This window comes from Indicator indicator, chromosome Z, assembly GCF_027791375.1.
Source record: "Indicator indicator isolate 239-I01 chromosome Z, UM_Iind_1.1, whole genome shotgun sequence".
NCBI lineage: Eukaryota > Metazoa > Chordata > Aves > Piciformes > Indicatoridae > Indicator > Indicator indicator.
The window spans coordinates 59,652,456-59,940,813 of NC_072053.1; the positions used below are offsets into that span (position 1 = coordinate 59,652,456).

Consider the following 288,358-nt stretch of genomic DNA (forward strand, 5'->3'; position numbering starts at 1 on the left):
AAGTGTTCATATAAAAATTAATTATGCAAATTTTAGAAGACAAAACAAGTTGTCTGACTAACCAAAACTATTAAGGATGTCTGGCAGGCAAAAAATAAATTAATTTGATTAAATTATATGTAATCTGATAATATTTGGCCTGAAGAAGAGTGTGTATTTGTGTGTGTGTGAACATGTGTGTTTATAAATAGTAAGACTGCAAAGAGCTAAAAGCCAGCCTGTCTGATAGAGGTCAACTCTTCTGTTGCATTTTTTGCGCATAAAAATCCCTGCAAGTCTCACAGCACCGCTGATACCACCTCATATCTTGACAGAGGTTCTTCTCTCTTATCACCCTGCAGTACACAGGCCACTGGTCTCCCAGGCACTTGAATGTTAAAGCAGCTGTAAAACAACAACAATAAAATCAAATATATGTTACTGTTACATTTAGTAGCAAAGAATTAGGTAGCAAAGGTAACAAGGACACCAGAGGCATACCTGTGGAAGGAAAAGGAGAAGAGATGTAGGTATTTAATAAAGGACCAAAAACCCATCTTGCTGTCAATATTCTCAACATTAGAACTTTTTAAGGCTAGCTTAATTTATAAATTGCATTGAAACTAATTGATTTAATGCCATGCAGCTGTATCTTCATGAGAGATTGAAGCCCATCTTTCGCATGAATACACAGGTGGGCTGGAGCTGGAGTCACAGCTATTTGGGGGCTGCAGAGCTAGCTCCAGCAAAGCCTCCCAAAGCAGCAGCTTCAGCTGAAATTGCCCTTGGTCTGAGACGGAATTTACCATTTGGAAAACAGGAAGCCTCAGCTTGAATAATGTGAGAATGGAGTTCACAGTGACACCCAAAAGGGGATTTTTTTTAAAATCAGAGCAGGTAGGGAAATACAGGAATTAAAGCATGGAGACTGCTGCTGCTCTTCTGAGCAGCTCTTGCTGAAGAACTCAAGACTTTGTTCCATGTTGTTGAGGAATGAAAGCTGAACAAAATTACATGATGTCTACCATCATCTTTTATCACTCGTGAAATTATCTACTAGACTTCTAGTTTTGTCCCACTTCTTTGTCAAAGGAACAGAAGTATATTGTCTTGGTAGCCTGAACACTACAGAGACCACAGTAAGGGGCACTCGTAAGGTTTGAAGACAGTTAGCAAGCACCACGTTGTGTTTCGTAATGCAAATCAATTTTTATCTAGAAAAATCAAACTTACAGCAAGGACTCAATGACAGTTGATATGTTGGCAAATATACTTGCCCAGGCCTAATTGTCACATTTTAAGTATTCAGATGCAGAAGCCCTGACGTACAAAACAGGCATACTTTCATGTGTGCTGTGGAGCCACGTGTTAATACACCCACTTGTTTTGCTTACAAAAGACTCTTACAGCACTTACTAAAGAAGGACCCTGGTACTGAATTTGGGTTTTTATACATTGCTATTCAAGCTGTAGTGCATGCAGGGAATTAATATGGAAAACCAGTGAAAAACAGGGCACAAGAAACAGAAATCATACAAAAGTCATCATAACACTGAAAAAAGAAAGTCAATATCACAGAAGAGTTATTCTTTTTTTAATAGAAGGGAAACAGAAACAGAGCATATTTGTAAAAGAGTAGAGATTATGGAATCCACATCAGTTTCCACTAGCCCTGCTCCTAAATCCAGAATAGGAATGGAATTGGAGGTCAAAATGGTCAATATATTGAAACATTGTGATTCTCTTTACTCTGTGATGCGAAGGTACTTGTACCTCACCAGAAGAAGAGTGTCAGTGATGAAGGGGTGGCCTCTTGCTTTTGACAGATCAGTTCAACAAAGGAAGACAATGTATGATAGACAACCTTTCAATGGTGAAATTGTTACCATAAGCAACAGCTGCCCATCTCATCCATCAAACTGCAATAGCGACTACTACAGGGAAATCTTTAAGGGTTAAAAACTTCAAAGACATGGCCTTCACTAACTTACACAAAGGATTACATACAGCCTGCAATGTTAAACTTGCTTTTCATGGAAACCATCTGGAAAGGCTATGCTTTATTACACCAAGCCTTTGAATACTCTCTAGTTATTCTCAAGAAGCAGATGAATATTTAGGAACTTAATAATAAGAGCATCATCAAACAATCCACTAAGAAATAAGAACAGAATTAACAGTTCTGTAGTTACACAATAATGTAATTTGTTTAAGGCATTGGCCAGGAATAGCAGATTTCATAGAATCATAGAATTGTTAGGTTGGAAGGGACCTCAAGGATCATCTAGTTCCAACCCCTCTGCTATGGGCAGGGGTGCCTCACACTACATCAGGTTGCCCAAAGCCGCATCCAGCCTGGCCTTTAAAACCTCCAGGGATGGGCCTTCCACCACCTCCCTGGGCAACCTGTTCCAATGTCTCACCACCCTCACGGTGAAGAACTTCTTCCTAACATCCAATCTGAATCTACCCATTTCTACGTTTTTTCCCTTCCCCCTAGTCCTATCACTATCTGATACCCTTAAAAGTCCCTCAGGCACATTCTTCAAGCATTTAAACTAAATTCAAGTGAAAAAAACTGCTTGTATCTTAGGAACAAATAAGGCCCTCCTTGAGTTTACAAGTATCACAATAACACAGTTTGCAGAGCTTTAAGAGAGAAAACGAAGTATTTTCTTACTTTAGAAAATTTTAATAAAATTAAGTGGACAAACACATATATCGTACATCTCTAATATTAACATGGTTTCATCTAGGATGATTTTGGTCCATAATATCACACAGCCCTATAACATGGTCCTTCTTTGGACAACCAAACCCTTCACCATTCTGAGGTACAGTCTCTGTGATGTACTCATTGGAAAACTGAGCCAGAGAAATGAGTACCTGCATAGAATTTACATCGCCTGAGTACTAGCCCTCTGATTTTAAAATGGGAGAGTCATTACTCTATGAAGGGAAAGAAGATTTCCAGCAGAAACATATAATTTTGACTGCTTACCTAACCTAGGTGATGTTATTGTATTAACATTAATTTTCTCATTGCATGGGTGGAGATGACAAGGTCTGTATGCTGCAGGCTTTTCTGAGGAAAAACATTCATTTCCATGCCTTCCTGTGATCTTGTGCATGCACTGGATGACTCGGGACTGCATCCCTTTGCCACAGGTGACGGAGCACTGGAACACACACAGAAGACACACATTCACTGGAAAGCTATTTTTGTCTGTGAACATGAAGGTGAAATCCTAGTCCACGTGACAGCGGTGGCTGCTCCTTCAGTTGTCAGCATTCCGAGATTTCTGCTTTTCATTCTGTTAGCTAAATGAAAATAAACTTTAAAAAGCACAAATACATGGGCAGTATTTATCAAAGGACCAGTTCCAGCATCTTGTTGCAGTCAGGGTCCATTTTGTTGAGCCTGGGATAGAACTAAAATATGGCAAGGTTCCTGAAGGGAGCAGGGGCTGTTCTCCTGCATCTGTATCACATTTTACTCTTATGAGAAGTGAAAGTAATGTAAAAAAAAAGAAAATGCTCACAAATATGGACAGAAAGAAGCCATTTTTAATTAAGCTATTGCTCTCAACAGTGCAGAAGTGCTCCTCCCACTAAGCAGAGTGTATGCCTCCTGTCTTTGGAAGTTTACATGTGTGTCCCATAAATAAAACACACAAGACCAGACATGCTGTCCCCGGTCTTTAATCAGATTTTAATCAGCTTGTTGCCACAAATAATAAGATGAGAAAATAAAGAGCCAAGCACTGCAATGACTAATGTTCTGTCACAGTAACATATTAGAATGAAAACTTAGGCAGTGCTGGATGGATGCATGCAAAACCTATACCAAATCAACAAAATACACACCTTCTCCTTTACTGCCTTTTTGTAAACAAAGCTTTATAGGGCTTGAATTACCTTTGTGTACATTGACATATGTTCCATTGCTTTAACTATAAATTACTTTAAAAAAAATTGTGATTCGCTCCTACCTGCTAATGATTTTCACTCAAGTTCCCACAGATTTCATTAAGTTTAGATTAATTTTCTATAAAGGACATTTACAAATGAATCAGTTTCTTGCCATGAACAATAAGAGCACTGGTAAGGTTGAAAATTGTACCCACCATCCACATAATCTTGAAAAGGTTTTTATTCTACAAAATTTAAATTACATAAATACTCAGAATACTTTTCTTAAAGAGGCTTCAAGCAGCAGAAAAAATATTGACATGAGAAAATCAAGCAGAGGGTGCTATAACAAAAGAGGTTTCCCAACCATCCTCCCTCAAGATGAAGATGAGGAAGTACACCTTTCTGCAAAGAAAGAAAAAATACTGAGTGTGGGAAACACTATAGGGTTTCTATCCTTCAGTTTTGTTTTCTATGTGCTTTTGAGTCACATTTTTAACAGTGCTAATTGGAGGAAAGATTTACATGTTTACAGGTTGGACTCGATGATCCTTGAGGTCTCTTCCAACCTTCTTGATTCTTGATACCTTCTTGATATCTTGATGTTTCATGTGGAAAATAGGGGGCTTGCACATAAGGAGAAATGAAAGTCATGTCTTTTGGCCTCATGAAACTTCAAGAAAAGGTGTTTTTCCAAGAGACTGACAAGGGCCAAAGCACACTTCAACATGTAATGACATGAAATCAAACACTGGCATTCCATAGAGGCAGCAAGTGGACTTGGTTTTGCTTCTGTTCTTAGCAATGTATATCAGGAGTAACTACATAAAGACCATGAAGAACTATACCTTATTGCACAGGCAATAAGATATGCTTACTTGCAAGACATTAGATTATGAATATATCATTTTCTATTCGACAGCAACCACAACTTCATATGTGAACAAATGTTTCTTACAGAATGGAATGTAGCTAGTACTGAAGTCTTTTTGAGGTAGCACTCTGCCATCACATTTGAACTCAGTATACTGCTTTTAAACTGAATGAGTAACATCCCGTGACCCTGTGAATTCTCTGCCTTTTCCCTGTGCTGCTGACTTCCTGTAAGGGCCAACATTATGTACATGGTAAACATGTACAATCACATATTCAAATTTAATTACCAATAAGTAGCCAGAACATTGATTTTATTCTTGCCAAAATTCCAAGCTACTTCTTGGATTCGTCTCTCCATAAGTTCAGAGATGTTTTTCATCAGCATATTTTAATGGAATAGCAAGTGAGAGAATGGAATAGGAAAATTATGAAAACAAATAAACAAACAAAACCAACACAAAAAACTCCAAATACCAAGAATGAAGGAAAGATGGAGGTAATATGATAATACAATAGAAGTAATGAGATGAAGGTAATCATTAAAGATTATCAACGATCTTAATTTAGAGTTATTTTGTACAGAGTATTTTCTTCCTTTCAGTAAAACACTTGAAAGTTTATTAATCAAAGTTAGAATATGTGTGAGCTTGTAGTATGTATGTATATTCTTTTATCAGCTACAGAGGAGGAGAACAGGACAGATAGGTGGATTTGGTAAATAAAATCTCCTAAAAAGAATGCATCTGCCCTTAATTGTTGGCTGTCCTAAAATGAGCACAAGCCACCTAGCCATCTGCAGTACTAGAGGAGAATGGGATGTGAAAACACTAGACGACTTCTGACACAATAGGCTCCAGTGGTTTATCTGCTAATGGATAATGCGTAACAATTCATGTATGCAGGTGCTGTGTTGGGGAGCATTCTGTCAGCAATCACATCTTCTATACATCAAATGAGCTCTGACTGAAAGCTTCTCATGGCTGCAACTGAGACAATATGCAACAAGCAGAACTCAGTGTTTAGACCCTGAATTTCTATGAAGAATTTGGCAAGATTTTGTCCTTAAAGTCTTAATCGGTGAATTAACATCCCTTTAATGACGTGAACTACTACTGGCCTTTGTGAGATATTTCAAAGAGCATTATGGAGCATTACAATATAATTTTCTATCCAAAGATGTATACATCTTGCAAACAATTGATCTTAGTCTTGCATGACCTACTTGTTAACACTCAAACTTTAGAAGAAGAAACGCTCACTAAAGGATGGGAAAATAAAAATGTCTCATGTCATACAGGAAGTAAGTGGCAAAGACAGAAATAAAGAAGTTTGCCTTCTGTTTTTTCCTCTTTTCAGAGAAATGTACTGATTTTTAACTTTGTATTTATTCTTGTTTTACAAAATCGAGAACTTTTATTAAGTCTTGTGAGATGTTCAGGAAAAAACTATGAAGAGACAGGGCTACCACATTGACTTGAAATCCAAGACTTTCAAACCCTGCCTTGATTAGATGCCAAGTACAGAGGTTTTTCCAAATCACTACTGTTTCAAAATCAAGCAGGGATCTGGTAGTCCAGCTGTGTTCTTCCCTGCACACACATCATCATCAGTGGTGTCCGATTTCAGAATTAAGAATTCTACTAACAGGAAGCCAGAAAAAAAGTATCTTTTTACCATATCTATATTATCTCATATCCAAAGTAGTATGAAATTGGGAAATCGCATTTCAGGTATGGCATTTAGCAGTGCATTTGCTGGCAACACAGGTCACAGAATCATCAATTTGTTTTGGTTGCAAAAAAACCTCTAAGATCATCCAATCCAACCACTGACCTAAGATCACCATGGGCATTAAGACATGTCCCAAAGTGCTGTGTCTACATGTTTTTTGAACACCTTCAGGGATGGTGACTCCACCACCTCCCTAGGCAACCTATCCCAACGCCTGACTACTCCTTCAGTAAAGAAATGTTGCCTAATATCCTATCTAAACCTCCCCTGGCACAATCTGAGGCCACTTCCCCTTATCCTATCACTTGATACTAGGGAGAACGGATCAACACCCACCTCACTATAACCTCATTTCAGGTAGAGAGCAATGAGGTGTTCCCTCAGCCTCCTCTTCTCCAGACTAAATGATCCCAGTTCCCTCAGGCATTCCTGAGAGGACTCGTGCTCTACACCTTTCACCATTTTTGTTGCCCTTCTCTGGACACATTCCAGCAACTCAATGTCCTTCTTGTAGTGAGGGGCCCAAACAAGAGTATTTGATATGTGGCCTCACCAGTGCTGAGTACAGGGGCATGTTACTTCCCTACTGCTGCTGGCCACACTATTCCTGATACAGGCCAGATGGTGAAATGATGAACGGATTTCTGTTTGTCTCCATGAAGCGGTCTGAAATCTGAATTTGTGCTGCACACAAATCATTCAACTGCTGGTATAACTGAGTGCAGTCATTGAATATTGGAAGATAAAAGGCATTCATAATATTTTTCTTTTTCATTCTGCAAAGGTATGGACTTGCTCCAATTTCAATAGACGTCAACTTCTTCAGACTAGCTAGAGACAACTCAAAGGAACAGCTCTGACCCTCGTTTTGATACTCATTCTACTACATATACATATGTAGGTGCTAGCTGAAGCAATGTATCTGTCAAAATGGCTGTTTTCCCATGATTTCATATATAAATATATTAATATGAAACATACATATATAAAATCCAAAGAAAGTGTTCACTCCAAACCAATCTTAGTGACCTGTAACAATTCAGCATATTTCAACCCACAGCTTTTATTACTACTGAATGAAGAATACTTTTCTATACTTCTTATTCCCAACTCCTTCACCTCTCAAATGTCACTCTTCCACATAATTATTTTAGTGGTGATTAATATGTTTTACTTCTGATTATTCAGTTCAGATGACCTATGCTTTAAGGCCATGTAGCTGAATAGCAAAAAATTCTCATAGGACAACTGTGTTTGTAGGTTTAGACTAAGTGTTCTACTATGCAGCCAGAGATTTTTTTTTTATGTGGCTGTTAATTTGTACATTTTGGACACAGTCCTAAAGGTACTCTAAAACTGTTCATGCAGCAAGACATGTAAAACATTCCTGTCAAAGATTACAAAAAAATCTCCTGGATAAATATAGTTAACAGCTATTAAAAAAAAAAGATTTTATTTCATTCAAATAAAATCTACCCACCCTGTTTGAATTTTGTCCTACTTTTGAACTTCTTTTAGACATAATTTCAAGGACAGAAACCTAGGCGTTAAATATAACAATCCTTTCACTTGGCGTGAACAGTCTTTACCCAAAATTCCTTCTTTCTGTTCCCTGCCAAAGATACACATTCTGGAGAGAATACACATTCCCATGGCCAGCAACTGAGAAAGGTGCTGTAATACGTTAGCTGCTTCCAGCTGGCCTTTGTAAGAAGTAGGAATTCCTAAATTAAGGGAAAAATTGTCACTGGCAGACAGTAATGGTCAAAGTGCATCTTTCTGCCAAGACAACAGTCAGTCACTGCAGAGGCTGACAGAACCCACAATGAAAAACTCAATCTGTGACAATATTAGCAGCACTGACTTGGACAATTTATTTTCATGAATAAATGGATTGTTCAGTAAAAACATTCTTACAAGTCTAAGCAGCATTCAAAGTGGAAAGCAACATGCTCATAAGGAAACTTAGTGATGAGTTCTACTGGAAATTATTAGCAGAGCATTCCTAATCATTTATGCATAGGTTCATCAGTTCCAGCAGTAAAATGATTTCAACATTTTCATAAGGTGGGCGTGAAACAAGGATAGCAAACAATCAGATTCAGCAGGAGCAAATTCATATTTGCTGACATGCTTGCAGTCTTTCCGTGTATCTTGTATTTTTATGGTTTTCCCTTGAAGGCAAGTAGTAGGTAATGTGGTGCATTTGCTTTCAACAAAGACTTTATATTGAATTTAGTAATATTCTTAAAGGTTACCTAAATAAAGCAAATAATCTTCAGTTTATATAAGCATTTTTAAAAAATTATTATAGGAAATTGTGAATATTGTAACTAATATAAAAAGGAGGAACTAGTGGATCAAAACTTAAGATGGAGTCTGATCTCTCCTGTGCATAATTTCTGGGAAGATTTTTCTGCTTCTCTCATTTCTGACACACCCAACACCTCAGTATGTGAATGCCAAATTTGAAATTCAGCACTTGTGCTAAATTTAGGTGAAAAAAAATCTGGTGTTGGTCTCTCCTAAGTTTAGCAATTTTGAGTTGTCCCTATTTATTTTATTTTTCTTTTCATTCTCCCTCTCTCTTCTCTTTGATTTTTCTTTATGCCACCTGTTTCTGGAGTAAGAGTTAGTACTGTATAACTGTTGCAAAGACGGAAGGTTTTAAAGTAAGATAAGTCCCAGCACACCTTTGATAAGTTAGACTAAGCATGGTGTTCCAGTGGAGGAAATCCTCCTCACCTCATCTCAAGAAGCTTTTAGCTTTCATTTTATTAAAAAAAAAAAACACAAACAAAAAACAACAAAACCCAATAACAACAACAAACAAAAAAAACCCCAACAAACAAACAAAACCAGAACCAAACTTGTTAGCTTCCCATGCAGAACAATTCAGTTCTTTGGTAGACAATGCAAAACTACCTTTGTTAACAAGAAGCAACTGGAACTCTACAAGCAAAATTCCTGGAGGAAAATTGCATAGAACTTTGTCTAATACAATTATTAGTGAAGCAACAAACCCCATTTTTTTTCTAGGGCAGCATATAAAAAAATCTATTACTTAGGATATTATTAATGATGTTTGAACAGTCACACATTTCTTGTTTCAAATCCTTGATTATCCCAACAAAACCAGCTTGTTTTATTAGGATAGTTACAACGATCAGTTCATTTAGGAAGCTTGCTTGAAGGATTACTGGTGGAACGAGAATCTCACATAAGGCTGATGCTGAAATATATTTCGTACCAGTCTGTTCGAAGAACAGACAGACAACCCTTGAATTTTGAAGGGAAAATTTCTTGCAGGACTAAAGAGTTTTCTCATATGAAACACACAACAGATTTGGTTCTTCCTGGAACCCGAAAAAGAGAAAAAGGAAGCGATTTTTTTTCTACTGCTGGCTTCTTCCACCCGCTTTATACTGACTTAAAAGTGTTTGTCGTGAAGATTGTAATACAATCTGATTATGATTGTATTACTTTCCAAAAAATACTAAGACTAAGGATCCCAAAACCTTTTGAGTGAAGACTAAACTTCAGCATTAAGCTGAAAAAACTCTGTGTATGACAACCTGGAGTCTTGATCCATAAAACCAAGACTGTGTTACAGCCTCTCATTCCCCCCACCTCCCCCACTCTCCCCCCTCCGATCAAGGAAGCTATGAGCACTTTTCTCTCATGTACAAAAACTGCAACACCACCGTAGATACAGAGATGTATCTCTTTTTCTTAGGTGCCCAAAAAAGTGTGTATCTCTGCTTAACCTTAAATGTGATATACTCTCTAAATTGACCAAAGACTGTTACAATTTGTAGATATATAGGACAACCATAAAATTATTTCCAGTTCTGTAAACTGTATTTCTCCTTCAAGGTTTCTAAAGGCAACACCAATACAAAGCTGAAACTAAATATTCAGCTTAGTTTTCTTGATAAAATATATGTGTGATGGTTCTGATATTCTGAGATGAAGGTGAAAGCAAATGTGCTCCTGCCAGACACATAAGCAGTTCCAGTCAACAGCATGTTCAAAGAACTATGGCTTGTTTTCAATGTCTTTATGGATATTTTATTAATTCTAAAGATCCTAAACATTTGCCTATGGCTGTACATCAGCAAAAAAAGAAAAAAAACAAAACAAAGGAGACAGTTATTTTTAGAGGCATGTGATAAAACTGGTTGCACAGATGCAACTCATAACTCTATGATAGGATTCACATGTAGTGGATTAGGTTCACTGTTATACTGTCAACACTTTGTAAAATGCCCCTTTATATGGCATCCTGTATATATGGCTGTCATTATTGCTTACTGATCAATATGACATTATTATATCTCACACTTTCATATCTGAGATACCACTGCATAGTGTTTTGGCAGATTTACCATTGATTTCAACTACCAAACACATATGAAGCAGTTACATTTGATATCCTCATAATTACCTTTAATCTTTCTAATGAAATTAATCAGGAGTATGTAATTTTGGGCTGATGAAAATAAACACTTAAAGAAAAAAAATCGCCTTTAATTATATAATATAGTGTTAGCATCTATCACAATGCTGGCCCTGCTGCTCTGTAGAAAACGTACAGCTCATCAGCACAAAAATGTAATTAAAGGATTATGGCATTTCTAATGAAAAGACAATTAAAAAAAATCATTGAGGACATAAAGGAAATGCCATAGGAGGCAAAATCCCAACATCCAAGAACCACGTTTCTCTTATAAATTTCTACTATTTTATCTATTTTTCTGAAATAAATATGTCAAAAAGCTAGCTTGTATCATACAAAATTAATTATCTTTAAATAGCATCATGCTATGTAGCATTCTCGTTTTTCTAGTCATATGGTAAGTAAATGAAAGAGCTTATCCCTTATGTCCATTCACTGTATCTACTGAATTTTAGATCATGATAGATCTGAAGTGGTAGTAGGTAACAGTTAAATAGATATGAAAGATATTAAACAAAACCAAAACAACAAAAAAAGAGAGAGTTTTTAAGGAAACTGAACCTAAGGAATTTTATTTTTAGCTGAAATACCATCATCCAACATATGGGTCATTATTTTTGAAATCAAAACCTTGAAAAAAACAGAGAGAATTAAGGAGAAAAATAACTTACTGCTACCAATAAAACTTTCACCAGTTACTTTTCAAAATGTCTAAACACATTCTTCATTGGAATAAAGTGGACTTCCAGAAAATTACTCTATGTGCTTTATTAGTAGGAAAACCATACTGAAGTAAAAAACGTCATTATATATAACGAGGACGCTCAAAAGCATGACTGTTCTGAGGGTGGTATCAGGGGCGCAGGAGACAATGTTGACCTGAATTGTGATGGTGTGATAAACTTAGCAAGAAATGAACATTACTTTTGGACGAACCCTGGTTTATAACAACAGTATTTGGAGTATTTGTGCTATGATAGGATGTGGGAACTATGGAGATTAAATGTAAATCTATGAACAGCATCCTGAAACTGCACAGATAAAGAAAATCATGTATTTCTTACACTGCTTAAGAATATGTACTAGTGCCTGTAATTCTTTAAAACTGGTACATGAAGGATATTATGTGGCTATTCTATTTCTGTCTTGCCAGCCAGAAATAACAGACTTTGAATTGAAATACTTATTTCAAGTGAGATTTTAAATAATTAGTTATTAATTACAGTTAAAAAAATATTTTCATCATGTAACTAGTTACAAGCTAATAGTAAACAGTGAAAAGTGGGAATCACATAGATTAGAACAAAGTAACAGAGAGCACCCCTCCAGCAATAAATACCTTTGTGACAAAAATTTATCACAAGAATGAACACCTGAAACAGCATTACCTACATTAACTGCGTAAAAGACAGGATAAAAAATTACACAAAAGAAAAAAAGTTTTCCAACACATAAAAATGAATTAAGACTCCACAGAAGCAGAAGGATTACACAAATTCTAACAGGACCCAAATGACCTAGCTAAATGAGTTAGACATTGGCAGCTCACATAGTTGAAGATACTCTGGAAATCATTTGGGGGTCTTAAGAGATGTGAGATACACCAGGTAAAGGAATGCCTACTGGACTGAGTCTCAGCACTGGACTATGACATTCATTTCTCCTGCACGTATTGACAACTTTGGAATGACTCGTCAGGTATCAGGGAAAAAAAAATCTAGGCATTATCATGAACAGACCAGTGAAATTGTGTCGAATTTGTATCACTATGTAAAAGCAAGCAAGAACATAAACTAGGAATTACAGAAATGAGTATGCAGCAAAAGCCCACCCTGACAAGATAAAAAAGTAGGCAGTTCAAATTTCAAGGATCTGGTGTTCTCCTGCAGACTGTGGAACCAGATATGAAAAGTCAGACAAGCTGCATTGTTTTCCAGTTTGTACACTGATACAGTCTTACAATGCAGGCTCAGGTACATGGTCAGTTATTTTAAAAAGACTGGAGATCCAGAATGGGCTGTACATGCTCAACATGTTCACTGCAGCTACGTGAAATTTTGAGAAGATGAAACAGACGTTGCCTCTTTTGTTTGTCTTGTCCCCTCCTTTGCTGTTCAACGTAACTTCTAATTCCATTAGTTCCTATTTTACTTATTTATGATGTTATGTGATGGTATCTTTTGCATAGAATTCAGCACAGCTCCCAGGACACTTGAAATTCTGACAGTTAGTGTAGTCCCAGTAAGATAGAAGTCCCAATGCAATTTGGCTGCAAATAATCTTTTTAGACTGAGTCTGACTGAACAAGAGTTAGTGTCAGCATAAGGACAATCTTTTCTTCCTTATTCTGAAGGATACTCTGGGATATGGATCCCGCTAGTTCGGTTACAAAGTTCTGCATTGTTATGATTATGTAGCAGAGTGTTACAGTAAAGATTTCAGTGGTAAAGGGTCATTTACCTGCCTGCTGAATTATGCATTAGCCTTCCAGAAGACTCATAGTTCAAAGATCCCAGCAGCCCTCAACAAAAACCGGTACACATTTCTGAGAATGCAGATAGTGAAGTAGCGGCTATAGGACATGGCTTCTATAAAGCAGTTCCCATGAACTGATGAACTCGTGAATGCTACCTTTTTCTTCCTCAGAGATAGGCAACAACAATGGCTGCGTAAGTGAATCTCCTTTCCCTATACCATTCTTCCAGGTGGCACCCTGTAGCATACTGTACATTGTGCAATGAGACAGTGGCTGTAAAGTCTTGTTTAAGCATGGGGCCTCTGATACATACTGCCACCTCCCAGGTTAGTGATTATTTTCTAATATAGCCCCACTTCCAGATAATGGAATTCAAGAGATATCTGCTCCATTCCTGGTATCTAAAAAAAGCTATCAGTTTTGCTTAGGAAAGAATAAAACCAAGGCTAATTTCATTGTCAGCAAAAATGTAATATTAATTTTAGCAAACTTCTATGGGTTTTAATTGAAGGAGGCTAAATCGGTTGAGTTTACTTGCTATGGAAATTTCAGGGTTGTTTAAATGTTTAAGGACACCATTATTTTCCTCTCTCCTTTTTCATACGTTATTCATATTCCTTTATTGGGACAGAGGAGAAGCAGTCCTCACAACTGACAACTGTTTTTTTATACCGTTCAATACAGGTATCTCTCTGTGACCTGTTGGGTTCACTCTGCCTCCCTTCCCCCTCAATACACACACAAACTTTCTAGAGGATACTGTCTTAAATCAAGTAACTTGGAGTAGCCCATGAACTCTGGGACTCATTGGTGCAAAAAACAAGCAGTTGATTCAGATGTCCTTTCAGACTCACCAGAAAAAATAAGCTGTGTTTGTTCCCCATTTTCACTTCTTCGGGCTATGGACAAAATGAACTCCATCCCAACTGCTGGGACCATTATCCTAGATGTCATATTTGACTCCTCTGCATTTCTGATCTAAAACACAGATACTATTCAAAAATGCTCCTGCTTCCTCTTGATGCTTCTTTGGTTTCTATAGAATACATCCTGTTTCCAGATTCCATGCTGTGTCTTCCATACTGTGTCTGTGTAGAACTTATATAATATTATTTTCTTTGGCATACTTTATATTTCTTCATCTTACAAATGGCTGGTCCTAAGTTCTACTCTGTTGTCCAGTGTTTGACCCTATTCTGCTCTGCTGAATATCTCCAAAATGTCTTCTCAAACTTAAGCTTTTAATTATAATTTTCAAAACCCACTCTTCAAATTATTATCTCTTCCAAAATTCATCCTGCCTCTAATGCTTTATTTATTCCACTGATGTTCTGAAGATTCTGGAAAAATAGCAAAAAAAAAAAAAAAAAATCCAAAACAACTATACACATCCTCCTACATAAAGCACCCCTTGAAATTTAAGCAGTTTTTGGAGAATGACTTCTACAATGACGTGAAATTCTCTAGTAAACTAGGTATAGCTGTAAACATGCAGTTCATATGCATTTTGTTTCGCCCATCCTCTGCCCACTTGATTATGCTTAGATGATTAGCTCCTCAGAGCCCTTCGATAGCCTTGAAATGAGTGGCAATGAGCAGTTTAGTGAAGGGAACTACTGCTAATAAGACTGAGCTACACCTCACCCTAGCTTGTGTTTTAGTAACTATGAGCTTTTCTCATCTGAAGGTAACTTTTATATTGTTAATTTCAGTATTTTAAGAACAGCATTCACTGAGAAAAGACAATATAACTGGTAATGTTCCTAGGTGCCTGAAGCTCCTGAAGGTTTGAGCCTTTATGCTTCACTTTCTCATTGTATTAATTTTCTTCACAAGGGCAGGCAAAGAACCCATCTGATGCTAAGAACAGCAGTGTTAAGGGTACTGATCCACCTTGTTGACTTGAGTTACTACATTTTAATCCTGCATACAGGATGGGTCGTGCAGCATACTTTCAAATCAAGTTAGAGTTTTAGAAGGACTGATGTGTTTACTGACCTACTGGAGCTTGAAATTTTAGCAAAATTTTCTTTGATCTTGGTATTATTGTTGAAACATTGAGCAGGAGAATTAATTGATCTTTACGTGACTGTACCTTTAAAACAAATAAACACTACAGAACTACTATGATTATTAGTAATGTTATCTTTTCAGTAATAGTGTCATTAAAGCTTTGTTTAAAATTATGCCTTAGGAGTTCAAGGGGAGTAGCAAAGCCAATATAAGAATCACGTTAAGCCTCTTGCTTCAATGTGTGGGAAGCATCATTTAAAATTTTCAAGTCAAGTTTTGGCATTAGGTTAGAGGAACTCAGCTCTGCTCAAAGGAACAGCCTTCTGTCAATATTGAGAACAAGAGTAAAAACTGAACAGAGAAGGCTATACTGAATGTCTGAGTTAGAGACAAACGAGCAAAGATTAACACTTATCTGAGATTTCCATTAGTTCCCCCATCACAGACAGTATGTATGTCATGACTTCATGTTGCTATGGACTCTAGCAATGGAACAGAATAGTAACAGGGAATAAAAAAAGGAAATACAAGTATATTTTAAATTGAACTCATGACTCTATAGAGAAATTATTTTTGGTATAAATCTTGGAAAATCTCAGCTGCGCAAGTCACAGTCAGGCTGTATGTTAACTATTCGAAAGTTTTTGTCAGTTTCATGTGAAATACTTCCTCATCTCCTAGTTTTGAAGTTTAAAGGACAATTTAAGTGACAGCTTTGGCTGTAGGAGGAAAACAGAACATATGAAATGTCAGTAAAATTTAAACAGGAAGAAATAAGTTCTTTTACTTTCATCTATGATATGGATGTTTGTGAAAAATACTGAATTGGAGAATAAACCTCTTTTTTCTTCACATTGCACCAGGAACACAGGGTAACTGTCTGAGCATCATCACATAGCCTCAGGAACACCAATTTGAATGACAGCTTCAACTAAGAAAGCAGATGGTGAATTCCTCTATAGTCTGCTCCCTGCTGTGCTTAGTGCTGAATGATGCAGATGTACCACAGTTCTCTGATATGCAAATGCAAATACTAAACTTTATGGCCAAACACATCTTCTTGTAAAAGTAACCCTGCTACTGAAGGTTAGTAGTTTCTATTGTTTTAAAAAATAATGTTTACACTACTTTGTGCAGGAATGCTATCTTTCAGTTGTTGTAAGGCTATTCTAAAATATTTCCCAATACTTTAAATGATCACCACTACAACCCCCCCCCAACATTTTACAATATGCTTTATTATTTAAATGTGAAAAAAATGAAGAATATGGAATAAACAGTAATGTGATAGTGACAAATTGTACCCCATCATTATAAGATGGGAGCTCCCAAGCAGAACACTAGTTGCCTGCAGAGTACTTGCTGCTAATTCTTGGAAGGCTGGCTAGTCATATACCTCTGGCTTTAGTTGTTGTTTCCAGCTGTTACATCACATGAAAGACAACTAAAAACACATTAAATGCTTCTCCATACAATCAAGTTAAAAAGTGCTGCAATAATGTAAGGGACTGAAAGTAGAAGGGTTATGTGCAGAGAAGCAAGGGAAAAAATGAAAAGGAAGATTACAGTCTCTCTGCTAAAGTGTGCTCTGTGATATGGCAAGAGAAAACCGTGACAAGGTTCAGTTTCAGTATTTCAGCATGTTTTGGAGATTCAAAACTATCATGGGCTCAAGATCCCAGTCCCACAACACACTCACCAATCTAACCAATATCTTCCATTACCATTTGGCTTGTGCACCTCACTGAAATCAAAACATACATGCCAAAAATAATGTAATGACATCTATGCCAAGTGTTCAGAACAGACAGTATGAGATGGGTCCTAAATATTAAATGGTCTGTGTGGTAATTTCAGAGGCTGCTGGTGCTTCCTTATAAGATTGGAGGGTGAAACCTATTGCAAACCAAACTAAAATGTGCAAACACGAATTAATGAAATGTGCAAACTGTGAGGTTAGAGTGAACTACAGTTTCTGAAGTTGTTTGCCTGCCTACTGTCAGCAGTAAATTTATATCAGATTTGCATAATATTGAAGATTCATCTCACTTTCTTCACATTTCTGATGATTATTTACACTATGGTCTATCTCAGTGTGTATCCTTAAGGTTGTTTTTTGTGGTCTTATTGTTCCCTCAGCTGGGAGACTCCTATCCTTTCAATAAAAGCAATTCTTACAAAAGCTTGCACAATGTTTTATACTGTGGGGCACTATTATGAAGGATGACTCACCTTAGACCAATCTCCCATTCTCCAAATGTAGCATTTGGAATAGTCCTCACAGTCCTCTGCTTCTTTGGGTCTTGTAGACAAAATACATTTCTTGCGGGGATTGGTGCACCTCACAGTCCGATGACGTACTCCTTTACCACACTTTACAGAGCACTGTTGGAAAAAGTTATTTTTTTCTGGTTTCTATAAAAGTCATAGTTACCCCATTTTATCCTCTTCTACTGACCCCTACCAGGCTGACATGAATATTTTTAAGACTTCAGTGATTTCCTGACTTCCAATCTACAACTGCATAGACACTGGATTTGTTAAAACTAAGAAATGAACAGAAATTTCTTATATGGTAGAATGATAATTGTTGCATTTTTAGCTAAAAATAGATTAAAAATATTTGATTAAGGAAAAGATAGGTTTTTGGAGAAGAAAACATGAAACATTTGGATGTGAATGTGAAATGTTCTACTGAAAATATTACACAATCTTTGTTCTATGAATGAAAAGAAACACAGTGAAATAAAATCTAAGTAATGTTCACGCGATATAAAGCAACTTCAGAAAAACTTTACTAGTGTCTAATAGACTTTTTTGGGGAGGGAAAAAAGTTAAAATGGAAAAGAAAATACTCTAAAACTATACAAGAATCTAAACTGAATTTGAAAATTCGAAGTCACTGCACTTACAGCATGTGAAAACTCTCTTCTAGTTGCATGAAAGGTTGTAATAGATGGTTTTTTTCCATCGTTGCCACTTAACCTGCCAAAAATTATGCCATTTCCTTCTCAAAACATTATCACTGCTTTTGATCATCCCACTGCTTGCAGATCAAAACTCTCCTTTGCCAAGCTGTTTATAACTGCAGGAAGCAGTAATGGCTAGCTTCCAATATAATGATGATAGTAGGAACGGCCATGGGAAACACCTCACTCTTCAGAATGTATTTATTGCTTCCAACAAAAACACGCTTACTTATTTCTCATCTCTCAAGTAAGGTAAAGCAACTAAGCAATCTGAGTTTCTTTCTCACACTCCTGTAAATGAATACCATTCCTTTCCCAATCAGCCCTTACATTATAAACCCTCTATGTTCCAAACTACAAACTCCTGTCCTTTACTTCTCTTATCTTTCCCTTGGCATCTTCTTTTCATCTCTGAAAACATTCCCTATGTCTTAGTTCTTTCTTTCTTGGGGATCAAGGGGTGCTGCTGAGCAGACGAACCCACATCGTGGGACTGAATTGACGTTCAGAAGATGCTGCTTGTATTTTGAACCCAGAGGGAAGGGACGTTGAGCACAGCTGCTGGTACAGAAGGCAATCAGAATTGCTTTTGGTCTTCAAAGGGAGACAGAAGCTTTAAATAACCCTTTTGGCTTGCCCAGGCAGCAGTGATAACAACACCCTTCTTCCTTCACTCAATTACTTTCAGAAGTGTTATAGCTTAGAAGAAGAATGTCAAATGGACATTAAAAGACCTTAAAGTAATAAAGCTTTTTGAATAACCATTGTGTTCTACAGCAATGCTTCAGAATGCAACATATGTAAATCTGTGTTATTTACAAGCCCTTCTGACTGCTGCTTGTTCTTGGAAAAAGAGGTGAGAAGTGAGAAGATGGAAAAAGAGGTGAGAAGTGAGAAGATGGAAAAAGGAACATCCTTTACAGCAGTTTGCCTTATAGTCTCTTTCAAGCAGAATGGCAGCAATCATCTGTTGATCAACATTCCTTGCTACAGAAGTATGTCAGATATGTTCCCACTCTGAATCCAGGGTCTGGTAGTTGGTGACTGGTAGCCTTAATTCCATTTACCCCTTGTTACACACTTGTTACTACAGTCAGGACATACTTGATTATAATGTGCCTGAAAACTGACCAAAATAAACTGTTCCAGGACATTAAGTAGGTAAAAAGTAGTTCTACATGGCTGATTTCCCTAGTCCCTGATCCCTTTGCCAAATCATTGCGTCAAAATCATTAGTCTGAGCTGTGCCACTTGCTGCTGAAAAAGTTCCTATTCCTAGAAAATAGTAAGGCATTAAATAAGCACTATGGACTATTTGTATAAATAAACGAAGCACCTCAGACCAGACTCCTGCTTCCCACACGGTCATGCAGTCCTGGCCTTCACAGCGTTGTGCTGAAGTGGGCTTTGGTCCAAGGCAATCCCTCTCCCTAGCTCTGATCAGGGTCCCATTTCTGAGCTGCTGTGTGCAGGCTACTTGTCTGTTCTGGGTCCCTTTTCCACACGTCCTTGAACATGGAGTCCACTCTGTCATCATCCATCTGGAAAGAGATACAGGCAATGCAATAACACAAAATCTGGAAGGGAAAAATACTATTTTACCCTCTTACTCTCTTACTTACCAGTACGCAAGACATACTGGTGTATTTTGTCTCCTTTTAACTTCACTTTGTTAAAGGACTACTTATTAATCTAACATATTTTACATGAAACAAAGTGTAATGTTCATATAATTTCATTTCCCAGCCCATTGCCAGTAAGTTTTCATAACAATCCCAACTGGATAGTATCCAAAGTACACATACATTTTAAAGATGACAGATCACTGATAGGCCTGTTGTTCTCTATGTCAACAGCATACCATGCACGTGAAATCCAGCATTCCTTGAAAACTTAGTAGCAAGATAGAATCACTCCTGTGTGAGAGGCCCATTGCTTGGGAGGAAGTATAAAAGCTCAGACTTCTTCATGTTCCTCAGAGTCAGGCCTAACTCAGGTAGTGTGGTTTAAACCACAGCAGTAAGGAAGACTGATGCATCTTGGCAGAACCTGCATACCTGGAGAACAATCATTCTATAATATAATTTTCTGAAAATGTTCTGTGGCTTCAGAATACGGCCACGTGCCCTTAAAGATAAAACATCTCCACCACTGATGTGGTGCAGAATTGTAGTATGGAAGTGCAACCCAGGAGATATAGCAAAGGGCAGTTTCTAGGAAACTGCGATTTAACAAATCTGTTCCAACCTTCTGCCATGCATTAATTGTAAGAAAACATAACATTTAACAGAGCTTTTTTATTATCAGTACAGAGACTTGGTTTACAAACCACAGCCTGTCAAAATAATGCAGTAGAGTTTAAGATACTTCTTCAAGTGCCATCAACAAGCAACTAGTTATGCAAGTGAATTTTCTGTTGAAAGCAAAAATAGTTGTTTTGGAAAAATCATGAATACTGTATTGAAAACTGGGTATATATTGAGGATTAAATATCTGTCTTCATTTCCTAGCACAGCATCTCTGAGTGGCAATTAGTAACATTTAAAATGTTTCATTTTAATAAGCTGGGGAAAGTACAGTATATTTATAGTTGACAATAACTTAAAAAAAAAAGATCACAGTATTCTATTTGCATCTGTTAAGTGCATAGTGATGATAATGAAATTATTTTAATATTTGCTCAAGTATATATATAATGAAATACAAATAAACTCTCCAAAGTGTAATGCTCTAGTCTATGGAAGTCCAAACCTTAGTGGTTGGGTCTTACTTAAAATGTATCATACCTTGCATTTTATCAATTTCCAAGAAAGCTATGTCTTCTGTATCATTTTACATACTTTCTTTCTTGCATTTTATTTGCTATGGGTTTTTTTGTTTGGATTTTTTTGTTTGTTTGGTTGTTTTTTTTTTTTTTTTTGTTAAGATACCACCTACTTCTCCAGATGACTGCAGTAGACCTAAGTGCTTACTCCAGGGGGTGGCAGCCCACTATTGTTAGCTGCTCTCCCCCTCCCTTGAGAGATGTCATACTCTTTATCTGAGTCTACGCAATACCTGGGGACTCCCTTAGTCATAATTCTTACCTGTCATATGGAAACAGACTGGCAAACTCTGAAATAAGTCACTGTACCAACCTGGCCAACCAGTGTAACGAGCAAGTTGCTAGCTTGGTTGCAGGGATATCAATTGGGGTAGGGTTTGCAGTGCACCATGCTGCAGCTGCCTCCTGGGGTGAAATTCAGAGCAGAAAAGCTCCTCCTACATCTTTCACCGTTCCACCCTCACAGTCTAGCTCTGCCTCTTGATCTACATACAAAGAGTTGGGGCAGAATGAGAAGTGAGGCTTTCTACACTTCAAGTTGTATCATTGTAGAAAGCCAGATTAAGTAGTTTATGTATTCAGCACTTAAAAGCTCTCAGAACTGAAGTCTTGACTGAAGAAAACACTGAAATATATCATTAAAGAGTAAATCCATCCGTCCATATACACAGCATTTAAATTTCAACTTCATAGTACACAACAGCCTGTGAGAACATTTCCTGAACAATGTAACAAGCCGCTTTATTGAATAAGAATTGATTTAGACATGGCGCTTAAGGGCTCTCTTTCATTAAACTCAGGAGAAACAACAGGCAGTGTTTCTGTTTTCCCTACATTTTGCATTATTACCTGTTGGATGTGTGTATTTACTGCACATTCCTTGCCAGAGGCAGTCATCTCTCTTAGCTCTGAAGATTTTCATATCTAGATGTTACAGTTTAATTTAACCAAATCACTATTACCTGGTCTGGCACGGCTGCTCATTGCATTTGCGGATCTGTGGTTCGGGTTTTGTTAAGTATTTGCACTTCTTGTTGTCCACAAGACTGATATTCTTGTTCATAATCTTTGTGCAAGAGACTGTTGTCTTTCTTTCTCCTAGTAAAAAATATAGCGGGTTTACGGTGAAACTGTGAATATGCCGCTTTGTTAAAAAAAGGAAGGATAAAGGTACATGTACAGTTTGGTTGAAAGAACTGTAAAGCCTGTATAAACAGGAAGCCTAGGAGAGAAAAATTTGTCAGAAACAATGCGATTATCTAATCCAGTCTTTGCACACCACGGCTCGACAAATTTTTGCTGCTTTATTCCTGTAATCAGTCATAAGCCAAATCGAAGCTTAGTCTTACTGGAGTAACCTTTTGTTTCTCTGTCACTGAGATATCAGTGTTGAGAAAAGCTTGCAGAAAAACACTTAGAAAAGTATGGTTGTAAATTAATACATGAAATAAGGAAAGTAATGACAAGTCCTGCTTCTCTGTCTTGTTTGAGCTTAGTACTTCTCTGTGGCTTAGCAGTATACTGGCAGGTGCGGTGGCACTCAGTTAAAGACAACCAGCAAAAGCAGCCTTCAGTGAGGAACCTGCACTATTCCCCTTGAACTAAAGAGGCAACATACATAGCCTATCCATAGGGTAAACGTTTAGCAAGTTCGGTAGTGCCTGCAGAGGCCTAATGCAAGTTCTGTGCAGAAACCTTGCCCTGTTGAATTGGTTGGACCTTGGTCTCTCTTGAAGCTGTGCTAGCAACCAGAATTCAATGTAATCCCTATCACAGGAGTAACTTGTAATTAGACTGGAGACTCATTTAAAATAAACAATCCTTGAATTAGAGATTTAATTAGTACAAAACAGGTTCACAACCATTTGTTGCCATGGTTACGCTCTAAAACTGCTTCTCCCTGGAAGCTTACTGACAAAGGGTGAATGCAGGATCAGGGCAGACTTAAGCAGGCATTGCTCACCATCAGTCAAAACGTGCCTGTGGATGGAGCAGTTACGTTACAAACGTGTGTTATCTGCATGACCACAGCTGGCATTCTACACATAACTTGTGTATGTGAGAGCACATGCAACTAATCTATCATATACTGCATTTGAAATGTTTGACAATTCTTTTTGTGTATTCATTCTGTGTATTCATATTCTCTCCCACACGAAGAAAGCTTTCCTCCAACATAGGAGGCTGCAGACCAGTTACATATATAAATGTACATGAAAACACACACCTTTATCAATAATTTCATCCTAGTATCTTCTTTAAGCACTCAAGCAAAGCTGCCAAAAGCTGTTACATTCTTTAACCAGATTCATTAAGATATTGTTGTTAAAAATCGAAACACCAATCTTTACAAAGGTTACGCGCTGAAGCATTTAATTTTATTATCGTCTCATTTTTAATCCAAGAATTGAAAGAACAGTTAAAATGGTTTTGTCTAAAGCAAAAAAAAAAAAAAAAAGCAGTAAAAAAACCTTTTACAGAACTTTGTATTAACTCAGCGATTTTAGACACTAACATAAAATGCGGGCCAATTACAACAGAAAAATATAATAAATAAACATTACAGTGAAACACTTAAATATTTATTTAAGCATTAATGTAGAATAAATTAGGAACATACTGAATTTTAAGACTTCTCCAGATGATAGGTAACTTCAGAAATATTTGAGGCAATCATGAAAGATTGTGGCAGTATTAAAATTATTCTAAACATACTTCTGGAAACTGAAAATCATGAATATTCCAAATGACTAAGAATGCACTACTAAGAATCAGAGGATGCTACTAGCACTACGTACAAAACACCTTACCTACCCACAAAATGTGTATTTATGGAAACTACAGTGCCTTGACACCAGGAATGTTCAGAGTCAAAGATGCTAGAACACTGTGTTCCTTATGCTGCTGCTATGAGAAAGCAAAACATTTCCAGGCCTTATTATTCAATCACAAGGTGCACAGCAGTTTTCAGAGCTGCTGACCACAGCAATGATGACTGTCTAGGTCATAAAGAGGCAATGCAGGTATTAAAACCCCATATAGTATTCCCAGTGTAAGGCTGATTAATTTTGTAAGGTTAATCTCTGTAAGCTGCATTCACTAAAACACCTCTGAAATGTTTTTTCAGTGCAATTATCTATTTGAATAACCATCATCTAAACAGCAGTTTTAAGGGATTTTGCTACCGTGAGGCTGTTCATGTTCCAATATTTTGTTCTTCCAAATTCACATTTTTAATAATTTATAAACATAAACATAGGAAAATATCACATCAACATACTAATACCTGCTGTTGTAGCATTTGTTCTGTTTGTTTCTGGATCATCCTCAACTCATGTTATTAATTGTATGCATTTGACCTGAGACTGGGGTTCTGTAGTTTGAAATGTCTTTTACAGATCATTTATTAGTTTCAAATACAGAATGGAATGAATATGAACTTTCTATTCTTCTTCTAGCTCTTGCATTTTTGTTTCTTATTAGAACTGCGTCCTGAAGAAGCTTTATTAACCTAGATTTTGTTCCTTCAGTATCGTCTTTTCTACTACTTACTTTATTTATTTTGAAGCTTTTCCTAGAGTTATCATTATTCTTTGAATATGATCAGTAAGCATGAGACTGAAATATGTCTATCACTGTTTGGAAACCTACAAGCTGCAATGATGATATCACTATGAAATATAAAACACTGATCATCACAGCCTTAAATACTAATATGCTGAGTGTTTTAATTGAGATATACATACTGCATATACAATATATATGTATATCATACACACACATGCATGTATTATGTATATACGTATATACTTTTGTATATGTGTCTCTCTGTGTGCATTTGTACGTTTTTCTTTTATTTTACCTCCTCCACATACAGCATCACAGTCCTCCCAGCCTGAATGAGTCCACATGAAAAGAGGCTCTGGTACTTTAGAACTCTGATTCTCAGGAAGAGGATCCAGTGGAATTGTGTACTCATAGTGTAGACCATAGCTCTGGTCATGGAAAAGCAAGACCTGCAAAATACAGAGATGGAAAAGCTACCTGTGTACACAGGCTCTGTAGAAAACAAACTCCAAAATGTCAGGAGATAATCCTAAAAAAGCATGACAGATTAATTTAACACTCTCTAGCCCTTCAATCCCCCTGATGGATTTTGTAGAACACATTAACCAAAATCAAGAAAATAGGAACAATTATTTCACTTAACTTTTAAGTTTGAAAAGCTCTCCATGAGAAATAAGCAAACAAAATTAATGAGAAATGTGGAGGGCAAGACACATGAGATTAAAAACTATTTTAGATATACTGAAAATCAGTATCAAAATCAAAATTCAAAATCCTTCAGTATATCCTTTTAGATATACAAGGATTTTGAATTGTGGATACTTTCTCATCACCTCTCCTTCTTTGTTTGTGGTAATTATCAACTTTTCCTCCCCTAAACTGAAATGCATTATAACTCTGCTTCTTTATGGAGAACATGGTGACTGCAGTCCTGAAATTGTTGTGCTATAGCCAACCAGGACAAAAACTAATTCGATTCTCTCTCCTTAAGTGTCACATCAGCTTTTTATGACATTTGTAGGAGTGTTGAAACCTTTCATCTTCTCTCAACAATGTAAAGATTATTCTTGGACTGACATGCACTTTTTCAGAAGTGGGCTGGGAGATCTCTACTAAAGCAGGTATATACCTCTGTATCTATGTATAAAAGCATCTTATATAAACCTCATTATCTTCAGAAGCCTGGAAAAAATATGTTACCCTTCCATATGATAGGAGTCAGGTGAAAAAAAAAAAAAACAACAAATAATAATAACAATAAAAAACAACCTATATTGTCATACCAGTAAATGTAAAGGTGATGTTGTGGGTCCTTTGGCTGATATTTTCTCCCAGAGACCTCTCCGAACATAATGGACAGTGGTCCCGGCAATATTGAACATTCCTGAATGCTCTATCTTCCAGTCACTATTGATTGACTGTTTTCCAGAATCTCGAAGAGCTGCAAAATATATGAAGAAAAGCTCAATATAAAAGGTATGTGTTCAATAGTAACTTGGGCCTCCCTTCACTTCCTGGGATAATTGGATGATTTAGTAAGTAGGTAAAATCACCCAACTCTGTTTGCAAAGATATTCATGGATCCTATTCTACATGATCCTCAGTTGGAATATGCTTCAGATTTGGAAGGAATGCTTGGCAAAACCATGTGTACTTAACATGACTTGAAGTTAACCTCAGTGTTTTAATGCCTGAAAAGACTGACAGGCTCCACCATAATTCATAATTTGATCTCTGAATTATTTTAAGACAAATACCACCATTCTCTGTTTCCAAGGTGGTAATTTCTATAATCCATAAAGGCATAGAAAATAAAAATTTTACAGGACACTCTTCAGGATTTGTGGAACTCTCATTCAGAATTCTTTCCCCTCTAATATCTACATTTACCTTTTTCTCCACCTTGGAATGTGACAATATGACTGCCATTCTACCTAAACACTTATTTTATACACTTTTACCACATAATTTGATACTTCTAGCAAATAGTGAAAGCTTGTTCTTTTTGCCTGAATCATTCATCTTAATGGCCCAATTTATAATCAAATCATCATCAAGTCAGGTAAAAGATATATTTCATAGACTGAGAAGACAGGACTTTAGTATTCTATAGTACATGGAATGGATTCTTCTGTGAATGATTTGTAATTTTATTTTACTTTATTTTATTTTATTTTGTTAAGTTCTGAATAAGCACGTGAAGTAGAATATACTTAAAATCAACTTCTGGACAAAGAGTTTCAAGCATTCCTCTTCACTGAAACTGCATGTTTGGCAACAGACTGTTGTAAGAGAACCTCAACAGCTTAGGCCTTGTCCAAAATTTCTTTTTTTCAAGTTTTAAGTTAACATGAGTCACTCTTGTAATCATCTTCTCTCCTATTCATATTTATACTGTTATGTTTTGTTTCTATGGGAAACAGTGGCAATAGGTCTATACACTGGCAGAAAACCAATTGCATAAGGCACCACTGATGTGTACTACTGCGGCGCTGTGTCAAAAATATTAAGACCATAAAACCTGTTAGTGTTGTAGAGCAGCCTTGTACTATAAATAACCAGTAATTTTACAAGATTTTAAAGCTGGTATTTTAAGTTTGAACATACTATTATTAACAGTATTTAAGTTCTATTTAGTGTTTAAACTATAGGGGCCAATCCTCTTCCTAGTGGAGAAACAAAACAAATGTACTGTGAAGTGCTGAGGTCCAGTCGGGTCATGCTGCTCAGATGGAGCAGGTTCGGCAGACCCAGCATGCAAGTATGTGCAGGGGACTGGAATCACAATCCCATAATACAGAAACATGCCAAATCTTGCATTTTCTGCTTTCAGATTCCTCATTTGAGCCACTGAGGTTAGAAGAAGTAAAATGGGTATCCTCTTTAGACTTGGATTCAAGCACTCCAGCTTCTGTTCTTGAGTCTGCCACACCCCAGATAGTAAGTAAGTTCAATGATGACTTTTATTCCATGCCACAAACATACACTCACTCTGCTTAGCTTTCTCTTTCAGGCTGTAAAACAAATCGAGCAATACACCTACAATAAAAAAGACGAAGAAAACCGAGACTGGGAAATGTACTGCAACTGTAACCAAGACTGGAATTTCAGTGCCAAAACAAGGGAGCCAATTACAAGTGTGTCTTCTGCAGAGCATAAAACAGCCATCATCACTATGACAATCTAGTGATGCTGATGTGTCCAATGTACTTTTAAATTACTGTACCAGGGATATACACTTCTCCAGTTTTAATGAGGTGTGAGAGGCTAGCTACACAGCTATAGAGATGCAACTTTTCACAGTTCAGCTATTGCATCTTCAGTGCTCACTGGGGAGCAACAGGGCTCTGTATTCCACTTGGTAATCTGTGTCTAGTAATCCTTTTATTGTGAAAAATTCTTCTCTTTAAAACTTTCATTTCATTTTCATTTACTCCTCTTTGAAAATCTTCATATTCAAGATGTTAATGTTTTTCGATTCATATTTTTATGATTTCTGAATAAATCTCCTATAAGTGAAGAAATCTGAAATAGCTTATGCTGGTCAAAGAAAAAAGAAAAGGTGAAACAACACAAAGTTTAATTCAAGATACTGCAACAGATCTGTTCCTTACAGGCTAACAAAAAAACACTGTGGTGAATAACTGACTAGTCCTCATTCAAACCAACATTAGTGACATCAAGAAAAGTAAAACTTAGGTGACAACCAATGAAAAGCTGATGATATGCTAATTAGCACCTTTTAAAAATTAAGCAGCATGACTGACCATTTCCTGGGCATAAAAAAATTACATTCTTTTTGCCTTTTGTAAGATAATGGATGAATTAGTTTGCTATTCATGAAAAATGAATTAATTTCCCTTGATACAATTCCAACATTTATGTATTTTTGCATTAATGAAAAACAATATATTGTTTTTAATGAAAAACAAGTATTAATGAAAACAATATATTGTTTTTAATGAAAAACAAGCATTAATGAAAAACAAGTATTTCTGTTGTCCACGTATATTAACACAGTAGACATAGAGGGGGAAAAATATGGAAAATTAGAAAGCATGTCAATGACACTTCAGTTATTGGTTTGGCACTTAAGCATCTGTGTTTGTGGTCCATCAGGGAACAACAAAATAATCCAGATTTCTAAACCTCCTGGGATATCTCAACAGGGCAGGTGCAGACCCCATGATAAACCAAAAGTCACCCATTGGTAACTTATGCAGTAATAATTAAGATTCACAATTTTTTCAACATTCTCTCAGCAAAAATACTGAGAACACTCAGGTAAAAAAAAAAATTAAAATATCAATAGAACCCTTAAGCAGAACTGAGAGGAGCAATGAAACTAGGGAACTTTTCTTTGTATTGTCCCATTTAACATAGTAAGTCTCTCTCAAATTAAACTTAGGCAGCACACAAACCATCACCAGTGACGGTATTTCATATATTCACTTAAACCCTATAACAATAATAGTAACATATTCTACCCCTTTATAGAACAGCTTCAGATCTCACCAAAAGAGAAAAATATTTTTTACAATGAAATAATTTACAAAGAAAAGCTTTTCTGCTTTCCTACTCTAATTTTAAAATTTTCATCTGACATTGTTGCTGATTTGCTGTATGTTGGTCCGTGTACTTTTGTTGTTTGAACACAAATTATTCAGTATTCAGCATAAAAATCTCTTCGCTAGTTATAATGTGAAGTATTTTCTTCAGTGTTTTCCTTACAAAAAATTGAACATTTTAAAGTAAGCAGAATTTTTCTTCAATTGTCTGAATACATTATTTGAAACATTCTTTCAACAAAATTAGATGACACATAAGTTCAGAATAAAACTGGGACATATTCTTCACAGATTTTTTTACTATTTTTGTTTCATTACAAAAGCATGTTTAGCCATCATTTTTCAGTGCTGACCAAAGACATGAGTACTAAAACACGAGACATTTACCTAAATAACTGTGAGCTGGTTTTTCCTCCACAACTTTGATTCTCCTTGCTCCAGCAGGTATCACCAAAGCTTCCACATAACCTAGACATGAGACCAAATGTCCTGAGTTACATACAAAAGAACAGAAAATTACATCTTGTATGCTTTTTAACTTCTTTGCTTTTTAAATGTTAACAAGTTATAACTTATAGGGCAATGGTTTGAGGGTTCCTGCAAAATTTTGAAACAACCTATGAAATGGTGACACAGAACCCTAAATTATACCCATGTGGACATTCATATTAGCTATAAAAGAAAGCTGTCACATTGTAATCTCTATAAGCAACCTCCTTCTTTGCAGGTTTTCATCCTGTAGTCTTCCAAATTGATCTGTGGTTTGGGATCCTTCCTCTGCATTACCTTCAGATTAAACAGGGACAGATATAAACATCTAAAGACTACGCCTTTTTTATTTGTAAAAGTACCATAATTCAGTCTACAATGCATTGAAGTCCTTGATTTTCCAAAGATATAATGTCTGCTTTTAATTACAGTATTTTTGATGTGATTTACTTACTGTCTTGAAATTCTGCACATTTTCTACTCAAGAAACTGAAAGGATAATGGCAAACAAATGCTGAACACAGTTGGCCAAACACTGCTTCAAAGAAAAGACTTTTGGAGAGAAGATACACATAGTGTATGGTGCATATTATTAGGATTTCATTCAGCTTTAAGTTCTCCCTCTGCCTGGCTTCTTTTAATGACATTACTCAAGGTAAGAGAACATAACTTGGGTGTTTATTTTGAAAAACACTAAATGAAGCTAAATAGTAGAAGACTTTACAGGTCATGAATTTACTAGATAGAAATTTTATTTCACAGATTTCTTAAAATGCAGGTTCTTTGAAACAGCATGTGTGTTAATGGAAGGTAAATTAACTAATTCCTTAATTTTGTAATTCGTACAACTTGCAATAACTTTGCAGTAATTAAATATTAAAGTAATATTAAATAATTCATCTTAAATGTCCTATCTTTAAAAACAGTACACCTGAAGTTTTTTCAAGGAATTGTGTTATTTTAAAAACGGTACCTTTTTAAATTTTAAAAAAGCATAGCCTTTTAAACTTCCCAATGCTCAAAGTAATCAAATGGCTACTGGTTTCCTGAGTATTTGAAATAAACAGACTTACCTGCTCCTCTGGTATGGTTAAAGTCACCTTTAATAACTTTGCATGACTTTCCATTACCATTGCACACACCACAATGATCTTCTCGAGCCAGAGATCCTAATATGCCATCACATCCAAATTTCTGTCATAAAAGCCAATAAAGTTATTTAAACACAGGCTATGTTTTTCATAAAGCTGTCTTTAGCCATGTGTATCTCACTCTCTGGAAGATATCCTAACCAACATGATTAAGCATTGCTGAGAATGAAAGTTGTACAAGTTCATGTGAAGAGATCCCTTCCATGGTATTTTTTTTCTATTTTATGTAGTTGTTGCATTTACTCTTCCTATACAGTTGACTACCAGCTGTTCTCCAAGAGGAAAACAACTGTGTTGCTACCTGCCCCCAAGACCGCTGGCACCTCTGAGCCACCGTGCAACATACAACCTGCAAGCCCTCCTGCTCAACAGCTGCAACGTGTGCAACTCTGATGCTTCCTAATCAAAGTATGAGAAGTTCTTTGCAATACCCACAACAGCAAAGTGCTAATGTCAACCTGATATCTTATTCTGAATAGGCCATTAATATGTCTGGAATATGTAAATATAAATTGTATTTGTTTTGCTAAAATGCATCCAGTTTGAGAAAAAAACCCAAACTTTACTCAGGCACCTCCACATTACTGTGTTAGATGCATTTCTATTAATAAGTATCAGTAGTAGCTCAACACCACAAATACTGTTAGCATCATACACTGGCCTGATATGAAATAAAAGCTTTTTCAAGTCTAGAGAAGTCATTGCAGGGTAATCTTGTGCATTGTGTATGCAAAATGGCACATCTCAAAGATACAAATACCTAACTCTATAATCCTAGCCCCCAGAGTTCTTCCTAATGGATCGTCTAAGAAAACGGTAAAATGTGCAAGACCTTCAGATCTGACTAGCACCTATCTCTGACAGTTGTTACACCCAGAAGCCAATGCAGTCTTGGACAGGTGGGCTTGGTCTTAGGCTTTTTTTGGTCTTTATTAGTCAGTTGTGAAAACTGACCAACAAAATAAACAACAACTTTTCTTTCAGAAAAAAATGGGCTATATATTACCTTTGTGGTTAAACATGCAATTGCTACATGGTGAACCAAAACCTCAATTCAGCAAAGCATTCTTGTTGCATGCACTCAGTCACTTCAGAAAGGATAACTATACATGTGTGTCAATGTGAGCTGAAATTCCCCGCCCCACCGACAATAACCAGGCTAGCTCAGTCTGGAAGCAAATGAAAGCTTTCAAACCATCACAACATGAATATATACATGCCTGCATGCATCTATATGCTAATTTGTTGAAATTATTCCATCACCTATCAATGCCGTTTCTGTGCTATTGGTTGGCTTTTCTATTGAATTCAGTGAATACGAGAAGGGGACAAAGGAAAAAACAGTCTTGTGGGATTTTTGTATAGGAGAGCCATAGAGCCATATGAGGCTCTAAAAAAGAGAACTGCTAGGAAACAAATGAATTCTGAGGATCAGGAACAGGTTAAGCACTCAGCTTTTATTATCTGTTATTCTGCTGCTTTGGTGTTGGCTTATTTAGATTGTAAAACTTTGTACTGTTGAGAAAGGCAGAATAAGACATACATAGGTATGCCATCCAATGGCAAAATTTCCCAACCTGTCAAAAGCTGAGGCTTCCCTTAGAAAAGTAAATCAGTTATCCTCATTTTCCTCTCTGCATCAATTTGTTATTAGCACCATCATCACAGATACACACTTCTTTAGCTGCTTCACGTACTGTGCGGCACTGAATGACATTAGCTTAAAATGTTTTAACATGGTGCCAAAAGAGCCATTTAGTCTCAGTCACACAGGTATTGCAGCACACTATTGGAGAAACAACACCTACGCATAACAAATGTATGAGCTGGCATACCTGTGCCTGCGTATGCAGGCTCGAAACAAGCAATTCATAGAATCATAGAATCAGTCAGGTTTGGAAGGGACCACAAGGATCATCTAGTTCCAACCCCCCTGCCATGGGCAGGGACACCTCACACTACATCAGGTTGGCCAGAGCCTCATCCAGCCTGGCCTTAAACACCTCCAGGGATGGGACCTCAACAACCTCCCTGGACAACCCATTCCAGGGTCTCACCACTCTCAGGGTGAAGAACTTCTTCCTCATACCTGGCATTTACCATCTGCACAGACATCTGACCCATGCTGGCCACATGAAGTCCCATCCATCACTTTTTCTGTTAGAAGAACAGCTTGATCTTTTCCAGACGGTGAACAAAATAAGGCACATGGCTTTTCTGTAGTAGCAATTGATGGAAAAAAACATCAAATTGGTACAAGTTTATTGAACAAATACAGAATTATTTTCAACATTGTTTAAAAACTGACAATTACTTATCTGTGTGGCATGAATCCACACCTGCATAACAAGTTATCTTAAATAAAATGCAAACAAAAAGATTTTGATCCTTTTCTCAGTTGTTTGAAAAAAAATGAGGTTATTTTGTCCTGTTTTGACCACACTGGTGCTATGAACTTCACCTACATAGCACTCATGTCATGTTCATTGCTGCTATTAAGATTATGCACATTATAGTTGTCGGGAGTATTTTGGTTGTAATCTCTACTTTCATTCTACTATATTTTTGGCAGATCATAAATATTGGTTAAAAAAGAAACTTAACACTTTCCAGATTTTCTAACAACGGAGGTCAAATAGAAAAAAATTAAGTAATTTTAGACATCCTGGGAAGAAAAATACATGGATTTACAAAGTCCACATGAAGAAATAGACAGAAACCAAACACATTCTTTCTATTATCTTCATCAAGGTCCAGCAATTTTCTACTACACTTCTAAAGCATTCTGCAAATAATTTCTAATTTGAAAGAGAATAAAAAAGTAATAATATCCTATATATCCATTTATTCCTCATGGTCATCATTTGTAAATCATGAAGCTTGCTTCAACATTGCCAAAATAATACCAAATAAAATAAAATAAATCTCCTCTCAGTGGTTGACTGAGTACAAAATGACATAATTTTTTCGTATCTTTATTCACAATTGTACTGACTCAGAACTTCTTCCTAAATCTGTTGCAGATTTTTGAAAGGATAAAGTCAGTCCTAAAGCAGAAAATTATTGCACTTGGACACAATCTACACCACACTGACTACATACTGACTTCTAGATTCCTGGAGCACATTTTTATTAGTAAAGTTCCAGGAAACATTCATGGGCACTGTATTTCTAGTGTCTATACAGCTGAACTGTAAGACAGTCTATGCCACATTTTTTTGCATGTGCTAACTAGAACGAGCTTGGTCTAAACTGGAAATTGACACCTGCAAAGGACCACTTCCAAAAAGCAGTTTGGATGTTACCATCCTTTTTAGGATGAAAAAGTTGTATAGTACAGACAGAGGACTTCTATACTAGTGGACTCACATCAGAGATTGCTCTGGGGACATTTAATGTACTAAAATTGACAAAACCTCTGAGTATCTCCAAGGAACTGGTGCAAGCAGATGTGATCTGTTTTGCCAACATGTGAAGGCAGTCTGACACAACCCATCTCTAGCTGAGAAGCATGAGTCTCTGCCTGAGTTTGTGCCCTCTGCATTCCCATTATGCTCCTTATAATAGTAATCTCAAAATTCCCTGGGAGCTTTAAGCACATATCAGCAGCATTTATTAAAGATTAACAACATAAATATTTTTTTTAAGGACACTGAATTCAAAGAATCAGTAACTCAACAATGCTGGATAACTTGAACAGACCATAAGACACCACATTCAAATACAGTGACTACTCTGGACATGGTGCACAATTGATGGCTACTAAAGGTTAAGAGTGCAAATAAGAATTTGGAAACAACGTATTTCTGTCATACTGGAACTTTTTAGCTGGAGTCCAATTTTGTCTCTCCTAAGGGACACTTCAAGAAAACAGGATCTCTCAGAACAACGTTAGATGAAAGCAACCATTTATACTCAACATGGGATAGAAAAGTGTCAATATTTTTAATCAGATGACTGAATTATTCAAAGTCAGGCAGAAACCTCTAGATCCCTTATGATATAAACCATACATTCCTGTGGCAAAATGAAATTTAGTAAAACAAGCCCCAAATAATTCACTTAGATATAAGCACCTAAGAGATAGACAGAGACAGCTCCCCGTACTATGAAATGAGTTAACATGTGTGTAAAGAAAATATTCTGAGTTTTCAAAATCCCCCTTGTTTAGCTAGGCATATAGTAAAAGAAGTTCTTGACAATAAATTCACATTTTTCAGGATTCAGTTAAATTGTTCTACACTTTCTAATGTTTTCTGATAATTAGTTTCAAGAGTTAAATATACATGGCAATAATCAGCTACTTAAAAAGTGGTAGCACCTAGGTACAGTAGTCCAGGCTCTTTATCAGTAGTTGGTATGATTTTGTTAGTTTCTTAAGTATCTGTTTTCATAACAGAAGTCTTTTGTTATTTTCTTGCTTTCTTTAATTAAATAAATTACATCATAACAATTCAGAAAAAAATCAGTGCAATGGCAGCTATGGTTCGCATTCCTAGCAGTACTTGGTTAAGAGTGTTTTGTTTTCTAGCTGCTGTTACTTTACACCAACATTGTATTTGCAGATACTGTAAGTCTGACATTACTTCACACTTACTTGAGCACACCTGTAATGATACGGTGTGTAAGCACGTTTGCTACACTAAAGCAAGCAGAGAGTATGCCAACACTTCCCATGTTGTAGGTTTACAGAAATCCCACCTAATTTTACAGTATGCATTTCATATGAATTTCTGCCAAAATCAAACACTCAAATGTTAAGCTAAAAGTGCTCTCTCCTTGCTCAAAAATAGAAGCTTATAACTATACTGCCTTTTTAGTTTCGTAGGTAGAAGTGTAACTGATATATGCATACCTAATGTGACAGCATTCCTCCAGAAAGCTGTAATTCTGAGTCACTTCACACTCCGTTTCTGATTAAATGGGACCAAACTGATACTGAATTTCAGCTCAAATGTCCCCCAGGGTTCAGTACTGGGGCTTGTCCTCTTTAATATCTTTATTATCTGGATAAGGGGATTGAGTGCACCCTCAGTAAGCTTGCAGATGACACCAAGCTGGGTGGCTGTGTCGATCTGCTCGAGGGTAGGGAAGCTTTAGAACAGGATCTGGACAGATTAGGTCGATTGACCAAGGCTAACTGTATGAAATTCAACAAGGCCAAGTGTCAGCTTCTCCACCTGGGTCACAATAACCCTGTGGCAAGCTACAGACTTGGGGATGTATGGTTGGAAATCTGCAGCTTGGAGAGGGACCTGGATGGAATCTGGATGCCTTTTATGTCAGTTATACCAGCAGTTAAATGGTGTGTATGCAGCACAATTCAGGTTTCAGACCACTTCATGCAGACAAACAGAAATCTGTTCACCATTTCAACAGCATCCTGGCCTGTATGAGGAATAGTGTGGCCAGCAGGAGTAGAGAAGTGATTGTGCCCCTGTACCAGCACTGGTGAGGCAGCATCTCAAATACTGTGTTCAATTTTGGGACCCTCACTACAAGGACATTGAGCTGCTGGGGCATCTCCAGAGAAGGACCACAAAGATGGTGAAGATTCCACAGAGGAAGACTTAGGAGAAGCATCTGAGGGAGATGGGGTTGTTCTGTCTAGAGAAAGGGAGGCTGAGGGGAGACCTTATCATTATCTAAAACCACCTGAAGGGAGGTTGGAGAAAGGTGGCAAGTGACAGGACTAGAGAAAATGGTTACAAGCTGCACCAGGGTGGGTTTAGGCTGGATATTAGGAAATACTTCTCCACTGAAAAGGTTATCAAACACTGTAATGATCTGCCCAGGGCAGTGGCAGAGTCTCCGTCCCTTGGGGTGTCCAAGCAGCGTATGGACCTGGCGCTTAAGAACATGTTGCAAGTGTCAACCCTTCAGTGCTGGTTTGAGGGTGGAGTGGATAGTCTTTGAGGCCTCTTCCAATCAGACGTATTCTGTGATTATATACCAAGAAGGACAAATTCAATAGAAATATAAAACAAAAGATTCCAGAGTGTGTGAAAATACCACCAGACCTTGTCTATGAGATAAAAAACACAAAAATCTTAGACTTTGGTTTTTTGTTTGCTTTAGTTTTTATCATACCTTTCTTAATCAATGATACCAGCAAGCTATTAGCCATATGCACAGATGATAAGAACGTGGCAGATGTTAAACTCACCATCATGGATGACAGCCTGCCACTGGTGCATGTGCTTCTGATATGAAGATCTGATACTGAAAGCATGGCACTGCCAGTCCCTGAAGGCAGGCATGCCAGCAGGACAAGAAGGATTTTCACATACTCTATACTGCATTGTGGGACCATGACACTCTCCTTCAAGTCCTGAACTAGAAAAGAGGGCAAAAAATATCATGCTATATTATTGCTAATGTTTTGTCAAACTTATAGCATCGTTTATTTACATTATACACAAATTCAATTTTAAAAGGTTTTTTTTTTCTACACAAAACCTTAAGAAATCTCACACAAAAAAACCCCAAAGGTGCAGAATAGAACACATTTGCCTTCTGTTTGTAGTGGTCACACTATGTATAAAGAGTCATGGATGCTAAACCACAATTTATACTTTAGCCCAAAAAAGCACTAGGACTACTAGGAGTGTTCAGTACAAAGAACCTCAGCTGCAGTTTTGATATAGTTGAGGTGATTTTTCTCTAGCTAGACAGAGCCAAAGTTTCAAAAAAACCACAAACCACCTGCAGATTTTCTACCTCCTGTTTTTACAAGTGTGGTGTCATGATGTTCAAACAATATGTTTTTCTATCTTTTTGGTCATTCCAGCTGTGCTTGCAGGTCCTAGTGAACAAATGCAGAAGAAGAGTGAACTGCAGAAAGTGGAGCTAATTATTTGGAATGTTGCATGGAGGAATGAACACATGAAAGCAAAACTAAGATGTCCCTAAATTTCAGAAAGAGCTTTTAGGCATACAGCTGGAAGGGCATTTAGATGTCAGGAAATATAAAAGCATTCTACATATCTAAGGCTTCTGTTAAACTACCGTGCTTTTGTGTAGCCTATCCAAGTTTTCCTCATATTTCTTTATGCAAACTTCTCTCTTTCAATCCCTCATCTTTCCTGTCATCATTTTTTTGCCCCAAACCTTTTATATTGCCTTTCATCTTCCTTTATTTTCCACTTTTACTATTTTCCTAAGCCATCAACTGTATTCCGCTCTGCCCTACCCTGCTCTGCTGTGGGCTAGTCTAGGCTAGTGTTCTCTGTTCAGCTCTACTTTGTTCTTATTTCTCTGCTTATTTATTCTATTCCTCTTGATGTATAAAAGACACACAAAAGAGAGGTATGGTACTGAATAACTAAAAGGTAAACATCTTCAGCTGAACATTCAGATATGGTGAAAGATACTCAAGTAAGTGGTAAAAGTCCCTTCATCTTCAATGGCACAAAATTTTCATTTTTACAAATTACAGAAGCTAAATGTTTCTTCCATAAACTCTAAATATTTATGCAATTGGTAGAAAGATTTCTTTAAAAGCTGCACTTCCTTGGCTTTCCAAATGAGACAGAAGTCAACTTCCACCAGCAAAATCCTGAAAGACTACAATTACATGCTGATGCTCAATGAGTTAAACATTTACAAATTTTCTTTTGCCTTTCCAAGTGAAGCTTAAAATGAAACTTGTATTCTACTATTATCGAAGCTATTGACAGAAGCAGAAAAAGAGGAAGTAGTATTAACAATTCAAAATCTCCAACACCCTAAAACACCTCCAAACCCTAAAATGTTCTCCAAAGTGTTTTTTCAGTATTCATAAAAAAAAATTGCTCATGTATAGGACAACTATATCTTAATGGCTTCTGTACTAAGAAGATTTAAATTCTGTTTGGAAATTCTGATGAACAATGGAAACCTGAACTTCTTTTTACCCAGGACATTTGCGCTGCCGACTGCTGACTCCAGTGCTGCAGGTGCGGCTGCAAGTGCTCCATGCGCTCCACTCTCCCTCCATATGATCCACAAAAGAGGTCCGATTGATGCACTCTCCAGCCTTACACCACTAGGTGAAAATTCAGCTCTTAGGTAAATAAATCAAGGTATATGCACAAACAATTCACTGCAGCACTAGCATATGGGAAGCACACCATAAACATTTTCTTCAAGACATAGTTTCCATATGAGTCATATCTATTTTCTCCTGTTGTTCCTCCTAGGTTTTTTCCTATCCTAGGTTCCCCACCTCTGGAAACATTCAAAGTCAATCTAGATGGGGCTCTGAGCAACCAGATCTAGTTAAAGATGTTCCTGCTGGGTGTTCGGGCTACATGAACTTTAAAGGTCCTGTCCAACACAAAATATTCTATGATTCTATAAAATACAAACAGCAAAAGACCCTTCTGTGGCTCAGTGGCAGAGGAGCAGGTGCAACTCTTGTCCATAAGCTTGACCACAACCTGGAAGTCATCTCCAGATTATGCTGTCCCCTTCATTTGAGCCTGGACACTGCCTAAGAAAGTACTTTTGAGTCCAACCGAAACCCACTGCAAGGATCATCCTTCAGCTGAACTGTATGGGTCATCACAGCACCATTCTCTGGGCTGCTATCAGGACATGTTTGGTTTGCTATCACAGTTCTAATGTAACCAGAAGGAACAGAACTGCCATTAATTATCAGCGACAATGTCTATAGAAGGAGGTATTACAAGTAATAGAGACAATCAGGTTTTATTCACAACTTCTATCCAAAGAGAAAAAGGAAGCTGAATAAGCAAGTGTTGAGAAAGTCAAGAAGATTTCTGGCATTTATTTAAATAATAATAATCACCCTCACAATCTTGTATACTTTCTCATTTAGAAACTATAAAATCCTTATTGTTAAACACTGTCATCTATATCCATATCTGGTATAAATCATCACAACTCTGCAGAAACTATTACTTTATCAGCTTTATCACCCAACTCAATGTCTGTCCCATGTATTATGAAATTTCAGCAATTGCAAAGCAGTAAGGCAACAAGCAGATAAAGCCTGCCTAATGTCATTAACATCAGTAATTTAACTCTTTACATTCTGAATTATGGGTGAATTACTGTTATAAATGGATTAAATTCATGAAGTTAGATCAGATTAAGTAAGAATTGATTAAGTTCATGAAAAACTGGAGTAAGTAGGAATGGATTAAGTAAGAATGGATAAAGTTCATACTTTGAACAAAAGAAAAGATGTCATTAATGCAGTAAATAAATATATTTGTCTCTTTTAAAATACACTTTTAATACTTGCATTGTCCATGCTAAGTCCTCGTCTGGGGATTCTAAACTTCACTTGGTGTTTCAAACTGCTACTCATGGATCAACTGATCTCAATTTTCTCTCTTAAATTACAGCATTACAATGATGGCACAACTATGCCATCTTTGAAAAGACTTCACATAGAAGGGCAAGTCAGACACTAGTAAGCAAAATACGTACTAATTTTGGGTACCCAGTTCATGATAACAGTGGTTTCATAATGAAAAATTCTGGGTAGTCTTACTAATGAGATGCTGCTTTCTGATTCCATACCATGGTAACACAAGTCTCCACATAAAAGAATGCAACATTGAACAAAAGGTATCTCTGACTTTCCAGGTATTGTTATAAAACAGAGTATCAAGTACACACGTTTTTCAGAATCAAAAGATGACATCAAATGTCATTTTTTTAGAGACACAAAAATGCATGAAGTCTGTTTTTCCTTTGCTGTGTAAAATGATATTGTCTGAACACTGCATCTTACTTGATTGTTTTGTTTACTTTTTAGACAGGATGATGACAGTCCAGTGAAACATAACATGATTCAAAGAGCAAACCACTCCTCTGGGAGACTGTGCTGTCAGCACAACATCACAAAAATCTCAAGTATATGCATGCTTCTGCTCTGTTATTTATTTGAGGCTATTTATCTTAATTATATACAGAGATGACAGATTACTCAGAGGAAATCTCCTGAAGGAAATTTCAGCTTGACTTCAGGTGACAATTTATTTTGTCTTTGAAGGTATACTTTTAATGACATTTATCACTCTTTTACGTGTACCGACACTGTAAATATTTCTTTACAAAGCTTATTCTGAAATGTTTCATCAGAAATCTGTGTCACCTGCTTTGATGACACTACTTCTAAATCTTAAATCGTAGTTGAGAACAGCCTATCCTTTAAAGCTTATTTTTCTGCCTACAGTAAGCAGTGCAACAATGGCATTCCATTCATAAATAGGATACATAACCAAAACAAATTTTAAATAAAGATGTTTTAAAACATCTATGGCTTTAGGTAACTTTTTTTTAAAAAATCAGTGTTTTTAGAGAAATGTACTTTCGAATCTAAATATATTGTATTATATACAACACGCAATACATTCAACTATATAAGCAGGATTTTTACAATAATTGTGGCAAGTAGGAACTTCAAACAAGTGCAAAGACCAGTTCAGCTTGTTTCCTTCACTGTGAGGTGTTCGATATAATTTGTATTGCTTTTCCCCAAAAAACATACCTTTCCAGTGTCACAGTCTGTTCCATCCATTGGTGGATCCAGTTTAGTCTTGCATTCATTCTCACTTTCCACCTTACACCACAACCCAGTGCAAATGACATGCTGAAAACCAAACTCAAAGGTAAGCACAAAATCTGTCTTAGCCAAAATTACTTTCTGCATGCAATTCCCTACTACTGACAAAGTTGCTAGCTTGATGGTACCAAACTATTTTTAAATACAGGTTATACATGCACAAAATCCCAAATGGGAAGAATTTTATAGGATTTTCGTTGATCATGAACACCTGGGAAAAGCCAAGCTGCTGTGCTGATAACAGAGCAAGAATAACCCTCTAACCCTTGGGGTCATGGCCTTTGTATATGGCAGATCTGACAAAGCACATAGGAACAACTTTGCCCCACGATGTGAAGCAGGCACTATGCAGATGCAGTTCCCCAGAAACTGGAAGAAGTGAGCTTTCTGGGAATTATTTTTTAGAATTAATCAATATTTTCAATTCTATTTAGTATTCATTTATTTTATGTGAAAGGGAGAAAACCACTACTACCACTAGCAACAAAACCAAAATGAGTCCATATTTATATCCGGTGACTACTGAGTCTTTGTGAAGCCACATAGAACTATGTTCACTGGAATTATATAAAATGTGTTTCTAAGAAAATTTGAGGCTTTTTCCAGACTTCCAAATCCCCCTTGTTCACGCCATCCCAATGGTTGCTGCTTATTTATGCTCTTCCAATGATTCATAATTTCTTTAGAATTTACTCATTCCTCTAGAAATATTTCAAAAAAAGCAATTGAATCTGATATCCATAAAGAAGACACAAAGTAAACTGACAAAACCAGGATCAAATATTTTTTTTCTGGGAAGAAGAAGAGAGAAGAGAGGGGTGCTAGTCAGTAGTGAATTTTAGAGTCATAAAGAAAAACTGTTTGTTCTGTCCCTCTTAAGCATCATAAAGAGACAGTTTTCCCTTCAGAAGAAAGTACAGCCTTGAAGTATGCTGGCTCATATTTGTCCACATTTTCTTGGCACTTTCCCTATCTTCCTCTAAAACATCTTCCTTCTCCTATGGTCATGACTTCATTCTCCTTTCTGTCTTACTACCCCCTTAGAAGTAAACTTGGTGGAAGTGAACAGAGGGCATGTGGGGTTCAGTTCTGGCTGGAATGCTGGTACATATGCAGACCAATTCCCCCCAAAACAGATCAGGAGAGGGGGAGAAATTGCAAGGGAGGATGATTTTTTTTTTTTTTCCCAAACTAGGGTTGCCAGAGGACATGTGTTTTCTAACTCAAATCGTGTTTACATTGGCATACCCATATCTGTGCATTTTACACTACGCATGAAAAGTGCGTGATAAATCTTATACTACCTTGAAAAAGTCTTATGGCACAGGAAACGTAATTCAATGAAAGATTGTGTCTGAACCAAGGACCAGGATAGCTCCAGCAGGAGTTTCTCATGTAAAAATGTTTGGAACATCAGCTTTCATTAAAAAGTCTAGGAATGTAGATACCTGACCAAGAGACAGGACAGCAGCAATCGGACTCACTCCTGATTCATACTGTAACATCATTTTGCTGAAGCTGAACTAACACGACAACTTATGCATATCCCAAAATGTTGCTAGAGAAGACTTACCCTGTTCCCAGATAACTTTGACAGGTACTTTTCAAATATCAAACAGTTTTGATATTTGATAATTTCAAACATAAATTTTCTGCGTTTGTCCTTTGCGGAAAGAATTTTTTTTTAAAACATGCACTTTAAGGGGTAATTTTAGAGCTGAGAACTAAAATTAGCAAGAAGACTTCTGGGCCAGTTTTTGAGGACAATGTAGAAGAGACAGAGCATCAGATGTTCACAACGAAGTGCTTCTGCATGAACTATGAAATGACAGACTATACAGTTGGAACAACCTCACAAAAATGTATGTTAATTTAATATTCCTAATTAATGTGATTTTTTTCATATCCTTAAATCTTCATTTTTCACTGAGTACATTTCAGCTTAAAAAAAAAAAAAAGGTCAAAATTTTCATTATATCACTACATTTTAAAGTATGTTACTTCAAACACTTTGATCTTGTGCTCACTTTCACTTGCAAATGACTGTGTAATGGCTGACAACAGACAAACAGTTCCTCACAAACCCAGAAACAATTCTTCTATTCTTAAGAAGGCATAAAGTCACATTTACAAGCATTTAGGTACCTGAACACATAGATGCATTTAAGGTGTGTAACATAAATCAAGTAAATAAAATCAAGATGCTTGACTTCCTATTGTGCTTTGCATACATCTGCTTGTTTCTGCACATGTATACCATCTCCTCGTGAACCACAGGCCTAACTTGCCCAGCTAGCTATATATTCATGCTTTAAGTGAACTGTATTCTAGAAATACTCACTTAACCAATTTTTAAAATGAGCTTTCAATATTACTGTCGCATTTTACCCTAGGCTTTGAGATTCCCCAAACCAAATGAAATGGAAATAGGGAATTACTAAAATGAGGAGAAGGATAAATTTTTTCCTCTAGGCTTTCAGTCAAGTCACAAATGAGATTTTTAGTTAATCTTCAGATTGTACTTCTGCCACAGAGGTAAGACAAATGGTGATTACAGTTACCATTTAACACTTGACTAACAGCAGTGTGGACTCCAGTATTAATATTACTGTCATTGCGAAATCAGAGCACAAACTGCTTAACCAGAAAGTTACTCCTCTGGGGTGAAAGGATAAAATCAGTTAAGTTAAATTCATAGGTTTTCGAACTACGTATCACTTGCAAGTACAATTCAACAGGCATTATAGTATTCTAGACTAGCCAATGGAAATAAGGTATTGATTATAAACTTATATCATTAGATCAAACTATTCACAATATGTAAAACATTTCATTGTGTGTATACTGGAAAACAAGATATTTCCACACACAAATAATTATTTTTCTGAAAGAGTGTGTTAACTCTGATTTTTTTAACAAGAAAAGCATGTAAAGTACAATGTGAAAGTAACAATGTATTACAGAAATAGCAGACATCGTTCCAGCTTTTGGGAAGTTTTTTTCAATTAAAAGAGAGAGGCAGGATGTGTGCATTAGAAGAATGCTTTTGCAACCATGTAAGCATCTGAAAAGATGGTCCAGTTTAGAGGGAAGACCAGAAACAAAAAGAGCATTTCAGGACTATGTTTTTGTAAAGTCAAGGTTATTTAAAGTGTGGTGGCAGAGATGAGGACAGATATTTCTTTTCCATGACTTGTTGTCTTTGTGATCTGTCCCTGAAATGCTTTAAAAATTGCCATGAAATATAACCAGGCTTCTACTTCCTTGCAATGGCCACAGCTGTGTTATGACAAGAACTGTTTTAGTGGAACTGACTAGATAGCATTCACATCCTGGACTTTAATCTTAAAAAACAACATTTAACAGTTCAACAATTATATTAAATTGTCAAGTTCCACAATCACATTTGATCATCAAGAACTACTTCTGTGCCATGCTCTCACTATCTGCTATATGAAATAACATTAGTGCCTAATTGATTTGTGTGGCATAAAAGCAAACTTGGCTCCCTTACAAGATTAACATGGTGACAATGTATAAATCTTTTACTCTGAGATCCACTCACACTTTTCTCAGGCTCTATAATTTTGCTTAGGCTATAAAAAAAAAGTCTTTGAAACGAAGATGAAAAGGAAAAAATAAAGTCTGGACACATTTCATGAAAGGAGTGGGAAGGTCACACTTCAGAAGATAGAGTAGTAGGTCCTCAGTGGTCCCTTCATTGCTTTGCTTTGGCCACTAAATTATAAAGAGGAATTCCTGATAGCTTGGGAAAATTACTGGCATCTGCAGTGTTTCTCAGGGGTTGCCATGTAACATGACCCTAAATTATTCTAAAGTAATAATAGCTGTAGAAAACTAGATCTCAGCAGAAATGCATTATTGATTGGATCACTGATATTTGTACCTGATTTATAGAACATTAAGAAAGTTATTTTTCATCATTACTCAATTGTTTTCTTAGATGAATAGCTATTATATACGAAATATACTTGTTTAATGTAGAAGACTGCATGGAATTCTGGCCATCAAATTACCTTCCAGTCACAAAAAAACCCATAAAACTGAAATGGTTCACTATTTGTCTTCTACACAGTTATATCTAAGTGCATGAACTGTTTTCGTAAGTGGAAGGTATCCAAGAAATCCTGAGCATAATAGTAGTTTAACCAATGAATACTGTTAAATAAGGAAATACTGTATCCAATGTAGAAAAATCTTCTGAATCTTGACTTTTCTAATGGCAGTCACAATAATCCACACAATCAACACTGTGAACACTGAACCACCTTCATAAAATGCGGAATGCAATTATTTGGTAGCTTAAGCTCAACGTATTTGTTATTTCCATCTAAACATTCTCGTATTTCAGAGGAAGATGATAAAATTAGCTACTGTCTAACAGCATTTCACAGTTATAAAACGCTGGTGTTGCACAGTCCATGTACGAGAACTGATGAAGGTTTATACAGCTTTGTTCTAGCCCAACTTACATTCTACCTTTATTTTTCTTTCTCTTCATGCACGAGAGAAACATATGAAAGGTTAGGATTCTTTGGGCTGTGCTCTATCCATTACTGTGATTTTCCTCTTCATCTAATAAATCTTATTTCATTGCACTAGGACACTGCAACCTTCCCTAATAGAAGAGCTAAATTTAAGACCTGCAGCAGGGAACAAAACAGGGAGATCTGAATATAGTGCCTGTTTGCTTTAGCTAGATCTTCAGGTCTGTGGCCTGAGGACCAGATTTACTGAAATTTTTTCAACTGGAGGAAATGTGAGAGTATAAATTTTGCTTTCTGAGAAAGAACACAGAGGAAAAAACAATAAGGTGACCTTACGGAGGCTGGCAGTGGAGCTTTGGAGCACTCATCTCCTGCCTCAGTGCCCCCATCAGATTTTTCTCAATTTGGCCATTAGTGTCTGCTAATAATTTTGATGTAATTTCTAATAATTCCAAAGCTCTTAAAAACACATTACAGTAACTTTCTGCTTCAAAATTTGCTTGTACGATTTGCATTTCAGATTTAGCAGTTTTGCAGAGGATTTTGATGAACCTGCAGAAGGTTCTTCTTTTTGCTTCTGAGAAATTGTTATCAAGCTATCTTTTTCTTACCTAAGGCTACAAGGTTATTAGATAATAGACTGAAAATTAAATTGGAGTTTGTTAGAAAAAATGAGCCGTTGAAAAGTCCACTTTTTTTTTTAGCTCTTTGGTTTTTCAATAGATTCCATCTTCAAAGTAAAACCACCTATCTTCAGATTTAAGTTACAATGATATCTTAACAATAGGAATTTTCCTCAACTAACCATTTTAAAATCAAGTAATGATCCAATAAGTGGAAGGGAAAAAGGAAAATAAGTGATTTAGCTGAAATGTGTCCTCTTATATACAAAAGGCCAGAAGAGGAGAAAGTTATTGACAATGATTAGGAATGGACAATTAGGTACCAACACATAGAGCCTAAGCACTTTCTATGTAAACAGCTGAAAACTGCCAAGGTATCATTAATTAATTTAACTTCCTAATAGTTCTAAAATAATAATCAAACCAAAGAATAACCTTGGAATGAGGACACTGATGGATGAATAATCACTGCTTCTGTTAATGAAACATAACAGGCATGGGGCCAGGTGGCTATCTTCATATAAATGCCTGAATTAGAACGAAACATAAGGGTATAAAAAGAGGGGAATTGTTCAGAGAAATTAAATATAAAGGCTACTGTGCAGCAGCAAGTCTCCAGGTTTGACTCTCTTCAGTTGCTTTTGAACTTTTGTTAACCTGGTAAAGAAGGGCTAGAAGAAATAATGGGCTAACACTGTAAGATTTGCATGTTCAAAATAGGTTTCTAGAAAATTTGAAGCCAAAATCATACTTTTAATTGAAAACAAAGTACCAAACCCCAAGAAACAGACTGCAGATCATGATAAAAAGCACTTGGAAGTAATTAAGAGTATTTGTAGAATTGTTACATTGAGTTCTACTGCTCCTCTGTCAAAGGGAAAATGTTTTCAGTAAGGCAGTTAAAATAATAACCAATAACCTAACTCCTTTCTTTTTTCAGCTATGCCACCCTCACCACGTGGCAATCATACATGTATTGCAATGTTTCCACAGAGAATCATTAGGATGAAGATTACTCTCACTGAAAATTGCTAAAATAGACTATGATGTCCAAGCTAGAAAGATAATGAGAACCAAAGAACTAAAGGAGTATGGAATGATGTTTTTGTATTAAATAATCCTGACCTTTCCAGCTATATGTTCACTCTGAGTGATGAAATTTTATTTCAGAGTTCCTCCTAACCTCTGTTCTATTAATCCATGCTCCACACTCTTGATACATTTGTAGTAGTGTTATCTACCACCTTGTCTTGTTTACCTTCTCAAGGGCTTCCAACACATTCAGGTCTAGTCCTGTTGAAATTAAAGAATGATTCTTCTCTCTGCTAAAACCATTCTATTGTTTTGTTTTGTTGTTGTTTTTTTTTTTCCAATCAGCATTAGCCAATAAAATTATGAAGAGTGTTTCAGTTTTGTTACTCTGTATTTTCAATGTTAATACATAGTGACTGTTTCATACCATGGCATGAACCATGAACAGAAAACTCAAGTAGTGGAATTCCTATTGCATAGCTCTGCCTGGGCTGACAGGGGACTGCTGAGAGGCAGGGAATATTCAGGAACACAGCTTAGCTAACACCATTCTTCCCCCTTGAAGCATGCACAGACACAATATACTCTACTGAATGTCAGATATGGAGGTTCAAGACCAATAACACAATGAAATCGAAGCTACGGTCCCTGCAGAATGAATTGCAAATATTCCATTTGCTGCAATGAAGTGACTTGAGACTACATTTTTTGTTTCTAAAGTACAAAGAATGTTATCAGTGGAATGGTAAAATACAACATGGTTCAGGATGTTCGGAGATCCAAAGCAAACCTTACAAGACAAACAAATGAAAATGTTAACATAAGCTTTGGAAAGTGAGATGTAAATGTCTTGTTTCAAAGGTGCTATTCTCTCTTTCAAACACATGCACAAAAAAATCTCTTACAGAAAAACGAGTTATTAGGTGTATTTTCCGTAGTACACACCCATCCTTACTTGCATTTCTTGGCAAAAGGAAGCAGTTGGTCCAAAAAGAATCTGACACTGTTCATCTGCAGTGTATGTCATTCCTGGGAGCTTGGAGGGAATAATCACAGAATTGAGGCTCTGAGGATTCGTCTGTAGCAGACAGTTACTGGCCTTTGACCTGGCAATATGTAGAGATTTCATATGCTGAGCAAGCCTAATGAGTTTGATTGTCATGCTGACTTAAACACGCATTTGGCAGTAGAAAAATGTGGATTCTTAATTTTTTTTTTATTCATCAGCACTGGGCTGTCATTCAGAGAAATAACCCCATAGAAATTCATATCCCTTACTTGATATACATTAGTGATATGTTTTGATGTTGCACATTTGCAGAAAGACAATGTAATTTAGTAGCTAGAATAAGAAAAACAGGAAAGTGCTGGACAACATTTCACTGCAAAATTTACTTAATTGCTTAAAGTTTGCATACAGATTAAAAAAATTCTAAAAGAGTAGACAACTTATAATGCACAGGCAGTTGTGTAGCTTAGTTTTCACATCTAGCAGGATTTTAAATTAATCATTTATATATATTTGTATATAAATTTTTAAATACATATGTTTCTGAGCTAGTGGTTTTCTCAAAAATTGAAGAAAAAGTATTTGAAAATACTTAAACTTGTTAAAGCACCAAGTCATAGTTGGCTTTCCATCTAGATTTAGTACAAATGTCTCAGACTGACATATTTAACTTATACTAACTGTTCCACTTTCATAAAAGAGACCTTTTGAGGGTTGCTTAACTGTTACAAGAAAGTTCTCAGTATGTATGAAAAATTCAAATAATTACTAACAAATGTTAATTTTTAGTCAATCTGTCAAATTTTATGTAATTCATAATGACTTAATTACTTTGATGAATTGTGCAAACACAAACCTCCAATAGAAGTGGCACATCCTCCCCGGTTACTATTTCAGCATATTTACTGGAAATATTTATAAAAGACATATAGTTAGAGTTCTTTTTCTTGAATGATATACCTGAGAAATCTTTCCAGATCTTCCCTGCTGCACCGAGACCATGAAACATCTCCAAGATTCTGTCCTTTAATCCACTCCCCAGACATGATATGGAGACCATCTGCACAGGATGGGTGGTCATTGTCGTGGTTTATCCCCATGCTAAAGTTATTAAAAATAAACCAAAGCACAACAAAATAACAACAAAATAGAATGCTTGTAAGTTAAAACTCTTACAAAAGGCTACAAAAACATGTATATCTATCTCACATGCAAAAATATATTTTAATATATTTCTATGACATCTTTCACATGGAAACTTGAGTTTAGAACTATACTGAAAGATTCTATACTAAAAAGTGAAAGTGAAGCAAAATTCTTTGATGATACATTTTACATTCTAATCAGCTATTCAATATATATTTTGGACAACTTGTTGAATGTTTAGAACTGTACCACTACTGCAGATATAATGAACTGTACTTCCTTCACTAATGGGAAGCAACAATAGTGGAAATTTCCTTTTTGAGATCAGTGAATTTTTCAGTATATTGGCAGTGATTCTATCTTAATTCCATATGGAAATAGTTTCTTGAAACTTTATAGAATAGTAAAGCTTAATGTGTAATTACTGTGTCTAAAGAAAAAATCACCTAATCGCTTCACTGTTGAAGCAATTGAATGGGTTTTGATTTCAAAGACAGCATCCATATGCGTCCCAGTGAGTTCTGATATAGGGCACTCCAGTGTCAAATTCTAGTAAAAATCTGCTTGAAGCTGCCTCTTTAACTGGAGAATCACTGTCACTCTCATTCACAACCAGTAAACACAAAGGAAGAAAACAGACTTAATAAAGTCCTCAAAATTAGCTAAGTGGATATACACTTGACCAGCATTAAGAGAAATAAATTAAATATTTTCAGCTGCTTAAGATTTGTAAAAGAATACAGGACTGTTCTCCAGAGCACTAGATTCGAAATGTCACTGTAATTTTTCAGCCCTAGTCTGCCCTGCAAAAAGTAAAACCTTAGAGTGAATGAAGTTTTATATTTTGTATTGATTCCTTCAGTCAAAGAGCAGTCAAATCACTTACATACTGTGAAGATGGGACAAGTTAGCCACGTCTCAGTAGTTCAAGACATCACAGTGCTAAAGGTCGAAAAAGGCCTGCCACTGTAGCTTAAACAGTTGACTGTTTTCACTCGACTGAAAACACCAGCTGACTTCTCAGTTTGTATCCAAAACTCCCTCATAGCTCCATCAATTTTTTATAATTTTGAAAGCTGCATTACCTTCTGTTTACAAATGAAATGAACTTAAATGCTGTGTAGGGCTTTACCTTGCCTATGAGAGTGCTCTCTCTCTTAAAGTGATGTGTACGCCCCATAATCTGGAGTACCTGAATATCAGCAACATTAAGTACTAACACAAAACAAAACAAAACAACCAACTAATTCCTATCATCTTTCAATACTTCAGCTGCTACACTTTTGTAACACTTCTGTTCTGCATTGGCATTCAAATATTGTTCATAGTATATGCACTAATCCAATAGGATTCATTTGGCAATGTGCTTCCACCTCCAAATTAAGTGTCTGGAACAAAACATCCAGCAAGGAGTAGTGAAGACTAGTATAGAACCCTTTGACTGTAAGAATTAATAGCTACTTCAAAGGGGAAGTACAGGTCATTCTGTTAACCTCAACTAATTAAATTGCAAGACAATACATGAGGAGTATACTAAAGTAGGAACAGAACCTGCTCTTAAGCAGTCTCAGAAATCTATTCCACTAAAACGTACTGATCCCTTCTATAGCATGGTAATGAAGGCACACTTTTATCTGACCTAGTATGAATTGTAGGACCATGTGAAAGTAAATATGCTGATTTTTGATTCCTTTCTCCACATCACATTGTGTGTAGTCAAAAAAGAAGCTGAACAGTCATTGCCAACTTCCTATCCAGCAAGAGAGCAACGTTAGCATGTGCAGATCTGCTTCACTATCAATCAAGGATATAACAACAACAAACAAGGATATAACAACAACCACTCATGCTGGTGGACATGGTAATTTTTAGCCCTTCTTGAGCCTTCCTTGCTGTGGTGTCTACAAGAAAGAGACAACTACATTCTTTCTTTAAAACAAAAGCATCGCAGAAACTGCATCTGTTTAAGGTACTGTTCTATGTTCTTCCAGTAGAATTTATTATGCTAGTTTTGGGCACAGTGCCCTCTCTGTCCATAAACTCCTCTCTCCTGCAGTTGTGACCATTCAGCCTCAAGGAAGAGGAAAGCAACACTGAGTGCATGTGGGAGGAGGACAAGGGAATTTGGACTAATAGGGTAACTTTGTAACAGTCTGAAAAAAAAGCCCATAATTAACAAAGAAGACGCTGCTGTATTTTAACAACCTCTATATGGAAACAAATCAAATTCTGTGTGAAGAACACAAGTGCTATTTTTTTCACTGCGATAAAAAAATGCTTGCCCTTTCTGGTTACAAACTATGTATGGCAGATACACAAAATTAGGGAGCATCTAATAGAATGCATTCTCTAACAAAAATATTAGCAGTATTTCAATTCATACTGTGCAACTAAACTACATTTAAATAATCTCATTTTAAAAGTATTTTGACGAAGAGCCTTGGTCAAATAAACTCCACTAACATTATACATGGTTGTCAAGTCGACTGAAAAAATGTTTCTGTCTTAATAAAACCTCTAAATCTTGTTTAAAAAACACTGCCAGATTTTTTTGTTATTGTTTGGTGATATTGCACAGAAAGTTGGAACAATATCTGCTAAATTTTGAAGATCATTCTTGTTGATGTTTAATGCGCAGTAGGAATAGTACAAAGAAAAATACTTAATTTCCATGCTTAGAAGTTAGAATTAACAACTTAAAACTCAGGCCATTGAAAGCAGGAAACCAATATTAGTTCCATTTTTCAGTTAACAAAATCATCTGTCATGGTTTACTACCACTGCAATTTACTGAATTCAAGATAGGCAACAGCATCTCTCCTGCTATCAGGGGAACAGATTATAAACTTGCAGGCACAAAATGCATTCCAGTGTTAACCCACATAGTGAAAAAGTACCAAGTATCATTAAATAAGGCTATACACGCATATTCTGGGCAGAATTATGTCTATATTGTAAAGTGCTATTTCTTACTATAGGAATCCAAAAGTCTCCCTCATGTGATGCTACATTCACAGCATCACAGATTTCCTCAGTGACCCCACACTCTTCCAGGTGGAAAGTCTTCCAATATTTGTTCATTATTTTGATTGCACTTTGCCAATGGCATATGATGACCTAGTTATTACCATACCATTCCACTTAAATGCATAGTAATGTTGCTGAACAGAAATGATGTTATTAAACTAGAAAGAGACATTGTAGACACAAAGACCAAGTAGTACCAAAAACTTAATGCAGGGGCAATTAGTTGTGTGAAATAGATACAGAGAATTACTTTAGGTCTATCTGAATTGCACTTTTTCAACCACAATAAAAAAAGAAAATCTTAATGCACTCCTACCTTTATAGAGAAACATATGTAAACAAATGGACTAGAAGCAGACTTCTATGAGCTGTTCAATGCAATTCATGAAAAAAGAAGTATTATATGTTTGTCTGGGTGTTTTACAAAAATCTCCATTAGTGAAAGAGAAATTCCTGCACGATTTTTAAAAAATGCTTTAAAATCTATGACAGTTTCACAGATCATTGCATACAGGTGTTAAGACATGTGGTTCTACTGGCAAATGAATTATTTAGTCTGAAGTGAACTGAAAGCCAAGTAACATGGTTACAGAAAAGCTATGATGGTGAAAAGCAGAAGATGATGTCTGTTTGAAAACCATAGTCTTCAAAGTAAGAAACTACTGGACAAAGAACCGTCAATCTTCTTGTAAATAATCTGATGATAAAAAGAAAAAAAATTAAAAAAATAAAAAACAATGTTTATGCAGTGCATATTTTTCTTTTGAGAATCACTGTCTCATTGTCAGAGGTGCTGGCAACTTCAATTACATTTGCAATCTTAAAATATTTGCGCAAAGAATACAACACGTGTATTAAGATATGAACAATAACATGTACTGCATGCTGCTGGCCAGCTGAGTTGGTAACTTCTTCTACCAACAATTCAACCACCATGCTTCAAGAAGCTGAATCTAGACATACTGCTGTGTCATGGTCCTTTGATTTAAGTACACAAATTATTTAAAGCATTGATGTGACAGATGTATTTAGCATCATGACATGATGATATATAATATCCTTTGCTGATTTTTTTTTATAGAGTGTAAAATGCAGTAGAAGTGTTCACTTGGGAAAGACGATACTCATGCCATAATCCTGCAAACTGCAGTATTTCAAGATAAACAACTACATCTCTGGTTTATGCCTTTAATCTTATGCCAGGGAAAAACACTGACATACAGCATTTCTTCAATTTGAAGAAAAGATGTAATCAAGAAAAAGACTTTGAGCTACTCAGTGAATAGACCATAAAAAAAAATTGTCTCCTTTTTGACAAAAAACAGTGGCACTGTTCTGATCTTTTGCCAACTTGTTCAGAGCTCATTTGAATGTATCAGACTATCAACTAAGCCTATGCATCCTGTAGGCCGTCCATTTTATAATTGCTATTCTAAGGAAAATCAACTACAAATCCATCCTGGTATATTATAGTCTATAAAAAATGGAAGTCTTGATATCCTGCTAGAGAAGAGTTGACAATTCTTCAAAATTTCAAGTACAAATTTTAAACTTACTAATAATACTGATGCAGCACTACTCTGCTTTCTCAGTGCTTCATTTCTTCATGAGCTGTTTCTTTCTCCAGGTGTCTAGCTACCAGCAAAAGAACAGTGAGGCTTGATTTGTGTTAAACACTGTTGTGATGGGTTGGCATCATGAACTTTCTTAAGCTTCTATCTCTTCTTAAAATTAGACTAAGCAAAACTATTTTTTTTCATAATCACCAAGTTGTATTTGTTTCTCTCATCTCTAATTGCAAGTGTATTTTTTTGACAAGTTGTAGTCCACTGGGAAGTTTAATATGATGTACCCACTTGCCTAGTAAGATCCTAGGTTGATTTAAATCACCATTACTTCATGGCTATGGAACACAGATACATACTTTGATGTGCATGCAGGAAGACCAGAGTGAAAATTGAGTGACAATCTAAGGTGATCTCAAGTGTGATTGCTTTTTTTTGAATAATGCTTTTTTTGATGTAACTTTCTATTTACTATCACTATATGTGTATGAAATGTCATTTCGTATGGGTGAAGATGTATACAGATCTTTTGAACTTCATTAAAAAGTCTTTAAAGATCAGTCAATGCACTGTGGGCACTTATTGCAATAGTTTTGAACAGTCATCTTATGGATTCTTAATCTAACCAGGGCAGGGGGAAAAAAGCAGTATTGTGATGAAACTACTGGGGTGATTATTATACAATCATAGAATTGTTTCAGCTGAAAAAGACCTCCGAGATCATCAAGTCCAACTGTTGCCACCATGGACATTAAACCATGTCCCAAAGAGCCATGTTCACATGTTTCTTGAACCAGGGACAGTGACTCCACCACCTCCCTGGGCAACTTATTCCAGTGCCTGACCACTCTTTCCATGAGGAAATGTTTTCCTAATATCCAATCGAAACCTCCCCTAGCACCATCTCAGGCCATTTCATCTTGTCCTGTCACCTGATACTAGGAAGAAGAGACCAAGCCCCACCACACTACAACCTCCTTTCAGGTAGCTGCAGAGAGTAATGAAGTGTTCCCTCAGCCTCTTCTGCAGAATAAACAATTCCAGTTCCCTCAGATATTCCTGCTTAACACCTGCTCTCCAGGCCCTTCACTACCTTTGTTGCCCTTGTCTGGACAATCTAGCAACTCAATGTCCTTCTTGTAGTTAGGGGACTAAAACTGAACACAGTATTGGAGGTGCGGCCCCACCAGTGATGAGTACAGGGCATGATGACTTCCCAGCTTCTGCTGGTCACACTGTTCCTGATACAGGTCAGGATGCTGTTTGCCTTCTGGGCCATCTGAGTACATCGTTGGCCCATGTTCAGCTGGATGTCACTCAGCACACCCCAACTCTTTCTCTACTGCGCAGTTTTCCAACACTCTGCCCCAACCCTGTAGCACTGCATGGGGTTGTTGTGACCCAAGTGCAAGATCCAGCACTTGGCCTTCTTAAACATGTATTTTGTGTCAGCTCACTGATCCAGCCTGTCCAAGACTCTCTGTACAGCCCTCCCTGCTCTTAAGCAGATCAACATTCTTACTGTCATTTGCAAATTACTGAGGATGCAGTCAATCCCCTCATCCATATCATTGATAAAAATATTAAAGAAAGCTGGCCCCGCTATTGAGCCCTGAAGAACAACATTTGTGACTGGATTTAACTCTATTCACCACTACTCTTTGGGCCCAGCCAGTGTTTTACCCTGCTAAGGGTCCACTCACCCAAGCCATGAGCAGCCAGTTTCTCCAGGACGCTGTGGGAGACAGTGTCAAATGCTTTACTAAAGTGCAGACAAGAAAACATTCATAGCCTTTCTATCACCAACTAAGTGGGTCACCTTGTCATAGAGGGAGATTAGGTTCATCAAGCAGGACCTGCCCTTCATGAACCTGGGCCTGATCACTTGGTTGCACTGCATATGCTGTGTAATCTCTCACATGATGATCTGCTCCATAACCTTCCTCAGCACTGAGATCAGACTGACAGGTCTGTAGTTCCCCAGATTCTCCTTGTAGGTAAGTGTCACATGTACTAATTTCCAGTCAACTGGGACTTCCTCAGTTAGTGATTGCAAAGTGGTTTGGTGAGCACTTCCACCAGTTCTGTCAGTACCCTGATCTGTATGCCACCTGATTCCATAGCCGTGTGTATGTCTAAGTGGTGTAGCATGTTATCTCCTCTGGGACTACAAGGGCTTTATTCTGCTTCACACCCCCATATTTCAGCTCAGGAGGCTGGGTATACAGTGAACAAAGACTACTACTAAAGACTTAAGCAAAGAAGGTATTGAGCATCTCAGACTTTTGCTCATCCTTGACCACTACATTTCTCCGTTTATCCAACAAAGGACAGAGATTCTTCTTGGCCCTCCTTTGGTTGCTAATATATTTGTAGATGTATTTCCTGTTCATTTCAAAAGGTGAAGCCAGATTAATTTCCAGTTGGACTTTGGCCGTTCTAATTTTCTCTTTGCATAGCCTCAAAATACCTTTTTTTATCCTCCTGAGTGGCCTGCCCCTTCTTCCAACGACCATAAATTCTCCTTTTCTTCCTAAGCTGCAATCAAGTGTTTGTTTTCAGCCAGGCTGGCCTTATTCCTCACCAACTTGGGTTTTTGGCACATGAAGATGACTTGTTCCTTCAGCTTTTATACTTCTTTCCTGAAGAATGTCCAGCTTTCCGAGACTCCTGACCATTCACTGAAACAGGCCAAAGTATGACCTGCTGGCTCTTTCTGATCATACTTTCACATATCCATCCAGGTATCAAGTCAGGCTTCATTCTTTCTCCCACAGAGGAATGATAAACGATCAAAATAAACGCTAAATGAAGCATCAAGATGGCTCCATTTTCAGTTACTTTAATGAGATTCCCTACTTCATATTAGTAAGCTATTCATATAGAGATTGGCAGACAGTTGCTTTTATTAATCTTATTAATTTTCTTGTGCTCTCTTACCATCTTTTCAATTGTGATAACAAAAAACGCATGGAGAAACTGATGCTCCATTACTATTTCCTAATCTCCCATTCAAAACTCTCTTCATGTTCCACTGGATTTCATGAAACTGTCAAATATTGTAACCAAAAATGTATTCTGTTTGCTTATGAGCTATTAAGTAGTGGATGTCTATTAAATTGATTCTGAGATATTCCACTAGTATCTCTTTCAACTATTTAAAATTACTTTTAAAGTACAGTTACATATAATGTGTTTTGAGATACTGCAGTTTACATCTATCCTTAACTCATAGACTGCAATCTTGTAAGTAAAATGAAGATGTGTTACTTGATAAGCAAAATCAAAGAATCATAGAAAGCACTGGGTTGGAAGAACCTTTAAAGGTCATGTAGTCGAACCTCCCTGCAGAAAGCAAGGACATCCCCAACAAGATCAGGCTGCTCAGAACTCCATGAAGCCTGATCTTGAATGTCTCCAGGGATGGGGCCTCCACCACCTCCCTGGGCCAAGAACCATCTGTGCCAGCATTCCACCATCCTCATAGTGAAGAGCTTCTTCCTAATACTTGTCTAATAATTGTCTCCTTCTGTCTGTTCTCCATGTGGAGTCAAAGATTTTTAATTAATTGTTCCTTTTTATTCTGTAATATGACTTCATTACACACTTACCTAATTACTCATTATATTTGTTTGAATAAATAGGATGTGATTATTAAAACTAAATCCATTAATGTGTTACAGTTTTTAATTTCTGATTACACAGACAGGTTCCTAATATCTCAAGATGGAGCTCAAAAATAAGTTGTTGACTTAGAACATTAATTCTCAATGTCATTAAAAGATCATCTGCTTTCAGATATACATAGCTTGAACAAAGACACTTCATATTGCAATGTAAAGTTTAGTTGCTCATTCTACTTGAGAATATTTGTTTTTTAATTAGAAAGACTAAGATAATCAAAACACAGCTTAATAATTAAAACTTCCATGTACCAGAAGTATTTAATATAACTAACTGTAATTCTTCAACTGTGTTCCTCTGCAGGTAAACTTAGTAAACTTTACCCCATATTCCCTAAAGTCCTTTAAACCTGTAATTAAAGAAATTATGCCATGACATTAGAGGTCTGCAAATTTTTTCTGAGTTTGCAAATGACCATGAGATTTTATCAGAGACAAATAAATTAAAAAAAAATATATATATATCTCAATATGGAGCTTGGTATGTAAAAGAAGCCCTCCAAAAGCAAATTGTTATCTTTTTCAAAGGTATTGTTACACTCATCAAAACACCACCAGTTGTGAATGCCTTTGTTTATATTCTCTGGCTGATCAGCAAAAATCAACAGTCTGTATTCCTTATATTTAGAGTCTATATGAATGATATTTGTCCTAAGATACCTAACCTCAAAGTTCAGATGAAATATTCCTCTCTTGTCACTCTGAAGCTGCTATTGTAAAAATGATACCTGGAAGAGACACCTGGAAGACATGTTGTAGGTAAAAATGCCAGATTAATACACACCTTCCTTTAATTTTATCTGAAAATAAGAACTCTCCTGCTTATTTTTCTTGAACAAGTACAACTCTATTTTAATTTAACAAGCCAAGAACCAAATACAACTTTCACTAACAAATCTGATTATTGCAACATGAGAATTTTTCTCTTTTGCTTCATTCCTCACAGAATGAGTAAAAAAAATTAAATCCAACTGTGAAGGATAGCTACCCTCACCTTCATTTTGTCATCCTTTCCTATTAAGGGGAGAAAAAACCACAATATTAATGTTGTGATGACCAGTGACCATTATATACTTTAATGGGATCAATCCTGAAAAAGCCAAATTAAGTAAGGGATTTCCAACTCATGATCTCATTAAAATACTTGTTGGCAGCAACAGTCAGAATTGGATCTGATACACCATACCACAGTCACAAGAGAAAAAGAATTTGTAACACCTGATTTTTATACAGATCATATCAGTCCTTCCATCAAACTGAGTTATTGTGTAGCTATCAAGATTCCTGTGTTACTGTAAATATTTTTTTAATTTGCATACCAGATACCAATACATGCCACTACTGTTATTAACAAAACCATTTCTTCCCAAAATTTTCATAAAAATCAAAAGAAAAATATAAAAGGAAAAAGATAAAAGGAAAAAGAAAAAAGGAAAAAATTGAAGTACACAAATAATTCATAGTAGTATCACATGCAAATACCTTACTGGGTTTGATATCCACATACTTACTTGTGTCCCATTTCATGGGCGATGGTAAAAGCGAGATTCAGACCATTGTCCTCTGCAATTATACATTTTCGTTTATCACTGCACATTCCACTCAGATATGCTATACCTAGGAAATACAAATGCTACATTTGATTATTTTTAATTACTTAATTACTAACTGCATGTATTATGGCTCTACTGACCCTAAGCAGGCCTGACACTCTATTGTGATCAGATCCATCCAAACATTGCCCTTACATTATCACTGTTAAGTACTAATACAATGTCCAGTGACTTTAAAAATGTGTAAAGAAGTCACAATCCACAGAAGCAGAAGAATTCACAGGAAACTGTAGCCTCACAAACACACTTATTGTAGGAGATAGAATGCCTCTACTATATAATACCTAAGTTTTCAAAAAACAGCAGTCTGAATGGTAGGCTTTTGAGTTAAAAGTCCTGCTGCAAAAAGATAAAATGTCTTTAACTGTAAAACACTGAGAAATACAGAGCTTAATTTGGACTGCGATATTTTTTTTAGACCACAAATACATTTAGTGGGGGCCCACTGCTGTCACTGGTTTGAAATTTCAGAGTAAGCAATCAAAACATTGTTTCAAGTGTTTGGCCTTCTTCCCAGGAACATCCTTTCAATGTAATAGTGCTCTCTGAATTAACACGTTTGTGGGATGTTTGTATGTAAAGGTCAAGTCTCAAATGTTTGAGAGTGTCTGAAATTTAGTCATAACTAGCATTCTAAGTTAGCAAGATAAAAATCGTTCTTCTTACAACCCAAGTAATTGTCAGTCTGTGAGCATAACACATCATCTAGAACATGAAATTCAAGTACTAACCACACCACTAGTCTGACAGTATTGCTCTCAGTAGAGCCTGACTGAAAGTTTTTGAACACAGAACTTGTGTCACAAAAAAAAAAAAAAACATTCTTGGGGACTGAACAAACAATTATAAATTAGATTTAAATACGGCTGAATATATCAACTTTTACTATTTCTTTCCAAAGAAGGGAGAAAAAAATGGAGCAGAGGCAAATGTAATTTAGGACACAACAAAAGGCAAAACATGTTCAAAGCAAAAAACTTGAACTCAAATGACAAGTGCTAAATATAAGTATCCTTTGTATTAACTGTATTGAAAATAAGAGAAAAGTGCTCTGAAATGTAATGCTTTATTTCAAATGTTATGCTCCAGTGGCTGAAATAAAAATATTTCTAAAAATGTTTTGTGCCTTTTAGTTCCACTACTACATGCATTTTCTTTCAAGATTTGATAGTGAAACTGAAAAAGACAGAGGTACTTTTACGATTGTAGCTTTAAGTAGTAGAGTTGTAACAATACCAGTAGAAGCAGACACCAGTGCTCTGACTATAGTATCAATGAATTTATGAAGTACTAAACAAAACAGAGAAATTACTCATGTAATAGACAAAACACAATGCTGCAATGTGAATTGTTGTGGACATTCTTATTACTTTAAGGCAAAATGTTCAGAAATGCCTTCCCAGCTGTAGTGGTTCTGGCGGGGATCGAGATAATTTTCTCCACACTACCTGGTAAGAGTCTATGGTTAAGATTTGTGCTGGGAATGGTGTTGATAACACAGGGGTGTGTCAGTCACTGCTGAGAGTGCTTACATAGAGTCAAGGCTTTTCTACTTCCCACACTGATCCACCAGGGAGTAAGCTGGAAGTACACATGAAGTTGGGAGGGGACACAGCTGGGACAGCTGACCCCCAACTGACCAAAGGGATATTCCATACCATATGGCATCATGCTCAGTAATAAAACTAGGGGGTTTGTGGTAAGCAACTATTTTCATTTGCATCACTTGTCTTTCTTGGGTTTTCTTTCTCCATTATTTAACTTTTCATTACAATTATTTTTTAATTTTTATTACAGTTACTTTTATTAGCATTATTATTGTCTCTTCATTAGGAAGTTGTTCTTATCTCAACCCATGAGTTTTCTCACGTTTTTGCTCTTCCCATTCTCTCCCCACATTCCACTGGTGGTGACTAAGTGAGCAGCTGTGTGATGCTTACTTGCTAGCTGTGGTTAAACAAGAACATCTACTGATAATGAATACCTAACTTGAATAAAAAGTTTACTTGCTGGAATCTACAGAAAGAGAATCCCCAAGTCTCCCTCTGCCCAAGGATGCTGAATACTAACTGAAAACTGCCTGATGGTCTCTAGCTATTTCTTTGTGGGCTTTTTTATAGGGCCTCTAAAATGGCCTCTTTTGGCCTCCAAAATGGTAGGTTCAACCACATTAGCAACAGCTTTCCCTACAATATGAGTACTGTAAATTGCTGTCTACCATCCTGCCTGCTCCCTAGTTTAATCCCAAAGAACTTTTCACATTGCCAAGTTTCATACCTGTAGACATTTTCAACAATACTCAATATATATCACCAATAATGGTTTTATATTTGGCATTCCTTGAAGGGAATTAATTATGTCTGACCTTTTCAAGTGTAACATACAAAACGTAAGACCTGCATTTCATTTAGATGAAGTCAGATTGCTGACTTTAGACATGTCCAAAAGCATGAAGTGCAATTAATCTTTATGATGTTTCCCCTGTTAAAGTGAGCCTCATATGTGAAAGCCACATCCAGCATCAGCTACTGGATGCAAATTAGCTAACTACTAGCTGTGGACTAGTTTTATGTCTTGTCCTTGGTTATTAATTTCACATGTAGAGAAAAAGAAATTGACTTCAGTGAGCAGTTGGTCTTAGTTGTATCTGCAGAAAGAATTTAGTCCTAAATATACATATGTTCACTGCTGCTTCCTGTGGCTTATTAACACAGCTGGAACTGCTCCAAGGTTGTATCCACAAGAGAAAAAAAACACAAAACGAACAATTGCTCCCTTGTTATGATAAAGGCATTTCTAGCGAACCCCACGGATTCACCATATAGTTTCAAACTGAAACACAATCTGAAAAGTGCTGGCTGGAAAGCAGTCACATCATGTCACTGACAATTTAAGAAAGCATCCTGTTATTTATCTATAAAGCTGTGTTTTGAAAACAAACAACAACAATAAAAAAACCCAATACCTAATGAATACATACCAAATGTAAAATATTCAAATTACTTCACTTTGCAGATAACTATTTATCAAGTTAATTAAGGAGAAAATACATGCCGTATCAATTAAAAGAGCAGGTGCACCATTTTGCCCTACAAGAACCACACCTGTGTGGTGGACAACATATTTTTATAAACCAAACTTGTAAATATCCAAGTGAAATACATACTGCTTCAGAAAAGAACTTTCACCAAATTCATTGTACTACTTTATTATTACTGCTATTACTGCCACCCACAGAGATGAGTATTTCATTCTACATAGTATGATACATTATCTGATTTCTTAATGAACATTCTCAACTAATCTTCAAACTATTCAAAGCAGACACATGTTTACAACTTTTCTGTTGAAAATTCATAGTTAATCGCACAAGGATATCACACAAAACATATCACCAGCTAAAGTACTCATACAAATTTGTCAGCTCTCCCTACTTACTCATTCATGGGCTACAGCCCATAGTATAAAACCACTACCTATATTAAAAAGCTACTGTCAGCATTGCCTGCAGGAACTAAAACTCCACAGTAAAATCACATTAAAAAATACGCAGTCAAACATACAAATGTTGCTCTTTCTTGCAGTGACCATACAACATGTAAGTACATCGGCATTTGTATTACTGCATTTTAAAAGGCTAAAGAACGATTACTATTTTTCTCTTTATAGTGATCCACATTCCTGAGCTATTTCGCAGCTCTTTTGTTTTGGGAACAGTAATGTTCTGCTCAAGAGATTTTTTTTTTCTAAATTGTAAGGCAGTAACAACCATAAAAAACAGAGTTCTTGCTACATATTCTTTGATGAAAAGGGCTATATAGGGGATCACCCAGATGTCACTACTACTACCATGAGCAGAGTCTACCTGAATTTCCAGTCCACATGAAATCAAAGTTCCTCAAAAACCAAATACATATGTTCTTTTTTCCAATACTTGAAAACACAAGCAGAAAGAAATGAAAAGAGCATATGTTTGTACAGCACAATTCAGGAGAAAACAGTTTAAAGCATTTTAAAGTAGTTTTTGATGAAGGAATACGTTATATTCTCAGGAATCTAGGGATAGGATTCACCCTGTTATGCTACCTACCCATTACTAAAAACTGTCAAATTTAACCAAGATGAAAAACAGTAGAACAGAACAGTGTGAAGCGTCTATTGCATTAAATGATGAATTACTACTGAATGCATATTAAATATAATTTCAATAATACTGAAATTGTTTATGAACTTCACAAACAACGGATCTATTTTTATTAAATTAGTATATATACTATACTGATATTGTTCCAGCACATATTATGAATAAAAAGTAATATTTACATATGGCATTTTCTTCTAAAGTTACTACACCAAGCTTTATCAACAATAGTATAAATGACTGACAAAATACAGATAAGCCTGAAAGGGATAGAAATTATGCAGAAAAACTAATGGCAGTTTGAATCACAAACTTCCAAAAAAAACCCTCTTTAGCCATACAGTGATATATTCCTGACATCATAACCTTAGTTGGGATTATTGATGATGGTCAAACCTGCAATAAAAACATAATTCAATGCCCAAGTACATCTGGCTTTTGATTCAAGCATTTCAAATTTGAACTGGCAAATCAGTGAACCTGTGTGCATCAACAATATTATTTAACTGGACTTGATTACTAATCTAACAATTTTTTTATAAGCCCAGATGCTTTTCTAAAGAAGCAAGAGAAAACAACACCCTTTCCACAGAGCTGACACTTAAAAGCCTAATCAGTGCAAACTGCTCTAAAGGGTGTCCAAGACACTGACGTTTTCCAGGAGAAAAAGCCTGATCAGTGAATCTGCGTCCCTTGAACACAGCAGCAATCAAAATACAGGGAACCTCCAACGCAAATAAGGAAGCCTAGAAATACTTATTTTTTTCTTTTTAAAGTGACAATGATGATAACTATAGCCATATATGTGTGTATGTATAAAAATCCACATACACACTGATCCAAGACATTTGAAAAAACTGAATAAAACCATATCAATTTCTGCTGCATTTCATAGAAACACAACTCAGATTTTATTCACCTGCTTTTTAAATTTGTGATTTATGTATTGTGATTTATGTAAGGTTTCCAGAAAAATACTTCACCAGTACCTAGTAAGTAAGTTCTTTTATGTTTTAGAATAGAATAACAAGCTTAATCTTCTCCCTTTAAACAAACTGCTGCACTTTTAATCCTTGGAGTGGGGAAAAGGCTTCCAAATGGAAAGGGCATATCAATGCATACCATACATGTAAGAACAAATTCTGAGTGTATGACTGTTTTACGCACTTTATGAACAATCCACAGATGTCTAATATGTTACTAAAGGGATGGGAAGGTAGAACTGCTGAAAGATAATAATTTTCTTCTAAAATGCAGACCACATGGAAAACACTTTTCTCCAGATGAATACACAGATGAGACAGTAAGTGAATTTTCCTCACTGTACCCTCCTGTCCTTTGATGACAAGTGTTGTAGAGATTCTCTGAGCTAAAGGCGGCATCCCAACTGTCATCGCTAACCATCACCAAACATTTTTTCTCTGAATTTGGGTATTCCTTCTTAATCTGCTTCAGACTTTGGATCCATAATATGTGATGGCAAATATCACAGTACCACAGTATATCAGAGGTTGGAAGGGACCTCAAGAGATCATCAGGTCCAACCCCCCTGCCAGAGCAGGATCACTTAGGATAGTCTGCACAGGAACGCATCCAGGTGGGTTTTGAAAGTCTCCAGAGAAGGAGGCTCCACAACTCCCCTAGGGAGCCTGTATCCAGAGTATAGATCCCGAGTATACCAGTACTTTTTTGTCTCTTTATGGAGACTGCATATGGGGTGTTCTAATTCAAACATTAAGCTCTATTTATCTATCCAAAACTATCTATGACTTCCAAAATCTTTGTCTACTATCTCAACACCAAAATGTGAGGTTCTAGTGAATTCAGCAACTCCTCATGAAGAAGCCAACCACACCTTTTATAGCCCTCTGAGCATTTTACATTCTCTTTGTTCTACTGCAGTCTTTCTGACAAAAGTGGTTGTAGTCGAAACGAATTTTCAACAGTAAAGTTGTAAATGTGTGTCTGCTTTGAATAGTTTGAAGATTTGTTGAGAATGTTAATCAAGAAATCAGAAAAAGTATCATACTATGTAGAATGAAATACTCATCTCTGTGGGTAGCAGTAATAACAACATTTCTGAACTCAAGAACAACTTCCTTCTAAGGTAAAAGCTCACAACTAATTCCCAGGTCTTGTTTTTTTAACGTGAAAAAATTCTGACACATTTGAAGGAAAATCTTTAACGCAACAATAAACTGTAACATAGCCAGCCAGTACAGCCAGTATACTTTTAAAATCTCTAAATAGCTTTTTTTTTTTTTTTTTTTCTGTACAGGCAACATCACTGAATGGAAAGGTCATCCATTAAAAAATACATCAATGGGAAAAGTCAAAGACAAGAAAGAAAACCACATACTAGAAAGCAAAAAGAAAAAAGCTGTAATTTGAAAAAGAGAAGTCACAATTTCCTTTCTTCCACATCTGACCTTATTTTGCACCTGTGATCTAGATATAGAAAAAAATGTGGTTAGATTGAGAATTATGGATATTGAAGAGGTGCTAAGTCATTCTGTTCAGAAAAAAATGCGAAAAATCACAGCATATAGATAACATGAAACACAGAATTTCTTTGCACTGTGTTTTCTCACAGCATTAATATGAAAGAAAAATGTAATTTTTCTAAACAATAATTCAATCTTCTAAGAAATTGAATTAGTCTGATACATTACTCTAAATTCCCCACATCCTGATTTGCATAAACAATTCTTCTAGATGTTTGTTCTACATGGCACAGAAAACTACTAATAACCTTGAGCTACATTTAGAAGTTTAACTTTTGGACAGAAGTAGGAAAGTCTATTTTTAGGGCTTACACAATAAAGACTTTCAGTCCTTAACTTACATGAGCAAATTGTGTCCTATGAAAGCTTTAGCAGCTCTGTTGTATGCAATCAAGTAAGCTGTGACTTCAAACAGACACCTTTGGCAACAAAACTGATTGCCGCTTTCCAAAGTAAAGCAGAAGCTTGTTACTTAAAAAGCCAGGAACAGGCTTCAAGGTGAGGAAGAGCCATTTCAGAACAGCTCTCAGCAAATACACGCATAAATAAATGTATATTCTTGAGCATATGCTTTTTACTGATGCACTGGACAGATCCAACAGATACACAGTTTACCTCCAGTATCACACACTTCAGACTAGGAGTTGGTGCCCATTTCCCACCATAACACTCCATTTCTGCATGTTTATAAAACCCTTGTTATTCTACAGACAAGAAGGAGAGAGAGTAACAGTGAACACTATAGTACACCACAGGATGTATTTTTAACTACTCAATCTTGCTTTCTATGTTTTCCAACTTATTCTACGATTACATTTGCTTTACGGGTGGCCAATGGGACAATGTTGCTTTGCAGTCTTCCAGGCTGTATTTGCAGCTTTCTCTGTCAAATAGCTTTCTCTATTTTATTTCATTGGGGAAAATGGAAGGGAGAGTTTTTTGTGTTAATTAGCTATTTCCAGTCCTCATGATATCTAAGTATATGGCAGTTCTGATCTTGGGATTAGCTGTAATGGAACAGAAAACTAAAACTATGTCTTGTCTCTTATTCAACTTCTGAGAAAATCTAACTCTCCACATAACAAATATGATAAGTAGATGTTATCATTTAACGTAAGATGGGCCAATTAGTTGTTGGTACTGCTTCCACCTCTATGAAGTGTGTGTTCACCTTCAGATGTTTTAAAATAACATCTGTAACTCTGCATACTCTTAATATTTGGGTCAACATACATTACCATCACAGAGTAAAATACATACTAAAGGTAATGAATTATGTCATTCCATCTAAATAGTTAAAATACTCACCCAGGTGTTGCTTATCTCCCTTATTGCCTTCCTGACATCTGGGTTTCAGTTCTCACATTCATAGAATCTGCAGCTGCTGAAGTAACCCCCATGCTCTATACATTTATGCACACAGCAGTGTATTTGCATTCACCTCTTGTCTCATTACATCAAATCACTCTTTTTCTGAATATGCTCCCAAGACTTGTGCAATACCAACTCCCACCACCAATTCAATCTAGTCATAATATATCACTGATGGTTTACAAGGAATTGAGACTTCATATCATATTGAGTTTTCTACAGTTTAAATTCTGGTGGCTTCTTTCCCTTGTCTTGGCACAACCCTCTGTGGAACAAAACGATGCACAATCACTCATAAGACCATGTAATTTTTACTCTAACACACCTTCATTAGACTTGTTTTTATTCCCACAACAAAATATGAGGAAAACAACTGTCTTGCTTTCATTCATAATTTATTGTATCATAGTTTTACTTTGGAAATGACACTCTAATTGAAACACTAATTTTTTTCCTGACAAAGTTTTTCAGTAATAGATCTCCTTGTTTTCTGCAATCTTAGTGATTCCTGTAAAGCACTTCTCATGTTTTCATGAGGCAATCAAGCTTAAAGTGGTAATACAGTGATTATTTTTCTGTTGTCAAGATCCCACTTAAAGAAAACATTTACGTGCTTTTTTCTTTTTTTCTGAACTGAAGCATGGTGCAATCTGCATTCTTTTGTGGGACAAGAAGCAGCTAAGGAGTCTGAAACAGTCTGCTTTTTGATTGGTTGAGTTTTAGAATAATACACTGACTCTACGGCAAAAATTTTGAAGTTTGTGACCTCTAAGTTTTTCATGTGACTAAATTATGCTTATTTTCACTACAAGGGAGACGTACTTTTAAAAACACCCACAGAATCATAGACTTGTTTCAGCTGGAGAAGACCTCCAAGATCATCAAGTCCAACCATCAACCTAACACCACCATGGACATTCAACCATGTCCCATAGACCCATGTCCACATGTTTCTTGAAGAGTGCCTGGGAAAGTAACTTCACCACCTCCCTGGGCAACCTATTCCAATGCCTGACCACTCTTTCCACAAAAAAATTGTCCTAATATCCTATCTAAGCCTCCCCTGGCACAATTTCAGGCTATTTCCTCTTGTCCTATCACTTGGTACGTAGGAGAAGAGACCAATCCCCACCTTGCTACAACCTCTTTTTGGGTAGTTATAGAGAGCAATTAGGTCTCCCCTCAGCCTCCTCTGCAGACTAAACAATCCCCATTCCCTCAGGTGCTCTGTAGAAGACCTGTTCTCCAAGCCCTTCACCAGCTTTGTTGTTGTTTTCTGGACACACTCTAGAAACTTGATATCCTTCTTGTAGTGAGGGGACCAAAACTGAACAAGGTTTGGCCTCACCAGTGCCAAGTACAGGGGGACAATCACTTTCCTACTCCTGCCAGCCACACTATTCCTGATGCAGGCCAGGATGCCATTTGAGCCACCTGAGCACACTGCTGACTCATGTTCAGAAGGCTGTCAACCAACATGCCCAGGTCCTTTTCTGCTGGGTAACTTTCCAGCCACTGCCCCAAGCCTATAGCATTGCAGGGAGTTGATGTGACACAAGTGCAGGACCTGGCATTCGGCTCTATTAAACCTCATACAACTGACCTCATACAACTGGCCTGTTGATTCAGATCCCTTTGCAGAGCCTTCCTACCCTCATTTATCTTGAGGCTGCTTATTGCAAACACCAGAAGCACACCTTCTAGGGAAAGTGAATTAAATAATTTCTTTATACAGAAAACTGTAGATGTGGATGGCTAACTTAACTAGCATCTTTCTGAAAAACAAGTACAAAGGCAAAGCTATTTTGAGAAGAGACTTCCGCCACTCCTCTTTTCAGCTCAAGTCATTTCATTTAAAATCACTACTGTTATCTACAGATATGCATTCTGTATTCCATCTTCATTAGTGCAATTGAGCATATATTGCTTAGTGATGTATTAGCACATACAAGGTTATGTTGCCTAAGTGTCAGCACTGAGTTGTCCAACTCGTATCTGCATTTGTCGTGTTTCTTCAAGACTGTATCTCAAGTTGTGAACTGTTTCCAAAATTCTTTGAGTTTGTTGGGATATTGATACAAGGTGATTGAGAACTAGAGGAGGCTCCTATGCTTCACGTGAGCAGCACTAGACCCTGACTATTCTGTGCTTGTGTAAGATGAGTAAAGGATGACTCGACTCAGGTTTTATTCAGGCTAAGGTACTACCGTCTTCAGAGCATAAAATCTTCAGCAGAGATTCAAAATAGAAACAGAAAATAACTTGTTGCCATTTAAACGTCACAGAAGAATTCAAACAGAAAATCTGTCCAAAGACATTTAAATGAAGACAGCCTTAGCCCTGTCCTGGTTTCTTGCTGCTTGTATTTGTGGAGCAGTTTTCTTTGAATTTGACAACATTTAGATGCAGTTGTGTGGATTATCTGCAGTTCTCTCCACAAACAGGGAGCTCTATTTGTGTCCTCCTCAGTTAAAGGACTCATGCATCACTGCTCAGCCATCCCATTCTTCAAAATCCAGAGGAAAATATTCATTCATCACATGGTCTATCTAATTGCATTATGATCATTTTTCCCCCCTATATAGCTACAGGACACAGAAACTGATGCATTAATCACAAGAAGCTACATGGTATCTCCTATTTTGAAAAAATTTCCAATTAAAAAAGCAGTGGAAAATTTGGGTCCAAAATACTATACAAAGCCGACTACTCTATTCAAACACAACTTTGCAAATGTTTCCTTTGAAGGAACAAAAGCAGCATACAGAAGTGTATTTACCAAGAGCTAAACAAGACTCTAATATTAGAGAAATGAATCACTAGCCAGAAAACAGGTACCTTACTTAACAGCCATATATTCTGGATGTCTTTAATTTCTCATATTTGACACAAAATTTTGTTTTTATTTAATTGTATCCATGAGAGATAAAATGAAGAGTTCCTCTTTATACACACTAATAGAAGGTATATATCTCTACTGTAGTATACAGAGTGCAACTGATTATCAATACACAATTATTACAGTTGCCAATCCATGTTAATTTTATTATGAATGTACATAGAATTACAGCTACATGCTTTCCACATGAAAGCAACCTGTATGAGGTAAGTACTGGTGAAAGAATTTTTGCCAGCTGAGACCTGAGTTAGTTAAGCCATGTCCACTTCTGTCCTCTGCTTTATGTTTCTTAGTACCCTTCCCTAGTCCAGACATGACCATCTCCTGCATACTATGGCAGTACTGCTCCTGTTTCACTCATCACTTTTCAATGTAGCATGCAAAGCTGAAGTTCATGCATGAACTTCGGAAGTACACACTATTCACAAGACAAACACAAGTTATTGTGATAATTAGCTTGCAATTTCCTTTTGTTTTCTTTAGCACAAAGCAAATATATGCTGTTTAATACGACAGATTCTTTTGTCCTTACTTTGAAATTCCTTTTTCTGATGGACAAAGGAGTTTTGCGCATGAAGGACACTGAAGTTTCAGCCCCAAACTCAAACATTCTAAATTCTATTCAGTGTAATGTTAAAATTCTTCAAATATAGGAATCACTCCATATTTTAAATTCCTTTCAGATAGAACTTTAAATAAGCTGAGACTACATACAGAGAACAATACAATAAACAATATATAAATTTACCTAGAGGTGAGGTAGTATAAACTGCAGAAAATGACAAAGTTCTATTACATTTTTGCAGGAGGAATAATGGTACACATGCAATTATGAAGAACTATTACAGCATAATACAAGACCACTTCCTATTAAAGACAGCCATAAATATCACACTATCAACAAATACACAAAATTATCCTACAAATTAAATGAGTAATGTTAAAACTGTTCCATTCTCAAAACTTATTATTCTTTGAAACAGAACTCCCACAGGCTATCAGAATTTCAATACAGGTGTGATGAACTTTCTCGGCTCTAACTAAAATTTACTTAGAGATTTCACTGCATAGGCTGGAAGAGTGGGCTAATAAGAACCTTAATGATGTTCAGCAAAGACAAATGTTAAGGTCTTGTAATTGGGAAAGCATAATACAGAAGTTCAGAACAGACTTGTATCTACCTACCTGAGGAGCAGCTCTGCGGAAAGGGACCTGAATGGCATAATGAACTACAAGCAAAACATTATCCCGCTCTATTCAGGACTTCTCAGGCCACATCTAGAATTCTGTGTTCCATTTTGGTCCTCACTATACAAAAAAGATGAGTACAGGCTGGAGAAGGTCCAGAGAAGGACCACAAAGATGATCAAAGGTCTGGGAAGCCTGCCACCTGACGAAAGGCTGAGAGAACTAAATTTGTTCAGTCTTGAGAAAATAAGCTTAGGCTTTAGGCCTTAAGACCTTATAACCATGTTCCAGTATTTAAAGGGTGTCTACAAAGATGGAGACACCCATTTTACAAGGTGTCACACAGTCAAGTCAAGGGATAATGGGTGCACGTTATTCCTGGAGAGACTCAAATTAGACACAAAAGGAAATTTTTTCACAATGAGGACAATCAGCCACTGGAAAATCAGCCACTGGAATAATCTCTCCAGAGAAGCAGTGGATTCCTCAACGTTGGATACTTTCAAGACTCAGATCGTCTTTTCTAGGCCATGGTTTTGCCAAGAAAGCTTGGTCCACATGAGCCCTGAGGTCACTTCCAAACTGTACTCTACTATTTCTGTGATGGAAAAGTCCTGAAATTGGATGTAAAAATGAAAACTAACAATCCTGTCTTCCTGAACATATTCAAAGGTCCTGCTTTTCCCTTATAAAGATTGTTAATGTATATTTAATAAGAAAGCAGTGACTTTTGTAGTATAATCTGAAAAACAAAATTTTTTTGCTTCACTTCCACCTACTACTTCAAAGTAAAATAAAATAAAATAAAAATAAAGGAAGAAATTGCCTGAAGCAGTAAGTCTTTGATCAATTTCTTACAGAAGAAAAGACATTTTTAAAGTATGATAAGGGGTTAGTAATTAAAAGTAAGCTCACTGATTATGAAATTGCCAATTGTCTGTTCAGAGAGACTTATTCTGTGTTCTGCTGGTGGGGAGGGTGTGGAAGAGGAGGGACAGACTTCTCCAAGCTTCATCACAGTTAAATCAAATATGCCCACTGAGAGCACAGTGGCAGTACCTCCTCCTTCCTTTTCCCTCCTCTGGAAAATTAGTGTAGGAGGATCCAGTAGCCATACAAACCAGTAGAGAGGCAGAAAAACTAAACGTGCCTAAAGGGCTTATGTTCCAAGGTATCCTGCTTGACAGCACACAGTACCTGAACCACCTTTAAATGAGCAATATCAAGCACCCACAGGAGTTCATCCACAGCAGCACATGGCTCAGCATGAGAGTTCACTCTGATTCTCAGCAAACTTTACCACTCCTTAAGCTAGTTAGGCCAAGGGCAGCTCTGCAAGATTGCAACAGACAGATTTTCCAAGAGGAGGAACACCAGATGGATACACATGAGGAACCAGAGGCAAAGCGATTTCTTAAGTTTTCTGTTGCAGGGATGCTGCCCATGTTCTGTGCAACTTCTTTGATCATTGATAATGGGTCCTAAGCATTCAGCTTCAGTATTTCCAGCATTAACCTGCACTGGACAATGACAGCCTGCCTAATTCCATATTTCTGTCCAATTTCATAGTACATAGGGCTAGACTAAACCTTTGTCCCTGTGGACATGTTTTGGAGGCAAAGACCAAGTCCTTTGTCTTAAAGGCCCAAAGCTTTCATGTTAGAAAAGTAAGTCTATCTTTGGCATTTTGCTAAGCTGGATGGAAGAAATGTTCTTTCACTTCATTTTGATTTGGGTCTTTATTGGGTAAATGTTTGTCTGAGTCCTTACTGATCTTTATTTGTATTCACACTTCTTAGATCCCTTGCCACAAAGACCTGATGGCACATGAATTTTCTGCTCTTGTTCTTATCTCTGCAATGCTGGCTGTTACAAAAGTTAGAAATTTATAATATACTGTATTTGTACCATTCCTCCAAAGCAATCTGACAAGAACTCTTAATGGAATTTGGTTAAGAGATTGCAAAGTCAGCATTTCACTGGAAAATGCTTTCTAGCCAAGGGTTTAGATGGAAGCACATTTTGGGAAAACCATGTTCTTATAGCTGATGTTCTAACTTAAAGTGGTATTTGAAAATACAGGACCCAATAATACAGCATCATGCATTGATTATTATTTTTAGGAAATCCTGTTCCTTTATGATATCATAAGATTCAAAATATCGTTGGAAAACAGCATTTAGTTATGTTCTTTCCAGGAGACCACAATGAGAACATTGCACTTACACTCCTCAGTGATCAATGAAATTCTGGAAACTCTATCTTTCATAAAGCATCGGAAAAGCTCCCTTTACTACTCCTGAAACATCCCACTGGGAATTTCAGGGAGGACTAAGAGTACAAGCAAATGGTATCAGCTTTAGAGATCATGTGTTTGTGCAGAACAATATAGCTGTGTCAGCTGGAGGTGTATTTAAAAGAAAAGCCTCACCCTGCTGCAGTAAGATAGTGTTGAAAGAGTCAGCTGACGTCTCTCTATTTAAGGCGAAAGCTATCTTTGAAATTATCCATAATTCCGACATATTAGGTCAAATGGAATTCAATGGCTATATGCTGTGAATATCACCGACCTTCTTTCAACAGAGATATATTTTTCAATTGAGTGCTGTAAAAAGTTACGGTAACTGAAACTGGAAATACTGCTTTTTTGTTTTCCGTTTTGTTGCAATCAGTGTTACTAAGACATTTTACTAGCTGTCGCAAATCTTTCAAAACATTGACTATAGCCACAACATTTTACAAAGCACATGTGCTGTCTTCATGCCTTTAGACAAAGGATGAGAGAAAGTATTCCGAAGAATCAGATACCTGCAGAATCAGATATGTTAAGATGAGGGATAACACAAGGATTTTCAGGTTGTTAGTGTCTGATATTTGTAACAGCCTTCATTAAAGACATAGCAAAAAAAAAAAACATCTACCAGCAGCAATTACAGTTATTACACACTATTGGTTCTACTGTATTACTGAAGGAACAGCTTTCAAATAGTAGAAGATGTTCTTTAAGGGTAAGTTTACCTGGACATTTGTGACTTACTGTAGTATGACAGCATAACCACATTTTAGATTTTCTTTAAAGCCAGATTACAGGCACTACAAATGCAGACAATGTAATGAACATGTTCGGTTCCCTTCCTGATTCTCTCACTTGCTATTTCACTGATCTTGTGCAGATCATGCAGCCTGACAGTATTTCCAGCTGCAGCAATTATGCTCATTCCTATGCCTTTTGAAAACTATTTTGAGATGATACTGCTGTGAGAAAAGCACCCTGCTACAGAAACTAACCATCGCCTACAGCTTTGATGCAAATAGTGAATCACATGAAAGTTAAAAACAGAATTTTAAACCTAATTAAGTAATCACGGTTTCCACTAAACACAACTGCTTGTTTGTGCTAAGACTTGTTAAGTCATTTTGCTGGCATGAGGAAAGACTGTAAAAGTAGACAGAAGGATGCTAAACCAAGGCAGTGAGCAGCGTCCAAGTGGAGCAGCCCCAGAAAGAACACAGCCTCCCTTAGAAGCAGTCATTCCTCTCAGTTCCTGCAGATTAACGAGGCTCTAAACTGATGCCAACAAAAGATGAGTATCGTTTTACAATCTGTCCATGTCTGTAATATTCCACACAAAGAGTTCTCTATTATAGTGTTTCCACAGAAGACATTAGCTAGCAGCAAACAACAAATGTAATCCAAAAGAAGAATGTCTTAGAGACTCCAAATCTTAATTGCTGCAGTGGAATGGTAGACAAAGGGAAATCCAAATGTGCATACATTTGCTTCAAGAACTAGTCTTTCTGTGATTATTTGTTAGCCTAACCCTCCAGGGGAGTGTGAAAATATCTGGTGGTTTCCATCTTTTGGTACTAAGCTTTGTGAAATAACCATTAACAAGTTGCCCTATGAATCATTTCTCCTTTCAGTTACTTAAACATGACAATACCAGAAAATGTACAGAAAAGAACAATACAGCCTGTACCAGCCCCCAGTTTGCATTTCATGTTGGTTCTTTTAGTACAGACTTAATTTTCTGAAAACTGATAATTTTATTATTTCTTAGATTTTTCAGAAATTTGTTGAGACAATTTGTAATTGTACCTCTTTACAGCATTAAAGAAAAAAAAAAACAAACCAAAACTAACACTCCCAATCACCACAAATTTAAAAGATATCTCCCTCTGATGAAATCAGCAAAATCTATCTGGAGGACAGAAATGCCATAATTGCAAAAATCAGTTGAAAAGAATCTTGGACAATTTCAGATCTAAACCAATTTTTTTCATTATCTAAAGAAAATTTTATTTATCTTCCAGCCCCAGACAAGCCTTCTCTTCATTTTAATCATAGTATGCCCCTAATGACTGCACAGTAAAACATGATCTGAAATCTCTCTTTAAGCTACAGAGTTGTGAGAGACAGTGGTGGTAGATCTTAATTCAGTGCAGGAATAGGAGGCAGAGAGTACACACAAACAGAATAGCACGAGGAATAAATAAAAACAGAGTCCTGCATCAAATCAACCAGAGGAAGCTCAAGAGTGTTTACGTCTGGACAATTTGGAGCCTAAAACAATTGCCTTGTGGTTCTTTACCGAGGATGAATTTGACAGGGGCTATGACAATTGATATTGAGGAAATCAGAGTAGCTTAGCTGAAATCAGCTGACCTGGACTGACTGATATACCACATGAGAGTCTAGTTTATTGTTTTACAGAAACGTGACATTAGTCAAGGAAGGCTTTCATCTGAGTTACTCCAGACTGACATTGTGAAATAAAAAAGCAGACTCACAACTCCTCTGGCTACAGCAGAAATTTCCAAACACTTCCAGCAATAGTACAAAAAGATTTAACTCTGAAATGCTCTAAAATAAAGACATTCTGAACTTTCTGAACTTCAATACACTTTGGTAAACCAAGTAAAATACCAGAACTATTTATCAAAACTACCAAATATGAAATGTTAATATGTATTATTTCATGCTTCATCACCAAATGGGCAGAACGCTTTTTCCTGATTAAGAATGTAAAAAGCTGACAAATGTTCCAAAACATGTATTCTATCATTATGAAAGAAAATTCTTGTTTGTCCAGCTTAAATGGTGTTGTGAACAAGTATCTGGAAGACTGACATAATGTATTTTCTTCCAAAATCAAGCCCGAACTATCTATTTCTAGAGAGTTTTAACATGTTTCTGATTTTGGGTAACATATTTTTTTCTGTTTAACAGTTCTAGGTTAATGTTACCTTTAAACCATTAAATCTTCATATGAATCACTCTGTTATTTTAAGAGACAATGAAAATGTACTAATTGAAAAGTGCAATAAGCTCTGAACTTCGATTAGAACAAGACCAGAAGCACAAAGAAATGCACTGTTTGCCATCTAAATACATGCAAACTTTGACGGCATAACAAAATGCTGGCACTTACTTCAACTGGTTTAAGTGGATACTCATGTCCAGTGTGAAAACTGTGAGTCTTGGCATTTAATGAATAAACAATAAATCCAGTATTTGTCTGCTTAGTATCCATCACTGGGAAGAATATGATCCAATGTGACAACCCTTTCCAAAACCAAAGTTTGTTTCTCATGACTTTCATTTCTGGATTGTGTAATGTGCTACAAAGATCACCTTGACTGCCTTATGTACATGTACAGTTACATTTGCCCTTCACAGAGAACTGCCTTATTTCACTCTTTATCATAGACAAAAGTTGGTACTGCAGTGTTATTCTTTTGCGTTTTTTAGAGGCAGGAAGGAGGAACAAGCTCTAGACAGCTGGGAGTAGCATAGTTCATAATAAATTACCATTTCTCATCTACTTTCTTCAGCAAATTCTGTAATTTCCAGTATGTTAAATCATCCCTGCAATGTACTGTCTCCTTTTGCCTACAATAATGTCACATAAAAACCTATAGTAAGATTAAACTGTTCTTCCTTACCTTTCAATGACCTAATGATTGAATCTAAGACTAAAAATCACCATTTTGGTTTTACTAGAGAAATCAAAAATAAACAAAAAGATGCCAAAATGAATCTACCTATATGCATTTTCAATAATCTACATATAACCCACAATCCTAAAAATATTAATGTAATACATCCATTTCAGCAAGACAATTAAAAAATTTTCTTCAGGAGAAATGTGCAAAGTGCTTCCTAGTTTTTTTAACATGTTTCCATAGATCAGCTCATGGATGGCAGTGGACAAGAGCTTCAGAACATTATCTTCTTAAAAGTGAGCACAGATGTAATAAAAATGAGCATGGATTAAACGAATTTATGGAAAGGCACTATATTCACCTGGAAAACTAAGGATTAAATTTATATAATAGTTGATAAAAAGACAAAAAGAATGACCTTTTGTTGCACAACTGCAGCTAGGTGGAAAGAAAAACCATGTTTTAATCCCTGAAGAAAATTCTACATGAAAATATGCAGAATAGGAAAGTCTGTAACAGTCATTCCACAAAATGCCAAGGTATCTTCATTTTTCTTATCACCACACCAAGTCTGCAAACTGTTTACTTCCACTTATGATTAACACACTGCTTCATTTTCAGGTTGCATCCAAGCTTCTTTATCATAGAAATGTTAATGACTTGTATTTGACTCAGCTCAATCTTATTTCATTTACAATTCCACAGACAAAATCAGAGACTATCATTCTATCACCTCCAAGATTCAACCAAAGAGGAAATATTTTTCAGGGAAAAACCTGGAATACACTCACTTCCTCTGGAAAACCCAGATACCAGTCTATTCTGCTTTAGGTACACTGGAAGTACACCAGATTTGATCTTCAGCTTACATCTGCACAAGAAACTGAAGACTTCTTGTTACATTACTTCCTCTTCCAGCTCTAAGGTAACATTTTTTCACTTACAGGACAAAAACTAACATCTCTGAGCACCAAGCACTCATACAAAATTCACTAAACACCAAGATACTGATAAATGGAAGAATACTATGAATTTTAGCCACTGTTGTGAGAGACATTCCATTTTTCATTTGGGATTATTGATATCCACCCCACAGACCTGTTCACAGACGAGATAACACAGCAGCAGCAAAGACTAGCAAATAGTGAAGTAAGACAGTTTACATAAGACTCCTCAAACCTTTGCCATTGACATTAAACCATAAAAACCATCTACTTCTCCTCTACCTAAGAGGGAGCACAAGAATGGCAATACTTAATAGTCCATTACTATCATCCTAATCTTACTGAAATAATTTAGGTTCTGTATTTACATATGGAACTCTTAAAGACTTCTATTAGCCAAACAAAATTCTAGGGTACAAACATGCCATGACATCCTTCATCCTTCATTTAGTGTCAGGGCATGATTTTATCCAGAATTGTGACTGAATAGAACAGTTGTTACCTTTTCCTATCTTTTCCAACAGACTTTTTCACTGAGAAATCATCTTCCCCAAATGGTGTCAGCTAAATTAATGACTCTTGACAGAAAAACTCAGTGAAGCTAGCACTTGCTTTAATTGAGGATGTCAGAAGATGCTTTGCACAACAGTTCACATCCTATATTCTTCTTTCATAAACACTGTATAACTCTACTATATTACATTGTATTCTTCTGAAAACTTCTTTAAAACATCATAGTCATATTCCCACCAAAGATAAATCCACTGCATAAGAAAAGAATCATAAATACATCTGTTTAGCTTCATATTCTGAATTAAGAATATTCTGAATTAAGAACAGTTTTGCATTAAATTGTCAGTGAGATTAAAAGAAAAAAAAAGTTTGCTCTATGTATGATATGGAAATACTGTAATTAAATATATTATTTTGCTAGAAACATGAACAAATCTAACAAAGTACTATCAGCATTTAAGACGCGTTTTGCATTTTGGCTTCTTAGATCTATCCATCACCAATGCTGTTGTCGCCTTTTAGCTTCACATCTATTGACATAAAACTTATTTTATGAAGCGGTTCATACAGTCTCTTACGTTTATTTACTTACCAACAGTATCACATGGCTCATCTTTATGTACACAGAAATCCTTCCTAGATTTAGGGGGGAAAAGAAACATGTTAAGCAAGCCAAGCTGTCAGACTGCTAATGACTATGTGACCTATTTACAAATATTTCCTATGGCTCGATGAGTAAATACAGAACACCACTATCTCAACAAAGAGCATGAGGAAGCAAAGGCCAGAGTTACCCAGAACACTTAAACCTTCAGACTCAGAATAGATTAGAGTAGTCAAGCGAAAAAACATGTACCACAAATTTAAATGGCATTGTGCCTAATTTTTGCCTTTTTCCCTATGTAATGTGAAATGTTACAGTTTAAAGTTTAAAGTTATCTTTCTTCCATATGAAATGAAAATATCTTCAATGCTTAGTATCAGGTCTAAATGCAGCACTGTAATTCAGCATTCAAGAGTCAGAAAGTTTTTGTGCTAAGAAGTCAGTGGTTTAAATGACCAATAGGAACTCATTCTAGTGTAAAAGGAACATGCCTCATTTCTGTTAGGTCTTCCCAATCTTGTAGAGGCTAACTCAATAGGAGAAGAGAATGCTACCTCTGACACTGATTTTAGTCCAGACATAGCTCTCTGAGTAAGACTGTGCCATTGAATGAAGTGGAATAAACATTGGATCTCTGTCTTCTAAACAACTTCTGCATGAGACTCATTTTAATTTCACACCTATTTTACGTGTTCTCAGAGGCATGTAGCAAGTTAATAAAAAAGCCAAAAAACCCCACATCCAACAAACCCCCACCTTTTTCACTGGAGTGTTTATAACTTTTGCTAATTTTTAAGTAAAAATAGAGCATCTGACACATACAGAAATACTAACTTTTCAGAACACAATGAAGGAACTGGTGCTTGCGATGAGAGAGTAGGCTTGTGATACTTGTCACTTTAAAAAATGAAATTACTCCAAGAGCTCTTTGTTTGTTTGTTTGTTTGTTTCCCACAGACAAATCCCACAGAGTGACAGACCCAAAAGCAATCTCTTTAAAAGTCTGGCAAATTTCTGACACTTGTTAAAGGCCATACAGACAGAGATGTGGAGCTATATAGCATTTGATTCTCCAGACACCACTGGCAGATAATTACAGAGTAGAAAAGCAAAACAACAGTGCTGGAAACAAATCTTGTGAATAAATGGATAATGGATTCTGGGAATCCATTAGAAGAACCTTGGAAATTGATCCGAAGGTGGCAACAAGAAACACTAATCAGATACAGAAGAAAATGCATTTTAGTTGTTCAAACCTGCAACAAATTGCACTAATGCACTGGGTTGTAACACAATTCTTTGTTTTGTGCTATATGACACAAGGGACTTATTGTCTTGTTAAGCAACATGACAGAACCATTAGAAATATGGGACTTGTGGTGAGGCGAAAGAACGTGTGTAAGGATAATCTAAGGACATAGATTGTCTTTCATGAACACTCATACAACTGCCATAAATTAACTGATATAACAACAAGCGAAAAAAAAAAGAGAGCATATCTTCAAATGTAAAAGAATACCATCTGACATTCTAAAACCACTGATTTCCAAGTGGATTCTGCTTATGTAATAGCTTTGTTCTCAAAACCTTAAGGAGATGGTTTTGTTTCATTTTTCCTTCTTGGCTGACTCTGACTATGGTTATGCTATGCATCCAGGGTTTCATTATCAGACTTGAGGGAAATGGTACTGCTATGATTTGGCAGGAGGGAAGTACAATAAACCATTCTTATTTCCAGATTTATATTGAAATAATGTAATACCTCCTTTAATTTCCAAGAATATGAATGCATTACATGCATTTGAGACTAGGCTCCTTAGTAAAGGGTCACAGCCCTAACTAGACCTACCAATGACTCTCACAGAAATAATTTTCTACTTCCCATATGCTAACTTAAAAATTCCATCATAACTATGTTCCTCTATGTGCATGTAACATACACATATACTGTACACATACACCCCTCTATGCTTTATATATACGAAATTACCATACTGAAACTACACAAAACACAAGAGGCTTTAGACTCTTCTGATTATAAAACAGAGCAATAAAGCGCACTACAAAGCCCTCAGAAAAGCCACTGAGATTATTTGCCTTTGCTCTTTTTCCTCCCTTCTCTTAGCAAAACAGGGCAAAGATAGTAGCATTACCATTAACACATACGGAAGAACTTTCACAGTGCAAGTTAGTAACTGAGTCTAGCAATGAAAGCAAGAAACTGCTTAAAGCACACTAAAGTCCCCTTCTAATCACTCCACAGCACACAACTTAGTTTGTTGGATATCCACACAACATCAGTCTAAACAGTTACTTTGCATGTACATGAAAGAGAAAACAGGTCCTTATTCCAGTAAGAGAAAAGCCATGCTTTCATGAGATGCTGGACTAATTTCTGAGCTTGAACAAGTTGGCTAACCCTAGAAAAGATTTCTAAAGAAGAATGAGTAATCACTCATCCCCTGTTTGTATTTAGTTCATACACTTTTAACCAAACACACAGAGCATTATGGAGGGCCTTCACAGCAAAACTATCCTATTTCTAAATAGAAATCCTCCTGCTGATGTCATTGAGTCTAGGACTTAGAACTTTTTAAGACAAATCTGAGGCTTACTGCCAGAGCAACAGGTTTCTCAAGTCATAAGCTTTTGTAAAAATATAGTTGCAATTAATGGCTGCAATGGCAAATAACATTATCATCACATTGCAAATGCCTTAGTTTGCGTCATGCTGATTGAATAATGAAAATATTGCAGATTCCCACATACAAACTATGCACCTACTAATAAATGCACTTAAAAAAACCCCCAAATTAAACAAAAGTCGGTTTTGAAATTAATAAACCACCGATAATCAAACATTCACTATTCAGTTTGGAATTTAAACAATTATGCACGGGAAAAGCAGCATGATGCATAATTTTTAAGGGAAGGTAGGTTCTGACTCAGACTTTTTTTTTTTTTAATAGATTTTGAAACTTTCACTACCATGTCCGCAATAGGGGTAATATATGAACTTAAGCACCATCAAGGAGCAACAGTGGATGCCATGGACCTTTTCCTGACTTACTTTCAGTTACCCATTCAGATATCCTATGCAGATAGCAATTGGTAATATCATCTCAGTGGCCACCCAAATCAAGGCTTATTTCTATAGATTCGTACTCTGTAACTTTAAACATAAGGAGGATGTTGATGTGCTGTCGTAGATTTTTTCCTCAAAGTAAAGCAATTCCTGATATGTATATTATTAAATTACTAGTACAGGCTTTTATCTGTGAACCAGACAGTTTTATCAAGAGTTTCTGTTTTCATTCTCCATTCTCCTTATACTCTCACTCCCTGGGGACCTTTTCTAATTTTCAAACTTTTTCTTTCTTTTTTTTTTTTTTTACTTTATGGCACTATTATTTTAAACAGGACATTACTTCATTAGAATAAGCCAATTTAATGGGAACCTAAACAAAAAACTCAGAGACTGAAACAGGGCTACAGTACAGTGAAATGAACAAACTGGTATCAGATTCACATGCCTCATTAAAGCCCACTTGTGCTGCAGAGAAAGACTGGGGGACAACCCAGTTTTACTTTGCATTTTATCTATGAAATGCAAAAATAAGTCTTGTACAGTACCTTATTCATGGTACTCTCTTCAACTGTTGAAAAATAGTTTCTGTTACAAGCACATTCTGCTCTTTGTAGTTAAGCATTAAAAATGAGCTCTGCAGAATACTCAGTACTTCATTTCTAAGTCTTAAGGTTACTAGACACTACTGACATGTGAAAGCACAGGAAAGGTTTTTCAAAAGCACTCTTGTTATTCCATTATCGTGTGAGACAAAAAAGGAAGTGTAGGTGGAGTTTTAATGGAAGTGTGGGTGGAGTTTTAAGAGGTCTGACACTGAACCAAAGCTTTTTTATTTCTACTTGAAAACTACCAAGCAGTTGGTACTCATCTGGCTAAACAAAATTATTTCTCTCAATACAGCAGGTCTGCCATCCAAAGCTGTTAGGAAGTTGTTACAAAGGGGCTTGTTCTGTGTTTGCAAAACGGAATGAGACTCTGAATTAACAAAATACACAAGTGGAGCCATATGTAGGGTTAGCTATACCATAAACCTGATGATGTGCAGAGGAGGCCTGATAGAGCAAAATATTCCCACAATCAGTGAAACACAGTGGCTTGATTTATTAGCAGCTAGAGCAGCTCTGAGTTAGGAGGCAGTACAGTCCAGAGAATACCACTGAAAAAAAAATGTCAGAACAGATCTTTAATTTCTGGCTCCAGCACTAACTTACCATCTGACATCCAACCAATCACTTCACTGCTCTCTACTTCAGTTTTCTTAACACTGATCAGAGATTTACTCCAAAAAAATCACAAACTGGAATGCCATTATTACTACGCACATCAGAAAAGCATGTCCTAGCATGTGATAAGACCTTCCAAAAGCTTTTTTATCATTTAGAAATACTGCACAAAACTAAAAAACGTTCTGTGGCCAAACCACTGCCTCTTAACTACTTAGCTACTACCTCACTTGCATCAGTTCAGAACATTTCTGCCTCTTCCCACAAGAGCTTATCAATGTGAAGATGAAAAAAATGAGAGGTAAAAGGTGTTACATGCTTTATTTCATAGTATCTTACTTTTTGTGACATACACCTTATAGCTAAAGAATGCAGCCTTGAAGCATTGGAAGCTCCCTCCAGCTGCTGCTGTTGGTGCAAGTATTGCTGACTGCCTGTGCTGTCTCAAGTAAGAGAGTCATAGGATAGGTGAGAGCATTTCAAGCAACCAAACAGTATTCAATTGCTCCTTGGACAGTCACAAAGTACAACTAGATGTAAGAAGGCTACCTCTTTTTAGTTATGCTGATTAACCATATGCCATGTGTGGTACAACTTGGCCCAAGTTCACTCTTTCCTGTTGTACACATCTTTCCTTCTCCACCTAGACTCTTCCACCATCGATACACTCACTGCTACTAAAATGAGATTTGGTTCTTACTCAGAAAAACATCTTTCCAGTCTGTTTTCTGGTATGTTTTCTGATAAGCTCATGGAAATTTTTTACAGAGAACATTATTTCTCATGTCTTCAGAAAAGCCTGTGTGAAGGACTACTGCTTAGCTAATGTATAAATGTGTAACAAAAGATTTGTCCCCTCAAGGCCCCAACAATCCATAAAAGAGGATGGCACAGGGTGACATGAATATGGCCTTTTCTAAGAAAAGGTAAGAGACTGAATAGCAAAAGTACCAATAATTTGGACTTCTTCATTTCCTGCTTCCTGTATGTGATTGGCTCTCCAAAACAGGGAAATTTTGTGAAACATTTTAGATATTGGAATAATCAGAATACAAATTGATTTTTAAAAATGCATACAGCTCCTAGTGACATTGCCCTGAATACACGGTATAAGGTTACACCTAACTTTAAAGGTTATACATAGTTTTAGGATACCATGCCACCAACTAGCATGATACAGCAAAAAAGGATTCCCATATAAACAAAACACAGGCATTTTCTTTGGAAGGGAACTCTGCAAGTACATTCTGTCCAAGCTCCACATCGAAACTAGCACTAAGTCAATCATCATTCTGTCCTCTTCCCTGGATAATGACTGTATTCTGTCTGAACATCAAGATGGATTCCCCTGCATGCCACTTACAACCTCAAACATGACAGCATCTGCCTGGGAGGAAAGAAGTGAGCTGGAGGCATATTTCCTTCTGAATGTGTTAATTGTCTGATTCTTAAGAACTGCAGATCCAGACTCACATCCCTGTGGCTAGAGAGCACATAATGTATATATGATGTACATACAGCACACAATGAAACATAATAGCTCTAGATCCATTAAAGGGAAGCATAACTCAGTAATGTGTCTAACATCACGATGATCTGTTCCTGGATGGTCTAAGTACGCTTTCCTGTTTTGAATTAAAGTATCTGCAAGTCTATCTGTGCTGTCTCTTAAATTTAAAAGTACATGAAGAGAGGCATCCAAACTAAGGCCTCAGCTTTACAGCCAAAGAAGAAAAAAGAGAGTGACCATTTCAGACGTTTACCGTCTGTGAACTATTACTTTCTGAACCATCCTTTTTACCATTACTATTGAGTTCTGCAAAGAAGTGTCAAATTGCACTCTTCCTGGCTGCAAAAATTAATCCTACCTCTGATGGTAACCTATCAGTTCCATTCATCTATGTCTGCATTAGACAACTATCTTTTTTTTTTGTATGTGTGTGTAATGATCTTTCAGTATTTTACCTTGTGATCAGTATGGCTGCATCCACTGAAGACAGGTCTTCTCCCCAGCTTGTTGACATTTCTAAGTGTATATCATTCTTCTTGCCAAATTCTTCATGTTGCCATTTGCAAAAGCTTTCCAGCATTTTTTCTCCATGATGTCCAATATACATATCTGTCTGGAAATAAAAAAACAATTAAAATTAGGATTCTGTAAATAGAATTGAGAATTTTTCTTTTACTTAGCAAAAATACTCTCCTTTTTATGTCATGATATGTTCAGTAGAATGAATGAGCTTCAGAAGCACAGACCATCTCTTCCACATGTTAGATGCAGGTGAAGATAGTATACTGAGAGGCATACATTGGATCTACTAATCCAAACTTGTCTCATTGATTTGCTGATTTTTCACTGCCCACAGTGAAGATTAATGACATAAAGATCCAGAATATGAACATGAAATGAGACTTCAGAGGACACTAAAGAATGAAACGCTTTCTAATTAACTAAAAAAACATAATCAGAAACACGGATAAAGGAATCTCTTATAATTAACTAAAATTATGTTTTAGAAAAAAAACAAGAAATCAAGTTTATGTTGTCCTAAAATATGATATATAAACAGCAGGTCAATAGAAAGTCTCAGTCAAACTATCAGCTGACTCATCTTCCTCCAGAATGAAAGAACAGTATTTGAAATGATGCCTGAAAGGTGCAATGAAGGAATACTGCTTTATCACAGTATATTTTGCTCATCTAGGCATTGGCTGATAAAGAACATCAGTTCTACTGTCCACTGGGGATAAGGCAGATGATTTTTGTATTGAGCTATACAAATGCACAAAAAACAAGAGCACAAGCAGATTTTGGTAAGACCTAGCTGATAAGAACTAGCTGATTTCCACAAGGAAACTCTGATTGACTGTCAACTCAAAATCTCAAGAGGTGCAGTACATACACCAGGAGACGTTCAATCTTTACTGAGTTAGCCAGCAGCATACATAACTAAATAATGGACAAAAGGTAACTTACAAAATTTGTCAGCCATTTGAGTCAGTGAATACTGCTAGCAATAAGCTAAGCAGCATTACAGGCTAAGACAGAGACAATATACACTTACTGGAGTCTCATGAAGGAGGACAAGCTTTGTCACCCGAAGATTTACTTGTAGCCCAAGGCTCTTGTGCTGGAAAAGGTTAAAAACCTAAGATAAAAAAAACCCAGTAAATAAAAGTATGTGCTTTTATTGCGCACAGCACACAACAGACTAAAATAACAGAACCTCTAAGGACCTAAAACATTTCTCGTATTCTTCTGTGACTGTTTAATCTGAAGGGAAAACAGAGTTTAGGCAGCATTCATTCTGGCAGCACAAAAAAGACCTTTTTCCCTCAATGACCGTCACCACTTTATAAACTGTAGCTTGTTTCTCCAAATACTTACACATGCATATAATACTATTCACACAACATTCCTATTCATTCAAATCCAGGATCATGGCTCAAGTGATCTGAGCCAGGACATGGCAGTAACTCTTCCTATCATTCAGTATAGTTATAAGTTTGTATTTATTGTTCATCTTAGACGCCTTCTTTAGAACAATATTTCCTGGTATGTATTAAAGAGGGTGCTTTACTGCACCAAATGAGTGCATTACAGTTCCAGATAGGGTGGAAAGGGATGTAATTCAGTGCATTATCCTTCAGGGCTTTTTCAGGCACTAAGGATCACACATCTGCTTTCAAAAGCAATGTGATCTTTTCATAGTGAGCATACTTCATGAGAAATCATCCAGTAACCCAGCCTTACTAGCAATACTGTGGCCTTCTAACCAAAAAATCATCTTGTCCAGCTTCCACTTTCTAGCTTCCCTGAAGAAGCAAGACCAAACAGTACAGACAAGTCTGCAGTACCACGATTTTATGCTGATTGTCACATACTGACTGTCCATTACAGGTGCTTAGTCAGAATAATAAAAAAAGCACAGCCTGCAGTGCTTGCATTGTTGGAAAAATGCAAAAATTAATTTTAAATTTCCTACCATGTTTAAGATAGTCAGAATAAATCTTCTGGCAGCATCTGTTCCATGATACAAGACCATAGCTGGGTCTGCCACCACAACAGTTTCTATATCGTACTCCTGAGGTAACTTGTATGAGTATCGTTTTCCTCTTCCACTTTCTGATAGTTTTTGAGTCTTGGATTTTCTTTTATCTGTAACACAAAACATTGCTTAACAAACTCATCCTTCAAATGATTCCTACAGCCCTCCTAGGATTTGCTACCCGTCACTATGGTATAACTCTGGCTCCGAGGAATGTAAATAGCTATGAACTCTAATACATGCTTACTTAGCCCTACCAATGCTGAGGGTCAAAACAAAGGCCTGTAGTAAATGTTAGTTCACATCAAAATAACGGGTATTTTATAAAAATGATGAAATAAAGTCAGTGAGGTACTTTGTATTCCTCATTGTAACACATTTACATATATGTATATACCCCCCAGTTTGGTTTGCAGGAAAATAATAAATTCACGTTACATTCAACATAAAAATAGTCTGAGATTGTTGAAATGTTTTCTGCCTGTCTTCATAAGTCACACAGAAATCAAAACATGATGTAATTGTATCTTAGGATAAAAGACAGCAAATATATCTCTACTGTCACAGATTCAATATTAAGAAAATACTTGGAACTATTAAGTGATTCGCAAGGATGAAAGAGTATTTCAGATGAATGACAGAAATTATATGCAGGACATGTCATCTGGAAACAAAAAAGTGAAGTTTTGCTAATGACTTCAAAGTCAGTACTGCTGTCTAAACTGCAGCTAAACAATACCAAACCCTGGAAACAGGCCTCAAAACCTACAGAAAGCTCCAGACATCTTACAATTACTGTGAGCTAGAATTTAGTGCTTTTTAAGTTTCCCCTTTGAAAACACAACAAAATCCCCATTACATATACAGGAATAGAAAAACTATTTACACAGAAACAGTTCAAGCCAGAAGGTTGTCAGATATGCACACAGTAGTTAGCACTGGTAGTTAAAATAACTTTAAAATAAAATATGAAATTTAATTCCCTGTTGTATTTGCCAAACTCTGCTAGATCCCTTTGAGAGGACATAAAACTTCTGTGACTGGTCTCATTGAAGTCACTGAAATCAAGTGAAATCTTTTTCAGCTTCCACAACAGAATACTGGGCTTTTGGTCTGCAACTAAAGTGATGGTTGAAATGACAATTATAAACACATGTTCTGGAAATAATTAAATATTAAGAAATTTCAAGGAGGTATTTTGCAGTTAATCAGTCTCACCTCTAATAAGAAAGTTCCTGCAGCTTATTTTATAACTACTTTCAAAAAAAAAAAAAAAAAAAAAAGTCCCTCCTCAGGGAAGTGCTAAAATTTTGCCGTAAAAGTCACAGAACTCACAAATTAACTTTACCATACAAGATGCCAATGGAACAAGTATCCATGATTTAATGTATGTGTAATATAAATATAATGTAGAGATATACTTTTCAAAGTATAAGTACCCATACTTAAAGCAGGTTGTCTATCTTCTTCTGTAGTCATTTGTTAAAAATTATATATGTGAGTGATTTAGTTCATCCTGATACAGAAAGGCTTACTGATTCCTGTACAACTGGCAAAAATGAAAGACTTAATACCACTAATAAACACACAAACGTACTAAAAGGAAGAAAGTATTTTTTCTCCAGAAATAAATATTTGGTGTTTGAATGCTTGGAAATAGAAAAAAATTACAAATTCATAAGCTATCTAAAATTAGTTTTAATCTCTCCCATTTTGATACTTTAGACATTTGCTTAGCCTTGCATGTATAGCTAGCCTCTGACTTGACTTGTGTTTGCTAGGTGTAGATCTACAACCTAGTTTATAAAACATTATGTGTGTTTTCATCACTCTTTTGAGAATAATTTTCAATGAAACCTCAGTGCCAAAACCCCCACACCCAATATGCTATAACAACTATGACTTAACATGCAAACATCTAACACTGTATGAGTAGGCTACAGATCTAAGTTTAAATGCTAAACTCATTTGGGTTAAAAAAGATCTCTTATGAGTCATCTAGTCAAATTGCCTTTCTCCTAGGAGCAGTGATTGATTCCAGTGCAGTTTCCACTAACACAGTTCATTCATTGTTCACTTTGCAAAAACCAGCACCTAATGGTTGAAAACTTTAAATTTAGTATTAGGATGGATGTTAGAAAAGTTTGCTAACACACCTCTCTAGAAATTTTAGCCAGAAGTGCATTTGTATTCAGAACTGACAATAACCAGCCCACAATGAAATCCAGCACTGTATTAAACACTGCAGTCCCCTATGATTGTATTAAACACTAAGGTCTCTGCAATTCCATATGTTGTTTAAACTTCTGTCTTTTGAGATCGTAGCAGATGAGAAGACTGCACGTCTCAGTAAACAAGCTGGCTGCAAGGGGCAATGGCTATTATTTGCCTCAGATATCTGCTGGGTTAATAAACTGAAGGACAATCTGTTCTTGACCAGCCAACCTTTTCCAAATTGCTGGCACAATTCCCCGTCAGATTAAAACTTTAGCTCTTCCCTAAGAACGTCAAATAAGCAGAATTAGTAATTTTGGTACCAGCAGCATTCAAGCAGCTGCCACGATTACTGCGAGGTAAGAGGCGTAAGAGACTTCATGCAAAGCCGTTTGGTTTCTTGTATACTCCTAAATAAGTCGAAATTACAAAGACCTGCTCATTACTAAAGGTACATTATGTGAGAGATTATAACTCCTGCAAAACACAGTACCTACATCAGTAACGCATGTACTAGTAAGATGAAATTCAGATTAACTGAAAAAAAATGTTTCTTGGGGTTAAAGATGCATAAATTAATCCCAGAAATTGAATTACATCAGCAAATTACAAGATGATACAGAAGGTGCTTCTAGGTTTTGTGAAGCTACAGAAAATACAAAATTATTACTTAATATATAAATATAAAATTATTCCTTAAACTCAGTTTACAGAAAGGAAAGCTAGCCATACTCCAGTACTCCAGCAAGGAAACTAGAAATACTGTAGCAAGTACATCTGACACTGGAGAAAATAACAAGAAATGTTAACAAACAAATAAATACTGTTTCCAACCTTCCCCCCACAGAAAACAAGCAAACAAACAAACAAATAAACCCACAATAATTAAAGAGACAAAAATCCAACAACTATAACCATAGAATCATAGAATCAGTCAGGGTTGGAAGGGACCACAAGGTTCATCTAGTTCCAACCCTCCTGCCATGGGCAGGGACACCTCACACTAGATCAGGCTGGCCAGAGCCTCATCCAGCCTGGCCTTAAACACATCCAGGAATGTGTCCTCAACCACCTCCCTTGACAACCCATTCCAGGCTCTCACCACTCTCATGGGGAAGAACTTCTTCCTCACGACCAGCCTGAATCTCCCCACTTCCAGCTTTATTCTATTCCCCCTAGTCCTATCACTACCTGATATCCTAAAAAGTCCCTCCCCAGCTTTCTTAAAGGCCCCCTTCAGATACTGGAAGGCCACAAGAAGGTCACCTCGGAGCCTTCTCTTCTCCAGACTGAACAGCCCCAACTCTTCCAGTCTGTCCTCGTAGGAGAGGTGCTCCAGCCCTCTGATCATCCTCATGGCCCTTCTCTGGACACGTTCCAGCATGTCCATATCCCTCTTGTAATAGGGGCTCCAGAACTGGATGCAGTACTCCAGGTGGGGTCTCACCAGAGCGGAGTAAAGGGAGAGAATCACCTCCCTTGACCTGCTGGCCACACTTCTCTTGATGCAGCCCAGGATCTGGTTGGCTTTCTGGGCTGCAAGTGCACATTGACAGCTCACGTTGAGCTGTGAAGGTCCCTCTGGATGCCATCCCTTCCCTCCAGTGTGTCTGCTGCACCACACAGCTTGGTGTCATCAGCAAACTTCCTGAGGGTGCACTCAATGCCACTGTCCATGGCACCAACAAAGAAATTGAACAAGACTGGTCCCAGGACTGAGCCCTGAGGGACTCTGCTTTACACTGGTCTCCACTGGAGCCATTGACAGCCACTCTTTGGGTGTGGCCATCAAGCCAGTTCTTGATCCATCTCGTCGTCCACCCATCAAACCCATGTTGTCACCAGTTTGGAGACCAGGATGTGGTGTGGGACAGTGTCGAAGGCTTTGCTCAGGTCCAAGTAAATGACATCAGTTGCTCACCCCTCATCTGTTAATGTTGTCACCTGTTCATAGAAGGCCACCAGGTTTGTCAGGTAGGATTTGCCCTTGGTAAACTCATGCTGACTGTACCAAATCACCTCTTCACTATTCTTCTGTCTCAGTAGTGCCTCCAGGAGAATCTGCTCCATGATCTTACCAGGCACAGAGGTGAGACTGACTGGCCTGTAGTTCCCTGGTTCTTCCTTCTTCCCCTTTTTGAAAATGGGAGTAATGTTTCCCCTTTTCCTGTCTGTGGGGACTTCCCCAGACTGCCGGGGCTTTTGGAATATAATAGAGAGGGGTTTAGCAACCTCATCTGCCAGTTCTCTCAGTACCCGTGGGTGTATCCCATCGGGTCCCATGGACTTGAACACTTTCAGGTTCTTCAGGTGATCACAAACCTGATCTTCACTTATGATGAGCAGTTCTTTCTCCCGGTCCCTGCCGTTATCTTCCATGACTCCAGAAGTGTGGCTGGAGGCCCTTGCAGTGAAGACTTGAGATAAAGAAGTCATTGAGAACTTCAGCCTTTTCCAGGTCACTTGAGACCATTTCACCTGTTTCCTTTCTGAGGGGGCCCACACCTTCCCTAGTCTTCTTTTTACCATTAATATACCTGTAGAAATTCTTGGTGTTCTCTTTAACCTCCCTGGCTAGATTCAATTCAAACTGTGCCCTGGCTTTCCTAACCAGGTCTCTTGCTGCTTAGGAAGCTTCCTTATATACCCCCATTCTAGATGTCCTTTCTTCCACTGCTTGTAGAGTTTCCTTTTAAGTGATAGTGTGTCCAGCAGCTCCTTGCTCACCCAGGCAGGCCTCCTAGCATTCTTTCCTGCTTTCCTCTTTGTTGGTATACATTGCTCCGGGACACAGAGGAGGTGATCCTTGAATACTGACCAGCTGTCCTGGGCCCCTCTTCCTTCTAGGGCTTCGTCCCACGATACTTTGGCCAGCAGATAATTACACAACTACAGGTTTCATAATTATAACACCAGCCAAAATGAAGATCAGGCTATGACTACATGACTCCTGTCCACTTCCAAGTCTTCAGGCACAACATCATTTCCCTGAGTACATCCACATGAAACCCAGACTACAAAGCAATCACCATTGTGCCCCAGAGTTTCTTTTCCTGGGGAAAAGAGAATGGGCATCCTAGTCATATAGAACTTGCAGTATTCTGGCTAGGGAGGGAATAACCAAGAGCTTAAGAAGCCACAAGCTGCCCCTCCACTATAGTTTGAATAGGGATTTAAATGTTTGAATGAAGACTGGCAACTTGTTTATGACCTAACAAGGGATATCAATATCACAAAGCAGGACCAATCTCCATCTAGTGCAATCTTATAGATCTAGACCTGTCACCAAGATTGTTTATGCATTTTATTTCATGATTATCATGGGGAACCAGGCTGTAGAGAAAGAACCACCACAGCTCTCCCAGCTGACTCCCAGTCTACATTCCATAAAGTCAGACTTCTGATCCAGTGAAACTTGCAGGCTTTTTCCTACAAGATGGCACCACCATAGAAGGGGAAGAACAATATGTTTATAACTAAGACCAGTATTGTTTATTGCAAGAACTGTGAAGAGAAGTGTAGTAGAGTATGCCTTTAAAATTCTTCACAGATCTTGAGCAGAAAGTAGTAAAAATGTAAATAAATCACTATTGGGTGTAAAAAAGGAAAATTATTATTCTAAACAATTCCATTGGAGAGATATCTCCAAAGCAATCTCGCTCTCTCTTCTCACTTCTTCCCTGGGAAGATACTAATTGGCTTTACTGACCTTGGCTGCACCGCTTTTATTTTGGCTAAGTCTAATGTATCGCTCCTTCTTTCTTTCTTCCCTTGTGTACAGGGGGGCTAGGGGGAGGCAGGAGAGAGAGAGCTGTTACAGCTTCCCTGGTCTTTGGCCAGGGGGGTCCTAGTGCTGTTTTTGTTAATTGTAAATACCTGTAAATATTGTAAATACTGTATATTTGTATATATTTACGGCATTTCATTGCAGATTGTAGTTTTGCCTGTAAATACAGCTTCCATTTACTTCCAAACTAAGCTGGTCTAGCAAAGTTAATGTTGGGGGGGAATTTTCAACACACCACAAGAAGGCTTCCAGTCTCCCAAATACAGAATGGAATCAAAAATCAGATCCACTACATATCAGATCCAGATAAGAGCTCTTGCTCACTAGTCTGTGTGAAAAGGAATGACTATTTGAGAATTTTTTTTTTTTTTTTTTTTACAACTTAAGCCTGGAACAAGTGCTTCAGATTAGGTAAAGTGAAAAAAGATTAGCCTTACAGTGTGGCCCTTCACACTAATGGGAACTGCTTTCCTCTTATTATCTCTGTAACACACTTGTGAACTGGTTGCTTTGAAAGGTTTCATGGTCCAGGTGCTAAAGAAAGGGGTGGAGTTTGAGGTCTGTAGATGTGGAGCTGGCTTTCTTATGTAAATACATCACACACACGTTCAATAACAGGATATTCACACACAATCTCACAAATCCAGAAGCATCTGCTTCTGTCGGTGCAACTCTCTTCCTCCCCCAACTAATAAGAAAAATACACACCATTTACAAAAACAAGTTCTTTGTTCTTGCCAAACAAGTTTGGCTGTATCTTTCAATCCAGCCCACAACAGTAACAGACAACAAACAGTACCTTCTTTGCCTCTTCTAATTCTGCCTGAAAAACTACTACTTCCAACAGTGATCCTTCACCACCTTGAGCACAGATGTTCATTATTTCTAATAATTACAAATCATCACTGGCAGTACACATCTTCGTGATAGGTAGCTAGTCTTTGAGGTCAATTTGGCTCGAAACCAGCAGTGTAGATACCTGTCCCACAGTACCTAATCTGACACACAAGTACTGTAGAAGCAAGAGACCCTGTTGTATGATAACATCCAAACTGCTGAGAAGTTGCCAGATAATGGCTTCTCTGTGTCAGAAAGCTACAAAAAGGCAGCTGTGCATAGCCCAAGTATCAGAGAGGCCTGTATACTAACCTCTCTTTGTTTCATTCAAATCCTAGTTTAGGATTTGACTTAAAACTCTCAAATACTACTGTCAAGGCTTATTTTTCTTGCTGCAACCAACCTTTAAGGCTGTGCCTATACCATGAATGTTTTTGTGGTATCAGCTAAAGGAGTGACACACCAGCAAATAGCATAGATGGGGCTTTTATGCATGTAACTTGCTGCAGTCCTGTTTAGTGAAGTAACCTGTAACAGCAGAGGGAGGGATTGCTCTTCTAGGACATAACATCAGTCAGAAGTTCTAGATATTTATATCCTTCAGGCAATAAGGTGCTAATCAGTTACGCAGAGCTTATTTCGAAATTTCAAGCTGGTAGCAGACATAATGAAACTTATTTTAAGCACATAGTTGAATCTCTGTTGATGGATTACTTGCACAGAGTTAGATCCTTAGGCGTAAGTATTAGAAGAGAATAAGCTGACTTTCCTATTTTAGAGCATAAAAGAAGAGATGACTGATAGTGAACATGTCAGAAAAACAATGTCCTTATACAATAATTTGCATCTTTTCTCATTTTCACACTTGCCATGGTTTGCTGTTTATCTGATACCCATCTCCCCTTTCCCAGGGTACAAACACCACATATTTTTCATTTTCTTTCTCTCACTGACAAACACTTGTTGACAGGCATGCTCTCACTTATCACCAATGAGAATAACCAGCTTTACTTTACACAAACTACTTATGTAGAATAAGAAATAGAAATACAATAGAAATACAATAGAAATAGAATAGAAAATTACACTTTTAGAAACGCAGAGGCAATGTAATACAATGGCTAGAGGAGAAATACAGAGCCTGCTGGAGGAAGTTACACTGAACTACCTGAAAGGAGGTTGTAGTGGGGCAGGTGTATGTCTCCTCTCCCAAGTAACTAGCGATAGGACTTAAATTGTGCCGGTGGAGTTTTAGACTGGATATTAGGAAAAATTTCTTTACTGAAAGAGTAAAGAAAGGTGTTGGAACAGGCTGCCCAAGGAGATGGCGGAGCCACCTCCCTGGAGGTGTTAAAGAAGTGTGTAGATGTGGTGCTTTGGGATATACTTCAGTGATCATGTTAGCTAGGTTACAGTTGGGCTTGATGATCTTAAAGTCTTTTCCAATCCTAATGATTCTATGATTTACCTATTCCCTTTTAATAACTACAAAAAGACTACAAAAAGAGTCTTTTTCTTTGCTAATTCATATTTGACTTGAACCTGCAGATTGATGCCTAATCATAAACCAAATATTTACAAAATGCAGCTGCATCCTTCCTTTACCATTCTTTATCTGAAAGAATCTAGTTCCTTCTGCCTCATCCCATGGCTTCCTAGCCATGTCACTGTAGCTCTGCTATTTTTTTCCACTTTGTCAGTATCTCACTTATATTACATTAGGAGATCTGATAAAAATGCCTAAAAATGTGTGCTCACTATGTTTTTTTTCCTGTGAAAAAATAGTTTATCACAAGAATATTAAAAAAATCATGAGCTCATGCTAAGGTCGAAAGAATGATATGTCCTCTACCCTTTGAAGAAGAAGAGCTTATTAATAAGCTGGACCAACAGAATGTTACCTTTCACAAAAGCCAGTCCTGTCATTTACCTTGAAAATTACTGTCACCATTGTATTTTAAACTTTTTTTGAAACTCTTCTACTTCAACAACTTTCTCTACCATCATCAAATGGATCTGTTAGGATTGTTTCCTACAGTTCTTCTAAGTGTCAATCATAGAACAAGAACACCGTTATAAAAATCCTTTCAATTCAGTTAGACCCATTCGGAAGTTCCACACATTACTAACTGAACTTGGGATGAACTGTGCTAATGTTTCTAATTAAGTAATTATTCAGCTGAAGTAAAAAAAAACCATGACCTGAAGGTTTCTACCTTCTGGACACTGCGAAGCAGTGTCTACTTCCCAATAGAAGTTCTCTCTTCTGATTAAGGGCAGCCTCAGCTATCATCTTGAAGTCCACCTTAAGTTCCTAGTTACTGCTGCAAGAACAATCAGATACACGTTGGGAGGTTTCTTAACTACTCTCTAAACATCTTAAAAATACATCCACCACATTTGAATTTTTTTGTGAGATTTGCATATTACCTGTAACAACACCACAGTACTGATTCTGAGAAGTTGGCTTTTCAGTAATTTTCTCCTCTATGGACCTTTTTCGTCTGTACACCCTGTGTGCATGACCTGTCACAGCCAAAGTGCGATTGAGCGGCTCAATAAATATGAAGTCCTCATTAATCTGTATAAACCCCATCTGCAAAGGAAAACAAAAGGAACACATAAAAATTTAAGAAAGTATGGAACTGTGCACAGACCTCCAGAATTAAAAAACCTGCAAAACTTTAAGAAACCCCTTTTCTTAGCCTTACAAGCAAGGTGACTATCATTACATTTTACAAGGCTTTCTACTTAAGTAAACCAGAATAAATTTCATTTATTTCATCTAAACTGTGTGGGTGGGTGGCCACACGCCAGTAGCAGATGCATGGTAAAAGATCTGGAATGTTGAAAGTTTGCTTTGGGAGACCCATGGGGTCATTTAAATACGTACAGCACATACAAAAAGGTCTATACACTATTTTTATTACTTAATACATTGTCACATTTCTAGATAACTGTATTTCATGGAGTGACAGGAACAATTTATGCATAGCAACCCAAACAATTATGAAGATGTAAAGGACATCTCTTGACACTTTTTTCACACTTTTTTCAAATTAAAAAAAATTAAAATAATCAAAATGAAAAAAAAAAGATACAGCAATCCTTCCTTGGTTGCCAGCAGCTAAGAAAAACATTCTAGTACTGCCATTTAGCTTCCCTCCCAACATATTTCTACACACAAACATACATAAAAAGCTAACACACCAGATGCATATCTAATATCCTAACAGTGTGGCCAAACATACAAAAATAAATACCATAAAATATATTTATATAAATACCATACAAATCTAACTAAGCTCAAATTTTAGGTTAAGCTGGACACAGCAGGAATTTTTTTCTCCTAGAAAATGTCATCATCAAGACTGAGAGTTAACATTTTCATTCTCTAAACTTAAAAACCTATGAAACAGTTTTGCTACAGAAAGAAAACAATGTGGTATATCTGGCTATGAGGAACAAAGAGATCTTCTGCATGTTTCCATGTAGCATGAATGAAAAGAAATAGAAAATAAAGTTGTTTCTGCTGGAATTATGTAGATACCATTATCACATTGGATATTCTGCCTGATATATGTATAAAGATCAAAAAGAAATTCCAATCCAAGAAAAAAAAAAAATCACATTTTCTAGGTGGTACAAAACACAGTTTCTCTCAAATGTAAGTGGCTGTTACTGTAAAAAGAAAACCCCAACACAATCTCTGCACAACGACATTAGATAAATAAGAATACTTGTATTTAATTTTTCAGTCTACATTCACTGCAGAATGCTGAACAGATGCTGAAAGGCCATCAGAGGCACTTTACAGAATGTAAGAGTAGCTCAGTTTCTTTGTTCTGTTTTCACTTTGCAGTTACTTTATTAGATGAGCTTTAAATGTTAAACATTCGGAAGATTAGTTGCTTATGTATTTCTATGTATTTTCTCTATATCTAATCAAATATCACTGCTATATATTTTCAATAATGTTACCTTTACATAACCATTAACTTTCCTAATATAAACTATAAATGATGTTATATAAAAATTTATTTTAAAAGCATAGATCTCAAATTATAGTCAAAACTAGGAACTATTTTTCATTTGATTTTTATGTCTAACGTTGATTTCAACTGGGTATAGATTTTAAATTTTATTTAAAATCATTATTCAGCCCATGAAAGGAACTGATGAACTCTCAGCGCAGAACAGGAAGATCAGTCCATCAAGTGGTGCTGCAGGTTTCCCCTGTCTGCACAAAAAAACCCCAAGGCCTTAGTCCACCTTGAATGAAGGATCAATCACAGCACATTTGCTGTATTTCTCCTGCCTTCACTATATTTGCTGCAAAAGAGTTTTAAGATGCTGTTCTTCAGATCACCAACTATAAATATTGACAAGCTGTGCCAGGACCACTGACATTTTATGCTTTCTTTCAGCTCCTTGGATAAACTGAAGGTTAATCCAGTAGTAGAGAACTTAAAAAATTATCACCAGCCTCCTCAATCAGAAGTTAAACAGTGATGTGGAGTTTATTGAACAAAATTAACCTCAGTTACACACATTCAAATGGGTAATTTTCAGACAAATCTGGATAACCAAATAATCCCTGTGGTCATTTTTTTGACCGCTTTTTTTTTGGGCGGGGGGTGGGGAGGGGGCGGCAAGTGACTATTGCTTCATCTCTTAGGCAATTTCACAGGCAGAAAAGGGAAGATGAAGCCATATCCTTGGCAGCCATGCCCTTATTTTTTCACAACAATTGGAAGACCTTCTTCCACAAAACTAAACACAGAAGCAGAGAACATAAAAGTCATGCATTAAGGCACCACAGTTTCAACGTGTTTTTTAGATATTGAATGCCAAGGCCAAAATAGGCTTCATAAAGTTCAAACGGCAAAACCTCCAGATAGTAATGAGTAAAAAAGTACAAAAACTAGTATCGTTCTGAGGTAGAACTGTAAATGAGTTCACAGGAACCAATCAATCTTCCAACAGTTTCATCTGAAAAGCTGCCGCTGTGTACAACTCCAAAAGAAAAGTCTACCATGGTGGTGGATTCATCTCATGCAAAGTAATAGAACATGCCATTTTCCCCCTTGCATTCATGGATCCCTGCATTTTCAACTTTCGTACGTGAAATAAAACTTGAATGTGGCATACATATACCTCAGTAGGATTCAAGCCCAGGACAATGTCATTTGGCAAAGAAATCCTAAGTAAGACTGAAGTGGGTACTGGCTCTGCGTTTTATTTACTTTACACAGCAGAGTGAGAACTTGAGTACAGGGCACACTTCATCAAATGAGCATGCAAAGCACTATATGGGACTAAGTAATAGAATCACATCAACTACAAATATCTTAATGTGGACACTTGCCCTCATAAATGAAAGTTTTCCACACAATTCATTCACTTTATATCAAGACTTCTCACTTGCGTAGAAGAAACACAAAAAGCCATACAGAAACACCAGCCCTGAATGACAACTATTTGTCTTAAAGTAGTTTATATGTGAAATATGCAAATAATCACAGAAGTCATCTGAAATACGAAACCTGAGATTCTTTCTTATATTGAATTAGAAATATCATAGAAAATAGATAAAGATCAAAAAATAACTGAGTATTCTGGGCAATTGCATCTGATAACATCATAACTCCAACACCTCCTCATTTCCTACATCTAAGTTGAAACACTCATGCTCATCTTGTCTGTCCAACATTTCTTTCCTGAAAGGACAAAAAAATTGTTTTTCCTGTTTGGAGAATGCATAAGAATTTGGCATTCTGCCATACATCCTAAGAAAACCTCAACTAAGTCTACTGCTTCTAATAAAGTTTTATTACCATGAGAAGTTACAAAAACTTAAATGTGAAGTTACCAGATACTGTGCATAACCAGAACATGTGAAGATTGGCAAATCTTCACTGAGCTATTACTGAGAAGAGCCTGGCTCTGTCTGTCTACCTGACACTTGTCCTTCACATATATATAAACATGAATAAGGTCACCCCTCAGACTCTTCTGCTCCAAGATAAAGAGACCCAGCACCCTCAGCCTTTGCTTGCAAGGCAGATATTCCACTCCCTTAATCATCTTCGTAGCTCTGCTCTGTACTCTTTCAAGCAGTTCCCCGACTTTGAACTGAGGAGTCCAGAACTGGACACAATATTCCAGATGTGGCCTCACCGTGGCAAAGTAGATGGGGAGGAGAACCTCTCCCTACTCACTAACCACACCCCATCTAATACCCCCCAGAATGCCATTGGCTTTCTTGGTCACAAGAGTACATTGCTGGCTCACGATCATCCTTCTGTCCACCAGGACCCCCCAGGTCCCTTTTCCCCTCCACTGCTCTCCAACAGATCAGTCCTCAAACTATACTGATACATAGGGTTGTTCTTTCCCAGGTGTAAGACTCTGCACTTTTCCTTTTTGCATTTCATTAAATTTCTCCCCATCCAATTCCCCATCCTGTCCAGGTCTCACTGAAAAGGCAACATAGGCTTCAGGTGTGTCAGCCACTCCTTCCAGTTTTGTGTCATCAGCAGACTTGCTGACAGTGCACTCTGTTCCCTCATCCAGGCTGTTGATGCATATATTGAATAGCACTGGTCCCAGTACCAACCCAATTTCTAAACTTATGGCTTGTCATGTCAAAGCAAAACATTTAACTCACTAAACAATTCACCACTATGGTGTGCTGACCTTGGCTATCTGACAGATGCCTATCCTGCTGCTCTCCTACTTGACTTCTCCAGAAGGACATAGGGACAAAACAAGATTTTTAAAAAAACAACTCACAAAAGCCATCATGGATCAATATAAGCCATCAAGATAAGGACAGAGAGATCATTTATCTATCACCATCATAGGCAAATAAAACTTGACTTGCAGGAAATCAGTTTAATTCATTGGCAATTAAAACAGATGTAGATAGGAACAAAGACAAACGAAACCACTTTGCCCCTACCCCCCAAGCAGCACAGAGCAGGTGGGGATTGGTGGGTACGGTCAGCACATAATAAATTCTCTCATTCTCACACTTCGCCCTTCCTCCCTCTCAGCAGGCTGCAGTCCTTCAGCTAAGCCTGCTCCAACACAGGCTCTCCACAACCTGCACTGTACTTCAGGGAATGCCTACAGGCAGTAGCAGTATCTGCTCCAGCACCTGGAGCACCAACTCCTCCTATTCCTCTGTCCTTCGTGTCTTTGCAGACACCTTGCTAGTGTTTCTCTGATTTTTTTTCCTCAGTCCTCTTTTTCCAACCACGGTGAATGAGATCTCAAAAACATATCAAGACCATTAATAAAAATTATGGTAAGAAAAATATGGAGACTTGTAGACTCCAATTTCTTTGACGTTTGTTTTTCAGAGAATCCTGTTTTATTCCGTTTTATAATGCATAGCACACAATGTTCTTGAGCTTAGTGCACTACATGTGCTTACAGACGTTGCTGGTTAAGTTCAGTGCTTCAGTCCTTTAGCAGACGAGAACTCAAAGAAGCCAAAAGATTTGTAGTTTTGGAAATGATTCAATGCTGTCAAATATTTACAAGTAATCTTACAATCAGTCGAAGGTTGACAGCCTACTAAATATCAGTTGAGAGCTGTAACAAATTCAACACACCTTGGAAGCGAGACCGTTAAGGCACCACGACACATGGTCACAATTTTGAAACCGATCAGATTATGAAATGCTTATTGATTTTTATTCAAGCTTGCAGACGCTCATTGGGACCACAAGAAAGGCTACTTTGATACAGCTGCATTTTCTTCATTAAAATGAACATTAACTTGTATCTTGCAGTACAAAGTCCCTCTGAACACGTTTTTCAGACCCACTCCACAAATCCCATTGTTATCCATCAGTCACAACCAGACCTACTCCCATAATCCCCACCCATAAAACTAGCAATACTTCTTCTTCCCCACCTCCCTACCAAAAACTGCCGCTCTCCTGATGCCCACAGCATTGTCCATATTTCTTGCAGGTGATGTGGTGTGTTGGCATTTTGGCTCAGTGCAAGGTAGAATTCCCTAATGTTTCAATTGCCATTATAAGACAATTGATTTTCAAGGTACATTTTAGTTCAGAGGATGTAAACTACATCATGTGTATTTTTATCAGAAATTCTACAGACAGTTCAAACTATGATTTTCCAAGCATTTCAAAAAAGCTTTTCAATGCCTACAGCCTACATATTGTACGGTTATGATTCTTTTTAATCGATCCCACTTTAATATTTTTTATTTTTTGTGTGATTAATTGGTACCCAGCTCACAAAACATCTTTTTTTTTTTTTTGGTGAGAGACCAACAGAAATTTCAGAAGAAGTACAAAGTTTCCATCTTTTGTGATCACTGTCTTAAGGAGAAACTGCTTAAAAATCTGTAATTTTTAAAAAAATAACATTAACATGTTGTAGCAGTTATTACACTTGCTTCTCTTGCCATTTTAGAGTGTTTTACAATGACTATACACACACAGAAATACACACTTCTCACTCTGAAAAATCCACATAAATGAAGGAAAATTATAACTCAGCAGCACTCACTGTTGGAGAATGGCTTGAATCCCAGGGATGGTTCTGTGGAACAACTATTTGAGCAAAATGTGTAGGCCGTATTCCTTTCTGTTGCTTACCGTTTGTTTATAGCTTTTATGCTCATATGGCAAGGTCACTATGCCCTTGTGGCTGTGCTTGCAGCTGTGTTGTTAATTTACAGGATGTAACAAGAGTACTAGTTAGATAGAAGCCTGTGAAATAGCACGTAGTCTTAACCGCAAGTGGGCTGGATATTATAACGTAGCTTTTAATCAAAAACCTATTGAATGATGACACTTGTGCTTATTTACCTGAGTTGCACCAATAGCATAGTGATATTTGTGCATATTTAGCTGAAGATGTTATATAAGCTGTGTATTTGATCAATAAAGCTGAAGCTTGCTTATCAATCACATTGATTGCCGCTCGTCTTCCCTCGCGTCTCACCAGCAAATCATATTGATTTCTGCCCGTCTCTGGCGCGTTCGTCAACAACTCACTATGCTACACACTAGTAAACCAGCATTCACTTCACACAAAATGAATTTGCAAATAAAATACATTAAAAATACTAGTTCTAATCTCTCCCTTTAAGTGCTGTTTTTAAGAGAAAAGCACAAAACACAAAAGCATCTAAACTCGTGGTGGTATTTTAAAACCAAACATTCTGTCACTGTCATCAGCAGTGAAACTCATGAATCTGACACAAGTCCATCCAACCACCACAGCTTTCTGTGCAATGTAACAGGCTGGTCATCATGGTCAAGTGAACACCTCTCCATATGCCAACTACTTTCTTTTCTAATTATTAGAAATATCAATTGCCTACAATCAGCAATACTGTCACATCACTCATGGAGTACACTTGTTCAGCTTGTGGCACTCCCTCTAGAAAAATCAGTGCACTATACACTTGCTGTTTGAGCTCCAGAAGAATTACGTAGAGTTGAGAAACCAGTTCTCAAATGCTAAAATTATATGTTCCACTCTGCCTTCTTTTCCTCCTCCCAAAAAACTCTTGCCCATATTGTGGTTGATTAAGATGCAGCTTAAAGGATAAAAAAAAAAAAAACAACAACTTAAGAAAATACACTTTGAAACACACACACACAGAGCACTGTGTATTCTGTGAAGGACAGAAAACTTTGGCAAGAAAAGACCAGTTGCTACCAAGTGAGTAATCCGGACTTCGGTGCTGATCACAGCACTCACTAGTAACAGAAACGATATATATTCTTCTGAACAAATGACACTGCCTTGCAAGTAGCACAGGCCAAGAGAACAGTTCACTGATTCCTCTAGTCACTATCCCAGTACAATGGATTTTCAGGTTTTTTTAATACTGTCTCAAAGTCATAAAAAGCCATTTAATCTTTTTACTTTAGCCAGGAGATCAAAAAGAATTATACATAATTCATGAAATTGTAGGTTTGCCTATAAATTTAACTTGAATATTAAAACCAGACTCATCTAAACTGAACTTGCAAAATCAAATCCAATCTTCACTTTGCATCATCTGCAGTATGTATTATTTCTTTACCTTCATGCTCCCATAAGTCTCACTACTTAAGCCCTGTAATATTGAAAAGTTAATAAGGGACAATAAGCAGTGATTACAAATTGTGTTGGTATTTTAGATGCTTTACATCAAGTCTAGATGCCTATGCACTCGAGACTTTGTAAAAGAGAGGCCTTCTTACACTTCTCCTTGTAACAGATTATCTCCCTAGATTTCTTTTTCAATTTCCCTGCTTCTACTATTACTTACTGTAGTTTCAACAGTACTGCTACTTTTTCTGTTTGAAATTTGTTTCAGGTTTTTCTCCTCTAATCTGGAAATCTTTACAATTTTCTACCATTAATTTATACATAGTCTTTATTTTAGATCAGTCTGATCCTGGATCTACATTGGTTTTCACCTTGGCTCCTTGAAGTCCATTTACTCTAGTGTTTTTGTAACAGGGAATCATACAGTATCATAGTTTCTGCTGTGGAATGATAAACAGCCATTGACTGCTGCTTGATGAAACAGGTTTTATTACTGTAATTATCTTTGTAATCATAATTAGAGTGCTCTCTCTGAGCATCAGCAAACAGAATTGCAAGCCATATCACAGCCTTTTTTTCACTGCGGCTTTCAGAAATGAGGATAAAGGTTTTGTCCCCACTAAATATCCATCACGAGTTAGATGCATCTTTCACACCCACATCATGTCTGATGATTATGTCTGATAATGATCCTACAATCACCAAATACATAATCATTGCCTCCTCTTGTTACACCCTCGTATTCTGAGGTGCATTAAGAAGAGTCTGGCCAGCAGGTTGAAGGACGCTCCCCTCTTTCTCTCTGCTCTGCCCTTGTGAGGCTACATCTGAAGTACTGTGTCTAGTTCTGGGCTCCCCAGTTCAAGACAAGGAACTACTGAAGAGAGTGAAATGGACAGCCATGAAGATTATTAGGGGACTAGAGCACCTCTCTTACAAGGGGAGGCTGAGAGACCTGGGGCTCTTAGGCTGGAGAAAAGCGAGAGAGTATCTTATCAATACATACAAGTATCTAAAGGGTGGAGGTCAAGAGGACAGGGCTGGGCTTTTTTCAGTGGTGTCCAGTGACAGGACAAGCACTAACAGGTATAAACAAGAACACAGGAGGTTTTACTTCACTTGAAGATAAGAAAGAATGTGTCTGAGTGTGAATAGGCTGCCCAGAAAGGTTGTGGAGCCTCCTCTGGACACATTTCTGGGCAGCCTGATAGGGGTGAACCCGCTTTAGCAGGGGAATTGGACTCAATGATCTTTAGTATTTCCTTCCAATCCCTACTATTCCGTGATTCTATGATTCAGTGACTGCCAGCTAAGCCATCTGTCGACAAATCAAATCTATAATGTTCTATGGAAGTAGTAAGTCAAACTAGAAGCCATTTAAGTCAGTCTTTGTGTTGTTTATTTTTTTTGTGCCTACCAGCTCTGCATTTACCACTAAATCAAGACAGTCAACTCCCCAGATATTGCTTCCTCTTTGACCTCCTGTACATCTAAAGCTTCCAGACTGAAAAATTAGTTTAAGGTCACTATTACATTCGACATTCTGTGTCTACAAAAATACCTCTTTTTTCTCAATTTTCTAGATCTAAGTGGTTTTATTTGTTAGTCTTTGACATTACTTACTTTTTCTGTATTGTAAGACATACAAAACATCATTAGCTATATAGAGTGGGGAAAATTGCTTCTCCTAAGTAATGTGACAGCAGGTTCATTACATGATTGTCTATAAGCTTTCTTCTTAAAAACAAACAAACAAACAAAAACTATAAAATCTTTACTGAAATTAAATATAAGTTATTCTTTTCACGGATTTATTGCTTCAGCAGCACACTGTAACTGCATTCATTTTTTTCTGGCAGTGTTTACACAGAAGTACACTCTAACTGCAGTTTCCTTTAGTCTGATTAGTTGCGTCAAAACACTGGAAGAGGCTCAGTGTTTTAAAATGTAGAACTCATCCATTTAAGTACTGCACTGAGAAGGCACAGTATTAATTTAAACATACATTACAAAATTTCAAAATCGCTAATGCATCGTAACTCAAATTTCAAATAGGACACTGATGTTGAACAAAACCCTACAGTTCTTAAGATGATTCTCTGGAACTACATAAACCTTTATAAACAATGACTACCCTGCACAAACTGTCCCAAGAACTACAGATGTATGTTGTTGTTTGTCTCCAGAGAGACAAGCCTAATCGGTTCCATTTGAAGTAACCCAAGCATCTTTAGTAATAATTAATTGAAAACTACTACAATAAGGCAATTCTAGGGGCTGTCTTTAAAACACTTCAAACTTCAGAATGTAACAAAGATTTGAATTAAAAACTCTTAAAACTAAACATGCTTATAGCTTATTTTCTACAAAGATGTAAACAAAACCAACTGTGCCTAACTGCAGATAGCTTATTCCCATATGAACTGTTATTTAATTATTTGCAGATACTAGCTAACTCACAGATAATTTAGAATTGCAGGGTTTGAAGAGGTATGGCTGGATAAGGAATGTGACGTGTAAGCCAGATAAAGACATAAAGAACAGGGATAGACAACAAAAGCCCCAACATCTTCACTGAAGTTGCAGAATGATGTAAATATGGGTCTCATGGAGATAGCAATCATTCACATGACCTGTATCTATATAAAATATATGTATAAAGAGGTATTTATGAATAGTTATCAGCTGAAAACTCACTCAGCTAGTATGACTGCTAAGTGCAGCCTTTAGCAGATGCCATCCATGCACTAGTACAGACTTCCTATAGTTGATGGATGGATGGATGGATGGATGCATGCATGCATGGATGGATGGATGGATTGATTGCGAGCAGACCTGCTAAACCGGATGTGGGGAGCATGGAACACAACAAAGGGGCATATTTAAATAAACAGAAAAAGTATAATGAAAAATGTATGTAATCCTACTGACCTGTAACATACATTCAGAAAGAAAGAAAATGTATTTGAATATCTTTGTCCAAGGTAATAAAAAAAAACAACAAAGAGCTGTATTGCAGAACTGTTAGAACATTTCTATATGTAGAATTTCTAAGAGATGTAACAGCTCATTCAGTACTTCCTCAGTTTAGGCTGACTAATTCCTACAACTCTGTTCTGCTGGTTTGGTTGTTGGGGTTTTTTTCTGGTAATAAAAGCTTTCTGTAAGACTGTCTACATAAACAACATCACCTCTCACACAGGGGACATGTACTTGGCTGTGATGTACTAAGTTGATACTGTCCTGATCTGTAAATTATAGTCCAATTCTATTTTTTTTTTCTCTACATTGCTTTAAGTTTTGAATGCTAGTGTTGTTCTGTCACTGACATGCAAAATAAATTTTCCTGAGATATTTATGCCCATAACTAGCATACAGTTTGGAAATTTTATCTGTGTATGCTGAATACTAATAATTTGAGATATACAAATTATTTAAAAACTTTAAGCCTAACTTTCAACTGTAAATTCTACAAAACAATTGCAGTTGCATGCAAATGTATATACATGACAAGTGTTTGACAGAGGCATACTCTAAAACCCTCTTTCTTTTCTATTACCATGTTACACAATATAGTTACTGTGAAATAAATACTTTTTTTTACTAAATTCCAGCTACTATCCATATTGCAGATATGCATTCTCTGTAGCTATACATCTATTAATCTTCTAAGTATGTAAGCTCTACATCCTTTAAATAAAGGGGGCAAAAAGCAGAGAGGGAGAGAGAGACTATACAGAGAGAGACTATACACTATACAGTGACCTGGACTTTTGAGTTTGCAATACACAAAATTCTATTTTCTTCCACATAAGCAGTATCATGTTCATTCAATAAAAGTATTCCAGAGAGGTATATTTAAAATTATAAATTCAAGATTAACAAAGAAATGTTTATACTTAGAAACTACAAACTAAGAAATGCAGACTTACCACAGGAATATGTTTCTTTTCCTTATGCAGCCCTCTAAAAGTTTATGAAGTACAGGAGGACTACTACTCGTATCACAAATGACTTTATATCATTTTAAAATCAAATTAGCATTTCTGATCCAAGTGTTACAAGTAATTTTGAAACAGGAAGTCCAATTCTACATTATATCTGTGACAGTCAATTTAAAACCTATTTTCAAGACACACTGGGTTAAAGAAACACTGAAAGCACTTGATTTTTAAACTAACTTATATTAAAATGCTGTACTGGATGCGTTTGCTCCAGATTATCTCTGCAAGCAGAGACAGCTACTGGCAAGCCAGACTTCATCAGTGGTGCAAGTACGCATTTGCAACTGCACACAAGACACTGCAATCTGTGAGCAAGCAAACATGGTATTTTCAATCTTAGATGCCTAAAACAATTCCTGGTAACCATGATTATGTCACAAACACTACCTACTCTGCCAACACACCATATAAGAAATTACTGATCTCCCTCTGATCATTTCTCCCTTCACTCAGTAACTCCTACTCTTTATCTCAAAAGGTCATACTGATCGCTAAAACTAGTTAATTTTGCAACTGTTCTTACCTCTAAGTTTTGCTCCTATTAGAAGAAACAGATACTCCAAAAAAAAGGTTACAAAGACTTAATGGCTGTCTATTTATTGTAAAGACATAAGCTGAGTTAGTAAAATAGGTATCTTTTGCTCAGAAACCTTGAGTAACATTAGATACTGTTTTTTAAGAAGAGTAACACTAAAGACCACCCTACGTCTTTTTTAAAATCACTGTTCATATAGAGCCTTGTGAGTACAGTAAGAAGGTAAACACAAACTTAAATATCAGAATTCTCTCCATTTTAGAATGTTATAAGGGAAGATAAACGCTGTTACTCTGGAAAAATCATTTATGTATGCAACCCCCAAAGCTCTGTCTGCTTTGGTCAATAAGGCAAGATACAGTACTTTGCACTCTCTCTCTCTAAACTCTAACCTGACCAAGATCTGATTTCTTATCAGTGCTGTGACAGATATAATGTTCTGTTACACAACCAAGTATCCAATTTTATGGTGTGTAGACAAATTCACTGCCTGTATCTTCATGTTACAAAATAAATTTGTTCTTAAAATAGTAATTCGTAAATGAAGCTAGAGCGAGTAAAAAAAAAGGAAACTAGTATACATTAATGCAGACGTAATGAACTCTCCATTTAGCTTATTCCTTTTCTCTTGCATGAAAAAAACAGCATTAATCAAAATCAATTTAATTAAAATGAAATTTATTATTCAGCTATGAGAACGTATATATTTTCTGTATTCGCAGTTATAAACAGTCTCTCACAATCAGAACCCTTTCTTTTCCCCAAGAAGTTCAGTGGTGTCTCAGCATTTATGACCTTCAGGTTTTATATTTTGATTGGTCCCTATGTGGGCAGGAGTCATTAGGGTTTTGTTTGTATGAGTTCTCATTTTCATGTAGGACTACGTTTCATGGCACTTCGCAAGGGACATGCTATCAGTTTAGTTCATCAAAAACACAATGAGCAGAGGTGACCATGATTCAAGCAGAGTTTCCAAATGAACTAAAGGAAGTTAATACCACTACAACATACAAACATTAATGAACTACCAAGGCTGCTAAACCAAATTAAAAAATTCAAAGATACCAAACACTTGAGTCCCATAGAAAAAGATCTTCATTTTGTCCCCTACACAAGAATGTATTAAACATATTTTATGTGTTTGTATGACTTCAGCTGCATTGTTGGTGCATACACTAACTGACTAATGAATAAAGATGCTTCTTCATTGTCTGAAATGCTCTGGAAAACCTCGTTTTATTTTGCTTCCAAAAGAATGCTGGAGCAATGTGCTCAACCATAGATAACTAATACAGCCAAAAAAGAGAAAAAAAAAATCAGAATGAAAGATACAACTATACATGAATATGATACAGCACTTTACTTGCATAATTCAAAGCAGAACTGTCATAAAAATCTATTTTTGAAACTGCCAACTAACCTGTAACTTATGCCTATCACATTCTCAGAAATGAGTGATACATGACGTTAATCACTTGATTTTGCTCTTCAACTACATGCTATATTAAATGGAACACTGCCACTGATTTACTAGTGAAAAAAAGAAAAAATTCACAGCCACAACTGTATCCCTATTGCAGAAGAAATAGTACAGCTTCTTTACAGTATGCCAAGATTTTAAAAACTGTGTTCCATAAAACTTAATTTAGAAATTCTTTACAATGATCTTGTTTAGTGATAGTCCAGATAATTTATTATATAACAAAATTTCAGTAATTACTGTTACTCTGTATGAAAGTCCCTTCCCATAGCTAAATACCACTAGTCCTAGAAAAAGCAACCTCTGGAAAAAATTCTTTCAGTTTAAGAGTCAGTGCTTGTAAAGATTTGATTCTTTAGAGCTTTTTTGGTGTAATATGAGTAACTTTAGCGCTTCTTATGGTAAGACTAAAAACAGCTCTTTTGGGGTGTGAATCAGACTGCTGTACCTTTAGCTAATGCAGCTGCATTAAGCCCAATTCTTTAGTGCAAGTCTGGTTTTAATCCCATCACAATCTGAAATGCTATTTTATGCTGGCAAAAATGTAATACTACACAAAGTATTCTACACTGAGTTCCATGCATGATGAGATTTAAGAAGAAAATATCAGCAACTATGTACATAACCTGCACTAGGTAACACGCATAGACTAGTATCAAAAAGACCAGTACAAAGGTTCCAAGTATAGTTTGACTCATCAGTGTAAAACATTCAAATAGTGCATACCAATGAGCTACCACTGTTCAAATCTATGCACTTTCATTGTAGCCACAGACGGATGTGGCAGAGATCCTAAACCCTCCCATGATTATCCACAGAGAAATTTAATCTCTGTTAATCGTTATTGAAATATCTATCCAAGACTCTATTATTTTCGTTTTCTTCTGAGAGAGAAGGGATTGTACTGCATTCAAAGATTGTTTAATTCAAAGCAACACTCCATGAAATTTAGTTTAATTCAATCTACAGTTTGCCAAAACTACTAACTGTGGACAAGAAATAATTCAAGAAGGGAAAATAAATTGTATTTATGAGCACAGAATTACAGGTTAGGGGAGTGGATTGTGCCCGTCTGCTCTGCAATGCTTCCACCTGCAGTGCAGGTCCAGGTCTGGAGTCCTCAGCCCAGGAGAGACATGGATCTGTTGGAGAGGGGCTAGAGGAGGCCATGGAAATGAATCCCTCTGCTGTGAGGATAGGCTGAGAGAGCTGCGGTTGTTCAGCCTGGAGAAGAGATAGCTATGGGGAGAACTTCTGGTGGACTTTCAGTACTCAAAGGGGTGTAAAAGGTTAAACCCTGAGAATGGGTTGATCTGCTTCTTTCCCCCCCAACACAGAAGTGAGGGAAAAGTAACACATAAAAAACTCAGGGTTGAGAAAAAAAAAAAGTTGAGGTAAGAGTTTAAGGTAAGGTAACATAAATGCACAATTACCTTAGCTACTAATACAATGCATGATTGCCAATCTCAGCCTACTGGCAGAAAAATTGCAGCAAAACACAAGAAAGAAAAACAGCATAAAGGAAAACCAGCATCCTACCTGTCTCGCTTTGGAAAAGCAGAGCCAACACCCAAAACTCAGAACCCAAAAGCAGCAACCAGACAGAAAGACTCTCATCTAAACTTCAAGCCCCATAATACTTTGCTCCAGCCAGCATTTCATTCTGAAGCTGGCATGGGGCAGGATGGTTTTGAGTAATAGCAGCAAATATTCAATTTAACCCATGACAAGGAGCTTATGAGAAAGATGGGGACAGACTTCTTAGCACAGCCTGTTGTGACAGAGCAAGAGGTGATGGTTTTAAACTAGAGATCCAGAGTAGATAGAAGCAAAAACATTTTGCCCTGAGGGTGGTGAGACACTGGCACAGGTTGCCCAGAGAGGTGGTAGATGACCCATCACCAGAACCATTCCAGGTCGCGTTGTGTGAGGCACTGAGCAACCTGACCTAATTCACATATCCCTGCTGACTGCAGGGGGGTTGGATAAGAGGACGTTGAAAGCTCCTTCCAGCCAAAACTGTTCTGTGATTCTGTGAAATCAAGTTACTGCTCCTATAAAATAAAGTTATGCTTAGGTTTTTTATCTCTCTGTCTAGAATTATGTGAATCCAGAAGTGGTATCTTCAAGAGAAATAAATAAGGTTCTCAGAATTTATTATCATTTTGGAATCATGTTGCTTAAAAAACTAAGTAATACGTAGAACTACTTCTATGATTCTATTCTTACGTGAAATTCATATCCAAATTTTGTTTCCAAAATATGCATAGCTTTTTGGTTTTAACACCTAATCCTTCCTTCCCTTTGGGGGGAAAAGATATTAATGTCCTTTTTGTTGTACACAGACACTAAAGTTCTGCTACCCTCATGAAAGCGGAGTATCTATTTCTGAAGAATTATAATTTTTAACTGAAAGAAAGAACTATATTTTGGAAGATGTCTTCCCCTCCCCTCCCTTTTTTTAAAGCTTTTTAAAAAGACTTTACATGTGTTAAGAACAGCATGGTGAGCAGAATGGAGTTTTGATATTAGCAACTTAAACCAAGTAGCATTAGTCTGACTGACTGCTTGTAAGCAAATTTCTTTCTATAAAACAACTGAAAGATTTATCAGTCAAAATGAAATCAGAAAGGAAGGAATTATTTTTTTCCAATTACTTTTTTTCCAATGCAAATAATTTGGCATTACACACAAAAAAACATACCCCAAAGGGACACAGAAGTAATCTTTGTTAGTGTGCTTCCTTTGGTAGGTTACTATAGAAGAAACAGGTGATCAGACAGAAACAGGTGATCAAACAAAAAGAAAAGAAGAGAAACACGCCAGGACTATCATCCAGAAATTGGAAAACTAAGTTTTTTTTATATGCACAATCATATTCATTTCAGTTTATTAACCATCTTCTATTTTTAATTCTCTCGCTCTCCTCATACGCTATTTGATAAATATTGGGGATGATGTTCATTTGTGTCATAGAGGTACAAAAGAGAACTTTGCTTAAAGAACCTAAGCAACCTCCCATCCCCCAACTTGTGACAAGCCCATACATTCTTAAAAGATTTTAAAATTGCCTTCTCATGCAGAGCTCACTACAGAAGCATAGCTCCAGACAGCTTCAGATTTAAAGAGTATTTTTAAAAAGCAAATTCAGCAAGAACAGAATTGAATATTTAAGTCTTGACAACATGAGTATAAACCTGTTCTTACGTAACATACCCTTCATCCACTGCTGTGTCTCAGAATAACCTTTATTTATCCCTTATCATGTCCTTTTTTTTTTTTTTTTTCTGTCTTACATCTTCAGAACAAAAGCGGAGCACTTCAAACAAGAAGCCTTGAAGCAGAGTTGCATATAATCCAATCATTGAATCATTTTGATTGGAAAAGACCTTTAAGATCATTGAGCCCAACCATTAGCTAACTCTACCATGTCTGGTGCTAAACCACATGCCTCAGCATCACATCAAAACATCTTTCAGACACCTCCAGGGATGGGGATTCAACCACTTCCCTGGGGAGCCTATTCTAATGTTTGATATTCCTTTCAGTGAAACCCAATCTAAACCTCCCCTGGCACAGTTTCAGGCCATTTTCTCTTCATCCTATCACTTGTTACTAGGCAGAAGAGACCAACACCTACCTCACTACAATCTTTCAGCGAGCTGTGGAGAACAAGGTCTGCCCTCAGTCTCCTCTTCTCCAGACTAAACAAAACCAGTTCTGCCAGCCACTCCTCAGAAGTCTTGCTCTCAAGACCCTTCACCATCTTTGCTGCCCTTCTCTGCACACGCACCAGCACCTCAATGTCTTTCTTGCAGTGAGGGTCCCAAAACTGAATACAGTATTCAAGGTGAGGCCTCAGCAGTGCTGAGCACAGGAGCATGATCACTTCTATATTCCTGTAGGCTACAGTATTCCTGATACAGGCGAGGATGTTGTTGGCCTTCTTCGCCACCTGAGTACGCTGCTGGCTCACATTGAGCTGGCTGTCCATCAACACCCCCAAGACTTTCTCTGCCAGACAGCTTTCCAGCCACTCTGTCCCACGTCTGTGGCACTGCATGAGGTTGTTGTAACCCAAGAGCAGGACCTGGCACCTGGCTTTGTTGAATCTCATGCAACTGGCCTTGGTGTATTTGATCCAGCCTGTTCAGATGTCTGCCTACCCTCAAGCAGATCAACACGCCCTCCCAACTTAGTGTCAGCTGCAAACTTTCTGAAGATGCACGCAACTCCCATATCCAGATCATTGACAAAGGTATTAAAGGGAACTGGCACCACCACTGAGTGCTGGGAATACCACTTGTGACTGGCAAATAACTGGATTTAACTCCATTCACCACCACTCTATGGACCAAGCCAGCCAGCTCTTTTTTTACCCAGGGAAGCATCCACCCATCCAAGCCATGAGCAGCCAGTTTCCTTCAGGAGGATGCTATGGAAGATAGAGCCAAAGGCTTTACTGAAGTCCACATAAACAATATCCACAGCCTTTCCCTCATCCACTAAGTGGGTCACCTGGTTGTACGAGGAGATGAAGTTTGCTAAGCAGGACCTACCCCCATGAACCCATGCTAACTGGGCCTGGCTGCCCCACACATGCAGCATAATGGCACTGATGTGATCTGCTCCATGACCCTTCCCAACACTGAGATCAGGCCTACAGGTCTCTAGTTTTCCAGATCGTTCTTCCAGCCCTTCTGGTAGATGGGCATCACATCTGTGTCCTCAGGACTGTCTCACAAGGAACTTGTCTCAATCGGTCTCTGAAAGAGCCCTAAATCCTGCCTGCTGGAAGACCAAGGTGGAAGTTCTACTGACCCTCCACTTCTCCAACAACCACGAACTCTTATCACTCTGTGACTGCTATGCTCAAAACAGCTTCCAACCATGACACCACTCACAAAGACCTTCTCTGTTCACAAACAGCAGGTCCAGAAGGGTGCCCTCCTTCACCCATTGTGTCAGGAAGTCAGTCACAGATTGCCAGGCTAATCAGACTTTTAAACTGACAAAGAATGCACTGAGAAGTTTAAGCCCTTCTGAACCACAGTTTACCATTCTACATAAAAGATGGCATTGCTATAAGGGATCCAGCCATTACCTAGGCACTTCTCCCAGCCAGCACCCCCTTTAGCTAGGAGGGACATAACAGGATATTTATTCTGTGATGAGTCATAAAAAGTTGTCCCCAGCTGAATTAACATCACATGCAGAAATATCTGTATTTTCCTTAACATACTGCTATCTAAACAAGCTTGACCTGACCTGACCCAGTTAAACTTCTGACATCTAATGAGACCTTAAGGTAGCACAGCTGAGATCATAAAACAAGCATATGCAATTGTTGGAGAATAATCACACAGAAACTAAATCACTTCACAAGTCAGTTATGGGCACGTTTCTACATTTTTGAATGCAAAACTCATTCAGAAAATAATTCTGACTAAAGTACTGGGAGACCCAAGAAAAACATTCACAGTACAGTCTTCCAAAAAATTTTATTTCTATTCACATGTAGGTGCATATATCATTAGCAACTAGTGTTTTAATATCGATTTATTGTTCTAAATACATTGCTCTACAATTAATGCTAGAAATGTTCTTTTTTTTCCCCCTCTTCCAAATATATGGTTTTGCTTGTTTATGCCATTATTAGAAGTAAAGGAAATAACCATGAAGGCCAGGAAATGATAGGTTAACAATAAAAGCTTAACTGAACTGCTAATGCATGACAGATGTACTTCTGCTTTTAAATCTAATATAGTTTTTTTGGGTTTTTTGGGGTTTTTTGGCTATTGGACCATAGAAATTTGACCAATTACCTTTGTATATTCAATACAACACACGTGCACATACTTAGCGTATTTCACACTATCTCCATTATATTGCTGCTTCTGCTGAACAAGGAGCAACCAATCCAACCCTTAGGCTATGACCCTAATATCATTAGTGAGAGACCTGAGTAAACCAAGAAAAGGCACACACTCTGCAGAAGAACTTCTGTAAATATCTCATTCTACTCCAAATCCAAATGGCTTCAACTCATCCTTTTCTACTGTGGTAGCGTTCTTTGTCACAAAACAATGATAGTGCATTATTTTCATGTTACATCTGCATGCTCTACATGCCCACCAACCTTCACAAATTCCTCCTTCAATATCCTTACCTACCATAAACCCCGCAATGACTCTCACACCAGGTATTTTCTATTGTTTAGTCCCTATTTCCCAACTTCCCTATTTTTATGGTATTACAGCTTCGAAATCACAGATGTTTCCGGTTTTCTCCTGTCACAATCTGTCATTAATGACCAAAAAGAATCTCCATTCTTAACTATTCAAGAAATCTTTAAAAAAAGAATGACAAGGAGTAGTGCTTTTAATACAAAATTACAAGGGTTGCAGCAGGAAGAACACCCACCTCTCTTCTTTAGAAAATCCTAGTTCATTTGCTATTGAAGACACAATCGGAACATATCATGAGATATGAATAAAAGTCAGGGATAGGAGACCTGGATAGAATGTAATTTCACTAATCTTAACAGTTACTTTCAAATTAGGAGATCAAAATTTTACTAAGTGAATTATTAATGGTTTAGCCAGTTCCTCTGGTTTACCATTTCACTTCTGCATCTTGCAAAACACTCTTGATAATTTTATACTTACTAGTTTCAATGTGTAGAGATCTCAAGTGATTTGTCAGCAGCCTCAGTTTTCAAAATTAAGCTACTCTGGAGATAGCATATTTCACATGTCTAATTATGACCTGGAAATGTATTGCAAAGGAAGTATCTGTACTGAAAATAAGCCCTTTAGGAGAGCAGCAGGCTACTGTAAGTAGGATTTGAATCAGAAACCAAACCTGTCTCAGCCTGGAATGATTACACAATTATAGGATAGATCTTAGGAGAAAGGAATCATTACCACATGGTCTGAGACATCTTGGCCAAACATCTCAAATACCATGCCAGAGTTTAATAATAAAGGAAACTGAGATCATTATAGTTCAAATGTAATCTCAGCCTAAATCAAAAGTGATTTTCTAAACCTTTCCACTTTACATTAACACTAATATTCCTACGCTTGTAAGATTTCTTCTTACCAACAGCAAGAGTTCTCAGTTTCACAAAACAAAAATCGTATCACGTGATGATTCATCCAGGAATGCAAAGATGAATACTAACAGACTGCAGCATCAGGGCTCAAGAAGGAAAATAGAAACAAAGAGTTCTTAGTCCTTTATGTTTACATAGATCTTTGCCAGTTTATGGTTCTTAATGACACTAATCAAACACCTCGCCATCTCACATACTTGTTTATGAAGAAAAAAACCAACCAAACAAAATTCTGTATGTAGCAGTTCTGTTTGTAATTAACTTGCTGTTCAAGTAGGATAATGCAATGATGACTAATACCACTTTGCCTGTATATGGGTGCCCTTATTCCAGACAGATACAGTCAGTTTCTTGATTTTCATTTTCTCTGGCTTCTCTACTGTTTTCATTGTGCTTCATTAGATATTCAAGGTGAGATTATCATTAAGAGATTTTAATATAACAGAGAGACTAACAAAAGTAGTAGATAAGCCTATGCTGGAGAAAGATACATTCACGCCTAAGCATACCAAAGTAACCTCATGTAAAGAAAATCCTTTGTCCTATTGGAGACCAGACTTCCTAGAAGCCTGGCTGTCCTCCTCTCTCCCACATTCCATTGCAATGTAAATCCAGGAGGAACAATCCATCTCAGATCAAACGCATACATTGAAAGTACGAGTGTTCTCCCAGAAGCACCACTTCATTTCCATGGTCCTTCTGCTTTATGTGGAGATGAGAAGCCTGAATTTTAGTCCAATATTTTATTTTCCATGGAGCGCTTCTGTTTGTTTGTTTTTTTTTTTTTTTTCTGCCAAGAAATCCACTACCATAACAGAGTAAAGCTTCTTTCTGTTCAGGGCTTACATTTCCACTCATGTCCTACCTTGCCCACTCATTTCTACTAGTGACAAATTTTATATTGCCCATTTGAAGATTTTTAAAACACAAATAAGGCATAAAATAAAGACAACGAAGCAAAACTCAGTGACCGTGTGAGGAGGGTGAGGGATTCCCATCTCAGTAAGGGATACTCACAGAGTACCCTCATTCACATACTTATTTCTGCAACTTTCAGAAAGTTTTGTTTCTTTAACAAACTTGCAATGCAACAGTAGGCAGACTGTACACCAAGCAATACATAGTTTAAAATTCTAAAGAGCTAACAAAAAATTACTCTGAAAAACCCACCTGTGATTTCCCACATCTTTTTGCTTTGAGTTACCCCTTGTTTTTAAAAAGAGGGGATCTAAACAAATATTTTACTGACTGTCTTTGTCACTTCTTTCAACTAACGATTCCATGAAATTGGATTTATAGGAGGAAGGATTGTGAACTTCATTGTATCCTGGCAGCCTTTAAAAATTATTCTACTTAATTTTAAAATCTTTCTTCTGCGATGTCATATTTAGGGCTGTATGTACTAAATGTACCATGAATACTGCTAAAAATTCCTTTTCTTTCCCTTTTTATGAAAAATTGTGAAGGATCTCTGTGTTCTAATGCTTACCCTCAGCACAACGGAAACTGAAATTGTCTACAGTTTCTTTGGAATCTGGTATGGAAGTCACTCAGTACTGATGTGTAACTGCCACATCAACGAAGCAGAAAGGAAGGGGTAATTTTTTTTGTTAACAAAAGTATTTAACCCATTTCAGGTTTGTACGCTGGTACTGTATGGCCCAGGATATGTATAGGGTAGTTCTTTTCCAGCGTAATCAAAGGAGTATGTCTATTAAGAAGCCTCAGAGTCTTACACCAGGAGCTGGCAACCTGTAACAGCACAGTGAGTCACTCCTTACTGCCTGCTCCAGAGCCCCACAAACGCAGGGAAGCTCACAAAAGCAAGAAACAATATATGCATTCTCAATCAGTCTGACTCTGTGCCAGGAAAGGAGTTGAAAAATAAGAAGAAATACTGGGAAAACCGCTGACTGTCATCACAGCCATAGAGTACCACCTAAGCAATTCAGAAGAAAAAAGGGCATTACATTCTTCTCTTTCTGACATGAAATGAACGAAGGATAAAGCACACATTTGCCATGTTTACAGCTCCCTGTGGGGAAATGCAGTGAGACTACAATTTCCACGCTTGCAGCAGAGCAGATGGTTGGTAAAGAACCAATAGCCAGATTGCTTAATTCTGTGTCCACAGTAAGTTTCTCTTACAAGATGGTCTAAAAGGACTACCAGTTTTAAGTTACATATTACCAGCTTCAAATAAAACTGGCAAAACACAAACAAGCAGTAGAAATGGCCATTTAAATAATTAACGGTCATAATAATTCAGCTTTGCAATTCATCGTTTTTAGACATGCAGTCTCACTAACATCAGCAGGACTGCTTACATCCTGGTATTTGGCTAACAATGAACAAGTAGACAGTCAGCATACAGATGGAGAATTCCTAGAAAACTCTAATTAATCGTCCTGCAGCACCACTGCAGAATCCCAAGTTGCACTCCAAGTCCTGAGCTACAAAAGGATCCACAAGTGTTTTACCAAGGAGTTGGATAGGCCTGTTCCTATTGATTAAGTTGGTAAGTCTAACATTAATTGGTAAATCTAAGATTACAGCAAGGACATGGTGATGGAGCTTTGAGATGATCCATGTGTATCTCCAGTCTTAAACTGCAGTGTATATAGAATCACAGAATCAGTCAGGGTTGGAAGGGACCACAAGGATCATCTAATTCCAACCCTCCTGCCATGGGCAGGGACACCTCACACTACATCAGGCTGGCCAGAGCCTCATCCAGCCTGGCCTTAAACACCTCCAGGAATGTGTCCTCAACCACCTCCCTTGACAACCCATTCCAGGATCTCACCACTCTCATGGGGAAGAACTTCTTCCTCATGACCAGCCTGAATCTGCCCACTTCCAGCTTTATTCTATTCCCCCTAGTCCTATCACTACCTGATATCCTAAAAAGTCCCTCCCCAGCTTTCTTAAAGGCCCCCTTCAGATACTGGAAGGCCACAAGAAGGTCACCTCGGAGCCTTCTCTTCTCCAGACTGAACAGCCCCAACTCTTCCAGTCTGTCCTCGTAGGAGAGGTGCTCCAGCCTTCTGATCATCCTTATGGCCCTTCTCTGGACACGTTCCAGCATGTCCATATCCCTCTTGTAATAGGGGCTCCAGAACTGGATGCAGTACTCCAGGTGGGGTCTCACCAGAGCGGAGTAAAGGGAGAGAATCACCTCCCTTGACCTGCTGGCCACACTTCTCTTGATGCAGCCCAGGATCTGGTTGGCTTTCTGGGCTGCAAGTGCACATTGACAGCTCATGTTGAGCTTCTTGTCCACCAGCACCCCCAAGTGCCTCTCCTCAGGGCTGCTCTCCAGCCAGTCACTGCCCAGCCTCTATTTGTGCTTAGGATTGCCTCGACCCATATGCAGGACCCTGCACTTGGTCTTGTTGAACCTCATGAGGTTGGCTTGTGCCCACCTCTCCAGCCTGTCAAGGTCCCTCTGGATGCCATCCCTTCCCTCCAGTGTGTCTGCTGCACCACACAGCTTGGTGTCATCAGCAAACTTCCTGAGGGTGAACTCAATGCCACTGTCCATGGCACCAACAAAGAAATTGAACAAGACTGGTCCCAGGACTGAGCCCTGAGGGACTCTGCTTTACACTGGTCTCCACTGGAGCCATTGACAGCCACTCTTTGGGTGTGGCCATCAAGCCAGTTCTTTATCCATCTCGTCGTCCACCCATCAAACCCATGTTTTACTGGTTTGGAGACCAGGATGTGGTGTGGGACAGTGTCGAAGGCTTTGCTCAGGTCCAGGTAAATGACATCAGTTGCTCACCCCTCATCTGTTAATGTTGTCACCTGTTCATACAAGGCCACCAGGTTTGTCAGGTTTGCCCTTGACTGTACCCAATCACCTCTTCACTATTCTTCTGTCTCAGAAGTGCCTCCAGGAGAATCTGCTCCATGATCTTACCAGGCACAGAGGTGAGGCTGACTGGCCTGTAGTTCCCTGGTTCTTCCTTCTTCCCCTTTTTGAAAATGGGAGTAATGTTTCCCCTTTTCCTGTCTGTGGGGACTTCCCCAGACTGCCAGGACTTTTGGAATATAATAGAGAGGGGTTTAGCAACCTCATCTGCCAGTTCTCTCAGTACCCGTGGGTGTATCCCATCGGGTCCCATGGACTTGAACACTTTCAGGTTCTTCAGGTGATCACAAACCTGATCTTCACTTATGATGAGCAGCTCTTCCTCCCGGTCCCTGCCATTATCTTCCATGACTATTCCAGGAGTGTGGCTGGAGGCCCTTGAAGTGAAGAATCGAGGTAAAGAAGTCATTGAGAACTTCAGCCTTTTCCAGGTCACTGGTGACCATTTCACCTGTTTCCTTTCTGAGGGGGCCCACACCTTCCCTAGTCTTCTTTTTACCATTAATATACCTGTAGAAATTCTTGGTGTTCCCTTTGACCTCCCTGGCTAGATTCAATTCAAACTGTGCTTTGGCTTTCCTAACCAGGTCTCTTGCTGCTCAGGCAGCTTCCTTATAAACCCCCATTCTAGCTGTCCTTTCCTCCACTCCTTGTAGAGTTATTTAGTTATTTAGTACATATTTAGCATACATGCTGAGTTACATTTCACCCAGTGGTCAAGACAGGTTGCCAAATGATGCCAGTGTTAGCAGAATTGTTTAGTAATTTTCTGCTAGTACAGCATTTATTTTTCACTTGTATATAGAATCATAGAATTGTTTCAGTTGGAAAAGACCTCTAAGATCATTGAGTTGAACTGTCAACCTAACACGACCATGACCATTAAACCATGTCCCAAGTGACATGTCCACATCTTAACACAGGGACAGTGACTCTACCACCTCCCTGGGCAGTCTATCGCAATGCCTGACCACTCTTTCCATAAAGAAGTTTTTCATAATATCAAATCTAAATCTTCCTTGGCACAATTTCAGGCCATTTCCTCTTCAGCCTATCATTTGTTACTAGGGAGAAGAGACCAACACCTCACTACAACCTCCTTTCAGGCAGTTGTAGAGAACAAGAAGGTCTCTTCTCAGTCTCCTTCAGACAATGCCAGTTCCCTCAGCCACTCCTCAGAAGACTTATTCTCAAGACCTTTTATCAGCTTTGTTACCCTTCTCTGGACATGCCTTAGCAATTCAATGTTTTTCTTGCTGTGAGGGGCCCTAAACTGAATACAGTATTCAAGGTGCAGCCTCACCAGTGACGATTACAGGGGCACAATCACATCCCTACTCCTGCGGTCCACACTGCATGCCAGGATGCTGTTGGCCTTCTTTGCCACCTGAGCACAATGCTGGCTCATGTTCAGTCAACTGTCAACCAGCACCCCCTGGTTGTTTCTTGCCAGGAAGCTTTCTATTCACTTGGCACCAAGCCTGTAGCATTGAATGGGACTGCAGCACCTGTCACTTTGCCTTGTTAAACCTTATACAGTTGACCTCAGCCCTTTGATTCAGCCTGTCCAGATCCCTTTGCAGAGCCTTCCTACCCTCAAGCAGATCAACTTTCCCACAAAATTTAGCATCATCTGCAAACTTACTGAGGGGGCAGTCAATTCCTTCATCCAGATCATTATTAAAGAGAACTGGTCCCAGTACTAAGCCCTGGGGAACATGACTTTTGACTGGCCACCAGCTGGATTTACATCTATTTACCACCACTCTTTGGGCCTGGCCAACCCAGCCAGTTTTTAACCCCTCAAAGCATCCACCCATCCAAGCCATGCACAGCCAGTTTCTCCAGGAGGATGCTGTGGGAAACGGTGTCAAAGGCTTTACTAAACATTTCGAAGACAGTATACGATGTTACGAACCCCGTTATTATCACCCCTCCATACTTGCTTTTGACAAACAGCGCGGGAAAAAAAAGCATTACTGAAGCTCTCAAGAACTGTGAAACAAAAAATATGGGGAAGCTTTAATGTTGTGTTGTACATCACATTCTTTACCCAACTGCAACTCATGAACTATTCAAAAAGCATCTAAATCTCACTTAAGAGAATAACGTACCTAACATCTTCAGCAATACTCTTTTGTCTGTCTATAGAAGGAGGAGTTAAGACTTCTGCATAGACTTTCCAGTTTATCAAACGTCACTTGAGATATTGGGAACCAACACCAATACACAATTTCATGCAATGCTTTTTTCTCAGTTTGTTGAGGACACGATGTATTTTCACAAAACTAGTCCCTGCAGCATTAGCTACATATCGGTACTATCAAGTACGACCCTCCCCTGCACATGAAAACTACTCCTTTCTGCTGGCCTTTACACTTCTCATCCTTCCCTCTTGTGTGGCAAAATCACTGTTGTCTGTCGTAACACACTTATCTTCCTTGCTGAACAAGAAGATTCACTAAAAGCCTACTGCCTAAAGACCAGAGTGGTGAATGTTTTTAGTCAGAGACACTGTATTTCACACTGAGAAAAAAAATTGAGACAAATCTATGAGTGCACAACATTGTGTCACTTGGGAAGAAGCCACTTGAAGGTTAGCTGCTGCACGATGACCTCTGCCATGTAGGCTTCCTGGTCTCTGGGTGGTATGTGTAGGGTCTGCATCCCAACACAGCTGGCCCACATACAAGAAAAAGCTGTGGAAAGCTCCACAAAGTGGCTTGGATGGCACATGTTGCGCTGCCCACCTTATCACAAGGGGAAGCTTAGGTCGGAAATTAGAAAAATTTCTTCCCCAAAAGGATTGTCAGGCCCTGCAACATGCAGCCCAGGGCACTGGTGGGATCACCATACCTGGAATGATTTAAAAAAATACATAGGTGTGGTGCTGAAGGACATGGTTTAGCACCAGACTTGGCAGTGTTGGGTTAATGGTTGGACTTGATGATTTTAAAGGTCTTTTCCAGTGTTAACAATTCTATGATTCTAAAGTGCTTGTTGGGCTTTCCCAAGTGTATGCAGCTTTGTAATCCTAACACAAAACCTGCAAGGCTTTAGAATGAGAGTACATCTAAAATATTCATATCAAAATTTCTCTGAAATTTCTTTTATTTAAAATGGGGGGAAATGTCATTGAGGTAACTACAATGAAATATATGTAACTTCATGATTCAATGGATTTTTATATCTTAAAGGGGAAAACGTAGTTTGAAATATTGGAGGGTGGAATCGTTTCAAGACTCTTGGAAATAGAGCAACTTACAAATGTAATAGAGCCCAAGCAATGACTGAAAAAAAGAATGACTTGTTATGACAACTTTGACATAATAGCACTGTACATTTTTTAACTGTGTGTCTAACACAGCAAGACTCTCTGTACGAGCAGCTGCTTAAGTATATCACTACAAAGAAGACTGTGCAGGTGAGGATTGTGACACCACCAGTCAACAAGAATTTCAGATTTTATTTGGGATACATAGAATCGTTTATATTTCAGCTGCAGCTTTCTGAATGGGGAAGATGATCTGGATGCATCCATGATTGAATGGCAGGTAGGCTGGGAGTATGCTGGTAAAAATCTGACTGAATCAAAAATTAGTAATGTGGCTCCTAGGGAACTGGGGTCTATTTAAGCAGTGAATTTCTATTCCTAAATCAAGTTGAAGGATTTACAGATATGGAATGGTGTACATTACTTTTGATTAGACATTTGTGATTATTATCTTTGCCAATTTCTTTACAAAGACTTTCTCTAAATTAGTTTTACCCATACAAGATGTAGAAAGAAGTAAAATTCTAAGAACACGGAGTACAGAAGTCAAATGCTTTTCCAGAGCACAAAAATCCTTTCCCTAATTCTTTCAAACCACCTCCAGTTGACTTTCACTATTTTTCTCCACAATTAATTCTGCTACTATGGTTTGGAAAATCTGACAAAATGTCAATACATAGATGCCAGCCACTTTAGAGTTTTGTGAAATCTCTTGCTCTCACTTTAAAGGAGCACAGGCAAATATTTTATTTGGTGTCAATCCACATACGCTCCCACTCCACCACTTTCAATTTGGGTTTTCAGTTTTGAGTAAATTCAAAAAGGCAAAAATTCAAAGCAGTCAAAATTTCCACATTTTACTCAGTTTCACTTCATGACCAGACAAACTAAATCTAGGCAGGCATATCTTCATGAATTAATGATGGAAAAAGGAATAGAAGAAAATATCTATAATGTGATTGAGGTGATTTATATTCATTTAGCCATCAAAAAAAAGCCTGGGGTCTTGATGTAAAATCTCCCTAGCATCATTATTTTTGTATGTTTGTATTCTACATTCTGTGAAGTGCTGCATAAAGGCGTGTGCATTTATGATGTTGTATAAAAGTCCAAAAAGAAAATAATAATAATAGTAGTATTTTCATTGTTTTGGTTTTGTTTGTTTTTTTTTTTTTAATGCTGCCAGCATTTTACATCATCCCAGCTGCTTTCTACTCTTTCCATTAACCCCCAAGTATCTTGGGATTGCAGCTCACTGGATCACCACTGCTGCTGTCAGAGTACCCAGTTCTAGTCTTTATCTCATAAAACTCATGACTGATACAAGAGAAATTACAGTCAGTGAACCTTGTTTTAAATAAGGGAGGTATGCCACAGATGTAATAACCATTCAAAAGGTCACACTGTAGGAACATTCCTGATGAAAAAATACTTATATGGAGAAACTGAAAGGAAAGAAGTGTATGGAGTCTCAAACTGCATATGGGATGTTGGGAGGTACACAAAAAAAAAAAAAAAAACGAGGAGAAGAATGAAAAAAAAGGAATAATTAACAAAATAGATGTAATATACTGGTAAAGGTAGGAAAGCAAGAATAGTCTGAAAAATGAGATGTAGAAGATAAAGAAGATTACACAGATGAAAAAGGGAACTTTGGAGTATGTGATGGCATGAATAATAAATGGATTACAGATGGACTGGAAGAGATAGAGGGAAAAGAAAGTAGAGTGAGTGTGGAGGTAACTATAGGCACACACTGAATATCAAGACAAAATTAAGGATAGAGATGAGAAAAGTTGAAGAACAGTATATGAATATAAAGAAGACCAAAAGAAGAATGGTATAAGACTACGAGACAGAAAACATATCTGGAAATGGGACAAAAACCATCAAAACTTTACAGATTAAAAGTAGAAGTAGGATTTGAGAAAAAATATGAGTAATAAAAATATGAATGACAAAAAATGGTTAAAAATCAGTACAGAGGTGGGACCCAAAATTATATGAAAGAAAGATGACCTCATGAAAAGGACAGGAGTGAAAAGCAGCAGGTGAAGCAGACACTTGGATGGAATATTACCCCTGCATGCAAAATCATCTTACCAATCCACCACAGGTACTGAAGGAGGCGAAGGAGCCCGGGTAGTGGAGGACAGCACCACTGTAGTAACAAGCTCTCTCAGGTTGCAACTGTGCAGCACTGGATGGGCTTTTGCCCTGACCTCCAATCCGCTCCTCCACAGCAAAGCCAGGAGCAAGGAAGCGGCTGTCCTTCTTCAGCAGCAGGTATAGCTCCTGAGCAAAAGCTGGGATCCTCAGAAGCACCTCATCTCCATCCTCTGCTGGAGGTGGCAGCGGGGAAGATGGTGGTGGTGGTGGCAACTGAGAGACAGCACCAGACCCCTGGGGCAGAGGGGACCAGTGATAAAACTCCTGAGACTCATACTCATCCTCAGTGTACTCTTCCTCTGCCGCCTCCCCCATAGCCTGTGCCTGCCCCTCCACAGAGGAGGAGACTGAACGCACCTCCCGGGAACTGCCAGCCACAGGGCTAGGTATGACAGGGTCGCTGAGTGTGCTGCTTCGGTTCCCACAGTTGGGGTCGGCGCTGTAGCCTCCACCGCCACCACTGCCACCCGCTGGCTCCTGCTGGCCCCTGCTCCACAACGCAGGAAAGATGATCTCCCACTCCTCTGTTTCTTCCGAAGCATGGAGACCTGTGGGAAGACCAGCAGATGCTTTAAAAGAGTGGAGCACCCAGTATCTGCCCGAAACCCACCCTATGGGACCCTATGACACACTCCTGTCTCCCAGCCCACCACGTATGCCACCCGACATACAGTCGGCTCCGTTTGGCCCTTTCATCCTATCTTTACACACAGCAAACAGGCCCGTCACTAAACGTCTGTGCATCTGTTTAGGGGGCTGGGACACACCACAGTCCTGGTAAACACTGAAAGTGAGCTAGAGCTCAAGTTGGGAAGAAGCTTTGTTTGCACCAGTGGCTGGGGATGTTCTTCGTTACCACCACCTCCATGCAAGGAGAGTTGCACAAACCCTTCATTGTTTAGACAAAGTGTCAGTTTTTCCATACAGCTAAAAAAATTTGCTATTTTAGCAGGGAAGACCTGAAAAAAAAAATCGAAATCCTCAACCTTGTTCTTGGCATGTTCTGCAAGACTAATTTTAAAAAACGCAGCCAAATGCACATACCGTCGTGGTGCACACAGAAGTGGCAAATGCACGGGCACGCTGTGTCATCATTGCCATAGGAAAGGTGGACTAAATGACCTCTAAAGGTCCCTTCCAAGCCACTGCATTCTATGATTCTATGGCAATAAAACTGCATTATAATCACTAATTAGTGATGTCTGCCTATTACACACAACATATCTCAATTTAATCAAAATTCCCAGCATACCAGCACTGTTTATAAACGTGTGAGTACACACTATCTGCACCAGGCTGAAGGAGAAGGCAGATTTATTGACGAGGAGCAGCCCTGCTGGGATGACAGGGATGCGGATTAAGAACCGGCACCCTCTTGCAGACCGAACACTGCCCCGCGCCCTCGCAGCGGCGGCACGGCGCGGCTCGCTGCCAGGGACGGGAATGGCTAAGGCGCTGAACAATGGGCAGGTACTGGCTACCGTCAGGAGACTGCAGCCTCCCCGTCCCGCGGAAGGCTCATACTTACCTGCGGCAAGCCCGCTTGACAGCACGCACAGCTGGTAGAAAACGCAGCAGACGCGGCTCAGGCGCATCCTCCCACCCGTCCCCATCGGCTCCACTCCCGCGGGACGCCAGCGGGCAGGACAAGGAGGGCCGTGCCCAGCGGGGTCGGGCAGGGAGCGCTGCAGAGCGCAAGCACCTGGGCGCCCGCCCAGAATCGGCAGGCGAGCGCGAAGCGCGCGTCCCAGCGGGGCGGCAGCACCGGCAGCGGGAGGCGTACAGGCACGGCGGGTGTGGGGCTGTGCCTGTGCCTCTGCTTCCGTGCGTGTGTGTGTGTGTGGGCGCAAGCGGCAGCGCGGTGTGCTACAGCACGGTGTGCTACAACGCGGCGTGCTACAACACGGCGTGCTACAACGCGGCGCGCGGCGGCGGGCGGGCAGCTGCGCCCCGGTGACTGCGACCGCGCTGCCCCCGCCCGCCGGTCGCCCCCACGGGGCGGGACGCGCCGGGTCCCGGCCCGGCCGGCTCCGCCCCGCCCCGCCCGGGCGGGCACCCGGGGCGGCCTCCCTGTTTTGCCTTTTTCGCCAGTCTGGTCGGCGCGCCGTGGGCCGGCGACCGGGCGGTTGAGCGGGCAGCTGAGGCCTCGCCACGCACTGTGGACACCTTGCGCGGAGGCGGCCCCGGCTTCCGCGAGGCTGCGCTTCGCACCCTGCTTCGGACGCCGCTCGCCTCGCTGGTCGTGCAGTAGCGTGCACCCCGTGTGTCCCGGCAGCGGAAAGGGCTTCACTCGTCCCTGTCCCACGTTGTGCGTAGCCCTTGCCTCAAATTCAGGGAGCAGCAAAGAGTGACCATTTCTGCCTCGTTTTGTGTAATTTGAATCTGTATTCTTTTTCCCCCCTCTACACGGCTGGCTCTCCGTGGAAGTCCATCACTTCCACCACAACCCTTTGTCACCAGAAGAATGAGTAAATAGTCAAGAAAAAGCTCTTAGGTGCACATCTAACGTTAGTATAAACTGCAGAAGCAACAGGTAAACACCTCTCTGAATAAGCCTGATTTCTTATCACAATTCCTGCAGTTTACCTACGGTTGGTGGTGTCAGAGGTGACAATGCCTTAGGGAAGAGCAGAGCAGTCTAGTGTTGAAAGCCATCTGTGCTGTTAAGGGGAAGCTGTGAAGCTGGAAGAAGAATTTCTGAAAGTTCTATATGAAAATGAAATGCAAAACAAAAATCACATGGACTCCAAATAAAGAACACGTTTAGACTCGACAGAAGCGAAATGCAGCTGGGGCTTACTCTCTGCTGTGTTCCATAGCTACTTGAAACCTCTGCTGCGTGGGCATGTATTCTCAACTACCTCCAAATGGTATTTTTGATTAGTTGTTTGGTTTTATAGGAAAAAAAGTTACCATATAGTGGTCCTCTTTTTTTGGCATCTGAGCCAACTTGCACCAAGCAAAAGCAGAGTGACTTAGTAAAAACAAGATGGCAGATTTACATCTAATGGTTTAGAAAGAAGGGAGTTTTCCAGAAGCTACAAACTAGTATTTGCCTGATAATTAGGTGAGTTTAAAAATGCATTTAAAATGAAACTTTGTTTCCCAAGTAAATAACAACACATGTACTAATTTACAGTGGAGTTAGGTAATAACCCCAATATTGCATGCAGCATTTCCACAGCCAAACATCTCCTTGCAACTGATAAGGACATGCTATAAAAGGTGATTTATAAGTTCCTGTGAAAAATAATAGGTACAGGCTCTAGTACTTAAAAGTATATATATATATATATATATATATATATATATATATATATATATATATATATATATGGACAAGATGCAAAAAAGAGAAAATCTTTACTTAAAATGCAGACAAATACATCCCACAGGGGAAACAGACAACAAGCAGAAATAAGGAAAAAAGAAGTGGTGTGTGCATTTGCTCATTTTAAAACTGTGAACTACAGCTGTCTTCAGTCTGCTGAAGTCAGTCTTTTTGGACTCATCTCTTCTTCTGTTATTCAGATCTATGATCTTACTATAAAGATAAAAGAACTGCCTTTGTCATTAAGGTACGTATAATTTGGCCATTTCAACACAAGCTGCAGGGGGTAAAGAGAAAAAAAGAGGAGCATTTCACGTAGTTCCACATATGAATACAGTATGAGTTGAAGTCAGTGAGGAGCTGAAACAAATTTCTTTACCTCACTTTATGTTTTCTTTTTATTGTTTCAATAGTTAAAGTAAAAATATAGGGGGAAGTTCTCTATGTTTAAATTTGGGGGAACTGCACTACAAAATAACGCCCCTACTGGTGTTCATTAGTTTGTTAACAAAGAGTCTGGTGTTAGGTTAATACTGGTAGATGGTATTGTAGCCCACCAAATTCTAAATGTCATCACTACAAAACTAGTGCAGAGGAATCTATGTCAAAAAGAGTAAGAATTAAAAGAACAAACGAGTACTTTCATACAGCAATTATTTTGCAGAGAGAATACTATTGCGTCCACAGGTACTTTACAGAAAACTTCATTTTCTAGTTCACAAAAACATCAAAACTCTTTGCAAAAGCTTTTTCTTTTACAGAACATGTTAAACATAAGCTAGTATTAACTGTGCTTTTGTAAAATTAATAGAAATAGTACCTTCAAACTTAATATAGAGCAAAATACAAAGCATTTCCTTTGCTTCAGTAGATTCTTGAAACTCTGCTTCCTGTCTGAAAGTTCTAAGTCTTTTGCCGTTCCAAGGGATTAGTGCAGAATCATAAATGCATTAAGAATGTGTTGATTTGTAAACTATAACAATGATCAGGACCATCAGGACCAGTATCACTGACATGAGAAAAAAGAGAATGTGTCCTCATCAGTCCTTCTTGATTGACATAAATCATCATAACTTTGTTGAAGTCAATAGATATTTAGCTATTTCCTCTCCTTTAGACCTGCCTGATGTTGAATTTACAGAATTATGTCATCAGTCCCTTAGGAGCTGACAGAGCAAGGGCTCTCTCAGGCCTCACCACAGGCTGACTTCCTATTTTTTTAGAGTGTCAGGATTGTTCATGATATTGCTGCAGTCACTGCTGAGATACCATAGACTTCTCAAACCATCTTTTGAAGACATGGACGTTCTTCAATCTCCATAACCTTTATCACCATGATTTTGTTTTAATCTGTGTTGCAATTACTGTCTTACCTTACATGAGCAAGGGTAAATTTCCCTCTCCACCCCCCATTTCATAACGAATGTTCCTGTGGTTTATGTTCCTGTGATTCAGTTCTGGGGATTAAGTAGGGGCAAATCATACTCTTGAATTCATAATATCAGCTTCTAGCAATAGAGACATAACCATCAGTCAGGGACTTCCCTCGGTTTATTTTTTCTCTTTCCTTCATCGTCTAAATATAAAAGCTATCAAGTTCATACACACAAATGTTATTTGAAATTACCCCTGCTTCACTATATATACCAGATTGCTGTAAGTAATTGCTAACAAAAAGTCCTGTTCACAGGGAAACAGTTGCTAATTCTTTTTTCATATGCTTCATATATATGTGATTGATGATATCATTGAATTTTTAAAAAATATTTGAGTACATTTGTTTCAAATTTTTACAACTTAATATGCTAGATGAATGGAAAAAATCTATCCTGTTTTGAATGGTGCATACTACCTTAAGGCGACATATCATATGACAACTGAGATTAGAAACAGAAACTCACATCTTCCTGTTTCTAGGGTGCTTTGCAAATGTTATCTCAGTATAAATAAGCTTGTTTAAAAGCAGATTGAACTGATATTTTGGGTTTAGCTGCAAGATAGATGTAAACTAGCGCAATTTTTTCCACTTAAGTGGGAATGAAATTAAGTTTTTTCCACTTTAGAAAATGTTGCGTTCCCTATCCTGTGAACTGAACAGTGGATTTCCACTGCCTGTTAGCTCATGGACTCTGAATGTTTAGACTGTAATTCTATACTGTTATTTACATGCTGAAAATGAAGGGTTTATTTAAAATGTATGTATTTAAGACCACTTCAAAGAACTCTTTAGCAGATCTTCTGAGAAAATCTCTCAGTTACATCTAAACTCAGTGGTACAATCAGATGACCCTTGGAGTAAGGTGTGAGTCAAACTGTTATGAGCTTAATGCCTTGACTGATTTAAAGTGCAAAAACTTTAAAAGTGCAAAGCTAAGCTCATAGACGCTTAATGCTGTTACTGTATGCCACCAATTCTTATGATCCTATCAAGTTTAATGGAATTTACTCCCAAGTCACAGTTGTTACCTTGTGAATTACTTCACCAAGTCATATTGTGAAATTGATCAAAGTCTTTGGGTATGCTACCAATGTAGCAAAAATACGCTTTCAACTCAATATATAGAATGTTTGACAGAGTCATGGTTAAACCAGAACAGACTTTCACACTTGTATTATTATATCCTTTTAATGTGATGACTTTTTTTCTCAGAAAAAATTACATTTGGCAATTGTTAACAGTTTGACAGAAGGCTCAGTCTGTACAGTGGAAGGTACTAAAGTACTCTCTTAAAGCTTCTTAAAAGACAGCAAGACTCTCTCTGTGAACCTGAGTCCCTTACAAGTTGCCAAGTTAAACGTTCCCGCAAAGAGGATTTTATTCAGTTTGCTGAACTGGAAATTATCTATCAAACAAATATATCACTTGATCAGTTATGGGGGGGGAGGCCAGTCCAGAGTGATCAACAAATAGTTACAATTTTTTGAACACCTTAAAAGAACAAGATTCAAATTTGAAACCTGCAAGTCACCTGTTGGAGAAAAAGAATTGCTAATTTGTAAGAAAGGTTCTCTGAAGCAGAAATTGTCTCTCTCCATTTTGAATATAAAAAGAAAGTTAAGCCAACATGAGAAACAACATAATAGATCTCTTTAAAAACCCTGAACACATATTCTCTCCTTTAAATGTAAAGCTCCGCCCATGGACAGCGACCCAGTTAGTAACATTGCTTTTGTACATTAAAGAAATCAAGCAAAGCAAATCTATCAAAATTCTGAGCTTCTCTTCAAAGTCAAAAGACTTACAGAATTGCATTTGATGAATTTTCAGTAGCATGAGAAGAATATCCTGAGTTTCTTTCTAATAAAGGTGATGGCAAAGGACAGCTTAATTTGCATTTTGGGAGATGGCTGAGAATTGCAGACATGTAAACATTCAAACAAATGCAGAGTTCCATCTCGAAACATCTATCCCTAACCAAAGAAAAGGCAAAAAAAAAAAAATTGGGACCTTATGTGGTATTGAAGATCTCTGATAACAATTATTTCCATCAATAGGAAAAGGATATTTGCTTTGATTCTGGAAAAAATACTTGGTTTGAAGAGTAAGGTAATGAAACTGACTCAGAGTGGGTTAGAAGATCAAAGAATTTTTGCATCACCAAAAAATATGGAAAATTAGAATTCTGATTACTGTTGGAAGATTATTATATCTGTGCCTGTAATATTTGTGTTGTGAAAATTTCTAATGTATATGTCAGAAACAGGGAATGTGACTAAGCTGCTTCATCATCTACTTACCTGCATGTCCTGTCATAAAAAGGTGATGAGAACAGCAAACAGGAATCACAAGCTGTCCAGTAAAGGAAAGTGTTTTGTATGAACCACAAACATCTGAGGATAAATACAAAACTGGCATTTATGATGAACCCAGAATAATTGACAACTATCCTATATTACATTACTAGTGAATGTTAGGTACGTTTGCTGTGTTTAAACTAGTAAGTTTAAGAGATTTTATAGATCATAGTTATCTCAACCCTACTAAGCAATCAGTTTGTTTCAGAATTTATTGTGATTTTATGAAGAGAAATGGAGCAATTATGTTAAGATTTATACAGTGAGTTAAAAATAGCTTTGAATTACTTACATACAAAGTTTAAATGGCCAAGTGGTAATACCATCATAATGTATTTACTCCATTTTAGCTTCAGGAAAAAGCCAAAATCTATCTCTCTCTTTTTTTTTTTTTAATTGTCAAAGGACTACTATAATTTGAAAGCATATAAACTTGAAGATAAAATGAAGAATACAGGAATAGGAATTATAATGTGAGAAAAATGAAAGGCAGTGCAGGCAGATGTTGTAGAACATGAAATATGGCTCCAAGAAAGGTTTAAAAAATTCTGACAGTTAAACTGCTTGATGACCTTCAGTTTATAAATATAGATGCATTACTATTTTTACTATATAAGAATACCTGTATTGCACAATTAATGCACACAGAAAAAAAAGGATAAGATGAAGTAGAATGGATTCAGGATCACAAGAAGCCAATGTAGAGATGATCCGAAAGCCTAATCAAGATAGCAAAGTCAAGGAAGACAAGAGAGGGTAGAGAGGATAATGAGATACCAGTTCAAAAGCTGTAAGTAATTCAAAGGAAGTGTTCCATGCATCAAGGTTCATTTCCTTACTGTTTTGTAAAGTACCTCACTTTCTGACACACATCTTTCTGTATAGATTTAAAGAAACCGTGTAATAAGATAGATAAACAAAGATAATCATTGATTCTAGATGTCCTTCTTCAACATGTCCCCTGGCTGCAAGCACTGAAGATATCATGAAGCCTTAGAGAAACGAACTTAACTAGTTTCCCAAGTCATTAGTCATTTAAATGACATTGCAGATACCCTATTTGCATTTTTCTCAGCCACAGGAGAGAAAGAATTCATTATGTCTACCAGATAAAAAACAAACATCGTAGAAATGATTTATTTTTTCCTATCTAAAGGATTTATTCCTAAGAACTGCTGTGTGGTAGCCTGCAGAACAGGCTGCCTTGCTCTTTTAGCCTCTGTAACTGGGAAAGCCATTAAGACCACATGAGTTGTCAAAGCGTACGCTATGTTACATACCGTATAAGAACTGTCCACAGGCACTCACTTTGAAGGCAGGCCAATGGCAAACAGTGGAACGAGGAGAACAGCTAAAATATAGAGAAATCAAGGTGACAGCACATAAAACACAGGTTGTGCAAGACCTCTGTTAAGCAGGCAAAAGGCCAAAGAGACATGGCTAAAGTGTTTCCAAACTAGTCCCTAATAGTCTTTTCTTGAATTCAGGTGGGAGGAAAAATACTGCTGTCATATTAGATATTGTCACTTCTGCTCTACATGTGTTGATTTCCACTTTCCTCTTCCTTCTATTATGCTGAGATAAATTAGAGTAAAAGTATGACAGCTGGTGCACTTAGATGAGTTAGGCAGTAGAAATAAACAAATTGACAAGCTGCAGGACAGGGATCATGTTCCTGGCCAAAGACAGGAAGTGTCAGTCAACAGAGAGCTCTAAGACCGGTGTTGTAGAAAAGACATTAACTCCTGTTCGCAGAACACTCTGAAGATTAAGAGTGCTGTATATCATTACTATCTGAAAAGCTCTGGTGTCCAGTAAAATGCAGACTATGAAGTATTGTCAGAAAACACTGGGATTATTTGTAAATACTTTTTCTAAACAAGCTGATATAAGTCAGCTGTCCATGACTGCTCCTGTGTTCTTCATTATTTTTTATGCCAGTGTGAAGGCTTGTTCACCATGGGTTTTACCTTCATGATTAGATAGCAGTATACGCTTGTTTTGTAGTCAATATGAAGGAAACAAATCTCTCTGTATTCAAAATACTATACTGTATGACACCTGGGACAGGTAGTATAAACAATCACTGAAAAAAACCAGAAGGAATGGCTATCCTTCCAAGAAAAGGCTAGCAGTTGTTCTGATAATAAGAAATTAGATATAGATATATAGATATAGATATAGATATAGATATAGATATAGATATAGATATAGATATAGATATAGATATAGATATAGATATAGATATTTGGAGGGCAAAATCTTCTTCCTCTTTTAAGCACTGCAAAAACGTCGTAATAAACTGCTCAGTCTTTAGTGCACGGAGATCAGCTGTGTTTGAACCAGCATGAATGTAGTGTTCAGATCTGCCTGGCATCTGACTGCCACCTTGCTCTGAGTAGCACATCATAATTTTTCCCTCCTTTCTTAAATACTTGCCAGCATGCAAAATCAGGTGCCTCCTCTGTTAAGAGTTGTGATTCATAAATAGAAGCAAAACTGATGGATGAACAAGGAAACAACTGAAAAAGAAAAAAAAAAGAATCAGAGAATATCCTTTTGCTTTTAATGATTCTGACTACTGCAGGGTTTCTATGGTGGCCCTCTGACATACCAACTCATCTTGAAAGCTGCTGTAGTTTTGCTCTTGCTTTATTAACCTATAGAGCTTTGCAAGAGGCATGCTATTTTAAGGAATTTAGGGCATTATGTCAAACTTCTGCATGCTCTCTTCTATTACAGGGTTTCTACTAAAAGATAAACTTCTATCCAAATAAAATTAATCCCACTTTTGTCTTTCAAATTATTAATTTAAAATTACTATCATATATCATTAAGTTGCATATTTTATTTTTCTAATGTCCGTCAGTAGTTTGTATCGTTTAAGAAAAACAAATACTGTCATTGTTTTTAGACAAATTAATATGCCATTCATAGTACATCAGCAGTAGACAGTAAGGTTCTAGGGTTCTTGGAACTTGATCTTTAAAAAAACTTCCTGTTTTACTGAGTATTCAAAGGCAAGTTATGTGTTTTAATAGTTCAGTGTAGACAGTCATAGATTAATGAGACTGCTCAGTTTCTCAGAGATTCAGAGTGGTAAAAAGTCATGAAGGTGTTAGAAATTTATTTTATTTAACTAAGAAAAATCAGTTTATTTCTGTAATACATAAATTAAAGCAGCAAGTAAGTGGTGATTGTAAGAAAATTTGCAGCATCATATCAAACATATTTTAACCAAATCATAAGGGGTTATGTATAATTAAGTAAAAAAAAAATTAAGAAAGCAAATACTACCAATTAAAGAGTGCTACGTTTAAGTTCTGTGGTGAGATTCATGCATTTGAACTTAGTGAAAAAAATAAAGCTCAAATATATTTTCTGTAAAACTGACTTTCATAGAATAAGTGAACTCATATTTCTTTAGTTAATGTACCTTCCCAATTTACCAATTACAGACTTCATAGAATCATAGAATTGTTTTGGTTGAAAGCGTCCTTAAAGGTCATCTAGTTCCAAACTCCCTGACATGGGCAGGGACACCTTCCACTAGACAGATTGCTCAAGGCCCTGTCCAACCTGGACTTGAATATTTCCAGGGAGTGGGCTTCCACTTCCCTGGCAACCTGTTGCAGCATCTCACTACTTTCATGGTAAAGAATTTCTTCATAATACCTAGTCTAAATCTACCCTCTTCCAGCTTAAAGCCATTCCCTCTCATCCTATCACTGCAAACCCTTGTAAAAAGTCCCTTCCCAGCTTTCCTGTAGGCTCCCTTCAGGTACTGGAAGGCCTCTATAAGGTCTCCCTGTAGCTTTCTCTTCTCCAGGCTGAACAGCCCAAACTCTCACAGCCTGTCTGCACAGGGGATGTGCTCCAGCTGTCTGATAATCTTTGTGGCCTTCCTCTGGACCTGCTCCAGTAGCTCAATGTCTTTCTTGTGCTGAGACCAGCGTTATAGGGCACAGTACTCTAGGTGAGGTCTCACAAGTGTAGAGAAGGTGGGTAGAATCACCTCCCTCATTCTGCTGGTCATGCTTCTTTTGATGCATCCCAGGATACAGTTGGCCTTCCGGGTTGCAAACATACATTGCCAGCTCATGGTAAGTTTTTCGTCAACCAACACCCCCAAGTCCTTCTCCTCAAGACTGCTCTCGAGCCATTCCTTTCCCAGCCTGTATTTTTGCTTGGGATTGCCCCAGCCCAGGTGCAGGACTTTGCACTTGGTCTTATTGAACTTCATGAGGTTGGCATGTGCCCACCTCTGAAGCCTGTCCAGGTCCCTCTGGATGGCATCCCTTCCCTCCAGTTTGTCAACCAGACTTTCCCTTCTGTGTGTCAACCAGACTTTCCCTCCTGTAGGTCAACCAGACACAGCTTGGTGTCATCTGCAAACCTGCTGAGGGTGCAGTCAGTTCCATTGTCCATATCACTGGCAAAGATGTCCCCTGAGGGACACCACTCATTACTGGTCTCCATTTGGACATCTTTTCTTAAGAACTACTCCAAATTTTATATACGGTGAAGAAGAATCCCTGTCATCCAATGTGAGTCCGTGCATTTCCCCATCTGCCCTTTTATACTACATTAATTTTGACAACATAAGCAATGTATATACCAATTTTGCTAATCTGTAATCAAGCATCATACTCTTTCTAACCGTATTTCTTCTTTTATGAGCTTGATAATTCAATGGTCCCTAGAATAATCCCACTTTCTGTACTGAAACTATCTCAGTGATAGGCTACACATAATGGGAGTGCCTTCAATACGGACCCTGAATGGTCTCAAGTCAAACAGCCTGTTATGTCTTGCTATCTGTACCTGTCATATCCAGTTACCTATTGTTCTTCTCAAGTTAAACCAGCAACCCATCTCATATAAGATCACAGAATCATAGAATGTTGGGTGTTGGAAGGGACCATTGGAAATCATCTAGTCCAACCACCTGCTAATGCAGATTCACCTGGATCAGGTTGCACAGGAACAACTCCAGGCAGGTTTGGAAAATCTCCAGAGAAGGAGACCCCATAACCTCTCTGGACAGCCTGTTCCGGTGCTCCATTACCCTCAAAGAATTTTCTCTTTAAGTTAAGTGAAACCTCCTGTGTTTTAGTTTATACCCATTGTCCCTTGTCCTATCACTGGCCACAGCTGAAAAGAGCCCAGCCCATCCGCTTGACCTCCACACTTTAGATATTTGTAAGCACTGGTAAGATCCCCTCCAAGTCTCCTCTTTTTCAGGCTAAGGAATCCCTGGTCTCTCAGCCTCTCAAGACAGATGCTCCAGTGCCCTAATGATTTGTATGGTCCTGTGTTGGTCTCTCTCCAATAGTTCCCTGTTCCTCTTGAAATGGACACAGTACTCCAGAAGATGCCTCACCAGGGCAGAGTAGGGAGGGAAGAGAGCCTCTTTTGACCTGCTGGACACAGAATATCATTGGTGTTCTTGACCATGAGGGCAGATTCCTGGCTCACGGTGAACTTGTCCACCAGCAGTCCCTACTCCCAGGTCTTTTTCTGCAGAGCTGCTTTCCAGCAGGTCAACCCCTGACCTGTACTGGTCCATGGAGTTATTTCTCCACAGGTTTAGGACTCTGCACTTGCATGTTTTGAACTTCATGAGGTTCATGTCTGCTCAACTCTCAAGTTCTTTCTAAACATATACCTTCAAGTATCGACATCCCAGTATACATGCCTTCAGCCTTGTGTTAAGATAAAAGGACACATCATAGTAAGATGCCTTGCTTAGCCACACCCCCACAGGTACACTGCAGTAACTAACATGAAGCACTAAGTAGAAATTTGACTTAGTCATAGCAGCACTTAGGATTAACAAATCTGGTGCAAGCCAGGGCAGTCAAAAATAAACCGGATGCAGCATGAAGAGTTTTACTATGTTATCACAACAATTAGGATCAAATATAGTTGAGCTGTCATAAGCCTCAGGTGGACAAAAGCCCACCATCAAGATGATATTACTACCCACGATTAACTAAACTTCATGAAAACTAGAGCACAAATAGAGATTAGATACCCTCCTATGCCTAGCCCTAGATGTAGATCCTTATCCCATGAGAGCATCTACTGGAGATCTACAAGTTGTCAACTCTTTTTTAAAGCATGTTTGACATGTTTATAACAACATACAGGTGACTGCAAAGTTCAACACCATTTCCAGCTTTTCACATCTTTTCAAGATAAAAATGTTTTTTCTCTCCTCTTAGGTGTGTGATGAAAATAGTATTCCTACATTGTATAAATCTCTCCCAAAATAAATTAAACTCTCAGAATACCTAGCCTTAAATTCTGAAAAAAATATATGTATAAAGCAATCTATTTTAAGTAAACGCGGAGAAAAGCAGTTGTAGAACCAGTTTAGAGGACACACTGGATAAAATGACTGGGAATAAATGAACTCTGCTAGAGGGAGCTCTGCAGCTGCATTGTTTGCTCAAACAGTGAACTTTACAAGAATTTGCAATCTACCTAGTTTTGTAGGCAAAGTTAGTAAAAATTTGGAGCTAGCAGATTATACATTAATAATACCTAGAGTAGACAAAGCGCATAGATCATGGCACATGAACTGTAACAACCATATTAAAATATGCCAGGTAGTTAACTACAGAATCAGCCAAAACCAACCTTAGAGGATGTGATATTGCATAAGAAGATGACTACTTAATAACCTCTTAGCAACAAAATGATAAACAAATCAAATTGATTAATAAGCAAGAAGACCCTAGACCTTAATATCACTATTGGCCTGAACTGTCATGTGAAGGGTAGGGACCTTAGATTGTAACAGTATAATTGCTCAGAGATTTCTTTGCTCAGGGTCCCTCTTCAGAGGCTGTAGAGCTATTAATATAAAGGACTTTAATCTCTTTTCAGTTCATTGATTCAGTGTAAACCTAAAGTTGAACCCTATTGTGATGGCTGACATGCATAATTTCCATAACCCCGTGCAGAATTATAATAAACTAACATGAACTTGAAGTGGCATGTAGAAATTATGTGTTGTCCCAGGCACAACTTCTACATTACTGATGATCTCTAAAACATTTTTTTGCTTTGAGCATTATTTTTGTTATTAGAGTCTGCTTTTAACAACAGTATCTTTAAATGGTATTTGTGTTACAGATGGATGCAAGAACATGAATAATGTATGTGATACAGAATAAATTTTCTTTCCTAGTTTTGAATCTGAGTGTAGAGACAAAACATGCTGTTGTACATGAAATGCAGGGGAAAGCCTGATTCTGTGTTAGGCAAATCATCCATCAGTTTTAGGGTACAACCGGACAAAATACGTGAGCGTTGAAAAAGTTACAACGTCTATTCATGTGCTGTAAGATGATCAAGAATGGTCCATGAGTTACAGTCAAACTATCTCATTTCACTTCATCTGTTCATTGCTGTGTAGGCAGGTCTCCTTTCTTACTGACTTTTGAGTCTGCTGCTTCCATACAGCTGTGCTGCCATGATCTCTCAGTGTCTGCTTTGCATTAGTGCGTCCAGGCATTACTAGTAGCAGGGGCAGCATGAAATCCCTCGTGTGAAACAACTCCAGTGTTCACAAAACTTCTATGGAGCAAGAAAATATTGTGACGTATTACCTGTGCTTAATGTGGTAGTCACTGTTAACTATGCTGCTAGCAGAACTGAAACCTAGTAGTTAAAGCCAGAAGACTGTACACTTCCCTGCAGTAGTCTGTACAGAGAGGGCCTCCAAATTAATGAAAGTACAAAGTGTGTGGTGAGAGAAAAAACAGGAATGTCCTTATTACTGCTTTTTCTTTAATAAAAATATTTTAATAATTAATTATTGCAGAGATAGACTTTATCTCATTAACAGTTTCTGGCTTTATCTCCCTGCCATATACAACTTACTGACCAGAAGATAGAATTCAGTGTTAAAAAACAAGGGAGAAAAGCTGGCTAATAAAAGCTATTAGTGACAAGCTTCAACTTCCTATGCTATGCTAACAAGCATAAGGTAACAAATAGTTCGAGGAGGAGCTTATTGCCATGAATAAGAGCGCATTTAATGAGTTATAAATAGATATATAAGGTGATTGATTTTTTTCCCCACTTAAAATGGGAAAATACAGACATTGTAATTTAGAAATTATTTTAAAAGGGTATGTTTGCAAAGAATGTGTTGTTTAAAATATCACAGGAAAAGATCAAAATAAGCAGCTGAAACAATGGCCTCTTGAGTCCAAGCATCTTAACAGATGGTTTCTATTAAACTTGCATTGCTTCTTGAAGGAGAATTGCTTTAATGTCTTCTACAGTTTTATTATTATTATTATTATTTTGAGAACATACCTACAGTATTTTGGACATATAATATAAGGGCAAAACTATGCCAAAAATCTGACAGATCTGACAGAAGCATTTCTAGTGGGCTTAACTTCTACTCTTTTTTTCAGCTGCTGATTCAGGTCACGTTTTCCTTTACTTTCTGCTACTGTTGGATTTGATGAATGATTCTGTTCAACAGGAGGCTCTTTTACCACAGTTCAGTTTCTTTTCAGTGTTTCCCCATGCTTTCCTTCATCAACAGCACATTTAAAGAAAAAACGCTTAAAAATATTTTATTTCCTTGGCTTTGAAAAAGCACAACTGTAAGGACTTACAGGAAGGCATCCAACAACCCTTATGGAAATTTGTTGGCATAGAGTTTGGTTGTGATCCCAGACAAGAAAACTCTCATGACTTTAAACCTTTTCTAAGAAAAAAAGCTAACTATGTAACATACTTATCTTGTGTTATTTCATTGGAAATGCATTCCAAAATGACTAAGTGATGTAAGTTAGTATCAGTACATTGTATTCCAGGACAATACACCATTTCTTCTTCTAGGATAAATGTTATGCAAAACCAAAGACACATAGAAGTATGATAGATTTTGCTACATTCAAAAGATCTGCATAAACAAGGGAGGGGAGGAAATACAGCACATTGAACACTCTTTGATTTCCCCTATTTTGCTGTTAGAGTGAAAGTAAGAATGATAATGTGGGACTCGTAGTATGTCTGAGTGAGGTGTATTCCAGGTATTAGCTGGAATACACTGTGTATAAACTTCCTCAAGGTGCATTTGGCAGAATGTTCTCCACCTCCTTATGATTTCTCACATATTTCAGATTCAATATCAGGAAGCATTATGGTGATTTGTAACTGTCATTGGTTCTGTAGTTAAAAGCCAAAGATTTATATCTATCCATGGGGCATTTTATTAACTTGTGACAGCTGTAAAAAGTGGTTCATCCAAATGGCCTTCAATTTCATTTGCTCATAGAAATAGTGAATTCAGCCTTTTTAATGAACCATTCTCTCCATTTAATAGCCAGCAAACAAACAGAAAGAACTTCTAAAAAAATGAGACCAAATACTATCAGAGCATACTAGTTCCACAGAGAGCGCAAAAATTACTACCAAGAAAAACATTCACCTGTTCCTATAATGATCTCACCTAATCTAATCTAACTGAAAGCAAATATAATGATCTCACCAAATGTGTGCCTCCAAAAACATCATTATTACTACTAGCATTACCTTATTTTGCAAATACTGTACGATGCTCATGTGAAAGAAACCCAAACTGAATTTCATTGGCAGCTGTTATTCTGGTTTTCCCAGCCTGAGGGTTATGCAATAAAAACAGAAGAAGCAGGGTTATGCTATGAAGAACAGAGAATGTGCTAACACAGTGCAAGCATATTTTCATGAGCCGCTCTCTGGAGGTGAGACATTTGCTGGAGAGGTCAGGTTGTCAAGCTCTGCAGGGGTAGTTATAAACCTCCTCCTCATCATCCTTATGATTTCTTGTGCATTTTACTCTGAGTCCTTCTAACCTCATTTCTCTGTTCCTCTTCTCCTACAGAGCGGTCGCAGTCATGGCTTAGTAAGGCTGCTGAACTGTTCCATCATTTCTCCATTGCACTCCTAGAGAACAGTCAGAGCAATCTAAATGCTCTCCATTGCAGCATCCAGGACCAGAATGACTAATGTAAGCATTTTATATGGAATCTGATCATGCAGTCCTTTAGCCTATTTTGTAGTCTTTATCATCTGCCTGGAACAAATATGAATACAATGTGCAAACAGAAATTGTGTGTGGTCTGTGTGAACATGTGGGTGCAGATATAAGTGACAACTGTATGTAAAGCTAAAATGCTAGAGCACTTTTTTTGTTTTGTGGTTTTTGTTGTTGTTTGGGGTTCTTGTTTGTTTGCTTTTTGTGGTAGAGATATGTCTGAGTTAGTTGAATAGGATCTTGGTATTGAATAATAACACAGTAAGATCACAATTATTCTTTCTTATTCTCCACAATACAGATAAGTATAACATTCTGCAGGAAAGAAATAATGCTAAAGAAAACAAAAAAATCTTTATACTAAGGAGAGGATACTCAAAAGGCAGAGCTAAAAGTCCCAAAATATGACATCAGCAAATCAGTAATTAGAGTAGCTCAGCTCAGCATGGGAGCTTCTTAAAAATATCAGAAAGGGAATGCATAGCTGTAAGCAGAAAAACAAAATAGCCAAAAGGTATCTTAAAGAAACATAGCAATTCAACCCTGTCAAGCAATAGGGTTATGTAGAATATATATTCTGTCAGGGACAATGCAAGACTGAATTTATGGAAGCTATCAAGTCTAGAGGAATGTAAGCCAAATATTTAAAACAAACAAATAAGCAAACAAACAAAACCACGAAAAAACCCAACCAAACAAACCAAACACCTAATGTAAGAGTCAGTACACCAGAGAACTAAAATAGAAAATTACTTTGGAAATAAAAGCTAGAAATAGCCAATATTATGGAAAACTGCTGCTGCCCTTCTAGCAGTGAAGATTGTTCTGCTTCTATATAGTCACGCAGGTGGTAGAACATTTCATTAGCTTCAGTTGCTGTAGGACCAAGAACTAATTTTACAGAAGACCAGGCAAACCATGGGACAAAAATTAGGGAAGTAATACTGAAGAGAAGGGACAAAATTGTTTTACTGAACAATATAAACAAAAATAATACAGCTGAGTTTGAGATTGTGAACAAGAGTTTTTTTCTTTTTTTTTTTCACATCATAGTTTCATACTTCTGTGTAACTGGACATGTAGTAAGACTACCAGGGCATCTGATGAACTTTAAACTAGATACTTATTTATTTACAGTTGGTCAACTAAAGTCAAATAGACCATATATTTTATCTCAGTGACCAAGTAATTAAATTTCTCTTCTGGAAGAACTTACTCTATGCCTTCCCATGAGAGTGTCATTCTTTTCATTCACTGTTACCACCACCTAGGAACTAATGCGTTATATCCACACGGAGGACAGGGAGGTGATTTGAGATAACCAACATGGCTTCACCAAGGAGAAGTCCTGCCTCACCAAGCTAGTGACTTTCTACAGTGGAGTGACTACATCAGTGGACAAGGGAAGAACAACGAACATCATCTGCCTGGACTCTGCAAAGTCTTTGAAGCAGTGCCCCACAACATCCTTCTCCCTAAGATGGAGAGAGATGGATTCAAAGGAGGGACTGGTCAGTTGATAAGGAATTGCTTGGATGGTCACATCTAAATGGCTCGATATTCAGATGGAGATGAGTGACAATTGGTCCACCCCTCAGGGGTCCATACTGGGACCAGTGCTGTTCAATATCTTCATCAATCTTCATCAGCAAGACTGAGCACACCCTCAGCAAGTTTGCTGACGATACCAAGCTGACATGACCAAGTTGACATGACTGAGGGACAGAATGCCATCCAGAAGGACATAGGCTGGAGAAATAGGCTTGGGCGAACCTCATGAGGTTCAACAAGGCCAAGTACAAGGTCCTGCACCTTGGTCAGGGCAATTCTGGGTAACCATACAGGGTGGGATATGATAAAATTGAGAGCAGCCCTGCAGAAAAGGACTTGGGGGTACTGATGAACAAGCAGATTAACATGTGCCAGCAATATGCACTTGCAGCTCAGAAGGTAAACCATATCCTTGGCTACATCAAAAGAAGCATGGGCAGAAGGTCAAGAGAGGTGATTCTGCCACTCTGGCTCTGATGAGACCACACCTGGAGTACTGTGTCCAGCTCTGGAGTCCTCAACATAGGAAGGACATGGACCTTCTTGAGCAGGTCCAGAGGAGGGCCACAAACATGATCAGAGGGCTGGAGCACCTTTCTTACAAAGACAGGCTGAGAGAGTTGGGGTTGTTCAGCCTGGAGAAGGCTCTAGAAAGACCTTAGAGCAGCATTGCAGTACCCAAAGGGGGCTTTTAAGAAAGCTGGGGAGGTACTTTTTACAAGGGCGGGTAGTGATAAGATGAGGAGGAATGTACTTAAGGAAGAGGGTAGATTTAGACTGGATATTAGGAGGAAGTTCTTTACAATGAAGGTAGTGAATTACTGGAACAGGTTGCTCAGAGAGGTGGTGGAGGTCCCATCCCCAGGAATATTCAAGGTCAAACTTGATGGGCCTTTAAGCAACCTGATCTAGTTAAAGATGTCTTTGTTTACTGCAGATGGACCTTCAAGGGTCCCTTCCAACACGATGCATCCTGTCATTCTATGATTTCACTACAATTGTCTTAAATTAAAATCTTAAGTTCTCAGTTTTACAACAGCAAGACACTAGAATGGTTTATAAGTATGCTCCTAGATCACCCATTTACATACGTCAAGGTATACGTGAATTCCAATGCTTGGTGGTGTCTTATGAATTTGTGTGGGAGAAACATAACTTGGGCTTTGCTTATTTTTTACTTTTTAAACACTTTTTTATTTCAAATGAGTTCTTAAATCAGAAATGAAGTGTATCAGTGTGAGATTTATAATCTCAATTTCATAGATTCATAGATTCATCTAATTACATTTGGACATTGAGCCATTGACCACAACTCTCTGAGTGCAACCACCAGCCAATTCCTTCTCCACTGCGTAGTCCAATTTGGTGACCAGGATGTAATGCAGGATAGTGTCAGATGCTTTACAGAAGTGGATCAATTGTTCTTCCACTATCCACTGATGCTGTACTCCATCATAGAAAGCCACCAAGTTCGTCAGGAATGGTTTCCCCTTGGTGAAGCCATGTTGGCTGTGACCAATCACCTCTTCTTCAATTTCCATATGCCTTAGCAAAACCTTCAGGAGGATCTTGCCAGCAACAGGGATGAGATTGACTGGCCTTTAGTTTCCAGGGTCTTCCTTTTCCCCCCTTTTTTAAGTTAGGGGTCATATTCCTCCTTTTCCAGTCAGAATTCACTTCACCAGGTTGCCATGACTTTTCTAATATTATGGACAGTGGTCTGGCCACTTCATCTGCCAGTTCCTTCAGGTTCCATGGGTGGAGTTGTGTACCTTTAGGTTCCTTAGATGGTCACAAAACTGATCTTCCCTTACAGTGGGCAGATCTTCCTTTTCCCAGTCCCCACCCATGTTTTCTGGAGCTTGGACAGTGCAGCTTGCTGGCAGTTCACCCTTGACGGTGAACAATGAGGCAAAGTAGTCAGCGAGCACCTCAGCATTCTCAGTATCTATCATGACCAGTGTAAGTTTTATTTTTGGAGAGGCCCCACATCTTCCCTAGCCTTTTTTTCTCTGTCTATCGTGCTTTTGCTTTCCTAATCTGATCCCTGTCTGCTTGGACAACTTCATTGTAGTCTTCCCATGTGGCCCGCTGCCACTTCCATTGCTTATGGACTCCTTTTTTGCCTGCGTAAGTCTAAGAGCACATTGTTCATCCATGCCCACCTCCTGGCTCTCTTGCCTACCTTCTTCCTTGTTGGGATGCACCACTCCTGGTCTTGGAGGAGATGGTCCTTGAATATTGACCAGCTTTCTTGGGCCTTTCTTCCCTCCAGGGCTTTATCCCACAACACTCCGACAAGCAGACCCCTGAGAGGATGAAGTCTGCTCTCCTTGAAGTCTGCTCTCTTGAAGTCCAGAGTAGTGAACTTGCTTCTCACCCTCTTTGACCTCCCATATTAAAAATGTTTTGCTTTATGCATTGCTTTTGTGGGTTTTTTTGGTGACAATAATTATTAAATTTTCAACCTTACGGGATGTGAACTGATTGCAAGGATTCAGTTTGTCAATGACAATACAGAATCAGCAGTGAGCATAATGTGTTTGTTCAGAGTCTGAAGAAAGGCATACCAAGAAGTTTATGATTTTCCGCGTATGAACTGAGGATTCCAGCTGTGCCAGGAACACTCTAGAAGTATGGCTTAATTGTACAGAAAGATACTGTGTATTGCCATTTTTCCCCTTTAATCAGAAGGTTTTGAATTTGTGCCATGAAAGTTAGAGTGAACTCAATGTCCAGTTTTGTTCTGGACATATATTTAAAGCTTGCCTTAGATCATGTTCAACAAAAACAAGGATACTAGGAACAATTAAAAATCCACTGACATCATCAATATTTTTCCCTTGGCACACCCTCAAATAGAGTACTTTCAGTAGGTTTTAGTAAGTGATTTTTGAAAGGCATCTGGACCAGATGGATACATGCACACAAACAGGAAAAAAAAAGAAAAGTAACATTCTACTATTCAGTCAAGAGCAAAAAATTAGACCTTTACCTTTGAGTGTGTAAAGGAATTTGTAATAACTTGAGAGGATCCACGTGTTGGTGGACAGATAGACAAGTCAATCTAGGTCATAGGCTTGAAACATAGCTCCTGGGAGGACTTTCTAGTTCTGCTCTGTGTTCCTCTGGTTCACTCAGTAATTTGGGAACTGCCCAAGCATATGGACAAACCCACAAGCTTGTCAGTAAGAAGAGTGTCCAAATTGTGTGTGTATACACCTGTACTCAACCACAGGTTCACTGGTATACTGTCTAGGAAATTGCAATGCAAATAATAGGTAGTAATAGATATAAATCACAATTACTTTATCACCATCACTAATTTCCTTGAAAACAGATTCAGAAGACTGTTCTTAGTCTATAAAGAAATAAATACCATAAATAAATTCCAAGTTGGCATTGTCTCCATCATATTGGGCTACGGTTATAGCCCCTTTTTGTTCAATTAGTATCAGTGGCTAGAGCGTACACTCTTTATTCTCTTTTATTGTGAGATAAGAAACAAACATTAAGGATTGGGACAGTATTGTAGTATAAAACATAAAACAGGAGAAAAAAAGTTGGGTTTTTGGTTTGGTTTGGTTTTTTGTTCTGACTACATGTGCTGTCATAAAAGGAATGTTTGATACCAAGTCGAATATAGTACAAAGAAATTAGAACTAAAGCAAGTTTTCACTAGTTTTAACTACAAGGGAAGTGCTATCTTACTTTTCCCAGTAATGTCACTGATCAAAAGCAATTTGTGTATTTGGTTTATTTATCAGTTTGAAAATCCCCCAGTGCTTCTATAGTCTAACCAAGAGATACTGTTGACCAAAACTGAAGCCAAAAACAATTTGTCCTTTCTGAAGCCAGCCTTTTTCTTCGTAAGCCAAAAGTCAAGTCTGAGTTTTAGTGAGTTTATCTAAGTATAACAAAAATTTCTCATCATGAAACACTCAACTAGCCACAAGAGTAGATAATTACTTGGAACTAGTCACTGACTGAGATGTTGCAGATGTCATGGACAAGAAAGCTCACATATTTTTCCTTGAGCAGTCATGACATAAAACAGTCTTTATCACCAACACCAGTTATCTTCTGTCTTACTTTATGACATCGCTACGCTACGTCTTAAAAATGCTGCTATTAGGCAGCATTGCACCTACAATTTTGTGCACATTGGTTTAAAGTGACTTAATAAGCAGCAAAACTGATCATCTTCAGATCTCTTCATAGCCAGTTTGGATCTGCAAATGGTCCAGACTGTAGCAAGGAAATCCTTAATCATTATGTATTAGGGTGATTTCTGTATTAATGTTATGGAGGATACGGGTTCTCTCTACTGCACTGTGCTGTCTCCAGTTCTGTATCAAAGGCAAGATCCAGAAAATAAACACTGAATATACAGGGTCCATAACAACCTTGATTATACCTGTCCTTTCTACTTACATAAACAATGATTTTTTGAAGTTGTTCTGTGGATTTGTTGTTTGTATGGGTACTACAGTTGCTGGCAGTAAGCTTCATCGCACTTAGAAAGTGGAAACTATTGTACCCAGCTAAATGAAATTACATGCATATATTGTGCTTCTTTTTTTTTCTTTTTTTTTTCTCTGAATATATACCTGAAAAACTCTAAATAAGCATGATCTTTTAGGCTCCTCTAAACCCAAACCATTCTGTGAATCTGTGTTCATCAGCCATTTAGTTTGGCCAAGATTCTAGCCATGACGTATACCATGCAAGTAGAGTTGTTGTAAATATTTGTAAAAATGACACAATAAAATAGCAAAATGATGTCAATATTGGATGGCAGTTCAGAAAGACTGAGGTTATCCCTTGGTTAATAGTGTAGATAAAGTATGCAACTGGGGTAGCAAAGTATAATGCACCCACACCGCGCCACTGGTTAACAAGTAGCATCTATGTCTAACATTAAAGTAAATGTTAATGTTCCAAAACTGAACCTGAAACCATAATGTTATATTAAACTGCTGGAACAGTACTTCCAACGAACCTAGTACCCTAATATTAAATGAGGTATGGTGTGTGTGGAGAGGAACCAAAATTAATAAACGTTGTTTGGCTTAGCAGTTTGGCCTTGGAATCAGAATTACTGGAGAAGCCTAGCAAGAAAAGAAGCAGTAGCGACAGTTCAATAGGTGGCAGAGATTATTATAATGCAACCTGTTTGATGAATCTGGATGCAGTTGGCATAATACACAGCACAGAGTAACCCAGTTGGACATGAATGTGTTAAAAATTTAATTTTGTTGTTGTAAGAATACAACATGGCACAGTAATCACAAAACCTGCAGAATACCTCCAGCATCTACAACCCTTCTGTTGAGTCATGTTGACAAGCTTAATATAAACTCCGTGAACATGCACATGACTCAAGAAATGAACTCTTCGTTCCACAAAGAATATAAAAGTTGATTAGGCTTGTATGTGTAAGTAGTTTACACATGGATTGTAAAACTACTTCAGACTTCAACAGAACTTGCCCTTGGGAATCTACCTGCAGTGTTGGAGGCACAGAATGTGACATAGAAATGCTAAGGCATCTATTGCTTCTATTTATTATTTTTTAAAGCTGGAAGCCATCTCAAACTGAATTTCTATATCCAAAACAATAACACTTGTGTTTGTTTACACTTTGACAACTGTGTCTTAAATGGAAAATGCTTTTAATGAATACTGCAAGTGTGACATGAATTATGGGCAGACTGTACTGGTTTGGGCTGGGATAAAGTTAATTTTCTTTATAGTAGCTTATATGGTACTATGTTTAGGATCTGTGATGAAAACAGTGTTGATAATATACCAATGCTTTAGTTACTGCAGAGCAGTACTTAGGCAGGGTCATTGCCTTTTCTGCTCCTCACACTGACCTGCCAGCAAGTCGATTTGGGGTGCACAAGAATTCTGAGGGAGACATAGCTGAAATGACTGGCCCTAACTGACCAAAAGGATATGCTATACCACCTACTGGGGTTAAAACATAACACAGGCCCAGGAAAGATGCAGACACCTTAAGATATTCTTAAGTGTGTGTGTGTGTGTGTGTGTGTGTGTGTGTGTGTGTGTGTGTGTGTGTGTGTGTGTGTTCAGGGATATGCCAGTACAAGTTCCCTCACTGACATTGCTGTATCTCAAAAAAGTGGTAACTTCCATGTTTTGTCTTTCTTTATTGCACACTTAACATCCCAGGAAGTCTGCCTGTGGTTCTTCCTTCAGACCACAAAGATATCATTGACTCAGTGAGATCCTGGTGAAAATTCCTCAGCTAACCTTAATGACTTCTCTTTTGGATTCTGTATTTTCTCACAAAGACTTTCAGACTAGAAATTATTTCTCATCTTTTTGAAGTAGTTCATAGTATAGGGAACAAACTTTAGAGGATTATTAGGATGAAATACAAATTCACTGACTATACTGTCTATAACAGGCAAGAACTGTTGCCTACACCCTGCAAAGAGCAAGACTAGGAGGGACCTAATGCAGCAATGAATCCTACTGTCTGCTCCACATACCAAGTAATCTTGTCTACAAATGAGCTAAAAAATAGTCTATTATCCTGTCACTATTCCTGTTGGAAAGGCATTCTGAAATAGCACCACTGGTGGTTAGAAATATGTAGCTTATAGGTACTGGTGGTTTTTGTCTGTTTGCTTTTGTGTCATTACCATTATTGACCTTAACGGTTGACATATCTGTAAGGCCTTTTCATTTGGAAGAATTCTGACAAAACAAACCCATTTATCATTCTGTTGTGAAACACTTCTTGTGCAATTTAATTTGTCAAAACATCCCTTCTCATCACCTATTTTACTCTGCATCCATCTTAAATACAGGTGCATAGTACTTCTGTACTGGAGGTACTCTGGCTGGAAGCACCTTTGTGTAGTAAAGCTTAAGATAGCATCTGCTGCAATCACAACAGCATCTCACATTACTATGATATACACTTTTCTCTTTCCCCTGCTTCCAAAAGACTAGCCTCCAGTCTAGAAAGGAAATCCTATTCTATGATTCACAAATATGTAGCACGTGAATCACATACAGAAAAAAAAAACAGGTTAGATTTTCACTCTATGTTAAAGAGTCCTGCTATAGCTTAGGGAGGGGTATTTCAGGATTCTGCAGTGAAGATGATGACGTTTTGACTTGGGGGGTAGTAAGTTAGTGAAATTATTTTCCATCTTTAACATAGCAATTTATAGCTCCATACTCTGATGCTCCCCAGCCATACTGCCTTGGCCCTTTAATTCAACTTTGGCATTATTATGAAATGGTAAACTATTAATTTAATTTTGTCTTTTGCCTGAGTTGTCCTCCCTCTCCATTCTGTCTTTGCAGCATAATACCAGCAGCTTCATGATTTTTTTTTTTGGTTTACATGACTAAATAAAATTTATTCTTAGATTCAAATTTCTGTGCAAGATCATGATTTTTTTCCTGTAAGTGATGAAAGTGATCTTGTTCCTTTAGTGCTTGTTGCTGAGGTCCCGTTAGCAACAAAGGCATTATATTAAAAAAGAAACAGCAACTGACATATTGCCTGCTACAGGTAATTTTCACAGTGATGATGAGACTACATATATAAAAAGCAGCCAGACCTTGTGCTAGGAGAAAGGCTGGACATGAAATTCAGACATACTCAATATTACAGAATCAGAGAATCAGAGAATCATAGAATCAAGAAGGCTGGAAGAGACCTCAAAGATCATCGAGTCCAACCTGTCACCCTAAACCTCATGACTATCTAAATCATGGCACCAAGTGCCACATCCAATCCCCTCTTGAACACCTCTAAGGATGGTGACTCCACCACCTCACTGGGATCTTCAATAATATAAATTTTAATTTTTAACAGTTATTTTTAAGAAGAGATTCAAGTGTGTGGGAGTGTGAGGCCACCACAAGACAGACAGCATAGAGATGGCTGTTCTTGGAGCACTAATAATCATGCTGCCTATGGCCTCTTAGTATCTTAATGGAACCTGAAGTTACCTTCACTAGCCAGTTCTGCCAATGCAGGAAAAAAAAAGATTCTTTAAGACCTTACAAGTTGTAATGAATATTTTGGTACTATTCCCTTAGGCGGGATAAGTCATATATGGAACTATGAACAATAGCTTAATTATAGCAGAGAACTTAGCCTAGACTATGAAAGTTTAATTTTGATTCAAATACATTGTCAATCATCCTTGATATTTTTCAAAATCCATTTGAAAATACGATTTATTAGATTTATCAATACAACTAAATTTATTACATTTTACAACATTTATTCAGGGATTTGTATTTACAAGTTGGAAATTTTATATTAGTTTACCAGCATTTCCAAGCTCATAGGCATATATTTTGGATGAAAACCATTCCAGTTAAATTCAATTACTTGATTTTTTCAACATAGCATTCTTTGTCATAAAACCATTACTTTTAAATGGTATGCAACCGGTAAACTTGATCCCAAACAAAAATTATTTTTCCCCACCTTTTTCAGATACAGAGTTTTTATCCACAAGTTCATTTTCCAGATTGCAAAATTATTTGTGTTCCAAAGGTCATATGAGTAAAAGTGGTTTGTTAGGATTCCCTCTGGAGACAGGATCACCAGCAAGACGTAAACACCTTTTGGGAAAAAAACCCCAAACCAGTAGACTTCTGGTATTTTCTTGAACAACTGTCCTTTCAGCATTGTTCACTATTTAGATCAAGTAAGAATCACAATATTTGAGCCAATGTATCTTGCCAGGTTCCTTTTGGGTTTTGTTTTTTTGTTTTTTTTTTTTTTTTTTTTTATGGAAACAGACAGGTCACTGCGGATTTGCACCTCCTACATACACTGCACTTCTGCCTGGGGATGGGATTCTCTGGGGACATTGGCGTGTCTTACACTATCCATGAAAGATACTCCCTTGGTGAGCCTTCAGGAAAAGATAAATACTCTGATAGTAGAGAAAAGCTAGCAATAGGGATGCTCTAATTGAAGAGTTCATTGTGGAAGTTCAGGCATTATTTTTCTAAACCACTATCTTTTTTCAGTTTGGGTACAAGCAGTAATGGGTGTCTTCTAGCTTACTGTGAGCATCTAAAGCTGCGTGGGCTAAAGTGCAGCTCACAAGGTTTGTCGAAGCCAAGGTTAGCAGACACTCCCAAGAATACTAAATGAAATTTTGTGTTTGGATCTCAACAGGAAGTTTTATTTTTGTGTTGCCTTTTTTTTTTTCCTTAGAAGCCAGTAAGATGTTCAAAGACAAAAATCTGTTTATTCCCATTGGCAGCTAATAACCCCAATGAAACAGATATGTGTTTTCCACTGGGGTTTATACTGTTTGCCTTTATATTACTGGCTTGTACAAAGGAAAGAAATAGTAGCTTGAGCTCATAATACATTGGGCAAAACATCAAGAAGATTAGGCCACATGGTAGAGCAAAGTATGACAGAAAACATACATTTACTGGCCAGAAATAGTTAAGAAATTCTACTGCAAAAACAGTGTCTGCCTTGTATCATGGTCTCTTACTCCATCTCCCTTTGTAAGATTTTCATAGTAGGAAACTGGACCTCAGCAAAATGGATTTTGAACTAGCAGACTAGTTCAAAAAAGATACATAAAGGCAATGCTAGAATAGAGAAGAGGAAAGGTGGAAACAGAAAATCAAGATCAATTTTTATTAGCAAAAAATACTTATCTTTTGCTATTCCATAAAGCAATGGCTGCCACAAATACTAAGAAAACTACAAATGTTGAAGAAGACCATCAGATGTACTTCACAATGTTTATTATTATGACCTCATTTGAGACTGAGTCTAATAATTATACTCTGCAGCTGCCAGTCCACTGAGCCTCTTTCAATTCCGTAGGGAACAAGGGTAATGCTCCCACTACATCACATCCATGAAAACTAAGTTACATGTTAGATGCACTGATCTTTCACACACTGCAAGGCTGTTGGCATGCTCTGCCCTGCTTCACTAGTAGTTGTAACCCAAAACACAGTTGCTGTCTACAGGTCTGTGCAGCCCAATATCTGCCTCTTTCACCTAGCCATCTCCTGAGGGAGCATGCTGCAGGAGAGGTTGATCTCAAGGCAAGTATGACTGTGCAGGACACAGACTTTGCTTTCAATGTTTACTAAGCCAGCTAGTTCTGCACCACCTCTGTACTGCAGAATTCATCCTCACAAGCACAGTTCCATCCCATATAATGTCTTCATCTGAAATATATCTTGCCACACTGGGTTATGTCCTGTTTCCTACTGACACAAAACATGCTGGGGGTAAGGATAGCCCATGCTAAAGCATTCAAGATTTGCTTTGGATCTTGTGTGTTCAAAGCTTGCATAGCTCCTATAGTAGAAGTTAGTTATGGTTCTTTGACTTTTTCTTCTTCCTTCTGTTTTTGTTGTATCAAGATATAGACAGAAGTGCATTTTTCTGCCCTAACACTAAGAAAGGTTAGTAGTCATTCTGCCTTTGAGACTTCACTGGGTCATAACTCTAAAAGTAGGACTGCCTTCTTCTACAGCTTCTTTTAGTCAAGGAATCATTCTCTCACAAGCATTTTTCCCACTCAGTGCAAGTCTTGTCCCTGGTTGTGTCCTTGTTAAAATGTCTTCCTATACTCCCTTGTCCTTATTATTCAGACTTAGTTGTAAAGAGCTTGGAATATGAAAGAAAGCTCTTGTGATATAGCACTGGAAAAACAAGGCTGTGGTAAAGAGATAGCAGTATTGATAAGATCCTTGATAGAAGTATTGAAAAGATCCTTATATGTGCAGATATTTTTATGAAGTTGTTCAATGAGAATTGTTCTCTTCACTGTCTTTGACAAGCAGATTGAGTGCACCCTAAGTAAGTCTGCAGATAATACTAACCTGAGAGGGAATGTTATCTGCTTGAAGGTAGGAAGGTTCTACAGAAGGACCTAGACAGGCTGGATCAATGTAGATAGGCCAATTGTATGAGATTCAAGAAGGCCAAGTGTAGGATCCTGCACTTGGGTCATGACAACCCCATGCGACACTACAGTCTTGAGGGAGAGTGGCTGGGAAAGTGTCTTTCAGAGAAAGACCTGGTGGTATTGATTGCCAGCTGGCTGAACACAAGAGCATGCCAACAGCATCCTGGCCTGTATCATGAATGATGTGGCCAGCAGAACCAGGGAAGTGATTGTGCACCTGTGCTCCGCACTGGTGAGGCCACACTGTGAGTACTACACTCAGTGTTGGGGCTCTCACTACAGGAAGGATACTGAGGTGCTAGAGTTTGTCCAGGGAAACAAAGCTGGTGAAGGGTCTGGAGAGGGAGTCTTCTGAGGAGCAGCTGAGGGAACTGGGTTTGTTTAATCTGGAGCAGAGGAGGCTGTAGGTGGAGACCTTCTTGTTCTCTACAACTACCTGAAAGGATTTTGTAGCAAAGTGGATGTTGGTCTCTTCTCCCTCGTAACAAGTGAAAGGATGATAGAAAATGGCCTGAAATTGTGCCAGGGGAAGTTTAGATTTGATATAGAGGAACCCTCATCACTAAGATGTTTAGCAAGCACTAGCATAGGCTCCTGAGGGTGGTGGTTGAATCACCATCCCTGGAGGTGTTTAAAAGATGCATCAATGTGGTAGTAAGGGGCTATGTTTTAGAACCAGATTTGGTAGAGTCAGATAATGGCTGGACTCAATTATCTTAAAGATTTTTTCCATCTAAAGCAATTCTAGCAGTGTTGTGCTTTTTTTTATACTCAGCAGCCAAGCAGACTGTAAGAGTATGAAGAGATGTTAAAAAAATACCCAAACCCAGAAAAAAACAAATCCAGCAAACTAAAAACAAAAGAGAGAGAGAGAGAGAGGGAAAAGCCCTGCTGCAAAACAACTTAATGGTTTGGGTTTTTTTTCCATTTAGAAATAATTTTTAAAAAAGAAACATGTAAGACATACACCTATGAAACCAAAACAATACACACTAGGTTAATTTCAAGCATATATAAACTTTTTACAAGATTTGTGTATAACATTATAATGATTAATGAGAGGTATTATGCAGCAACAATTTTCCTTTTTTTATTATTCATCTTTTAGGAAATTCTTAGGATAAATCCTGGTCTATCAGTTGATTTCATTTTTAGTGCATTACACCATGTCAGAAACATGTCATCTGTTTGGGGTAAAGCAACTGCAATGTTTAGTGGATTGGAGCTGCAATACAGGACAGGACAGCTCTGTAATAAGCCTTAAAACTTACAAACCTTCTAAGTGGGTATCTGTCAGCCTAAAATTCAAAAAACCCCATCTTGCAACAGCAATACATGGGTTTTTTTAATGGGGCCAGTCTCAAGTCCAGTGAAGGCAACAGAAATCTTTTAGTTTGCTTATGTTCTGTCTTCGTGATAATTTGATTATTTCTTTGTATTTTTAATTGTACAAACATTGACTGATTAAGTTTTTCTTTATCTATGGACATGTCTTTTCCAGAAGCATCAGACCAAAGTTTTTTACATTTGCTTTTTATTTGGGTCTTAATGTTCCTTGACTGTTCCTAAATGGCTCGATGTTCCCAGCCCAGCCACCTCACAACCTGATTTCTCTTGCAAGCAGGATGAACCCAAGTTAAGTTCTAGCTACTAAAATGTGAAAGGTGACTTCAGGGACCTTCCTAGAAGACTGGCAAGCCTTGCCTGTTTGCCAGCTGTTTGTGGTAGAGTGCCATCACAAGAAGGAAATGGAAAATGTTGAACCACATTCCTGTGCTGGAGTATGTAAGGAACATGTCACATGGTCCTTCACATGCCCTTCTGTTTCTCTCTCATCTCCTGTTGTCTTTCTGTGCATCAACTTACTTCCCAATGCTGTATCATGCTCCAGTTACGTGGTCCTTGTCAGCTTTTTGGAGATATCTAAAAATCTTATTATACCCAGTCTTGGGTGTTAAGAACTCTTACCCTCTTAATGCTTTCAGTACAAAACTGGGTCTGGGAATTTCTATGAGATGTGTAGATTCACAAATTACAGCTAACTATGCTTGTGATTCTTTACTTCAGATCTATGTGAGGAGCAGCCTGGTGGCTAGCAGCATGGATGTGCTATTACAAACAGCCCTCAGCAGTTATTTCTGGAATATGAACTTTAAACAGACTGCAGCACAAACCTGTCTTGGAGGAGGCAGCATATGTAACTCTTCAGCATCAATAGCTGTGGGCTGGACAGACAATTACAGATCAGTAAATTCAAAACACTTGTATTTTAAATTGCGTGGGACATTCATTCAGGAAAAAGAGAGACTTCCTATAGTCCCTGGAAAGAAAGCGTTTAAACAAACCAGAGGTTTGGACATATTGTTTTGAGCTTGACTATATATATATATATATATATATGTTTCTCTTTTGTGCAAGACTGACTACAGAAATTAGCTTCAAATTAAATTAAATGTGACAATAGCTCTACAGAAAAAAAAAAAAAAGAGATACTTTGTTTTAGGTAAAACTTGGCCAAATTTAAGCAAAACCAATCTAGTCATAATTATCTATTTCCTCTTTTTTAAATTCCTGAATTTCGTTTTCCTAAGAAATTCAACTCCCTTTTTAAGTCCTCACATTTTTTCCCAAACTGCAGCACTGATGTTCACTAAACTATAAATCATCAAGGTCAAGTGACATACGAAAAGCAAGAACACTCAAAAGTTAAAGTACATGTTCTTCAACTATTCAGTTACTCCTGAGGAGATGTAGTAAGCTTATCTCATAGACTTAAACATAATCTGAAGAAGTGACAGTGTGGTCAGTATGTTAAAAAAAATAATCTTTGCTTATAGGCATCATAAACACTTTATATAAAAATATACTAATTTGCTATGTTGTGCATAAAACGATTTATTTAGTCTTTGATAGTGATCCTTCTGTTGCCAAAGAATTGTTTGAAGTTTGTCTGGATTTTCAGTAAAAGCTTTCACAGTATTGTCAAGGGGAATACACAGCATAGATGCTTATTATGAATGCAACAAATGAAACATAGTTACTGCAGATTTATAAGCTGGTTTTATTTCCTAAAAGAGACACACAAACCTCCTTGCTTTGGTAGAGGCATTAGTACTGACCTGCAATCACTGTTATGTAAGATGTTCTTGTACAAACTGGCAGATTCCCATTGTCCCTTCTCCATATTTTTGCAGGATGCTGGGATAACAAAACGTACATGTCTGTAGTTTCTGTCTGACAATTTGGGGGGGGCAATAGTACAAGCCATTACTGTTGTTTTCCCCTGTTCGATATATGCTATCTTTTTCTGTATGAGAAATGCCTTCAGATACTGTACCATACTGATTATTCTGTTTGTCATTTTTTTCTGTTTCTTTGTCTTTCTGCAATTGCTCATTTCCTCTGGCATCAGTTTTAAATATTACAGGCTTGCTGTGTACAGTTTTCTATTAAATATGACAGCTATACATGGCTGATGCCAAAATAAAATTTGATAGTACAAAGTATGAATGACTCCACATGATTTTTCTCAAGGTACTCTGCTACTTTGAGATAGATTTCCTGTTGGATTGGGAGGAGCAGTTTTACATATAAGTCCAAACGTCCCTACCTGAAGCTGTCTTCATTATTCTGCATGTTATACATTATTGCTATGTTAGTGTGGTAGTTTCAGGCTGTGCCTAGAAAATTTTCCACAGATCTTGAATGGAATGAGATTCAACACGTCTAAGTGCCGAGTTCTACACGTTGGCCACAACAACTCCAAGCAGCACTACAGGCTGGGGACAGAGTGGCTGGAGAGCAGCCAGGCAGAAAGAGACCAGGGGGTACTGGTTGAGAGTAAGCCGAACATGAGCCAGCAGTGTGCCCAGGTGTCCAAAAAGGCCAATAGCATCCTGGCCTATGTCAGGAATAGCATGGCCAGCAGGAGCAAGGAAGTCATTCTGCCCCTGTACTCAGCTTTGGTTAGGCCACACCTTGAGTACTGTGTCCAGTTCAGGGCCCCTCAATTCAACAAAGATGTTGAGTTGCTTGAATGTGTTCAGAGAAGGGCAACAAAGCTGGTGAGAGGTCTGGAGCACAAACCCTATGAGGAGAGGCTGAGGGAGCTGGGGTTGTTTAGCCTGGAGAAGAGGAGGCTCAGGGGTGACCTCATTGCTCTCTACAACTGCCTCAAGGGTGGTTGTAGCCCAGTGGGGCTTGGTCTTCTCTCCCAGGCAAACAGCAACAGAACAAGGGGATGCAGTCTCAGGCTGCACAGGAAAAAATTTAGGCTTGATCTTAGAAAGAAGTTCTTCACAGAAAGAGTGATCTGCCATTGGAATGGGCTGCCCAGGGAGGTGGTGGGGTCGACATCCCTGAAGGTGTTTAAGAAAAGACTGGATGAGACACTTAGTGCCATGGTCTAGTAGATTAGTTAGGGTTGGGTGATCAGTTGGACTTGATGATCTTTGAGGTCTCTTCCAACCTGGTTGGTTCTATGATTCTGTGATTCTGTAATAGAAAGTGGTAGAATGTAAATAAATCACTATTGGGTGTTGCTGCATTTGAGGGGAGGCTTATTTATTAATTACCCTCACAACAATAATTAATAAATTATATGGCAAACAGATATTAATAAAAATAGTAACCCTTTACTAATTAAATATGCCAATAGTACTATGTCCTGCTTTGGGTTCCCATATTCAAGACGGACAGGGAACTACTGGAGAAAGTCCAACACAGGGCCATGAAAATGATTAGACTGCTGAAGCATCAGTGGGCACCAGGTACAAACTAGAACAGAGGAGGCTTCACAGGAACATCAGGAGTGCCAGAGCACTGAAACAGGCTGACCAGAGAGGCTGTGTAGTCTCTTTCTCTGGAGACCTAGCTGGACATGTTCCTGTGCAACCTGATCTAGGCAAACCTGTGTTAGCAGCAGGGTTAGACTAGATGATGTCCACAGCTCTCTTCCAACCCCTACAGTCTTGGGATTAAGCATTATTATTTGATTACTTTCTTTGAGTTTGTTTCTTCTTCTATAAAGCATTACTCAAAACTTAGATGATGCTTCATAAAAATATTAATCAATTTTTTTCATACTTGAGCTCTTGATTTTTCTACATTCTTTTCATATTTTTATGCTTAAGGCTCAGAAAATAAATACAGTAAAGGCACTTAAAACGCAATGTTTCATAAAATTGAAATATTTGAAATTCATGATGCAGCTATAGGTTTTATATATATATATATATATATATATATGAATATATATATATATTCATATATAATTTATTTATTTTACATTCCCTTCTTAGTTTGGGGGATAAAAAAGGACAAATATTATGGACCGGTTTGGTGATACTCATGCAAACCAGAGCTGTACTGAAACTGCATATGTCAGTTTAAGTCATCGAGTATGAAAGGAAAGAAATTGCTGAATTACACAGGATTATTTTCTTATTTTATTCTGCATCCTTATATTGGCAAATTCTAAAATACAATTTGTATAAACCAAGGATATGCAAGGATTTGCACAAAATCAAGTAGCTATGCTAAAAAAGAAAAAAGAAGTTAATATGAGATTTAAAATTACTTCATTATACTTGTGAAAATGGAAAATCTCAAATAGATCAAACTAGGCATTAGCTCAGATACTGGAGCAGTCAGAGAAATGAGATCAAAGTAAGGTGTCGCTGGACAACAATTAATATAGTGATTAGAAGGATTTATAAAACATTTTGAAAAACATTAGTTTGAGGCTGATTAGAAGGTCAGTCTAGATGGAAATCTAGGGAATGGTCTAGAAAATTAAACTGATATAGTGATACTTAATTGATAAACAGAATCATCTGTCTATGATAGTTCAGTCCTCCTGAAGATGAGATAATAATAAAACAATAAAGAAGGAATAGCAATAGTCTAGATAAGAAGTGATTCATGTGCAGCTGAATATTTCAGCAAAGGAAAGTTCACCATATGTCCAAATGAAGACAATGTTCCATAGTTGGAAAAATTTACAGAAAATAAATAAATATCCAATCAAATAAATAGAAGAAAACGAAGAAGTTTCCTTAAAGATTATTCACAGGGCTTTGTTTTGTCTAGAAGTGAAAACTAAGAAGAATTAGAAGAATTAAGACAGTTATATTTTTTAGGACTATGTTTTTTAAGTGGGACAAGTTGAAAGAAAATCATTATGGAAAACTCAAGTTTCTTATATGACAGGACTACTTTTCTCTGCTTTTACATTCCTACCTCACACAAAATGCTTACTAAGTTTTCCTAAAAGAACACCACTGTCTCTGATCGTCCATGAACAAAGACCACAAAGAGAGAAAAATAATCACTTCTACACAATTATTGTTCTCCAACAGAGATTTTTTTTTTAAGGGATGGAATTCACTCTTAAATTGTCAAATTCTTATGATTTGTGAAAACTCTCTCTTTGACCTCAAAACCCTTATGGAAGAAATGGAAGATTTGACTGCTGTACTTGCTAAATGAAATTTGGTTTTAGATTTTCTTCACAAAATGCAAGACAATATTCTAACAGCTTCAGTGCTCTGTGTAACAGAGTATTGAAGTAGAAATAACATCTTTTAGGCCAAATTCCACTTACAGAACTACACTGGACTTCTCTGAAATTGCCGGAAAAGGACAGGAATTATTTTAAAATGTTGAAATGTTATATTTTTTAAAGTTATGATAAATAAATATATTTCATTCACACCCAGGTAGCTCATAGAGCAGCAACACAAAAAAATCTTCACAGGTTGGAGTTAGAAGGTAAAGATGAACAGCCAACAACTGACTTGCTAAATATTAATTCTTAAAAAAAAAAGAAGGAGAAGCATCCAGTGGCATGGAAGTAACATTAGAAAAATGTAGAAATTGTGTAATGAAATCTAAATTTAGGAAGGTAACAAGCCAACAAAATCAAGTAATTTAGAAAAGAAAAAACACATTATCTAAATAGTTGAAAAAAGTGGTTGCAGAACCTCACTTTATTACATAGAGATACAAAACTGCAATCTGATGTACATCATCATACTTGCCAGTCAGTTTATATGGATTTTTAAAACAGACTCTAGTATTAGCTAGTACTCAAAAAATGCATACCTCAGTCTGTCAGAACTGCTTCTGGTATGTGGGAGGTTTTCTTGAATAAATTGTGATTTAGAGCATCTTAGTTCACAGACAGAAAAGATATGCTGGCACACTTACGCCTGTGTACAGTCTTACACAACAGTATGCAGGATCGAGTCCTTGGATTGTATGTCATTTGAGGCAGAAAAATTCTTTTTCTGTGTATGTCTAACAGATAACATGATTAATAATAAAAGAAATGGAGATGGTAGATTATAGCTTCCATATCCAGTTTTCCATATTTTGCTCTTTTATATCTACCGTATGACGTTTCATTGTCATTATCATGACCACAATCAGAAGATAGTGAGATTTCTGAACTAATGTACCTTTCTAAAAATGAAAATGCAAATTCATCAGTTCTACTAACAGGAGCCTGTGGAAGCCATGCTGCCTTGGCTGTGGATGAGCTGCCATGGTGGAGAAGCTAGACAGTCTTTCTTGAATGTGGCCTTTAACAGAAGATCCTTGACCACTCAGAGCTGTGTCTATCAAATCCTGCATCTTCCATTTTATTTTCAGCTTGCTATTTCTTTTCTTTTTATTTAATTAAATAATTATATGGTGAAAATGTAAGTTGATGGTAACTTGTAACTACTGCTACTGTAATTCCATCCAGCCTTTTTGACACCAGATTTGAACCAGGAGTATTAACCCAGAATATCAGTTCTTGTATAAACCACCATGTGGATTCTGACAGTGGTTTATTTTAAGCTGGTTATTTTCTTAGACAGTATTACTTAACCATTGCATTCAAGAAGATAGAATTTGCCTTTGCCAATAACATCTAATCACACAGGGTTCTATATATTTCACAATTTAAAACAAGATGAAAAATTGTAAAGGTATCATATTATATTAAACCCTTTGCTGTCACCTTATCATTTTGCTGTTGTCAGCTGAAGTGACTGACACTATTCAGAAAGGGTTATATCCCAGAAGCCTCACTTCAAAGCATGATATGCTGTCATATGGCAGTGAAAAACAGAGTGAAGGCAGTAGCTGGTAGCTCTTATGTAATGATTATGCCAATGGTAGGAACAAATCAGATACAAATAGGCTTATTGTCATATGTAAGCCAGGCCACTGAAAGGCATTACAGAGTGAAAATCTGAGTGATTGTCTTCTGCATGATTTTAAGTAAAACACTGACTTCCTCTGACATAGTTGCTGAGCTACAGTTTTGTTCACACAGGATTCTTTGATGTGCTCCCTGCTACTCTTGCTGTATTTTTAAGCTTAGTTCAGTTTCAGCTTTGTTCCTTAAAAAAACATCAGTGAACTATTGTGTTTGAATTCTGACTCAAACAGGCCACTTGGGGGTACTGTGCTGTAAAATCCAAAAGAGCAAGCAGCATAAAACAGGCAGCCATAATCTCATTCACAGCCTTAATCTACAGAAGGACACTTGGAATACAAATGTGTCTGGGTAGGACCAGGATTTTTGTGGTTGATTGCCAGCTATAGTTTGTAGGAGACAGAATTATGCTGTGAAAGCAGGAGAGATCATCCCTGGGGGCCTCCACTGCTCACCTTCAGACATACTGGAGTGGGAAGAAGCCTGGTGAAATAGATCTTTTCACAGGAAAAAAGAGCCTAGTGTTGGCAGTTTGTTCAATCCCTCAGCATGGCTATTCTCAATGTAGGGTTTTAACAAGGTCCAAACTGGCTTAATTACCCATATTTTTCCAAAGCTTCCTTTTACAAGCATACCTTGCCTAACCAATTAAGAATCAGAAACTGTGCTCTTTAAGCATATCACAGAACAACAGAATAGTAGGGGTTGGAAGAGAGCTGTGGACATCATCTAGTCTAACCCTGCTGCTAACATGGGTTTGCCTAGATCAGGTTGCACAGGAACATGTCCAGCTAGGTCTCCAGAGAAAGAGACTACACAGCCTCTCTGGTCAGCCTGTTTCAGTGCTCTGGCACTCCTGATGTTGCTGTGAAGCCTCCTCTGTTCTAGTTTGTACCTGGTGCCCACTGATGCTTCAGCAGTCTAATCATTTTCATGGCCCTGTGTTGGACTTTCTCCAGTAGTTCCCTGTCCATCTTGAACATGGGAACCCAAAGCTGGACATAGTACTCCAGATGAGACCTCACCAGGGCAGTGTAGAGAAGGAGGAGAACCTCCCTTAACCTGCTGGACACAATCTTCTTAATGCACCCCAGAATACCATTGGCCTTCCTGGCAATGAGGGCACATTACTGGCTCATTGTGAATTTATTGTCCATAAGCACTCCCAGGTCTTTCTCCACAGAGTTTCTTTCCAGCCGGACAACCCCTAACGTGTAGTGGTACATGGAGTTATTCCTCTCCACATGCAGGACTCCACTCCTGCCCATGTTCAACTTCATTAAGTTTCTCCCTGCCCAACTCTCCAGCCTGTGCAGGTGCCTTTGAGTTGCAGCACAGCGTTCTGGTGTGTCAATCATGTCTCACAGTCCTGTATCATCAGCAAACTTGCTGAGAGTACACCCTGTCCCTTCATCCAAGTCATAGATGGAGATACTAAACAAGACTGCTAACCCCTCACCTGCTGACCCCTGGAAAACACCACTAGCTATAGGCATTGAACTAGGCTGCATGTTGATCACAGTCCTCTGTGCTCTGTTGTTCAGCCAGTTCTCAATACACTCACTGTCCACTCATCTAACCCACACTTCCTAAGCTTACCTGTGAGGGTGTTAAGGGAGACATTGTCAAAAGCATGCAGAAGCCCTCTGCTCTCCCAGCTAGTTATACTATCATAGAAGGAGATGAGATTGGGCAAGCATCAGTTCCCCTTTAAAAATCCATGCTGACTGTTCCTTATAATCTTGTTTTCCTCCACATGCTTAGAGATGACCTCCAAAATGAGCTGTTCCATCACCTTTGCAAGATTGGAGGTGATGCTGGTTGACCTGTAATTTCCTAGGTCCTCCTTCCTGCCCTTTTTGAATATTGAAGTGACATGAGATTTTCTCCAGGCCTCAGACACCTCTTGTGGTGGGTCTGTCTGAAAGGTCACAAGACATTTCAAAAATGATGGAGAGTGGCTTAGCACTCAAGGGCGCATCCCAGTGGAGCCCATGAATTTGTGGGAGTCCAGCTTGTTTAAGCCTAACCCTAGTCCTCCTTGACTAAGGGAGAGTCTTCCTTCCTCCAGGCTTTCCCTCTTACCTCCAGAGACTGGAATTAGCAGTAAAGGTTGGTCTTAGCAGTAAAGACTGAAGCAAAGAAGGCATTTAGTAAACTCCACCTTCTATATATCCTCTCTATCGCCAGGGCACCCACCTTATTCAGCAGTGGGGAAACATTTTGCCTGGTACTCTTTTTCCTGCTGATGTACTTGAAGAAGCTTTCAATGTTATTTATTACATCCTTTGTCAGATTTAATGCCAGGAGAGCCTTAGTTTTCCTTGTTGCATCCCTACATACTCTGACAACTTATATTCTGCACAAGTGGCCAGTCCCTTTTTCCACATTCTGTGAGCTTCCTTCTTCCATTTAAATTTTTCCTGAAGCTTATTGCTCATCCATGCAGGTCACTTGCCTCTTGATTTTTTACTCATGGAGAAGCACAAATCTTGAGCTTGGAGAAAGTGGTGCTTGAATGCTAACCAGCCCTCTTCAGCCCCCTTACCTTCTAGTGCTAACTTATGGGTAGTGTTTCCTCCAGGTAGGTCTCTGATGAGGTAAATTTCACACTCTTGAAGTCCAGGTTTACAATCCTACTTAGTATGCAGTTACTTCCAGTGTTAAGTTGATGGTTGGACACAATCGTCTTGGAGGTCTTTTCTAAACCTAGTAATTCTATGATGCCATGATCTTGGAGTCCACCATCTCATGGCCACTGCAGGCAAGGCTCTCACCAAACTTCACATTCCCCACAAGACATTTTTCGTTCATTATCAGAAGGTCCAGCAGCACACCTCTTCTTGTACATTCGTCTACTAAGGCAGCTGTGTTAAAAAGTTATCACTGATACTGTGCAGTAACATCCTGGACTATTTGTGCCTCTCTGTGTTTACTTTCCATCAAATATCAGGGTGGTTGAAGTCCCCCATGATAATCAGGCCAAGGGATCTACAGCTGTCTGTAGAAGGCATCATCAATTTCCTCTTCCTGGTCAGATGGCCTATAGTAAACACCCATTACGGTGTCACTCATATTAGCCTATCCCTTGTCCCCACCTAAGAAGAGCTCAATACACTCCAATTGCTCTCTCATGTAAAGAGCAATCTCAACCACCTCACCTTGCTGGTCTGTCATAAAAAGTATGTAGCCATCCATGATGGTGTTACAGTCTTAAGTGCCAGCCCCTTAGGCTCTGTAGTTGCAATATAGTTGTGATAAATATCTAGAGAGCCACAATTTATGGAATATTGTCAGCAAAACCAATAATTTGCTAAAACTGTCATTTCAAAAATAACCTAAAAAATAACAGATAATAACTGACAACATTAAAGCAGTAACAACATTTGATATGTTGTTTTGGTGACTTGAGTAAACATAGGAATGGTAAAATTTCTTAATATTTTACAGACCTATCGTGCTTCTCATTTGAAGTTATTAACTTTCTACTGTGGCAAGACAGCTAACTATGAGATTTCAGAATTATCTGATTTCTTAGATGCATAAAAAGAAGCTGATTCATCACATCAAGTCATATGCTGAATCGTAAAATCCACAAAGTAAATTCTAGAAATACTTCAGAAACAGGTATATCATTTTCTTTTGAGCTTCTCATAAAATATTTTAAAAGAAAATTATGTTTCTCTGGTCATACACTTAGAGAAACTAATTGGTACAGATTTCAAGAGAAAACATCTGATTTAAGAAAATAAATCCTGTATTTAGCAGTGACTTACTTGTCTAAGAGAGTGGGATATAAGTTCCTACACAGCAATTTCTTGAAAACAAACATTTCATTTTTTATACTTTTCAAAGTATCTAGAAGTATCATATACTATGCAGTAGTTCTAACAGCATAACATGCTGAGTCTTCTTTTGAAAACAAATTCAGACTCTTGGGTGGAATATTTAAAATGTTTTCACATGCAGAGCTTCAGCAACTACATGAGAAAATTCATGCACTCCACTAACTTGCATCTTTCTGTAGTGTGATGTAAGAAGATAAAACCGGAAAGATATTAAGTCTGGTCCCTTTTTACTGCAAGTAATCTTCTTATGTCCTTTCTTCCACAAATATGCAACCTTCCCCTTAAAAATGACTTGTACATTTTTTACCTCTAGGAAATTTCTCTCAAAAATCTTACTTAAAAATCGACTTTTCAGACTGTGTTGACTCATAAGAAGTTTGTACTAATTTATTTTTCCAGTATGTATATCTTTCCTTCATCAGTGTTCCTGGGTGTCAATAACTGGGTTTTTTTAAATCACAATGGATGTGTGAAAGATGTTTTGGAAACATCTTTAGAATGACAGTAAACTTCAGAAGGATGTTTGAAAGCCAGCTATTGCAGATACTGAAGCTCAGAAAATTAGTTTTAATCTGAAAAATGCAAAAGGACAAATTTCAAAGTTCTTCAATTAGTAATCATTTCTGCTTTTTTGGTTTGGCTTGTGTTTTGATTTTTTGTGGTGTGGATTTTTCATTGTTTTTGTTGGGTTTGTTTGAGGGAGGGATTTTTTTGTTTGTTTGGTTGGTTTGTCTTATTTTGTTGTTTTGGGGTTTGATTTCTTTTGTTTTGTTTTATTTTCCCCAGTTATTACTAGATTCTGTGATTTGCAGCAGGAATGTTTACAAATTTTCAACTCCATGGAGTCACTTCATTAACTTGTTGTCTGCAAATATGTGCTTTCTTGTAATTATGAAACTTAATTTGTGCTCTGAGACTATAAACATATTAGAATCTTACTTTTATCTTTGTGAAAACCCAGAATTTTATACCATACCAGGTTTAAAATATAAAGGTCTCTTTTGTTTAAATTAGTGTCTGGCTGAATTAATAGCCTCTACCAAGTCATAGGGCTTCCTGTTTTCTAAATCCTGGGAGCAAGCAGCTATAGAAATTTTGAGTTGTGTTTCAAATTTCCCTTTCTCATATAAAAAATGTTTGTGTTTGTTGTTTTCTTGGGTTTTTCCCCCCCTTTTTCAAAACAATGTAGCCATCCATCTTGTCAATAATATGTGATGGAGCCATGCTATGTCACTTCTGTAACACTCTCTATCTGAACTACAAGTGTACAAGTGTACAAGAATCAAGACAATCACTTGTACATCTCTCAGTCTTACACAGACTGTGGAAAAAGGAACAGACCAAGCTGTTCAGAGCAAATGTGTACCTTTATCACATAACTTTTCAAAACTATTTGCAAAAGAAGCCTTCTCACTTATTTCATTGCTTGTCATTAATTTTACAAGTGGATGTTAAAAAACCTCTTACAAGAATACTGCATGTTTGGGTCGTGAATTTGATGAAAACAGTTCTGTGACTATGAAAATTTATTAAGACATCTTTAAAGGAAGAAAAAAACAGTCAGTAATTCCTTTTTCATTCTGCAAGAGTTTAAATTGCTACTTTTTTCCCCCCTAATATATGTTTGACTGAAATAATTTGTATTAAGAGAACTAACAATTAAGAAACCTATTAGCAAAATGATTTCCAAGCACTTTACAGTGACAGCTGAAGAAGGGGGAGTTTTCCTCAGAAAGTGGATAATCTGACTAAAAGTATGAAAAGATTACTGGTCAGGACGTATCGACAGTTCTGCAAGTAATTGTATTGTTTGTACTCATGGTAGCACACAAATATTTTAGAGCCTTTTTCAAGCAGAAATAAGCCTAGGACCTATTCTCTTACTCTGAAACTACAGATAGTAGAGAGGCCTCCTGAGTGCAGGTGTAATAAACATAAAAATATTAAATATAAGTGCTTCGGGGAAAGTTTTTTCATGGCTTGGTTTGTCTCTACAGTCAGCAAAACTGTCTTTCACAGGAAAGCAGAAGCAGATTTTGAAAGCAGACTGAAAATTTCTAGTGAGATTTTAATTGTGTCCTATTAAAAGAGAGTGATGTAGAAAGGCAAGGAAATCTGTGAACTGACACTGCCTTGAAATAAGAGAGAGTGGAATAGGAACTTAAAAAGCAAGGAAAGACAGAATTATGTAAGAATTGTATGGCATTTTTACTAGGAAAAACTGAGATATTAGAAAGATTAAAGGTTAGAGATGGATAAAATACATGCCAGAAACAGACAAGAGGACACACTTAATAGCCTATTTTTAAAAAACTAACATTGCTTTAAGGATATTTTCAGAAAACTGAATTGTTATGTACATACACTACACAAAGATAGTCTAAATAGGGTAAAGGGTAATACTTGCGAAGAGTTGACTTTCTAAATGAGGAAATCTAACATTCAAGGCCAGAGCCCTGTGATAAGATCTCCATTTTCAACAGTAAGACAGGAGGACTTCAGAATAACTGGCCTCCTGAGCTGGTCGATGGGGTCAAGGAGCAGTGTTGTACTCCTGAAATCCATGTGGAATTAGTTTGAGACTTGTTGAGTCACTTGGATATTCACAAGTCCATGGGACCTGATGGGATTCATCCTAGAGTGCTGAAAGAGCTGGCAGATGAGCTGGCCAAGCCTCTCTCCATCATTTTCCACCAGTCCTGGCTCACTGGAGAGGTCCCAGAAGACTGGAAACTGGCCAATGTGACGCCCATCCACAAGAAGGGACGGACAGAAGAACCTGGGAACTACAGGCCTGTCAGCCTGACCTCAGTGCCAGGGAAAATCATGGAGCAGATTGTCTTGGGGGCAATCACTGCATACCTGAAGGATGGCCAAGGAATCAGGCCCAGCCAACATGGATTTAGGAAGGGCAGGTCCTGCTTCACCAACCTGATCTCCTTCTATGATCCAGGCTGGTGGACGTAGGAAAGGCTGTTGATGTAGTCTACCTGGACTTCAGGAAGTCCTTTGACACCGCCCCCCACTGCAAACTCCTGGCCAAGCTGTCAGCCTGTGGCTTGGACAGCAGCACTCTGCGCTGGGTTAGGAACTGGCTGGAGGGCCGAGCCCAGAGAGTGGTGGTGAATGGTGCCACTGCCAGCTGGCAGCCTGTCACTAGTGGTGTCCCCCAGGGGTCAGTGCTGGGCCCCATCCTGTTCAATATCTTTATTGATGATCTGGATGAGGGAATTGAGTCCATCATCAGTAAATTTGCAGATGACACCAAGCTGGGAGTAGGTGTTGATCTGTTAGAAGGTAGAAGGGCTCTGCAGAGGGACCTTGACAGGCTGGACAGATGGGCAGAGTCCAACAGGATGGCATTCAACAAGTCCAAGTGCCGGGTGCTGCACTTTGGCCACAACAACCCCATGCAGAGCTACAGGCTGGGGACAGAGTGGCTGGAGAGCAGCTAGGTGGAAAGGGACCTGGGGGTACTGATTGACAGCTGCCTGAACATGAGCCAGCAGTGTGCCCAGGTGGCCAAGAGAGCCAATGGCATCCTGGCCTGCATCAGGCATAGTGTGGCCAGCAGGAGCAGGGAGGTCATTGTACCCCTGTACACAGCACTGGTTAGGCCACACCTTGAGTACTGTGTCCAGTTCTGGGCCCCTCAGTTTAGGAAAGATGTTGAATTGCTGGAGCATGTCCAGAGAAGGGCAACAAGGCTGGGGAGAGGCCTTGAGCACAAGCCCGATGAGGAGAGGCTGAGGGAGCTGGGACTGTTTAGCCTGGAGAAGAGGAGGCTCAGGGGAGACCTCATTGCTGTCTACAACTACCTGAAGGGAGGTTGTAGCCAGGAGGGGTTTGGTCTCTTCTCCCAGGCAACCAGCACCAGAACAAGAGGACACAGTCTCAAGCTGCGCCAGGGGAGGTTTAGGCTGGAGGTGAGGAGAAAGTTCTTCACAGAGAGAGTGGCTGGCCATTGGAATGTGCTGCCCAGGGAGGTGGTGGAGTCACCATCCCTGGAGGTGTTCAAGAGGGGATTGGACGTGCCACTTGGTAGTCATGAGGTTTTGGGTGACAGGTTGGACTCGATGATCTTTGAGGTCTCTTCCAGCCTTCTTGATTCTATGATTCTATGATTCTATGATTTGTAGCTACACATAATTGCTTCCTTCTACATTACACCTAACATGACCCACTACTGAACAAAGTTGAACTCTTGCAATGTTGTGCTTGACTGGTATTGCAGAAGACAGATTTCTTTTGCAGTCCAAAAACACCCTGTTACAAACAAAATGCCAGTTCTTCTAGGGACTGGAAAGATAATCATGAGCATAAGTCTGCTGTCTTCTGCTGGGAGGTGCTGGGAGGCTGTGCATGACAAGAGGAGTTATTGAAAATCCTTACAGAAGAGTCCTAATACCTAGCCATATGCTCTAAACCAAAGGTATTTCATGGAAAGAAGGCAACCATAGATACAGTCAAAGAGGGTGGTTAACACACAAGGATTGATAACACACAAGGATTTCTATTAACTCACAGGTGATTGAATCAGAGGAAATCACATGTCCCACTAGGCTGAGGAAAGCTACAGTTAGTCCCTTTTGCCCAGTCTGATTTGCATTCATGCTAACTGTAGTGGTAAACTGGTGCCATGCTGGACTGAAGTGGCTGGTCTCACTTCAGAGATATCAGTTCATCATCTGTTTAAGATAAATGCTACATAAAGCATTGTCTGGACTTGATTGATTGGGTTTGAATGATTACTCTGCATTTTATATAGGGTGGGTCTAACTTGCAACAAAAAATTTCCATCATCTGGAAATCTTAGGCCAATTTCCTAATTCTGTGACAATAAGGTAGCCACATTAGAGTCACTAGGAGGCTACTGTAATTTTACTCCAACAAAGACCAGAAAGATAATAATTTAAGGGCTCACAGGTAGATCATGTTCCCTACCAGAAGCTTTAGGGACTGCAGTTCCCAAGATGGACCTGTCTCTGCTATGAATATAAAGATATGAGGCACACAGAGCCTTTCCACCCAGCTTCTAATACCACAGCTGCAACACATAGTGGTCTCCACTTGGAGTTTCATTTCTTTCAGAAGTGAACTTCAGCATGGAGTTTTGATTGGTTAGTTTGTTTGTTTTGTTTTTTTAAAAACTCTCAACTTTACAATGCACTTCTGAGCCAAACACAACGTAATGCAGAGTTTAGTTAAGTCTCTCAACCTTTCAGTGAAGGCATCTTAGTAGATCATTCTGTAGGCTTTACAATTTTACAAGTTGTGTGTCATGGCTATCTGTATGGGAAACAACACATTTCCTGATGGATTCTGGTATGCTACATAGAAAACAATGTTAATCTGGTTGTGCTGGGTATGTGTTAGAGTTAACATGAGTTCTGAGTAACAAGTAGACTCTTTCAATACTTTTCCAGTAATAAATGCATGTGCTTATACAATCTCTTGTGTCACCTTTCCCAAAGGCAGTTCCTTAGGAACAACTTCTCTACATTTTTCATGGTCCATTTTTCATACTGTGTTGCATAGTGACCAGCAATACAAATCACACTTTCAAAAATGGTAGATTTGCTTTTTTGCTGCATACTGTTCACACTTCTCTGTAACTAACACCACATGTCCTGGATTGAACCCCCAAAAAAACTGCAGAACTCTTAACTCTGATGGAGAGAATGTGTTTATTCATTTTTTGTTTCTCAGTTTATAATGCTCTCTTTTCTTTTATCCTTTTGATCATTTCTCAGGCACTCTGAAGATTTCTGTTTATATTCTTTTGCTGCTCTTAAGCTCCATATATAGTGTGTGATTCCAAGCAAAGAAATATGTCCAGCTTCCACACACAGTACCATGAAAAATATATTCTTCAGAGTATTTATACTCATACTCAGACTTCTACAATGCTAAAGTGTGCCACAGTTTAGTTGACCATTTAAGGTAATTTTCTTCTTTTATATCCTTCATAAATTTTCAAAAGTCTGCAGAAAATGGGTTTAAACATTGACTCTAAGATATGGAAAATGCATTACATAAGTAAATTCATTCACCCTGCACAAGGAATAACCTCCTCCCTTTCTCCACTGGCAAGATCTGATATCAGATATTTGCACTGCTTGATCAGTGGGTAATATAAACCATATCAGGAACAGCCAACAAGGAAAATATCACGGTGAGAGTCTGTTACAGACCACCCAACTTCCCTGATGTCTGCTGGAAATACAACACAGAAGAAAGGGAGTGTTCCTGTAGGCTCTTTGAGTGTGTGGAGGAATAAATTCCTGACACAGCTGGTAAGGGAAACAGCTTGGGAAGGTGCCCTGTTGGATCTGCTATTTGCAAACAGGATTTATGGTGAATGTGACAACTGGTGGCCATGCTGGGCACAGTAATCATGAAATTACCAGTAGGGTTCTCAGTTTTTGGAGAAGTTAAGAAGAAGAGTCAACAGAACTCCCACATTGGACTTAGAGTGGGAGGCAGTTCTGAAGGGCCAAGGAATTCTGGACATTCTTCAAGAGGGAAGTCATAAAGGCATAGAAAAAGGCTGTCCCCAATGTGCTGAAAGGCAAGTCAGTGGGGAAGAAGGCCAGCCTGGCTGAATAGCGACATTTGGTTGCAACTTAGGGAGAAAAGTAGACTTTGTTGTTGTTAGAAGAAGGTACAGACCACTCAGGAGGACTACAAAGCTGTTGTGAGGAGAAATTAGAAGTTGCAGGGAGAAATTAAAAGTGCCGAATTGCAACCAGAAGTTAATTAAGCTTCAGCTGTTAGAAAGAACAGGAAATGCTTCTACAAATAAGTTAGCAACCGAAGAGAGACTAAGGAGAATCTCTGTTCTTTGATGGTTACAAGAGAGAACAGCATGGTCCAGGAGAAGAAAAAGTCTGAAGTACTCAATACTTTCTTTGCCTCAGTCTTTAATAGTAGGACTGTTTGTTCACTGGATACCCAGCCTCCTGCGCTGTAGGATAGGGATGGGGAGCAGAATGAAGCCCCCATAATCCAAGACTAATTGCTTAGTGACCTAATGCACTACTTAGACATATACAAGTCTGTGGAGCCAGATGGCATACAATTGAGGGTACTGATAAAACTTGTGGAAGTGCTCACCAAAGCCACATTCCATCATTTACCAGCAGTCCTGGATAACTGGGGGTGTCCCAGCTGACTTGATACTGGCAAATGTGGTGTCCCTATAGAAAAAAGCCTGGAAGAAGGATCTGGGAAACTACAAAACTGTCCATCTGCCCTCAATGCTGAAGAAGGTCACAGAGCAGACATTTTCTGTTCCATTATGCAGCCCATGCAATGCAACCAGATGATCATGCCCAGTCGTCATGGGTTCATGAAGAACAGGTCCTGCTTGATAAACCTCCTTCTACAGCAAGGTGACTCACTTTAGTGGATGAGGGAAAAGCTGTGGACTTTAGTAAAGCCTTTGACACTGTCTCCCACTGTCTCCTAGAGAAACTGGCTGCATATGGCTTGAATAGATGGATGCTTAACTGGGTAAAACTAACTGGATGTCTGAGCCCAAAAAGTGGTGGTGAATGGAGTTAAATGCACTTGTTGTCCAGTCACAAATGGTATTCTCCAAGACTCAGTACTGGGTCCAGTTCTCTTTATTATCTTCATCAATGATCTAGATGAGAAGATTAAATGCACCCTCAGTAAATTTGCAGGTGATACTAAGCTGGGAATGTTGAGCTGCTTAAGGATAAGAAGGCTCTACAGAGGAACCTAGACGGGCTGGATTGATGGGCAGAGGTCAAGTGAGTGATATTCAGCAAGGCCAAATGTGGGGTCCTGCAACTAGGTTCCAAGAACCCCATGTGATGCTTTGGGCTTGTGGCAGAGTGAATTGAAAGCTGCCCTACAGAAAAGCAGCTGGTGCTGCTGGTTGACAGCTGTCTGAACAAGAGCCAAAACTGTACTCAGGTGATCAAGAAGGCCAACAGCATTCAGGCCTGTATCAGGAATAGTGTGGCCAGCAGGAAAGGGAATTGATCGTGCCCCTTGTGACTCTTCACTGCAAGGACATTGAGTTGCTGGAGCACGTCCAGAGAAAGGACATGGTGAAAGCTCTGGAGAATCAGTCTTCTGAGGAGCGGATGTGGGAACTGGGGTTGATTATTTTGGAGATGAGCAGCCTGAGGAGAGACCTTCTTGTTCCCTACAATTACCTAAAACAGGTCATAGCGAGGTGGATGTTGATATCTTCTCCACAGTAACAAGGGAAAGAATGAGAGGAAATGGCATCATGGCCAACGAGGTTTAGATTGGGTATTAGGGGAAACTTTTTCACTTCTTGAAAGGCTTCTCAGACACTGAAATGGGCTCCCCAGGGAGGTGGTTGAATCACCATCCTCAGAGGTGTTTAAGAGACATAGAGATGTGTAGCTAAGGGACAAGGTTTGGCACCAGACTTAGCTGGACTCAATAATCTTAAAGGTCTTTTCCAACCAAAATGATTCTATGATTTTAGGTGTATTTTGAATTACCTGTAGCATCTAACTAGGTCTTTATGTATCATTTGCAAAAAAATTGTCATCTATAATGTATTTGTTCTCTTCTTGCATGATGGTAATGAGGGTCTTATCCCATAGATGTCTGTGATGCTGAGCCTGTCACCATCAATACAGTTGCTCACACGACTTCATGACTTGGCTTAGTACCCAGTGGGTGTCCTAGGAACTGACTTTATTTTTAAGGTCAGATGCTACTGTCAGTATAAGCTTAAATAAAATTACAAAACTCTATAATAGGATGAGTGGAAGAGGATTGTGTCACAAGTCTTCAGTTTGGGGAGAATGTCAGGCTGAGGAAACTTTTTTCAATGAACATCTGTGTTTACACTCTATATTGGTAAGGAAGGTAGCCAACGGGAGGTTTTTGCTAGGCAAAGAAGTACCAGGGTTGTTTGAAAGTAGCCAGTCATCGCCATGTATTGAGATTTCTCAAGCTGTTTTGGTGTAAGTCAGGACCTCACTATGATTCAGGGGGCAATATGCATCATTCAGAAGACATCTGCCAGCTGCAGATGTTGCACCCACAGAAGGTCACAGTATTTACATAGGTTTTCTGATCCATGTCAGAACAATCAGTTGGATGTATACTTTAGTTCTTTCCTTTAGGGCGTTCCTGTTTCTGTAAACCTGTGAAAAGTACTTCTCCATTGCATTTTAGACTGAGTTACAGTGAGTGTTCTACCACCATCTCTGTTCTTTGTGTTGTCAATAAATGCAGCACCTATGTAGAGAGCTTCCCAGTCAAAACACCACCAAGAAGCCAGAATGTCCCTCACCACCGCTATAGCTACGTTTCCTAGTGGATGGGTCATTGAGGTTTATCTGTTGTGCTTTAAGCGAAGATAATTTCACTGACTTTATTTCTAATTCTATCCTACAAAGAATTGCAGAGGAACAAGCAAGGACTTGGTATGCTGGGAACAGAAAGTGAAGCAGTGTTTGGAGTTTAGGGGAGGGGAAAGGTACATCTTTGTTCAGCTTTGCTCCTTGAAGAAAGAAATATATTTATGTATCAATGCTTCTGAAAAATTATGAAAAATAAATTCTGACAAAAGAGTTCACTCTCCTTCTAAACAGTGATGTTTGAGCCTAAGAAATACAATTATCTGGATTGCAGAGTAAAAGAGCATGTAATTTAAATGACTCATAGATAGAAGTTCAGTCTGCAATGTATTGGGAAATATTCCCTTATTTTATATGGATAATGAGGTATTAGGCAAAAGTATTTTTACTAAAGAATGTTCATATTAAGAAGTAATCTGCACATCTCTTTTAAATTCCATTTTAAAAAGAGTAGTATTGGGGAAAGTGATATTGAAGCAGATTGTAGTAATAGTACAAGCAACAAGCATAAATATTTTTTTCCCTGTTTATGATTAAGGTAGTTTAGGTTTAGTGTCTAGTGTCTGTTTTCTTTTCTTTACAATCGAAATTATATGACTGAGTTTCCATGGACTTGATGTTTGTATAGGCTTTTACAATTTAAAAATCTATGTAGCATGCATAGCATTTTAGCGAAGATTATACAAAGGCTATGTTAAATGGGGACAAAAATCCTAGGAAAGTGGTAAAGCTATTAAAGATAATTCTAAATGTCAAACAGGAGGATTTAACTAGGTGACAAATAAGACATTAAATAGGCCATAGTCTTTGCAGGGATCTTGACATCACTTTGTAATGAAAGGAGAATTGCAGATAGGAACTGAATTCAATTGCTTCTAATGGAAGCAGGATGGGAGAGACTCCTTAGTCAAAAAACATCTACATGGTATCTGATTTAACCCTTGAAAGGCAAAAGATTATACTAAATGGGACAAAAAAAAAAAAAAAAAAGGAAAGAAAAAAGTAAGAGTAATAAACAAATAAACAAAACCCCACCAGCCTAAACAGAACCCCAGATACAGATATGAAACTGTTCCTTTGGCTTTTTTGTAGGATAGCTTATCCAGCCCCATTGCACACAATATTTATGTCATTATCTTTCCACAATTAAATGTTCTTAATAAGCTAGGTACAAATTTTCAAAACCACAGATCCATAACCTGAACTAATAATCTTAAAAAAAAAATCAATCTATATGCCATTTGAATCTAAATAAACAAGAAAAAAATCTCTAGAAATAAAACGTGCTAATTACCTACTGCAATTGAGAGTGGGGTTCAGTTTAATTCAGTGAACAGTTTCCATATTGAATTTGTAACCCCCAGTAATTATACTGGACTGAAGATCAGATAGTTATTAGAAAGTCAGAATGACATTCATTATATTTTCATCCAGAAAAAAACATAACTTTATAGCTGTTTCAGAAACTTTTAGTGCTGGGCTTTTAGTACTAACACTTCAAGAATGAGAAGGACTTATAATCTTTTATCCTGTATTTCTAAATTGACAGTCATATAAGTAGAAGTCCCAGCAATTCAAGGGCAAATGCTGCTTTCTACGAACCACAAATCAGCTAATTCTGCTAATGAATTCTGTACGTGAAGGCATGACATGGAGAGGTGATATTCAAACTATAACTAATAAAAATATCATTTTATTGAAAGGAAAGAAAATTACGTGTAAAAGTAAAAAGTATAAAAAATAACAGAAAGGTTTTTGGGAGAACAACAGTTTCTAAATTTTTTTCATATGGAGTTAGAACTTTAAAAATGGGAAAAAAATCTGTAATGAAGCACAGTTTGGTTTATTCGGTTGTTTTGGGTTTTTTTGTTTGGTTTTGGTTTGTTTTGCAAGCATCCTGATGATATTACTTAACATTTGGAATGCAGATGAGGAAACAATTATGGAAACTATGGATCCAAGGAAACTGATAGTTCACTGGGCTTTGCAGATTATCGAGTAGATCCTTCTCAGAATCACAGAATGGCTAACACTAGAAGAGACCTGTGGAGATCAACTAGGCCAGCCTCCCTGCTCAAAGGAGAGGCAGTTGGATCAGGTTAGTCAAGTTGTGTCCAGTCGGGCTTTGGAGATCTCCAAGGGTTCAGGTATCACTAAATGCTTTAACAGATGTATGTTTATAAACAGACTTCCCCTTGAGGCATGCAAGCAGTAGAATCTTTTTCATTTATCTCACCTGATTCAAGATCCTTTTAGCCTGATGCTAAAATACTTTTTATTTCCATCTTTTTAGGTACAGCAAGCTACATCACAGGGACTCCTGTTATTGAATGCTTGCTGTCCACCAGAGGCAGCTGCCACTCTTTGGCATCTCTTATAGCTTTGTTAATGTTCACTTATGAAAACATAAGTATTCATGAATGTGGTATATAACACTTCTAAAGTTGACTAATGAGTTCCTTGCAGACTCCAGGCACAGTTTTGAATGCAAGACCTAGGGATGGCAAGAATTGTGCATACTTATGAGGTCAGGAAACTGTTCCTATTAATAGAAACAGGCTTCCAAAAGAAGCAGTTATTCCAAAGAAATCCTGCTGTATTTCAGGCATAGTGGGAGCTTATAAAGGCTTGATTTGCTGTGGAGCACAGTGAGCAAAGTAGTATAACTAAATTAACTAAAGTTTTACTTGGTAGCTTCCAGTATGAAATTGAATGAGAGAGTAAAGTGTTGGAAGGAGCTCCCAGTGTCTCTTGTGAACCGTTTGCTAAAAGGTTACAGAGCAACCTACTCCTTTAGATGCACTGAGATACTCCATTCCAGAGATAAGGTACCCATGGGATACTAACTAATACTTTAGAGAACATTTTCCCATTTTGGAATAGAAAAGATGTGGCAGTTTAGGCTGGATGCCCCCTGCCACTGCTACATGAGATACACCTCTGGTGTCCTGGGTGCCCACCCAGAGGGGTGGACACAGGAAATGGCGTATTTCTACCCATAAATCCTGCGCCCTATAAGGCCATCTGCAGAGTCATTCTCTTCTTCTTTCTTCCCTCTGCTCCCATGGGAGATGTCCTCTCTTATCGGGTAATGCCGGGGGAGTATCCTCAAGGCCTCTTAGGCCTGTCTAGGCCTAATGCCAGGAGGAGAATGGAGGGGGGGGCAGTCTCAGACCTGGCCAGCCTGAGACTTGCCTGGCAGTAGGAGGGGGGGGGGAAGGAAGAGCCCTGAGGGGTTGGGTAGACCCTCAGGTGGGAGGAAGGGAGGACTGGGAAGCTTTTGGGAATCCTGTGAGGGGATTCTATATGCTTTAGGATGTTCTTTTCCACTATGCTTTGTAGTTTGTAGTTTTCTGTAGCTTCACCAATTCGTTTTTCCATTTTAACTTTTTCCATCACTCTCCAATCCATTTGCGTGTGTCATTCTTTTGTCCCTTTCGGGGCAAGAGATGTTCTGGCTATCCTCAAACCAGCACAAAAGACTATAGCAAGTGTGACGTATTCTCCTCACAGAAATATATCACAGTAAAAATACTACAGAAAACCCAAGAAGACCTTTAACCATTCCCCTTCATCCTGATCACCTTCTCCTTGCTTGGAGTCAGAAGATTTGTAACATATGTACATCTTTTGCCACCTGGACTCCAAGGGCAAAATGGAAATATCATGTCTTTCAAATGAAGTACATATCATCCACACAAGGAATTAATCTTCTGACTCATATGGAGAAGAAAATAAGATTATGACCTTTAACCTCGTCTGTTTCTCCTGCATGTTTTCTCTACATTAGTGCACTGTTGTCAATAATCTCCCACTCCAAGAAGCAGAGGGATTATTATTATTTCTCCCATCTTCTACCCTGAGTAGTTTCACATTAAAACCTGAAGTCATACACACGTTTACCAGAGTAGGAAAATAAAAAACAAGGAAGACAAGATTTCTGCCATAAAAATAAGAAGTGACAGTAAGAGATCAACATGTTAATTTTTTTGCAGAAAAATGCACTTTTAGAAAAATATCTCCATATTCTTTCTTAATTTTAGAGCTGAACATGTTGTAATAGTAAAAATAATATTTTTCTTGACATTTTAAAATATTCAGTGCCAATAAGTTGATATTTGTTTCTTTCTATTTATTTTATTCTCTTTTCTTTCTGGGTGCTTGTTTTTTGCTTTTTGTTGTTGTTGTTGTTAGTTTGTTGGTTTGGTTGGGTTGTTTGGTTCATTTATTTGTTTTTCTTGAAGACAGTTTTTTTCATAATAACTTTTGGAAAATATGGATATAGACTGACATTTGTAAAAATCTACAAATTCAAATTAACAAAGTATGGTAAATGTTAGACTATCCTACTATTACACATATTGGTTCAAGAGGTAATGTGATTCTCTTTTAAGGAACAGAAATAGCTTTTTAAAATGTGCATTCAGTTTTGTGTGGAAAAATAACTAAGTTCATATTTGTACCACAAACTGCTTGCACCTCAGCTATTGTGCCTGATAGCAGTTGGATGCATGAAAGTTTACGTAATTGTCTGCCAATTCATGAGGGATGTAGCCTAACCTGTAATTTACATGCCCACAATAAAATGGCCAGACTAAACTGAGGTTGGTAATCTTTCCTGTCTCTTGCTTAAAGAGCAACTCAGTAACATATTAATGCTGAAAATAATTTTTTTACATTAAGTACAGTAAATACGTAATTCCTCATTTACCATTATGGAATTCTCATCCCATTCTCTGCACAATTATGAATGTACAAGGAACATATCTGATAGCCCTCACTGGATCTGATTCTCCTCTGAGAGAAGCTATGACTCCTAAGTTCCTAATCTGCAGGTACGGAGTCTCTGCACCCTACATCAAAAAGCTGTATCACAGATCTTTAAAACTCATTATTTGCCATGGGATTTGCAAAAGAAGAAACTAGCAGGAGACAAGTGGCAGAAGATGGCTGCATGTGTTACAAGTAATGACAAATATGAAGTCACCAGAGTAATGTAGTCATTCTGAGTTGTTCTTTTAATTTGCCAAAACTTTATTTATCTATCTATCTATCTATCTATCTATCTATCTATCTATCTATCTATCTATCTATTTATTTATTTATTTAAAAGATCTAAATATTTAAGACAATGTTTTAGCATTGACCTCAGTGGAAGAAATACATAAGACTTTTTGAAAGAAGAAATGAGAATCTGAAAAGAAAACCAAGATATGCCAGAAGGCACTAATAAGGGGGTCTAGGCAGACCTCAACTATATTCATGTTAAAAAGAAATGAAAATGTCTTACATTAATTCATGGTAAGAGATCAGGTAATAATAAAAATAATAATTGTCCCCATTCTCAGAACTCCAATATGACAGTAGTCAGAGCGATGCTGTCAGATTACAGATTATACTTCTTGGATTATGTTCTGTTTTAATTACTTGTAAACGTGGAAACATCTAGTTCCAACCAAGTTCATTTTCTCTCTTTTCTGAAGAATGCAAAACTAAACCCTGCTAACTGCACTTTGATTTCTGTACTTTCATTTTAACTCTTGAGCCAACTCTCTCATACTGTGCAGGAAGTGGTAGAATACCAGTTGTAACTTATTGAATATTATTATTGTTTTCATTATTGCCAATAATTTCTTTCAACAAAATTAAGCAACATCATGTTTATTATTTGATGCTTTATTTATTACTTATTTAAATTTGCATTTGATGTTCCAAACACATTTTATTGATAATTTGAGGGATGTTATTAATTTTAGTATTTATTGTCACAGTTCTGAGGTCATCATTTCAATTCTCTTAGTGATAAGTATAGGAGATAATTTTGACAATGTGATGGTTTTAAGACTGTATTTTTAATTTTTCTTCACAAAGTTCGAGCGGAGAAAGTGAAAGAATGTGAATAAGTCACTATTGGATGTAAGAAGCAAAATAATGATTATTCTAAACACTTCCGTTGGAGAGATAGAAATGTTTAAGAGCTACTACTCAAAACAAGGTTGGGGAGTTGGGCAGTCTGAGTCTCGACTTGCTGGGCTTCTGTCTGTTTCTTGCTTCTTTTCTGGCTGAAGATAACACACTGACCTTGACAAGCTAAGTCTAACAGCCTCTCTGCTTCTTGACTCTCTGCCTTCTGCCAGGGGAGTCTGGGGGGAGTCCTTCTGTCTGGGGGGGAGGCCCCTTAGGGGAAGAAAAGCGGGCTTGGTTCTGCTTTTCTGTTGATTGTACATATTTGTATACATTGTGAATAGTGTATATTTGTACATATTCATTGCATTTCATCATAAATTATAGTTTTGCTTTTAAATACAGCTTTCATTTGCTTCCAGACTGAGCTAGCCTGGTTATTGTCGGTGTGGGACGGGGATTTCAGCTCTCACACTGTTACAGACAAAAATATTCTCCTTCTAAATTTTGTGAAAGATGAAGGTTACAACCAGCCAACTGTATAAGAATAAAACAGCATATCTGAGAAAGCAAAAAGTGACTAAAACATCTTCAGAGGTAAAAAATTCATCTGAGCAGAATTTTTGGGGGAGGAGCATATTTTGGGGGAAAAAGTCCAATGGGTTTACATCTGTAGCTAAACAAACCCTGAAACAAACATGTTTGTGGTACAAAGTAGAAAGGACTGGGAGAAAAGAAAATGTTAAGAAAGAATAAAACCATGAAATCTAAATAATGAGATATATTCAAATACACAAGATGGGTTTTTTTCCTCTTAAGTTCACAAAATCTAAATATGGTTCAATTATTCATTTGAAAGTCAAATTTGTCTTGAACATTTATACAAAGGACTCAAATAGTTTTTGACTGGGAAAACACCTATTACTTACAGCAATTAACATTTGTGCTGTTGGCTTGGGGCCAATAAAAAAATCCATTTTCCAGGGATAGAAGCCCTGAAAACAATGATTTACCATGGAAATATTGACATGATACAAAACATGATAGCATCAGTTCTGCTTTTAGGCATAAATGATTAATGCTGCAGTGAGTCATTTTTCTACATAGGAGACTTGATTTCCTGGCTCCATCACTGCTCGGTTTATATCCTAAACCATTATACTTGAATGTTGCCATCATATTGACTTGCATAATTACAGTTATTAATAAAGACTACAAAATTATCTGCAGAGCTACATAATTTCTTCTCTTGTGTCACAGATGTAGATAGCCATGCTTCATCAAAAGCCTCTCATCCTTGCACTTTTGAAGATTAGTTTAGTTTGCCATATAGTTAACCCTAAGTTCTCTCAAGGAAAACACTTCTTTGTAGTCCATATATCTGAGGAGCTATAATTACTTGGCCTTATTTCTTTGAAATTATTTCAGTTTTATTCTCTTGCACTTATTTGGATTTTTTTCTTATGATTTATTGAGAGATGGTTTTTTGCCTGATACTGTGCAGACATAAAGAAATGAGTCAAATAATGGACTTTCTATGTTGTTCCTTTGTTATATAATAAAGCATTGTAATTTTGAAATTTCAAATAAACACTTAGAGTTTACATACAATCTTCCAGGGTGATGGCATGCAGGCAGACATACAAAAGACATTTATTTCAAGAAGACAAATAGATTGTACTTTCACAAGCTGAAAACCATATAACAAAACTACAAGGCATTTAGACTCCGTAATCCCTGCGTTCTCCTGCTGCTACATAGAAAGATAGCTTGATTCAAAACCTGACTTCCCAGTTAGAGGCATTTGAAAATTTAGGTTAACTTTTTTTCAGTATTTCCAGCAAGAGTTTATTAAAGTCCTTCTGATTTTAAGCCAAAAGTCAACAGAAATAAAGGAAGGAGGGATCTCACCAAATACTTTGTGATTTAAAATGATTTCTAGTATCCTTTACAAACATTTAAGACCATTTTGATGCTAACCAGCTACTGCTTTAAATGTTCAGAACAAATGCTTATTTATGTGCTGTTGTACTATTGTCTTTGCTTCAGGGTTTTCTAGGTGCACCATCAACAAATTAGCATTTCTTCAAGCTAATAACTGGGTATCTTGCTGAATAAGGAAAACTGTAGTGCAAACACGTGATGGAAATACAGTCATACTTCTCTAAATAATACGAAGCATGGCAGTCACAGCTGTTCAGTTGTCCCTGCTGAGCATTACAACAGTAGGAAAAAGCTGATGAGGAGAAATGTTGCCACGTGTGGATTATCTGTTCCTTGAAATCCTGAAATAAATGAATTATATTTTTCTTAGCATTTAGACATTTCCTTAAAAAAAGAAAAAAAAAGGAAAAAAAAAAAAAAACAGACACAGCCAAATGCGTCAGGCAGATGTGGCTGGAGAAACCTACCTGAGGTGCCAGTTGGATTTGCACTAACATTCTTGGACAGACTGAAGACATAAATGGCTGCTTTGAATTTAATATATGTTATTTCCTGCCTGCTGGCATAACTTATGGGACATTTGCTGTCCACTCTGCTGTGCCCTCCAACTGTGTTTGTTTTTTTCCTTTCCATTCAATTTTTTCCTTAATTTTTAATATGAACTCTTAGTTAAATGAAACAAAACTATGAAATTCTTGTCTTAAATTTTTTGGCTCAAGTCACCTAGTTCTTAACCAAAGACAGACATCCATTCATGGTAAAGAGTGAAGGTGAATCATGAACACATTTTATGATAGATTTTTGGCCATGAAAGAAATTTGTAAAATAGTTTCTGACTTTTTTTTCTGAAACAAAGCTGCTTACTAGAATTACTAGAATGTTTCTGTGACACCATTTCCCTTGCAAGCTTATTTGCAGTTCACAACAAACAAACAACGTAGATTACCCAAAAATCTTATTTATACAGCCCAATCAGTAAGATTTAGAGTCATATTGGTGAGCTCGACTCTAAACTTAGTGGTTAAACACTCTGCTCCATCATCTAAGATTGAATTAACAAATGGATGTCCTGTTACCAAAATGCACTGGAAATAACAAGAGCACAGAATTTGAGGTTCTTAATACAGACTATAACATCAGGTTACAAAAGTTCCAGAACTAGTGCATATATATATATATGTATATTAGTGCATATATATATATATATATATATATAAAATATATATATACATTTATACACATGCACACCCATACTCACATGTGTCTTTGATGTGCACATCCATTCCTGTAGCTTTTAGATATTGTTTGCTTTTTAAAAGATGTGTTGTGCTTGTGGTTTTGAGAACAGGTATTTGGATGCCAGCAAGTGAGTGCTGAGCAATGTTTTGTTTCAAGTAGTTTTGTGACAAAAGACAAATAAATCTACAGAGGTTTTGCTCCTTTGGGGAGGTTGTATATTTGTTTTATAGAATTGTTCCTTTCTCAGTGTCCTATATCCTTACTCCTGCATGAGCCTCACCACAATCTGTCAGTTCCTTATATATCTTTTCTTGGCCTGACAGCCCAGCAAGAAAAAGCATGCACTGTGGGTTGGTGAATATTGCAGCCATGCCAACCAACCAGCAGCTCTCCATAAGCTGATTGCTCAGCTGGTTGCAGTTTCTTGGCTGCTGGGTGAGCCTAAACAGAACAGCTCAACTTTGATGGATCAAACAGCTCTGGAGCCTCAATGAGGCCCCTGGGCAATATTTTGTGCAGGCTGATTCAAAGAGCTTAGTATCTTTGAAAACTAGTTGTCTGTGTCAAATTTCTTTGAAACTGCCCAAGGGACTTCGGGGCACTAGTAAGAGAGACATAGACACACAGACAGCATGACTGTCTAAGCCATATTTCCTCAGGAAACCAGGCTAAAAATGTGCCTAGAGATATTTTTACTGCCCCAAACTGTTAAGCAGCCATCAAGATTAGGGAAAGAAATAGCTACATACTTTTTGAAGGAAGATTTCAATGTGCCAAAAGAGAAGTAAAAATGTATTTAATGTTATTGAAGCCAGGGCTTTTGGATTGAAAAGGAGTCCCAGTGCTTACTTACACTTGAACAAAATCAACACCAAGAACTACAACAATATTAAATGGCTATTAATTACAAGTCAGTTCTGGGAAATAGCACACCTGTTGTTGAAAAGAGGTTATTCTTAAGAGAGCCACTCAGAATGTCACCCGGTAGAAATTCTCTGTCATGTGTTTTGTTTTTGTTGTCTTCCCAAAATATTTACAGGTGACGTCTATTTCTACAATAATATCTGTGCAGTACTCACTCTGTAGTTTGCCTGATATTTTGTGGGTTTTGGTCATGACTTCCAGATCACATGCTATGGTTTTAATTGAAGAAAAAAGGCTAATCTGTCTTGAATATGAAATAAAAATTAGCAAGTGTGTGGGAAAGGATTTTTTTTTTATGACTGTCTAGATGTACTCTCTCAAGGAGTGTTAATGCAAATACGCACCTGGTATCAAAGCATAATTGCAAACTGGCAAAAGATGGGAAAGAGAGTTTTAAAAATATGCTAAAGATACTGCTTTACGTCTTCATAACTTTAAAAAGGTTATCAGTCCCATTGATGTTAATGGAATAATCTACAAATATAAAATTCCTGCTTTGGCAGGGGGGTTGGACCCGATGATCTCTTGAGGTCCTTTCTAGCCTCTAATATACTGTGATACTGCGATAATTATAGAATAGCTAAAGGATAGAGTTGAGGCCTATTTGATCAGCCTTATCTGAGAATCAATTCCTACCATGAATTAGTAACTAGATCACCCATTTTGGAATTGAAGTATAAGCTGCTTTACTGTTGGAAAATGATGTGTTCTCTTCTGTTACATATTTGCCTTTTAGTGGGCACATATTACTTTTCTAACAAAATGATAAGTTAGAATTAGGTCCAAACACCACTACAAGAACTGATTGCAAGAGAGAAGTGAATTAGCAGATCCTGCCTTTTCCATAAGTTCTCAGTTTCAGTAGGGAATAGCGCTGAGTGAATACTGTACCAGGATCTTGCAAGCTTCTAAGGACTCCAAAGGAAAAAAGATGGGTCTATGTGCTAACAAAGAGATGATGTGACTCCTTCCCTTTTCCTTACTGCTGTGATTTCTCATTAGGATGCTCCATTGCACTTTTTTGGCTGAGGCCAGTCTGTGCTTTCTCAAGCATAATTTGGGGGACAGCAAACTCCAGGAACAGTTCGGATTAAGAAGATTCATTTATGACTATCCTGTTTTAGAAGATCTTGCTGTGGACAGGACAATGAAAATTGTATGCTGAACCCAGGCTTTGTTACTTGGCTTTGGAGCCAGAATATGGGGCCTAGAATGTTTTATTTATCAGTACAGACAAACCTGTAAAGTCTACACTTGGGCACTTGATGGTGCATGATAGACCTCAAGCCTGCTATGGACAAGCTGGCATAGTAAAATATTTTTTTTTCTCAAATATAAAGGCAATAAGAACATCTAGAAATATAATCACACAGCTCAGAAGAATTTGCAGGAACAAATAAGAGTTTACAGGACAACCCAGCAGTTGCCCTGGCCCCTGCTCTGCAGGCTCAATGGGTAGACCACAACAGCAAGTGTGCTGCAGACTCTGAATCTCTAGATTCATCTTTCAAGGTCAAAACTGCCTTTTTTTTTTTTTTTTTTTGTCTTTTGGAACTAGTAGCTGTGCCTTTAGCTGTCTCACAAGTCTGCTTGAGTAAATCAGACAGGTTCACTCAGAACTGCAGTGAAAACTGCATTACATTGTATTACAATGAATGGTGACAATCTCAAGTAGACTATAAAGAAATTTCTCTTTTCTTTATTATGTTAAAATATTTACATCTGATGAGAAGATTCACTTTCATGAGTCATTTCATTTCACATTGGAATGCATTTACTTTGTAATATAATCTTTGATATGAATTCTCATGCATGTGCAGAAGAATGCATAAGCAAAGAGGTGAAAATACCTTGAATTATTCAGTTAGCTGATCTATTAGGATATAGACTCAAACTTCTCTGAAACTCCACTATGCCTTTTTATGGGTACAAATAAGGTACATTTAAACTCTCTTCTGTATGTTTTTCATCTGTTACATTACTTTAGATCTCCATAGCCTAATTCCCAAGTGATTTTTAACATACACATGGCCATTAGGTTACTGAGAGACTCGATTCATAATGCACCATTTCAGCATTTCTTTTACATTCTTTATATGTGCCAAACCAAAAGATTTTGAATTTTATTTCTTTTTTAAATTTTTTTTCTCCACGAGTATGCTGATTTTCACACAGCTGAAATCCCAATCATTTGAAAATACGTATGTGCAGAAATACTTAAAGAAATTCAGAAAACACTGGCAAGCAACACTTCCCTACCATGAGCAATTGATTTATATTTGTAACTGCAAATTTTGAAAATTAGGAGTTAAAAAGAAGAATAAGAGATAATAAATACTCTTCAAATAGAAGTATCTCTCAACTTCCCACTGTGATTTTTGTCTTGTTTAAGCACTGCTCATAGTTTTTATTTGATTTGGCAGTACAAATAGATCACAATCAACGTTTAAATCCATAACATTTAAACTATATGCAAATATTCAATGTCAAAAATCCATACACCTTGTTTAGTTGTTACACTGTGAATAACTGAAATTAACAATAAATATGCAACTTTCTTGACGTACCCAGTAATGATACCTTCAGACAACATGCTTCTAATTAACAGTCCCTTGAAACTGTGGTCTACCTAGCTATAGAATCAAATAGTTTGCACACTCAGTACTTCCCAAGTGACAGTAGTCAGACTTCACTTTTATGCAAAACAAGGATGAAAGGCTAGAAGTTTTGCAGTTCTGTTTTCAGCCAGTTTTGTAACATGAGAACATAAATGATGTTCTATAGCTGCTCATGGGCATAAACCTAAATAAATTTAACAAGGGCAAGTGCAGGATCCTGCTTCTGGGGAAAAACTATCCCATATATCAGTACAGGTTGCAGGGTGGCCTGCTGGAGAGCAGCTCTGTGGAAAAGGACCTGGGAATCCTAGTGGCTGACCACTAGCCAACAATATGTCCTCGTGGCCCAGGCCAACAATATTCTAGGATGCATTAAAAAGTGTGCAGCCAGCAGGTCAAGAGAGGTTCTCTTCTGCCTCTGCCCTGGTGAGACCACATCTGGACCACTGTGTCAAGTTCTGGGCTCCCCAGTGCGAGAGGGACAAGGAACTGCTGGAGAGGGTTTAGCAGAGCAAGATTAAGATGGTTAGGAGACCAGAACATCTACTTGCCAAGGAAAAAGGCTGAGAGGGCTGGGTCTGTTTATCCTGGAGAAGAGGAAAATGTGGTGGGCTCTCATTAGTGCTTGTCAATATCTAAAGAGTGAGTGTCAGGAGGACGGAGACAGACTCTTCTCAGCACTGACCAATAAAGAAAAGGCTGTGGACACAAATTGGAACACAGGAGGTACCACATTAACATAATGAAAAAATTCTTCACTTTGAGGGTGGCAGAGCACTGAAACAGGCTGCCCAGAGAGGTTGTGGAATCTCCTTCTCTGGAGGCATTCAAAACCTGCTTGGATGTGTTCCTGTGTTTTACTCCAGCTGATCTCACTCTAGCAGGAGAGTTTGACTATATGATCGTCAGATATCCCTTCCAAACCCTACCATTCTGTAATTCTGTGAAAATTGTCACTCCAAACTCATGTTTTGGCAAATAAAGAGATTTAAAATGGTTTGTGTCTTGCTTTATTTACGCTGTGGAGACACAGTTATTAGAGACATACTTCTGATTCCATCTCTTTGCTATGACTACGAATATAGGGCTCACTTAGCAATTTTTTCCTTGATAAAGAAATATTTCTGAAGACAGTGAATTTCACTTGATTTGTACATGTATTAGTCAGAACACAATTTACATTTCCTTACACAGTAAAAGGGGAATTTTTCTAATGTAAGTTACAAGATACCAGCAGTGGTAGCCACGTAACAAGCAAGTGCAGTTACACTTCTAACTTCTGATTTACAGGAAATTATTTGATACCACATACTAATAGTTCAGAATTGTAACCACAAAAGCATCATTAGCGGTTTCTAGGTTTGGCACTGAGCACTTAGTAAATATTCTTTAGTGTGTTTCAGTGGCACTGGAAATTACTCAAGTTACCAAGAACCTAGTTAAAAGATCTAAGGACTGTGAGGTAAAAATCTGCAGTACTATATAATGCGCTCCACTGAATCAGAGATTGAAGCAGTACTATTCTTTTGAAATCCTCAGTTACTGTGGGTACAGTGGCTTTGATAGCAACATATTGTTTTAGCATTGTCCCATTAAATTTGAGGAAGGATATATATATCGCTGGTGAAGTTTTTTGCACATCTGTTGAAAGACTGATTAAAAAATTAGTGTTTATTTTGTTCAATAGTTTTAGATGCATCAAGAAACAGTGACAATAGCTTACTTACATTTTCTTCTGACCAGTTTATGTGAGCCTATGAATAAGCAACTAGAATAATAAATCATGTTCATTTTTCAGCATTACATTTCAGTATTACAAAATTTTAAAATGTGCATATACACTATAATGTTGCTAAAGGAATAATTATGGATGACAAGTAAAGCATATAAATAACTTGTGCTTCCCAGGGCACAAAGATATCTGACTATATATTGGGACACCTCTTGATTGTAAAGCCAAAATACAATATATAAACACATACATAACGTGAGATGCTTGGAATCATAGAATCAACAAGGTTGGAAAAGACCTCAGAGATCATCAGGTCCAATCTATCACCCAGCACCTCATGACTAACTCAACCATGACTTTACGTGCCACGTCCAGTTCTTTTTTGATCACCTCCAGGGACGGTGACTCCACCACCTTCTTGCGCAGCACATTCCAATGGCAGATCACTCTTTCTGTGAAGAACTTCCTCCTCACCTCGAGCCTAAACTTCCCCTGGTGCAGCTTGAGACTGTGTCCTCTTGTTCTGGTGCTGGTTGCCTGGGACAAGAGACTAACCCCCTCCTCGCTACAACCTCCATTCAGGTAGTTGTGGAGAGCAATGAGGTCACCCCTGAGCCTCCTCTTCTCCAGGCTAAACAATCCCAGCTCCCTCAGCCTCAGCTCATAAGGTTTGTGTTCGAGGCCTCTCACCAGCCTCGTTGCCCTTCTCTGGACACGTTCAAGTATCTGAATGTGCTTCTTCGATTGAGGAGCCCAGAACTGGACACAGTACTCGAAGTGCAGCCTAACCGGTGCTGAGTACAGGGGCACGATGACTTCCCTGCTCCTGCTGGCCACACCATTCCTGATGCAGGCCAGGATGCCATTGGCCCTCCTGGCCACCTGGGCACACTGCTGGCTCATGTTCAGCCTACTGTCAGTCAGTACCCCCAGGTCCCTTTCCACCTGTCTGCTCTCCAGCCACTCTGTCGCCAGCCTGTAGCACTGCATGGGGTTGTTGTGGCCAAAGTGCAGAACCCAGCACTTGGACTTGTAAAATGCCATCCTGTTGGACTCTGCCGATCTGTCCAGCCTGTCGAGATCCCTCTGCAGAGCTCTTCTACCCTCTAACAGATCAGCTCCGACTTGGTGTCGTCTGCAAACTTACTGATGATGGACTCAATCTCCTTGTCCAGATCATCAATAAAGATACTGAACAGGATTGGGCCAAACACTGATCCCTGGGGGACACCGCTAGTGACTGGCTGCCAGCTGGATGTGGCACCATTCACCACCACTCTCTGGGCTCAGCCCTCCAGCCAGTTCCTAACCCAGCACAGAGTGCTCCTGTCCAAGCCACAGGCTGACAGTTTGGCCAGGAGTTTGCTATGGGGGACAGTGTCAAAGGCCTTGCTGAAGTCCAGGTAGACTACATCAACAGCCTTCACACATCCACCAGGCAGGTCACCTGATTATAGAAGGAGATCAGGTTGGTGAGGCAGGACCTGCCCCTCCTAAATCCATGTTGGCTGGGCCTGATCCCTTGGCTCTCCTGCAGGTGTGTTGTGTTGCCCCCAAGATGATCTGCTTCATAATCTTGCTGGTGAAGCAAGACTTCCATTTCTTCTTTTTTGTTACCCATACTGCGTGTATTGGTGTACATGCACTTCAGCTGCTGATTTCTCAACTAACTCTAGTTTATCTACCTCTCTCTCCTCTCCAGAGAGCTGGTTTCATCACCCACCCCCTTCAAACCTAGTTTAAGCCCTCCCAATGATCCCTGCCAACCCTTGTGCTAGAGTCCTCTTGCCCTTGTCATGGTCCACGCAGTGGACTCTTGATGGTTCGTTAGTGTGATGTCAAAGTGTGACCACGCCAGGGGGTTCACTTTGATCAACAGCACGCTTTATTTGCCCGTAAGATGGCATGCAATATGTAGGGAAAAGTGAGAGGAGAAGGGGGAAAGGTAAAATAAAGTAGAATAAACTGAAGAGAGAAAAGAGAAAGAGGTTTATAGCCACCACCAATGCGAGGGTCCAAAGACATCTCTCTGGTCCAGGGTCCAGTCCTGCTGGTCCTTCTGATCTTCTCTTGATCCTGGTGGGGAAAGCTCTCCTTCAAGTCTCATTGCTAGGGACCGTTGATGTCCGAACTCCGCCTCTCTCTGCTCCTCATGCCCCCTGCGAGTAAGGCTTGTATGCATGCCCAAGGAGGTGTGGTCTGGGCCCAAGGAAGCATGCCCCAGGTGTAGTTTGCGTTGGAGGCATATAGCTTTAGGCCAGGAGGTGTGCATTATAATGACATTATAATGAGCAAAGTTTGCAAGGTTCATGGTTCCCTTTGCAAAACCAGGGCATCAATCTCTTTTGACAGAATTGTGGTTCTTCATTTTGAAGTAATAATCACACACAGTGGGACTGTCCATTATATTTGACAGATAGAGACAGTTGGTACCAGGTACCACTCTTCCCACAGGACCTCCACCTGCAAATCCATGGAGACTGCATTCCATTGTACAGGCTGAGTAGTACACCACTGCAAAACTCATGCTAAGATGTTAGCCTGAATATCAGTCCAAGTCTTTTCAGTGTTGGGGTCCTGATTCCGGATGACAGTGATGAGACAGATAATGCTCTTCCGACTACTCTTTACAATATTTCATTTCAGCATACAGTGGTGCTTCATAAACAGTGGGATAACACATTAAGTCTTTTCTCCTTCAAAAAGAAATCGGAAAAATATTCTCAAAATTTTTGCAGTTGTTCAGTCTTAAGAAGAACTAACACTGAGTAGCAGTTTAAAACAGAGACAGAAACTGAGTGTATTTATTCTGATTCACTGCTAATCTTTTGCTGATGAGTGAAAAACAGCATGACAGAAGTTTTCAAGAATAAAGACTTTAAGACAGAATCATAAAAGAACTTCAATACTGAGGAATACTATTAGCACAAGATTGATAAACATGCCTGGTCTTCCACAATTACACTGAAACACTTACATAAACTTAATCATTGTCACAAATGTTACTGTGTATGTATTTTAAAAATAGTTAATTCGTTTGCCATGCTCAGCAAAATATAATATTTATGTATTATTTGAAGAACAGTTTTTACTCTAAGTATGTTTGTAGCGCCATCTGTTACAACACAGACTAACACAATATTTAAAAGTGTGTACTAAGAATTCTGGATGAAAATGGTGTTCAGCAAAGAAACTGATATGCACATTGTTAAGGATCTGTAAATGTTAATCCAAGTTATGTATTCCTATGTGGTTTACATCATTGTAGTCACATACTTGGATTAAAAGTTGATCTGGAACAGAGTTTATGCTTGTCCTGATGTAAACTTTGTGGCTTTAGTAGAAAAGTAGATTATTTCTTAAAAAACAGTAGAATAACAATCAGAGATAATAATACGCTAGTTTTTTCACACTGTTAAAGCTGGAAGACAAATTAAGGTTGAACTGTTTAATGATGTTCTTAAACTATTTATTAAATCCAACAAATCAAGCTTTTACCTTATGCTTGAAAGTTGAAGGACAGTAATATTTTAGGTCTATTTTAATTCTGCTACATAATATAGCCTATCTATTATTTAACTGACATCATTACCAGTAATAAGTATATTTAGAACAAAGTGCATTTTGGAAAACTAAATGCTTTTCATACTACAATCTTTACTTCAAGAAACCTTTCATATTAGCTTTTAGAGTGTCTTTCTGTTGCATGTCATAGTAGCCAAATGTCTATTACAAAATTAGGAAAATCATGTTAATTCAATTACTAGCAGTCAAACAAATTAATCAGATCATTTCAAAGGTTAAAAGGGTGACACAGACAGAAATAGAATTTTATGAAAAGTGTCTTAGACAATGGTATTAGACTGAAATGTATGTGTGTAATTTTGGGAGGGGATATTCTCCTTATAACAGTTTATTATAAAGGTCATCTTCAAAACTCTCCAGGACAGAATTGAAACAGAAGAGATGAAACATGCTGCAAATTATTGGAGTATGTAATAGTTTGGGCCCTGAATAGTCTACAGAAACAGAAGTCAATAAGACAAAAAGCTATCATCTAGGATTCCACCAGAGAAATATTTATTCTTTACCCTAGGTTGCTTTAATTCTGTAAAAATGCCAACCAGTTTATAACAAAATTCTTCTCAAAACAATACAGACTTAGACATATTCAGTGGGAAGTTTTCAAAGAAGTGTAATCATTCTTTTCAGACAAATGTCTAACCCCACCAGCATTCAAGTCCCTCTGAAGGAAACAATTCTCAGATAAACCCCTTCAGATTAGATATTTTCTTCTGTCTGGGAAAACAAAAACCCAAAGAAACAAAAAACCAACCAACCAACCAAAACCCAAAAAACCTGTGAAATGTCTCACTCTAGTCTTCCTGCCCTTAAGACAAAATAATTTAAAAAAAAATTAAAAATAACTAAATTATTATAACCTGACATTCCTTAGTTGCTTTTTCTGTCTAAACTAAACATGAAAGTCTCTCTTAAGTCTCTTCAGTTTAAAATTAGCCTCTAAAAATAGTTGTGTTTACTTTCTATATATACAGAAGCACATTCAGACTCTTGTCAAAGAAATCTGGAAAGTAAAATTAGTTGTTTCACTGCCATTTTTTCCTTCACTGCATTATTTGTCCATTTTTGAAAGGAACCAATGTGTCATGCAGTCATTCCACCACACTAGATCTTTTCCAAAAGAAATAGAAATGTTTGAATTTTTGAGTGAGTTTCAGTCAGTTTCACTTCAAATTTGTAAGAAATAATCACATATGAAATAAAAAAGTGTCATACTCATACAATCAAGTTGTCCCACTTCTTTACTTTACCATTCTAATGTCATTAAAATAAAGCCCAAACTCTAAAATGGTGTTTGGTAAGGGAGATAGGTTTTTAAGAGTCCACATGAAATCAGAACCTAAAATGGACAACAATATCCATCTTCAGTGTTATATATAAACATTCCTATATATATGACTGTGTCTGAGAACACATTTGAAATACAGATCTGTACAGAATAGTTTGGTATTAGCAAATTGGACTGCATCCTGAAAGATGTCAAGCTCTCTTTTAAGCACATGAACATAGCCTTTGAAAACAGAAGAAAGACTTTAGCTGACCTTTGCAAAGCCCATGGAGAGCAAATATCCAGCTGCCACGTAACGAACAAAACAAAATTGCAATCATAAACTGACCTGAACAGCTGCATAGTTTTGCAAACATCATTTGTTCTTTTAAGCCAAATTTTTGTGATTTTTATATAAAATTGTAATGTGGGTGAATAAACAACTCTTTAATAATAAATCCTTTTGTTGCTGTTAATGACAGAACACATATTTCATCCTGATATGACTTGGTGATCACCATTTGTTTCAGCCACATGTTCTCATTCACAACATTGCTTACAGAACCAAAAAATATTTATCTTATGGATTAGAATGCGGGTTTGTAGCAAATTCCACAGCATTACACGATGCTAATGGATTGAACTCACAATGCAAAATATCATAGCCTCTTTACTAAATCTTCACTCAACCCTATACAAAAAAAAAAAAAAAATACTATTTATGTAAGTTTTCTGATCACATTATTACATTTCTCTACTTGAGAAAAGGGGATGGCTCATTTAAGAAATATCCAAGTTCTGTCCTTTTCTAGGTACTGACATCTTATTTCACTGGGATTTCTGCATTATTACTGAATTAAAGACTTGTCAGACTTGTCAGACACCATCTGAATAACCAGAAAGAAATAGTGCACTTCTTTGTGCACAACTTTGGCTAGGCAAAGGTGTTCAGTGTTCAGCTGTAAAATATTTTGGTTCCTACTTGTAAAGAGAGGAGAGAATTTATCAAGATGAACTGTTCCAAGAAGAAAAGAATACAAATAAACAAATAAACAAAAAACACGCCTACAAAAAATAAACACCAAAAGCCAGAAAACCTTTATTCCTTCTCTTGCTACTTCCTCAGCCCTCTAAAGAAAGGGTACAGAAGCAAAACTAAACTTTGGTTTGCAATTTTTGCCACTTTGAAGACTTGCTCTGAAAAGACCAAGTGCACCGTCAGTAAAGCCCAAGAGCTTCTCTGATCTGATGAGGAACCATAAAGGAACTATGCACTAATAAAAAGAGAGATTCAATAGAAAGTGAACAAAGAGGACTCATGTCTAATAGAAATCTATTCTTTTGAAATTTGCATAATCTAAATCCAAACTCAACTCAATGCATTTCTAAACTATCAGTTATTGGCTTGATGCTTTATGCTGTACTGAAGCCTCTCCCTATTTTTTTACAAATTCACTCTCACTATACCCTTTGAACTTCTGAAGTTCTGCATCTTCGTCTACCAAAATGAAGAAATTAAGAGATTAACAGGGGAAAAAATGCCCTGCTGCCTGTGATTTTAGTGAAACTAGCTAAGAAGTGAAACTCTGCATAAAGTGAAACAACTCTGTATAGAGAACAATAAAGATGCAAATTCTGAGGCTGGAGAAACTCCAGTTATTTTGCCAATCTGTATCAAATCAATGCCGATGACAATTTAGAAGGCATTTCTTAAATTTAGTAAATTAAATTGAAGAAACTTGCACTTATAACTTGCACTTCCAGCTCTCTCAGTTAATGATAGAATATATCATTAAGATGGACTGTTGCTCACCTACTCTTCTACCCATTTGGATGCATTCCTGTGCAGACTACCCTAAGACTACCCTGCTTTGGCAGAGAGGTTGAACCTGATGATCTCTTGAGGTCCTCCAGCCTCTGATACACTGTGATACCTTTTTTAAAAGGTGACCTAATATTATTGACATGCACAATATCGTTTATGCCCTTCACTGATTTGTGTCCTTCATTTTTCCTTTGTCTAACCATCTTATGGATTAACCACAATATGAACTTCAATATACATGAATGTGAAAAATTGCTTTTTTTTTTTTTGTTTTTTGGTTTTTTTTGTTAACAGCCTATAGTGTTTCAAACATAGGAATGAATTTTACAAGACTAGGGAAAGACCTGGAGTGGTGATGATAAAATGAGGGTTAGAAATTTAGATACTGAGTCAAAATTTTCATTCAATCACAAGTATTCAAATCAAAATAAGTATTATGAAAACTGGTAGCACCACTATGTCATCAAGATTTGCCTTTTAATTGTTACGGATTAAATCCTTGAATCCTACATCACAGGCTGTAGCTGCCCTATGAAATGGCAGGACAACTATGAATTCTGGCTGCTGTCATTTTGTCATGGTCCCTTCTTAGAATCCTGCTTTGTAATAAGCCGTCTGAGAAAGTGTTCACCAATACTGAGGATAGAATGAAATAAAAATGTAAATGTAAATTTAAAAGAAATACATATATATATATATAAGAAAGCAGATCAATGCAAAATCAGTAGGAATCACTATAATAAATTCAACCCCCACAAAGGTTGTTTGTGAGACTGTCCTTTTATATTCAACAATAATTTTTGAGTGAATTTTGAAAACCATCATGTACTTCTTCACAGAAATATATACTACACCATTTTAATGATTTAATACTTGTGACCGTACATTTGCAGTGCCAGTAGATAGAAGCACGGATAGGATGAGGTGCATCTTTGTTTATTTCTTGAAGTATCACATATCAGCTATAGAACTGTCAATAAGCCCTCAGCATAGTCCCATTGTAGCGCATATGCATCACATGTGGTCATCCATTACACAGGAAATATCAGCATCACACCAAAGCTACAAAATATATGCAATGTATTAAAAAATTACATCTATATATAGGTTACACACACTTTCTTGTAATGATTATACAAAACTTTAAAAGAAATCAAGTTTTCAGCAATTATTTCTTCTATTTTTCTTTCAATTGTGTCTAATATAAAACTAAAGACAGAGAAGGGGGGAGAGAAAGGAAACAAAAAGACAGAAAGGAGTTTTGATCGAATTCCCTAACAACAAAGCATCACCTATTAGGGGGCTGTGACATGCTAAGTGTTTGATGTAGCAAAACAGGACTAACTTTACATCAATAACATTGTTTGCATGAATTCTCACACCTGAATGATGAAAAGGGAAGGAGGAGAGGAGCTGGAAAGCAGCTCAGCCTTTCTTCAGTTTTTTATGCATCTAATGCAACAACTGAGCGAACTGATCCAGTACGTACCATATGGATGCAGTATGTCAGATTGCTCTCCGTCCAGAAAGTGCTTCACTCTAAACAGCTGGTTTTACTATTACATTTGTACACTTCATTGGCACTGTTTCAGTGACTTTTTCCTTCCCACTGAGATGGATTTCAGGAACGGAAGATATGACCACAGGACTTTTGTGAAATAATTAATAAATTAACATCTGGTGTCAAATCACAGACGGTCTGACTAGTTTTAAAGTTTATAGTGAAAGACAAGTGGAGACAAAACCACACCAAAACAAACAAAAAACCCCACCAAAAAACACAAACCCAAACACAAACCAAACCAAACCAAACCAAAACAGAAAAAACCCCCACCACACCACATTGTCTCATTTTTTAGATACTTTGGTAAATATTACTTTATATTATTGTTGGAAGTTGATAACGTCACTGCTATCCCCCCACTCACAGCCTTGGAAGTAAGGGACACTACAGAAATTGGCAGCATCTGCATTGCCTGATCCTCTAACGAGTAAATTAGAAAAGGTAATGAAACATGTTGTGGATGTAGCTCATTTCCTTCATATTTCACCTGATGTTCTCGTAGTCTTTCACAACAGGCCAGATATCAAAACTTCACTGCATTTCTCCAGGTTTTTACAGATAAGCAAAATAAAGAAATAATTTTTGAAGGCTCTGAAAAGTGAGGGCTAAAAATTTCACTTAAATAAAAGCCAGGCAAGCAATAAATATGTTTAAACAACATGAATTGCAGATTATTTTCTTTACTAAATAGGAACCATTGCCTCACTTAGTACCAGAGAAATTCCTGACCACCTTGGACCTCTCCTGATTTGTCCTCTGCCAGGGATGTACAGATGACCCCCACATTGAAAACACTCTACATTTCTCTTGACTCAGTGTGATATAGAAGACACAAAATAGTACTCCAGTTACAGCAGCACAGAAATACCATTAATTAGAAAGTCTGTGCATATATGTACAGCTATGTACACTTTGGATGCAGGAAGGTCAAACCTAGACACGGCAAGTGAAGAATCAAAACTTGTGGAAGACTCTCTCTGTGAAAGGAATCTGAAATTTCCAGTACTCTCAGTTCTATTTGTACTGGCCTAGGAGCCCACTTCCTGGTAGTGGCCATCCTTTTTGAAAACTAACCATGTGAGGGCAGGAAATTACTGTTCCCCAGTGCAGACTCCCTCAGGCAGAGCACTTCTTTAGATCTGGTGGTAGATACTCATCTGGTATGCCTTTTCCTTCTTTTTTTTTTTTTTCTCCCCCAGTTAAAGTAAGTGGATTCAGGGCACATTCAATAATTACAGTTTACAGTAGCACAGAATATTTCAACTGAAGCATATTGACTAGCTGTTGAAAGAGCAACTTAAAGCTTTAAGCAAATGATATGCTCTGGCATGACTGCAGTGATGAACATATTTTGCATTTTCATAATCAAAGGACAAGAGAAGGTGGATGGGAATATATAGTGTTGTTATTCCTTCAGGTGTAACAGTGGTTCTTGCATGAAAGAGAAGCCATGTATTATACAGTGGTAAAACAATTTTAAAATCACTATAGTTCTCTTTTGGCTAATGTCACATGAATCTTTCCATATATATTGTTTGAAAATGTTAAAGGACTTTTTTATTTCATCTTGGTTTTCAGGTTCTCACTCATCCACATGCCATTTTGCCTGGTCCTCCTCTTTTGCGTATCTTAACTTGTCCCAGGAGATTGTGGGAGACAGCAACGCCTTTCGCAGAACTATCAGAACTAAGGGGATCTATGCACAGCTGGAATGCTTTCCTAGGACACAGAGCAACAGAGGTCTGCCTGCAAATTTTAAGCCCTGATTTGTTCATAAATTGCACATTCATCCATTTTTTACTTACTAACATGTACCTAAGACCATTCGTAAAAGCACAATTAGTTTCTGGGCTGAACTAAAAGATAGTAGATTATAAGCATGAGATGGCTGCTTCTAAAATAGTTTTTCAAATCTTTCTCTTTGTACTTGTGTTTCTTTCCAATCAATTGAATGAGATTTTGTTTTGTTTTGATACTTTGTTTGGCTTTGCACTAGAAAGAAGTAGAAGAGGAGGTAAATGCAGACAGAAACTCTTCTGCAGCCCAAAAAGCAAATCACATCCTGGGCTGCAACAGGAAAAGCATAGCCAGCAGGTCAAGGGAGGTGATTCTCCCTCTCTACTCTGCTCTGGTGAGATCCCACCTCGAGTACTGCATCCAGTTCTGGAGCCCCTATTACAAGAAAGATCTGGATGTGCTGGAACATGTCCTGAGAAGGGCCATGAGAATGATCAGAGGGCTGTAGCCCTAACCTTTGAGGACAGACTGAAAGAGTTGGGGCTGTTCAGCCTGGAGAGGAGAAGGATCCGAGGTGACCTTACTGTGGCATTCCAGTACCTGAAGGGGGCCTATGAGAAAGCTGTTGAGGGACTCTTTAGGGTGTCAGGTACTGATAGGTCTAGGGGGAATGGAAAAAAATAGAAATGGGTAGATTCAGACTGGATGTTAGGAAGAAGTTTTTCACCATGAAGGTTGTGAGACACTGGAACAGGTTGCCCAGGGAGGTGGTGGAAGCCCCATCCCTGGAGGTTTCAAAGGCCAGGCTGGATGAGGCTCTGGGCAACCTGATCTATTGTGAGGTGTCCCTGCCCATGGCAGGAGGGTTGGAACTAGATGATCCTTGAGGTCCCTTCCAACCCCAACAATGCTATGATTTTATGATCCATCTGCAAACCAGGTGTCCCCTGAGCTAGCTGCAAGCAGGCAACCTGCATCTGAAGTCAATGGCCAAATCACCCAAATGAGGACTGCTAATGCAATCTCATCTGACTTCACAGTCTGTGAAATGAGTAGCGATTTTTTTTCTGGTTAGACTTGAGAGCTTTCAGTGACAATGTGATAAATTGCTATCACTTATAGACACTTCAACAGCAAAATATAACACATCTGTCTTGGCCAGAGGCCCATGGTGTGTTCTAGTAAACTGAAAATTGCAAGATGACTGTTATGTAGTTACTTTAATTGCATCATTCCTTTATTTTTGCCCTCACAAATTGAGTGGCTTCTCTCTTAGCTGCAGCAGTTCTTGCAATACAGGTCTATATAAATTCACTGAAGCAGTAGCTTAATGTTTTATGTTATTAGCAACTTTTGCTTTATGGTATTACTGAGAGGAGAGGAAAATTTAGAAAAAAAAAAAAAGGAACTGCTTTTACCCCTATGACCTGAACCTTCAAACTTTTCTCTCATGCCAGATCAAACTCTCTTGCAGCCTTGGAAATGTTTAAGTGTTTTCCTGCCATTATTTTTCGTTGTTACATACTTCTGCACTTGTGTAAGGAGTACTTAGTGACAGATGAAGCAGAAACAACTGTGAAAATACAATAAATAAATTGTATGTCTAAAGGAGAAAACTGCCAACAAACAAGGTAAGCTTAGTGATGAGCAAAAAAACAAAACAACCCAAACTCGATGATCCTTGAGGTCCCTTCCAACCCTGACAATTCTGTGACTGTAAGACATACAAAATAGTTTTAAATAAAATTATTCTTTTAAGAAAACAATGTTAAATAGTTTTTAAACACATCACAAACATCCTTCTGTTCACAAGAGAAGATCAGGAGACATTTCTTCACTGACAATTCTTCAGCATAAGCTAAATTTAGTGGTTTAATTTGTATTGATCTAGATAAAAAGACAAGAAAGAAATTAATTCCTTCACAGGGGTGAATTGGTCTTTCTGTAACTATTTACTTTTCCATTTTGTTTTTACTTTGTTTATTTGTTGGTTTTAATTAGAATTCCTTACAGAGGAACACAATATTTTTTAATTTCTTAATATCTAAAAATGTTTATTCATTCTTACATATGAAAAATGTGAGAAATGGTGCACTCAGAGTTAAAAATCTGAAAGTGAAATCATACCCTTCCTAATATCAGTGATTTATTATTTTTCTGACTGATGTCGTGGTTCATCCTAGATGTGGAATTTTTCTGTTTTTCTAAGTTCAGTTGTCTGTGAGCACACGCTGTATTTTTACAGAAAAGTTGTGTATGAAAAATATCTAATACTTGCCTTTCTCTTTTAAGGCTTTTCAATTGCAAAATCAGCAATGCACAGTGAACAAAAATGGTATTTGTCATTGGCCCAGTCCTGTATTTTTGAAAGTTTATTTGAATATTTCAAGTTTCTATTATTTCACAAATTGTCCAACTCTATTAATTAAAGCTTTCAAGCCTAACTGCAGATTGGAAAACTTATGAGTCACAGTGCTGACATTAACTGTGAAACAGAAGAATATACCAGTGGTTCAAGGTCTGGGCAAGGTTGTGGGAAATGCCATTCTTTTTCTGTGATCCTTGACAAGTCATTTTAGCACTCAGTTCTGAAATATAATTATGTGCTTGGAGGATTATTGTGGTACTCATGTGACTTAGACAAATAACTAAAATAAAAAGGAGCACCTGGCCAAAGACAAGTTATTTACACACTATCTGTAAGGACATACAGAGGTGACATAACTTAGACCCCAATCCCATAATTAAACCCATGTGAGCTTTTATGAATTTTATTGACCTTTTCTTTTTTTCTATTTGTCTTTAAAGCAGCTACATAGAAGCTTGGGGCCCTGCTCATGACATTCCAGACTCAGAATCAGGACCATCAATGCACTTTTTTCTTAAATTACAATAGCAATGTAAACAAACAGCTAAACCACAGACAAAATTACAGCTGAGAATGTAACGTCTGATAGTGTAACAGTGAAAACTAACACAGAAGGCCAGCCAAGAACATTATTAACAGCAAAGCAGGACAAAAAATTATGCTAGTGATAAAGATAATGGTGATCACAGAATCAGAGAAGCATTCAGGTAGAAAATGACCCTCAGAATCACCAAGTCCAACTGATAACCCTATTCTACAAGGTTCACCCCTAAACCGTATCCCCAAGCACCACATCCAAACAACCTTCAAGTGCATCCAGGGTTGGTGACTCAACCACCTCCCTGGGCAGCCAGTTCTTATGCCTGACCACTCTTTCTGTGTGTATTTTTTTCCTAATGACCAGTCTAAACCTACTAAGTTGCAGCTTGAGACCATTCCTTCTTGTTCTGTCACTGATTACCTGTTATAAGAGACCAGCACCATCCTCTCCACAATGTCCTTTCAGGTAGTTGTAGACAGCGATGAAGTCTCCTCTCAGCCTCATCTTTTCCAAACTAAACAGCCCCAGCTCCTTCAGTCACTATTCATAAGATTTATTCTCCAGGCCCTTCACCAACTTTGTTGTCACCCTCTGCACTTGCTCCAGCACCTCAAAATCTCTTTTGTATTGAAGTGCCCAAAACTAAACACAGTACCTGAGGTGTGGCCTCACTGGTGCTGAGTACAAGGGGACAATCACCTCCCTACTCCTACTGGACACAGCATTCTAATACAAGCCAGGATACCATTGGCTTTCTTGGCCATCTGGGCACACTGCTTGCTCATATTCAGTTGCTTGTTGATGAGAACCCCAAGGTCCATGTCACCCAGACAGCTTTCCAGCCATGCTTCCCCAGGCCTGTAGCATCACTTGGGGTTGTTGTAACCCAAGTGCAGGACCTGGCATTTGGCCTTGATGAAACTCATCCCCTTAACGCTGGCCCATTGATCCAATCTATCCAAATCCCTCTGCAGAGCCTCCCTACCCTCATGCAGATCAACACTCCCACCTCTCTTGGTGTCATCTGCAAACTTACTGATGACACACTCTATGTCTTCATAAAGGCCATCCATAAAGATGTTAAACAGAAGTGGTCCCAACACTAAGCCCTGAGGAACACCACTTGTGACCAGCCACCAGCTGGATTTACCTCCATTGACCACCAGTCTCTGGGCCTGTTTGCCCAGTCAGTGCTTCATCCAGCAGAGTGTGTGCTCATCCAAGCCATGAGCAGCCAGTTTGTCCACAAGGATTCTGTGGGGAACAGTGTGAAAAGCTTTTCAAAAGTCTAGGTAGACATATCCACAGCCTTTCTCTCATCCAATAGTTGGGTCATCCTGTCACAGAAGGAGATCGGGTTCATCAGGAAGGACCTGTCCTTCATAAATGCATGCTAACCGGGCCTGATCCTCTGGTTGTTCTCTATATGGTGTGTAATGGCACTTGGGGTGACCTGGTACCAAGGTCAGATTGACAGGTCTATGTGATGAACAGCTTCACATCAGATGGGAAGTGTAGTGCTGTAAAACAAATGTAGAAATAATATCGACGTAATAATGTGAACAAATTAAACCTGCTATTGTCTATGCTCATGCTCACTGATATAGTCAAATTTCCCAGTGGCCATTCTCCCAAACCAAGTTTTCCTGAAATGACACTAAGAGAATTGAATCCTGTCGGTTTTCCTGGAATCTGGATGCAAAGATGTGAAAAATAATGGCTTGAAAATAAGTTAATTTTGCTGTATAAAAATATACACACATATATATATACACATACACACACCACCTTGGATTATAGGCAGGGATAATCACTGTGTTTGTATCTTGTTCTGACACAAAGGCCATTTGCTGAAATGAAACACCTAGGACAAAGAAGGTAATTCAGTTATTTGTATAACTTTTGCTACTTTTTGTTGGCAGCCTCTCATATCTCAGCTGGAGACCACAGAGCAGACTGAAAAGATACTTAAACTCTTAAATCATGTCTCTTATTTTCCATTATCTTACCACTCCAAATTTTTTTGGCAAAAGGTTAAGGAGATTAGCAAGAGAAGTTCTTGTTTGTAAATTGTTCTTGTGTTTATGGCCAAAATAAAAGTCTTTAAATGCAGATTCACAAATAAAACTGCTATCTGCCCATCGGCTCTTGTCCAGTTAATTCCAAGCTCTTTGAACATGCTGTAAAATCTGTACATTTCATATTTAAATCTCAGTGTTGTTCATTAAATGACATATTTCTGTGCAGACCTGTCAGTATGACCTTGATGTCAGGGAAGGTCATGGAGCAGATCATCTTGAGTACCATTATGCAGCATGTGTAAGGCAACTATGTGATGAGGCCCAGTCTCCATGGGTTCATGAAGGGCAGGTCCTGCTTGACAAACCTCATTTCCTTCTACAGCAAAGTGGCCCACTTAGTGCCAGTCACAAGTGATGTTCCCCAGGGCTCAGTACTGGGGCCAGACCTCTCTAATGTCTTTATCAATGATCTGGAAGAGAGGATTGGGTGCACCCACAGTGTGTTTTCAGATGACACCAAACTGGAAGGGAGTATTGATCTGTTTGAGGATAGGAAGGCTCTAGAGAGGCACCTGGACAGGCTGGATCAATGGGCCACGGTCAGCTGAGTCAAGATCAGCAAGGCCCAATATGTGGTCATGCACTGTGGTCACAACAGCTCCATGCAATGCTACAGGCTTGGGGAGCAGTGGCTGGAACACTGACCAGCAGAGAAGGTGCTGGTTGACAGCCTTCTGAGCATGAGTTAGCAGCATACTCGGGTGGCTAAGAAAGCCAACAGCATTCTGGCCTCAATGAGGTATAATGTGGCTGGCAGGAGTGGGGAAGTCGTGGTGCCTCTGTAGTCAGCACTGCTGAGGATGCACCTCAAATACTGTGTTCAGTTTTAGGCCCTTCACTAGAAGAAGGACATTAAGGTGATGGAGAGAGAAGGGCAACAAAGCTGGTGAAGGGTGCTGATAACAAATTTTATGAGGAGTAGCTAAAGGAGCTGGAAGATCTTCTCGTTCTCTACAGTTGCCTGAAAGGAGGTTGTAGTTAGGTGGGGTTTGGTCTCTTCTGTCTAGTATCATGTGATAGGATGAGAGGAAATGGCCTGATATTGTGCCAGGGGAGATTTAGATTGGATATTAGGAAGTTTTTTCCTACTGAAAGAATGGTCAAGCATTACAATAGGCTGCTCAGGGAGGTGGTGGAGGTGTTCAAAAAACATGTGGACAGGGCACTTCAGGACATGTTTTGATGGTCATGGTAGTGTTAGGTTGATGATTGGATTCCATTAACTTAGCGGACTTTTCCAACTGAAACTATTCTATGATTCTCTGATTTTAAGGAACTGGCAAGTTCAGAAAGTCTTTGTATTTGATTTGAAACTCAATTTTTGAGTTTCTCATCAGGAAGAATATTGCAGCCAGTGGGATGTATTCACAGCAGGAAAAAGGTCTCCATTGAGCCAGGTATTGGAGGTATTTACTTCCATTTTCAGTTTCTACTCTTTTTCTGTATGCGCACATTTCTTGCTAGCTGTAAATAGGGATTCAGTTTATTTTGTCAGGAGCTTACGTAAGAAATAGCCCAAGAAGCAGAAATATTTTCCATTGAAAATGTGATCCCTCAAAAGTATTGTAAAACAATAAAGCTGCATTAAAGGATTTCTCTCAAATGCAATTTGAAGACTATCTGGCTGGGGGTGGGGTGGGGGGGTGGGAAGTAAAAGAAGAAAGGAAAAAAGAAACCACAAAATCAGAACAATACACTGGCCTGAGACAATTCTCCCAAATATATTTTTCCCATAAAATCTGAATTTGCCAAGGTTTTCACTTATACTTGTCTATGTTTTAATGAGTATCAGAGTATGAGACACTTAAATAATATGAACTGTACTAAAGACTTGAAATTATACTTGCTTCTGGGAAGGTAACTATTTTAAGACAGAAAATATGCTTATATTTAATAAAAGGTAATGGATCTCATAGAAATAATTTTTAAAGTTTACTCTTGAAATAGACTATTCATTCTAATTTTTCAGGATCTGTCCAATAGAGTTTATTATGTACCTCAGAATAGTGAAAGGAAATTTTCCTTTTGTCTTCAGAAAGGCTAACTAATGGACTGCAAAATGTTTTGCTGTGTTATCTAAGATACATTTATTCTTTCACAGTGCAAGTAATAACTGTGAAACCAAGCAGCTGGACACCATGCTGTGTGCGTATGTTACACTTCATACATTATTACTACCATCGCTGTTAACAAAGCACATTCTTTTAACTATGTTCTTCTTCTCCAAGTTGTATTTCTTGAAGTCTTTGATACAATGTGATCAATATTTGCCACCAAAGATTACAAATTAAAAACAAATGCTGAGAGTTTGGGGGATGGTGGCAGGAAAGTATTTTTTTTTTCACATGTTGATTCAAGTTATCCATGTTTTATTTGATCTTGTGTTATCATTTTATCTACATACTCAAGAAGCCTTACAGTAATTTGTCACTAATAATACAGTAAAACACTATATACCTAAAACTGCCCTACGATATACCCCAGGAAATAAATTGTATACTATGTTTCCCTTTAATTTTCTGATTGCATCATTCTGGAGTGGACAAGAATATGTATATTTTTTTAATCTGTTGGTATACTGAGCAACTACTACTACTACTTTTAGGTGGAGGAAACTGTACTAGATTCCAGTAAGAAGACTTAGAGTATTTGCACTGAGTTCAGATGCCTACCTAGATATCAAAACTTGTCTAGAAAGCCAGCAAGAATGGTATAACCCTAGAGACTCTAAGCACTCCCTGCTTCTAGTAGGGACACAAGCTTCCTGCTGGGAACTTTAGATGAATCAAGTGTGCAGGGCAGTGAAAAGAGATGGGGGATTGGAACTAGATGATCCTTGTGGTCCCTTCCAACCCTGACTGATTCTATGATTCTATGTCTAAGATTACTCCCCAACCCTAATTTTAAATGCCTTGAAAGGTTATTGTCAGCATTAAGAATGATCGAATTCTAGAACAGCTCAGGTTGGAAGGGACTTCAACAGATCATCTAGTTCAAATTTTTGTGGGAAAAGGAGCCTAAATGAGAATATCTAGTACCCTGTCCACTCATGTCTTGAAGATCTCCAGGGATGAGCATTCTACCACATCCCTGGAGAGGTTGTACCAGTGTTTGACTGTTGATACTATAGAAAGATTCTTTCTTCCATCAAGTTTATGTAATGGTTTACTAAGTTATCTGTGAAGTCCTAGCTGTCTAGATTCGAAATAAGTACAGTTCAGACTATTGCTAAAACACATAACCATTAATATGGCTGCCTGCCTATGTGTTGGTAAACAATATGTTACCCATATTGGGCAATCAACTCCTCTGTCAGCAGTCCAAAACAGAGAACTTTCTAGCAACCTCTGAGCCTAGAGAACTGTGGGTTTATTTCAGTGGCTTGTTTAGTAGATCAAAAATTGTCTTTTAAAATCAAAGTGGAGAAACAACATTCCTCAACAACAGCATGTGAACAACTTTAGATGAGTAATGCTTTGGTGGTTTTATCATTCAGCTGAAAAGCTCCATCAGAATGTTGGAGTGATGGTGAGAGATGGTGAGAGATGGGAAATGCCTACCTGATTCTTCCTCAAAACCTGCTTTCTACTAATTCTTTCGTTTCTCTCTACTTCGAAAGACTGCTCCAGACTGCCCCATGCAGGCAATACTGCAGAGAACAAGCAAACGGAGGGGAGACACTAGGCACAATTCAACGAATGATGAAAAATGAGAGAGAAATCATTCCTAAAAATGGAGAAGGTCAAAGGCCTGGAAGTGTGCAATGATGAAAGCTCTAATTTATTGGGGAAATACATACATAAATTAGTGGGGAAAGTGTTTGGACTATAGAGAGTGGGAAAATTACTTTTTGCATGTATGAAATGATGGCTGCTCGTTCATTCCTTTCTATTGACTCTGCTGAATTGACAATGGCCTCAGCAAAGCCCTTAAAAATGTAGTAAGCCACAGGAAGACACCTGGAGATGTTTAAAAGTGCCTTGATTCTTCTATTTCTTTGCAGGTTATTTTATTTGCAGTTTTTACGTGTTTCAGCATGTGCTACTACATTTCACAACCTTGCTGCTCAGTGTCAGACATTTGTTTTACTCTCAATGAGTAATTCATGACCTACTGACCTAAATCACCATCTGCAGCAAGTTTGCTTGGAAACTGCTAATCTCCTATGACCACAGCTCATTAAAAGACTACAAAATTAATATTTCCTTCCTTACTTCATCTTTAGGAGAATAACATAAAACAAAGATGAAGAAAAAGGTCAGCTCCTTGTATCACGATCCAAGGTTTATATTATTTTACACAGCTCACATACAGGTAAATTACAAGACGAATTTTTAATACTGTAAATGTAAAAAATAGCAGCTGTTTTCATGCTGTCTATCTACAGCTATCTGCCAGAGAAACACAAATAATGGCCATGGGGGAAAATCTGTGTAAGAGAATATAAATAACTGCGAATCACAGATCCTGAGCTCAAAGCAGAATTCCACATTGGACATCTATCCTTACAGGGCACGGTTATGTGATATTTTGGTATGATCTTTAGAACAGAAAAATGTTAATTATTTTCACTATCTCATGATGCTGCTAAGACTATTGACAAATCCAGAGGCAAAGGGGTTTATTTCTATTTTCTTTTTCAGTCTTTCCTTGCAATTCCATATCCTGGAGCAGGGAATTTTGTGTGTGTATCTGTACTTAAGGATTTCTGCATAGAACTAAGAGATGAACACTATTTGTAAGTTGAGTCAATCATTATGTAATAAGTTTGTATTGTTTTGATAACATACACATTCTCACTTGAGTTCAGTAACAGTGTATCCCTGTGCCTTTTCATCCCAGTATACAGTCAAGGACATTACATAGAATATTTGTGCATAAGATTGGTATGGTTATATTAAAAAAATACTCAATTCAGCATTGACAACTTCACCACATGAGGTCAAGAAGTGCTGACATAATATCCCCACAGGGCTTTTGGAAATAAAAAAGGTGAAGACAAGAGAATGGAAACAGTATGTAAAACAGATAGACTGAACAAAAAGAACAAGAGACTGTTTTGTAGAAGTGATTTCCAGAGTTCAAACAATTACTACACATCTAACTAAAATACAATTGTTCTCATCCATTATTTTAAAAGCATTTCTGCTTCTCACAAGAAGTTACAAAGAATATTTTTGTTTTCTGTTTCATAATCCATTAAATCAAAAACAGATGAATGAGGTTTATGCAATGACATATGGAAGTCATTAATGCTGCTTTAGTTCTCAACTAAGTATCCAATCCTGTACTTCTTAAGTAAGAAAACCTCTTACTGAAGTCACTAAGAATTTTTTCTTGCATTAAAAGGAAAAAAAAAAAAAGAAAGAGTACTAAATGTAATGATCTGTAGGGTAATAAAATTGCCCAGTGACCCCTGTATCAGTCCCTTTTAATAACAGACACTCTCTTGTACAGGGTATAAATTCTCACTATACAGTGAGTGATTGTTTTTGGTTCAACTTGGGACCAGTCTGGCTTCCACAAAGTCAAATGCAAAACTCTCACTGACCTCTATAGGAAGCAGGATTAAGACTTCCTTTATAAGAAATCTACTGTCTCAACAGTCTGCCACCTTCTCAGTTAGCTGTACTAGGAGTGGGCTGCTGAATCAGTGTCAGTCACATGTTTCTTAACAAAGAGAGTGCAGAAAAGCTTACCTGAACTTTGCAAGGTGAAACCTTACAAAATGAGACACACTTAAACGCCTACAGAAATGCCCTGATTAGCTTTTTAAGGAGGTGAGCTTTTTAAGGAGGTGAGCAAAATCGTCAGATATTTTGTTTTCAGTTCACAAATACTCCAAAACACTATGCATCTTGATCTAAGTTCATGAAAACCAATGTCAAAATAAATCTCTTATGGCATCAAACGCCAGTGGATTCAGAAACATTTTTTTCCTTTGTGAAATAAAACATAAGAAATATAAACAAGAAATTTCATTATGATTTCCAAGATAGAAGTTCAAGTATTCTTCTTCAGATCTTTCTCACATTCCTTGTTATTTTGACTTTTTGTATTTGCGTATCATTCTATCATAAATAAGTCACCTAAGGGAGTTCTCTAAGCCATAAGGTCTTTGTCATTTGAAAATAGAGATGGAAATTGAAGAATGGACATATTTTTTCATTAAAAATATTAGAGATAAATACAATATCCTTCACGTATTCCCTGCTCAGCTGAACAACTGCATCTACATATTTGTGATATAACACTATATAATCATGAAAACACACATACAAAAGACAAATTTATTAGGCTTAAATGGCCTTTATAGTCCATTAGAGTGTTTAAACACATTTATTTTAAAAGATAAAATCTGTTCTTAGAAATTGGAAAGAATAATTTAGATAACACTGTGTTGCAGCACAATAATAACTTGTTCCACTGTTTTTCTTGGAACGGATTATGATTCAAATCTCTGTGCATTCATTATCAGCTTTCTAGTATTTCAGGAATTCATTCCTAGACTTGATACAAGGCGAGAGGAAAGAAAGAGATGCGGAAAAATTTTCAGGAGGGGAGGGGAGTGAAGGTAAAGGGAAAGAAGGGGAAGGAAGGGGAGGGAAGGGGATGGAAGGGGAGGAGAGGGGAGGGAGGGGAAGGCAGGAGAGGGGAGGGGAAAGCAGGAGAGGGGAGGGGAGGGAACAGGAGGGAAGAATTAACTGCCATCTTTTCTGATGTGATACCATGTAACATACTGCATATTAATCCTACTGTAAATGTGGCCAAAAGCAAACAACTGAAGAAAGTCAGATTTCTATAGAGTTCCAGTCAGATTTCTATAGAATTTAATATATAATTTGGCTGACAGTGAAAGAAAACCTTTGAGGTTGGGGGGGGGAGGGGGAGGGAGGAGGAGGATCTATTATTCTAAGTGGAATGTCATGAATCATCACCAAGTGTGAAACAATGATTTTTGTAGGTAATTCATAATATTCTGATTAGATTCTTAGAAAATTCAAAACTGAATATCAGATTTTACTGAAGAATTTGATTTTCTGGATTCACTAATAAAACAGTATGCCACAAGTCACACAAATTCAGGTCTGCATTTCCTTCAAAATTTTATTTTACAGTTTGGATTATAATTGATTGTCCCACAGATCATTCAATACATTGTCCTCTGATTTGTGTTTGTTTTGCTGTTGTTTTGAGTTTGGGGTTTTTTTGTGTGTGTATGGTTTGGTTTGGGGTTTGGTGGGGTTTTTTTGTGCAAATCTGATTCTGTCTTGGCAATATTTTGTAGGTTTCTGATAATCTGAATAACCCAGGGACATAAAAGAGTTCTTTTCCTTACACCCCTCAAATATCTCTCAACTGTGAAAAGGAAAGGCTACCAAGCTCAGAATTTTTGTGTTTAGTGTTACTGAAGACAGTTCTTGACAGTGATATTTCTAGCTCAGGTTGTCTGACCTAATCCCCATGTTTACAGAGAAGTTATTGTCTGCAGAAAAACTTTCCTCATAATGAGTTCCATAATTCTTCTTTAGAATATTCTTATAGTAAGGCAGAAAGAAATTATTTCTTTTTTTTTTTTTTTTTCAGGTCAAACAATACAGAACAGTAAGGACCTTTCATAGAAGAAAAAAGTCTGATTTGTGATATTAGCCTCCAAATATGTGTGAAGGCCACACAAGTTAATGATTAATCAAATTAAATTCTTAATATTTTTTTCTGAACAGGAAAGGAAGGAAAATAAAATTTTGCTTTTGCTTTCACTTTAGCCTCCATCTAGCTTTAACAAGCTAAGGTACATAATGCTGAACATTTCAAAATTGGAGTGCCAATTATCGTTACAACAAAAATTATTTCTGGTCACTTTGACAAAGCTACTAAGTGCTTTATTGTTCTAGAGTCAGATTGTAACAAAATCGTATGGCATTTTGATTATATATTTACTTAGAGGTAGACTACACAAAAATCCCTGGATGGGAAAAGGCCAACTCAATTTTCCAGCAACCTTTCCAAGTTAAATCAAGGAACTATTTGGACAACAAAGAGCTCTTTACCAACCAGTGCTTAACTACCTTAGGGACTACTGCCTAATATTCATGTTTCCTGGTGGTTTTTTTGTAGATTTTGGATAGATGTTTTTGAAAGGTCATGGGGATGGTTGTCAGTTTGCATGTAGCTTTTCAGAGGTGTGGGCATGAAACGTCTGTGCTTTTCACTGTAATGAAAGGAAACATTTTCGGGAGTACAAATAATTAGCAAATTATTTATTAATTAACTTATTATGAATGGTCTCTCTGTGGCACCTACAATAACATAGGTGCCTGCTACTAAAATTGATGGAAAACAAAAGATATTTCTGGCACTGATGCTGCAGAAATCAAGGATCATGTTTCCTCTAATTTAATTTTTTTGGTGGTGAGAAACAGGAAGGAGTATCCTGTCCTGGTGGATAGAATGGCAAAATCTCATTTAATTGCAGTGGTGCCAAAATTTTAACCAAGAAGTTCAATCACAGGACAGGATTGATGGAAGTATTCTTGCAATATTTTTAAAGAAAATTCTAATGGGCAAAGTGCACTTTCACTTTACTTAAGGTTTGGTAATACACCGGAACACTAAGCTATGCTGAGTGTGAATGTAATCATATGAAAAAGTATTATTTTAATGCAGTTTTTCTATTTACCTGCTATATTTAAAGCCACTTCATTAAAAGTGGGTACCTTGGGAAAAGAAGTAGACCTACTGACTAAAACAGCATTAAGTTTGCCACACTGTAAGTTCCCTTTTACCTCTATAACTGCTGCAGATGAACCTTATCACCACTTTGTGGATATAAAACTAAGTCCCATGACTGTAACCGAGATGTGGTTGGAGAATCACTATCCAATGAACTGGAAGTCAAAACACCTCAATGGGAACTGTCCTACTCTTCAAGTCTGTAGTTATCTTCATATTTGTATATACATATGTTCAAAAAGGTATGTGTACATGTTTATATACATATACATATGAATGTGTGTATGTGTGTGCTTCCTGAAGTTCTAAGAAATTAAATTGCTCTTTTTCAATAATTTGACTCTTTTCCTTGAATTTCCAGGGCGAAGTCTTCAAGGACATAATTCTGTTTGGCTGTTTTAAAGACCTGAGTGTTGAGACTGGGTTTCCTGCTGCCCATTTGACAGGGGATTAAAGCAAATTAATATCTAGAAACCAAATAGACATCATTGTACCCCATTTATCATCTATCTACTTCAGTGCTGAAATTAGTTTATATCATTAGTTTGTGTGTCTTCCCTGTGTCTTTTTTTACATGTCTTTTCCTGTGAATACTTTGTTACAGTAGTTTTACTGCAAACAAGGGAAGCATCCTATCTCTCACAATTAAAACAGAGTTCTTAATTATTTCATTAGATTACAAATTATACCAAGTGAGGCAGACAACATTATCTTCTGTGCTAGCAAACACACAAGGCTGATATTCTGAGAGGCAATCAGAAACACTCATTGTATTTTACAGGACATATTCTTTAGAATTATCATGGACAAATATCACAGAAGTAGACATATACATACACAGTTATAAAATATCTGCCATGGCTGCTGGAATGCATGACACACCCATAAAAGGATGGATTCATCCATAAACAAATGTTTCCAGTGCTCATAAATTTAGCTCAGTGAATGCATTCAACTCAACTAGTGGTGTATCACTGTGGTAGATTATCCCAAGAAAAATCAGTTCATGCTTATTCTCAGAATCATAGAAAAGCTATGTAAGGACTGCTGGGGGAAAAAAAAAGGCTATTGCTGATAGTTGTATATGATACACAGCCAAGAACTAACAGAAAATTCTAAGGATTTTTCAGTAAGTGCAAAAATATGCTTAAACCCATTCTTTAGCATCCTGGGCATAAACATCTGTGCTTAGCAATGAATCTACACAGGTTATGGCAGACACTTTATGAGACATATGTTTTAAATTGTTTTCAATACTTACTGTAAATGACTGGAATTATTCTGTATGAATAAAATCTAATGTAATGCAGATGTGTTAGAATGAATGTTTTAGGTACAGCAGTTTCTGAACACACTCTGTCAATAAACCTAATTCACACTTGAGAGTTTCTACTACTTGTCCAAAGAAATGGCATTTAATGTAACATCAGCATCCAGCAACAGATAGTTTAATATGAAGGTATATTTAAACATTAAAGTGTAACTGGTCAATATTTTCCACCTACTCCAAGTCTGTTAGGTTTAAAAATTTCTTTTTCAGTTGAAATGATATAAAATACTTTGTCTACCAGAACTGGTATTTTATTGAACTTGATCAGTTCAATATTTCTTAGCATCACCCCTGCCTCGTAAGACATGAATTTCAAGGTACCTTTCTTTATTTCTGAGCCCAGATCCATCGAATATTTCTTCTCTCGCAGTGAAGTGTAGTGCATACTTCCCTCCCATCAAGCCATGTCACAGACCTTATCTGGGAGCTATTGTCTGCCAGGTAGCTGCAGAATCAGCAAAAATTCTTCCATTAAATCTCCATATAGGTAAGCCAAACAAAAACATTTGAAGATGTCACACATTTTAATTTAAATAGAAAGTTCACCAGGAAATGTGTAATCCTTTAATAGCTGAAAGCTTCTGACACTTCATCCAGTATCAGCATTCAGAAAGTTCAATTTTTCAACTCTGCCAAGCCTGATAGCAAAACTATGGTATTTCAGAAGTTGCAGATGAAAGAAAAGCTTCAAATTTTACATCACTTCTTAGGTTTGGGCAAGCCAGTAAGAATGCATATTTTACCAAGTCTTGAACACTAAGCATACTTAATAAAAATTATTATTTAAGCTTAAAAAAACTCACTTCTTCATAATATGTGTAGTATTTAAAAGTTTAAAGACAAACTTTGGTCCACTGCCTCCACTGAACTTTTAAAACACAAAGGCAAATATCTCTGACAAATCATGAATTTCATTTTCACTTCCCTTAGCCCTGTCACATCAACATGTTGTTAATTTGGAGTCCTTTTCTTCTTTCTCATAAGAGTATTCGTTCAGTTTGGTCCCCTACTGAGTAACCCCATTAAAGATAATCCCATTTATTGAATCTCCTTGCTGAATAACAGTTTCACTCATTGGCTTCTCTCCCATCCTCCTAGAAGTTTTGCCCTGACTAGCAGGAGTTGCAACGCAGGTCAGAGCTTTCCAGGGGTGCTACTGTTGGAAAGGTCTCCTAGATAAAAAATGAAAATTTCTGTTCTTTCCTCCAGCTATTGAAGAAGCCTATCAATAACCAACAACAATTTTCCTGGGCATAAAAAGAAAGAGAATTCTACTTTCATAATCTTGGTTAACTTTGCCTTTATTTTGGCATTTTTAGCCTATGGCCTATTTTTTGGCATTAAATTGAAGCATTTAAAATTGTCCAAATAATTGAAAAGTACAGGGATCAGTACTGCACTTTCCAATTCAAACCTGGTGTAGTTGGAGGAAACAATCACCTGCTCTCAAAGGCGATCGTCATTCCATGTTAAAGGTTTAAATCCACTTAAATATGTGGATATATTTTCAATAGCCTAAGGATATATTGCAATAATGATAAAATACTGGCAAAAGAAACCATTAACATTCCTAGGAATTTGAAAACCTACACCCTTGCACTTTTGCAAACTGAACTTTTTTAATAACTGGTACCTGCTACCACATGCAGCTAGATGCCTCCACATGTAACAGGAAATTTGTGCTTCTGGTGATGGTGAGGAATTGCTGTACCCTGACCTTCTCTCTGTCTCTTTCTTTATGAGCCGTGAAGTTAATAATTTTGTCATTCATTTTGTTTCCCCCAAAGCTGCTAAAATTTAACAAACCATTGACCAAAACTCACATATTCACCATTTAAGACACTGATACACTAATCCATTTAAATAAATCTGTGAGGAGCTGGTTATCTCACTGAGTCTTGATGGTATTAGTGGGCTCTTGCATGGGTCCATCAGAGTAAATTCATGTAGAGAACTGAGCCTCCAGCAGCCTGTCTCTAATGTAAGTCTTTATGGGATATCATGAATGCTTCACATGCTCAGAAAGCTTTCTTGGCAGGTGATAATTTTGAGCCAATTCTGTTTGCTTTGGGTTTTGTGTGGGTTTGGGTTTTTTTTCTTACACTTGCCTTACTTACACTGAGTGTAAGTGTTCGGAAAATACTTCTTTGATTATTTTTTAGTTTTGGTATTTCTTTGACACAAAGCAATCGATTAAGGGAGTTTCTGCATATCTAGAAGCCTAGAATACTATCTGGAGTCTTAATCCTTTTATCATACAGAGTCAAATGCACAAAATAAAATGGAAGTGACACACAGTCGGAGACTACGGTTTCGGAGGCAACATTACCTATTGATCTAAATTCTCCTTTATTTCATATGCAGTTTTCTGGGTATTACCAAGGCACTGCAAGATTCAGTTTCAGTATACAACATTCAGATATTCTGACAGGTGGTGGGAACATTACAGAGACTAGATACAAACAAAGAATACAGGGCAAATAATATTTCTTATATCCAGTGGCTTGGCAAAGTTTCACATCTGTCAAACCAATTCAATAAAGCATTTTAAATACCAAAATACTGTTAATCTCATAATTTAATATACCAGACTGTCTTGGTTTATGACAGTCTGCTCTACCACCAATCCCCAGACCCCCAGATTGGGAGTGAAACTGAGGGTTCAAACACACAAAAAGCCATGTGGGTGGATATAGGGAGTTTAATGGAATGATACAATGTACCTTAGCTTATTTTGCAGAAAACGAAAGCAGAAGCAGCAACAGAAGCCAGTGATAAAAGGAATCCCCTACTCCCTTAAGCCTACAGCCAGCAAGGTGGAAGACACCAACACCCCAAAACAGGAAACTAGAAGCAGCAGTTGGAAACAGGAACCCGCTCATATTATAATCTGAACTATTACCCTCAGGATACCTTGCTCTGGCCAGCACACATCAAATTTTTCCAGCTGTGTTTTCCACACTCCTGTAAGGAGAAGAAGACACCGAGCCATAGGAACATCTGAGGTGTTGATCTCAACTCTTAAGAAGAACTCTACAGAGAGTTTGAGATTAGAAGTCCATCACCTCTGTGGTGAGATGAAAACACCATTTCTTCTCTGGGTCAGGTTTAACAAACCAAATTACTGCTTGTATAAACTGTGTCACCTTCATACAGAATGTTGTCTTGGCCTCACACATCAAAAGACCCTTTATTTAAGTCTTGCAGCTTTATAACACTTGTAATGAAGTAGGTCTGTTACTTCAGCACAGCAATAGCTTAAAAATCATGTTGCAATTTCCCCCCCTCATTTAAACTTGTTATATTTGAGAAAAACAATCAGGCAGTACAGAGCTGTGTGGCCTCAGGGGTTGCATTGGAGACTAAATGTTTTCAAAGACTGTCAGACTAAACTCCCTTTGAAGTAATTCAAAGATAAGGGCTGTTAGCTTTGAAAAAAACTTATTTCTGCAAGCATGTAAAAGAACTTTATAGGGGCAATTATTCTCAGAGATTGAGCAAATTATCTGTAAAGAGATATTTTTTAAATAATATTATGTCTGCCTTTTTACACTATGAGTTTACCTATTGATACTATTCCTGTTTTATTTATTATGCTTTTTTTCTTCATAGTTGCACATGCTGTCTTTAATCCAAGATGAGTAGAATGTTTCCTTCTGTAATGCTATACATTAAGAATTAATACCATAGAAAAAGTGTCTCCTGAGTCTTCTTGACAGGACAGGATACTTAAACAATGCTAAGTGTTTCTTAATTTTCACAGCTGGCATGATTTGGAACAAATATCATGAGGTTCAAGAGTAGCGAAAGGAGTGGGCAGGGGTGACAAGCGTTATAAATAATATGAACCTCTAACATGTGCTTTAAAAGGCAACTTTTGCTTCTGAATCTTGGACCTACATACAAAATTCCCACTGACATCAATAAAAGTTGCAAGATGAAGACAAAAGGAAGAAATCATCGACTGTCTACTCAAAGTAAAGTTTGTTGGCTTTTTTTTTTTTTTTGGTTGGTTGGTTGGTTGGGCTTTTTGTTTGTTTGGGGTCTTTTTTGTTGGTTGTTTTTTCTTTGTTTCTTTGTAATTATTGTACCGCACCTAAGAAAATGGAAGAACACAGTATTTTTCATATAGGACATGTGGATTCAATACCATTATATTCAGATTTGCATCTGAATGTTCTCATATCTTGAAAGTGATTTTGCTAGTTACAATACTGCTGCGATGCGAGAAATGGGACACTACTTGATTCAAGCAAGATGTCAATTTATTGTACAAAGCTTCTTCTTTACATAGGTTAACATAATATCACAAGGCAGCTTGTAATTGGTTAATAGTATGTCTAAACTACAGTTGTAAATTCGTGCTTGGCTACAGAGAGAAAGTATCACACAAACACATATATTTTTCAGAAGGCTTAAGCAAGCATCAAGCAAGAGATAAAGGGATTCCATAATTCTGTCCTAAGTTTTGCTTTGTTCTTGTTATTAGGTCCCTGCATAACTCCCTTAGGTCACAGTGGCCTCTAGGGAGCCGACCTGTCTGTGTTTTCTTTTCTAGCTGCACTCTGTTTCCAGGGTTTGCCACCCATCAGGGTTAAAGCATCTCCTTCTATCAGTAAGACAGTGTCTGGGGTTCTGGTCCCTAAACCAATTCCTTCACAATACTGTTTATTCAAAGATGTCAAGTGGTTTTTTAAACAGCAGTATTACAACATGAAAGGTAGTTAAAGATGTAGAACGCATTTGGAAAGATGAGAAGGTGATTTACATGGAATGATATAAAAAATCATTGAAAGAACTGGGGATAGAAGTTAATAATCATGATTGTTAATCCTATACTCTACAAAGGTAATGCCACTTTTTAATGGAAAAATAGTCCATTACTATTTGTAATGAGCCCAATAGTTATTCTTTTATGCTGAAATAAATAAATCTATTTAAACAACTAGATATCTTCAAATTTATGACAGAAATAGTCTAGTGTGGCGTTTACGTACAGTAGGTGAAAAGCTAATGGGTCATTTTCCAGACTAGAAAGGCAAATGGGATTAGTAATCCTGAAATCTATTCAAGCTCCAAGTGTTTATGTAGTAGCTAGTAAACTGTAACAGCTGGCCTGCTGCTGAACTGAACAGGATACCTGGTCTAGACATTTAGACACAGATGACAGAACCCTGAATTATGCATTGCCAGTGTGTATGTTGCATATTTCATACACTTAAACTGCCGAAGTAGACTTTACTGAGCAAAAGTGCTAGGGCAATTAATTGTTTGGGTTTTGTCGTTTTGGTTTGTTGTTGTTTTGTTGGGTTTTTTTTCCCCAAAGAAATCTATTTTCATATCACTCTCTTGGTTCTAAAACTACTTCTTAGAATATTATTCTTAAATGGAGTAACCTTTAAAACCACACCACAAAACTTCAGAGGGCAAGTTATTTTTATTACACACTAATGCCTTGTGACCTTTTCTAAGTCTAGTACTTCCCTTTCACAGCACAAAATGCTTGATTTTTCAGTTGAGGATATTCACCAGGGTTAGGAAGCACTGAGCACAAATCTGTGCTCTCCAGCAGAGACAGAGAGAGGAATAAGCAGTTTGGGATATCTTTCCTCCCAGTGAACTTCAGCCATGCAGTTAGTTTGATGGTAATGAATATTTTATCAGATGTTTAATATAAATAATAGCTGAGTAGTGAGTTCAGCATGCAGCATGTTTAGGGCATTAATTCATGACAGGACATTTAAGTTTTTTTTAATTAATATTGAACTAGACAATAGAAAATGCCTAATTCAAATGATCCTGTAGACTGATGATCTGAACACTTTTCTCAGGACGTGTGATAAGGCCTACAAGAGACAAAAGTATTTATGTAGTCTTCTTTGCTCTCAGTCTGCCACTAGGTAAAATGGGGATGCTGGCAGAAGCAGCAGCACCCGTCTGAGGAATTACAGATCTGGTCCAAAAAAGTTTTCTTCCAGAAGGAATTATGTACTGAATTTATCTCAGCTTCATGAATTTAACTCAGCTTTTCAAAGCTGTCAAATTCCAATTGCAAACCAAATCATAGAACAGACTGGGTTGAAAGGGACCACCGAAGAACATATAGTCCAACTCCTGCTGCAGCAAGCAGGGGCATCCTCAACTAGATCAGGTTGTCCAGAGCCCTGTCAAGCCTGATATTGAATATCACCTCCCTGGGCAACCTGTTCCAGTGTTTCACTACCCTCATAGTAAAGAACCTGTTCCTAACATCCAATCTAAATCTACTCCTCTCTAGTTTGAAGCCATTGCCCCTCATCCTATCACCACAGGCCTTTGTAAACAGCCTCTCTCCATCCTTCCTGTAGGCCCCCTTCAGGTACTGGAAGGTTGCTCTTAGGTCTCCCCTGAGTCTTCCCTTCTCCAGGCTGAACAACTCCAGCTCCCTCAGCCTGTCTTTGTAAGCAGAGGTGCTCCAATCCCCTGATCATTTTTGTGACCCTCCTCTGGACTCACTCCATCAGGTCCATGTCTTTCCTATATTGAGGGCTCCAGACCTGGAGTACTGTGATGAGGATACAGTGCTCCAGGTGAGGTCTAACCAGAGCAAAGTGGCAAAATCACTCTCTGGATCTGCTGGAAACACATCTTTTAATGCAGCCCAGGGTATGATTTGCCTTCTGGTCTGCAAGTGCATGCTTCCTGCTCATGTCCAGCTTCTCGTCCATCAGCACCCCGAAGTCCTTTTCCTCAGGGCTGCTTTCTATCACCTCATCCCCCAGTCTATATTGATAGGATTATTCCCACCCAGGAGCAGAAGCCTACACTTGCTCTTGTTGAACCTCATGAGGTACTACCTCTACCTGTTTCCTTCACAATCCTCTTGAGGTTCAACAAGAGGATTGTGAAGGAAACAGGTAGAGGTAGTATCTCTTGCAGTCCTTGTTTGTAAGATGAAGAGTAGATCATTATTGTTTTATTTATTATCACAAAATCACCTTCAAAGTAATTCACCTTTAGTCCCTCAGATTTCAGTTTGAAAAGACCATGGACAGTCACCTGTTTGGTGGCAATGAAAGATGAGAACTGGAAGAAAGCAAGAGTGATTGTCATCTGTATAAGAACAGGAAGAGGGGAAGGACCACTGGAGTAGGTTGCCTGAGCACTGGAATAGGCCACCCAGTAAAGTGGTGGAGTTGCACTCCTCATATATCTGCAAAATCTGTCTAGACACTTGGCAACCAGCTCCACGTGGCCTTGTTAGATAAGGGAGGCTCAACTAGATGACCACCAGAGAAGCCTTCCAGCATCAACCATTCTGTGATTCTGTGAGGAATGTACACGTCCCTAAATTTAACATCCATGGGGCTGGGGAGAAAGAGTAAGGTAAAAAAATGAATGTCAATTCTTTGAATAAACCAGGACAAGAACAAACCAATTTGCAAACATCACCAGAAAATAAATCATGTCAAAATAAATTCTTTTGTTCCTCTAACAGTTTAATAGCCTCCTAAGAAAAGGAAAGCACTAATCACATGCATTAGGTTTGTCTAGAAAAGCTTTTGAAGCTTTTGATGATGCCACATGTATCATTATATGCAACTACAGAAGCATGAGCCAGAGGAAAACAGCACAGAACAATGCCAAAGTGCCATTAGTCATTATCAGCACACTACTAATATAGTTATCTTGAGTACAGTTTCACAGATGGTTTTCCCTTTTCCCTTTTCAAGATTTTTCTTGGATAATCTGATTAATAGCTAGACTAGTTTCATATGTGTTCAGATGCAGATATATTTATCTGTAAATATTTGTGTGCATATATACAGATACTCATGTATGTATATGTATATATGTATTTGTGCGTAAATACATATTTGTAAGCATAGAGGTGTGCGTATCTGTGTGCATATACTCACATATCAGATGAGACAGTTGACTGATTGGAAAACTGAGAAACAGATGTCATGGACAAAGCTCCCCAAACAGGACATTGTCCTCCAATGCCATGTGATCTTCTAAACAGGAATTGAATCAACACACTGTAGGAAGATTTGGTGAACTCTGCAATGTTCCTAAGTTATTAGCAAAGTCTCATTGAAGGGGGAAAGGTTATGATAGATCTAGTAGTCATTTGACCTTTCTGCTGAACATATCTTTACTATCAAGTAAGATTAAGAGTTTCCCATTCTAGTCTGACTTGAAGTTTAAGCACATTGGGGAAAATATCCAAGATTATATCCTGCAGGAACTGATTTACTGTTGGAAACAAAAATACACTGGAAACAGGAATGTCAAACATATCTGACATCCCCCCACACACAGGAGGTGCTATGTGTGCATCATTTTCCTAGCCATAACCTAGCTAAATAAAAAAAAACATTTATAGAGTAAAATATTTAAATACCAGCTACACCTCTTGGTATGGATATTTATAAAACCTTTTTTCCAATTTTAAACACAAATCTCAGCACAGTTATCCTCCTAAGCCATCCTCCTGCAAGCAAGTGTGTAGCCATTCCCTAGAACTAGGCTCAGTTAGAGAAAAAAAAAAAAAAAGAAGCAAAAAAGTACTAAAGCCAAAATGAAAACCTGGGATTAACTAAAATATTTCTAACCCAAAATACAGTCTGTGCTCCTTAGTTCTTGTTTCTAGCTTTCAGATCTTTGTTCGTTATTGTTCTCCAGTGCTTTGTAAGGATCAATTTAATTCTTCATTAGAGAAAAAGGTGTCTGCATTGTGTGAGGGCAACAGTGAGCACAGCAGATATGTGCAACTGCAGGGTGAGAAGTGATTACAGATGACTAGCTCTTTGTGTTACAGTCACTGTAAGTAAACTAACTAGGAATCTGGAGAAGTTATCCAGAATAGCAGAATTATATTATTGAATAAATTTTCACCATTTTACACATTTAAATGACATTTAGATGGTGACACTAGCAGAGGGAAGTGCAATAACAGTTTGTGAGAGCACAGAAGTCAAGGGATAGCATGGGTGGTTATATGAGAAAAGGCTGATCCCTTTCCAGAGTTCTCAGTTTATACTCTGAAAAATAAATAAATATTTTGTGAGATTAATTTTAAGTGTGTTCAGACTGCTTCAGGTTTCCTCAGTGATTTCTAATGTCCTAAATTATGAAATATATGAAATAATTTTTCATGGATAATTAATCCACAGGTCAATCCTATTAAAGCAAAACACCATACACAGAAAGACTGCACTACCTGAAGAATTTTATTAACTTCCCTAGGATGGCTGTGAACATGACATCCATTCCTTAAACAAGTCCAGGTGCCCCATCAAAAAAACAAGGCACATGATTATTCACACTAGAGTTTTTAGGCCTATTCTTATAACCAGTGCCTGTGGAGAAGGTAGGTCAGTTGGAAAAATGCTGCAATTTCTTCATACAGTCGTATGTCCTTGGATTCCTTTCCCATGAATCAGTAACATAAGCAGCTCACATTGTCTTCCTTGCTTCTTAGTATCTCAGAATGCCTTTCACCCAGGAGGCTAATCATCTATTATGTAGAGTAAAACTATTGTTTTTCCAAAAAGTAGCAGTATTTCCAACATTCAAAAACTCAAGTGAGTCCTAACTTCTACTTTACTAAGATAACTATCATATGGACTAAATGATTTAGAAATACCTGGTATGCTTGCTTCATGAAAGTTCATTCAGCCTTTCAAGAGGAAGAACCTACAGCAGGAAATTGAAAGAAAACCTCAAACAAGATGGCCTTATTATGCTTCATAGGGAATGCCAGTATGGCACTGATAACTTTTGTTCGGCCACAGTATCAGTAGTGGGGACTACTAATAGGTAAAACATACAGGGAGGGATTAAATATTTTCACAGAAGTGTAGAAATATTGTGAATTGGCCAGCTGCTTGAGAGCTCAGATTTTTGCAGATATCTGTTATTCTGGAAGATGTTTTCTCAAAAAGAGTGTTCTGCTTGACTGAAAAAAGAGTGCTTGCAGTTGCTTACTGGCAAAATATTGACAAGCAACGTATTTATGTGTACATACAAGGCACAACAAAAACAAATTTTAAATCATCATATTCAAGTGCTACAAGATTTCCAATCATTACTATGATTCTTTTTGTAAAGTGAATACCAAAATGACTTGTTAAATGTGTAATACTTTACTCATAAAATGTGTAATATAGGCAAAGAGTTTCAAAAAGCAAGCACTGATGTGAAAGGCATCTATACATTGTGAAGGAACCGTAGCTGCAAATAAAGGCAAATCAATGACTACATGTCAAATCCTTCTACGTAATTCAAGAAATTTACAATCTGAAAAAAAAAAGCATCAAACTTTCAAGCAATAAATAAGAAAAAACCCAGCTAAAGACAGCTATGTTTCTTTGTGCACTGGTATGGAAAAGCTGACTACATACATTAAGAAATTGACAGAAAACAGAGAAGTGTGGTAAGATTACTGTTGCTTTTTCCGTCAGCAGTTCAGAGAATGAGGTTATGCCCTCCTTGTGAAGAAATTAAATTGAATTCCACATCAAAGAACAAGTTTTTTAATATTCATTAAGCCAGTGTACAGAAGCAATATTTCAGCTGCACATGCAGTTCTACTTAAAGACAAAAGGAGTTCTTCCACCTGTTGAGTGGGATTCAGAATAGATCTTCAACTGATCAGAAACAGAGATGTTTAAAAGTAGAAACATCACAAAGGGGTGATTTATTTTACAATAATTAACACTGATAGTTTGTGCTCAACCTCTCCTTTAAAAATTACTTATATATCTTACCTGCCCCCTAAAGGGATATCCAGGCTTCTTCATGCTCCAGTCTATAGATTTGCTGAATCATATAGAAGTATAATATATGACTCAGGTAATTCTCTGCAATGAGTAAGACAAGGCCAGTTTATTACAGCCTGACTTGCCTAAACACACCCCACAGACCAGGGGAAAATGGTCTTAGGAGAGAAACATTTTTGTAGCTGACTCCTTCATTTGACATCCTCTTTGCAGCCCCATACCAATGTAATGTCTAGATTTTGTCTCTCTCCTAAGACTAACCCTATCTCTAATCCAGGATCATGGATAGAGTTTACGTGTTTAGTACAAATATTATTTATTTTCTGGAACTAACATGTAGGAGGAGGTCAGAAAATATGAAGCACCAGAATGTCTGGAACAATGAGGTCACAGCTTGAGAGTTGGGGTTGTTCAACGTGGAGAAGAGAAGGCTCTGGGGAGGCCTTATAACTGCCTTCCAGTGTGTGGTGGGTTGAAATTTCCCTCCCACATTAATCACACTAGACTAGCTCAGTTCAGAAGCAAATGAGGCTGTATTTTACAAGCAAAAACTACAATCTACAGTGGAATGCAATGAATATGTACAAATACATGCTATTTACAATATTTACAAATATATATAATTAACAGAAACATCACAAAACCCTCCTGGCCAAAGCCAGGAAAGCTGTCCCTCTGCCTCCCCCTTCCCTGCCTTCTCCAGACACCGCTGGCAAAAGGGAGAAAGACAAGAAGCAGAGAAGTTGTTAGAACTTAGCGAAGGTCAGTGTGCAGGTGTGTTATCTCCGAAACAAACTCAGAAGAGAAACGCAGAAGCACCCTGCCAGACTGCTCAGCGGAAAAACACCAGGCAGACTGAACTTTGTTTTGAGAACTGAATCTTAAAGGTTTCTCTCTCTCCAACAGAAGTGTTTAGGATAATCATTATTTTTCTTTCTTACATCCAATTGTGATTTACTTACATTCTTCTCCTTTTGTGCTCAAACTCTGTGAAAAGAAATTAAAAGCATAGAAATTAAAGGCCAGAAGCTGCACCAAAGACAGCTTGCCTCAGGCCAGCCATCAAAACTGATCCTGAAAAGAAACCTCAAAGGGTCGTTGTTATAGGAGACTCCCTACTGAAGGCAGCAGAGGGCCCAATATGCACACCGAACCCACTTCACAGAGAGGTCTGCTGCCTCTCTGGTGCCCAGGTAAGGGACATTGTAGGTAAAATTCCCAACCTCGTGAGTCCTTCAGACTACTACCCACTTCTGGTCTTTCAGGTGGGTAGTGATGATGTATCAATCAGAGGCTCACTATCAATTAAAAGAGACTTCAGGACCTTAGGGCTAAAGGAATCAGGAGCTCAAGTTGTGTTCTCCTCTATCCCTTTAATGTCAGTGATGGATGAGGGAACATTTAGGAAGAGTCAAAAGGTCAATTCATGGCTCCAGGGCTGGTGTCATCGACAGGGCTTTGGGTTCTACAATCACAGCTCGATTTACAAAGCACCAGAGCTGCAAACAACTAATGGGATGCACTTGTCCCAGAGGGTGAAAAGGATCCTGGGGCAGGAACTGGCAGGGCTCATTGGTAGGGATTTAAACCATGTTTGAAGGGGGAAGGGGTTAATAGTCTGCTGCTGGCCATTGGCAAACAGTGGGACAGCTCACCAGAGGCAGAGGGATGGAGAGCTAGTGAGGGCTCTCAACTTGCTGCCCTGAGGCAAGCCACAAATGATGCACCAGGACATTCCAAGGAAATCAAGGGGAATTGGCACAAGAGGAGGACTGGACCAGCCCAGCTGAAGTGCCTCTATGCAAATGCACGCAGCTTGGGCAACAAACAGGATGAATTAAGGGCCACTGTGCTGCTGGGATGCCATGACATAGTGGCTGTTACTGAAACTTGGTGGAATGACTCCCATGACTGGAATGTAGGGATAGATGGGTACAAGCTCTTTAGGAAGGATAGGCAGGGAAGGAGAGGAGGAAGCATTGCCCTCTATGTCAGTGAGCAGCTGGAATCAGTGGAGCTCCACCTGGGGAAGGATGATGAGGTGGTTGAGAGTGTATGGGTTAAGATTAAAGGCAAGACAGGGAGGTTACTGTTACTGTAGGGGTCTGCTACAGGCCACCTGACCAGCAGAACCAAGCAGATGAGGTGCTCCACAGGCAAATAGAAGCGGCTTCCAGGTCACAAATCCTGGTCCTCATGGGGGATTACAGCCACCCTGAGATCTGCTGGAGGGACAACACAGCAAGACACCAGCAATCCAGGATGTTCCTGGATTGCATAGATGACAACTTCCTCCTTCAAATGGTACACAAAAGGCGCTATGCTGGACCTTGTTCTCACCAACAGGGAAAGGCTGGTGACCAATGTGAGGCTCAGGGACAGCCTTGGCTGCACTGACCATGAAGTGGTTGAATTTAAATCCTCAGGGCAACCAGGAGGGCATTTTCTAAGCTTACAAGCCTGGACTTCAGGCATGCAGACTTTGATTGCTTCAGGGATCTGCTGGCCAAAGTGTTGTGGGACGAAGCCCTAGAGGGAAGAGGGGCCCAGGACAGCTGGTCAGTATTCAAGGACCACCTCCTCTGTGTCCAGGAACAATGTACACTAACAAAGAGGAAAGCAGGAAAGAATGCTAGGAGGCCTGCCTGGATGAGCAAGGAGCTGCTGGACACACTATCACTTAAAAGAAACTCTACAAGCAGTGGAAGAAAGGAGATCTAGAATGGGGGATATGTAAGGAAGCTTCCTGAGCAGCAAGAGACCTGGTTAGGAAAGCCAGGGCACAGTTTGAATTGAATCTAGCCAGGGAGGTCAAAGGGAACACCAAGAATTTCTACAGGTATATTAATGGTAAAAAGAAGACTAGGGAAGGTGTGGGCCCCCTCAGAAAGGAAACAGGTGAAATGGTCACAAGTGACCTGGAAAAGGCTGAGGTTTCAGTGACTTCTTTACCTCAAGTCTTCACTGCAAGGGCCTCCAGCCACAGTCCTGGAGTCATGGAAGATAATGGCAGGGACGGGGAGGAAGAACTGCTCATCATAAGTGAAGATCAGGTTCGTGATCACCTGAAGAACCTGAAAATGTTCAAGTCCATGGGACCCGATGGGATACATCCACGGGTACTGAGAGAACTGGCAGATGAGGTTGCTAAACCCCTCTCTATTATATTCCAAAAGTCCTGGCAGTCTGGGGAAGTCCCCACAGACAGGAAAAGTGGAAACATAACTCCCATTAGCAAGAACTTCTTTACTATGAGGGTGGTGGGACACAAAACAGGTTGCCTAGAATGGTGGTGAAGGCCTCATCCCCAGAGACATTCAAGGTCAGGTTTGATGGAGCTCTGAGCAACCTGATCTTGTTGGTGATATCCCTGCTCAGTGTAGGGAAACTGGATTAGATGACCTTTCACGGTCTCTTCCAGACTGATGCACTCTACAATTCTATGATTCCATGTTAGGGCACTGAGAAGCTATACATCCCTGGCACAGAGTTACAATATGCTGCTGTAAAAGCGTGGGTTTCTGATAGTTACAACGCTAAACATAGATTATATGTGCATTCTAATATGGGATATTTCAAAACCCATGCAAAAATCATATGATGAATTCATTTTAATGACAGAATAACTACAGGTCATTTGTAATGAAGTATTCTGGTTGGAATGTCTGTACAGCCCAGCTCTATCAATTTAGCTGAAGCAGATTCTATTTGTATAAATAAGTGGCTGCATCTTGTCATACAGATAGACCTTATTAACTGACAAATTAAGTCACCAGTAACATCAGAGAAGTCGAAATCACATTAGACCAATGAATTGTTTCTAGACTCTTTTATTGTCTGCTGCATTTGCATTAGTTTATCATAGCTGTATTTAGATGTATCTAACTTGTGACTTAGATCTACTGTTTCCTTCTTGAAATCCACTACTTAACTCTCTTTTCAATGTTTTTCTCCCCTCTAAAACTGGGGAAGTTATAGACTACAAAAATAGTTCCTGTAACTATTTTGTAGTATAGTGTAATGTGTGTACTGTAATTATGACTATTTCTATCATAATTGGATACTAAGAGTCGTGCTTTTCCTTCCCCTTTTGTGAGATTCTGGGATGCCTAATATGGAGAAGAGCACTGAACTTTCCATAGCTGCAAAGAACAAGACACAGTATGACCATAAAGTTGAATGTTGTAGAGTGCCCTGTATATTTTGTTGCCAGAGACTTCCTCCTAACATTTACATTAATGTGAGCAGTGATTGAAAGGATCTTACATATAAATTGAACTCATTAATTGTAAGCTCTTAAAACTGGAGATATTTCTTTTCTTCTACCTATCAGCTGTGAAACTGCATGGCTATAAGTATCAGAAATTTCTGCATAATTATGCTATTCTTGATGATTGGCTAGCATGGATCAAATTCTTATATTTCTACAAGATCACCACTATTCAAGTACATCTGCGTTGCTACAGTGTTGATATCATACCTACATGTTTTCATGAAGAGGTATCTGCCTCTTCATAACTGCATGTATCACATCCCTTGTGCTACACCATCTAGAACTCTCACATTGTTTGCAATTATTTAGCTTATGTAGAATAAATAATTACAAACAGATTATAGAATGAAGTGCCTTTTTTCCCCTGTTCACTTTAATGACTACAATAAAGGAAGGCAAATAGAATAAAAGGACAGAGAAGAACAGAATTGAAATGGATTAAAAAAAAAAAAAAGAGTGAATTCTTTCAAACCACTTCTATGTTTTGCAGAATCAGAGGAAACAATGGTGAAAAGAGAACTACACTGATGATGAGCCACTAATTCAATAACTCATCTCCTGCCAGAAAAAGACCCTATTAGTCTCATTTTACCATTTACCCTGCATGGGAAATAATTTTTGAATTCTCTTAAGGATGTCAAGTAAATCAATAAAGATGGAAGAACTTGGCCATGCAAATGAACTTGCAGAGATGCTCACTGTGTCACTGTACTGTCTGAAACACTTTTCTCTGCCCGTGTTAGAAATCTGCATGATTTATATGCCAGTTCTGAACATCTTAAACACTGCTACCACCTGCTGGTTAATTTAGACTTTAATCCACTAGTTATTCAGAAAAAGAAAGAAGGGGGGAAAGAAGGAAAAGTATACCCTAAAGTGTAATTTAACTTCCATATTTCCTGAATCTATTCTAATTAGTATCTTGCTGCTGTTGTAGATGAACAATTTTAGTGTTGTAAGATTTATTTCTGAATTATTCACAGGAAGAAACATTGATAGTAGAATAGAGTGGCTGCTGACAGTAAGAAAGAGTACCTCTTCGAATTAGGTCACTACCATCTGCTGTGTAGTATCTTACATGTTGAAAGGTGGAAATACACCCGTGGTCCATATTACTGTTTTAGCAGTAATTCACTTTTAGGGTGTCTGTGGATAAGAAAAGGAGGGGGAAAAAATGTCTTCTCTTTTCCACCCCCTAAAAGCTGCATCTTTTAAAGGATGAATAAAAGTGCCTATCCACTAAATATTCCTGGCTAACCAATTTGAAGACAAATGAATTAAAACAGCATTAATTAGATGAGAAGGAAGAGGAATATTGTGGGGTTATATGACGTGTAAGTTCTACTGTGGAACATATTAAGGATAGAATTATCAGCATTCATTTATTTCTGTTCTTGTTTGATATCAGAGGGGACAAAGAAAAGCCAGCACTAAGCACTTTCAAAAATCCTACCCAAGGGTTCAAAACACACTTTTAAAATAGTAACTAGGCTTTTCGTTTTCTCTTTTGCCAAAGCTTCCTCCAAAACAATGAATCAAGAAACAAGTTGGGTATGCAGTTACTATGTTGAAAATATTTTTATTATGATTTTGTGCTCTATGACTTTTCTATATCTGGCAGCGGCAAAATATAAACTGGAAGTTTTCAGCCTTGCATCCACATAACTATAATGTTGAGGGATCCAGCAACATGGGCTACATGGGAACACAAATCACTCTTGTCTCTTTTTGTGCTGAGCAGAGCAAACTCCTACAAGGGAACCCCTAAAATTTCTGAGAAGATTATTCTACTGAATCTGTTGTTCCACATTTGGCTTTTCTTAACTTAATTCCTGGGATCGCTACTATGCATATACCTTTACAGCAACATCTCAACACTTGATTAATTTCTTTAAATAAATCTCTTCTTGGCACAATTTGCTCATATCTGAAACCCATCACGTAACTTGGCACACTGTGATACTGTTGGCAAGCTTCAGCTCAAGAGGCATCCAGGACTGGAACCAAGAAGAATACTGCAAGCCAGCACTGAGGTAGGTTATGAGTGACATGGGGAGTACTTCACACTGCTTGCCCACACCATGCTTTCTCACTTCCCACAGAGGTCTCTTGACCCTCCCTACCTCAAGATCACTTTGGAATATTTCCTAGAAGACGTTTTCAGAATTGTAACTTCCAGAATATAGAGTTGTAGAAGTATTCTTTGTTTCCAAATAATCAATACTAGGTTTTGTTTCCAAATAACCAATACTAGCATTTAGCAGATTCAGGAATTTGATATTTTGCCCACAAAACTACTTGTGTGTTTTTCTTAGCTTGGTACTGAAGGGGAAAAAACAACAAAGAAAAAATAATTTTAAAAAATTACCCACATTCATTTTAATTCTACAAACAATTACAGATTAAAAGTTCTACTGAATAACTTCAGTTTCCAATCTGAGGAAAGAGTTTTACTGTCATGCAGACAGTTGGCCTTTACTTGCTTATTCCTGAGGAAAGCCCAAAAAAAAGCATGCAGGCAGAATTTCAACATTAGAGTCACAACACCACCTCTTGTCAGTACACAGCTGTGCAGACATGATCCTTGAGATCTGACTCACAAAAAGTTTAACTGGGATCACAATAAAAGTATTATTATTCTATAAATTGCACCCCAAGTGGCATACCAAATTTGCTGTAGTTTGGTTCTCCAGAAAATGATCAATTATTTCACAGTAATCAGACGGGATTTTAAAAAAAAAAATGTTAGCATTCCAGGTGTTATTAAATACTAATTCATTTATTAAAATATTCTGTAATAGTAAAAATGGCAGGAAATAAACTCCTTATAAGTATACTGTAATTTGTTTATTGTTACCTTTTAGTGTGACTCCTGAATCCTCACTTTGATCTTGACTTTGAATCTTCACTATGGATGATGGCAGCATTCTGGAGAGTTTTTGAGATCTTTTAAAAGATAGATGACTTTGAAAACAGTAGGCAGAGGACAACAGAATGAAACTCTTGTGTTACTTGTTCAGCAAAGGCTGCCAAGGAGGTGCAGTAAGGTGGAAGGCGGCCAGAGACTTTCTCAAGTGCTGTCAGCCATGTCACTTACCAAGGCATGCCTGTGTGAATCCTGCTCTGGACATCTGTGCTGCTGATCATGAAACTCAAATATCCCTCTCAACTGCTATGGTAGGTGACTTGGCTTTCACTATGTTACATGTGCAATTTCAGTTGTGTTTTGGGGAGGGAAGTTACAGGTCCTTGAAAGATAAGAATTCCTCTGAAGGCCGATAGGATGAGGTGAAAACAAAGTATTCATCAGGAAAATTTGAATTAAGGATTTGTATTTTGATTGGTTAAATTTATACTTAAAAGCAAGAAGAGAGAAAGCAAAAATGTTTTGGATTACATGAAAATTAACATATTCTCCACATTACATACTCTTGTATTCTTGTATTCTCTGCTGGTACTTCAGTGGAGATACTACAATGAGCCCACCCTAAGCCGTGTAGAATCAGGGATCCGTACCTTTCCTGAACCTTTGGAAATATGGATTCAAGGAATGCTAACTGTGCTAAAGACAGTGAGACTCAGTGTGAAAGGTTCTGCTACCTACTCAACTTTGTCAAACTTACAATGAAAAAATGTCAACAAATCTGAGATGGGTGGGGATCTGTTTCTAGCTCACTGAATTCTATTCCTTTCTGAAAATGCTATGCACAGAAAGACATATCTGCTGCTCCTCCAGAAAATAATTCTTGTCAATTATAGACCTCTGAGGAGAGAGTAACACACAGTGAGTCAAAAGAAAATGATCTCTAACCCCACCTCTTCTGCTTACTCTTGAGAAGGTGCTTAATATTCCACAGGCTTTGTGACAAGGTGAAATTTCCACTCCATTGACTGCACAATATTTATGGGAAAGAATTTTTTACCTTTCTCAGGAAATCAGTACAAAATGAAAATATGAACTTCTTAAATGCATGCGGGCAAGCTGGTTGCCTGTAATAATTCATAAGTGGTTTCTTGTCATTTCAGGGAATGCAAATCAGCTTATACAAATCCAAGTAAATAACTGCACATCTTTAAGAAAACACTGATTTTTTTTTTTTAAATATGTGGCAGCCTCTAAAAAGCACAAACCCATTCAATTCTTAAGAATATATGTTACCCTGACAAACCAATTTTGAAAGTTTTCTTATACTTACCTGGCCAAAACAGGACTGTTTTGATGAAGTTTGTTCATTAGTTCATCTCTTTTCAGCCTTGCTAGCAAATCAGATCCCATCCTATTCTTCACAACTCTACTCTTGCCAGACACCTTTAAAACAATTTTTCACTTGTTCAATGTAATTTTTTAATCTTTTTATCAGCATCTACAAGCTTTCTGCTTCCGCTTCTAGAATTCCCTCAAAAAATCTAGGTTTCATATGTGTTCCTTTTACTCCCATCATTATTCCATCAACAACTTTTTGGTTTTTAATTCTTTAATGCTGGGAATATCCTCTGTCTGCTGGAGTACCATAGAGAAGTCCTTACAGTGTAACTGTTTCAATCAAGCCTGCCACCAAAGGATGACATTGTGTAAGCTGCAGCATTATGCAAAGCCATCCTCCAGGTAATACTTGCTTCTTGGAAATTGTCATGGGTTTTGTTTGTTTGTTTTGTGTTTTTCTGTTTATTTGGGGGGGGGTTTGTTGTTGTCAGTTTTGTTTGGTTGTTTTTTTTTAATTTGAAATATAAATTCACATATCTTGTTCAGGAACCATGTCTTTCTCCAAGTTTTAAAACTTGTTTGGCCCTGAGCAAATCAGTTAAGAGTGGGAACACAAATATGCATCTTCACACAAGGTCTTTATATAACAGTAGAAGGTTGTTTTTAGGGAATAAATTACTTCATATAATACTACAGGAAAGTCATGAGAAGAAACAACTAACCTGTGTTGTGTAAGTTAAATTACCTGGGGAAAAAAGCCTGTGTAAGGTGACAGCCTGCTGAATAAACTTAATAAATCTGTAATGACAGGGGCCAAGTCAAGAATGGGAGAAACACCTTTCTAGACCTGCTGAGTAGACAATGAAACACAAGGTCATTGAATGCTACTGTCAGTAAACACTAGGTAATGTATACTGGCAAAACCAGTTCTAAATCCATTTATAAAAAGGGAGGCTCAGAAGTGATCATTGCTGCTCCTGGAGTAGGAGCTTGGGGCTGCAAATTTTGTGAAAGCATTATCTTCAGCTCAAGGCTCATAACAAGCAAATAAAACAGGAAATGCTATGGCACCACCATATAAAGCTCTGATACACTGAGTCTTTGAATGCAGTGATCAAAGAAATGTAGCAGCTTCTGTGTGAGGAACTCTGGAGAAGTTTCCCAGGTGGGAAAAGGGACATTTTGGGGTTGTGGAAATGGCACAGATGCCTACAAAACCCAAAGTAGCATAGAGAGCATGACTACGGACCCACTTTTTACTCTCCTTCCTGGAACAAAAAGTATCTGGAAGCAAATGAAACACTGAGAGTGGAGTTTAGAACAACACAAAGTGGTGGCTCTTCCTGGTGCAGAAGGAAATAAGAAAATAACTTTTTGGGTGCTATAATTTACATAAGGTGAAAGGAAATCTAGACAAGCACTTGGAGGAAAATCTACTGAATCTTTAATAAATACAGAAATCTACTTCCTAGATATACATTTAGATGAAGAAAGCTGAATATTGGGAAAGTATGACAAATACATGTCTTTTTCATATGCTTGTCTTGGCTTCCTAAGCATCTGTTTATGGCCACTGTTGGAGACTGGCTACCTGCCTAGATAGGCCTGTAGTCTGGCTTTGTATGGAAGATTTTTATATTCTCTCTATGTGGCAGCAGGTGCTACTATCAAAGGCCTACTGCTCCACCATGCCTTTAGGGGTGTTCAAACTGAAGGTTTTTCTCCTTTTTATAAACCAGGAGGTACCTTCCTCTCTGAACACTTTTTCACCCTACTTAACTGCACACAAAGGCAACTAATGTGGTTTATTGTTGAGAAGCGAACACATCCTCCTTTTTTCACCTTCAAGCAACAATATTATCCAGTGCATTGGCAAGTGTTCTCGTGTACTACGTATTATAGCTGACACTTTGTATTTTGGATTACAGATGAAAAGTTTGTAAGCTTTTGCATGATGTAAAATGAAATGCTAAAGAACTATAAGTTTGCAAAACATTGCCAGAACCTGGAAAGGATTAAAGATTAAAAGACAGTTTCAGAAAGTGGAATATGAGTTTCATAACCCAGTTCTGGGTATTTGGGATGTACGGAAATAACATTTCCTAAACTTAGCAAAAATAGACCATACTGAGGTATGTATTAATATGGAAAAGCAGATTATTTTATTTATGCTTTCATCAAATAGATGGGTCTGCTTCCTCCTTTTTTTCCACTCAGTTTTCAATGTTTAACACAATTAAATGATGTAGAAAGAGTCTTCTCATGAGGGAAAAAGAGATTTGTATCATTCTCAGGGTATGAAATCCCCAAACGCTTGATAGTATATATGAAATGTATGGATTAAGCATGCTTTCTAGTCTTCCCTGGTGATTGACACTTCCAGATAAATCAACATAAGTGAGAGATTTCAGTAAAGACTGAGAAATCTCTATCACACCCATGTGCAGTCCAATAGAATGATAAAATTGTAGGGTTTTCACTCGTTTTTCTGTGGGGTAGAAGAGGCTATATGGATTTCATCCTCTCAGCACTTTGGTAGAGGTTACAGTTACACTCTTAGTCCATTCAGCATATGGTAAAATGCAACTTATTATTAAACCTTCTTTAGAAAGTAGGTAAATATTCCTCATATTAATTTTGTTTGATATGAAAGGGATTGATTCTCATATTCTTGCAAGCACCAGCACACTCTCTTGCCAGAAGCCTCCACTTTCATGTGACTCACTTTTTCTGAAGAGCAGCACCTTATCTTTCACTTCCCAATTCAAATGAAACTTACTATCAGATTCTCTATTTCTGATAGATTACAATAATTATGCAGAGTAGTAAACTGGATCTGGGCTTACAAATGAAGAACAAACCACTCTCTAAAGGAGACAGAAAAGAACAAAAATTTAGCAAAACTCATGATAAATGTTTGAAATAGTTCTATGACATACCACTCATTTAGAATCATAGAATCAACAAGGTTGGAAAAGACCTCAGAGATCATCAAGTTCAGTCTATCACCCAGCACCTCATGACTAACTCAACCATGGCTTTAAGTGCCACATCCAATCCTTTTTTGAACACCTCCAGGGACGGTGACTCCACCACCTCCTTGCGCAGCACATTCCAATGGCAGATCACTCTTTCTGTGAAGAACTTCCTCCTCACCTCGAGCCTAAACTTTCCCTGGTGCAGCTTGAGACTGCATCCTCTTGTTCTGGTGCTGGTTACCTGGGAGAAGAGACCAGCCCCCACCTGTCTACAACCTCCTTTCAGGTAGTTGTAGAGAGCAATAAGATCACCCCTGAGACTTCTCTTCTCCAGGCTGAACAACCCCAGCTCCTTCAGCCTCTCCTCCTAGGGCTTGTGCTCCAGACCTCTCACCAGCCTTGTTGCCCTTCTCTGGAAACGTTCAATTGTCTCAACATCCTTCTTAAATTGAGGAGCCCAGAAGTGAACACAGTACTCAAGATGTGGCCTGACCAGAGCTGAATGACTTCCCTGCTCCTGCTGGCCGCACTATTTCTGATGCACGCCAGGATGCCATTGCCCTTCTTGGCCACCTGGGCACACCACTGACTCATGTTCCGCCAGTTGTCAATCAGTACCCCCAGGTCCCTTTCTGCCTGGCTGCTCTCCAGCCACTCCAACCCCAACCTGTAGCTCTGCATGGGATTGTTGTGGCCACAGTGCAGAACCCAGCACTTGGACTTGTTAAATGCCATCCTGTTGGAATCTGCCCATCCGGCCAGCCTGTCAAGGTCCCTCTGCAGAGCCCTCCTACCCTCTAACAGATCAACACCTGCTCCCAACTTTGTGTCGTCTGCAAACTTACTAATGGTGGACTCAATCCCCTCATCCAGATCATCAGTAAAGACATTGAACAGGATTTAATTTAACTGCATTCCTTAGCAAACCCTTGAACCCCCCCTGAAAAGTGCTGTTCTTATTTCAGTGTAACATATGGCCAGGTATTGAATACTCAAAAAACTCAGCTTTGGGATATATTTCCTCCAGAACAAAAGAAGTATGAGGCTACTACTGGAATAATAGGTGTCAGGTTCACTACAAATTATTAATAAAACAAGGCCAGGAGAAGTTCTATTAATTTTGTGCCAATTAGTCCTTGGTAATTACCATTAGAAAACTATTAATACAAAGTAGCAATAATGATGCTCAAATGTTACTATGCTAGTATCTCTTACAAAAGATATACTTCTCATTTACAGACTCCATTCTTCATCCTTTGAAGACAATGTGATTTGTATCAGTCCCTCAAAACACTGTGTCTATGTCACCTGTGCCTTAAATTTAAACAGATCCCCACATCTGACTTGCTGAAAATATTCCAATATTGGACTTAGAATCAATCAAGAAGTCATACCAGAGAAGAGGAAAGACAAAGCTCAATCTTAATCTGGTGAGATATGTGAGTGAAATAGTTTCTCATCCAAGAGGAGATCTGCAAATGCAAAATTTAAGTGGAGTCAGTATCTCTACCTAAAGTTGAGGGGAAATGTAAGCCTCTTTAAATGTAAATTATTTGAACCAAAATTTGTAGATAAATTTTTACCCCAATCACCTTATTTTTTTTTTTAAACCTAAACTGGAAGAGGAAACGTTAGAACACCTCTCTTTGAGAAACCCTCACAAAAAGTATACATCAGGCTCCTTCTCACATGGTATCCCTCTTTCTCTGCTAGAAAATGTTTCTTAGGCTTCTGTCTGGCTCATTTGGTCTGATGAAGGGGTTATTAATTTATGAATTATGAAATCTGAATTATGAAAAATATATTTTATTATTAAAATTATTAATAACTGATTAATCACTATTTTATATATATTGATTCTAATGTACAGTTGTGAAAACATATTACATAACTGGTTTAGTATATACAATTTGACCCAATTAGAATATTTACAAAATGAATTTCTAATTAAAGGAATGAAGGGTGCAGTTCTGCTGCTTGTCCACCAGATGGCAACTTGACAAGACGCTTGGCGGCTGTAACTATATACAGAGAAATTTATGATGCTATCAAGAGGCAATTCAAACTGGAATATCACGCAACTAGGCGCGGGTTCCTTGAACTGAATGTCAGTGAGTGTTGCACACGTGAAAAGATACACTGTGTCTTTGTAGTGAAGCAAGTTGCTGGGCTGTGCTGGCTGCTCGCTGGCTTACGGAGCTGGCCCGGGTCTGGGTGGGGGAAGGCTCCTGGGGCTGAGGCTGCGGCTGAGTCACTAGCGGGCCGCGAGGCGGGGACCTTCCCTCCTGATGGTGACTTTCTTTCTCCTCCCGCCTCGGCGGGAGGGGCGAGACTTTCCAACGATCAGCGGCTTTCCTTGGCAGGGTGGTCCCACGGCGCAACCGTGGTGACTGGGCGCTGGCAGGGCCAGTGCGCCTCCCTGAACAGAGTCGCACGGCGGGGCCAGGGCAACGGTTCCTGGTAGGTGGGGTTGGCCATCTCCGATCCCAGAGACAGGCTTTGGGGAACGGATACACGTACATGGGGCAGCAGTTCCCCTCGGCTCGAAGTGATGTAACCATGCCAATTCTCAGCGACTGCTTCCCATTTAAGGTTATGAGGCAGTCCTTGCTTGAACTCCAAAGGAGAGCGTGTCTCTCTCTCTCTCTCGGGAAGACCCGAGTTATATTAGCCTGATGACACAGGGCTGTGGAACGGGGGAAGTGGGGCTCAGTTTATCTCCCATGAACAATGAGGTGACACAGAGCGTGTCTGAACTCTGTCCTGCTTTCCAAACCAGTACACATGAAGTCATGGCTGTTCGGTCTGCTGCTTATAGCTGTAGCAGACGTTGGACTGCCAGCCCTCCCCCTCTGGCTAAAGCTTACCCTGGGTAGTCCAGTCCTCCTTAAGACATGACTGGGCTTACGAGGCTGGCTTTCGTAGCTTCAGCGAAGGGATCTCCTTTGCAGGTTCTTTGGACAGCTTGGGGTGCTGGCTTATTCTCCGCATTGCAGAGGCCACTAGTATGCTTGCATGTGGGAGTGAGAAGACTTACAATGAGCTTATGCACTGCGAGATTACATAGCTCGAGCAAAAGGAAAGAGCAAAAGGAGAGAGAAACTTATAAACAAAGGGGGTAATACTTACAAGTTTTTCAAGGCTGGATATGGCCAATGGGCACACCTGTCAACAACCTGCTTTATCCTATAGAAAGCGTAAAGCTAGAATTATGCTCTTAAATGGAAGGAGCGTGAGCATGCCATGCAATGGGTGCATGTAGTTGTTTACCCCTTAAGAAGACAGGTTGGTGCCTGGGCCTTTGTTTCCTACTCCAGAAAAGGAGGGGGGAAGGGGGAACTTACCCAAACATGTTGGGACAAGTTTTCCAGTATCAGAGAGCATAATTCTGGGCATAGGGTGCCTTCACCACACATTTTTCTCACTAAAAAATATGAAGAGGGATTGCTATCACGGTATGAATGGCCTGACCCTTGCAATTGACAGCAAAGGAAATAGGTACCCTGTGACATAATGTCCCAAAGTCAAAGCCAAGGCAGACAGGTGGCTGGCAGCACAAGGCACACAGGTAGCCAGATCTCACATTCCACAGAGACCACAGACGTAAATATACATTGCACAACATACCTTAAAGCCAGCACCGCTTTACTAAGGGCAAGTCCTGCCCAACCAACCTAGTGGCTTTCTACAACAGAGTAACTATATCACTGGAAAAGGGAAGAGCAATGAAGGTCATCTCTCTGGCCTTTGACACAGTCCTCCACAACATCCTTCTTTATAATTGGAGAGATATGAATTAATAGGTGGACATTTTAGTGGATAATGAATTGGCTGGATTGTTATATCCAGAGGGTAGCAGTCAATGGCTTGATGTCCACATGGAGATGGGTGGCAAGTAGTGTCCCTCAGGGGTCAGCACTGGGACACGTGCTGTTTAATACCCTCATCAATGACAGTGGGAAGTTTGCAGATGACATCAAGAAGAATGGTGCAGTCAACATGCCAGAGGGATGTGATGTCATCCAGAGGCAGGCACTTGGACAAACTGGAGAAGTGATCCCAGGTGAACCTCATGAGGTTCAACAAGGCCAAGCGCAAGGTCCTGGGTCCGGACAAACTTCATTATCAATACAAACTGAGGGGTGATGTCACAGACAATAGCCCTGAAGAAAAGGACTGGTGGGTACTGATGGATGAAAAGCTAGACATGAGCCAACAGTGTGTACTTGTAGCCCAGAAAACTAATCATATCCTGGTCTGCATCAAAAGAATCATGGCCAGCAGATCAAGGACTCTGCTGCTATATTCTGCTCTAGTGAGACCTCCCTTGAAGTACCATGTCCAGCTCTGGAGCACTTCTCCTACGAAGACAGACTGAGAGAGTTGGGGTTGCTCAGCCTGGAGAAGAGAAGGCTCCAGGGGGTATGGGTATTTTCCCATACAAGAAAGCTGTTTAGAAGGGCATATAGCTGTAGGACAAGGGGCAATGATTTAAAACCTTGGTTGAGGTCCCATCCCTAGAGACATTCAAGGTCAGGTTTGAGGGCTCTGAGCAACTTGATCTAGTTGGGAACATCCCTGCTTACTGCAAGGGTGTTGTACTAGATGATTCCTAGAAATCCCTTCCAACCCAATGCATTCTGTGATTCTGTGATTCTAAGAAAAACGTCATGCCTTCAGGGATTTGTGATATCTGATTGCTTCCCCCAGACCTTTATTACTCTTAGAAGAACCCAAGAAAAGTTGATACCAGTATATTTGTTCAGGCACTAGGCTAATAAAAAAGTATTTCAGAGCCTTGATACTCATTCTGAAAACACAGAGGAAGTAATCATCAAGACAATTTCATAAGAGTAACTCAGGTTTCTTTGTGCTAGGTTTTTCTTCACAGGATATCTCTATAGAGTTGGAAAGCCAAGATACACAAGCAGCATACTTATTTTAAATTGATATCCAGGTTTTATGGTCTCTGAAATATACAGAGAAACCAAAGTGCTTTACATTTCTCCAGCTTGTATTTACCAAAACTCTGTAGACTGAGTTTATCTTAGCAATAACTGTGTTGTTTTCTACCACTGTTTTCTTGCTGGGTTAAAAGTTAAATGTTTCTTGACTGTATTTCCTTGTAATAAATTTCCCAGAGAGCAATTTTGAAGTAAACACCAAGAATGATGGTAACGAAAAGTAATTTTTTTTCTAATTTTTTAAAAAATTTCCAACAATAGGAAAAAAATTGCAATTTTTTTAAAAAACTTTTTTTTTTTTTTTTTAACAAGATTCTAAACAGAGCTCTTAAAAAAATCCCAGAGTAAGAAGGAACAAGTTCTTTACCATGAGGGTACTGGAACATTGGAACAGGGAGTCTCCATCCCTGAAGATATTTAAGGTCAGGCTCAACAGGGCTCTGGGCAACCTTATCTAGTTGAGGATGCCCCTGCTTACTGCAGAGGGAGTTCAACTAGATGACCTTAGGAGGTCCTTTTCAGCCCAGACCATTTGATGATTCCATGATTCTGCAATTTTCTTCAAAGATTAATCAAATCTATTTTTTTTTTTCAAATTAAGATGGGCTACTAGATTTTCCACATTTTTTTCAGGAAAATTAAAGAGCAGAATTTAAGGACTGGTTTTCTGTACACCTAGTAACTGTTTGATTACAAATCCACTCATCCTTAATCATAGAATATCAGAAATAATATTATACATAAAAAAAACCTTTGTTTTGATTACCGTTCCTCACACAAGAGCTCCAAAACGAGCTGTTTTGTCAGGGTCAGTTATAAAGATGCCCAAACTGAGCTGCTAATGAGAACATCCAGAAAACATCTGGTTGATAAGCAAATAGAGATGCTTTGTAAGTCTGGGCTGGTTCTGTCTCTGAGGATTAAATATATCATACAAAAGCATCATCCTCTGAATCAAAATTTGAACCATTGCACAACGTAGCTGTCTTGTACTTTGCTCCATTTCCTCCCCTTTTCAGTATTTAATGTTTGACAAAATACTGCACACATCTGTTTCTTCAGTGATTGGTCTACCATTCACATGATTACTGATTAACCTATGAGTGGAATTAAAGTATTATCCTGAGATAAGACACTTTCAAGGCACTTGGGATTTGTAGTTATTTATGCGAGCAATAGCTTTCTGAAAGCCCAGTGTGTGTGTGTGTGTGTGTGTGTATACACATCACAGCAACTATTTCTTAAAGTAACTTCTGTTATCTTATTTTTAAGCAAGTAACACTCATTTTATATGTGGGCATCTTAGATTCTGAAGAAAACATCAAGTGCTCAACAAATCTTGAAGTCAAACCCTATGTACTACAGACACAGCATGTACAATTCTTAAAGAATATTCCTTAAATAGTTGTTTAATTTGGAGGTATAACACTACTTAACAATTTGTTGAGCGTCTACTAATCAGTGGTTTTGACGTCCCTGAGAACATTGTCAAATATATTGCTGAAAGGTAATACCATCTTTAAATTAGAAATTATTGTAAGTCAGTTGCAATGACTAACTGGAAAAGTAACACAGTTGTTTGATAGTGAGTTTAAGTGACTTTTTACAAAGTAATGAGCACAGTAAAAAAAAAAGTGCTCACGAGTCCCCTCTGGTTATACTACTTATCCACAGTTTGTGAAGTGGTAACCCCATAGCTACTAGTTTGCTGAACTGCAACTTAAAACACAGCAGCTCTCCTATATTAACTCCTCCCACTCTCCCACTGATCAGCTGATGATTTTCCAGTGCAGTGTGCTGTGGAACAGGGGCAACTGTGAATTCCTTGGCTTGCTACTGCTATCCAATGCCCTTAAATGATCACGTTTGCTTCAGGATCAGACCCAAAGCAGGCTTCATGCAACCCAGTGTATATATATATGTCTTCCAGCTGCAACTCATCTGACTCACACGTATCCCCTGTGTTGCTTCCCAGTGAAGAGAGTCAAATGAGCTATTGTTAAATTAAGACTATGTGGACTCACATTTTCCTTGCTCTCGTTTTTTTTGTAAAATCAGTGAAAAACATTGTCATCCTTTTGCAAGACCACAAAAGATGCATTGGCACAGAGGGAGAACCACTGTGAAGCACTGAGCTGTAAATTGTCCCCAGATTGTCTGCCGTCACAGTGACTCATGTAATGTACTGCCACATTAGAACAGAACAAAGATGTCATGAACTTGAACAGGATATAGAAAACAGAATGTGTTTATATTTAGACATGAAGATTTATAACAGTTATTGAGGTTTTTAAAAGGTACTAAAGGCAAATTTAGCTGTTAAGAAATAATTGTTAACATTCTTGCGATATTGTAATTGAAGGCCAAGCAACACTAATGGGACCATCAGGCACACAAGTTAGGAGGAAATTATACCAGGGATTTGCAGCATCAAGATCTTTGCTCAAAATCTATGCAGTTAAATGAATAATCTATAAAATGTTGGCATAGCTGTGGAGGGACACTGGCTTCTGTTGCCAAGTTGTTCTGGAAGTAATAAAATGCTATGAAAAGTCAGCAAATCCCCACAATTAAGGCATGTGAGTGTATATGCACTTGTATGTGTGGTGGCAAGGACTTTACAGTAGACAGCATAGGAGTTTAATCTTGGACTATTTGAGGTTTCAATTCAGGACTGGCGCAACAAGTATTTCTTGCACCAAAGTGGGCTCTACATATGGCAAGTGTGCAAACAAGTTAAGAATGAATGGAAAGAATAAATTATGTTTACGCTTTCCTATGTGGTAAGCTATGCTTGTCCTGAGATGGCTCACATAAACTTTTGGAAAATTCAGGTGTATATGTAATTGCTGAATATGGAAAAATAAGGCTGAGAAGCAGAGTATCTGGAATTTATTTGGCTTGCTTTAATACGACTGAAGCCACATTGTGAAGAAAATGAACACTTTTATCTACTACCTGAAAATGTGATACATTGATTTTATAATTGCATCTAGAAATTTCTATTTAGATATGAAAAATTCAAACATGTATAACCCCACAAAAACATATCATCATTGTAATGTCATGGGAAATAATATATTCAATATAATTCATTGCTACTCTTGTTGAAATATAGTTTCACTTTCAAAGATAGCTTAAAGGTAATATTTTAAGTATTAATTCAAAGTTTTCATTACGAAGCAAGCAAGCTGCTTCCTTTATCTCAGATGTTTATAAAATAGAACAATTAGCTATCTTCTGTTTTCCTGCATAGGCATAGAAATACCAGTGTGACTGAATTTGTAAAATGTTATTGTTTTTTAATTATATGCTTCAGCCTTTTATCAGCTTTGCTAGCTTAACCCAGTTGATTTCAAGTCAATAACTGCCTGCCATGCAGACATTTTCCCATAGGTTGAATATTACTTTCCATACTCTTCTTTTCAGACAATAGTAAATGATGACAATATGGTCAAACATTAACAAATTGGTATAGAGGCTGTCGTGGAGAGGGTGAATAGTGATGGAGGATGGTGATTATTAATTATGAATTATGAAAATATGACTTATGAAATTATTTTTCATTATTATTATTAATATTCAATTAATTACTTTATATATATTGATTCGGATGCACGGTTACAATAATGTAGCCCATAACTGATTTAGTATTTACAATTATACCCAATTATAATATTTACAGTCAATTCTAATTAAGGGAACGAAAAGGTGCAGTTCCGCCGCTTCTCCACTAGATGGAGACTCGACAAGGCGCTTGCGGCTGCGAGCTATGTAAGAGATATTTATAATGTTATCACGAGGCAGATGAAGCTGGAAGTATCACGCGGCTATGTGCGGGCGCTTTGAATAGAACATTACTAAATGTTACACACATGAAAGATACATGCAGTGAGACAAATTGCCGGATCACGCGGGCTCGCTGGGTATCTGCTCCTGCCCGAGGTTGGCCCCGTTCGGGCAGTGCTTTCTTTCTCCCTCCTGGCTTTGTGGGGAGGGGGCAAGGTTGGCTTTCTCCTCCCGCGGTCTGCGGGAAGGGCAGTTCGCTTCTTTGTCCTCCCGCGGTCTGCGGGGAGGGGTGCAGCTCCCTGACCGGAGGACAGCTCAGGAGGGCCAGGGCTTTTCGGTTCTCGACCCTGTGATTGAGGACGGTTTTCCTGTAGGCAGGTCTCTGGTGATGGGTGCGGTGACGCGATGCTTCCCTCCCTCGGCTCGGCTCGAGGTGAGCTGACTGCCGCTTCTCTGGGTGACTGCTTCCATTTAAATTATAATGGTAGAGTCATTGCCTTGACTTCAATGGAGAGGCTAATCTTTGCTCTCTCTTTTCCCTCGGGGAAAATCCCGGGTGTTTCGCCCTGATACGGGCTGAGGAGCGGCTACAGGGGGTGGCTCCTTTCACTCCTGTGGTCTGCGGGGGCCATGCAAGATGTGTTTCTGCTTATTTGGCTGCTTAATTAGCTTGCAGCGTTTCTGGACAGACAGGCTTGGGCTAATCCTTCCCCCTTTTGGGTTACAGCTTACCCTCTTTGGGGGCTTCCCTCAGTCCTTTTCGATTGGGTCTACGTCACTTCTGGCGACGGGGTCATCCATGCGGGTCCTCGATGCACACTCCATGGGCTGGCTTCCATGTTCGCAGAGGCTTCCAAGTACGCTTGCATGAAAGGCTTATAGCTTACACAATCGTGAGTTGCATGATGGGTGAAAGCCAAGGAGAGAGCAACGTGGCACCAAAATGGGGCAATACTTATAGACACTCGAGGCTGGACTTAGCCAATGGGCACACTCGCCAACAACCTGCTTCCACCTATAGAAAAGGTGGAGCTAGAATTATGCCCTTAGATGGACAGAACATAGGCATCCCATTCAGATGGGTGCCCACAGTTGTTTGCCCCTTAGGAGACAGGCTGGTGCCTGAGCCTTGTGTCTTCCCTTCCTGAAAGGAGGGCTAAAGAAGGAACTTCGCAGAACATGTTTGGACAAGTTAGCTGGTATCAGGGGGCATAATTCTGGGCATGTGATGCCTTCACGACAGAGGCACTAATGGTAGACTTACTAGAGCTGATCACCCTGGAGAAATGAAACCATTGCCTCCTTTTGCCATCATTACTTGCTCTTTCACAAAAAATGAGGGATCACAATGGAAGAAATAATTTGCCTGGACTACCATGTGGATGTTGAAGGGTACCTGAGTTAGATGGTAAAAATCCAGTCTGTCAACAAATTTCTTGTGTTTGGTACTTGTTTTCTTTGCTTATGGTATGTTATAAAGGTCTGATTACTGAACTGGTTTTGTCAGATTATGTGATAGAGCTCTTCTGCACACTCACCAAGGAGCACAGAGTAACAATGGCAGGAGGGAGACCCCAAATAATCCTGTCCTGGCTCCACCCAGTCTTGCTGTAGGGCCACTAGCCCATCAAAGGCCCACCACAAAAGTCTCTTGGAGCCTAGCAGCAGGTGTAATCCCAAATCGGAGGCTCCTGAGGAATGAGCCACCTTGCCATGGCCTGACCAGGGCTGTTCCAGGACAACCCCAGCTCAGCATGAAACTCACCAGCAGCAGCCATGGACACTCTCTTGGGTCATGCTTCTGACACAGAAGGATTACTGCCCAGGGCTGTGGACACAGGGAAATAACAGCAGGGGAGCACATAGGATTCATTATGGGATGTTGAGAGTAGGAACCAAAGGTGCAGAAAGGGGGTTAAACTTACCTGGTGAGGATCAGGAGTTGGAAAATGAAGGGCAAGGGGTAAAAAGGGCTGGTTGCAGGTAAGTAGTCAGCTGTTGGGTACTCTTGTCAGCCATGCTCTGCACCTTGCCAGTGTACCCTATCCTGGCTGCTCACCACAGCCTTTCCTTACTGTGTCACCTTATACATACACGTGTGCATGCTGTCACTTCCTGAACTGCTAAAGAGAGGGGCAGGATGAAGCCCTCACTGCTGCCTGTGAGTCCATGTGAGTGCTCTGGATGTTGTCTGATTCATGTGTCCAGACAGGTGTATAGGTACATATGTGGCGTGTGCATGTGATTTGTCTGTGTCTGCCTTCTGGGAACATGTCTTCAGCCTCTCTGCTGGCTAGAACACTGGATACGGAGCTGTGCAGCCTCCCCTCTCCCAGGCTCTTGGATCTGGCAGGCTATACTGTATATATACTACTTATCTTTTAAAAGTGATAATAGTATTATTTTTGTGTAAATAGATCAATGGCTACCCATGCAGAAACAAAAGTTTACTTATAACTTTAATATTTATTCAAGGATAAATCTAAAGCCTATTATGGGATTTGGATTCAGCTCACCAAATGATTTTTTTTCTCATAAAAGTTATAGCTTGTTGGCAGTTTTGATTGAAACAGTGCTGGCTGAGGGCTATGGTCTGGACTCACAGATGATCTCAGCACAACTGTGATGAGGCCTGCCAGATACAAGCTGGTCTGTGCAAATGTAAAATGCTCACCTCCATGAAGAGAGCAATATTCAGTGTGGTTCAACATTTAACTTTTAACCAGCTCCCCACTATTAAAAGCAGGACATGCAGGTCACACAAGCAGATTCCATCTGAAAATAGGCAGCGTTTGTGCTGCTATTTCCACTGATGGAATATTTCAGGAAAAAAAATTCTTCCAATGTTGTGAATTGTCTTTAATTTCTAGTCTGAAGACACTCCTGGCTGATCTGGTCTTCTGTGATTGTTCCCTTCCCTAGCATTTATCTCTTGATGTCCATATAGAGAGCAAATATATCCTTTAATTCCACTAGTTTAAATAAGCCAACCATTTAAAAATTATCTTCATACTACATACTTGCCCTGTGTCTGAGACACTTAATTTTTACTGCATCTAAAATAACACAGAGCCAGGCAACAGCCTTTCAATTTGAAAATAACAGCTTACAGCTGGGAAGCAACTGACTGAGTTTTCCATTTTAATGAAGTTAAACCTAGCCAGACTGGACCCTTTACTATACTGCTGCGTATAGGAAGCAAATGATGCCTGTCCAACAAATTCCTGGATTCCCTTTTCACCGATCCTTGAACACTATCGATTTTTCTCAAGGATAGCATCAAATACAGTGTGGTAATGAAGATGTGACCTTTCTGTCTTACACAGCAGCAATAGCTAGCATTCCATAAAAAAGATTTTACTCCATCACTATTGAAAAAGATCATGTCTTTGCAACTTAAAAATGAAAAGAATGAAACTATCACTTTCCAAAAAAGCGGTATTTTGTTATTAATTACTAAACATTAACTGTTCTGGTGGTGAGAATGTGCTTCCTTCTCTTTATCCCACACATTATTCAGGCATGTGAAGATTGTTTACTCTCCCTACTATAAACTATGGAGACAGTGGAAAATCTCAAGGATTTGTGATGAGCAGCAACAGAGAGTATCTTAGTTTGTGTATTTTAGTTTCCATAATGGAACATATGGTGAAACTATTGCATCCCATGAAACTGTCAATCTCTTTGTAATCAGTGGGACTATTCACGAATTTATAAGATCATTAACCTAAATAAAGTGGGATCATAATCCATCTTCCTCTGTAAAGAAACCAAGTATCAGCCCATGTCCAGCAGTTTCAAGAGGAAGTAAGCAGCCAGCACAAAGACATCTTGATTGCTGCTCAGTTGTGGAACAAAAGATGATGTCAAAAGAAGACAATTTTAATACTACAGACATTCACTTGCGGAAGGGCAGAAACTATCAAAAAACATTTACTTGTGTGCATATGCTGGCAATAGATTTGCTATACTGACAACCTAGGCCATATCAGTTGAAAACCTGTATAGCTTGAAATATCCTACACTATTAAAATTACTGACTGACTGTTTTACGCATCTATATGAAGAGACGTTCCTGAATAATGGAAATTATTGACAATGGGCGACAGAAATACAGATGATCTACTTGAGCTAGCCTATATGAGAGAAAAAAACAGTCCCCTTCAAAGACTAATTTAAACTACCTTGAAATTACCATACCTTCATTGCTACCATCCATATACCTGCATGGTGTTGTGTTCTGTTACACAGCCTAAACTGCCTCTACCACAACGCATTACAAGAAATACTTTCTTATCATTCTTTGCGTGCTTCTAAACAGGATTTTTAGAGGAAATTACAGCTTCTGTTAGTCAAATTTCACTGGGAATGAATGAATTTTAGTTAACGAACAATGTGGAACATAGGTACTGTCGTATGAAATACAGAAGTCTTCTAATATGAAAAAATATTTTTATAAGGACGCCATAATAGCTATCCTCACCAGAAAATCCACTATGTAAACTTGCCATACGTTATCTAATTGGTTTAAATTTACAAGGACTGTGATTTTTAATATCTATAAACTTGAAAATATACAAAAATATGCCATTCCAAATTATGACACAATTTATAGAAGAAAATGTGTTTAATGGAGATATGATTAAGGACAAGCATTTAATAGAATACAGTGACCCATCCTAATCATGACTTTTCAAAAATATTGTCTAACCCCTAGCTCATTTCACAGATGGAAGCTTGGTAAATCTTCAATATTTCTTTGGTGTGGGACTTTGAATTGTCATGCACCACTGCGCTCAACCTGTCCTGCAGATTGCTTGAGTATCCTCCCAGGTACTCATTAAAATAAAATAACTGTCTGAAACAATAAACCTGCCCTTTTTATCTTTTTAGTTCAGCCTTTTGCTTGACCTCCACAATACCTGGAGGAAACATTCATCACTGATGAGGGAAGAGTGGTTCCTTAGCAGACTTTAGCCTCTATTCCTTTTAATGTCACCCCAGAAAAGAGATATGCATCTAAGCGTACTTCTGCTTCCTAGGAGGAAATTTGCTATTTCGCTCTAAACAGGCATTTTGCAATGCTTCCCTAGAGTGCGAAGATCTGTCTCCTGGAGCAAAACCTGCTCTGAGTCTTTGGATGGTCCTGGCACGGATACTTCTTGTCACCTCCTGTCACAGACACCCAAGGACACTGCGAAGTAGCTCACTGTACTGGAACAGGATTATCATATATGCCATTCAATGGTAGTAGCAATGTAATGGATACATGGTGTGAATTTGACCATGATGGTTAATCCAACAATTTAATCAGAATCTCCTTCCTCTCCTGGTGTGCTATAAGCAGAACTCTGACTTCTTACTTTGGGAGAGAAAGGGGATTGTCAGGGACAGGGATAAGGAAAATCTTTAGCTTTAGAGATACAATTTTCATTCTCAGTTTGTACCTGAAATTTATTTAATAGCAGAGACTACATGTCAGCTCCTCCATATAGCAGGACATGAATTTGCTTTTAGTTGTATGAAAACTTAAAACTCATTCCGTGTAATACCTATTTGCACCAGGTTAGTCAGAGCCAACCTTGTTGCTATTCACAATTAATGACTGTATCAAGACTTGCCAGAGAAACTAGAGCAGGGAGGAATTAACCATTGGAGTCTGCTACATCAGTCATAGCAGAACAGAGAACCCTGTCCTGAGCTTCAGCTCTGTGTTGCCATGTCAAAGCTCAGTAAACCACTTCTCTCCAAAACACAGAGACCAACAGCCTGGCCCACTGAATAAAACAGTAAAAGTTCCACAGAGTACACAGGAATGAGATTTTATCCACACACACACAGAAGATAATGTCTGAAAGGACTGCAAGTTTGGGATTTTTAAGTTAGATACATAAAGATGTGTAAGTTAGAGAGATACATACAGAACAGCTAGGTTACTCTCTGGTTCTTCCCATCAGCAGTTTCTGACTTTATGATGACTTTGGAGAAAATATGGATGGAGTCTTCCCTGTCTGCAATGCATCAATTAAAATCCCATTGAAATTACTAAAATACCCAATGATATCTTTAAATTCCAGATCAAACTCTGAAGGCCAGAATATATAACGTGTTTTATTACGGCACAAATAACACAAACAGGTACATATAGGAACTTCAAAATAATGTAATAAGATCCTATAAACTATGGAAACAATATGACAGCCAAACACTTTTCCAGATCCCTGAAGAGCTGAGCTATTTTACCAAGAGCTCTGTGAACAGGCCAATCCTTCTAAAAAAAAAAAAAAAAATAGTCAAACATTCTCATTTGAATTAATCGTAAATCCTGCTTTCCTGTAGCACCACAGCACAGGCCTCTAATGGATCTGGCTTAATTTAATAACCCAGTACCCTTCCTTTGGTGGAAGATGAGTGGTACCATCTTAGTTCCAATTCCATTTCAGGTGTACAAAGATCTTTTAGCTATAGAAATCCATGTCCTAGACAGGTAAAATCATTCCAACTATGACAAGATACCTTTGTTTTCATACAACTTTTACTTTGTCCCAGTCTTGGTGGTATGTACTTCTACTCTTGAAATCACAGGAGAGGTACCAGTTCATACCTGCCTGGGGGACGTTGGTGCCAAATATGTGATTATCTTCAGTCTTTGCTCCAACACTTTCACCTATTTTTTTTTTACTTTTGCTAACAGAATATTTACCATTCCAGCTGGCAATTTTTGCAATACTCAGAGCCAAAAACCTTAGCAGAGTGCTTTCTGGACAGCTGTAAGGTAATGAAACAAGGTAAAAACAGCTGAGGAAGGAAATAAAGAGTACAGCAAGATGGGGGCAAGTACGGCTGTGACTACTCAATTTTTGCAAACATAAGGAATATAATTCTATGTCAGTGAGTGTTCCAGCTTCTTAACATCCTAATGGAAAAAAAAAACAAACAAAAAAACCAAAACAGTAATAATGAAAAAAATCTCCATTTTGCCTTTGCACTTCATCTATTCTCTATTAACTGCTCTCTTCATTTATTTGCTCAATCGTCTCTCTTGAGCAGATAAAAGGGTTTCATTAAAGCAAAGCCTAATGCTGCCAGTAGCAGGAGAGCTGCCAACCCTGGCAGTTCTACTAAGTCTATTAAATTGACCTAAGCATGCTAATACTTAATAACTGTCTCTATTCACAGCGGTCTTTTGCAAATATTCCTTTATCTCATAGAAAAACTAAGATGTGCGACTCCAATTAGTAACAAAAAAAGAGATCCCATGCTCTACTTTGTCTTTATATAGTTCTGTCCTAAGAAAAGCAGTAGCAGTTGTAACCTCTGCTGTAAAAGAATCTTTTCCTGAGATTGCAGAAGGGTCAACTACAGCCTCATGAAAGTATACTATTCCAGAAATTATTAAGAAGAAATCAACATTGGACAGTCAAAATAAAACTTTTCTTCCCTGTGATTTCCTGTCCTACCTCACTTTGCAGAGCAGATGTTCTAAACCAATCTGAAGGACATATGTTGTATCCATCTAGTACGGTTTATCTCTGATTTATCCAGCAGGCAATAAAACCCAACAAATTCTGCAGATCACAGACATCTTCCATACTTGCCATAGCACTTAATGTGGTAGAAAATTCTCAGAAGAGTAACCTGTGAACTGCGTAACAGTACTAGTTGGCATCACTCCTTGGCAAAGTAAAAGTCTTCATCCTCCTTAATATCATCTGCCTTTCTTCAGAGCTCCATAGCTGCAGCTATTCATGTTTCATTGAAGCAAAAGTTTTTAAAGCAACAAAGCTCCATAATATTGCCTGGCAATGAGGTCAGGCTGACAGACCTGTAGTTTCCAGGTTCCTCCATCTGGCCCTTCTTGTGGATGGGCATCACACTGGCCAGCTTCCAGTCATCTGGAACCTCTCCAATGAGCCAGGACTGGTGGTAAATGAGGGACAGCAGCTTGGCAAGCTCATCTGCCAGCTCTCTCAGTACCCTAGGATGGATCCCATCCGGTCCCATGGACTTGTGAGGATCCAAGTGGCTCAGCAAGTCTCTAACTGCTTCCTCCTGGATTTCAGGGGGACTATACTGCTCCCTGACCCCATCAACGAGTTCAGGAGGCCAGTTATCCTGAAGCCCTCCTGTCTTACTGTTGAAAACTGAGGCAAAGAAGGTACTCAGTATCTCAGTCTTTTTCTCATCTTTAGTTACAATATTCCCTTCCACGTCCAATAAAGAGTGGATAAATATTGGATAAATCCTTGAGTGAGTCCCCACACCCTCACGTTTGAGTGTACAATTTTCCGACAGAGACCCTTGAGTGGAAGGTTTTCCCATTGTGAGTGCATGCACACATATTTTGGTTCATCTTTCTAGAAGGAATATGCCTTAAAGCTTAGGAAGTGGTTGGCAGTAGTTATTCCTACCCGGCTCTGAACTTGCAATTCAGTTTTGTTGGAAGGAGTGCAAAGTAATTTTGGTTACAATAAATTCACATTTTGGGTAGGTATTGCTATTCCGTGGTGCCATCTTGCCACCAAATGATTCCCCTCGTGGTAAACACCTGTGTTAAAAAAAGACTGTGTGTGAAGAAACCAGTGATGTCTGTACTCCAACTTATGTTTGTATCAAAATGGTAAAATTTTATTAACAATTATCTCTTAAAAAGACCTGTATCTGTTACTGAGGTAATTGATAGTTTCCAAAAAAAAAAAAAAAAGTAAAAAAAAAACCTACTATCATCTTTCCTTCAATTACTAACTGTAGGTACCATCAAGACACAGAAGCAAGAAACCAGTAAAAGCATTCATAAGAAATTTATAGTGTTTTGGTGCATAGCTGTTGTTTTATGTAAGTGGACTTCACAATTCTAGGAATCATGACTAATATACCAAGGAAAAAAAAAAAGGTAAAAAGTAGGTCAGGGATACAGGGCAACGGCTGTTCAACTCAAATGGACTCCTTGCCTCTAACCTTAAGCGCAATGTTCAATCCTCATTTTTTAGAGCACTAAATAACACTGTAACTAGACACAGAAGATAAGAATTATTAAACCTTACCCACCCTTGATTTTTACAGGAAATTCCCACGACACCTATAGAAATTCCTTGGCTACAAAAAAACAAGTAAGGTGCACAGCTTTCAGGATTTTCTCTTCAAAAATATCACAAGTATAAGAGAGACAGAAAATGTTAACATTTTATTTGTTTTGAACATATAAAGGTTATAATTCTCTGACACAATTCTTTTAGAGCCATCTTGTTGGGAAAATAAGCAATTTAATACAGCGCATTACTCTAATTAGTTTTCTACCCAAAAGATAAGTGTGTAGTATGACATCTTCTTCTAGTACTCTTTTAAAAAAATAAATGTTTCAGTCACACTCTAAACTTTATACAACATTGTTTAAACCACGTGAACCTGAAGAAAGTGCCTTTATGAACAGTTAAGTGTCAGAAGATTGGTTCTAGACAGAAATATACATATCACTAAGCCAAAGATGTTATTTTTCTGAATAACGCTTTTAGGCCAAAATCCATTAAAATTCCACACAGCTGCAGACCACAAAACAAAGCACATAGCCTAGGGAAGCTGGAATCTGTTTCAGAGCTCACCTGGACAGATGAGTAAACCACATGGCATTATTCAATCTAACAAAAACTGGATAAACTCACCACCTCAAACCTAAATATAGCAGTAAACTCAACTGAAAAAAGCTTTTGTTCTTTAACATTCTTAGGATTGCCTATTTATTTGAACCTTCAGTAACCTTCTCCTAGTTCTGAAGGACTTTGTACCAGTTGTTTATAAAGAAGTCATTGAACAACAGTTTTCTGTTTGTGTACACTTGAGAGAAGAACGGGTTTGGACAGTCAGTTTCAGAATAATTGAAAGTCATTGTGCAGGCTTCAGCTACCTAGAGCAATCAAACACCAGCTGCTGCTTGTCTACAAAGCAAAGCACTTAATGCTTTATCCTACAGAACAAAAGCACACATGTTGACCAAATATCTTATTGGGTTTTAATTTAACTTATGTCCTATTAAAATACTTCATTTACATAGAATATTACAGTGTTTCACATCACATTCATAGATTATGTAATTATCTTCTATTAACACAAAGGTAGAACAGAATATCACATAATGCTTTTACAAAGTGCACAATCAAGAGGTGTCACAGAAATATGCACTTTTTGGAGCTCTTACAATCAGTGTACAGTATAAACTAGCAGGCACCTCTGATAATTTTTGTGTTTTTAAACAAATAAGGGAATTTGACAACAAAAGGGTGCTATGGTACTCAATGCCTCTTCACAGCTGTAACTAAACAGAACATACTGGTACCCAGATATATACCCAGAAAATTTTGCTAAGGCAAGCATGAGTAGGTCAACTTTTAATTTTACACTTCTACCAAAACTTTGAGTGAAAGAAGGTGTACATGTGCACTTAAAGCGTTCCTTCCTTCCTACAGATGACAATGAGATCTGCTTCCCCCACATCCTCTTTAAACTTTGGAAAGGAGCCCTGACTCAGGGGCACTTGCCTTAATGAGATTTTGGATTTCTTTGAATTTTGGATGTTCTTTATCAGCTACTAGCTGCAGCAATATAGCCTCGCTAGTAGTAACTATAATTCCAGTACGAGCAAGACGCTGAAAGAGAAAAGAGCAGAGAGAGAATAATGTGAGGTACTTGAAATGTGAATGAGTATATGTTTGTAAAAAAGGTAAGATGATCTTTTTATAAACATCTCCTATTAACAGAAGTATTGCCAATTCCATTCCAACATGTTTTAGCAGTGCCTTTTATAAAGCTAGGATAGAAAATTACTGCTTCTAGACTTTACTGAGTTTAAGAGGTGCCCTGGATTACAAATAAGGCTTCCTACTTGGACAGATTTAATAACCACTCTTTTATTAACAATCCTTTCTCCTTGCATGGTCCAATAATAGCTTTCTTTACTTTAATGTAGATTTGGAAGGCCTAGAGGAAAAGAAAATAGCCAGGTCCAAGTAAAGGTTGCAATAATGGCTCCCAGCCTTGTGATGCTCTTAAGCTGAAACAATGCAGATAGCTTCCCCAGACCTCCTGCTCTGTACAGTGACACATTTGTTTAAACCATACACACATAAAAAAGAGAAAAATAGGAAAATCAAAATAGTATGGCAACTTTTTCAAGATATAGTTTTCTTGGAATACAAGGGGTTTGCTTTTAACTAACACTGATGAGAATAAAATGATAGAACACTGAGAAAAAATGATAGAACAATGTGGTAGTTTGAGGCTATGCCTTTGAAAATTTTTCACAGATATTGAAAAGGAAGTGGTAAAATGTAAATAAATCACTATTGGGTGTAAAAAGGAAAATAATTATAAGTTCTGAACAATCCATTGGACATATAACAAACATAAGTAATGAAAACAATCCCTCTTTTCACTTTGGCTCTGGCTGATGCTTCTTCTGACTTTACTGACCTTGACTGCATCGCTTCTGTTGTGACTGGTATTAACAACAGCTTTTCTGCTCTTTCTCTTGTCCTTTTTTACGTCCAAGGGGTAAAGGAGGAGGCAGGGAGGGAGAAGCTATTAGCTCCACTGCTTTTTGGCCAGGGGGGTTCTTGGGCTACTTATTAATTGTAAATACCTGTAAATATTGTAAATGCTGTGTATTTTGCACATATTCATTGCATTTCATTGTAGATTGTAGTTTTGCTTGTAAATACAGTTTCATTTGCTTCCAACTGGGCTGGTCTTGCAAATTTAATGTTGGGGGGAATTTTCAACACACCACAAGTGTGAATGTCTTCTCTTTAGAAGCAAAACATATAGCATGTCAAAGAGGTTGGCATTGGATCACACTCTACTTATAGGACTAAGTAAAATATATAGTTTTGAGATTAGTAGAAAGGAAGAGATGCATGTCCTAAGCATACTGGATGACTTTCAAGGAAAGCTAAAGTTTTCTTAGAACAGTCCTTTGAACAAAGGAAAGCAGCAAGGGTGTGTTGCATCCACACCACAGGAACAAGTAGAAGAGATGCAGATGAGAACAGAAATCCAGCAGGAACAGACTGAGCTGGCTCAACTCAAGGCATGTTCATCAACCTAAGACATTAAGAACAGCCACAGCCTTGGCCAGTTGGGATGAATTATTTAATCAATGGAAATTTGTGGGTTTATTTTTCTGGTTTCTGGGTTCTTTTAATTCACAAGCACACAACATTTTTAAGCACACAAGAGAAGCAGAGACAATAATCACTCTTTAGGGTTGTCCAGGCAGATATGAAAGCTTCAGCTATCAATCAAACTGTACATCCTAGTCCTTCTGTTCAACTATTGTATGTTTGTCATCAGCACCACCAAAACATACTTATGTGAGAGGAAATGTGGAGAACTGAAGGGGCAGGTTGGACCAGATGGGATTTATTTGAAGTGTCTGAAGAAGCTGATTGTTAACACTACGATGTCACTGCGGACTCAAGAGGGCTGTGTTAATGGGGAAAAAAAAAGTACTCATCTTCCTAGAAAAGTAAGAAGAAAGATCCAGAGAATCCAGAACAATGAACCTCGTACTGGCTCATGAGGTATGGAGCTAGTCTGCACAAGAGACAATGTCACACTTATTAAAAAGAGCATGGCTAGGAACTTTCAGCTATATGGAGACACTAAGGCAGGATTACCCAGTGCTTTGGTATTTTACCAACTTCCCTAAGAAATGTATTACCATGGTGAATCAGGATTACTGACATGACCAGTACATGTCCCTTTCTCCTGCTCTTAAGTATGCCTATCTCCTGCCTACTCCATCCCACAGTCCTTAGCAGCACTTTGAAGAAAGTTTCTACAGCACAAAAGGAGACACTGTTGGCATGTGCGGACACTGAGGAGGACTTACTGCCTGACAACTGGCTTGCTCATCACAACAAGATAGGAAACACTCCTTGAATCATATTTTAATGATGACTACTTAAGGGATCACATCAAAACCATCTTTGTAGTGCTTGGAGAGAAAATGCTGCATGGTCACAAGCAGACAGCCCAAGCCAAACACCAGTAACAGCTGTTCAGTAATCTCTTGCTCACCTTGCCTTGCCACAGGTTGATACCTTTTACAATTTAGGCTTGGTGTTTTCAAAGGCAGGGAAGGGACTTTTTCCAAGGGCTTGTAGTGACAGGATAAGAGGGAATGGATTGAAGCTTGAGGAGGGCAGACATTAGAAAGAAATTCTTTACAGTAAGGGTGGCAGGACACTGGAACAGCTTGCCCAGGATGCCCCCTGCCAGAGGTTTTCAAGGTCAGGTTGGGTGAGGCCTTGAGCAATTTGGTGTAGTGGACCAACTATAGCAGGGGAGTTGAAAAGAGATGATCTCAATGACCTTTTCAACCCAAACCATTCTATGAATCTATGATTAAGAAGTTACCTGCATCTGACAAGTTTGCCTGGATTCTAGCTTTTGCAACCAACCATGCTTTAGGATAATTGATACCTTTTTAAACAGATAGAAAAGCAAAGCTAGCTAGTTACGCTTACTGTGAATAAACTTATTCACTTGCAGACAGTGCAAGTGATCCACAAAGAAGTGGACAGGAAGGCAAATAGATGGCAGTTTTTCAGTATTTGTTTTATCTATCTGCTACTGCACCACACTGACTTGGGAAGTAAATCATTTCAGTTACTCCTGCACACTCCGTGCGTCACTGTGCTTTACATGACAGACGACATTAAGCTTCACTTAATCAAAGTCATGGGTTTCATTAAATGCTATATGCTGGTGATTTCACTTTAGCCTTTAATTCTCTTATTCATGAGAAAAGAAAGAAATTAAAAGCCTCCTCCAAATCTATGAAAAAAGTACAAAATTCCATAGTTATTAGTTTCAATTTCCAAATAATTGCCAGGGCACAAGGCAAAACTTGCAACGCTTAAAGTATACAGCAGTCTTTCATTCCTAATATGGATGCCTGTGGGCAAGTTAAGTGTACACCAGCAAAAAATCATTTGTACAAATTTGCTGCTGTGTAGTAGTGTATGCTTTTAATTCTTCTTGATACACTCATCTCCACTTTCTCAATATTTAGTTAGACTAAGCTCTTGGAAGGGGGGTAGGGAAAAGCTTTACTATAATCACAGAGTGATTAAGATTTAATTTGCAATGATGAAGAAGAGCAGAGGGAGGGACAGACATACATGAAGGAGCTTTGAAGAGGATGACTTACTATATTCCATCGCATTTCAAGGAATTTCAACAGCACAACAAATACTGTGTGGAACAACAAAATCAAAAGCTCTGTAGCGCTTTTAATCTGCTGTACAGACAGTACTATAAGAAAATATCTAAAAGGCTCATAGTGGTTATACAAAGTAACCTAGACTGCAAGGAACAACCACTTTTCAAATCCAGGTGTCCCAAATTCCACATTTTAAATATAACTTAGCAAGGGAGAATAAGGCAGTAATCCTTCTCTATCCTGGAAGCTATTCTGAGAATTAGGGCATTCACCTCAATTTATTAAGTTTGCATTTATCCAGTGCTTACTGCCCTTAGAAATTCCTTGTTAGTTTACAATGAGCAGGGAAATTAACATACAGACCCAAAATGGAGAAAGCCTTGAATAAGAAACTTACCTCAAGAGCAAACATTCTGTCCATCATGCTTCTTGATGAGGTTGCATCAGCTACAATATGAACTTCCAGACCTCTGCCAATTAATTCCAATGCTGTTTGCTGGATGCAGACATGAGTCTACAGAGGAGATATCAAAGGCAAGAAAGCCACCAAGAAACCATTATCATAAAACGTAAGTGGCACAATGCCAAAATACAGCACATAATTAAGTAGGGCTTGAACATATTTTTCTACATTACTAAGGAACTCAATAGGAGTTTTAAATGCCAACCAGGATTGAAACAAGATCCTGATAACAAGTATTTCATTTCGTATTTTATTGTAAGATAATATCAAAGACAACACAAGGATAATTCAATCTGAAGAGTATATCTGAGCTCTAAGCAATACAAATTGACTATTTTTTTTAATTATAGAGAGCAATGCTTAATACTATTGTTGGCAAACAGACATTAACATAAAACAGAATAAGAACGGCAAGGTACATACTTCTACTCCAAACAGGACAACACTACGGACTCCAGGGATCTCAGCTAATGCTGCCTCCACTTCTGGTAATACCATTGAAAATTTTGTTTTAGGAAGCACAAGTTTAGCTCCTGTTAAATCAATTTCTTGCACAGTGCTCCCAAGACCTTTGGGATACTGTTCAGTTACAATGACTGGAATTCCTAAGAGCCGTGCACCCTGGAGCTGCAAGAGACCAAGGAGGAAAGCACACAAAAAAAGAAATGATTGAAGAATTATATTAGCAACGACACTGTTACTACCTGAAACTGAATAATCAGTAAGCTGGCTTTGTATAAACTACTAATTTACCTTTGTGATCGAAATTCACTACAAGACAAAAAAGGAAAACTGTACCAGTCTTTGGCCCACACTGATGATATCACCAAAGTACTTGATGGCAGGCCGGAATCGCTCTTGCATATCGCAACAGAAAAACACAGTGCTTGAGGGTGTCAGGTTGCCCAAAGTAGTCATCTGAAAAACAAAATAAAGGTTATATTTTCTGTGTCAGTGAAGACCTTTTCAGGAAAGCTGCAGAACAGGGCAGAGTTTGCAATGCTGGTGCCAGGTAGTAAGACTTAAGTTACCTTAAAGTCAAAAGAGGAGAAAGGCTTTTCAAGACTGGTTTTGGTATCTTTCTAAATCTGAAAGAACAACTGATCCTGAGGAATACAGTACAGTCATCAAAAGGTAATCACGACTTTATTAAGTGGGAGACATTTACACTTACCTAAGTGTAAATGGAAACTTCCAAACCTGAAGCAAGATGAGGGACCATACCTGAAAGTACCAACAATATTTTTAAATCTACAATTCTTGGAACTGGCATAAAATCACATTAAGCTGAAGTTTAAAAAAGTCAGATTTCCACTTGCTTTCAATACTACATGTACACACATTATCCATAGTTTCATTGTGTATTAAGTTTGTTTTGTATACAACATCTTTTAGCACAAGTCTGTTGAAAGTCCAAAGGCTAGAATGAAAGCAGAGAAGCTTGTCTATATTACGACCAGAAACTGAATGAATGCATCTTAATGGTAAAAATAATCTCCCAAATTTTCTACCACATAGACTAACAAGTCACGTAGAAAGGTGAGATAAGAATAAAGAAATCAAAGATGGCATTTGCTCACTCTTTAAGAGAGTGCTTTGTATTTGTATGAAATTAGCTGCACTACTTGCAAGAGCAAAGGATAAGGCTTTGGCTGATGGCTACAAGCAAAGAAAGCAGGTACACACTGTCATCTAATTGCAAGGCAACTCAAGAGAAATTACATCCATTCAGGAGCTTTTCAGCAGACTGACAAATCAAATTGAATGAACTGCTTCTGGGAAACAGTCATTAACTGCATACACTTATTTTTTTCCAAACTGAGGTTGTGATGTCTTAAACTAAAACAGAACTACAAAATCTGTAAAATAGTAGATTTTGGGAGAGCAGGGATGTATTTGGTTTATGTGTCAAGGTTTTGGTAGTGGCGGGAGACTGCAGGGGTAGCCAGAAACTGCCCCATGTTGGACAGAGCCAATGCCAGCCAGCTCCAAAATGGACCTGCTGCTGACCAAAGCTGAGCCCATCACCAATGCTGTGGTAATGTATTTAGGAAAGCATAAAAAAAAACCCAACCCACTGTGCAACAGCAGCTGGGAGAAAGGAGAAAATGTGAGAGAAACAATAGATACCAAGGTCAGTGAAGAAGATGGCAGAGAAGGTGTTCCAGGCATGGAATTGGAGATTCACATGCAGCCTATGGTGAAGGTCACAGCAAGGCAGGCTGTCCCCCTGAATCCCATGAAGGACCCCAAATCAGAGCCAAAATTTTGAACTACTGCAAAACATCATGGATTGTAGAGTGACTTATACAGAATTAGTCTACTGTGTTAGCATACACCTTCCCATACCAAAGCAGTAAATGGCACTACCATCCTTATCAGAGGGACAAGCATGAACAGACTAGGAGGGCCTAGTCCAGCTAGGTCTGACTCCTAAGTAATACATAATTTACATAGCTCATATGCAATCCACCCCATGGCTCTGCCACCTTCACCTTGCCATGTGATGCCTTTGTTGCCATTTAAGAGCATTATTTTCAGTTCTATCCACAGTGGATTTGAAATATAAGAGCATTACCAACCTCCTTCATGTGCACAACCACGCACAAACACCTATTACCATACCTCAAGACTCGATACAGCCTCCCTTTAGATCTTCCCCTTCCCTCTGTTAATCCCCTTTTGATCTTTCCTCCTACAATTTGAAACATTTTCACTGCCAGCCCTGGGGTACTTTTCAATTTGCAGTCTACAGTGAGGTCCCTCAGTACCACTGTAACAGTAGTATTTCTCTGCCTGTAATATTTCCTCAGCACTAGCAGAGCCTCAGAGAACATCAGTCAATTCACAGCTCTTGTAGGCCTTGTTCAGTTTGTACTTTTCAGTATGCTATTTTCTCGAGAATTTTCATCATCGATAATACCTAAGACTCCTGAGGTATATTTAACCTCAAAATCATCCCTTGAACTCTCTCTCACCTTTTATTTGCATTAGCCCTGGGTTTGGCTAGGATAGGGTTATGTTTTTTTTCCACAAGTTGGGAAAGGCCACACCCAGGATGGCTAGTGGGGTATTCAGATACCATAAACATCACCTATGGGTGCACCATTCCATGGGTTAAGAATTGCCTGGAGAGCCAGGCTCAAAGAGTGGTGATGAATGGAGTCAAATCCAGTCAGTGGCCAGTCACAAACAGTGCACCCCAGGCCTTGGTACTGGCACCAGTTCTCTTTAGTATCTTTATCAATGATCTGGATGAGGGGATTGAGTGCACTCTCAGTAAGTTTGCACATGACATTAAATTGTGTGGGAGTGTCAATCTGCTTGAGGGTAGGCATCTCTGCCAAGAAATCTGGACAGGCTGGATCACTGGGCCAAGGTCAACTGCATGAGGTTTACCAAAGCCGAGTGCTGGCTCCTGCATTTGGCTCACAAACCAACCCCATGCTATGCCACAGGCTTGGGGCAGAGGCTGGAAGGTTGCCCAATAGAAAAGGACTTGGGGGTGCTGGTTGACAGCTGAACGTGAGCCAGCAGTACACACAGGTGGCCAAGTAGGCAAACAGCATCCTGACCTGTATCAAGAATAGTGCAGTCTGCAGGAGTAGGGAAGTCATCATGCCCCTGTACTCAGCACCAGTGAGGCCACACCTCAAATGCTGTGTTCAGTTTCGGACCTCCTCACTACAAGGACATTGACGTGCTGGAGCATGTCCAAAGAAGGGCAAAAAAACTGGTGAAGAATCTAGAGAATAGGTCTTATGAGGAGTGGCTGAGGGACCTTGGATTGTTTAGTCCAGAAGAGAGAAGGCTGAGGGGAGACTACAAATTCTCTATACAACTACCTTAAAGGTTATACTGAGCTGTGGATCAGTCTCTTATCTCTAATATCAAGCAACAGGATGAGAGGAAATGCCCTGAAATTGTGCATTAGGGTAAATTAGGATATTAGGGTAAATTTCTTTATGGAAAAAGAGTGGTATTAAAATTGGTTGCCCAGGGAAGTGGTGGTGTCACCATCCCTGGAGGTGTTGAAGAAACATGTGGATGTGGCACTTTGGCATATCGTTTAATGGCAATGGTGGTGTTAGGTCAATAGTTGGACTCAACGATCTTAGAAGTCTTTTCCACCACACTACAACACCAACCAAAACAATTCTATGATTCTGTACGAAATTGGGATGGTCATGGTTTCTCTTTAGGTACACAGGTAGGTGAGGGTGTTGAACTCTGTTTTATTCCATGTTATATGTGACTTTCTTTCCTGTTGTTATTCCTGTTGTTCACTCATTCTTTGAATTGTTTTATTAAACTCTCCTTATCTGAAGCTGTAAGGTTTTCCATTTTGTTCCCAATTTCTGCTTCCCATGCTACCAGGGGGAGAGGCTGGGGACAGTCGTGTGAGTGGCTATGTGAGGCTCAGCTGCAGCCAGGCCTGAAACCATGACAGTCCTTTCTAGCACCCATGTGGGGACCAAAAGGTTGAGATAAAAAAAAAGCCTTACCAAAACCTGTTAAAACAAATTTGCTATACACACTTTTTATATCAGCTAAATAGTTCATGGTCACAATGTGGGTCCATCTGTTTGGTGGTATCAAACAAATCCTTATGTCCTCTGTGTATTCCCTGTAGTGATATTCACAAGTTGGAGAAATGGACAAGGTCTATGACATAGCTGTATCAGATATTGTTGATGTGTGATATGATTATAGCACTGGTCATGGGGTTATGCTGCTATTTGGATGTGGCATTCTTGCACATTGGAAGGCAAGACTTTCTCAGCTTTTGAGAATTTTGAATATTCTTGGGGTGTCCAAGCCAGCATGCTCTTTGTTGCAGTGACTGCTGACTGTGTCCCAAGTCTTGTTCAGGGTTACACAAAATTTTCCCAAGAATATTACCTAGAAATCTGCCTTGAGGCTGAATAGTTATGAGTGACAGGGTATATGGGAGAGTATGCACAATTGCCTAGGACAGTGGTGACCTCCAATGTTTTGGAATTTCCCCCCTGAATAAGTGCAGAATCATGATCAACTAGCAAAATATTTGGAAAAAGTATGCTGTCAACCTGGTAATTCCTGAAACACAAACCCATGGTGCCCTGCCCATGCCTACCAAGTCCTTCTTAACACTCTTCAGTGCCCTCAAGGGGAAGAAAAGGTCTCTGGCCCTAAGGACAGACTGGCAGCTGTAGCTACTGAAACCCCAGCAGCAGGTGTTGCAGATGCACCAAAGAACCAGCCTGTGTCAGTACCAGTCACCTCTATACAGAAAAAGAATATACAACAGAATCAGTTTGCCTCACGAGGGATGACGATGAACCAGGGTTACCATGAGAAGAGATGGAGGTAATCACTGATATCTATCCCTGAGATAATGGTGCCAAAAGTTTGGAATTAGAGGGCAGGGAAGCCAAGCAGACCGGATCCCTCTCTAAGCAAAGGGGCATTGACAAGGTGATTGGAAAGCAGACACAGAGGCCCTCAGCCGCTGGACACAACTTCTGTCAGGCAGGAAGGAAAGGTACTTCTTCAAGGAAAATGTTATATGTCACCTAGACAAGTAGACCACCATGGAGAGAAGTATCCAGCACCTGAGGGAATTTGTGGTGCTGGAGGTGATTTATAATTAACATAATGATAAGCAGTCACCCTCGGATCTAGATTGCACACCACCCACACAGCAGAAGTTCCTATGAAGGGCACAACCATCATAAGCCACCTCATTGGTAGCAGTGCTCTGGAAAGCCAAACCTGGACAAACGGTAGATGAATTGGCTGACCAGCTCTGGCAATACAAGGGAAGTCTCTCTTCCTGTGTGTGGCCCTTCATTTCAGCTGTAAAGCAACTCTCCTGGCAAGTGCCATGGCAAGTTCCATGTATGCACAATGTAACCCCCAGATGGCTGGAAATTTACCCTGTGCCCCACGCTGCTGCCCAGAATACCATATTGGCCCTTGAAAAGCAAATTTGCCTTGAGAGAAGTGAATCACACTCTCCATTGTTTTTGCCAACTCGTGGCAGACAGAAGAGGTGCCTGAGGACTGGAGGAGAGCCAATGTCACTCCAGTCTTCAAAAAGGGCATGAAAGAGGTTCCAGGGAACTATCGACCAGTCAGTCTCACCTCCATCCCTGGAAAAATGATGGAGTGGCTCCTTCTGGAGAGCATCTCAATACACTTGGAAGTGAAGAAGGTTATCAGGAGTAGTCAGCATGGATTTACCAAGGAGAAATCATGCTTGACTCATCTGGTATCATTCTACGATGCCACAACTAAATGAGTAGATTCAGGATGTAGTCTATGTTGACCTTAGCAAGGTCTTTTACACCGTCTCCCATGACATTCTAGTGAGCAAGCTCAGGAAGTGTGGATGGAACAGCAGACAGTGAGGTGGATTAGGAACTGGTTACAAGATAGAGTTCAAAGAGTGATCAATGGTGCCATGTCTACCTGGAAAGCTGTAGCTAGTGGAGTTCCCCAGGGATCAGTGCTGGGTCCAGTACTGCTCAACATCTTCATCTATGACATTGATGAGGGGATAGAGAGTCTGCTCAGCAAGTTTGCTGATGACACCAAACTGGGAGGCTTAGTTGATACAGCTGAAAGCTGCGCAGCCATCCAGAGAGACTTGGTCAGACTGGAGAGATGGGCACAGAGGAACTAAATGAGGTTCAACAGGAAGAAGTGCAGAGTTCTGCATCTGGGGATGCAGGTGTTTTATTAAACTTTCCTTATCATAAGCTGTGGAGTTCTGCATTTTAATCAAATTTCTCCTTCACATCCTACCAGGGGGAATGGAACAGTTACATGGGACTCAGCTGCAGCTGAGTAAAAAAACGTAACAGTAAAGCTGATTATCTGGAGCACTATTCCAGTTCTGAGTTCCCCAGCTCAAGAAGATGGTTAAGGAACTGGAACATCTCTCTTCTGAAGAAAGACACTTCTTTATGCTGAGGGTGACAGAGTACCCTAGGTGATCCTGCTTTGGCAGGGGGGTTGGACTCAATGACGTCTGGATCTGAATTCTAGGATTCTATGATTATTTCCACCTTATCACAGGAATTATTTCTACCTTTGTTGCTTCTAGTCTGAACCTGATATCATTTCAGCTTTTCTCCCCAACTTGTCCCGAAAAGCCTGCTCTCTCATACGCTTGCAGCTCCTTCCTACTTTGAGCTTTCTGCAAAAACAGTATTTGCCCTAAATTTCACAATGAGATGGATGATGGAATACTTATGAACTGTGGATTTGGAACAGGTCTTATAAAGCCCAATTCAATATTATTCTGATCTGACATTGAAGCACAGAAGAAAACCCATTGTCTTTCCAGACAGGAAGCATCCTCATTACAGACTTCCACTGAATTCATAATCCTATATATGTACAGCAAACATCACAGAGAACTGGAGCAAAACCTTACACCTGCTTTCCTATTATTAAGTTGGTTTGATGTAACTTACACCTTTATCTTATTACCAGTGGTAACATAAAAAATAGTTGGATCAACTAATCAACTATGTTTTTGCTAAATGGAAGCTTTTACAAAATCTAGCACAAGTAATTCCTATATTGATTTTCATATTTATTTCTTATTAACTTGTAGTCTGAATCAAACCATTCAACCCAGGACAGAACAAGAAGAAACTAGAAGAAATGGATCATCAAAGCCTGTGCAACAATATCTAAATCTACTCATTTATTTTGCTTCATTTCTCTGTGGTCCCCACCAGAACTTTCTTCCCTCCAGCTAAAAGTTATTCACAGCACAGCCAGCCAGACAGGCACATAACCTGATGCAGTTCTTCTACTCATCTAGAGAAGTCATCCCTAGGTCACTGTACAGACCCAGAATTTAAAGGTATGTTGTCAGAATTTACATACAACCTGAAATCCCGCTCTAGAAAAGGCCTAGTTGGAAAAGGACATGTGTTTTCTCACATCTTTTTAATCTCTGCTTATTATTATTAATCATACCAAATAAGACTGTGATGAAGTACTGTAATTAGAGAATCAGCTTTACAAAAATATTCACATATACTGGCTCTATCTGGACTTTCCTGGTTCAACTTCAGGAAAGCATTACATATGCAAAACGCAATTTTCCTCTGCTAACTGTAATGAACAAGGAAATGGAGAAATAATCCCACGTGACAACACTATCACCTCATAAATTTCTCACCAAGGTTACTTGCTAAAAGGGCAAAGTGGAAGACCTTGCAACCATGGTGTTTTAATCATGGCATAAAAAATAAGTCAAGGAGATGACTATCACTATTTTCTTCTCCTTAATTTCTAAAAGCAAACGTGCAAGATTCAGTTTTACTTTGCTACCTACCTTTCAAATAAAAAAGCCAAAAACAACTGAATAAATACAGTTTAATGTTTTTTTTAGGGGAAGGATAAGTTATAAGTGTTTTAACTTAGGAATATATTTGTACTAAGTTGAAATGCAGCCCTTTGTATGAAATTCAACATTTTTAAAAGGGAAAATTTACTTATATAAGCACATGATGTTCATAAAATTGAGACACTACAGAATTCATCATCAAAATAATCAAAATGTTTGTTGTAGACAAGCAAGGAGTTGGGATTTGAAGAAACCCATCTTTCAGTATTTTTAGTCCCTTTTTTATCCTCTTCAGGTTTTGAGTGCTGCTTCTTTTAAAAAAAAATATGTGTGTGTGTGTGTGTGTGTATAAAAAATTTATAAACATTGTATTTACTTGTAGCACTAATGTATTGGAATTCATAATTGCACCTTTGGAAAAAAAAGGTGAACAACTCCTCACACCTGATTCATATCTTCCAATTTATGTTTTGGCTTTTGGTCTTGAGAAAAAGGACTTAGGAGGCTCCTGAGTGAGTTACTTCTATTTCCAAAGCACTGGAAAGATATGTGTAAAAAGAGTGAAAATATATGTATCAATAGTTCTATTTTATTTACCTTATATTTCAGCAATAATTAGGTGTCATTTTGTAAGCAGCCTTCCACAAGAAAGACACACTTGAGATGTCAACATGTCTTTTTAAAAAATGTCTTGAAGTAGAGGTGCTTTATATAATGATTTCAAGAATAATCTTTCCTTTTTAGCTCTAGCATCGTAAGGTTACACATTTGTAGACCCAGAGCACAAGAAGTACTGCTGAAGAGAAATCACCTTGAAGTTATGACAATGACTGTGATATAGCCTCTCTTGGGCATATATTTGAATACTGCCTGAAGTCCTCCATTACACAGCTATAATGAACATAGCTGTCTTGTTTCTCTGATACCCCTGAAGTGTTTTCCTTTACTGCTTCTCTCCTCCAAAAGCAGCTACAACATTTACAGCAAAACACAATACTTTTAGTACTGCTATTTAACAGTATTTAGAGTTAGAAGAGGTTAAAGTGGTCCTGTATTCCCCTCCCCTAACTAGAAATATTATTACTTTAAAACACTTCAAATCCATAAAAAGCAGAGGGTTCCTTTTGGCTAGTATTCAGTCACTCAATTTGCAAGCAAATGCCCTCCTCACCAGTTAGGAGAGGTCAAACAAAAAGTCCCTCATCCCGCAAGTCTGTGGTTGAGGAGTTTAAGAGCAGCTGCCAGGCTGAACATTGAGGTTTACCTCATCCCACCACCCTATCCAACACTGGGTGCCCATTAATAAGTCAGGTGGCTGTTTTGTGCCAGGACAGCTAAACAAAACAAATGTACATACATGAGTACAGTGAAAAGGCACAAATACGACTGGAGAGCAAAAGTCCGTGTACAGATCAAGCCTTGAATTGAGCTGGTTGGAGTGGCTTTCTCAGGGCAGCATATGGTGATTTCTCCATGAGACTGCTGTCCCCCTCAACTGCAGGGACAGGTAATCGAAACAGCCTAGTCAGGCACCATTTAGTCCCGACATACCTTGAGCTACTGCAACAAAAGGTATCGTTCCATGACAGGTCCACAGCGCAATCAAAATGGGAGGAAATAATTCCAGAGCTCACAGGTGCTGCTGCTCTAGGAGTTAAAATGCCATCGCTAACTAAATACATATATGTATTTTACAATGCACCAAAGCAAAAATACTGGAATTAATGTTAGGGATATGGATGCTAGCATCTGTGAACCTTAATTTAAACCTAAATATATCTTTCCAAATATGCAAGCTTAATCACATCAGTGAGCAAAAGTTGTCCTCTTGAAAGGCATGTTCAAAACGGTATTTCAAATGACTATGCCACAAGCAGAGTTAACAGAGTATGTCATGTGTCACTGCAGATAAAAACACCAGGGAGGTAGTGAAAAAGGGCACACAAAAGTGGTAGTGCATGAATGAACATATGGAAAGAAAGTATAATCTTCCCATCAGTAAATCCTAAAGGTCTTTAAAAGCACAGCTGTGACTATATCAGACCAAATGTTCCCCAAACAAGAGATCTCTGAGCACCTGCCAGGGGCTTAAAGCAAGCTGAGTGATACCACTGTGATGTCTCCAGCTCATTCTCAGCTGCTGAAACACATCAGGGAGGCAACTAAGATAATACACAAGTACCATCCTTTTCCTATCACCAGTTCCTATTGTCTCAAAATGGCAACAGTATCGGTGAAAGCAGCTAATCAATTAGGAAGTCAGTGCATTAATATTGCCTCATCCTGAATCCCTGCAGTCAAAGCTGCATGCTGCATCTGAACTCTGGGAATGATGTTTCCTTCTGTACCCCAACAATAACCTGGTACACCAACATGTATGTCCTGCTATGAATGTTTAGGCTGCGTGTTTTAATGCAGAAGTAATCTGCAAAGAGGGATCTGCATGCAGAAATAAGAAGCAAAATTTTGACCTGCACCACAGTTACACACCCACACTGCAAAAATTCTGGTTTTAAAATCCTTGCTTGAATTAACACCCATACCAACTCTTTTTGCAAGTTGGAGAGACTGCCCTTTCCAGTTTCCCAGGCTGGGCCACCATCCATTCTGTTTCCAACACACAAAAGATAAAGGTTTTAAAATAAATGAGTGATGAATTATTAAATGAATAATAAAAGACAAAGTAAGTTAGCTAAACTAGTCTGGTTTTTGCAATGACTCTATCCATACATAGGGTTAAGTAAAAGACAAAAGACTCCAAAGACATCCTTGATGTACAGTCTAAGCAAACAGGCCATCTTGACTGTTTATGGGTTCAAGACGCTATGATTAAACAGTGTGAATTAGACTGTTTATAACGTTCTGAATTAGAACAACAACTATGTGTTTTGGGTTTTTTAAAGTTTACCTCTTTGAAGCTGGAAAAAGAAAAAGCTACTTTGCTTCAAGCACAACTACTACAGCACGACTGGCATGAATCTCCAGTGTACATAAAGCTATCTTAGTATGAAACACACGTACTGTACCTGTCTGGCAGTCTGGGTTTCTAGTTTATGGCCACAAAACTAGTGAGTCATGAAACTGTGAACTGAAAGAGCTTTTCGGGACAGTAAGAGAAACATAAATCCTAGAGAGTTTTCGCCTAAGAAGGGATACAGAAATCTTAGGGAACCTACGAGCCATGAGACCAAGCTCTGGCAGAGCCCTTATATCCAGCAGCCTTTGAGTTTCCTCGTAGCATTACCTTCGGTTAAGGCTAGGTAGTACCAGTCCTATTGATTATTTCAGTCACCAGCCTATTTTCCAATTCTTGGAGCCAAGTGCTGACTTGCTGAGGGCAAAGATCAGCTACCAAACGCATGTGGCGCCGAGCGCACCTGCCTCTCCGCCTTAGTAAAACTGAAGTTTCCAGGAAGAAATAAGTCAGCGCGGCCTGCGGGGATTTGCCCACGACTCTAGCCCGCTCCGGGCTTCCCCGTCTCCCGGTGCCGCTTCTCCCTGGAAGGCTACGAAGACAACAGGCAGTGGCAGCTGGCGGTCAGACGGCGCTGCCCGCCCACACACCTGTGGCAGCCCCGCCGTCGGGTCTCACCTGTATCTGCAGCGGCACCAGGCGCACTTTGCAGCGCTCGCTGACGAGAAAGCCCTTGGGGAGGTCGATGTACTGGCTCCACTCCTCGGCGAAGAGCTGCACCACAAACTTGCGGTGCATGTCTATCTGGTCCCCGTAGAGACTGAGGAACTTCTGGATCAGCAACTCGTAGCCGGCGCCGAGCGGCACAGTGGAGGGTCGCGCGAAGACGGAGAAGCAGAAGAGGACGGGAACGGAGCTGCCGCCCGCCGGCGAGCTGCCCCCACCGCCCGGAGCACCGGCCGCCTCCGCCGCCGCCATCTTCAGGGGCAGCCACAACCAGCCCAGCTCGCTCGCTGCAGCCCACACCGCCGCCCCTCCTACTGCCACCTCCTCCCTCCGGCCATGCGGGCGGCGCCGACGGCCCCCAATCCCAGCGGCGCCTGCTCCTGCTCCTCCTCCTCGCCATGGGGCCAGGCCCTGCCCCGCGAACACTCGGGTGGACACGCCGCCGAGGCGTCTCGGCTGGGCGGGCACCGGTTCTCCCGGCGCGTCGCGGGAGAGAGAGCGGGTGAGTCCCCTTCAGGCGGGCAGTAGGAGGAGCACCCCTTCACCGAAACGCCTGCCTCGTCCGAGTCGAAGGGTATAGTCCAGTTCTCCCGGAGAGGGGCGAGTGGCGGTAGGCTAGGGGCCTTTCCGCTGGGGCTGTTGGTAGCTGGCGTATCGCCGGGCCGCACCCCACCGCCGCGTAGCTGGCCGCAGGGCCGAAGGGGCGGACGCGTGAGGCTGGGAGCCGTCGGGCGAATGAGGCGGCGGCGAGGAGCGACGTGCCGAGCGGGGCGGGTGGCCCCGGCGGCGCGGCTGGTAGCCGGCCGCCGTCCAGGTCCGCGGCAGAGACTGGCGGGTCCTCGCCCCGCAGTAGCTGGCGAGGAACTTGTTGACAGACCCTGAGAGATGTCCAGTTTCTTTCAAGCATGATCCAGCCAGAGATTAGATCTAGAAGCAGAACAGTTGTTCACTGTCCCAGTAACGAAACCGATTGTTAGCGAGAGGCTTGTTTCAGAAATGTCAGTTTCGGAACTGCGGGAGTAGCCTGAGCTGCTACACACCGAAGCTGTGGACCTGCAGTTTTCATGTGCAGACGAGGAAAAAAAGAGCAGAATGCAGTGCATTCCCACATTTTATCCTTCATAGATTCATGATCTCTACAATTCATTAACTTTACCCCCGCCCATTCCCTCCCTCCCCCGTCAAGCGCAGGAGTGACTGACAGATGGAAATGTTGCTCGTGTTTTGCCGTAATTGCCAGATCTGTTGTGCTTCATTGTACCTGGGGGAAAGCATCCAGTGGCGTACACATTAGAGAGAAAATACTCTGTTAAAACCCACCGGACGTTTTCATGTGCTATCTAATGCAGTGGCACCACTGTCAAGGTTAAAGGATCTCTATCTGATTTAAATAGCCAGAAACTGAAGATTGAAGTTATTCTGCTTTACTCCTGTCAGAAATCTGGACTTGTCATGTTAAATGACAATATTATAATAAATGACAAGATTATAACTATTATTTTCCCCTCCACAAAATACACTGTTGATACAAACTGATTTAAAAACTGCAAGCTTAAGGAATCTTTCACAATCATGTATTTACTCACAAATATACTCTCTAGACACTGAAGCAGCCTGAAGTGATTATTTTATACCCCAACCAAGAACAAAGGTACAATGGCTTTTACACATTACAAAGAAAACCTACAAATCTTACTCTGTCTAGGCAGAAATTATGCAAACTAAGATTTTAGAAGATTCTCTTTGCAAGTCTGAAATATATAGAGACTCTGCCTTCTTTTACTAACAATGCAATCAGTGGATTCATGCAGAGTTTGCACCTTGTTTCAGAAGGAGGTGGTGTCTGTTTAACTCTATTCAGTGTAAATGAACACATCTCTGTGATTAAAAAGCACTTTTTGATGAGTGAAAACACTCATCAAGAGATCCTGGCCATCTGAGTTCTGTTTAAACATTTGATCCCATCCTGTGTGACAATATTTAGCTGGCAAGTAGTTTCTACCACTAGAAACACATCTATGGGAGTGTTCAGTGAAGCATGCACAACTCTGTTTCACCTGCTAAAAAAATACCCAACAGACAGAGTTCAGGCCTTATTTTAATTATTTGTTCATGCTTACTGTTCTACTGATTTAATTTATGAATATAGCTCATCATTAATGCTGTTTCAGTAGAGTCAAACAGGGTAAGCAGTTCTATGGCCCAGTCATTAGCTCACTTAAGTCAGCTCCAGTTTTCCAAAAGAAAAGGAGAAAAATTGAATGTTCAATAAAGTCTGTTTATTTTCTGTGACTTAAATTGGTTTCCAGTTCTTAATTTGTGCTTTATTTTCACTGAGTGCAGGTGTAAAATTGAATATGTTTTTAAGACCATGAGTAGTGGTTTTGTTGAATAATGGTGTCTTGAATGGACTTCCTTTTGCCGTTATAACAAGATATTTGTTAACAAAATACACCGTAGTGAGTTCTTACCTTCCCACTGTTGCTGTCTGCAATTAATACATTTGAATACAAATCAATCAGTTATTATGCAGAATGCATAACTATTATTTGGCAAGTTGGGCAGATTCAAGCTTATTAAAATAACAGAGTTATTTTTTTAACAAGGTTAGACTTACGCAGTGTCAAGGAAGTAGATTCATTCAAAATCTGGACATGGAGGGGCTCTTCTAGTGCAGCTGACTATTCACACGTAGCCTAATTTTTCTCCTGAAAGCACTTGAACAGCTGCCTGTGCTTGCATGGTACCGTCCCATAGAGGGAGGCACTTCTGATGGAAGCAGATCTCAGACTGATTTTTTCCTCTGCTAACTGGTCATCTTCCATTTTCAAAGTATTACCCTGTGGTAGTTTCAGGCTGTGCCTAGGAAATTTTCCACAGATCTTGAACAGAAAGTAGTAGAATGTAAATTAATCATCAGTGGGTGTAAAAAGGAAAATAATGATAAACTCTGAATAATCCCATTGGACAGATAACAAACATAAAAGTTAGATCTGTAAACTAACTTTCTTTTTTTTTTTTTTGCTTCCTTCACTCTGGCAGATACTATCTCTGGCTTTTGCTAGCTTTGTTGACCTTGGCTGTGTTTTGTTGTGGCTGACTATCAACAAACAACTCTCTGCTCTTTCTCTTGTCCCATATGTGCAGGGTGGGTAGGGAAGGGAGCAGGGAAGGGGAAGCTATTAGTGGCCCTCTAGTTTTGTCCAGGGGGGTTCTTGTGCTGTTTATAAATTGTAAATACCTGTAAATAAATGTAAGTATTGTATATTTTGTATATATTCATCACTTTTCATATTTTAGATTGTAGTTTTGCTTGTAAATACAACTGCATTTGCTTCCAGCTGAGCTGGTCTGGAAGTTTTGTGTTGGGCAAGAATTTTCAACCCACCACATACCCTGAGACACGAAGTTGGAAAGGAACACCTCAGGGATCACCAGCTGGATGTAAGTAAGATGCACTCACCTTTCATGTGCCTTTTAATCATACAGTTCCTGTGTCAGCACTCAGTTTGAACAACAGAAGTGTGTAAGAGCATTTGTAGTACGTCTGGCATTTCACATTGCAAGTAACATGTGACTGACTCTTACAAACAATAAAGAAAAATATAATTTCTACTAAAAAATCAGGGTTACTTCAACCATGGGAGTTTTAAGATACTGTCAGTCTCACAGTTACAAGCTTACTGTATGCTGAAGTCATAAAAAATGGAATATGACTACAGTGACTATGTCCCTTAGGTGATGAGATAGAACAACACACTAGAAAAAAATAAAAGATTGACAAGTACTGAATCATTTAAGTTTTTCAGTGCAGGCCACATTTCCTTAGCCTAATTCAGAAACATTTCTGTCTGTATCAAGTCTTCCTTTTAACAAGTCCATTGGCATTCTTCTGAGTCACAAGGCTCTGCCTTCTGCATGGGACTTCCTTTCCTGCAGCAGAACTGAACAAGGTCATCTTGATTTGAGCCTCTAAAAGCATTTTTGTTTGTTTGTTTGTTTGTAGCAGTTAAGGAGCACTTCCATCATGAGCTGGGATGTATACGGTGAGGTTATGCTATGTCCACTTTAAAAGTCGAGGTATGGGGAAGATTTCAGCTCAAAGGTTGGAATTCAGAGCATTAAAAAGTAAACTTCCTACTATGTAGCATTATTCCAGTGTTAGTTACTCCCCTGGTGATATTTCAGAATTACTGTCACCTCACCTCCAAATGACTGCGTTTATTCCCTATGTAAGTATGTTACAAATATGTTGTTAAAACCATAGCGTTATGACAAAAACCTTTCTTAGATGTTGCACTTCATCTTGCAGACCTGTATAAAGCTACCTTGTAGCAATGAAACCACATTATCATGCAGCTCAGCACACATAGCTTTCATTTGCAGTCCCAGCTGGACTCCCTGTTGACTTTAATATATCAGGCTAGATCTGTATTATAGTTTAACACTACCCTAGACACTGGGCTTACAGCCAGGTTTACTTGCTGTTGGTGCTACATACCTGAGGTAGTGTCCTTTGTGCTGACTCTGCAGTAATTCCACTGATACTGATGGGGGGAAGACACTGCAAGAAGGCTTACGCACTTCAGAATCGTGCCAAGGGCAATGTGGACTTCCCTGTGCCAGGCACAGCCACTTCCATTTATCTCATCTGCCAGAACATAGTATTAATACCATGCAAAATCCTTTTTAAGAAATCTCCATATTTCTGCTGCAGTTACCTATAATGGTTATCTGTGTATGGGGCAGTGCAGGCTTTGTGACTGGCAAACTGACCCTGAGATCAGACAACTCAAGTGTTGTCCATATGTGAGCTAATTAGCTACCAGCTAATGCTGTATGTGTGAATGACAGGTTTTTGCAACAGAATGGTTGGAAATAGATGTGACAGGCAAAGAGCTCCTGGAATGTCCTGGAAGAATAAGGCACTCTTCACCTGGAAGAGTAAAGCACTCTTCATCTCGTCAGTTTTGTCTCTTTGCAGGGTTTGGGAATGAGTTAATATTGCTAACGTTTTCAGCTTTAATTCTAATGTCATCTTCCAGTGTGACTCCTTATATCAAGAATTATCAGACTATTTATTTGTAAGATCATCTGCTGTGTAATGATACTTCAAAGTAAAAAGCATGTTATTGGGACAAAGCTCTAATTTTCCACTTTTATAGATGGTTTAAAACTCCACTGTTAATAATCAATTCAATACTGTATCACTTAGGCTGTATTTTGATAGTCTAAATTTCTTTCATGGATGATAGTGGTTGGAAAACAATAGTAAAATTTGACAATAGTAACCATATTGATAAAATATATGAGTATGAAAGATGAAATATAAAAAGCAATGAGGATCTTACTGAATAATCAGATGATCATTTTCACTGTAATATGTGAAAATAAAATGTGTATCTTTTTTTTTTGATGTGGTAGCCCTCATATTTCTACCGCTATGAATAATTGCATCCTTCATCACTGGCATTAAGTGTGTATGGCAATTTTCATAAAGAACATTCTTAATAATCTGATTATCTTTTACTTTTGTCTGAGCAGGCTACACAGCTAGGCACAATCAGTCCAGGAGTTTTCTGCAGAGCATTGATGATAACATTCTGGCACAGCTGGTGGAGGAGCCAGTGAAGAGAGATGTGTGGTTCAATCTTGTAATAACAAAGAAAGGTCTCTTTGGGGATATGAAATTTACAGTCTAAATTTCACATGAGTGCAGTGAAACTGCACTGCAGTGCCCATGAGATGGTAGAGTTTGGGATCATCCAAGGAAGTAGCAGGATAGTAAGTAGGATTGCAACCCAGGACTTCAGGAGAGCCAATTTTGACCCCTCCAGAGACCTCCTTGGAGGAATCCCATAGGTTAGGGCTCTAGAAGGTAGTGGGGCTGAAGAGAGATGGTTAATATTCAAGCACCACTTCCCCCAAACTCAAGATCAGTGCATTGCTATGAGTAAGAAATCAAGCAAAGAGGGCAGGAGACCTGCAGAGATGAGCAAGGAGCTTCTGGAAAAACACAAATGGAAGAAGGAAGTTCCCAGTATGTGGGGAAAGGGACTGGCCACATCATAAGGTAAGGGAACATTGCCAGAATATGTAGAGATGCAACAAGGAAAGCTAAGGCCCTCTTGGAGTTAATTCTGGCAAAGGATATAAAAGACAATGAGAAGGGCTTATTCAAGTGTATCGGTAGGCAGAGAAAGACTAGAGAAAATGTGGACCTGGTGCTGAATGAGGTGGGTGCTCTGGTGACAGAGGGTACAGAGATGACAGGCGTACTGAATGTCTTCTGCGCTTCAGTCTTTACTGCTAAGACTGGTGCTTAGGAATCCCAGTCCCAAGAAGTAAGAGAGAAAGTCTGGAGGGAGGAAGGCTCTTCCTTAGTCAAGGAAGATTAAATTAGAGATGATCTAGGCAAGTTGGACATACTTGAGCCCCTTTGGGATGCATCCATGAGGGCTGAGGGAGCTGGCAGATATTATGCTAAACCGTTTTCCATCATATTTGAAAGGTCATGGAGCATAGGATTTTGACACTGTCTCCCATAACATCCTTGTAGGTAAGCTTGGGAAGTGTGGATTAGATGAGTGTGTTGAGAACTGGCTGAACCACAGCATTCAGAGGATTCTGATCAGCGGTGCAGAGTCTAGCTGGAGTCCTGTAGCTATTGGTATTCCCCAGAGGTCAGTACTGGGTCCAGTCTTGCTTAACATACTTATCAGTGACTTGGATGAAGGGACAGAGCGCACTCTCAGTAATTTTGCTGGTTATACAAAACTGAGAGAAGTGGCTGATACACCAGAAGACTGTGCTGGTATTCAGTGAGACCTGGACAGGCTGGAGAGATGGGAGTAAGTCCAACACAGGGCTACAAGGATGATCAGAGGACTAGAGTATCTTTTACAAGGAGGGGCTGAGAACCCTGAGTCTGGAGAATAGAAGGTCGAGAGGGAATCACATAAAAGCTTAAAAAGGCAGGCATGAAGTGGATGGAAACAGACTCTTTCCAGTGGAGCCCACTGATACAACAAGGGGCAGTGGACACAAACTAGAACACAGGAAGTTCCATCTGAACATAATAATGTTACTTTGAGGGTGACACAGCACTGGAACTGTCTGCTCGGAGAGGTTGTGGAGTTTCTTTCTCTGGACACTTCCAAAATGCACCTGAGCACATTCCTGTGAAACCTGATCTAGGTGAACCGGCTTTAGCAAGAGGGTTGGACTAGATAATGTACAGAGGTCCCTTCCAACCCCTAATGTTTTGTGATTCTGTGAATCACAAAGTACAATGGACAAAGTTGTGAATATTTAGCAATTATTTATTCAAAATCAGGTATTGCTGCCATATATTTGCAGGGCACAGAGTTATGTTGGAATATTGGGTTCTTTTGCAGAAGGACCAGCCCTTTGCCATCACTACACTAAGGTAGCCTTTCCCACACTGGAAAATGTATATTATACTTGAGAACTTTTGGTAGGATGTAACACTTCTTCCACAAATGAAGTTGTTCTTTTTTTTTTTTAAATTCCACTGTCTGGTTTGTTGTTTCTAATTGTGCATGGAATCACAAATGCCGTTGATTTTTTCAAGCAATCATTATTTTACTATATTGACCTACTTTGCTTCTGATTGTAAACTGTATGACCTTTTCATGATAACTAAAGCAGTAGTTTACTTCTGATAAAAAAGAAAAACACTTAATGCCTTTTAGTAGTCAGGACAATTAAATACTTCTTCAGCTATCAAAGAAGAGTTAAAATCATCCGTGTTGTCACAGTTTCAGAACAGAACTGAGCTTGCAGTAACTCTTCTTTTTCAATTTGATTCCACATAGTTCTTCTTATTCAGCTCCTTGAAGACATTAAATTTATCCAATGGCAATATTTAAATTAAAAGAAGCCTCAAGGCAGACTACCTAACATTACTTTTCTTAATGCACCTGTCTTTATGGGCTGTAAAACCCTCTAAGGTGTCTGTATTGGGATCCTGGAACAAACTGGATGTGTGTGCACGTGTGCTGTTCCAGGGAAATGCTCAAGAGCTGGGAGTAGCATCAAGCCAGCTGGAGACAACACTATTACTATCAAGGACCCAGGCCCACATCAGCCACACAAGACAAGCAGCAGAGTTAAGGAACAGCCATCCCTAAAGACAAGGCAGATCCAAGGTCAAGTCAGGAAAGCTGTGACAGCAGATCAGAGTTAGGATCAGTAAGGTGTCTGGTCTGAGCTCAGTGATACCCATTACATAGCTGAAACGTCTGAGGTTAGAAGCAGCTTCCTGGCAGAGGTGGGAAGGGCCCTGGCAAGGCACCACACGGCTCTTTCCTCACAGCCTGCTGCAAGCCCCTGTGTTTGCAGCATGCCAAAGCTTGCCACCAGCACAGACAGCCAGACCCTGGTAGGACAACTTTTCAGATCCTGTTGGTGCATGCAGAGTTTTGCTATGAGATCTGTAATTGTGAATCACAAAGTATGAAGCCTAGCTTTGGCAGATATATCAGGTGAACAAATTAGCCTCTAACCTTTAATCTGGGAAAGGACTTGGGGGTGCTGATGGATGAGAAGCTGGACATGAGCAGGCTGTGTGCACTTGTAGCCCAGAAGGCAAATCACATCCCGGGCTGCATCGAAAGATGCATTGCCAGCAGATCAAGATAGGTGATTCTGCCACTTTCCTCTGCTCTGGTGAGTACTGCACTTGGAGTACTGCATCCAGGTCTGGACCCCTGTGGTAATTTGGGGTTAAATTAACGAGGTGGGAATTATTAAAATATAGTTATTTTTATTTTCCCAAAAACCTCACCTCCAAATAATGTACAAAACTGATAAAAAAATTATTTACAGGTTCTATTCGGTTGCAAATTCTACCAGGATGCTTACGACAATTTAGTGAAATCAGAATATGGAAAAGGAGAGTCACAAAAAGCTTTGCCCCACTTACAAACCAAAGGCCAGCCAGGAAACTGCTAGGGAAGTATGAGAATGCCAATTTTTACTCACGAGATCAGAGTAGGAATTTGAAGAAGGTCCCTTGTACTCTCTGTCTTGCCGACAGGCTCCAGAAACTGCTGGTTTTGTAATCCAATTCGGTGGGTGACGTGGCTCAAATCCAAGAGGGCGGACCCGCCAGAAATCAAAAGTGTCCATAGACACGGCTGCCACAAGGGAAACTCACACAGTGCAAGGAAAAGCTGCAGAATCGGTCCTGAGCAGGCACGATCACGGCAGGCAGGCAGGATCATGGCAGGCAGGCGGGTCCGGGGAGAAGACAGTCGAGTGCCGATTCTTCCAAAGTCACCACAAATCCAGGGCAAAGAGAGTGGAGTCCAAAATGAGTGCCCAAATGGCAGAGCTGAAATGAGCAAGCCCCCAGAAACGAGCGAGAGTGGCGGAAAATGAGAGCCTTGACTGCTCTCTGCACACCCTATTTAAGATATTCCTAGACAATTGTGCAGGCCAAAATGTGAAATGCCCCCCGTACCACATTTCCAAATCCCAGCAGACTTCTCCACCGGTAAATACCTGTGAGGGACCTCCTCCCTGACAGTGAGAATGGGCGAAATTCCCTGTCCCCAGGAAGAGGGAAAGGCCATTTAGCACCTTTTCTTTCCCATTCAAACCTCTGCTGATAGATAATGAGGGAAGGGGGTTGTGTTTGGAATGCCCTGCAACAAGCCCTCAGTACAGGCAGGACATGGACCTGATGGAGAGGGTCCAGAGGATTGCCAGGAAAATGATCAGGGGTTTGGAACACCTGCATTGAATACAGGCTGAGGGACCTGGGATTGTTCAGCCTGGAGAAGAGGAGGCTCCAGGGAGACGCAATAGCAGCCTTCCAGTACCTGAAGGAGGTCAACAAGAAGGATGGAGAGAGACTGTTTACAAAGGCCTGTAGTGATAGGACAAGGGGCAATGGCTTCACACTAGAGAAGAGTAGATTTAGATTAGATGATAGTAACAAGTTCTTTACCATGAGGGTAGTGGAACACTAGAACAGGTTCCTTGGGGAGGTGATTTGGGTCCCATGCCTGGAGATAGCCAAAGTGGGACTTGACAGAGCTCTGGACAACCTGATCCAGTTTAGGATGGCCCTGCTTGCTGCAGAATGAGTTGGACTAGATAACCTTTGGAGGTCCCTTCCAACCCAGACCATTCTACAATTCTGTGATTCTATGTTGCTATGTGCAATGCCCTATGAATTTACAGTGATAGAAGCTCTGGAATGACCAGCAGCTGCCAAGTATGTCAATTAAGCATTGTAATACAAATTCTAATTGTTCAGAAAAACTTGTCCTAAGATTTAAAAACCTGCAGTTTTGGAAACTGGACATTTCATATTTTTTTTTTAAATAACTGCTTCTGGGTGACTCCAGTCTTAATGTCAGAGTAAATACATCATTTTCTTGCAGCTCAAGAAACATTTATGTAGAACTATTTTTTTCGCAGGATGACATGAAAATGAGTCATACTTATTTGCATTTTAACATTTTATTAAAAGCAGCAGATCCTATGCTATCTAGACTATTTCTTTAATTGATTTCACTTTACAGTTTCAAGGTCCTGCCAGGCTGTGTACTGAGAATAAGTAAAAGCTTTATTTATTAAACACAGGCAGGATAGAGGTGACAGAAGGCAAGATACTGGATTTATGAGATTCAGAAAGAAGAATTTCCATTTAAATTCTGTCTGGATATACAGATTCCTATTGCAGTTGGGAATTGCTAACAGAACATGTACATCAGAGGTAACAGAGAGGTGTTTTGTCATCCACTACTTGTCTGTCATTAAAGACTCATCACAGAATCACAGAATCAGAACCACAGAATCAATAAGGTTGGAAAAGACCTCAAGGATCATCAAGGTCCAACCTGTCACCCAAGACCTCATGACTACTAAACCATGCCACCAAGTGCCATGTCCAATCCCCTCTTAAACACCTCCAAGGATGGTGACTCCACCACCTCCCTGGGCAGCACATTCCAACGTCTAACAACTCTCTCTGTGAAGAACTTTCTCCTCACCTCAAGCCTATACTTGAGACTGTGTCCTCTTGTTCTGGTGCTGGTTGCCTGGGACAAGAGACTAACCCCCTCCTCGCTACAACCTCCATTCAGGTAGTTGTGGAGAGCAATGAGGTCACCCCTGAGCCTCCTCTTCTCCAGGCTAAACAATCCCAGCTCCCTCAGCCTCAGCTCATAAGGTTTGTGTTCGAGGCCTCTCACCAGCCTCGTTGCCCTTCTCTGGACACGTTCAAGTATCTGAATGTGCTTCTTAGATTGAGGAGCCCAGAACTGGACACAGTACTCGAAGTGCAGCCTAACCGGTGCTGAGTACAGGGGCACGATGACTTCCCTGCTCCTGCTGGCCACACCATTCCTGATGCAGGCCAGGATGCCATTGGCCCTCCTGGCCACCTGGGCACACTGCTGGCTCATGTTCAGCCTACTGTCAACCAGTACCCCCAGTACTCATCTGAAACTGCTATTGGGGATTTATTGACAGTCCTCATTCAGTCCTGGAAACTGTTTTTCTCTATGAATAGTTTTTCGAAACTCTTTTTCTGATACTGGTCTTTACCTACGAAAGCAAGGAAGAGATTATTTTAACTAGGTCACATGCTAAGAAGAACAATACTTCTACAGAACATCATACGGAGAGGTTCACGAAAAATGCACACTATAGTATCAACATTTTAGGGAGAGCTTCTCTTAGGGAGAGCTGAGTGATCTCAAAAAATATTTGAAAATATTTTACTTTCTTGTATGCCACATTTCTCTAACGAAAATTAGTTTTAATATAGCATATGAAGAAGCCAAAAGTTTTCGAAAAATAATTTGTCTATCTGGAGAAAAGTTACAACCTCAAGCTACTTCAGAATAGATGTGACAAATGGCATAGGGACTCACTGTAGCAGAAATAGGCCAGTACAAAACTGGACAAAGACAACGGTGAGTCATACTCACCATTGTTTTTAATCACAAACTGCCCAACAAAACCAGTTTGTTAATGGCAGATTACAGGTATTTGAGTAGATGTAAGCTTCTCTTCACAAAAATTGGATTTTCGTGGCCAGTAAAGTTGAAATGGGGTCATACTGCTTACAGTTCAAATGAGGTTTTCCTCGTTTTACAAAAGAATATGGCTTTGTTATTGCAGTGATCTGTATGACTGATTATAGTACTTTCCCATGTCATCAATAAGTAATTGCCTCTTCTATCTTTAATTTATAATTCTAGTGAAATGCTTGCAGAGAAAATGAGCTGAATGCATATGGCTAACTTTTTGTGGACAAACTGTACAACTGCAAGTCTTTGCTAAAATGGGGTTTGTGTAATTCCAGTATAGAGCTCAAATATATCTGTGCTCCCAGCAAATGGGAATTAGATTCCTGTGCAACAGCAGGAAGTGGATTTAAGACATAATCCTCCTCTCACTGTTTCTCATTAGTTGATTTAGGCAGTTCTTGCTCTTTGAACTGACTTTTGTGAATCTGATTTGCAGGCATATAACTCACCCTTTATATTTCACAGAATCATAGAAGATCAT

The 288,358-nt window shown here is 38.5% G+C and overlaps 2 protein-coding genes across 2 annotated transcripts; both read right to left on the bottom strand.

The window, feature by feature from the left end:
• Positions 1-232: 232 nt before the first annotated feature.
• ADAMTS19 (ADAM metallopeptidase with thrombospondin type 1 motif 19) lies at positions 233-129,265 on the bottom strand. The gene is made up of 23 exons (XM_054397780.1): positions 129,181-129,265; positions 127,587-128,200; positions 97,538-97,703; positions 88,207-88,379; positions 87,286-87,369; positions 86,186-86,343; positions 79,898-79,941; positions 59,698-59,803; positions 49,726-49,866; positions 48,712-48,862; positions 41,519-41,620; positions 38,910-39,040; positions 37,181-37,350; positions 33,104-33,231; positions 30,937-31,057; positions 29,762-29,842; positions 26,090-26,247; positions 25,102-25,255; positions 22,202-22,337; positions 19,752-19,956; positions 17,679-17,831; positions 2,981-3,158; positions 233-384 (listed from the first exon to the last, which is right to left on the bottom strand). The coding sequence occupies exons 1-23, from the start codon at positions 129,263-129,265 to the stop codon at positions 233-235; spliced, it is 3,591 nt and encodes a 1,196-aa protein (XP_054253755.1).
• A 130,252-nt stretch (positions 129,266-259,517) lies between these two features.
• Positions 259,518-276,058, bottom strand: ISOC1 (isochorismatase domain containing 1). Its single transcript, XM_054397864.1, has 5 exons — positions 275,759-276,058; positions 264,615-264,734; positions 264,240-264,443; positions 263,751-263,867; positions 259,518-259,775 (listed from the first exon to the last, which is right to left on the bottom strand). The coding sequence occupies exons 1-5, from the start codon at positions 276,056-276,058 to the stop codon at positions 259,629-259,631; spliced, it is 888 nt and encodes a 295-aa protein (XP_054253839.1). The 3' UTR covers positions 259,518-259,628.
• Positions 276,059-288,358: the final 12,300 nt, after the last annotated feature.

Coding starts and splice junctions, on each gene's coding strand:
- ISOC1 (XM_054397864.1), bottom strand. CDS start 276,058: ATGGCGGCGGCGGAGGCGGCCGGTGCTCCGGGCGGTGGGGGCAGCTCG. Junction 264,444..264,614: donor TCAGTGTGGGCCAAAGACTG/GTACAGTTTTCC, acceptor GGTCTCTTGCAG/CTCCAGGGTGCACGGCTCTT. Junction 263,868..264,239: donor TTGTCCTGTTTGGAGTAGAA/GTATGTACCTTG, acceptor TCTCCTCTGTAG/ACTCATGTCTGCATCCAGCA.
- ADAMTS19 (XM_054397780.1), bottom strand. CDS start 129,265: ATGGGGACGGGTGGGAGGATGCGCCTGAGCCGCGTCTGCTGCGTTTTC. Junction 128,201..129,180: donor GTCAAGCGGGCTTGCCGCAG/GTAAGTATGAGC, acceptor GTCTTCCCACAG/GTCTCCATGCTTCGGAAGAA. Junction 25,256..26,089: donor CATCACCTTTACATTTACTG/GTATGACAATAT, acceptor TGTATTTTGCAG/GTCTTGCTTTTCCATGACCA.